Below are 245882 nucleotides of genomic sequence, written 5' to 3' on the forward strand. Positions count from 1 at the left end.
TATTTTCTCTCCCTCAGCGCTTCACCCTGGTCCTGTCAAGTATCATCAGAGCTGATGGAAGCAATGACTAAACACAGTTCATTGAGCTCAGCCTACAGAAATCACCTCATACTGGACATCAGAAACCAAATACTGGGAATCGCCATCTGTAAGTAGCCCCTCTCTGGGGGAATCATTTGGCGACAGCCAACTGCAAACAGAAATGTTTCCTTTGTTTCATCTGGAAGAGAGTGGAACAAGACTCTAGTTCCCATAATTCAATAATTTCCTGACAGGGAAGAGAGTCTGTCCCATTCTGGATACAGGAAGACTCAATGGATGATAAGGCACCTCAGATGCAAGATAACATTTCCATTACTTCTTACTTAAAAGCTCAAGCCAACAGCTTCTGTGTTCCAGGAAGCCGTGCTGCAGTACATACACCCAGCTCACCAAAAGAGCTTGAGATCTGCAGCAGGGTTCAATAATCAGCAGATTATTCTGCCTTTTGTGCTCTAATACTGGGAATAGTTACCAAATGACATGCCACACTGACAGTGGACTGTAGGAAACGTGCCACCCATGCCCACAACAATTTTGTTACTCCCAGGAGTTCAGCACAGTTCACTTGTCATGGGTCATTGCAAGGATCTGTATTTTGCTTTATGACAGTGGATTTCATGCTTTATAGCTGCTGCATCTTGTAGAATAGCTTTTGCTCTCTGAAAAGATACTGGAAAAAATAGTTAATATATGTTCTGACATTTTACAACCTTTAAAGGCTGGATATTCCATACTCTGGAGCAAAGCAATTGAATGACTCCTTTTTTACCCGCTCCTTGCAAAAACACTTAAAAATCATAACTCCTGTTGGATCAAATGCCAACAATAACAGTAAAACAGAAGATGCCACATTCACTTCTCTTTGATTAATTTTTCTATATAATATTACTATTTACAACCCTTTAAAAATGCTTTTACAAGTTACAAAGAATTCACAAAGTAAAAAAATAACTGCTTCAAGCGCAAGACAGTGTTGCTGAGAAATTACTTGGGAAAAAAGCTGATGAATAGAATATGAAACCTTGGAAAGATAGGCTGCGACAGAAATAACAAGGGGAGATCAACATAAATGTATTAACAAAATTTGGTAGTACTGCTTAGCCCCACAGGTCCCTTCCACAAAAGAGCTTTCAGAGCAAATCCACAGATAGAGCAAGATGAAGGCTTCTCACCTGGAGAAAAAATATTTCTTATCCTTTTCGATGAAATTAAAATTAGGCTCTTGGGCTTTTTTTCATATAAGGGTCTTTCTACTGTGATTAATCTGCACTTTCTCTGAGAAGGTAATTAAAACAATCACGCTTCTGTAAAAGCCATGGACTAGATTTTCAAAAACCATCTGATGACTTAACAAGTACTAGTCTCAGTGAAAAGCAGGGTATGCCACCACTTACAAAAATCTCATGAAATGGCTACTGCTACCCTTTTTGATCTGGGTGTTTGCTATTTTGCCATGATTTGAATAGGAGCTGGATTGGTCCCTCTAAACTCCAGAAGATTTTATCTCATCAAAACACATTCTATGCCCTGGATGTTTGGTCTGATTGGCAGCAGTTTCCTAATTTAAAGATGATCACAATATTTCAGAAAGGAGAAAGAAAGGAGTGTATGAAATCCCCTGTACACCACTCTACTTTAAACAATCCACACGGTATTCAGGTAGAGGTAAATCACAGGCCCCTTAATATGGCCAGGCACGGGCAATGTGGGGCTCTCATGAATGATAATCAGGCTCTTTGGCTATAACCTGGGTATCTTTTAAGTGTTCATTAATACCGTTGAGCTGGTGACCCTCCTAAGTTGTTGTTGCACCATGATTTAGTTAGGTGTGATTAATTTCTCATAACACATATTATTCTAAATTAGATCAGCTTTCTCTGAATGAGTCCTTTCTTTCAATTAGAATATTAAATCATTGTTCTACCTTTTTAATATTTTACATAACTCCAGCTAGAAAGGGTAGCATAATGTGCTGAGCAGCAAGAGGCTCATGCTAGTACACTTCTGGTGATTTTATTCACATTACCACCTGCTGTTCCCAAAAATAAACAGGAGATATATCTGCAAAAGCACAGAGTTTAAGGTACAGGAAGATTCCAGGATATATTACGAATAAATTGTTTTAGGGCCCTTAACTGAATGCATATTGAAAATGCCAGGATCAACAGCATACAAAAGCAACTGAATTTTGTGCTTTTAAGGGTTTGGGAGTTATTTTTGGCCTGGCTAAAGATGATGATGATCACTTCTGTGACAGGTTGGCTAATTTACTTTCAGTTAATGTATCTCCATGAATCAAGTGTTACAGCAGATAATGTCAGCACATACATGTCATTGCCAGACAATGAAGTAGGAACCAAAGTTTGTCTGAATGCATTCTGCAAGCCTACACATTAATTGGAAGAATATGGGTTAACCTTCAGACAAAGTTTTGGTAACATCCAAAGGGTTATGAATCAAGGGAGCAGAAAAAAAAGGCTGTCCAGACATGAAAAAGAGAGGGCTACCAGTTATTGCCTCCTCTAGGCAGCAGGTATGGAATAAGCACAGTTTGTCACACAGAGTCACATCAGACTAACGAGGTAGTCAGTGGGCTGGCAAAAGCAGTCGCAAGAATGAGACTGAGGGAAGAGAACAGGAGTAGGAAGAGATGGAGTCTCACTCTGACAATCCATGTGGGGAAAAAAAGAGTTTATTTCCCCCTTCAAGCACAACGTCAGAACTAGGTTATACCCTGCTTTTGAATGTGAGGTTAAAAGTGGATCCAGTTCCAAAAGAATTAAAAATATTATTATTAAATAACCAAATGCCATAACCAACCAGAAAAAGATATGTAGGATTTTCACTGTAAGTTACACAATTTCAGCCTAAGGCTTAAACAACAAAAAGCTATCAAAGGTAGATGCAATCACCAAAGACTAGATTTTTGGAAAATTTTATGCACGCGGGTGGTGTTATGCTACAGTAAGCTTTTATAGGTACCTAAACTATCTGTTAGAGAACCGAGCTTTGCAGAAGCGGCTAGGTGTTCAGTTGCCATCCCTTTCGACTCTTTTGAGAGCCTGAAGAGACTTGAATCTTCGTAGGCTGGTACAACATACTTTTTTACAACACTTGACAAACCTGGCTTCACGAGTCTTGAGACACAAAAGTAACTTCCTCAGTGTAAAATCCAAGGATAAGAAAGGCCAAGAAAGTGGGAAAAAGCAAGCTCAGAAAAAGAAAAAAAGAAGCAGGAGTTTTCTGGAACAAATCTGGGCATTAAAGATTGAATTGTGTAAGAAATCCTGGGAATCTTAAATTAATTGAAGTGCAGTGGAACAATCTGATTTTTAAACAGTGTTAGTGTCAATAAGCATTCTGGGCACATATCATTTTTCACATTAAAGAAATGTATTCAGGGCCACTGTGGTCTTTGTTTTGTACGAGCGTGAGCGGTTTACAAAGTAAACATCATGAAATGAATCTAAGTAGTTTTCTCCTGAATGTAATGGAGACAAGAAAAACAGAGCTATGAATCAAATCTTGCCATTTAATATTTCACAGCTGTCATTACATTGTACACTGCCCACCATGAACTTTTTATATTATTTAGATCATTTTATTAAAAAAAATTAAAAAATCAGAAAATATTCCACCTATTAAGGAATCAACAGCAGAGAACTTTGCATTTTTTCAAGAAGCATTTTGACCATGGCTCCATGCACTCTTACAGTTGTTTATTTGGTAAATGAAGTATTTATTTGAAACAGGCAAAGACATTTTTGCCAAAAAATCCCCAGTAAATCAGAAAGTCTCATGCCTGAACACTTGTTAGAGGCTTCCCAAATCCTCAAAAGCTTAATATACCAGTGATTTAAGATATCATCCATCTCTCCCTGGTAGCGCAAAGAGTTTTCTAGAAAAACTGTATTTCTTTAACAGCCTTGGACAAACTTGTGTTTGATCCTGCATATTCCCCAGGGCAGAAAGGAGAAGACAGTTCTGCATGCACATGAACCGAACCCCAGGAAACCGCATTACCTTGATTTTTCTCTCTAAATGTTTCTGCATTTTCACACACGCTATCAAGCAAATTAAATCTCTAATCAGTATTTATGAGCATGCAACAAAAATGAGCCTGTATGACCACTCATCAATCCATTTCAATCAAGATAAATACACTGGACCATAGGTAGGGAACCACGTCCTTTCTTGTGGCTAAAAGAAATTCTAATTATCTTTTGGGGGTACTTAAGGTCCAAGTATACAAATCCAGTTTTGTGACTTTCAGATTGGACTAATTTACCCAGCAATGGGTTGGAGCATGGAGAGAAGGCACATGGAGTAGTCTGACTTGCATTACCCCAACATATATTTTAGTCCCACTGCGGGATTTCAGACACTCTCCTCAACTTCAGAAGAGGGTGAAGGGGAAAGAAGAGAAAGGACACTGTCTGGCAACACCGTTTCTGTCTTTAACACCTCACCTCCATAGAGGGACAAGAGCCTAACCTCCCCATATTTCACAGTGCTGTAGCAGTCCCAGCCATTGCCATCAGCTAGAGGTTAGCAAGCCCCTGGGAGCACGGTGGTGCCACAAGCTTAAGGCACCGCAGGAGCTGTGGCCACAAGGAGGCAGCCAAGCGTGCCGGTGAGCAGAGGTGCAGTCAGGCACCAGAGGCAAGGCCAGGGGAGAGCAGCAAAGGGGCTTGGGGGTACCACTCCCGGGGTCCCTAGCTAAGGGATGGGAAATTCAGATTCCAAGTCACATCCAGCCCAGAGGAAGCCTAACATTGTGTCATCAAGCCTGAATATCATCATCCTTCTCAAACGGAATTTGAACAACTTGGCCAAACTGTCTGCCCATCATGGGGAGATGAAAGCAAGCTCTGTGCATCCTGGGAGCCAGCCACAAGCTAGCCAGCTGCCACTCAAAAGACACTTAGTAATGTTAATGTGGCACCGAGTTAATGTTAATGTGGCACCGAGTCTAATACGACCTCTTGCTATTTAGCTTGAAGGCAGCTCCACTGCTTTGCCGGCTGAGCTGGTTTTCAGCCTGAATTTGCTCAAAACTGCCTAAGAGGATCCTGTAAGGATGATGCCGGGAGATGAGCGTCGCAGAGCTCCCTTGAAATCTTCCTCCCTGGTTCTGAAGGTATTGGGGCCACAGATGAGGCAAGTATATAACTTCTCCTCAGTAAATCCCTAGAAAAGATTTCCTAAGGTTTGAAGTTTCCCATTTCTCCCATACCCAGAACTACTGGCTGCAGTCCCAGATGTAACATCGGTGAACAAAGATTGGTTTTAATAAGGAACCGTTCTTTATTGTAGAAAGGACAGAATAATGACAGCAGTTAATAGCAGGCATGTCCCCCGTGCAAGTGCTTGTGGTGCCTCTGGAATGCCATATGGCATGGCCCACAGACTCTGTCATCAACTGACATTCAGATGCTTGACAACGGAGAGCAGTAAAATGTTATTGAGGGGGAGGCTGAGGTACAAAGAGATATGATTTGCTAAAGGCTATTCTGTAAACAAAACCAGTCATGGGACTTGGGCATTAGGCCAGTGTTTTTTCCACTAGACTACAGCTTCCCCCTGCCATGGTAAATCCATTGCATAGGTGTTCTTTTCTTCCCATCAGCTCTTGCCTAAGATAAAGTATATGCCGCTAGATGACACACGCACCCTGACATGGAGCCATAGGGGAAGAGAGTTTACATCTAAACAGCTCCTCGTTCTCCCAACACCATGCAGTGAAGTGTCTTGCCCTGTATAGCTGTTGTGAGGATATCAGGACAGGCTGGCTCATGCCGGGGAGAAGGCCTGGACAATATGGAGGCAACGAGAGGAAAGAGGGCTGCGTGCCACCTCCTGGAAAGGGAGGAGCGCTGCTCTGCCTTTTATGAGCTGCTAGGTCATAGCAAATGAGCCTCGGGGAAAACTGCTAATCCCACACCCCAATACTTCATCCCTTGGATACGAGGGTTTGGCAGAGGACAGGCAAGCCCGCATGTTCCTTATATCAGCCTGCACAGCGCAGCAACAGGGCTGTGTGTCTCTAACAAGCTGATAGCAAAGCGAACACTGGAAGAGCCTTTCCAAAGGAGCCCTGTGCCAGCAACTTTGGTGTCTCCAAGCAACCACACTGTGCAGGTGCACTGGGCATCTGCATCTCCAGCCCACTGCTCAGAAACAAGTGGATGTTTTGCGTAGGACAACTCATGGGAACAGTCTTCTCTAGCCCAACAGCAACCCAGTGTAACCTTGTCCCAGAAAGGGCTTAAAACTGCAAAGAGAGAAATCAGTTGTTCTTTTCAAATACCTAAAGAGCATAAACAGTGAAGAACAAGAAAAGCTATTTAAGCTGGAAAACTCAGCTGGGCCAAAACCAGAATAATTTTAGTTTAAAAATCAGGAAAAGTCAACGTTTTTACAAAATCTTGCTACCACATCAGTCTATGCAATGCCAACATGTTGAACACAGGATGCAGTTCTGATTCCTTTCAGTTTAAAAACAGTCGAGCCAAACCGGAAAAGGCCCAGGGAAGGATGAGTAATGGTACCAAGTTTTCTCGTGTCCAAAATTCTTCAGCTTGGAAAGGCATGATTAAAGGGGAGAGAGAATAGAACGCTAAAAGAAGAATGCTAAGTGACAGAAGCTGGTGAAGTGAGCATGCCTGTTTCTTAAAAAAAAAAAAAAAAAAAAAAAAAAGAAGCAAACACTGAACAGAATTAAAAACAGGCACAAAGTGAAACTAGCAGTTATCAGGTTCAAAAAAACAAAGAGATCTTCCTCTTTGGGTGGGTTCCAAAAGTGACCACAGCAATAAGGAAAGAAAAATTTGACAGTGCATAAATTTACTACCCGATGTGTTTATTGCTGCAGTGGAAAACTCAGCTGAGGATGTACCAGTGTATACCTGCCCCATGTTAACACGCTTGCCTAAGCCACTCTCAGATACACTTAATAAACCAGGTGGAATTTTCAATCTCATGCACTATGGCCATCCTCTACTTCTTATAAAACTTCTCAGAGTGAGGTTCCTGAACAAGAGCAGAGGATGCAAAGCCTTCAAAAGTAGTGACAGACTAGTTTCTGTAAGGGATTGCATGATGTAGCAGATAAAATATCGCAGACACACTGCAATATCAAGATCATTAAGGCCCATTTGCTTCCAGGTCTGTGCTGCTATATCCTCAGATTTACTTTATCACCTGAATCAGCAGGTATGTTGCTTATTTGCCTGTATTTGTGAGTACTGCAACACCTGGCTGCACTTACATTATCTATATAGCTTGCACTTTTGCTGAAGAATTTGCCTGGATATATTTTCTATTTTCAGGTTGACAATAGCATAAAATATTAAAACTACAATCCTGAGAAAACAAAGTGTTTAGTTTTCTAGGTTATCAACAACTCCATTGTGTTAATATATTAATAACTTGACCCAGATCAGAAAATAGAGGTGGTCATTACTAAACATGCCTTGTCATTCACAACTCAGGCAAGCTGCCAAATCCTGCTCATTCAGGTTTTCATTCATTGCTAACCCCAGGTTCCCAGCTGACAAGACTTGACAAGCTTTGGAAATTGCTCTCCTATGGCTTTTGTCCACAGAAAAGCAAAAATTAACCCAAACCAGGAATTATGAAAAGTTTTTCACTTCCTATGAGAACCACTAGATGCAAAAAACCCCTGCTTTAAGACACAACTACGTTCCACGGGGAGGTGTCCCTTCCGTGTTGCTGCCCAGCCTACCTGATGTCAGCTGCCACTTCAGTCTGAGGCTCTGGCACACTGAATGGGGAAAGAGCTGTGTGATGCATGGCAACTGTAGTGGTGCCATTGCTGTGCAAATGGCTTCTGACCTACTAGCGAAAACCAGACCAGTAAGATATATTAACCAGGCAAATGGAGGCCTGAGGAAGACCGAAGAAATGCAGGGTGCCTGCAGCAATCTTTTCTCTAGCACAGGCTCCAGCTGACTTGCTGTCTGGGTGCACAGCCTAAGGCCTGGGCAGAGTGCAAGTCCTCTGCAGGAGGACCCATTTGAATTGTGTTCACAGATGACAGAAACCTGCCTCACCTTGTGTGCGTTAGTATCAAAAACCTGCTCTAATGAGCTGGCATATGGGAATTACTTTATACCACATCCCTTAAGATTTCTTTTTTAAAATAGATCCATTCCACATGTGCCTTTTCCATGTGCTGCATTTACTATAGGCTTCAAAATAAATTGTAGCACTTCAGGTTCAAAACATTTTCAATGAATCCTCCTTTTGGCTGAGCCTGAATTCAAAGTGGCAACAAAAGCCATTGGGTTCTTCTCTCTGTTGTGAAACAAAATAATTCACCTTTGAAAACAGGTCCATATTGTACGGGTAGGTAAAGGAAATTCCTTGCCACTATTCATCTGTGGCCCTTATCAACCTACTTACATTGGGACCACAGTAAAGATCTTCAAACTTTAATGTCTATCATAAAACCAGGTGATAAACAATTTCTATCCTTTACTGAGAAAACTGAGGTTTGTGGCAATGCAATTTTCATTATACTGAATAAACACACACTTAGTAACTTTGACTCAAATGACATTTACATATGGCTTTTGTTCAAAATGCCCTTGAAAACAAATGGTAGGAGGACCAAATCAGCTTTATTTCTTTCTCATGTTAACCTTATACACCAGGCCTGCCCTTGGAAAATAATTCTCTAGCTCGTTTTTAGCAAACCCACGTAACTACGTGCACCAAAATGGGATTTTATGCGGGCAACTTAGATTATGTGACTGGGACTTTTCACTGATCTCTATGTGCCAAAAATTGCGGCTTGAAGAATATGGTTTGATTCAGGTAGCTGTGGTAGCAGCTTTTTCTTAAATTGGCAAAGTAATTTCAATCATCTTGTTTGTTATTCCAGAAATAATTATTATGATCTTGCATAATTGCCCACAGTACACAATCTGTGCTTACGGCTAGTATATTTTCAGTAAATAGTTTGAGCAACTGCAGCTATCTAACAGTCAATATTCTTCCCAAGACTGAGATTTGGAAAATTTCAGTATATACTGCCTTTTTATTACAGTTCATTACTAATTTTTAATACCAGACTGATTTAATTCTCACTTCAAGTTCTCACTACATAGGGCTGTAAGGTAACGCATAGTGATAGGACTGATCTATCTCAACAATGTTTTCCAACCAGCCTTGGAAATGTCATCCAACTTGTTCCATAGCTTCATGGTGCATTTGTTAAATGAAGAAAATAACAGTCAGAAAGAAGATTCAGTTTTGAACGGAATTCACAGTGAAACTATCAGATATAACTCACATGGGTGTGCTCCAGGTACTCACCCTACTTTCAAGTGCCACGTAACCATTGCAACATTGGCTTATCTTTCAAGCCAACCCAAGAATATTCAGGCAACTTTTTGGGTAAACACAACAGCAGTAGCAAATTCATGCACAAATTTCCAATGCTTCTCAAAAGTCTGCCTAACTTACCATCTTGTAATGGGAGGTTTTGGAGAGAGGAGAAGATTTGGCGGGCACTCAAGCTTAAAAGCAACCCCACAGCATTTCCATTTTATGTGTCAGAAAGATTTGGCAACATTTGCTGACAAGCAATTCAAGACAACACTGTCAGGATGTAACTGAGGAAGCAATTGCTTTGGTGGCAAACCTGGCATAAAAAGTTCTTGATTTTGCCTCCCGTGCCCTGCTTGCACAGTTTACCATCCTCCCATTTGAACCAGTGCAATGGCTTATGGGTTCACAGTATAAGCCCTAGCACTGAAATAATGAGCTTCAGAAATAACCCATCACCTGCTAGACCATAAGCCAAAGCACAGAGATTTAAATTACTGGACAGAAATCTGCCTTCTTGGCTGATGCCATTACCTTCTGAAGTTACACCCCCATATCCTTCACTTATGGGGTTTGTAGCCTGAACCTTTCAGGGCACAGAGGCATTGGGAAGGTTCATAGCTTAAATCTGGTTTTATTCAAGTTAGCTTGGCCTAAAACTAATAATTGTGTTAAAGGTTAGGACCAAGATCTTAAACTGGCAGTGGAAGCTGGCCTGGATGTAACACGAGACTGTGAATATAGCAACAATATATTCTTGGAAGACCAAGTGTTGAAAGGGCCAGGCAATTTTGTTTGGTACCAGTTGACAACAGGTATGTACCATTTTCCTATAGAGATCCAGTAATGCAACTGGAGGTGACAAATGCCTGGATGATCACTACCAGGTCCAAACAATGAGGATTCTTACAGAGCAGAAGATACAGGAAGGTTCAGGCTACTTGATTGTCTGTGGCTAGCAGTAAATTCAACATGAATTCAAGGAGTCTTGCAATTACAGTCAGCAATGTTTCAGTCAGCACTGGGAGGTGAGAAAAAAGGGCAAGAGTTTCTCTGCATTTATTAATAGATGCACAGAAAACTCATCAAGCTTCTAACCTCAGCATTGGTATATGTGCAGATGCCATTTCTGCCAGGAAACTGAAAAAACTTGTGTTTTAAGTGTGAAGTCTTTATTCCCATAATAACTTTCCTTCCAAACTTCAAATTATTATTTTTACTAAGAAAAGGCAGCTCAGAATAAATTAGAAAGCAGACATCTACATAACACTTGTCTCAAGAGATAATCACTCCCACTTTACCACCAGCAGCAACTTAATGAAAACAGCAAGTGTTTGGCATGCCTTACAGCCATCACACAGGCTGAGGGGACTTCACTGATCCTGAAAGTCCCAGTAGTAATCAAATCCTTGAGGCAATATGCCTTCCTGCTCTAACTTTTCAAACTTTTGAAAACAGCCAACAAAAATAAACCAACAATAGTGATTTTTGCAGGTATTCCTGGGTTTGTTTTTAGGTGAAATTATGTCCACAGAAAATCAGTTTCTTGTTCTGTTGAACAGCTGCACAGCACTTGTTTGTATGATCCCAACAGCAACTGGCTGCTAGAACTGCTTCTTATTTTTATTCTGCCCTTCACTGGAAGATTTCTTTTCCACAGTGGCCTCACATTTTTTCAGGCGTATATTATCTAAACTTGTTCCCCTTAAAACTGGTTATAGGTGTACAGATATATTGCCTATCCTTAGAAATTGTAAGGGCATTATGCATTCAGAGCATATTTGGAATTGTTTAGCTTGGAAAAAAAAGTTGCGATCAACAATATTGTGCTTCATTTTCATATTGAATTCAAAACAGATGAATCTGACTACAGGCACAAAGAATATCAACCTTTGATTTCAGCACCTCCATCATGCTTTGACACATGTTTTCATAAAGAGGTAATTTAAAAAAATTAAAATTTTAAAAAAGAGGATACCCCTGAAAACATTTTGCCCCCAGTTGCATTTTCATTCATCCTTTCAAGTAAGAATGAAAACATCCATGTTGCACTGAACAAACTTATTAAACATCAAAAGAAATGCCATCAAAATAAAAAATGTTGACCAAGGTAAGATACAATTATCACATGGTCAAAATATAACAGATTCTTGAAAACAGAAGTTGGGTCTGTGAGTATTAATTCAATAATATCGTGGCATATTAAATGTTGCTATTGCTAGTGAGACTGTTAATTAGTTTAATAAAGTTTTAGTCTTTGTTCATGAGAAGGGTTCACAGCCCAGTACACTGTTTCGGCAGATCTGTGGCTACTGGAATACTGTGGTAGGACAAATGTCCAACTTTTCTGATTACATTTAAGCAAAAGTATATTTCTTAAAGTAAATATAAATCTTCTCTGCAAACAATGTACATTTTCTGGGTAAGAGATTAAAAAAACCAACAAACAGTCAAAATTATCAACTACATACATAGTATTAGTTACTGCCTTACTTACGTCACCTGGATATTTACAACCCTAAAATAACAATCATCGGATCAGTGCATAGATTCCATTTAGATAGGTATGGCACCTTCACTTCATTTAGGGTGATAAGCAGGGAACCTACAGCTTCCAGATAAATTCCCAACATACTGACGGCATGTACAGAGCCTTTCATAACCAGAAAATGCACACAGATTACTAAAAACTATTGCAAGACTGAATACACCAGCAGTTTACAGTGCCAGAGATGCTCCTCAGAAATGGGTCACCTTGAACACATCTTGTCAGAATTGGCTGATACTTGTCAAAGACCAGTGGCCAAAGCAGCCAAAGTTGCGTCAATTTACACAAGCTGAAATTCGGCTTTTCCTGGGACAGGATCCCTCCCCAGCCTCCCGAGCAGCTGCTGGGACCACACGGTCTTCACCACACCAGCCACCAGCTTGCAAGTCTCATGGGGATGATCAGAGCTAAGCCTGCTGGTGTCTGTTGCAGGATTGATATGCTAATTTATCTGAAATATTCCTCATGACAGTTTGGCACAGAAGCAATACTGGAGCCTGCTCAGGGTTTGGCAACAGAAAAGAAACAACTAGCCACATTTAAATCATTAACCTCATAGCCCAGCGAGGTGCAGTCCCTGCTTTTGGGCTGCTTAATAACTCTGCTGCATTCACATCCAAGAGCAGTGTCCTCCCGTACTGGATCCTGAGTGTAGCAAATCTCTGCTGCAAAAGTCCCCATATAAAAATTGATATAAACCTGCTTTGCCAGACAGAGATAGAAGAACATGGGAGATAAGGTACCTTCAATGCTTTTGAGAAAATGAAAGGAATTATCACCACCAGGAGAGATGAAGACTGAGAGCAGAGAAGGGAAAGAGGACAATACCATGAATCACCATTACCATGTATTATGGAAGCATTAACTCCTCACATTTTCACTTGACAGCACAGTCTATCGTGGCAGGATCAGGAACAGCCCTTACAGCACTATGTTTGCATAACTGTAGTCGAAGTTTCCAATTTTCCCCTAATTTACTGAATCAAAGAAGTTTTGAACTATTAGGCAAAACTAGTTAAATCTATTACAAAAGCAAAGGAAGTTTAGAAAGGCTACCTTACTTTTTAAAACGAGGTATTTTTTCATTGCTATTACAGCTAAAACAGTAGGAGGAAGAAAGCTGAAGAGTAAAACAAGAGTAATACAGAAGCACCTTTTATAGAAGAATATAATTAAAGCAGGTCTCAGGTCATCACCTGGCAAGACTATTAAAAAAATCCAGAATACATTTAAAATGGGAATTTTCTACTTTTAGGTAGTATGTGTCAGGGAAATTGCACTCTCAGAAACAGTTTTTGGGGAAGGCTAGGGAGGCTTAAAATAGGGGAGGGCCCATAGAACCATTTATATGATGGAAAGGAGTGAGGCTCTGGGACTGAAACTTTGTACTGCCAGTCTGTGCTGCTCTGTACTGCTGGTCAGAGGAAAGCATCTGTTGTAAAAGAATAGCTCCTGAAATAAAGCATGGAAGCTTCTCCGAGCAGGCTGCTCCAGAAAGAGCTATCAGATTCTTGAAATAAAGAGCTAATTTTTTGTTCTTTGTCACCCAAGGAAAGAAAAATTGCTATTATACTCTCAAAATACAACAGAGTTAATGTGAAGACTTCAAAGTAGTGTTCCCTGGTTTCTGAGAACTTAACACCTTAATCATTTTTTATTTTCTTCCCCAGTATAACTAAACTGTTATGAATCTGACATATCACATATTTTATTTCTTCATTTAAAATTAGCCTCCTATCTGTTCTACACAGAAATGCCTCCTTTTTGTAGGTTGCATCTTTGCTTATTTTTCAACAAGACAATTTTTTATCCGTAACTGATTTAAGGAAACAAGAATCACATAAGTTATCTATACCTCATCTAACATATAAATTTACTCTGTCCCTCCCAGTTTAACCTGATATTCATAATAAATTTATAATCTATTTTCCCCAAATTAAGTGATTATACCAAAACAGGTAAATTTACGACGTACAAGAAAGTAGTAGCTGTCAAGGTAGTTTAATACTTTTGCAATGAAACAATTGAAGTGTAAGTTGTAAAAAAAGATTGAAAGATTTCATCTTGGTAAATTGTTGGATCTACTTAATATATTAGCACTACAATAAGGTTCATTAGTGTCCTGGCAATAGTATTGCATTTTTCAGAAACAATTAACGTGTGCAAGGTGGAAGTGTTGCGGCATAGTTACCTTTGCTTTGACACAGAATACTTTGGGCTCTTTCCCCTCCTGAGTTTTGAGCAGACAAAAAGCACTTAGAAGCACAGAGGAGGGTTGCTCTAGGAAACGTCTGTGACTAGAAGAGGGAAGAGAAAGTCTCAGAGAGAGATATTTCTTAATTCACCCTGGTTTGTGGTATTCCATTCTGGAAACGGAGGAGTTTTGCTGGGAATTTCTGTCTGATGATTGAATCCATCACTAGCTAAGGCACAACAGGCAGACCCATATGCAGCAAGCATCACAGATGACACAGCAATTGGTCAGAGATACTCATCTCACATTTTGACAAGTCTTCAAAGTATCAGACTGGTTTATTGGCAAGGACTGCTGGATCCCAACACCAAGTTGGAAAGGGACAGGCAAGGTCCCCATCTTCCCAGAGAGGCACACCTCAGCCACAGCCTACCTATGCAAATGTTAGCCGTGGAAAGAATACAAATATTTGAAATATCTGGAAAGCCAAACCCCAAGATTCAGAAAGGTTTCACCCTTATCAAAATAATAAGCAAATAACAGCCTGTCCTGCATCTTGAAAAAAATTAATTTTATATAAACAGGGGGGAAAAAATCAACACAGATGAAAACAAACCAGTAAAACCACATACTAAAAAACAAAGGTAGAAAATTATACCAGTGTCTCCATTAAGCTGCTTGCAACACCTACTTATCTATAACCAAACAAATAGCTTTGAAGAAGTTTAAAACTTAATATATTGCCAAAAAAAAAAAACCCCAACTACAAACTGTGGTTTCTTGTGAGGACTTCCGGTTTCCTTTTCCTTGAGTTTATTTCATTTCAAGAGCAGTTCCTTTACTTTACTCCAGCAGAGGTATGAGACAGAAAAGGCATCTCTGAGTATATCGGCACCTCACCAGGCCTGTCTAGCTGGATTTAAGTCATTTACCTTTCATGATTATTCCTCAGAGAAATGCCAACTGCCAACCACCTCTAACAATGCACTAACACTTGCACTGGTGAGCAGAGTCTTTCCTAGACCTGATATGTCACTGGGCTTTCTATAAAGTCGGGTTCACTTCTCAGAAGAAACATTGCTCTAGAATGGCTACAAGTAATTCCCTTTCTGATTAATTTCCTTCTTTGACTCTGCACAGTGACAGATTATAAAGTCATCTTAAAAGCTGTCAGTGAGATCATGATGATCAACTCACCCAGCAGTCACGATGTAACAGAAAGGTTGCTGAGCTCAGACGCCTGCCATCTGGGGTACCCGTTAGTGAGAAACATTCCCAGACAGAACTGTGACCATCCATGCTTTTGACAGTATTTATTTCTGATTCTGGACATGAAGAGGGCACTGCTCGTATTTTAATACTCTAAATCAGTGACTGTGGGGTAAAGGCCAGCAGGGTAAATACTGTTTGCTGTCACAGAATCGTGACAAACTGGATAACTACTGACTCCTGTAGTGATGCTCACCTACTGCAGCGAGTGCACCGCTTTCAGAAAAGACTCCTTTTCCCTGAAAAATGCTTTTATTTTAACACTGAGCTCCATTCATTTTGAACCAGATGCCATCTTCCTTACTGCTAAGTTGAAGGACTGCTGCTTTTATTTCTGTCTGAGATCTGTAGCTGCTGATAGACTCTTTTAAGGATAGTCTTAATCAGATATTTCTCAAAATTTCAGTCACAAGAAGGCACAATCATTTCTGATCTGATACAAGAATATTTTCCCATTACAATAGAGCATCTTTCTTAAAATAAAAGGCAAGTTAATAAGGCTACCCTACTTTAAATGTGTAACCACCTCTGCATATTTGAAGTTAAATTGTTGATAAAGAGTTAGGAAATATTTTAAATTGCTGGAAATACTCCTAGTTTTTTGCAAAATTTCTCATTACTGAGCAATACTACACAAGTCTCTCAAAGCAACCCTCTGGCAGCAACAGCTTTGATGACAACTTTGTGCTATCACCCACAGTTCAAACCAGCCTATAAAAGGAAGTGATCCCCCTCTGATAGGCACGCTGAGAGATTATCATGGCATTCAACAGCTACCTAGTCTGAAAGAGCAGGTGTTATTTTCTTCCAAGAAGAACTGAGAAATGTTGAAGCACACTAAGCTGTGAAAACATTCTATCCTTTCAATTCTTAGTCAATAATGCAGCAACACTTTTGCTTTGCCTTGTTTTTTGCATAGAGGACTTCCTTGGCTTAGAGACTTCATGACCGTACCAGGGCCCAGGCAGCCCTGGAGAGGGCTCCTTTTCCAGATCAGAGAGCCTTCAATACTCAGACCTCACCTTCTCTTTGCCATTTTTTATTAAGCACCATATTGGCTATTATAGATGCTACTTAGGGGCACCGAACTTTCCTCACATATTGCAAATAAGCTGGTGTGTGGGATTCAGGCTGTGAATCCCACAGCATTGTGGGGCACCTAAGAGTTAGGAGCCGGCTGAGCTGAGGTCCGCTTTTGAAGACATCATCCTACATCCTACTAGGAGTAGCAGATGAGTTATACATCATCTGATGAGTTCAGAATGAATAAGGATAACTATGTGGCCTCCATTGAGAATAAATCTGTTCTGAATTAGGGAGATAATGTTGCCTACAGAAACACATCAAGAGAAACAGTTCTGAACAGGCCTGCAGATCCTCAAAATGCTTGATATCCCAGCTGTGTTGTCTGGAACCAAAGCTTTAAACACCTACTGGGAGTTACTGCAATTGAACAAGGGGTTTGTAAGCATTAGCCATATGGAAGGTTTTGGCAATATTTGACACTGGCAGCTAAAGCCTCCGCAGAAATATTTGGCACAAATCTCCCACTTTGGAGTCTAAACCAATGGAAATGATCTGTACAGTAAAAGCTGAGTTCTGACCTCTCAAAGCCCAGCCTTAAGTACAAGGACACCTAACTTCTACCATTTCACAAACTCGGGGGCTACCACAGATTTTCTTCTTCATCTGGTTAAAAGAGTCTCAGCAAAAGTGCTGTGTGTAGCATTTTCACCTGGAGAGCTGATACTGACCATTCACGTCAATGCTTTTCCATTGCTGCAACTTCTTGTGAGTCACTTCCTGCCATTTGCCTTTGTGCTATTAGGACCACAAATCCTTGTCCCGTGGAATGAGAAAGAGGGAAGACTTGGTCTGTACTTTTACTGTACTGTGTCATTTTATGGAAAGCTCTATGCCCAAGAGTTTGTTTTAATATTTGACACAGTCAGCAGAAGCTGAATGGGAAACAATCATCATATGCAAATTTCGTCAAAATATATAAGTGTAATAGCTCTAATAAGCTCATGTATGACTTGTCAAATCAAGGTAAACATCAAGACTTCGTTTATCCAGGGTAACTATAAATATATCTTTACAAACAATCGGAAATATAAAATTGCTTTGGCCTCAGATGGCTGCAGTCAAAATACCATCTGTATTTAAGAACATACACATCAATAGAACTAGAGACAAGACATGTGTTAGCTTGTCAGGCTTGGACTAGATGGGACACTTGGCAAGTTATGTATCGAATTGGTTCTAACTGCCCCACTGCTGTTACCTACAAAGGCAATATAAAAGCTGGCTGAAGTTACACAAACGCGTGATGCACAATTCTCACCAAAGGAAACACATGGCAGTGACCCATTCCATTTGCATACTGTCTATTGGATTCAGCTTCTGGGGACATCACAAAACATAACAAGTTCATCTAAAGTTCAGTCATGAGCATTATTTAATGCCATGTGTTCAATATAATGCTTAGTTTGCTTCTGTTTGTTTGTTTTTTCCAGAGAAGCAAACAAAGCAGGTTACCACTTTAGGCCCCATTGGATCTCAGCCTACTTAATTTATATGCAGGTTAAGAAATATTTTGTCAATTTTTGGTATCTCAGGATAACACGAATAAAAAAAAGAAAAGCCACATGGATCAGAATGTTCCTAAAACATGTGAAAACCTTGAGATTCACCCCCTTCAGTCCTGTCTGTATATTTCTTTTTTCCACTTTTGTCCATCTGGTCTAATTAGTAAGGCAGGGATTCACTTTACTCTTACTTCCAACTACAAGTTTCCAAAAAACAACAGTTGACACTGCTTCCACGCATGCTACAGGTTATAAAAACATCCCTGCTTTGTCTCTTGACAGCAATTACAGGGAAAAAAAAATGCTGGAGGGAGTCCAAGATTCCCTCAAAGACAGATATTGCTTTGCAATTGGTTTCAAGGTCTTGAATGATATTTTAGTTTTGAATGGCATTTTCAGCCTCAGAATTTCCAGGAACTTTAACAGCTCTGAAGATGCTTCAGAAACAGCAATGCTGCATTACTCCTAGCCTCTGAAACCTGATAGGTGCTTTGAGCTGTCCAGAATGCACAGGGTAGGTGAAAGCAATATAAATCTGAAAGAGATGAAAAATTTCCAATCTCATTAAGTAGGATGGGAGCTTAATAAAGCTTTTAAACACATATGAAGTTTCATTATTGACATAGTTGACCTTTTTCTACATGAAGTTTCATGAAAGTAAAATGAAGAGATTAAGTACCAAGCATATATGAAAGTAGTCTAACAGATTATGAATACAGCATGTAGCACTAAGTAGTGAAGATACTCTGTTAACTGTATCAGCGTAGAAACCTCATTGCATATCAACAGAAAATTACCTAATGTATTTTGGAGCAAGAGATTTATAATAAAACTGTAGCACTGAATGTGCTGGTTTGCCCAGATTTCTGGGCGAAGAAAATATGTAATCTCTTTTTAGAAGTCTTACCCTCCTCAGTCAATACGCAACTTCAAACCTACAACTCTAAGCACGTGCCCTCCACTGCAATATCCCTTGACCTCCATCTCAGCTACATCCCTACCAGGGGAATGCCCTTTATCTAGGTGAGCGTGCCAGCATGTCTGCTAGAGTATGAAAAGCACCAGACTGATCTCATCACAGGGTTAGCATCTGCAATATCCTTATAGAGCAAAGAACAGAAATGCACCACAAATAAAAGTAGGTGAAGAAAAAGGATCATCAACAGTACATATTTTCACAAGTGCAAAAATTAAACATATCCAGCTTGAACTGTCTCCAAGGAACAATCTCTGGTACAGGTGTAGGAGTGCCGCAGCTGCCCAGCCCTATTTCACCCTGCAGAGCACCACATTGTCCAAGCCTGTTAAACCACTGGTCATGTGCCAGCATTGGTGCCAACACCATTAACAGCTGCTCCTCACCCCTAACGTCCTTCTCTCAGTCCCTCTGGCATCTTGCAGTTCTCTTCTGGGTTTATTGTATAGATTCTTCTGAGTCTTTTTTGTTAACTTTACTGAAAGCACCCCAAGACATTTAAAAGGCCTTAACAGACACAGACCTAATGATGGTGAATGTTTTTCCACCATTCTTAAAACTCAGATACATCTGTACTTTTCCAGCTACCTTTTCAATGTTTAAAACTCTTGGGGGGGGGCGGGGGGGGGGGTGCGCAGAGTAGCTAGAATAGGAAACCACTGTGGAGACCAAGAAAGGAGAGGGAGAACAAGAGGAAAGAGAGATGAAAGAGATTAAAAGTGGCAAAGAAAAATAAATCATAGGATCATTTAGGTTGGAAAAGACCCTTAAGATCATCAAGACCAACCGTTAACATGGCACTGCCCAGTCCACCACTAAATCATGTCCCAAAGCACCACATCTACCCATCTTTTCAATAATCCCAGGGACGATGCCTTAACCACTTCCCTGAGCTGCCTGTTCCAATGCTTGACAGCCCTTTCAGTGAAGAATTTTTTCCTATATCCAATCCAAACCTCCCCTGGCACAGCTTGAGGCTGTTTCCTCTCGTTCTATCACTAGTAACTTAGGAGAAGAGACCAACGCCCACCCTGCTACAACCTCCTTTCAGGTAGTTGTAAAGAGCAATAAGGTCTCCCCTCAGCCTCCTTTTGTCCAAATTAAACAACCCCAGATCCATTATTTCTCCTTTTGCTAGAATTAATTTCCTTATAGCATTATCTTTAAGAATGCCAATGGTGATTTTCCCTGAGACCCTTTATTTTTCTTTATAGCAAGAAAATTTTAAACATTCACATGTCTATGATTTCAGAAACTTTTCTGTCTTTGGAGTCTATGTAAAGAAACAAACCTCCCATTGTTTTTAAAAGAACTTGCTGTTTGTAAAAATGTAATTAGTTCACAGGCCTAGAAAGCAGTATCCCCTTTCATATATTGAGATATGGTGACCGAAAGAACACGTGATGCCGATTAGCTGCTTGGCTTCAGCAAAGATGGCAACTACACATATCGCAAAGCAGGGAAACTCACCAGGAGCACACAACATAGTATAAAATACAGGATTCTTTTTTGCCTCTGGGTGGCACTCAGAGTGCATTCAGGGGATATATGGTCCACCAGGCCATTTCTCTCCCAATTACCTACTGCCTCAGCAGTAATGACACTCAGTACGGGGCACACTCCCCTCACCCAAAATAATCCAATGCAGGTTACTATTCCAGAAGCAACACCAGCCTCTGGCCAGGGTTCTCAGAAAAGGCTGAATGCCTGTTCCTGGGCAGCTTTAGAAAAGAAAGGCTTTGGTGGAATTCTTCCATTTCCATCTGCTGGGCTAAGTCAGTGCTTTCACTGGTGCTGGCTGGCAGAGTTCATTTATTGGTGCATTTGTCTTCACACTGCTGGGCAGCAATTGCAAATCTAATTATTGCCAAAGTGGCTCTTGGGGCTTGTGCACAGGTATTTTGCTTCATATTAAATCTAAATAAAAAACACACTAGCAGGGACAAGTTGATAACAATTTGCAACATGAATGCTCTCAAGGAGAGGAGCCACAGCTTTCAACCACCTCTCCCCCCAACCACTTGCTATTTAATTCTTCAGGCAGTACCACTGTGCCAATCACCAATTATCATCACACCATTTACAGGTAACAGTTTTCATAGTTGCCAAGCAAGAGTTGTCAAGTGGGGCTTTCCCACTCTGTCAACACTGCTAACAACAAAGACCTCCTTGATTTGTGAAGCTTTATCTCAACGGGACAGCTTTGTTCATTTTCCTCAACTCATGATCTCAGTGACACCTATATAGTCCCACAGATGCACCTGTCAGAGATTAATAAATAATTCCATTGAAAAAGTGCCAGAAGGAATTGAAAGTAAGCCAAAATGCTTCCAAAAGCAATTTAAAATAGATTTGCTACTCCACGAGGCATGCTTTTTTTTGTAAATACACAAAGGTACACACTGACTGAGAAGTTGCTCTTTTAAGCATGTTGTAGTGTTTCACAGGAACACCATCAGCATAAATGCCTAATAGTCTTGAAACAAACAAGAGTGCCAAGTTTTTCATAGAGGTTAACTCCAAAACTGTGAAGTAAAGAGCACAGTTGTGATCAATACAAAGAAAAATATTGCAGAAGGTGTTAACACTCACTGTTCTTCATTCCTTCCGTATATACTTTCACCCATGCTTCAAGATTTGATATTAAATCTCTGTGTAGATTAGAGGAGTCTTAAATGAACCATTAGCTCACTTATTGTCAGCTGTGCTTCTCTAGCTCTCACAACAATTTATCTTGTCTAATCAGAATGTTATGCTGAGAGTTATGTAATTAGTTTTCTAATTACATATATTCTAATTACATATATTTTCCATTTCTGGAGAATATAATGAGTGTAGAAGACAGCAGAAGAATTAAAATTTACAATAGTTTCTTTCACTGACTTTGAAGTTTTTTTGGGTTTTTGTTTGTTTGTTTGTTTTTGGGTTTTGTTTTTGTTTTTTCTTAAATTTTAGCTTCTTCAGAGTCTTGGATATCATTTATATATTTTAAATCAGCCAGTGATACTCCCCTTCTAGCTCCATCACTGATCGCTTTGCACCGCTCGTGCTGTTCAGAACTGCACCAACCCTGCAAACAGCCACCTATCGTTGTTGCCTTCTACAAGCCAGATAATATTTTTATCCTGACCTATTCTGATCCTATGAAAAACTAAGAAGTCCAACATGTGAAATACATTCTCCAGCCATTCTTCACCAGTGCCTATTGCACTATGGAAGTGCAATGCTAGCAACTGGGGGGTTGCACCAACTAGAACAGATGAAACCCACCCACAAACTCTTGAAAAATCCAGATGTTGGAGTGGGAAAAGGGGGGGAAGTCATGGCATTCACAAGTCCTGCAGCACATACAGCTCAACCACCCAGGCAGAAATATTTTACTTTGGCGTTTCATATGAACCAGATTTGGGTTTGTTGTTGTTTTCAAGCAATAGTTTCATTTCTCCTTTGAAAAAATATATTTGACAGTTTTGCCAAAGCCCATTTTGCCAAAATGAAAATCTTTTCAGCAGACCTGAGTCAAAAGCCCTGAAAAGAAATGCCAATAGCAGGCTTTGCCACTATTTCACTCTGACATGGAAGAAAGGCAAATTTCAAAATATTTGGCCAATGACCACCCATCTTCCACAGGTTTCTATCTGAGGGATTTGATCACATTCATTAGATCAAAATATAAGGTTTCAACTTAGAATTATTTTTCTTCAAACAGCTCTTCAATCTTTCCTTTAAATAAAACCAAACTGGAATGATAATCAGCAAAGATGGCAATTTCATTTTTCAACCAGTGAACAGGCAGGATATTGATATACTTCAGACTGTATATTAATTTATTATCAAGAAAAGAAGGTGTCTATTCCTTCTTTCAGAAAATAAGCTTCTCCTGAAATACGTACCAAACCCAATCCTTTAGGTAGTTTTGTCCTAGAACAATATTTAAAATCAAAAATCAGGGAGACGGAAAAAAACCAAGATCACTTTAACTATGTCATGCCTTGCTTATGACCCCCAACACCCTCAGAAGGTTAAAAAAAGATTAATTTTGAAAAGAGAAAAAAGATACTGAGAACATCCTCCATAAATACCACTATCACTTAAAGGAGTCTTTTCTTAGGGGTAGGCTACATTGGTTTAGTTGTGTCCCCATCCCCCCCCCCCTTTTTTTTTTTTCCTTTTTATTTAATCAAATCAACACAACAATACAGAATGAGAGTAGAGATTGGAATAGCAATTAATGAGAGTAGAGATTAGAATAGCAATTATAACACTAAGCATGTCTTCCACGACCATAAAAGCTATAGAAATGCCTTATTTTAGCTGTTGCTGATTAATTATCAAATAGTTCATTCTAATGTAATTAGTTAATTCCTACATTTATCCTAATTCTTTCAGCGATGTCAGTCTCATTTGTATTGTTATTCCACCACAGGTGTGTATATTTCATTACTGTGGCTAGAAAAATATTTGTGGTTAAAACTATAGTACTACTAGAAAGAAAACTGTGTTTCAGCGTAGAAAGTCATCTTACTAATAATACTTTCTTCTTACTAATAACACTTTCTTCCTCAGAGAGGAGGAGAATGTGACTTTTCCAAACTAGTCTTTCACCATCATATGTTAATGAGAACCTGATGCTTTGTTGTTATCTAGCCAAAAAAGAGGGCTTAAGTATCTGCACTGGGGTGTGCAGAGGTTGCACCTGATGAGAAGAGGTGAGGGACCTCAAAGAAAGGACATTTCAGTGTGAGCAGAAAGAAGGAGAGACTGTCCATCATCAGCTTCTGCACAGAAGTGTGTGGGAGGCCTGACCCTGTCTGAATGACCACAGCTACCAGGAGCTTTCAGTGGCAGATCAGCCCCAGGAAGGTGCATTCATTTGCTCCTCTTTGAAATATCTGCAGCCAAGTCAGGCTTGCTAACGATTTGGTGTCATATGCAGGAGCTGATTTCAGAGATACTGAGTCACGCATGAGGAGGCACAAGGACGATGAGGCCTTCTGTAAGAGGAGACATGCACTGCACGTAGCAGTTAGCTTCCCCCACCTAATCAGGTGGTCCTGAGTATAGCCGAGGCAGGCAACAATGGAAGAAAGGTCTGGGGAACTTGGGCAAAGATGACTTGTGGGGATCAAAGTAAGGCACTTCTCAGAGAAAGGTGATAGGAGAACTGCTCTTTTACTATTAGCTTTTCTCTACTGAAGTTAGTGACTTGAGCAGCAAAGAATCAGGCCGAAGACTCAAAAATGATAAATAGTAATGATGATACTCAGCCTGTCCATGAGGAAAATGTGGACTCTCTTTGGCTCATTTGTGTAATTTCTTCTTGTCATCTTTTTCAGACCTTTCCATCTAAATGAGAAGTTGGATTGCTGTATGGTATTTGAAGACAAGAGGAAACTTTCAGAAGTTGGAAAATGAAAACTGTGCAACTGGCAATAAGATTTGTTTGCATAATACAATATCAAATGCAAAATATTTGAAGAAGATACAGTCGTCAGCCTGGAAGTGTAAGAACTGGCAGTACAAACCCATTCAGAAGATTAAGATGTTTTCCAGGAAAACATGAAAAGCCAACAAATTTCTAATTCCAACCAGGGCAGGAGGTAATGCTTATTCAGTTTTTATAAACTGTTTAAAATCCTAACATTTTAAAAAGGTTATAATCAAACTTTTCCCAAATCCTTTTCTAAAGGAAATTAGAAACCAGTTGAGTGTCCCATCTGAAAAAAAATGTATCCAGAAGAATGAATGCCAAGAAGCATAGGTGCTTATTTGAAATTACTCAGTTGCCTTGGTTTGTAATATTTGACTAAAAGTTTCTTGACAGTTTCACATTCATGATTTCAGACACTTTCACTTCTGATCTAAGATCATCTTCAAAAAGTCTTTCATGAAACTGTACTACATCCACTTTGTTCAGCATTGATAACAACAGAAGATTTGTAGACAGACAAGGCAATTTTCTGCACATTTTAGACCTTCAGAAGTTTCAGTTAAATTTGATTCTAGAAATGAGTCAAAATTAAAGTTGCGGCTGGGGTGAAAGACTCATGTTTAAAGTCGGCTAGCTTGGTTGCCAACTGAGTCTGAAACCATTTCCTTTGTGAAAGTGTCATCTTTTATGAAGAAATTTATTTTAAATGAGATTCTGTGAGTACAAAAAAGGGCATGTTAGTTATTCTCTGTGAGGAATCATGAAAGAAAACCTGAAGGCATTCTACAGAGTGCTGGGGGAGAAGGAAGCTCAAGACTTCTGAAGTCCTGCATACGGCTAGGAGTGATGGCATTGCCAGAAAAAGAATGAGTGAACTTTATGCAAGTCTAATGAAACAGGACTAGACAGGGTAACTCAAAAGCATGGCAATGGAGATGGAAGGTGAACTTACGCGTAGAGATTCAGCTCACCTTCTGACATGTGATTTCATCAGGTGTTTAAAGATGAAGGTTTTACTTTAGGGCAATTGAGGCTAGTTTTGGAGAGTCAAAAACTTGGAGCAGTTTTACCATTGACTTGCAGGAGAAAGCCCAAGTGAATCCTTCTATCTTCAGCTTATTCCTAATGCCTGGGAAGCTGACCTCCTCACCTACTCCAAGCCACTTATTTGTAGCTTTCTTTTCAAGCTTCACAACAGAATGGAAGGCTTTGAAAGTGATTGCCATCCTTTCCTTTTTCTGGTTAGAGAACTCATGGTCCAAAGAAATTTAGGATCAAGAAACAAGTTAATTTGATACAGCCTACTTCACACTAGTAATTACAGAACTACTCCCTGCCTGATTTCCTTATCTTTGAAGAAGTCACAGCTAAACGAGCAGATGCTTGTCAGAAATGTTTATTTGCAAAAGAGATGCTTTCATACATGAGGCAAACTGTTCTGAGATTCAACATGCTTTGAGATAAGCAGCACTGGTTCCTGCCACTTCTTCCTTCCAAACTTTGGCTCTATTTATCTCAATTCTGCATTTCTCCAACAACAGAGATGGATGCTTTTCAATTCACTCCTTGTTTCCCCCAACCCAGGGAATCCAATTAGAAATCAAACTTCGACACATGATCTTTCACCTTTCAGGGCACAATTGGGAGGGTTTGGGCCACCTTTGCAGTGAAAAAGCAGACTGAATTTCATTCATCCCTCCCAGCAAGATGCAAAGCCCATGCTGTCATGGTTCTGCTTTTAAAATCCTGTTTCTTTGTACTTTTATGAATTTATAATGCAGGTAACTAAGAACATATGAAAGATGTTGTGTCTTTATCACATAACCAAATACACCGAAATAGTGAAACATTAGCAACTCATTCAAGTATTTCAGTGAATATCTTGTCTAACAATTATTTTTATGTACTTTATAGCCATTTACCTATTTCAGAATAAATTTAAAATATAGAATCTAATTGACAGTTCTTACACAGATCCTGAGGAGGTCAGAGTCTTCACTGAAAAATGGGAAATACTGTTCAGCTTATATAAAAAGGTAACAAAAGAAAAACTCTAATTCCAAAAGCTTGAAGAACGAGACACTTCAACCATTAAATGGAAAGCACAGCCCAACAGATTTATTTATTCCAGCAAATATTCATACTGATTCATCTTCCTGCCAGAAAGTACCTTTCAAAAGGTCCTCACCTAATAAAAGAGTAAATCCACCTTACCTGATAGGTAGGTAGGTATAGAGGAAATAACCAGCATTTTTGAAAGGCATAAAAATTCAAAACCAGCAGTAGCCATTGCACTTGATTTAAGGATCTTTGGGAGCATACAGCCTTCATTGCTGCAACAGACTCACAAGCACACACCAGCACAGAGCAGGCAGAACTCAAATTCTACCGCAGTCTGTCTGTTTAGTTTTTTACTTCTCAAACATGCAGCTCAGAAACCTAGTTTTTAATAAGTCGCTACCCCCATTTTATTTTGTTTTATGAGACAAAAGAGAAAAGCCGTTTGGGATGCGTGGTTGGAAGCAAGTAAGCAATTCTAGATGCTTCATTTGTAAGCAGATAAAACTGCCAAATGCAAGGAGGTGGAGAAAAGAGCAGATTTGGGGGAGGGGACCAAGGATGTGTATATGCGACTCTAGAAAGGTTATTCTTTGGCAAGAGACCATAAATTCTGCCACCTACACACAGTATCGTCCAGCCTCCTTGTTCACCTCTTCACCACTGTGGTTAACGTGCTATATGAGAATGTCTGTTGATCAAAACAAATCACTAAGCAGCTCCTGGGGGAACAGAGCTTATGTTCAACAGCTCCTTGCTTTGCTCTGCCTTTGCCGTAGCTTTCTTATGAACACCATTGATTTTATTCTTCCCTATAATGTAATCTGGAATAGAAAGGCATGGGTTATCAGTTACGCTGCTGCCTAATACACACGGAAGTTGCATGGGCAGTAAGAAAAGTCGCCAGACTACTGGGCCAAATGGTGAACTTGGAAATTGTTACTTTTCTGCGCCCTATGGCAAGACATCTATTATTCTTGACATGTATTTCTGCAGCCTGTTCTTAAAGACTTCGGAGTCTGACAGCAATTCAGTCCTTCCAATCTATGCTAGCATTTCAGAATCCTTACCTTTGAAAAGTCCTAGTGAGCACCTCTGAATTTTCATTTGAATTTAAGCCAGTTCATTCTTGCTTTATCAACAGCAGTCAGGCAGAACAAGCTGTTCCCTTCCACCCTGCAACAGTCTGTGAATATGTGCAAAGGATGGATCCTGTCAATCTTCTCATCAAGCTAAAGAATATTGACTTGCTTCATCTTTCCTCACAGGTGGTGTTTCCACACTTCCAACAACTCTCCTCTCTCTCTACACAGTCCTCAATTAGTACACAGATTTCTTGGATTTTGGTACCCAACTACTCTAGGATTTGGTACCTGATACTCTAGGAGAAGCTTTAATAATGCAGAAGAACTCATTCATCTCCCTCCCGGGTTATATATTTTATGTACATCCCCCAGCAGGATTTTACTTTTTACAGTCTTCCCCTGAAATTGTCACCCTTTTCTGTACAAATGCTACGCAGCCAGCAATCCCCATGCCACCGTTATTCTTAAGCGCAGCGCTTTACATTTGTACCTGTTGATTAATTTTTATTCTTTTCATACTACATGTCCAGTTTGTCAAGATCACCTCAAATCCTGAGCTTTTTATTCTCCCGCATATTTGAGGCACCCTCTCCGCTTAATGTCCTCTGAAGATTTAAAAAGGCCATTCTCCAGTTCTTTGTCCAAGTCATTAACAAAAACACCGAGTGGTTTTCATCCCTGTCCTGTCCCCACCTATGCCATGTGCTGTTAGACAGAAACAGCAACAGCTATCTGCAGACTTCCAAGAGAAGATGTCAGGGTGTTTTACCCATGCATAAATAAAAGACAGCTGAATATTGACAACTATCACGATGTATTTAATTTTATTCCTAGAAAAATCAGCTATTTCTGATACCAAGGAACATAGGCATTAAAATTCACCCTCCTGCACATAATCGGATTGGGAATTTGGACTTTAAGTTTTTAAGGCTTTGGTTTACACTTCATTACTCAAGAGCAGTAAAATTTTAGCTCCTCCAGAACTAAACCAACACTGCATTATAGGCATTTCTCTCTCTAATGTTTTATCATTTCAAGTTTTATGCTAATTCTTTCTTATTCCATTTAGTGAACTGCTGCCTTATTGTATAGCTCCCTACCTTGAAAAATGTTTCACTGGTACAATGTAGTTATAGTAATTGTTGAAAGATAAACATACTTTTATTTCAAGAAACTAGCTTCCCACTGACAATGAAACCCATTGTTTAAGAATACGAAAAGCATCTCCTAAAGATGCTTCTCATCTCAGAGAAAACTCTTTTTTTATTTCACCTAAAAGCCGTTTGTCAGGAATCTCTATAATCCTCTAAACCTCTCTTCAAGATCATCCCACAGATATTCAGAAATGAACTGATAATAGCAGTGACAAAACCAGGAAAGCTTTGGCTCCCAAAATGGTTTTTAAGTTGCAGCTCACTCATATAATCTCTGCGCACAGCCAGAAACGGGCACGGCCCAGAACAATGTAAGCGCTTACAGTTACTGCCAGAGACTGGGTTGTACTCAGCCCTGGGAATCCTGAAAAATAAATGAAAGATTAGAAGGCTTCTCTCAGCAGTTTGAGAGAGAAGAGAGCATTTCCAGGATGTTACAAGCCTGGCTGCTCTCCTGACAGCGGCCTCGGGGAAGCGGGCTGATGCAGCTGTGTGCCCGTCCCACACCACCTGGGAAGTCCACCCACAAAAGGTGAGGTCTCAGAGCACCACTTTCAACATTTTAGGGAATTTATATCACCAAGGAGATGGTAAAGGACCTTCAGAAAATTCAAAATCAGGTCAAATACATCCACGGTTTTATCTATCACCCCTCTGCTTCTGAGGTGAGGAGCAGCAGATGTCTAACAGCACCATTTGGCAACAGTGGCCAGCAGCAACAGGCAACACAAGTGTCTCATCTGACTGGCAGCAAGAAGTCTATAACAGACAGATCAATCAACCAGAATGAAACTTGTTGCCAGCACTTTGTGGCTATACAGGGAATCAAAAATCAGGCCAACGAGCTGCTGCTGGAGAGACACCCCAGGCAGTCCTACGGCCAAGTAAAGGACAGGTCCAGCTGGAAGATGCAAGAAGGGAGCCAACCCTACAAGCTTCTCAGGAGGAAAACCAAAGCAAGACTGTACAGTAATGCTATTTTATTGGTAGGGGAGAAGGTGGGGAGCAGGGTAAAATGGCAGAGGGAGAATCAGCATTAAGGGTTCTACCACAGATGCCAAACATGTACCATAGCAATATGTAAGGTTAAAGAGTGAAAACATCCGAGAGTGAAGCAGCAAAGCTCCAGTCTTGCTGCAAGATGTCCAAGAAACTATGAAGCCCAAATAAAGGTGAGTCAGTTTTAGAGTCTTAGGTCGGTTAGATGCCCCGAGAATTCTACCTTAATGCAGGGTATATGCTGTGTTAAACAGAGCTCTCACCACACTCCATCAAAGTGATCCTTGAAAAGGTTGCAAAAAGGGCTGTTCCCCAATGACTTGAGTTTTGTAGTAGTCAGCTTAAGACACAATCGTTGACTTAATATTAAACCTAGCATCGGAGTGGGGGGGGGAGGTCTCCAAGGAGAGGGATATGGTCATTGAAAGTAAAATAGAAGAGAGATAGATGTGTGTATATATATGGAGACTTTGGAAAAAAAATTGGAGGTTGGAGGCTTCTTATCTCCCTAGGTCCCAATACCCACTCAGAAACTTGTGGAGTGGAGTAGTGCCAGCCATGTGAGCCACAAGGACAAATGCCCCTAAAAGTGCCCTGAACAGCTTGAGGAAGTGACTGTGAAGCACAGAAAGTTGGGCTGACCAGGGCGTGGAGTACTCAGGAAGGAGTGTACTTGACTGTAAAAACCTGTATACTACCTGTATACCAAGAAGAAGTCAGTAATGATGAGGGGAAGGAATTAAAACCTCCAGCTGAGTATGTACTGGTTTGTTTCCTTCCTTTTCTTTCATCAGCTGCAATGACTAAAGACTTCTTTGGTTTAAAAGACACTTCCGCCCCCCCTCCCCCCACCCCCAATTTGAAGAGCACAAAGGAAAAGCAACTAAATTCAATCAGTTTGCCTTGAATATTTTTTTCTTCTAAATATGCTTTGGCTGCTAGTCTGCACAACTGAATCAGCGTCAGTGTAGGTAAATTGTGTAGAGGCTGACTCAGAGGGATCAGTCAGTCCAGGCAGTTTGTGTTTGAAGGGGATGTCTGGCAAGACATCACCTTTTATCTGTCATCTTTTTCAAAGCTAAATATCATCTTACAAATAATGCTGTTATTCAAGTATCTTTCTTTTAGTTAAAAATATGGTTCTCTAATTATTCAGAGGCAGTTTCCAATAGACATTTTAAAATCATTAAATCCAGAAATAGGTTGTTTCTGGTCTGCCCTTTTGACTACTAAGTACCTGTCATTCATTTAACAAGGCTACACAGCAAAGTGCGTTTGCTTCTCTGCCCTCCACAGATCTGTTTTCACAGCCCCCGTGACAGGAAAATTCCCTTGGGATGTAGCCAAAACAAGCAAATAAACAAAACAAGCAAGTTGTTGTAAAACCAGTCCTGTAATCCTGGCTTACTGAGCATGAGTGCTGAGCACCACTGGGCCTCAGTGCCACCATTTGAGCTGCCCAGACACTGACAGACCACTGAGACCAATGAGAAATTGTAAAAGGGGACCCAATATACTTTTTTTCCCCCATAACTGTCAGCACATTTGCCTGCTGTTAGTTCTCTGCCAACAACTTGCCCTGCCCCGTGTTTATTCCCCCTAAGCATATGTCATAAGAAGAAACAGGATTATACAACTCCAAGGTAAGTAAACATAAAAATTTTTGAGTCAATATGGAAGTCAGAGTTTTTTAAAATTTTTTAAAATTTATGGCAACAATGTATGTTCTGATGTAATAAAAATCATGAAAAAGAAATCAAAATGCAGATATTAGCCAGTTCAGCTTTAAAGTGTCTTAGGCTTCTCAATACCATTTCAGAAAAGCACTGAATAGGTTATATAGCCATGTATAAAATTAGAATTAATTTCACTGAAGTTTATTCAAAATTGGCAGAAGGATGATCAAAATGAGGGCATAAGCTTGTAATAAGAAGTGCAAGTCCTGATGCTGTCAGTGACTGTGCTGTTAAGAGCAATTTCCACCTCAGTAAAGAGCATTCAGCTCTTGGCATAGACCATCGTCCTCCTCAAACAGCTGCTTCTCACCCCAGTTGCAAAATGGGCAAGGGGCTTTTTAACAGGATTGAAAGATGGTTCTTCTGTCTATGACTTTTCATTGAACACGGCTAACATGCAAGGATGGATACGTTTTGTGAAAAGACTGTAAAAAAGAATACTGGAGCAGAACAGATCTACAAGATGTGGGGGGCATAAGGCTTTGTAGTGGCAATTTCAGGCCTCTTCCAAGCCTTATTTCTAGTGTTGGTCCTACACCGCTTGCAGCAAGGACATTGTTCTGCCTACACAGATATTGCATTGGCAGAGATGTTCACTGCCATAGGTATGGTCTTCGCTTCCAGAGAGCAACAATTCTCTTTTCACTTCCACCAAATTTGCACCTCCCTGGCCCCACTGCTACTCCTGTGCTGCCAATAGTCACCAGGAAACGGGGCACCCACATCTCTCTTTGTATTTCAGGTAAACACACATGTGGTGAGTTGCCAAAATGCAACAGAGGCAAACTAAAAGTACGACTGTCTGGGTCAACATCAAAATGAACCCTGTAAAGAGGGCAGACTGGCTGCTCATGGAAATCCAGCCATCAAAAACAGTTTTCAAAGATTAATTGGGTAATTCCTTTCCCTTATTACAGGCTATTTCAGCTCTCGCTAAGTCATGGAGGATTGGCCCACAGCCACCAGGGTGCTCACCTCATTCAGCAGCGAGCCCACAGTTTCCCCAGTCTTTCTTTTACTACTGATGGATTTGAAGTAACCCTTCTTGTTATCCTTGACATCCCTCGCCCGATTTCATTCCAAGTGGGCTTTGGCCTTTCGTGTCTCATCTCTGCATACCCTGACAACATTCCTGTATTCCTCCCAAGTGGCTAATTCTTTTTTCCGCACACTGTAAACCTCCTTCTTCCGTTAGAGTTTTTCTAGAAGCATTTGCTCATCCACACGGATCTCCTGGCTTCTCTGCTTGACTTCTTCCTCATCGGGATGCACCAATCTTGAGCTTGGAGGAAGTGGTCCCTGAGTACTGTCCAGCTCTCTTAGACCCCCCTGCCAACCTTCTTGAGTCCTAACCCAGGGGATTCCTCCAAGCAGGTCTCTGAAGAGGCCAAAGTTAGCTCTCCTGTAGTGCAGGGTTGTAATCCTACTTGTTACCCTGCTTCTACTACACAGGATCCTGAACACCGTCTCGTGGTCACTGCAGCCAAGGCTACCCTCATCCTCAACCTTCTTTGTTAGTATAAGGTCCAGCAGCACATCTCACCTCCTTGGCTCCTCCACCACCTGTGTCAAAAAAGTTATGCTCGGTGGTCTGCAGGAACCTCCTGGATTGTGCACACCTCACCAGGTTGCTTTTCCAGCAAATATCAGGGTGGCTGAAGTCCCCCATGAGAACCAGGGCCTGCGATTGTGAGGCTACTTCCAGCTGCCTGTAGAAGGCCTCATCTCCTTCCTCTTCCTGATCAGTTGGCTTGTAGCAAATGCCCACAACAGTGTCACCCATATTTGCCTGCCCCTTAATTTTTATCCATAAGCTCTCGACTCATTCTTCCTCTACCCCTGGGCAGAGCTTGATACGTTCCAGTTGCTCCCTTACATGAAGAGGAACTCCCCCACCTCACCTTGCTGGTCTGCCTTTCCTAAGGCCAAGGCAAGCCTTGCTAAAAGCGAGATTACCAGACCCTGACGCTCAGTGCGTAAGCGGACAAATACCACAACTGTTCCAGCACCTCCCCTTCAAGGGAACCACATGGCAGAAGCAGCTCCACAGCTTGCTTTTCTGTAGGAACCTGGCTGCAAAATGTACGCCATACATCTACCCATCAGTGAGTACATACATTCTCTGTCAACAGCACATAATAATCCTGTTTTCCTAGACCTATTTCCTAGATTTTTTCCTGAACTGTATCGTTTACTTACCTTTCCTATTTCTATATTGCCTCCTAATCCTATTATTTCAGTTTTATAGCCACAGGAAGGAAAAATTTAGTTATGCTTCAGTAAGAAAAAAAATGACCAGACATTCTGAGTTGTGCAAGTGAATCCAAATGAACAGAAAACTGATCAACCCATGCAGAGGACTTGCACAGTTGTGAGGTGTCACTAAAGCCTCTGGAGAAGAGTTCCATCTAAAGAATAAAGAGCTCGTTACGATTTGTCATATAAATTAGCAGGGATCTACAGCTAGATCTTTCTGTGTGAAGAAACGTTTGAAGAAATCGCACTGAACTGAAACTGAGAGACAGCTCTGTTTGCATCTATATTCTCTTGGACCCAATTCTCTTACGCCTTTATTTCCAAATATCATTGTCAGAAAAATCATTTTAGCACTTTACAAGCATGTTGTGCATTTTCCATATCACCATATTGAGGGGGTTTGGGGGGTGGGGTTTTTTGTTGGGTTTGGTGCAAGGGTTGCGGTTCGGGTTTTGGGGGGTTTTGTTTGGATTTTATTACTGATGAGATTCCTTTCCAAGTTAGCTTCAGTACTTTCCTATTCACAAATAAATTCTTACTATTTTCTAGTGCTCTGGGCCTACACTGGGCTATGAGAAGGTGCTGTGTACCGTTGAGAAACCAGGAACACTTCTCTTGGAAAGTCAAACATCTTTTTTGAGCCCTAGCAGGGCTAAGTTACATTTTTTTATGTATACAGGTGAGAATGTAAAAGAAAACTCTCACTGCTTTAGGAATGAAATTGGCTTATCTCAAATTTCAAATATAATTTGGAGAAGAAATGTGTTTGTGAAGAAGAGAAAATTATTTAGCTGACAATTACTAACGCAAACTACTGCTGGTTGGTTTTTTTTGTAGTATCAGAAGAGGTCTTTGGGTGTGAGGCTATAGGACAGAAGGATGTAAACAGTACTAATATTAACTACCATCATTTTAAGTAGAAGGTTTGGCCAAGTGATTACGTGCAATCTGCTTTGGAAAGGTAGCGACCCTTGAGCGTTAATGATGACACTCGGCTGTGGAAGTCCTGAGCCAACCTGTGAAGAAATGAACTACAGGCAAACACACGGCCACTGCCCCTCAGACAGGGGGGCTGGAACTTTGAGATAAATCACCTGAATTAAATCACAATGCTTCATCCCACCACACTCTAGCATTAGAAAATTAATTCTGATTTAATTAGAAAATTACTATCAGCCTTCTGCTTTGGTCACAGGGATTCATCATTTATCAAAGCTCTTCCATCTGCCCGAAAGCAGTGGCACGCCGGTGGCAGGGGCGCTGCCAGCCAGGGTGGATGTGCCATGGGCCCGCTCTGTGGGGAACAACCTGCCAGCTGAGCTGGGTCCCCGCAGGCCGCCCTGACAGCGTTACAGCGTTGCCTCTCCTGACCTTCACGAGCAACAACAGCACTTTAAGCAAGTCCAGGAATGGCTACAATCTCTCTTTCTTGGGACCCTCGGCAAGATCTTGAGTTGCCCCTTGAAGAGCATGGGAAGACTAGGTTATGTATTTCCTCAAAAAACAACCATTTCTGCAAAGAACACAGCTGAAAACCCCGATAATATTTCTGAGAACAGGAATTCCAGGCAAACAGGTACTCAAGCTCTATCTGGCAAGCATTCAAATGGATAAAACCACACATTCAACTTCATTTTAAAAAAGAAGCTACGTTATCTGTTTCAGTGACTAAAACTGCAATTTGAAAGCTTACCGGTGATACAAATACATCTCAGGTTTACCAGGGCTATCCTTTTCTGATCTGGCTGCTGTCCCTCAAATCCAAAAAGGAAAGACTATCTCCTCCCTCAGCAACAAGCCATGCCTCTATTTCCCGTGACATAAGCATTTTTTTTCAGCAGCTTACAAATCTCTGGCAACATTAGCAAATGTTGTCAAGACAGTGCATCTCAAACACTGGCATGCAAATTGTCAGGCTTAATTCATAAATGCTCCCTTTCCAAAGTGTATCTCAGACCAACTATCAACGCACACATGAGAGTTTCCATCTGCTTCTCTCACTTCACTAATTCAATGAGGAGAGGTGATCTAATTCACCAAAGTACCATTATACACATATATAAATGGCTGCTGAAAGACAGCCGCTGTCACGTAAGGTCAAAGAAATGATCAAGTTAGACAAGAGGAAGTGGCAGGGAAAATATAAAGTATCATAATTCTTTCCCATTCTCTACTTCTGGGCAGCTGGTTTTGCTGGACCTTTTCAGGCTAGCTCTAACGGCACAGCTTCAAACATGAGGTGATGTATAGCTGCAGGTCACCGATTTAATGTTGGCTTCGTCTGCTACTGCACGACTTCAAGTCATTCAAATGCCTAGATAGTATTGGGCTGAGAAATGCACCAAGCACATCACTCAGTAAGCTATAAGCAGCAACCCGATATGAGGATCTAACGCTGAACTTGTGACTAATTTCATCCTCTCTACTTGTGTAGTAAGGCAAAGTTTGGAAAGTCAGAGATGTAATGTGGACTGATTACCATCAAGCTCTTTAAGCTAAGGCACTACAGTAGTGGTAATTATCACACTTTGGCAACAGAAATTGTTTCTAAGCTGCCTCTGGGGGGTGAGGATATGGTCTCTCTCTTAACCAGCATCACCAGTTCACCAAAAACCTTAGAAATGAAAGGCAAGTTGTTTTTCAGTGTGCTTTCAGAGCTGGCATTCTCTAGTTTTCATCATCCATACCAAAAAATACGAATCCAAGCTAAAACTATGAGCAGAAGGACCGGGAAGCAGAGCAGCCACCTGCCCAAGAAGAGAGTTAAAGATTGCCTTTGTGCAATCAGCCTTGTAAATTAGAGAGTGGGAGGCAGGACGTGACCGCTTCCCACAAACACGCCGCTGTGAAATACTGTGGGGAATAAGCTCTGCTCAGGCTGAAAGACAGCACTGGCCCAAGAAATGGGAACACGGTGGCTGATTTTAAACTGAAAAATTAGGAGGCCCCTAATCAGTAGAGTAATGGTGTCCTGGGACAGCCAGGACAGAGGGCAATGGAGACAAGCAAGCTACTTTTAAGACAGAGTACCATACATTTGCAAAGGGAGTTGTGTGATGTAGTGGCTGTGATGGCAAGGAGCAGGACTTGATTGCCCAGGATGTCTTTTCAGTCCCATGTTCTTGAATATAGACATAAAATGAGGAAGAATTGTTCTTCCCTCTGCTTAGATACGGTACAGAGAAAAGGCTTCCTACCCAGATAGCTACTATATTGCAAACTCCAGGTGAGGGAGAGTTGTCCTTCAGTAAGAGATAGGCTGCAAAGCTAAAGAGTGATTTAGCAAAAATAGACAAAATCATCTTAATTATAAGGTTTCTCTTTAATTATTTCAATCAGTGTAGAAATACCTTCCAGAAATACCAGTTAGCTGCATCAGAACAGCAAGCAATATATTCCCATTTATGTCTGTGTGACACAAAATCTCAATTCATGTTTTGTGAGTTTCTCTACCCTTTTTGCTATGCCGCATTTTAGAAGTAAATAGCTTTTTAAGTGTCAGTCGGGAAATTACAAAGCCACTACATCATAATGAGAGACAATTTCAACTCACTTTGATTGGAATTGCAGACGCCAGCCCCAACAGCAGCCGGTTTCACTGCTCCCCACAGTGAAAGCCTGAAAGCAGGATAGCAAATTCCCAGGGTTATAGCACAAGAAAATCTCACTGGCGGGATTCAAATGTGTGGCATTTCTACCAGCTACATACAGGGGTAGACAACAGGCATATTCATTAGCCTTCCTGGCAAACAGCAACTCCTAATGTTATACCTCCTAGTTTCATTCTCTGTGCTTGAAAGAATATATTACCATATCAAATATCTAACGTATTCTTCAACAGAAAGTTGAAGAGAAATTAGCCCGACTGTACTTGAATGGTACTGATAGCTATTTTCAGTTTTCAAGTGCAAACAGCGTTGGCCAAAATCCAAGCTAAGATCCTAAATTTTTGACAGTTATGCTGCATCTAGACACATCTCTCACCCACAGCTTCATTTTAGGAACGGTTAAGCCTGAAATCCTATTTGTTTCCCAAGACCAGGGCCTACCCATGCCATTCATTAAAATGCAATGTTTACCAGTACAGAGCGCACAGAAGATTTTGCTCCTCATCTGCCAAAGCTGCTAAGCACAGTACTATCCCAGCATTGATAGTTCCAGGTTAAAGTATTTTCTCACAGCTGCTATAACTCTCAAATAATTGGTGAAGCTGCAACAACGTAGCGAGATTGATTAGGTATTTCAAACAACTGTAAAAATATCTCTAGGCAAGAGAAATTAATTTATGTTAAAGTATTCTTGGTCCCCTGATAACATACAAAGAAAAAAATAATTTGAAAACTGAACAAGATGCAGAGATCAGCATCCAGCACAAGTGGATTTGCGAAACGTCGATGGTCCCTCCTGCAAACCCCCCCACCCACACTCAGACTCAGCTCGGCCTTCAGCACAACCTCCTTCGCAACTGCGAGGGCCACAAGCAGAGGAGGTTTTTTGTGAACAAGAGACTCCTGAGCAACAGAATCAACGCCAGCCCTCGCTCACAAAGGAAAGGTGGTCCACATCGGTTCAAGGTGCTGGTCCCAAACACAGGATATTTTAGGTTTGGTTCCTAGATTAGATTCATCTCATCCTGAAGCACACATGTAAAACACAGGTGAAAGTCATGCCCTAAGCACATGCCATACACATATTTCTCTCCACCAAGCGTAAAGGCAGCACAAGGTGATATGCTCAGGTGAAGACATTCGAAGTTAGACCTGGGCGAAGGGGACATTACAAGAGCTGATGAGCAACATGCAGCAATACTGATGGACAAGTCTGAAGCAAACACCTTCCTCCTCTAAAACTAAGAAAGAAAAATTGCCAAGATCTGGAGAGGGAAAAGGCAACTTGTCTTCAGAACTTGGTATAAAAATCTACATGATGAGTAACAAAAAAACCCACAGGAGAGAACATGAACACTCCCCCTAAAGACAATCATGCTGTTCTCTGCAATTACTTATCTCAGCACCTGCTACCCATTTTAAAAGTGCCTTTCATTTCCCATACACCCGCCTAGTTTTTCAAGAATTAAACAAAAATCTGGTCTCATGGATGTTTTTCATTTTTAATGTCTCAGAAGCATCTTTTCCTATACATGGTTACTGGATGTCGGACATAGAAACATCAGCCAAGAAATCATTCACTCCAGCAAACTATCTTCTTTTCTATTTTAAATTCTAAGTGGATCTTGTCCCTGACTGCATGCAAACTCAAATTTGAGTACTTGCTAAGTACATAATTAACAGACTGTACCTGCTTTGCTAAATAATCTTAATTCTCTTTGTACTTAGAGAAAAACCTGCAGTTTTATGTACTTACACTCCTTGGAGGGAATGCCTGCCCTATACAGGTCCGGCCCCCTCCCCAGCCATTAGCTGAACCACACTCCACCACCAGCTGCCACGAAGGATATCCATGGCAACTACATTTATGCATGTTTATTTGATCACACAGACACAGATAACAGAGCAGTGAGGGTGCCAGAGCGGGGGCACAGGCTGCCCAGGGAGGCTGTGGAGTCCCTTCCCTGGAGACATTCACACCCCGCCTGGACGCGTTCCTGTGCCCCCTGCTCTGGGTGTGCCTGCTCAAGCAGGGGGTTGGACGGGGTGATCTCCAGAGGTCCCTTCCAACCCCCGCCACTCTGTGATTCTGTAGTTCATGTAATAAGGCTAGTTTGTTTCTAGTCTCCTGCTTAAACAGCATGATGATATATACTTGGGTAATCCAATCCAGCTGTAGCGCTGTTCACACTCAAACCGCTCGTGCTGTGGTGGTACGGACCTACCCAGCTTCTCCAGGGCTTCTGCTCTCACAACTAGTGAGGAATCCCCTACCGTGCCTGGGACTGTGCAGCTGAGATGGTGAACATCTTAGAGCAGGTGTCAAGCATCAGGAAGTCACCACTGTGCTATGTAGAGTCTTCATACACTTCCCAAAGCTTTTGGGGTTTTAGGCAAGTGATAAAATGGCACGATAATAATATGAAGATGGGGCAAGAAAGCAAAGTTCTGATAGTCTTTTTTTTTTTTTTTTTTTTAAAGTGCTAAATGGTTTGGGGTGATACAGAAGGTGTCTACAGGTCTCTACCTCTGACTGAAGCTCCAGTTTTAAAGAAAAACGAAAAAAAACACCACCAAACCAAAAAACCAACGTAACTCCTATACAATTCCAGGACTTTTTGGGAGCTCTGACTGAGGTTTAATCGCTGGATATTGACTTCATACTCTGTACAAACGACTTCAATATTATAAAAGTGCCTTTAGTTTACCATAAAATAAACAACCCTGTACAAAACTGAAATAAATACAAAAAAATCTATTCAGTGTCTGACTATGTTTTATGGTAACTGACAATCTGGTTTGAAATCAATTCCTTGAAACATGCTGTATCTGAATTACTTGTGAATCTCTTGGATGACTTGAAATTGAGAATTCGTTTAATCTTCTTCCAAATGTTAAAATATGTCAGAAGATTTAAGATTTAATTCTATTGAAATCTCTAAGTTCATCTAACTGTGCACCTTCATGCTGTCATTTTACCTTGCTCTTCATTCTCTTTCTCAGAAGTAATGCCAGGTTTTCATGATACCAAAAGCCTTGCTTGCATTCACTCCTTCCATAACGCTTCCCATCATTCAACACTAGTTTTTAGAAAACAAAAATAAGGTGATGAGGCCGGATTAGAGCTAATTCTACAAATGCATCACTTAGTCCTGAGAAGTCAGATGCAATTAGTTCTATAAAACGTGTTTCAATGTCCATTCCTTTGTGCTTTGGAAAGATTAATCTCTTATTCCATACTATCGCAGAAGCGAAATGAAAAAGCCTGTTGTGTTCAAGATTGCCATTAGCTAATAAAAATGAACCGGCCAGTAAACAGGAGCTGGGGATGCTCACAGAGTTACCATAGGCTACTGACTTAAAAACAGCAGCCTAGAATAACTTCTAAACTATCAGAATTTACATGTGACATTTCTTGCTAGAAGCTGGACAATAACTTTTTAAACATTCCCAACAGAGCAGGCGTATGGTTTGCATTAAGTCCTTCGGAACAGATTTTAGGATAAGCAATTACAAACATAACATGCAAACAATTACAAATACAAATCTCTCCAAAACCTGCAAATTCATTTCTTCTTTTCTCGTGTTCCTTCTACTTGACTCCAAAGCTTGGAACGAGTAGTAGGTCCATATTACTAAACGTATTGGAAACCTGCATGCACCCATGTCAAAGGCACTGGATTGAGTCAGAAGAGCCAATTCCCTCTCCTGCAGCCCTCACAGGAATACCTCTGCATGTATGCATATGGCGTAATAAATATGCATGTATGCACAATAAATGCATACCGAGAATGCTGTTGTTAAGATCACATGGCCATGCCTTGCTGGCAAAGGAAGAAGCTTGCTGCTCGTCTCTGCATGGAGCTGAACTGGGCCACCTCAGGGAATCAAGTCATTACATTGAACTAGGTAGGAAGGAACAGCCAAGAAGTCCTGGTATCATTCCATCCTCTACCTATATACCCACAAAGCCCCACGAACTGAAGCCCACAAAAAATAATTAGCAACTCCTATTTATTGTGAAACTAGGGCTGCTACGTTCAGTAGTTATCCTGCCGCAGTGAGTGGTGAGAGGTTTTTCTGTTATGCTGCTGTCTCTGCTTGAAACACCAGCCTACGCTAGCAAAACTGATCTTTACTGAGCCTTTAAGACAGGTATCAGTTTTATTTGAACCATGGGGGAAAAGCTAAAAATATGAAAAAAAACCTTGGGAAGCAGAGAACTTGTGTTACTTTCTCTCATCAATGCAATAACCCTCAGTCTCAGCTGTGCAGCTCTTCCTCTAAGACAAGTCCTGTTGACCTACAATGGATTTTTCCCCCAGACATTCCATGAAACTTTTTTTAGCGAAGGAGAGGTAGAACACATGTGAAAATTAAACTAAAATTTGTGCCTGTTTAAAATATTTATCTGCAAAGGCTTGCTCTGTTGAATTCTACTCCCACAAGCATATAGAATTAAGCTACAGTATATTTTGTCTGTGATACGAGTTTTATTTTCTGAAAGCCAATGAGATTTTTTCATTCCCAAGATGTTGTTGGTTTGGTCTGCACAAAAGGAGAACCAGCACTCAATGTGAACAGTTCTTTGGCCTTTCAGGGGCTGCACACAAGGGTGTCCAAACTCAAGTCTCAGCTCTGCCCCCCAAAGAACACTTGGCCAATCCTCAAAATTATCCACAAGCTACAGCCTTGACCTAACACTAGCTATAGCTCTACACAAGTTCTAACCCTGACACTCCAGTGAACAAAAACATCCAACTTCAATAATAAATGACCGCTGCCCACTCAGCCATTACCCTAGTCCTACCAGCCTTCCAGGCTGCAGTTTTTCAGCCACTCTTGATCTAGCCCTTAACACCAGCTTTAATCTTACAACCATATGCATCCAAGACTTACCTACATGTCTCTCATAACTAATGTTAATATTGCCCACCTTAGTGCTGATCACAAACTCTCTCAGGCTAGAAATAAGGCATAAACCAACCTCTTCAATCCCTTGTGTTTCAAGGCCTAGCACTGACCCTGACACAAGACACAGCCTCACACAAACCTGGCAGCTCGCAACAGCAGCCTCTGATGGCTGGCTGACCAGGATCATCTGTACCTTGCTCTTGCAGGCTTAGAAGACAAACAATAAAAGTAGCTCTTTAGCTCTCATGACGTAGCCCTACCCTAACCCCCAAAGCTACACCCAGCAAAACCACAGCGATCCTCCCCTGCGTAAAAACTAACTGTAAAACAGCTGGATCCAACACAGGCATAGAAGCAATCGACTTGGTTCTTCTTGGTGTCTTGAGTCTGAATCCTCACCACCCTTCTAAACCTAAGCTTACAGAAGCCCTAGTGACATAACTAACATAGACATAACTATCAATGAATAACATAATCCCAAAGAATTTCGCCCACCAATTGTCTCTTTGTGTTAGCCTTCCCAATGCCCTAATGACGCCTTTCGTGCCAGACCAAATCATGGCAGAGCAAACTAGGGGGCAATTTACTCCACCAGTAAGTTGTGCTGTCCAGCTGCTGTCACCCAAAGCCTTAACCCACACTTTCACTTAATCCGGCCTTTACACACACGCAACCCCAGCTGTACCAGGACAGATCCCCATCCTGCCTCTGCACGCCTTTCAAGATCCAACAATAAACTTAGGTGTTCAACCTCTCCCTCACCTGACACAAACCTAACCCCTACACAACTCTTGTGTACCCTAAATGCAGTACTTACAAGCTACAAACTGAGTGTCCCAATTTGCAGCCAGACTGGGAGCTCTCTCTAACCCTGACCCCAACCTCGCTCACAGGTCAAGCCCCTCCTACAGCACAGGAGCAGGCTCTGAAAAACACGTTTGGTCCGCTGGCACTGTTGCCATCATTGCTGCCTTCTCAGTAAAATGTAACTGTATAGCCCCATTTCCACAGCACTGACAGCACCCCCAAATTTATCTCTAGGTTTAACCACAACCCTGCAGCCCACGTGTACTGTGGCCGTTTTGCTTTCCACAATCAGGCCTCCTCGGAGACCAGCGAACCTTTAAAGATACAGCTGTAATGCTGTTCCTTTAGCTTCTGCAGCACCAAACAGTACTGCTGTGCTCTGTAGCCTTCTTCATAACTGCTGAGGGGCTCACATCTGCTCAGGAACGAGCCAGTAATCCCTCTCCTCTGCAAGCAGCAGCCTCCATCCTCACGCCCTGCTGCTCCCAAATCCCCGGCCTCCACCCCTCATGCCAGACGAACGCCAACTCTAGCTGGGACTTGGGGCTGCTGAATGCCTCGCGGATCTGAACCCCCAGGTGAGCTTTACTGCTTCTCTGCTGTGAAGCCGGAGCTCCGTGTTGGCTAAGCGCACAGGGAGCCTCTTCTAAAAAAAGCAGCGTCCTGCAACTTGAGTAAATTGTCTGTTCAGTGTCCTTAAAGCTCAGAGTTAATTAGGCAAAAGGCAAATTAAGACTAAAACAGCCACCCAAGGGGCGTACAAGGGGAAATAAAGCTATTAACATCAGACTGCTGAACATCCTAATTACTGAAGTACACCAGAGGGGGGGGAGAGAGACCTGTGAGCTGAAAACTAATAATCAGCAAATTAAAAACGGCCACCCCAAGCTTCACGTGCGACCAGCGGCGTTTCCAAGCAGCTGGTTTCTGTGGTGTAGTTACTCAGAGCAGGCAGAGGTACCAAGGCCTGGGAGCCTGGTGCCCTGGCTGGAACAGAATTCCACTCTAAAACTCTCTCAGTTGTTAACCGCCCACTTCTGCAAGGAGTCTGTTCAACCCAGCATTCCCACAGATTCCCATGCCACGTGCACTACATTAACTACCACGCTGTCGCAAGTAACTGTTTCGCCCTTGAAAACATGTAATCAGCAAAATATTTTCCTGCTGAACACGGTACTGAATTTTCCTGTAAGAAATTAATGCCCATAAAAAGAACATGCTGCTAGTGTGAAATCATAAAAGCTAAGAAACTTTACATTTCTAACACCACAGACTAACAGGTCGTGCATAAAGTACGGGAGAGACTCGTCTAATAGGAGGTTACTAGCAGAACTAGCACAGAAATTGGCTTCCAGGCAATGTTGACCTCAACCATTAAATACCTAGTTATATACTTAGCAAGTAATTTTTAGAATATTGGAGCTCTGGTTATAGTAGGCATTCCAACCTACTGCTATTAAATTCTGCTACAATACTTGCAAGTCACTGAAGGCAAAGGTTAAACTTGCTATGAAGACAAAGCACAGCACACATTAAAGCATTTAGGTTGTGAGAATAGCCTGGATTTTTATATTCCTTGCACATCACGTACTTATGCCAAAATTGTACCGCCCACTACATAATTGTTAAGTATCATTCTACTGCCAGTTTTTGCAAATATAAACAATTGCATGGTGCAAAACGATGGAGAATTAGTAGGTTGGACTCTCCAGCTCTTCTGTGTGGCTACAGGTTTTCCAAATAAAATATTCTACTCAGAATAAAATAACATGGAGGGAAAAAAAGGCTCAATAAAGAAAATAGTCAAGATTTGAAATAGCGAGAAATAAAGGCTTTTGTGTAGAGAGAACAAAAGGAAAGGATGAGCGAGCTTCTCGCTTTCCATGTGGCTCCTCGCCAGGGTTGCCCACACAGGCCTAGAGCCTCGCGGGCACCTGCCCTTGTCGGGTCCGCTGTAGCAGCTACAGTTGCTCTGCCCAGCGCACCTACAGGAAGCCCAGGGACTCCCAACTAACAGCAAAGTTGTGGCCCAGCTCTGGCTGCTGGCAACGGAAGGGAGGAAGGGAGGAGCATTTTCTCTGCTCCCACCAGGCAACAAGGATGCTCTTTTATCTTTGGATGTGAACTCAGTAAGGCCCGGCCTTCCAGACAGATCATTCATCAAAGAGAAAATGGTAACTTAGTCCCTACCTTCAGTTAAAAGCACCTCACTTAGACATGGGAATAGGGATGAACGAGAAAGAGATGTGCCCTCCTTTGACTTTCTAGAGGTGTTCAGAAAGGGAGAGGCATTACCACTCTAGAAGAACACTTTCCATCAACCACCCTGCTACGTGGAGCAAGAAAAACACATGTGTATACTATCGTTATAAGGTAAGTAGAACACAAATTGCATTTCTTTCAAGCTCCAATTTTGCGTTGGTATGGTCACCAGCCTTACCAGAATTATAAAATAAAGCAGCAATGGGTGTTAGAAAGGAAACAAAAGCATCATTTGAATGGCAGGTCAGTAAGTAGACAGTGGACCCTGTACACATCAGATAAGCCTCCGATTTTATGAGGCATACTATGAAATATATATTAAGCAAACACAGCCCTCCTCTTGAAAGCACACTGTGAATGCAACAGGTCTTCTTTCAGCTGTAATCTGGAGCAAAGATGAAAGCAGCCACATGATCAAGGCTAAACCAGAAATGGAACAGCAGCACCTACTCTGCCATGAGGCGACTGCCGTCCCTCTGGCAATTATTGACCCGCTGCTAATGAGTTTCACCCGTGTTCCTTGCCAAAGCATCTGCTAATCTGTATTTAGCTATTAGCAGATGGCAGGCCTTGGGGAGGTCATTCAACTACGTCCTCCGTGTAGAGGCTTCTGAATAAATTTCAATTAAAATGTGACTGAGAAGATCCACATTATCCATTTTTTTCAAAAAAAAAAACCAAACAACTCTCCCGTCAAAGCTGAGCTTTACAACTCATACCTATAATCATCCCAGAGCCTCAACTGAAAGGTTTAAATACTCGAGCTGTTTAAAGATCTGGATCTTCTGCTGTATGGGAAGCCCCAGCAGTGAAATTTTTTTTTTTCCTGAATGAAAATGCCAACAACAGTAGCCAAAAAAAAAAAAACCCAAACAAAAAAACCCACCCCAAAACAAAAAAAAAGAAAAAAATACCCAAACTTTTTTCAGAACTGCGGAACTACTAGTTCAGCTCAGAACTGCAAGTGCATTTCACTTTACTAGTGAGGAAAAATGTTTTATAGATGTGGAAACAGCATTGAAAATGATTGAAAATTAAATAGAATCAATAACATAGAAAAAGGCCATTTCACCATAATTTAGATGGGATCAGGTTATACTAAACTTTTTCTAAGATTGACAAACTCCACCACTAAATATTTTGCTTTATTTTTTTTACAACACTAAGAGTTAGCCTAGAATCTGTTCCACTGATTTATTTGTCCACCATGTTTCACTAAACATGCAGGGGAAAAAAGCAACCAAAGCAGAGACAGAATTATGCGGATTTAATTCAGATGAAGACTGCAAGCATCAAACTCCGTGTTAATTATCGCAGATGAATATCAGAGTTGAAAGGCATCGTTTCTGCATCCATCTCAAACAAACTTTTACTTCAGGATTATATAACTAAATCTGTAGCGCCAGTGTAGCGAGAGGAATGGCACGCATTTTGTCCCGATTCTCTACTGCTTTATACCCTTTGTAATTACTCACAAGTGCGTACCCTGAAGAGCTGAAATATTTTACAGCCACACTGCACACGTGTAAATCACTACACAAGGTACCAAGAGATGGCTTATCGGGCACCGAGCCAGCAGCGTCCGAGGTACAAACCATGAAACCTGTACTTTTTGGTGATTTCAGTTGTGGGAGGCAGAGCGTTCAGATGCTGCTGTTCCCCAGCCCTCAGCAGGGCGCTCAGGGTAGCGCTGGTGCGCGCCCTCACCCAGCCCTGCTTCTGCCATCTGGCAAGCGTAACTGTCGCCCCACTACGAGATACGGCACATCCAAGCCTTTAATAATTGAAAAAAGAGAAGACAATTCATAAACTGCAGCGCCAGAGCGGATCCTGCCGCGTGTCAGCCGCGTCCTGAGAGATGTTGAGCAGATTCCCACCTAAGGGAGTTCAGCAGCCCCCAGAATGAGCCCTGAGTGAGCAACAGAGGCTTTAAGTAACACGTATTCAATATTTTTTATTTAACTGAACTCATTGCTAATGAGGGAATATTTAGAGAATGAGCTATTTTGTACATTTATTATGGCACTGAGCAGAGCAAAAAGGCTGGGGTTAATCCCAGCAACCCATGAGTTTATTTGAAAGAACAGAACAAAACCTAAAGAGATACTTTGAAACCATGGTAAATCTAACCCCTGGCCTGCTTTCATGAATGCTCATTAACTTCCTTTCTTTAGTCAAAGAAAGCGTATGTAAACTTGCTTTCCTCCCCTACCTCTTATTTGAAAGCTCGGAAACGGGAGCTGTCTCTCACTCGGAGGGAAAGCAGATCTGTTTCTGTTTCACTGTAAAACCGGGCTGCTCTGAAATACCTTGTGTTTTCCCCACTCAAGTATTCGCTGCCACTTACACTGCCGTCCTAACTCACTAGGCAGCATCGAACGCACCCCATGAGGTCACTGAGGGATTTTAGCTACTGGAAGCGAATGTCCACTTTGGGTTTTTCACATAAATTCTTCATCCTTTATCTAAATACCTCTACCACCCACGCTCCTAAAACTCCTCCCCTCTTACAGAATTCACCATTCCCACCCATGAATTGGTGATTACGTTTTCCTTACTTCAAATTCTCTCCCTATTCTCAGTGAGCACCGCCTCTCGCTTCCCCCATAGGCACTTTAAGGCAGGATTTTTAGTGCCCCAAGGCAATATCCCATGCCAGAAGCAGCTTTGTGGCATTTGGGTTTTTTTTACACAGCTGAACGTGAAACACCAGTCTCCGTTAGCTTTACAGGAGGATGTAAGCATTTACAAACTGGGCTCAACTAATAAAATCCTGTAAAGCAGACTGAATCCTCTGAGAATCGTTCATCAGGAAGCCCCTCTCCTTCCCCCGCTGTATATGGCACACCAGTAGAGGAGGGCTAAACCTGTGGAGAATAAGGGGTGTCGCTGGCAGCTACTTTGCGTTTCAGATTCAGGCTTTCTGTGTACAGGAGATACCACTAAAACCCGAACCTAAGGCAGCAGGTGTCACGTTTCCCTTTCCCATTACAGATTTGGCTTTAAGAGGAGTTAGTAACCTTGAACTCTGGGCCGGTTACCAATCTAACTATAACGCTAGGAGTGACCGAGAGAAACGCCGTTCATCCCACTTTCAGAAAACTCTCTGTAACCTGCCTGAATGAGGCAGAAAAGTGCTGGGACTCGCCCAGACTCACCCTCAGCAAGAGATTCTTTCTCATCGCAAAGCTGCGCGGTAGGGATTCAGGTTCGCCTCCAGACTGAAAAGCAATATGAAGAAAGCAGCTTTTTGCTTAATTTAGAAGCCACACGGTGTACCTCCTTCTGTGGCTGGATAAACTCTTCACATAAACAACCTCGGGTAACCCTGTTGTCAGTCTGTTACAGCAATACTAAAGAACAGCTTTCTGTGGCTTCCAGAAGAACGTTTTCATTATCTTTGGCTTGTACCTTTTAACTCCTTTTAGGCAATCACTAAAAGATTGCAGCTCACTTCAGGTTAGGTCCAGGCTGCCAAATCACCGCAAGTGATGTTACAGCAATTCCAAGCCAGTTAGAGCTGGCAGCCTGCGATGAGCTGCCTTCCTCCTCTGCGCATCATCTCTTAGTATTTACAGCTACAAGTGGCAAAAAGGGTGGTCGCTCTGTGAAAGGCATATTAGAACTGAATGAGAGTCAAAGCCAAGGAAGCTATCCTCCGTCAGTTTGATAAAAAGAAATGGCTCATCTTTACCCAGTTATACAAATTTCTTTACAATAATATTTGAGTATATCACTCAAAGTGGGAAAGAGGAAATATAAACAGACTGATAGAGCCCTGCATCTGGTTGTGATCCTGTATAAACCTATCGTATAGGTTTATCTATACAGATCCTGTGCTATGTATGTCCTTTGACATGGCTAGCAAAGCTATTTGAAAGAACTTCGGCATGCCATTAATTCTTTTCTGTCTAAAATGTGTTTGCTTATATGTTTTTAAGTAGCTACAAGGAAAAAAAAAAGACTGAAAAAAACCCAAAGACAACAATAAAAATGCCCAGGTCCAGGGAAATGGCATGCAGTAGGATTCCCTCCCGCCCTACCTGCCGCCTGGGGGATGCCTCCAGGCTGGGCCCGCTCTCCCTCCCACTCCCTCTGCCCCAGCGCTGCCTGGTGCAGGCTCCACACCTCAGTGCTTCACCCTCTCCACTCCCTTCAGCAGAACAAGGTACCCAACACACAATTATGCTCAAGCCAGATCTAACCCTTGCTTCTGTGGCTAATACAGATCACAAAACATGCTTAATTATTACAAACTAATGAGCTGTTTTTCTACCTCCAAATGTATCAAAGGTGGTATCAGAGAGAAAACAGAAGAAACACAGGAGAGGGATGGGGGGTAGGAAAGCAAGAATAACAAAGGTATGCCTAGAATAGCTCTCTGAAAAAAACCAAAGTTCCTTTTTATTTTAAGTTTGCAAGCTAATGTGCCCACAGAGTTAAATTGAACATGGGACTTGAATTTAAAACACACTTATTTGCAGTTCATCTGCCAAGTAATTAAAATCCAAGTGCTCCCCCCTCAAGGGTAGAATATCCCAGAGTAAGCGGGGTTATACCAACAGTTTTCTGCAAAACAACACAAGCATAACATATTCAACAAAACACTGGAAGAGATGCAACAGGAGCCTTGCTCACAGGTTCCTGGATGTTCCCAAGAGACTCCCAGGGAGGGGACAGAAAGCAAAGGCAGAAGTAAATATCAACCTAATGACGACTCAAATCATATCACTACAGCACTGGGGAAACATCCCTACCTACAGAAGTGAAGCAGAGGGACTGCGTACATTCTTGCACCAGGTACAGGTTTATGGATACAGTTACAACAAAAGAAAATATTACGTCTGTGAAATATTATTTGAGAGAAAAATATCGGAAACCTCAGTAGGAGGAAAGGTCTAGAACAGATGAACTGAAAAAGGAATTTTCATATAACACACACTGCTGAAAGCACTAAGTGTGGGAGAATGTCAGAACACAAAGTCAATAGAAGGGGCACACAAACCTGCGTTGTTTCAATGAGTTTCCCATAACGGTGGCCAAAGCTGCAACCAGAAACAGAAGGACGATATCCTGCGTGCTCTCTACAGTGAGGTCACTACCCTCATATTACCATTAAAGGGTTGCAATTGTTGTATCACTAAATAACCACATCAGTACACTAGTAATAAAACACCTGTTTTGAAGGACTGTCACTTCACTCTAGAACAACATTGTTCATGAGGTTCAAATCTGCTTTCTAAAATTACATACAGCTAAGCACATGATAAATTTAATTGGTAGAACAGCCACTCCTTGCTGCTAGGAGAGCTTGAAAGTGGCAATCTTTCCTAATAGATATGCTTACTGTGTTAAAACCAAGCTTTCAGCATCAAAGCTAATGGTACAATGAGCACAACCCTGAATTTTAAATGAAATTTGATAATGACTACCCGAGGTTACGGATTTTAATGACAGTCCTTGTTAGAGCTGCATAAATAAGCTTCACCTGTTGAGATGTTGAGTAGTGTCTGTAAGCACGGCCTTCGGCTGCTGGCACCTACGTGCTGTTCCAGAGCTGCTTCTCAGGCGCTATGGCAAGCCTCAGAGGCTGTCGCTGCTTGTAGCCTTCCTGCTATGACCTTTTCTAAAAAAGAAATGATGGAGCAATGAAGGAAAAACATCAAACTAATAAAGCGCTCCTCATTTAGGCTATTGGAAAGTTCATTCACTGGCCCTAAGCGGGGAAAAGTCCTTGTAATGGAGCTACAGCATTCCTCTCTTATCAAAGGTAGGTTTTTCTTTATTGTACCTTTACCAGCTTTTCATCCAGCCTGATTCTAACCCAGGCCCAGCAACAAGGCTTCAGCACTTCCAGGAAGCCATTTACATAAATAGTAGTTCTCATCATTAGGAAACTTCATCCTAAATGTTCAACCTAAATGTTGTACCTGGCTTAATTTCACCCCATTATTTTGGCTGTAACCAAATAAATTGGTCCTTCACCTCTATTCTGCTTATTCCTTGTAGCAGATCGGTTCCTTCATTACCTTCTGTGTTATACTTCATCCCATTTGTCAAAAATCTTGGTCGTAATGACATCTACAATCCAGTCTTCTAAATTACAAACATGTATTAGCAGAAGGGTTTGCTCCCTGGTTAGCGAAAGGTTCCCACGCTAGCCAGAACGGCTCCGGCTGCCATTACACGACACTTGCAGCTGCCACCTAAGAGCCTGTCCTTATGTTTCTTTTCGCAGTTTTTTATGATCCTACTGCTGCCCTGTGTGCTTATGGTCTGATGTGTCCTTTCTGCATGTTGGTTGCAAAAGCTTATAGGCCGGGCACCTCCTACTCTGCCCAGGGAAACAGGACGTCATGCCTTCGAGCATCAGTGCTCTGACCCCGTGACACAGCAGCAAGCTACTCACTAGTCTACAGAGTACTTCATTATTTCTCTTCATGAAAGAAAATCCCCCCATCCGAATTCAGCAAGCCTCAGAGGTCCTGAGGAGCCTGTGTTTGTCCAGCCTGAAAATCACCAATGTTTTCTTAAAAGAGCAGAACACCTAAGGAGAATAAGCTCAATTCTCCCTCCAGCCCCCTATGGCAGCTGGGAGCCTGAAGTAATTGCTAAATATGATTAAATGCCTTTAGACATACAAAAACAACCAAAACATCAGCCTCCCTGCAGCATGATGACAGTAGGGGAAAATAAGCTTGTTTATACTTATACCTTTCTTCTATGTATTATGCAGTTTATCTGGGACACGCTGATTGTTATGCGTAGATGAATCAATCATTTATTGCAACCACCGAATTCAGAGATTATTAAAATAATCCTGGAAAAGAATTTATGAAGCCAGCTAGTCCATTCCCCAGCTTCAGGGCAGGACCAGCTAAAATTTCTCATTTCTGATATATTCTAACCTATTCTCAGAAAAACTCGTCATGTAGAGCCCATGACCTTCCTGTCAATCACATATGACAGTCTGTTCTCCATCACACTGCCACCAGTAGGACTTTGACAGCCTAATTAAAAGCAGAACTGGCCTTCTGTTGAAAACTGAGGGATATTTGCTGCCTATGATACGCGATTCAAGGAAACATAAAATGCATTATAAAAGGCTAACATGTTGTGGTAGAAAGCATCTGCTCAATTTGTTTGTTTTAAGTCACAGAACCATGTGCCCTTTAAAGACTGTCACCAGGGAACAAAGTATTCGGTCTTTGCCCAGGCCTGGCTGATGCTGTGGAGCCTCCAGAAGGAACTGAGATTACACCATTGGTTTTGGCAGCATCTGGGCAAGCACTAGAGGGAAAAGGTTTCAAAGACCAGAGCGGTATAGGCTGGAAAGAGGCTGAAATCCAGCCAGCAGCACAAGTGGAGCCTGGGAAACAGAAAAGCATGCACAGAATTGGGTGTCTGAAGGGACAGAGACATTTATTGGGAGCTGAAAGGGATTCTCTGGGATTTGTCAGCAAAAAGCCCTTGGAACAACAGCAGAAGGATCCACTGTGTTAGGACGCAGTACTCTAGATGGGGCCTCACTCGGTGATGACTATATTAACAGGGCTGGACCCAGCACAGACCCCTGGGGAACACCGCTAGTTACAGGCCTCCAACCAGACCCTGCCCCATTGATCACGACCCTCTGAGCTCTGTTGTTCAGCCACTTCTCAATCCACCTCACTGTCCTCTCATCTAACCCACACTCCCAAAGCTTACCTATGGGATGCTATGGGAGACAGTGTCAAAAGCCTTGCTGAAGTCGAGGTAAACAACATCCACTGCTCTCCCTTCATCTGCCCAGCCTAGTCGGCTCCCTCCGCACAGCCTTTCCACCCAGCCCCTAAGTGTGTTGCTCCTTGTTTTCCAAAGGCTGAAAAAAAACTTGCTGCATTTTCTATGTTGTTCTCAGAAAGGATTGCAACCCAGGGTTCAAGAGGCAGAATGAAAGTTAAAAAAAAAAAAAAAAAAACACCAACCTGCAGCTAGTTACATAGGAGAAAACCTTGCAAGTCCAGCTTTTGTGTTTATCATCCTCAGAGCTTTTCTGAAGCTTACATATTAGATACTGCTGTGCAATGCTAACCAGAGCACCAAAGGCCACCGAATCCCCAGCCATCCCCTGCCCTGATCCCTAAGCAGGCTGCTGGAGGAATGGCAAAACAGCGGATTAAAGGATTTGTAGATCATGACAAAGTAACTAATAAACACCACTTCAGCCATACCAGGCAATTCCAGAGCAATCAGCTGTTTTGGATGGCACAGCAACAAGCTATCAAGACCACATTTATGCAAAGCTAGTTTAAACCTTCACAGGCAGATAAGAGAGACTTATGCGAATCATAAAGCCACAAAGGAATCTCCATGCATTTTCTGGTCGCTACTGTGCATGGAAAACTGTAATGTGACATCTTCATTACCATTACTGCTTTGCAAGCAAAATTAAAGCCAAAGATAGATTAACGTGCCTGTCTCTCACTTTGTAGGCATGCCTTAATATGATGTTACTGGGGTAGACCTTTAGTGTCACATTTTCATTTCAAGCCGGAGACGAACCTCACCTCTTCTTAAGACAGATAGGATTTTAGACATGAAGTCAGTCCCATTAATACATTTTTAGCATCTGCACATCTTGCTAGATGTGGAGCTTTAATTTTTTAATATTTCCAAAGACTGTAATACAACTCCAGTATAGAGGGGCTTCTTTCATCTCATCAAGCATTAGACAGAGGCACAGGTGTTTTGGATTGGGTCATTTGTCTTCAGCCTTACCAAACCCTGCCGGCAACATACCCTGCACCAAAGCTCCGTTCTGAAGCACCTGTAAGACGTAGGTCTCTAGGTGCAATGGAGTAAAAAGTCCCACGCTGATAGGATATTAGAGAAGTGTAAAACCACACTCCCAAAAGATGTAATTCAGTAGGGAATGATTGCTTCTATGTCCTTTTTTTAAAAAAAGAACTATTTTATAAAACATTAATTTAGAACACTTTAGAATACATCCTTATGATACTGATTAAAGTGAATACAATTAGCCTTTCAATTTCCAATTCCAATAGCCAGGCTATTAAAAGCCATCTTTGTGAATTCATATTTGAGTTTTCTTGGTTTTATTCCATTTGTCTTTAACTTCAAATTCCTAGTAAACAACTCAACAGCAACCAAATCCTTTCTTCTAGGCCAGCAATTCATACACTATGCAGAGAGAAGTCATGCTATTTAAATCTTGTTGCAGACAGAAAAAGTTAGGAAGGGTTTTTTTCACATAAGCCAGTACAAAATGGAAACATCGCTTTTCACCACAGCAGTTTTGCTACATTGTGCATCACAGCAGATAATTAGAGCCACCGGGTAAGGCAAAAAAACACTATTTACTATGCAAAATGTCTGCAGCTTAAATCACACCTAGGGGGTGAGTGATTTACACAATCATTAGGATTTTGAATGCTGCTCTGACAGATGTTTCTGGGAAAGCAGTTTGAAAAATCCTGGAAAGATGTTTATGGAATAAAGTTGATGCCTGTTTTTTCCACCTTATTGGTGGAAATTGTTTCTAGATTCAATTGCTTCTTGAAGGCATAAGGATTTATATACATGAGCCTGAAGTTTGGCCTCTTAATTCCATGCTTCACTGCCAGTGTCTTTAAAGAGTAATGACCACTCAAAATATTCCAATGTTCAGACTTTGCAGTAGGTTGATATCTCAAAAGCCCAAGTTTCATCGTATTTTGCTAAGTCTTATCCTTGGAGTGTTTTCAATCAAGCAAATCTCATAAGTAACCCTGTGACTTTGTTCCCATTAGACCATCAATCTCCACCATGCTGGTCTCATTAGGAAAGGGATCTCAGCCAGGATATAATCCCCCAAAATGTGTAGTGATGATAGTTGTTCTTCACAACACATTATTTCATTGCTACTGGTCTGCACTACTTCCTCTAAGGTAGACAGTGTTTGTAAATCGCTATACTAGACCTCTGTAGTACAATACAATTTCTAGTACAAATAATTCCTTGATTTTGACTGCTTTCATTTAAACTTCTAGTTGTTTGTAATACCTTCAAATATCTCATTTCTCTACAACAGTCACTTTCCCTCACTCCCTCAAGCCCTGCAAGGTTAGAGACCGTGCAGGCTAACACTGTACTGGCATTACAGCCAGCATCCCCAGGGGCAGACAGGGGCTAAAGAGGCCATTTTGCCAGACCCCAGGTATTTACATGTCGGGAAGCTCAGTCTCCTGAAGCCCACCTCACTGAACGCAGCACGCTGGCAGCATTTATCCTTTCATAAACCGACAGTTCCCACCTACGGACGGATGTCTGTTTCCAATACCCTGCTCTCCTTTAGAGACACAGTTTTACTCCAAATATCACTGGAGGTAATTGAAACGTAGAAGTCATTTATTGAATTACAGAACAAGCTCAGGAGTGCGCCGATGCAAACTCCAGGGGCTAATTTTACACAGTAGAACCATTCTCCTTTCCTTCTGTAGTGCTGGCAAACCAGCTGCCTTTCAATATTTGATCAATGCTTTCTAAAGTCTCAGGAAGATATCCTCACTTTAACAAACAAACAACAAACAAACTCAGTACACACACAAATACTCCAGCCACTAAATAATTTAGTGCAGTCTTATTTTAAGAAAAAGATACCTGCTACAGATCTGAGAGTCTCTTTATATTAGAAAGGCACAGGATACAGCAGGCATCTGAAATAGCAAGAGGATGTTGAAGCCACAGTACTTTCACACCAGCTGGGATGATTTTCAGTAAGCTAGCAAGTGTAACAGAATGTGCTCTCCAGAAAATTGCTTTAAATAAACACGTTCCAAATCATCTTTCTTTAAAATTATGCACCAGAATATAAACACCAGGGAAAACAAAAAAAAACATGTATATAGGATTTTGCTGATTAAGAACCGAAGAAACGCATACGATCAGAAGCGCGGGACTTCAGTCAATGTTATTTTTGTGCAAAACTGAAACAGCTCCTACACAAAGCCTGCGCAAGGGAGAGGAGCACAAAGGGAAGTCTGCACTTTTCACAGCAGAGGTAAGGAAACAGATAACTGATCGGGCTGTTCATTGCTCCATGAAATGATGGGAGTTTGCATGACATCCTTTCAGAACAACAGCATTAAACCCTGCAGATTCCCCAAGACCTCTTCTGTCCTCATCTGTTATGCCTGTTCTGTGCCAGCCAGCAAATTCCAAAATAAATTGCCCACAGTGCCTGCCTAAAAGGAACCACCATAACAGGTGCCTTTACATACAGCCCAGAGAAACCGATTTCTTCATCGGGAATTTAATTTTGGATTATTCACTACACCTCAGGCAGGAATTGCCAAGAGCGTGCCAATGAAGAGAGTACTGTGCGTGGCATAACATGGAGTTGGGGGGCACCTAAAGAAAAGGAAAACAGTGACTTGCTCTTTTGCAACTATCCTACGAACTTCCATGATACAGTCAGGTTTAAAAGGACAGCTCATGAAATATCCTGGAATTAAAAAAAGAAAAAGCTCCTATTGGTCATCAGGTATTTTGGAATTTATTGTTAGGGTACAGTGTCTGTGGTTTAGAGCCATACGTTGGTTACTTTACAGATTCACCATCCAGATTAGCACCCTGTGTGACGGTCATTAAGAATCTGCATCATTTGTGTTCAGTTTCATTATAGAAATCTGCATAAATTTGTGGAAATTTATTTAATGAACTTCAAATGGAGAAAATAAAATAAAGTCTTCACCATTATTTGCAATCTGCTTTGGAAACACACCAAGCAGAAAGTCATTTCTCTCTATTCATTAATAATGCTTACTGAAGCTTGGCTTATACGCCAATACGAGGCAATAAAAGAACGTATTGACATTTTTGCATTCAGCGTATTTGTTCACACAAAGAAAAACAAATACGCAGCCAGACCTTTTTGAAGATGTCAGACACTTTGATGTGGGGTAAAAAAAATCAGCTCTTTTTTCTGTCTTACAGTAAGAGCATTTTCAGAGGTGCATTGAATTGTCACCACCATACTTCTCACCACTTTCTCCTACTGTGCCTTTATTGCAGTATTACTCATACATTTATGTGGCATCCATAAAATTTTGACAGCTAAGAAAGCCAGCATTAATTTATTACAGTAAAAAGTATGAACTGCTTTTTTTCCCCCTAAGCAGTTGAAAACTAATATATAAAATCCTGAATTAGGTCCCCACACAGCAGCAGGGGGGAGGTTGGAGAAATGGGATTGATTGATTCTTTTTTCTTCCGTGTCGTTTTCTCTGTTTCAAAATCCAGATTTACCTACTCTGACTTTTTTAAACTTTTGCCAGAATTAATTCTATTTGAGAAAACTTGGAGTCAAAAATGCCTTAAAGATAACTCAAAGCTATCATTTAAAGTGACTTGTGTAAAGACTACTGCATTGTAATCCAACCCAAAGGGCCCGATGTGAGAGCAAGAGGGGCAGAGTGTGCAAATGCAAGCACAGGATGATACCTTACAGACCTCACCCCAATTTTACAGCCTCATTTCCTACTTGTATCGTATACATTTCTTTTTCCTTAATCAAATCTATCTGCTTACTCATTTTTAAAGCAGAACAGTTTAATTGCTTTGCTTTTCACTAGAAACAAGCCTTTTTTTTATATAGCATTTACTCACAGCCAATGAAATGCTTTTACATTTTTAAGAGCGTAATAAGGAATCCAGAGTTAGCGTTTGCTCTCCTGCTCTTCAACTGTTTCTGCATGCTTTTACAATATTTAGTGGCAACATCTCCCCTTCTGTCTTCCTTTCTCCATTCTGCTTGTGCTTTGTAGAATCCTGTTCCCATTCTTTCATCCTTTAACCATTTCCACTTTCTCTTCCCACCTTTTTCAACTCCTGCTCTTTCCTTTCCTCTCCAGCAGCATTTCGTCCCCCAGAGGCGACAGAGGCCTGACAAGAGGAAGGTCCCAGCTTCCTCCTGCCACTGGCCTGGGAGCACTTCAGAATCTCCTTCCCTACCTCAGTCTCGGCATAAAGCTCTTCCTCTCACTACTCTTCACACAGTGGAGAAAGGGTCGGGACTTAAAGATCACAAGTTGGGTCACCACGCAACTGCTAGGCTCTATTGGTCCCTGCTCCTGCTCGCTTCTGATGGCTGACGCTGGGCCCCTGGATCCAGCTGCGTGCCAGTCCCAATGCCTGTTCCTCTGCTTGACTTCCTAGGAAAGAGATTCAGGAAGAGAGCTGAAAAAGGACCTATAATCACTTCTTAAATTTGAATGGCAGGACTGTAAGAAACTCCACCACAGGCACTGACTGGTGAGTCTACTCAGTCCATAGCTGTTTATTTCAGAACAGCTTTGATACAGAAGCATCTGGTGGATTTTCTGAGGTTTATTTTACCCATGTAAATAACAAAACATTCAAGAACACATTACCTTTGGTTGGTTAGCTATCGGAGGAGCACCGCAATCAGATACCAGCAGCATGTGCATCGTGCCTTTACACCCTGTCCTGGTCCCACTGTCAGCGAGGCTGGTCCCGCTGGGAGCTGCCTGACAGCTCCCACACCTGCTGCAAAGACGTAAGATGTTATACTTAACCCACCCCAGGAGTTTCAAAGGGCTGGGGGAGGAGGAACTCTGTTTCTGTGCAGCTAAAGGTATGAGCAGAGCATGGGAGGCCAGCTTGCACAGGGGTGCTGCCAGCTACAACCACAGCCCGGCTGGCTTAAGAGACAGCAATGGAAGAGGAAGATACCCCAAACCACGGTCTTCTAACTTACACCATAAGGGCTTTAAGTATGGGTGCAATACATATTGGGCTTGACACAAACAAGGCAGAAGAGCAAGGCAAAGGCTACAAGAAGCATCAAGGAAAAGTACAAGACTGATATGAAGATGTCATGTCCCAGGGTTTCCACTGAGGCTGTGCATTGTGGACATGCCTAAGCCCTTAACATGGATGATTTTTGAGCACTGTGTAACAGAAGACAGATGTAATCATTGATTTTGGAGTAAAAGAGATTTAAAAACAAAGATGAATACAAACAGGCACAAGCTGCAGCAAGGAAAGCTCTGACTAGCGATAAGAAAAAAATATTTACAGCGATAGCAGTTAAGCACTGGAACAGACTGTGCAGCAAAGCTGCAGGTTATTCTTGGAGATCTTCAAAACTCACCTGCACAAGTCCCTGAACAACCTGACCTAACTTTAAAGCTAGTCCTGGGTTGGACTATATGACCTCCAAAGCTCCCTTTCAATGTAAATTTAATGCAAGATCAAAGACAAGGTAAACAATGTAAGTTCGTGTGCCTACAAATTTTTGTAGATATATACCCAAAAGTAGTTTTATTGACAGCCCTGTGGAAATGAGGCGTAAACCATGCAATGCAATATCATTTCTCTGTCTCTTGCCACCTTCTCCCAAACCTGCAGTTACTTTTGAAACAACTGAGACCACATCAGACAGATTTGATAGAGGTGTCAAAGCTAATACTATTTCTAAATGTTTCAAAATACATATAAAGATTCACACACAATGAGCAGCCACACAGCTGGAAGCACCCAGAGCACACGATGCCCCTGCCCAGCTAGTAGATGGAAAACAGCGGAGGTACCATGACAGCATGAAGGAGAACATAAGATATTGTGGAGATAGCAGTGCAGCCATCAGGAATACGAAAAGCTAGAGTCTGTTCTAGGGACAACAGTACAAATTCACAGAAAACTTGACATCAGTCTACTGTTTATGGAATACCTTGTTATTTGTGTCTATTTTGTCTTACCAGATGTGTAGCTGGTGACTCAGAGGACACTGCAGGAAGCCTGCAATAGAGGGATGAAAATGAATCTTCCCTCCGTAGAGGAGACATTGAAATTCAGATGATCAGCACATGGCCCATGGTGTCTGAGACGCTCTTGCCACAGGGGGAATTCGGCAGGTGAGAGAGGAAGAATATATCAGATCTTTCAGAATTAAGCCATGTACCTACAGACAGGATGGGCACCAGAGGGGAAAGCTGGAAACTCTGCAGAGCAGAGTTTTGTTGAGATCGGTTGAGGAGAGCAAATAAAGCAATGAATCCACAGCTGCTGCATGAAGACTTATAGCAGTGCATAAACGGACAAAGCAAGAGTTCCTGTTTGAAATGGGAAGGTAATATGCCATCTCCTCTCCACTGTGCAGATGGCAGCTGCCGCCACCGCAAACACCAGGGGCAGCTGACTGCACGCCAAACCTTGCTTGGCCCTGAAATGCCATAGTGTACCTGGGGCGCTATAGCTTGGGCTCTGCCACTAAATGTTTTATGACATTCCTGTCTCCCTGCCTAAGGGCTTCATCCTGAATGGAAAACATGCATAAACAGACTGGTAGAGCAGGCTGGCTGCAACACTGAATCAAGATTTAAGATGAAGAGGATAAGAATGTACCTGAGAGGTGTCAAAAAGGTGTCCAGGAAAAAAAATATTGGGCAGGAGAATGTGGATTTAGTCCATGCATATGTGCTGCTTCGTCTCCTTGGTAAGTGCCTAATATTTTATAAAACAGGAGAAAAAAAAAAACTTCACAAAGTCTTGCTCAGCACAATAAGCAAAAACAATAGCACTGCAATATATATATATGATCTTTCAGCAGGACAGGTCCCTTGTTATTATCAGGAGGGTTACACCAGCACAAACTTCATGCTAGGCTAGTATGTAGCTTTTGTTGATTTTTTTTTGTGTGGTCCATACTGCTGACAGGAATGGCATCTTAAACAAGGCATCTAAGCGAAAATCTTCAAGGTTCCTACTTCCTTCATGAGAAACTAATTCATTGAATAGGGGTCCACAATCCAAATCACTGAAGAAGTAATTGAAAATCAGATCAGAAGCAGATGATATTAGAGAAGCAAGGGACAGACAAGAGGCATTTACTGTGCCTTTTGAAGCTCCAGAAATCTAAGTGCTTCTGATGTGGTGTCTGACAAACAATATTTTACAGAATATACTGTCATAATGCAAAAGCTCTAGAAAGCTATTAGCCCCAGTTTACCTGCAGGAAGCCATTTTCTGCTTCTACATACAGCTTTCCACAGTAAAAAAAGAAAGTCTATAAATCAAATAATGAGAATCATTTCACTGCTGTTGAGAAAAGAGATGCTTTTGGGGTCAGACTTCACAAACACAAATACATCTGCACAAAGAAGAAACTGAATAAAGGTTTTCCCTCTGCTGCACAAAATTTTAACTACTTCAAGATCATATAAATGTGAGATCTTTAAAATGAGGATTCATCTGGTTTTCAACAAAACAGTGACTTGAGTCCCCACTTGGAAGAAATGTTCCAAGTTACGCATTTCAATCTTTTCTCCAAAAGGCATCAGGCTCCAGCCCAAATTCAGGGGCCACAGATTCTTAACATTTAACAACACTGCAAGATTTCAGAAACACCACACTCGGATTCACTGCCACCACCAGTTAGCCAGCTCCCATTCTGCATGCTGTCAGCTGGGGATCACATACCAACCTTCCCCATGTGTAGATGCATAGGAGTCTTGCAGATCTGAATACCATTCTCAGCACTTGGGTTTCTTTGTGAACTTAGCTCAAACTTAGCTCATCAGATCCATTAAGTGAATCAATAGATTTCACTGTTTAACACAGCAACTCATACTTCGTGTGTAGCAAAGGCACAGCTACAGTCCTCTCTGTCAAATAAGGCTTCAGATTTACCCATTGATCTGTTGTTACGGTGACTACTCAACACAGCACAGTGTCACTGAGGTACCCTGCAGAGAGCAGAGCTCTTGGGTGCCAATTAGGTCCAAGATTCAAATCAGCCTGCCTTCAACGGTAAGACATGACTCAAGCAGTTTTACATGCGTTTTCTCATAGCTTTTCTGTTTAATTATTCCATTTTTCAGCCTTTTGGATTCTTAAGTTGTAGTCTTGTAAATTAGCTGGCATTCAATAACTCTGGTAAAGATCATAAAGTCATTTTGCATTTATGCCATTACTGCAAGCAAGTTTTTATGGGGCAAAATCATTGCTTCAAGCCTTCTCTTACAGGGATTATGAGCTCACTCTTCAATAAACGATAACAATTAATTAACTCTGCATAAGCTTACCATAAAATCAGGCCAAGAAATCCAAGAATCGTCTGTTCAGATATATCCAAACTCATTTGTTCTGGTCTACTGGGTGACTAATTCACCAGTTAAATTATGGTTCAGACTAATTCGAGCCAGCAACAAATCTCTCTCGGCCTTTTGTTTTTTATTTCCATGAGACTTCTATTTGCCTCATCTAAATTCTGGAAAGATAAAAACAACCCCCCTCAAAAAACCCAAGCTTTTTTTTAAGGAATATAAATTAAGACAGACTAAAAAATTGCAAGGTAAAACGGTCTTTTCCAAAACCTTGGTAGACAGAAGAAATTAAATAGCCCAAGGGTACCACGTTCTGTCTTAGTTTGTTGGGGGTTTTTTTTCTTTTTGTTTTCTTTACATTATGAAGGAAAACTTCAGTCCCTGATTTCCAAGGGCTTTCTGAATGTACACTGCATTAATTCATGCAAATTTAATCATAAAATCTCATTTAATCTTGCTTATTATGCATTGTACCAGCCTGTTAGTATTTTCTGTGTTTTTTTTTTAATATGAAAACAGCTGAAATGAACTAGAAAAAACAATACCTCCTAACATGTTTCGAACACTTTTCACTCAAAACAATATCACTTTTCCTTAACCTCTACTGAAGACTCCCTTGCATTTTAACTCTGTACTTATTTATTGAGCAGAGTTTCACAGAGCAAGCTAAATATCTGTCACCCATTAAATTAGCTCTTTTTCAAAGTTCCAGAATGTTGTAAGCTAAAGAATATAAATCTCCTGTGGTACCACCACACAGCCTCATATATTTTACTGGAACTTCAGAGATTACTAGAGTGGAAAACAGATTACAATCATTAAAAAAAACCGACAATTTTGATTCATTATTCAACCACATTTTTTCAGACCATTATGTAAATGAACGCATTAATTTTTTCTCTACCCTCTGCCCAGAAAACTTTTCACCTCTCCTCTCAAAATAAAGCAGCTGTCTTGTTCAACACTGACACTGGAAATATATTTTGAGAGTGAGGCTGCCATAAAGTGATATGGGGTTGTCACGGTGAGTCCCTTTCCTTCCTGGCTTGCTCTCTCAGCTCTGCTTTCGGTAGGCAGAGCTCTTCCCTGACAAACCCCTCCTCCTGGCTACTCCACAGCCTGCCAAGGGTGCCACCTTTCTTGCTTAGTTCCCTCTGCTATGTAAACCGAGTGAGAGCTTGCTGCATGTACCCTTCCAACATGGGTCACATTTACCAGCACCAGGCCCTGATGCTGCCTACTCCTCTCCTCATAGCCATTTTAGGACACGCTATAGTGTATTCTGTGCTCATACCTCATTTTTGTGGCTTCAAGATATGCTCTTCAGACTGCTTAACCTGGAGGTAACCTGATCACAGAGCAGCTACACTCCCCCCAATAACAGATGTGCCTGATACTCCTCGGTACATGACTGCCAATCCAATACAAAAGTTAACATGTTCCAGGTCTCTTCTCTTTCGCTGTTTTCATGACTTCCCATCTCTTTTCTCGTTTCCTTCCCTCACTATTCTCTGCACCTCCTGGAAATAATCATATATTTGGACAAGAACATCATGTTACAGCCAAAAATCTCTTTAAAATATAAATTGTGACTGCATATTAGCACCATCAACCAGGAAAGGCCTTATTGGTTATCTGCATTTATCTCTTCTCAAGAAAAGCCACCTTTGTATTTTGTCTGATTATTTAAATGTGAATTAGCCTGAGGGACCCCAATCACAGTGAAGTCATGGGGAATCGCAGCTGCTGCAGGCTACATTTCTGCTCTCAATTACTGCGAGGAAGTTGCTGTTATAGACATAGCCACAGATTTTAAAAGTCATCATCATATTTGAGATAATTTTGTCTCACTGTTCAGTGCTCTGATGCCAGTAACTACATGAGGCGGAAAGTACTGTCCCTGAACTCACAGCAAGTGACGTAAAATTCAGGGCGCAATTTTGGGCAGAGAGGAAGGTCCCAAGTACCACTACAGCCCAGAAAACTGCCACAAAGTAAAGGTGGCTCCAGGGTGGGAAGGACAAGGCTGGTAGAGTCTCTACAGTAAAAAGCCAGCAACCCTGAAGGAGGGAGCCAAGAGGCAGCACCATAGCAGGCCTGACTAGGGGTCTTGGTGGGGCTGGCAGCCTGAATGCACCCCCACCCACTGCAGCCAGGGTGCCACAGAGCCCCAAGGCAGGACACACCACGGCCCTGCTCCTCCAGCCCAGAGGAAGCAGAAGAAAAGCAGCAGATAGTTTTATTTTTGTACCAAAATTGATGCCCAAATGGTAATAGTATCTAATGAAAGAGTAATTCTAAGCTCGCACAAAGAGTTTACTGAAATGACCTAATTCAAGCCTGAATTTCCAATGTCATCCCAAGTTCTCAGTAATCGTCACATCATTAAAATGTTGTATCATCCTGTTAAGTCTATCGTAGTCCACACCTGAAAATGTACCTGTAAAATACATAGTATCTATATAATGCATATGGTACTCTTAAGATCTGGATTTCTAGTATCAATGTGCTATTGAAAACTCCTGTAAGATATTCTGGCACGTTCTGAAGCCTGAATAACTTAAGGTTCATGATTTCTTGTTGGAGCGTCTCCATCTGTCTTCACAGCTTCAGAGCTCACCATCAATATCAAAAACGAGGAGAACTTTAATTCTCTGTGCGGGAAGTGATACCAACTCCAGTGGTGCAGGCCCCTGCCAGAGATAGATAAAGCAAGATCTTTTCTGCCTCCATGCTATTTTTCCACATTTAGCACAGAGTAACTTCTACCAATCAGTAATTCTCTAAGGAAACTCTGTCCTTATTCTAGTCGCCGTTTTTGAAGACCTCCATCTGCTGGGGAAAAACGTGACAGAAGATAAACATTTACAGAATTTGCTGTTGGGGGATTTATGAGTTTATTCAACACTTAACTAAGATCTCTCTCCAGCTGTACACAGCAGAGATCCATAAAGTAGAATATCCATTCAGCTTTACCAAGTTCTGTTAAGTATGTTACATAGAAGGAACTAAATTACACATCATAATAAAGCCAGATGAACCGATGCCAAAAGTCAGTCAACAGCTAAATAAGACTTCATGCAGAGAAAGTATCAGTTCAGCATATTTTCCAGCTCAGAGTTTTTTTCTCATCTGTGCATAACAGCATTGCCATTAAAGTGATGGAGATGACAACAAAACTTTACATCTTCCGCACTTCCAATCAGAGTTCCCATGTGACATACAACCATTAGCAAGTCACACACAGTATTGCCACCCCATGGGTCAATTAGCATTTCTGCTACAGAACAGATTAATTAACAGCATTCTGAGCATTTTGTTGGTTTAATAACCACGACGCCAGGAGGGTGGGTACTGTCACTGACTTGCTATGTCAAACTTGAACAAGATACTAAGGCTTTTGCTTCCATTTTCACAACAACAAAATTCTTTTTTCATTTATGAAAGGCTATCCCATGGGTTATGCAGATGGATAAAGGAACATCTGAACATCCTTGTTGCAAATTCCATTTGTGTTTTGGTGGGAGAGCTGACTGAGCTATGACAGGAGCGATGCATTTCTGGGCATGCCCAAAACCAGATATTAAGCATTTAAGCAGCTTCATTGTAGATTTTCAGTATTTACTCCTTCTCTGCATCTACCTAAGAGTGACTGACATTTTCTGAACTTGACTATCTGTAACTTAAAAGTTCTTTTCAGTGACATCGTGTTCTGACGTTGGCAGTGCATCTCTAAAGCAATTATGGCTAAAGCTATTAAATTAAGAGTTCTGTTGATTATACACAATGTTACCAACAAAATGTTCTTTGTCTTTGCTCCTCCTTTAAAAGGTACCTGTTCAAAAAACCTGTATGTTTCTTCTTAGGAAACAATCAATGTCAAACCCCAACTAGCAAAAGAAAAAGCACAAACTTGGAGGAAAGGTAGCCACTCCTTCAGAAGGAAATATAGGAGATTAAAGAACCACCTCACATTTACATCTGTTTACTGCATGATAATGGCATGGATTGCCAGTGGACATTCCATCAATAAACACAGGAGTGAATCAGCACAGGAGATCAGGTTGCAATTCAAACATGCAGTTACTATGCTTGCAAACCTACCAGAATCCCAGTCACTTCTTTATTTCACTAATTAAAATCATTACCTACTTGGATTTAGAAATCCAAAATCAGCCTGAAGTTTAGATATGATCATGTCTCATTTACATTAGCTATTTTTCTTCCTGCATTAAAAGTCACAATTTTCACAGAAACCTCCCCCAGACTTTTAGCACCAATCCCTGTATCTGGTCATTTCAGTTTCTGAAGCAGCAAGATCACAGGACAGCCACAGAACCATGGCCAGAGCAACAAGAAATAATGGATTGCGCCAGTGCCACTTAGGCTACCTACAGGCTCTTATTGCAAAAGACTACATTAGGTTCTGGTTTGCAAGTACTAAACCACAGCAATAAACTAGTACTCTTCTGAATGACTGAGAGTTCAGAATGGGTGTTATCTCTCCTGTTCCCTTCCATGAGTTTCTATAGCATAAACTGTTAGTGTAACTCCTGCTAGAAAAAGGTGAGTAAAAAGGTAAGCTCACTCACACTGATACCAAAAGCAGTTTTTTCAGGCCAGCCACGGTGTTCTGCAAGGTTTTCATCGCCTAAGGACCAAACGAGAATGAAAGGCAATCAAAAACTGCTCTTAAAGCACCATAATGTCTTGATTTGTTCCCAACACCGTATTCAAGAAACTTGCCCACATTACAGCTTTTAGCGGTTGTGACTTGGCGCAATTTAACGCTAATCACGGCGCTCTCCCTGTATCCACTTTGCCATGCTGCTTTCTCCAAGATTGACACCATGTTTATGGAATCAAAACCACCTCTCCTCATCTGTCCAAGTTCTCTGTGCAAGCCAGCAACAAATGATCACATCTCTCCTTGGAGCAAAGAGACATCAGGGAAGGAATGAAATAACACCAAGTCAGCGTTTCCCAGGATAACTTCAGGGCAGCATAATACCCTGAATACCCTAATTGCTCTGATTTAAGGCCAAAGTCAAATCATACCTCTGGAATTTAAAGAGGGATAATCCTTTGCTGTATATTGCTCTGCTCACTCAGCTTCTCACTAACAGTGGACCAAGCACTGAGAGTATTGCAATTCACATTCTTTTTATGTACAAAACCTCACAATCTTCCAGGAAATTTTAAGTGAAAGAAGCACACAGTTAAGCACGCTCAAAGGTCCTTTTACAAAGAAAGGCTAATTATGAATCTGCAGACAGGGTTTGCTTAGATTTTGCTATTAGCAGAGGAGCAAAAGAACAAAAGAACTTCCAAACAGCAAATTAGCAAGCCACTTATTTTCAAGCTTGAATGCAGAGCTAACAGCTCCCATGGAAAAGAACATCCAGACCTTTTCAAATGGAATAAATGTAACAATTACAGCCCAGACAGTCTCTCTCTGTGGAGGTTGTCAGTGAATTACAGTTGCACTCAACCATGGAGTCTTCAGAGCCTCTGTACCAGAGAGCTCTGACCAAAGTTCAAACTTCTTAAACCCTGTATGTTTTATGCATGTTGCAGCCTAACTACTCTTCCGAATACAGGACTCCGTAACAAGGCGTCTTCAAGCCTAAACCACAACCAAGTCTTCCAATGTTGTTCTTATGTGCTTAAACCCACAAGGACTACAAGCCAGAAAGTTAAGGTGCAGGCTTTGTGGAAGTTTCTGAGGTGTTGCAATCAACATACACAAGATTCTCAGAAATTTCAAGTAACTGATCCAAGCCTGTGCACTCCCCTCCTGCGCGAGGCAGTGCCAGTAGCCACTGGCCCACCACACTCTCGCCTCTTCCTTGCCAGGGCCACAGTGTTACCAGTCTGCACCTGGAGCGGAACAGTTACAGCTTTTAGTGTGTGCATGGTCAAAAATAAACATGGCTGCTCCCATTGGCAACTGTAAGTAGAATTTAGTCTATTCATTTATACCCTAATGTGGTTGCTGTAGGCCAGCCGATCAGATGCTGGGCAAGTTCAGTGTCCTGCACCAAAAGCCGTGGGCATTCCAAAACAAGTAAACAAGAAAGAGACAGACCTGCTTCTGTTGATGTCAGATCTTTACTGTCCATCAGTATTTGGCATTGCTCCAGACAAGCACAAGCCCTGGATGAGAGTGCAGCGGGGTGGGATACCTCTCCTCATCCATTGTTTCTGAGATCAGCAACTGGCAGAGATCTGCTTAAAACAAAACTTCAGAACTGAGATGTTTCCTGCTCTATCCAGAAAGGAAACAACAGAGAAGGCAGTCACATTACTTACCTCTTTCAGTTCAGCATAGTTTTGAAAAAAAACTAGCAGTAAGGCTACAATTAGTGCATTTTGTGAGCAGTAAGAAAACCACCACACTGAATTCAGTCCTGTAAGTGAGCCTGGGGAAAGACGGACTGAAGGGTTAAGAGCCAGAGCCCAAACACAGTAGGTGCTCATGTGAGACCAACACATGCATGTACCTGCCACCACCACCTCTGCACTGCAAAAGTTGGTCCACTGGATTTTTGTTGTCCCCCTCCACACCACAGAAGAGGTAGGTCCCTCAGGCAGTCAGGTTTGTTTGGTTTTTTTTTAACAGACACCAGAATACAGCCTAACAAACCACTGCAAACACTTATCAGAAAGGCCTCATTCATCTACACATGCATATATTCCCTTCCAAATGAATAAAATAGGAGGGAGTCAGGAGGGAGAAAGAGATGCATGTTCAAAGCTTTCCTTAATTTTCATTGATTTTTTTTTTTTTCAAAATAGCTTTAGGTGAGTCTTCAATTAAAATAGGTTGAGAAACACTGCCCTGTCTTCTCCCCTCCCCAAGGCAGGACCAGCCACATCTACAACACTCCTGACAGAGTTGTCTCCACTGAATCCCTTCAGCCTATCTAGGCATTCAAGGTCACTCCCAAGAGATTGTTAATTAACAGCCTCCTGACAAATGCAGCATCTTCTGGTGTGGAGAAAGTCTTATGGGAATATTTTGCTTTTTTAACATGTGACTTAGCAGGCAGTCATGGGGAAGACAAACTAACTGCTAGCCCAGGAGTTGGAGAGGGGTGAGGGGTGGATAAAACCTGCCATCAGGGACAGAGGATGGGCCATTTAATCCAGTAACTGGTTGCCAGCAGTGCCAGTCATAAAAGCATCAGAAACAGAAAAAGTACAGGGCTCTCTGCTAGCTCCCAGAAAAAGCAGCTGGGAACAGCGTGAGCTAAACACTGTATATGTTTTAAAATCTACCAGTGGACCTATCTGCATGAACTTGCCTTTTTATGTTGTGTCATTTATAGCCATGGTCTCCATAGTACCATGTAACAGCAAGTTCCATAATGCAATCACGTCACGTGAAATTTTTCTTCCTTTCATTTCTAAACTTACTACCTGGCAATGTTGCTGTTGGCCCCTGGCTCTTCCAATATTACAACAGTAAATGATGACTCCTCTTCTCCTGGTCGTTTATCAGTTCGTAGTCTTCTCTCATCCCTCCTCCCCACCAGTCATTTTTCTTCTCAGCAGCAGTCCCTGCATCCTTTTGGCTCTAAAGCAGCACACATAGCTTACAGGCCATGATTGCATGAAGGCTCTACCTGCACATGGACTGAAGTAAACTCTGACAAGTTATCTTTTGTTTAAATGCAGTGTTATCTTGAACCACGCGTGCTGGGGAGCGGGCTGCTTAGACCCTACTCTGCAACAGAAGAGCCTACTAAGATAGATCAGGCAGAGGGAAAGAGACTCCAAATGAATACAGACTAACATACATTGGCCTTGAGTGAAGGTGACAGAGTGGGTTCTGAGCCCAGGCAAAACATTGTGTAAACAGGTTAAATAATTAAGCAATCATTTTGACTGTTTTTTGTTTCCTCTAGCCAGGTGATGTCTTTGATGGATGTCCATATATTTTCAGTCACTGTAAATGGCATTATGAGGTGACTGTCACATTACATCCTTCAGGTTAACAGATGTTTTATACCCAGCTGTATGGGAGAATCACTGCATAACCTCTTCATGAAGCAGCAAGCTAGATTACCGGAAGATAACAGGATCCATAAAATATTTTAAAATCTTAACATAAAGCAGGAGGAAAAAGGCGCAGGGTGTAGGGGGGAAAAAAAGCGTCATTCTTCTCTTCCCAAGTCACGTCAACTGTCTGTATCATTGTTAAGGAAAATTTTGGTTGTGTCAAGTAAGGAACAACCTGAGAGAAACTGTTTCAAGTAAAGTCTGCATATGGGTCTGCACGTAATGCAAGCAGGGATGCTGAATACAATAAAAATGTAAACTGTGATTAAACACTGGCTTACTGAGTTTATTTGTTAGCAACAGCGTAAAGTCAGTTCTACTCCTAAGCTGCCAGTGCTGCAACACACTAAAAATTAACACGCTTTTTTTTTTTTTTTTACACCTTCAGTGGTGCCAACGTAGTCAGGATCTATAAACTCTTACCTTGATCCATCCATCCTTGTCATCAGAGGACTGTGCTTTGAAAGTAAATATAAAATGCCAGAAGGGTGAGCACAGATAACAACATAAAACATAGTTAATGAAGCTTTAGAGGCATCCACAGAGTAACTGCATTGATTTAGTATTTCTGCATTCAAATACAAAGCGGTCAGTGTGAAAGGACGCAAGATGGGATGAATACTTCGCAACTAATATAGAGCGAGACTTCTAATGACATTTTCACTAGATTTCACAGATACTATTGTGCCTTTTAGGCCTCCCTCATTATAGGCAGCCTGTAGCCTGTTATTACTAAAGGAGGCTTTGAGAACAGGAAGGGTAGGAGGAAAGTACATTTACTGCGAGGTTTATGGAAATAACCACCTACACAGGTTGGCTTTTTCTTATTCCTTCAGGTCACCTCACTGTCATGACACACTTCATAGATGTGTGTGTAAGAATGACCAAGTCTTGGACTTCTTGCTCTACAATACTGCTACCTATTGAAATTCAGGCTAGAAGTAGCCAAAAAGTTAAAACTACAAGACTATTCTGTGGATTACATTCTATTAGCACATGCTTTAGATCCAGGAGGATTTAGGAGCCCATTTCCCATAGATATCCACAGAAGATAAATGCTAAATATTATTGTTGTGGATCTAGGTTGAAACTTTTGCATAGCCATAATATCTCAGCATTTAATCCCTTGAATCTAGAACATCCTCTAAGAAACTGCAGAGAAAACTAAGGATATTTATTTTACTGTTCCTTCTGGTACGAGATAGATGCTTTTCCTCTGTGCGTTAAAAACCTCTCCAGAGGTTATGCTGGGACACAGATCAGCAGCCCTGATCTAGCTGAATAGGAGCTAGATCTGACAAAACACAAAAATCAGGCATACAATTCATCAGATAACAGAAGCCCATCAGACAAAAATGGCCAAAGCTTTCTTGCGGTAGCAGACTAGATTAGTCCATGTCTTACGGCATCTTTCCCCTTTCCTGCTCCGAGAGCGTGTTACCACGTCGTACAATTGCCATCTCTGTTGCCACAACTGGCTGAAATTTAAAAAAATTCAAACACTCATCTTTCCACTTATTTCCACTCCCTGAGAGTGATGAGTTTTTCCTGCTAATTACACAGTTACTTTCTAAAATACCAGATCCCCCAAGGCCTTTCAGTTCCTCTAGACAGTGCAGGGCAGTTACACTGGTGCTTGAAAGGTATGAAAGAATGCCACAGGCTTACTGAAACATGGTGGTAATTCAGCGACTAGAAGTCAGAAGTCTCTGTGTATAAAATAATACTGCACAGCAAAATCTGTTCCACTAAATTCACAAGTTGTAAATGCACGAGTCTAACAAAAATTTTCTGATTTCTCATAACTGTGACTGGGGAGGAAAAGTGGATATTGTATATGGTCGGACAGTAGAAATTAAGTGTTGAACATTAAGAAAGCTGTCACGTGCATAAACCCAGCTTCTATTTCTAATAAAGTATATTGTTCATTATTCACCACCACACATCTTGTTTTCAGTATAAAATGAGAGAACATTGATTATATTACAGGATTCTGAAAATACAACAACAAAAACTTGAATTGTCTGACCTGACCCATGCTTTAGGTTGAGGAAAGCAGAGAAAGCAATCTGAAAAAGTACAAAAAACCCAACCCATTAAGCGAGTTACTTGAGAGAGAATGAGATGATCTTGAGCACCACCACTTGCGATTTCTCGGAACAATAGCACCATCCACTGCCCACATGGCGAATGGCACAGGCACCGCATGGAGACAATGACTTTCCTGTCCCATTTGGGAAACGGGAACTGAACTCACTCACTACATCAACACACAGAGGAACTTGCGCTTTAACTACAGACACTAAAAGACTAGAAACAAGCCTTCCCAAATAGCTCTTTTTGGTGATTATAGCAGGAAATATTTCTTGAAGTCACAACTAGAAAATACTTTTGCTGTTTATTTGCTTTTTGAAGGACTTAAGTGCACTGCCAGGCAGGGAGGAGGCTATGGGTGCCCTCCCTCCCTCAGGTACAGCTGAGAGGGGGAGACCCATGAGTGCTGCACCCAGCCAGACACAAACATCACAACCATTAACGCCTAGGATTCGACTTGGGCCTCACAGCATATTTCAGTGGTTGCATTTTCGAAAATAATTAGCGAAGTGAAACCCATGCAGTGAGAACGAGCCCATCCACATAGCGCCTTCACGCAGTACCACCAGACGTGTCCCTGAATGCAGGAAGCACATGCAGCCATGCCTCCAGGCACCATCTCAGTCCTCACTGTCTTCCAAGGCACTGCTCGGGCAAGTGTGGGCCACTGATTACTATTCACAAGTTGTGACTGGAACGCTCACAGCACCCCTAACAACAAGGAGATGAGGTTTCAACATTTCTGTAGATGCTTTGTTGAACTGGGACAAAAGTAACCATGTGATTAAAAGCTTTACTGAGTCAAAGAGATGAAGCGTTTCATTTACAAGTCCAAAATGCAATGCCAGTAGTAATGAACTACAGACACTTGGCAGGTAAATTATCTACAAAGTGCTTTTTAGTCACATTCCACAAACCTATTCCAGGCTCTGGGTTCTTTCCAATGACATCATCATTCTTAACATAGTCTTTTTGAAGATACTTTTTTTGCCATTTAAAACTTGCAAGACACAGAAAGGATTCATTTCAGACGAAAAAGTTACTATTTCTGATGAAAGCAATCCAGGAGCAGCCGCATGTTCTGCAGCGGTCACCTCACCTCTCCCTGAATGCCAAATGGAGGGAGACAAGAGCCTGCCTATTCTGTCTGTCCCAGGCATTGGAGTAGAGATTTTACATCATGTATAATTCATTTCTTTAAAGAACAGACAAATGTATAGCTATGGTCACAGCAGTGAAATGGGGAGAAAAAAAACCAACCCAAATCGAGCTCTGAAAAGGTCCCATTTCTGAGGCATTTTGATACACTTCAGACAAGTCAAAAATCATTCTTAAAGTCAGCGTCTCTATTAACAGCTTCAGCAGCCAAACTAGCATCTGAATTAGTTAAGGTCTGACCTAATCTCATTTCTCCGAATTCAGTCACCCTCCAACAAGCTTGAAATGAAGATGCAGTAAAAAAAGTTTGTACCCTGTCACTGGTCCAGCAGCCCCACCTCCTCCAGCTCATTCCTCTTTGGAGGGTCAGGGGAAGGGGAAGGAAACATCAGCTTTGAATGCTACCGGGGTACATTCCTAAAGGATGCCAAAAATACTTAATACAGAACACAAAAGCTATCATCCATGCCCTTCAGTGTAATGAGTCACTCACCAATACACTGGACACACTTTGCTGATCTATGATTCTCAGATGTATTGTACTCTAAATCAAAAAGGAGAAACGAAAACTTATTACACCTTAGGCTTTTCACGCATAGTATTGCCTTATTCATAAATTACTGCTTTCAAGACAGATTTGAGTAAATAAATGCCCACAGCAATTCCAGCTGTCAGAGTAGCAATGGGATAAAGAAACAGTACGAACAGCACCACATTGGGTGGTCCAGTGATACATGTCCACAAAATACTGCTTAATTCTCAAAACTAAATCTAAGCTTTAGCACGAGGTTTTTTTTCTATTTTAGTTTTAGATTTAAAGGCCTCAACCAGAATATTTAATCTAAACAGCTGGATAATCTAACAAGAAAATAGGCAGCTCAGTTTAGTTTAACAAGCATTTATTATGAATCCAAATAAAATAAAATTTTTATATGCATCAACAAAAATTGAGGAAAAAATGAAGTAACAAGCTAGTAAATTCCACCTTCTTTTGTTCAATACACTGTGTGTAATAACGTTAAAATAAACACTTTGTGATGAAACAAATAGATAAAGAATATTATGTTTCTAGTAGTAAAATAGTAATCTCCTAACACACATTTCTGGGCATGGGAGAGAGAAAAAGGAGGGAGAGTAGGCTTTTCAGGCAAAACCAATAATACTTGATTTCTTGAAGTTTGCTTTAAAATAGATTCTTCATAGGTAAGAGGGTCGATTTCACTGCTCATGTTACGACTTGCTCTTAACTTAGCAAAGAGATTGATAGGACGTATCAACACTTCAGAATTGTGCCAGAAATGAGCTGAACACAAGTTTTCATGAATCAAAATCAGAAGGCAGAGAGAAGAAAAAAAAAAAGCTACACCAATGATTAACTATTGCCACAAAGGAAGTATATCATAGGCAGCTGTAGTTTAAAGTTATCTTAGGATTGCACTGTACTGGAGATTCCATATTTTGTATTCCTAGAGGGAAGTTACATACCAAATACTAGAAATACAACTCAGTAAACTTCTTCCCATTTTAATTAGACTTCTTAGAGAAGACATAGGTTGTTGGACTTTGGTTTCTCTGTTTCATTACTTCAAAAGGGAATTTCAAATGCTGCTGCACTATTTGCGTCTTAAAGCTTTCTGTAGATGACTGATATTATACTGACCCCTAACACAACTCCTGTTAAGAGTTACTATTTATACATTTTGGCCATAGCTTAAGGTAATTCAACTTAAGCCATAAGCATCAGGTTTGTGACAACGGTCAGCCTTTGCTGGAATAGCTTCACACGCAAACCGATCATCGCATACTCTTCTGCCTTTGGTGAGGGAAACACACCAGAAGCCTTCTTTACACAGCAGACCCTGATGGACACATTTCAAGCGTCAACAGAAAATACACACCAAAATCTACAAAAGGATCAGTAACAAATCACGAAGATCAGATGCTATTTTCCTAAGAATTCTAAAGAAACTGAAAGAAAGTGGAAAATTAAATAGTGTCTAATCTCCAGAGCAGAAAAAAGCAGCAAATGTGGCACCTTCGCAAAGATTTTGGAGGGAACTGCTGGGCTGAAGCTGCAGAGCAGTAGTTCCGACATCCACACTGAAGAAAGGGATAAAAAAACCCAAACCAAACCAAAACATAATAATGAATACCAGGAGTGAGGATGATAAATGTGATACACTGCAGAAGAACCATTAGGGCTTTCGGGGTAAGAAAGTCTTGTGCCCTACCTCTATTTAAATTTTTTGAGAAGTCATTAAGCATACAAACAAGGAAAACAACTCTAAGTAGGTCTGATCCCACGCAGCCATTTTCATAACTGCTCAGCAGCAATCATTTCGTGCATGATTTTACCTCGGCAAATACTAACTCACTGTAAAAACAAACAAAAAAACCCAAACCAGAATCCAAAAAACTTTCAGTCATCACAAGATATTTCTAGCCAGTGGTCATCTAAGCTCGGAGTATGTGCAGCTGGCCACGTTATTCAAGGATGACTAACTGCAAATTAACACTCCTTGCTAACACGTTTTGTAAAGATTTGACAAAAAGCAAACCTGACAAATGCTGAAAATTAATCCCAAGAAAGAAGAAAACAAAATCCGAACACATAATATAGCTTTTTCTTCTGCCAAACACCTAAAAGTCTAAATAAAAAATATTACTGTTCTAGTATTATTACTGGTATATCATGTTATTTGGAAAACATTTGGTCATGTTCCAAAACACTATCCTGTACCACTCTGACAAGCCGATAAACACAACATAGGCAGACAAGGTTTGTAATTGGTACAGTAGCAAACCATACAAGCATCTTAGATATATCTACACTGACCATATTTAAGTCTTTATGCATAAAAAGTCTCAAATACATTTTATGTACATTCAGTTTATTTTTTAAGTAGCTTCTCTACATCTGGATGCCCCAGTCTTCCTCACAGCCAAATAAAAGTGAAAGAAGAAATACTGTGATTAAGGCACAGCCATGGGATTCATGCAATCTGATTTCAAGCATCACCTTTGATTTCACATTGAACCTAAATTTCTTAATTTGGGTCTGTACCTGCAGAAAGCTGTTTGAAGAATCCCTTTGCTAATCTCATGAGGCTCTTATAAACCCAGGAGCAGTTTATGACAGCAGACAGCAAATCCAGAGCAACCCATGTTGAGTCCCATCTCCCTTTCCACAAAGCTGCTTCTCGCTCCATACACATTCCTAGTCCTTCCCTCCACCAGCAGCAGCCCTTGCCAGATGCCCCAGTCGGTTACTGAGGGCATCAGGCTGTAGCTGTATGCCTGGGTTCTGCCAGCCCAGGGCCCTCGATCAGGTCACCCAAGGGGTCAGCAGAGCTTTGGTGCCAGCATGTAGCAGAGGTGGGATCACGTAGCCTGAAGAAGAGGGCAGAGCAGGATTACAGCAGCACAATTTAGATCTGTTTAAACTATGGTGGAGATGCAAACCACACCCACAGCCGTCCCCACATACAGCAGTGACCTGGAGAATTCAGTAAACTGTCCAGGAATAGCAAATGAAAGCATTTAACTGTCTCATTAAAAAAAAAAAAAATGCTGGTTTTGTGTCTGTAAGTCTTAAATGTGAACAAAAAGAAGCAGGGAAGAGAAAGAGAGTGAAAGTGAGAGTGCATGAGCAGGAAAGAATGAGTGCATGTGTGTGAGAGAATGGAAGACAAAGAAGGTTTTAGAGTGGATTAGGCTGTAGTTAGTATCTTCACTTACAAAAACATCTTTCATATTTTACACTGGAAACAAAGTACTTACTAGCAAGAGATCATGATGGTAATAATTCAGAATTACAACATATAAAATTAAAACTTGTGTATTCAGAATGAAAGTTTTAAAGCTCTTAATAATCTGTGAAGAATCAATTTCAACAGGATTATTAAAATGTGCAGTTTCTACAGCTGACGTACGTGACTAACTGATAAGCTAAGTTTAGAACCATGGTGTTTAGACCTTATAATGCATGAAACAGAAGTCTCTCTATTCTCCTTCACACACGTCAATTTAATTTTCAGAGCCAGTCATAAATGATGAACTAAAGCAGTGAATTTAAGGCAGCCTATAAAACAGACCAGTGCTTCTCTCACTGCGCTTTGCTCCCTGCTAACCTGATGAAAGAACAGTGCTGCAACCATCCTCTTTTCACCCAAGATCCCTGAAGTACAGATCACTGTGTTCCCATCTCTTCTCCACCTGCTTCTATCCCAGAAATCTCAGATTGCTCCTACAAGTGCAGCATATCTGCTCTACTTTGGCACTATGCAAACAGCTCGCCTTCCTTCCCCTAGCTTTGGGGAAGAAAAAGACAAAGCAGCACAAAATGAGAATGCAGGGCCCAGCAAGTACCACTAATTTGGTATTCCAGCTATACTGAACAGCAGCATCACTACAGCACCCATATACTAGACTAGACATCAAGAGTTACAGCTGCAAAACATCATATATACTTAGAAGCCTGAATAATAGTAGCAAAAATATACCAACAGTTTGAAGCAATGCAATCATCTGAAAGGGAAAATAGATCTTCAACCATTAAAAACCACATACAACTGTGCTGAGAGGGAAAAAAATTTATTGGTCCTTTAGATTTCCAATGATTGCTTGTATTATATTCAGCAAATTCATTCAAATATTACATACAAATGTTATCTTTTCTTCATTTGCCATGTTAGAGCTAGCTTAACACTCAATGGAAATGTAAGGAATAAAAGCAAAAAAAAAGATAATCTTCAAATTATTAGTGAAATATGTTATTTTTTTTCCTATTTCAGCAAAACACTTGCAAAGAACTGGGTTCTGTGCTCAGTACCCATCTTCCATGAAGACAACTCTCGCATACTCACAGAAGGCACTTGAATTCCTTGAAGTTGGGATGTCAGGAAGAGGAGGGATCAGCTATCACTTGGGTAACAATACACTCATTTTTACTAAGTGCAATGCCAGTATAAATTCAAACAGCCGCAAAGCATTAAGATACAAAAACTCAGCTAGACATGCTAACTAAAGGGCTGCAAAGCTGGAGTACAACAAATCCTTCGTGCCACTGTCACCATTAGTCATCATCTCCGCCACAGAGGAGCAGGAGTGCTTTCCTGTAGTCCCCAGACGTATCTTTCTGTTAATATAACAGACCAGTCACTGTGAGTCACAACCACAGAAATGGGAAGAAAAACAGCAGCCAATGAGGACTCCAACAGATTATACATTTGTCCCACCCACAGGAAATCCACTTTGGTGGCTCTGCACTCAGGAATGACGCAAGGAAATTCTCTGCCTCTTCTGTTAGAGCTATATTTACACAGACAGACTTTCAGAAACAAAAAGTCTCTAAACGCTTTACTAGAACTGAGCTACCCGCTGCATGTTAGAATGCACTTGTCTGCAAGTGAGAAAGCCCAAACAAAAGGAGAAGCCCAAAGGAGTGCCAAAAGCAGCCACTTTTAAATGTGCGAAGGGCACCTGCCATCACTTAGAAAGGCTCCAGACCTGCTCCCTGTAATTAATGGGAAGCTCTGCTACTAATTCCGCAGGAAAGCTGTATGGGCCTGACTGACAGTGCCAAAAGCAACTCCACCTAGCCAAATAAAGAGAGCATAATGTCAGGAATTATAACAGAAAATCATAAGAAGCAGCATTTAAAAGTAAAAAAAAACACCCCAGAAAAATTCCTAGGAAAAAAGGCATTTTGGCTTCAACTTTGCAGAAGCAGCTGGCTCTGGATTTCTTGCTGGCTCTTTCCCATCCACTCAAAGGAGATTATGACTCAGACTGATTCCACAATAAAATGCTTTCCACTTTGAAATGGTGCAAAAGGTTCCACACCACAATCCAAGATTTAAACTTCAACCTCGTGATAAGTCAGACTCCCAACCCCAGGATTATTTCTCTGGAGCCAGAACCCTCTCTGAAGCACTGAAAATCAGAAGGAACCCAGACAAGAAAGAGGAAATGAAGTGGTAGCTAAAAATTGTGTATGAGTAATTGTCATTTCAGAAAACCACATCTGCTCTCCTAGTGAACCCTGGAAAGAAGCCCTTAGCTTTTCACAGGAACTGTCCCCCACTTAAACGGCACTACTTGGTACTTCACAAAACTGCAGACCAACCACCAATTCCCTTAAAGGGCATGGTGTTGCCCAGCTCTACTCACAACTGCCCTCCCCAATAGAAATAAACAGTGGAAGCAATGGCATCTCATTCACCCCCATTTTCCCTGACAACAGAACAGTAATTTTACCTGAATCATTTGATGCAATGATTTTGCAAAATTCTTTCTGAATTCTTTTCTAATATCCAACAGATCAATTTCACTTCTTGAAACCATGACTCTGATCAGGGTATCATCATCAGTGCCAGCCCCCTAAAGAGAAAAGTTTAAACAATAATAAAATATGAGTTTGTTCCAGACAGATGCTGCAGCAAAACAACAAATAAAACCAATCAGAGCGCAACACGAAAGCACAAAGTGCAACAAGGGGCATCTCAAAACACTCCAGCACCACATTTCTACTCCAAAACAGAGAATACCTGGGACAGTATCACAAGTCATTCACACTGCAATGTGGAGAATGGAGGACTGACCACGCAAGGTGCTCTAATCCCTGGACTTCTGTGAAGTGCAATATGGTCAGACCTCTTATTTCGTATTTCAACTCATAGGCTTCAACCGTGAATGCCCATATAAATTTAAAATAAGCCAGTTCCAAGATTACACAGTGGTATACCTGATCACCACGATCAGAATCACATGCAAATCACCCTTTCAATGTAGTCTGAGACTGCAGAACTGTAGTCAGTTCTGGAACTGGGAACACAAATCCTAACAATGACTAATACAAAGGACGTAACGCTGTACAGCAAGACACAGGCAGAGCAACTCATTCCACGAATTATCCAGCTGCTTATTATGAAGGCAAACTTCATAAACCTTTCCCAGCCATACAAACATTCTCCACTCTTTTATTCATCTTTATTGCTTGAAACATTTTAAGTTCCTGTGCTGGCAGGCTGTGCCAGACTAACATCCTGACCCCTCCTGCTCAGACAAGTCAGACTCCACACAAGCTGAAGCAATACAAATTTTCACATGCTGACCTGCTAATGCACCTCAAGGAAGGACTTGGCAGAGCCCCCACGATCATCTTCAGCCTAACGTCCAGGGTCACTCAATCCTTCGACTGGGTGAAATATTCTTGGATTACATCTAAACATGCCCTAAAGCTGCTCAAAAGTTATGCCATGAGTCCGGTGGTTTCTGAGTAGGATTTGACATTAGATAGTGGTAAAAACCAGGCTCTGCGCCTTACCTAATCAAGAAAGCAAACTCTGTGCATTGTAGAACTTTATCATGCCAAACTGATTAATTAGAAATACAAACTATTCTGCTGAAGTAATAAATTATGACCTCTCTTATCTCTAGTGCTTAACGATTTTTATTTATATTTTAAAAATACCTGGGGATCTCAACAGCAGACATTAATCAAGGCCCTTGTAACAGAAATATAAAAGATTTTAAAACTTACAGGAAAAGGTTTTCTATTGCATCCTTTAAAAATAAAAACTAACAAACAGATAAATAAGAAAAAAGTAATCCTCCTCATACAGCTCTCATCAAACTGGTATAATATCTTCTATTTTCCACCTGAACCTTATTTTACGCTAATGCTTATAAAAGCAGTAAAGCAGCTTTTATAAATTGAGCTATCATTTTTTCTCTTATCACTAATTCTCACGCTGACGCCTCATCAACACAACCGTCTGGTAACAAACATACTTCAGTGCTTTTCAGCAAGGGGAAGAGAGGAATTCTTCAGGGAAGCTGAGAACTTGCCTGAAAACAATAGACTACCTACCTCGGTTTTAATTAATATTAGCCACTGTGTGTTAAAAATACAGTTCTCCCTGCTTATCTCTTCCCATCCAAGAGAAGGCGAAGCCAACAGAAACACAGCTGTGTTGCTGACAAGATTCGCCTGCAGAATCTTTTGTAGCTGTTTAAGCCTCTCTCCTTTTCTGTGATGAGTTTCTTTTCCTTCTCAAAATGGGATGGACAGTCACCAAAATGTGTTTCAAAGCTAACTACACCTTCAGCCAGTAAATACCCATATCCGAAACAAAGAGCACTAAATCTGCACAATCTGCAATGCGGATTTTGGTCATCTTTACTTCCTCAATATATCCACCAACTAAAGACACTGTAGTCTTTATTTAGCTGAAGATGCCCAGTGCATCTATCCAGACATTTTCCATTGTAACAAGTCCAAAAACATCTCATGAGACTGATGTTTCCTGTAAAAGATTTATGGTCTGACAAACTTACGATGAACTCAAAGTAAAGCTTATGAATCGTTTGCATCCTCTCCCAGATCTGCATTCCTCAAACCTTAGTGATACAGTATCCTGTTGGCATTAGCAGTGAAAGAAGAAATGAAGAATAAGTGAAAGGGAGAGGAACTGTAGTCGGGGGAGATGGAAAATGACGTATGGAAAGCATGTACGTACCTTCATGGAATAATACAGAGTCTCGGCAAAATAGGCAGGCACGCTTCGGATGCATTTCACTGAAAAAAGGCAAAGGATTAAATTATTCATTGTGATTTAATACAGGACAATCTTTCACTGTCAAGACAAGGTGTGTGTGTTACTGGATCATTCTCTCCAGGGTGGACAATTAAGTATACAGCTGCCAGCTAGTCTGTTCCTCTGCTACAACTCTTTGGGTTCTAGGAGTTTGAATGTACCGTTTCTATTAGAAATAATAGAAAAGAGATGCTGCTAGTCAAATTCTGTTCCCAGTTACAAATCTACTACGACACTGTCCTAAATGAGATACCAGGAAAACAAACGAAGGCAGAGTTTTGTCTCACCTTCTGATAGAGATGCACATGACCGAACAGAATACAGCGCATCACCACCACCCTCTGCCTCACTTCCCCCCAACGCTGCTATCTATTAAAAGAAAAATAAAGGCCTGTCCTCTAAATACAAAAATAGATCCCAGGTGATTAACTTTGAAAAGGAACCATGTTTTCATGCCACTTCCTATAACAACTGCAATCTAAGGAGGCCTGGGAGTAAGCAAAGGAGGCCAGTTCTAGATCTATTAAGACTTAATTACCAACTGCCAGAAGCAGCTTCTCCAAATCACCAGAGGTTTCACGGTCAATGGTCTCTTCAATTTGAAAGCCGGAAATAGTCATATATTTGTCAAACACTGCAAAACAGGAAGCATGCTTAATCACGTGTCTAGCCAGCATTTCCCCCAGTGTCCCCTGCAGCACAGGTTAATGCCATCTGTACCTCATTATCCACAGTTCAAATGCTATCACCCACTCATTCTTCCCTCTGTCCTATTTTAAATAGCTATTTCCTACCAGGTTGCTACTATACAACACGTTCTTGTACCTGGGGAGGAACAACCCCAGGCACCAGAACATGCTTGGGGGTGACCAGCTGGAAAGCGGCTCTGCAGAAAAGGAGCTAGGGGTCCTGGTGGGCCCCAGTTTGAGCACGAGGCAGCAGTGTGCCCTTGTGGCAAAGGTGGCGAATGGTATCCTGGGCTGCACTGGGAGGAGTGTTGCCAGCAGGTTGAGGGAGGTGATCCTTTCCCATCTACTCAGCACTGGCAAGGCCACACCTGGAGTGTGGGGTCCGGTTCTGGGCTCCCCGGTTCAAAAGAGAGGTGGAGCAACTGAAGCAAGTCCAGTAAAGGGCCACTCAGATGATTAAGGGACTGGAACATGTCTCCTATGAGGAGAGATTGAGAGCGCTGGGGCTGTTCAGCCTGGAAAAGAGAAGGCTCAAGGGGGAATCTCATCAACGTGTACAAATATGTGAAGAGAGGGTGTAAAGAAGATGAACCCAGGCTCTCTTCAGTGGTGCCCAGCGCCAGGACAAGAGGCAGCAGGGACACGAGGTTCTGTCTGAACATAAGGAAACACTTTTCTCCTGTGCAGGTGATTCAGTACTGGCACAGGTTGCCCAGGGAGGTTGTGGAGTCCTCTCTGATCCACAAAAGCCACCTGGACATGGTCCAGGGCAGCCTGCTCTACGTAGCCCTGCTCAAGCAGGGCTGGACAAGATGACCTCCAGAGGTCCCTTCCAACCTCACCCATTCTGTGATTCTGTGAACACATCCAGTGAAAGGTTACAGGGAGAAGAGGGAAAGGGAAGTTTTAGGAAATTATAAACATTTTTCCCAGGGTACAGCTATCAGTTAGCCTGAATCTAAGAACTTGTCTACCCTGGGGTACTGCATCAAATGAACTTCACACAAACAAACTGGCCTCTTGGCATTCTATTCAAGTCTGTGGTCATGAATAGCCGGAAGACCTGTGTTTTATATGGAACCCTAAATTTCTATCATGCTAAGTAAATGTTGGGTGCATCAAAACAAAACTTTAGGATTACTTTAATGCAAATAATGGTAAAAAACGAAACAGTAAAATCACAAATCAAAACACCTTTGGAAATCCAAATGAATCCCAAGATTGAAAAAGGAAAACAAAGAGATTGGAGAACCAATTCAAAACTTACTGGCCATTATTTCCAATGGCCTAAGCAGCTTGGTAAAACAGACTTATGAATGGATAAGGAACAGGGAAAAAAAATTGTCTCTTTATTAACAGCTAATAAAATATGAACCTACGAAAGGGTTGATGTTTTTAGGGCTGGATCTCCATCTGATTTTGATGACTCATAACACACTCAGCATCACTTCTACTGCCATGACCTCTTTTGAAAGGGAACAAAACACAATAAGCATCCAGAAACAAACACCCCAGTTGTCCCTCAGACCTACTGCACCACTCCTTCAAGCAGGAGATCACCACTGCTAGGGGGCAACTAAATCACAGCAAACAAAAGTAAAATTATTAAGTAGAGGGAAGATACGATTAAAGATTTCTGGGCTTAACAAATGCAGTACCAGAAAAAACTTTTCTTCATTTCTACCACCAACTGGGTAACGCTGAGACTTCAGGCAGAAGTTTTCAAGAATATATGAACCATGCTACCTACCCCTCCTTAAATGGGAAACACTTCGGGTTCCCAAGATGGTGATAAACTTCTCTTCATCTGTTCCCCATTTCAGCTCCCCAGCTCTAAACAAAACCTGTTGTAAATTCAAGAGATCAAAACAACAGCATTTGTTATGCGTCCACACACCCTGTTGAAAAGCTCTATTTGTCTTGCTCTAAAGAGCGTTAAACTTACTAACAAGCTACAGCTGGAGGGAAAACATGAAATAAAATTGCAAAGTACTGAACTGACTTTAGAAAGAAATATATAAATTCTGAAATCGATTGTGAAAGCATTTACATGAGTAATACTGCTTAAGGCCCTAAAACTGTGCGCATAGTCCCTTTCATAATTCTGAAGATTTCGGAAGCTGTGATAATACAGGATATAAAATCCATTCCTGATGCTGCTTCTTCTAGGTTTTTTTTTTTTCCCTTCCCCTTTTTCAAATTAGACTAGCAAAACTTTATTACATGACAAGTCGTATCAAAGGGAGAACCAAGCTAACTTGGCCCTGGAGGAAGTTTTCCAAAAAGGAAGGGAAGATGGATTTAGAAGCTCTTGGAAACAGGATTTGTGGGCTGCTAAATTCTTAGCAATATGAAACCAGATCAGTAATAGATTTTAATCGTTTTTGCACATTCATTGCTCTTCAGGCAAGTCTGTCTTCAGTGCAGACAACGACCGGGCCAGTAGCAGCACTTAGGAAAGTAATGCACTTAAAGTTGGAATAAGCAACAGGAGGAGGAAAATGAGAAAGGAAAAAAAAAAAAACCAGAAAATTAAATTAGTTCTTTTTCCTGACACTGAGAAGCTTTTTTCCAAATTGTGTGCTAAACACCACGTAAGGAGAAAGGTTGGTACATATCGTAGTATTTAATATTTTTTCTCCTTCCTCAGTGAGCAGAGGACAGACAAACAGGTTACCACCTATATTCAGGCAATCAAATATTTCTTAGAAAAATCCCCACAACCAAATCTGCTGCATAGCGACGCTGCCGGCCATCTGCCTGTCCGTGTTGTAAAACCTGTGCAGGATGTTATGAATTTCCCATTTATGTTTGTCCCACAGTCCTATTCAAAACACACTTGTGACTGCTGCATGCTTTTTTTAATATTAATGGTACAGACTACAAAAGAGAAGGGCAGGGGGAAGCTATTAAGGCATTGCAAGGGTATTTATTTCAAATCATATATGCTAAGTTCTTCAAATGAATACCATCACTCTTCATCCAGTAACAAATGTGAAGTTCGAGCACCACATTTGGAAACAGCAGGAATTTATTTCTTCAGAGATAACAGAAGTTGTGAATGGCATTTTATGTGAGCTCTAAGTTTTTACCTGCCTTGCCACTGTGCAATACCCAAAACGTACATCAATTCCATAACTTAAAAAAAAAAAATTCAGAAAATCTCTTCCAAAAAGTTAAACTTGCTCCTTCAGGCATTCTAAGAGAAGTCTTGCAAGTTCCCTGCGTATTCATACTATCTCATAGTATGAATGCCCATTCCCCACCTGCTTTGAATTAACGTATAGTAGTCATATACTAAAAAAAAAATTTTTTAATCACCACTGAGTAAAAAGGCTGCCCTCTAATGTATCAAATCCTTCCCAAAATATCATATTAATCAAGAGAAACATTGAGGAGCCAAAAATAGTCTTACGTTTGCACAGTCACATACCTCAATCCTGACCATCTCTACCTGGCAATAATAATTAGAAAATTCTAACGTAGTTGGGACAGATTCAGACGTGATGAATGTAAAGATATCAGTAAAGAGAAATGTAACAGAACACTTCTCTGTTTGGGTCCCAGCTCAAGCCAAACGTATGTAACAAACCACGGAGAGCGTTTAGAAATCCAGGACTTTTTCTACCTTTAGGTACTGTGTCTTCTAAATGTAGATGCTCATTTAAAACCAACTGAAGAGGCCGAAAAGGAATCTATCTACCTACTAAGGCCTGTGGTTCATGGGTTTCTTTAATTATGTAAGCCCAGCGAAAGGCAAGACTGACACAATTTCATGACACAGTCTAATCTGTGATTCAAACATTTGCCTCACTGATTTTCAAGCTCTGGTGTTCCACAGGATTAATTTTAATAGCAGAAGAACAATGCTTTCCGAGTTTACATAACAAAGGATAGGCCTGCGCCAATAAAAAGTGTGTCTCCATCTTGCCGTGCTATCAAGAGAAAGTTTTATTGATCTGGTGTTCTGCTCTTCCTCCTCGTACCCTTGAACAATCTATATATTTTCTTTCATCTCGACTGATAATTTAGGAGAGGAAAATAGCCATCCGAAATAACCAAGAAGAAACAGGCATTAAATGAGTTCTTCAAGTTGCTGCAATATTGATCATCACTACAAATAGCATCCAGCAAGAGACTGCATCAACGATACCAATTTACTGCTCATATTCCTCTTCCTGTCTAAAGCACAGGTTTAGTGATCAGTGACAACATCATGGACAGACAGTCCTTGCAAAGGGCAATTTGGGAGTCTCTAGAAACTCTTTAGAGGCAATTCTTAGATTGTCATATGGTTAAGTAAAGCAGAATATTTGGTGTATTTTCTCCTTTTAGTTTTGGTGAACCTCTACGGAGGCATCCCTCACCGAAAAGCATTAATATCTCACTACGACATGTATATGACACATGATGTGTGAGAATTGAATTCAGAGAGAAGTTCAAGTCAGATGTTAAGGAATGAACTGTTAACACCTCTGAGTTTTCCAGCAGTGAGCATCTCAGCAACACAAAGCCTCAGCAATCACAACTCTCACTTCCAGTGATCTAATCACTGTTCCATTCAGGCACCTCATCAAGTAATAGGCAAAACAACACATGCTTTACACTGAAATGTGGAAGTGCCAAAAATCCTGATCCCAATGTTTCAGGTTTTGACACTGCTTTTGTCCAGAATGCACAGGAAAATTGCACAGGAAAATATTAGGAAACACACAGAGAGAACCTTAACAATTTCTCTCTCATGTTTGAATTCTAGCTGTATACCCTCTTTGCAATAGAGCCTTTAAAGAATAATAAATAATTAATATGTGTATTTTTAAAATAATGAAATAATAAAACCTCTAGAAATGCCCCAAAACCCAAGTCATTCACCCACCTGAGCATCCTGCTCAACAAGACCCTCATCAATTCTGCCGTCAGGATCTCTATTGGCCTAAAGAGAATTTTCAGAAGTTGTTAAACTGAAGAATCAGAAGTTGAATAAAAAAAACAACTTATCTGTTACATTGAGCCTGTAAGAGTTACTGTGAGAAGTCAACCCCTAATGCACCTTCTCCAAAATCACCTTATTTTTCCCTTCTGCTTGCATGTGTCTTTATGAAATAAATATTCTCTTCTATTCGCTTCAAAACCCCACATAGCAGGCATTCTGCTATACTCATGAGCATCAGAGAAGTTATTCAATTCTGTGATGTAGAAATGTCCCATCAGAGAGCTCAAAACTGACCCTGCAGGTCAGGGGAAGTGACTGTTTCAGAACCAATCCTGCCTATCACCAAGTCTATTGAGAATCCCAGGTTAGCAAGCAGAAAGCGACAAGTGTACATTGGACAGGAAAATGGTAGTGAAAAATCATACACACATGCCTGCACACTAACCTGCAGAGATACTGACCTGCAGCAGGACCACCAGCAGTCTCTGGAAATAGCCCGATGTTTCTCCCGTGATCTTATCCTCCAAGTTGGCCTCATACTCTGCAAGAGAAGAATACCCATTCACCACCTTACAGACCTCCTCATTATTTTGAGGAGAAAGCAAGGAAAAGCAAAAAGTTAATTCGACTCACAGCTTGCAGAATCACTTGCTGGAAACAGCTTTAACAACTAGGACATATTCTGCTTTCGCTTACAACCTAACATTATTGTAAAAGAGGTGAAAAGATAGCATCTCACTCCTAGTATCAGAAGCAGATTACTCAGAATTTTTTTAAATACAAGGTGACTTGCACAGATTCTGCTCTTTAAGGACCTAAAGAGCATACAGATCTGGAGTTATGCTGAAATACGGCAGTCTCACAACTGTACAGCAACTGTGAGCCCAGAAAAGTACAGTGCTAATAAATTTTACCCTTGGAGGCTAAGTCTTGGCTCAAACTTTATTAAGACATGATAATTTCTTTTCTAGCAGGAATCTGCATAGAGATAAAAGTAACAAGTTGAATTAAACACTGCCTTAAAAAAACAACCCCACAATCACAGGGTAAAAGCACGTACTCCTGTGGACAACCAAAAAGCTGCACCTGCTTTAGTGCAAATGCATTTGAACCGAACACTTAGCAAAAGGAAAAAAAAAACACTTCTGTTTTTTAATGTGATACCAGTTTTCTAGTTTCCAATTACTAAAAATCTCCTTTCAGTCAAAGGGATGAGGATAGTGGGTGAAAGAAAAAGATGCATTTGAATTAATTCTAACTATAAAGCATAAAAACACCACGACCTACAGTCACAGCCCCAAAATAAAAACTCTTTTAGCTTATAATCCAAACTCTAGTTTCTTTCAACATGAAGTTTTGCAACACAGCAGAACAAAATCCCACTTATTGGACACATCTATCAGTTCACAGGCAAATCTTATTTGAAAGATGAGCTAAAATCATATTAAGAGAATTGAACAGAGACCCTAGAACTTTATTTTATACAGAACTTTACCTTGCAGATAAACCTGTTTAATATTCCGCACTTCCGCAGGTGTTCTGGAGGCAAGAATTTCAGTCAACACTTTCTCATTTGTTCCTGCTCCCTGCAGGGGTGCAAGTATAAATCAATTGATGGAATAACAAGACGAAAACAAGAATTCCCTTTGACAATCAAAAGCAAGCATCAGCTTATACACATGGACCAAATAAAGAAAAAATATTTTCTTCTCCCTAGTATATTGTGGTGGTTTGGGGAAGAATTTCTACCCGTTCTGTCTTCAAAATCAGCCCAACACTTAATAAAGGCTCACTGCTGCAGGATTCAGATGAGCCCTTCCATGTTCAAGCACAACCAGATATGCCTCAGTTCTTCAGCTTTACAGCCAATGATACTGGGGTAAGTGAACGGAGTAACAGTTTCCTTCTTAGCTCTACCTCATATACTGTCTTTCACCAACTAGTACACAGATAAGCATAGAGCCACCCAGCAATGATCTTTGCCCTTCCATGACCTGTGCTATGTTAAACCCACCCTCTCTTCCACTGCAAACACACACATTTTACTACAGAACCGCTAACCCAGATAGTTCAAGCTGCTGTACTCTAATTACAGCAGGCACAACAGGCACTCTTCACTTTTACAGAGATAAATTTTACAAAAGCCAAGCCAATATCTTGTTTCCACAAGTCAGTCTACTTTGCCTGTAAGAATAAGCCATTGCTCTTCATGCTTCCAAAGGAATCATTTCACAAAAGCAACGCTGACATATAATACTGTGAATTTTTTTGCTTCAGCGTGTTATTTACAGCCTTTCCTGCAAGGAAAATCTGAATACTAACTGCATACAAAGATACCTAACTGTATACACACACATCCAAAATACAAATCTGCCAGGTTACATGTAATAAGTTTCAAAATACAGACTGTTTCAAAATACAGACTGTTTCAAGACCGTGCCTACCAAACAAGTGATGGAGGCACAGTTGTATTAGTTCTAATCTAAGTAACAGCAGTGAAAATTGATAGGGTGATCTTCAACACAGACTTGATGCTCTTTGCCGAGTTGTTATCTTGCACTCAAGCCTCTGCTATCACATCTTCTTTACTGTTGTTGTCCACCTTAGCTGAACCGCAGCTTGTATCGACATCTTTTCCTGTGCAGACACATTCTCTGAAATCCTGTGATCTTGTGTTTAATATCACTTTTTATAAGTGACAAGAACAAAACCACTCTTGTTTCACTACCTCTATTTTCCCTCCTACACCCATCTGCTCTGTCATTCCCCTGTCAGTCTTTGACTCCCAGGTCAACAAGAGGAGCTTGGGAATACATTTTTTCCTTTTAGTCAACAAGGCCTTTATCAGCTTCTTTGCCAGATGCCATCTCCCCTTCCCCCACTGCATATAAAAGACATTACAGAAAATTTCCAGGATTAAAGTTTCTGTTTGCTGGGTCATGGGTTCATGAGCACTAGCTTGCAGACTAAAGCCTACATATTAACCAGACAGTCATCAGGGATCTTGGAAGTTTACATGTAAGCGTCACCTAACCAAGCACTACCTGACACCAGTCAAGTTCAACGTCCTCTGCTTTAATCAACAGGTTCTGTGAACAATCCAGGGACATTTAACTCCTGAATTTGTACAGGCTAATATCAGCCAGGTGTGACAGAGGGGAAAAAAAAAAAAAAAATAGGACCACATGGAAGAAAACACACTAAAGCATCTACACATACATATTGTATATTGTTTCCCTGGCCTTCCCAAAAAGGCACTAAATGCCTTTTAATGCTAAAGGGAGATAGTAGACAAGTAACACTGACAGGGCTATCAACCTTTCCCTCTGTATTACTGAAGGCAGCCTTTAGGACATGTTCAACAATACAGATAATACCCACTCATGATTTTGGTGGACACCAGTTTACACAAGTACGCTAGCCCATCAATTTTGAGGTCGCACTGTAATCCATGAGGGGCAAAACACGCTTTAGGTTAAAAAACAGTCAAGAAGAGACATACAAACAACATCACACTTCAGTGAAATGCCTTGAACTAATTTGCAGCCTATGTGTACAGCTGTAAAACCTAGGCTGCTCACAGCAGAAAAATCTAGTGTCCATGGACTTCTGCACTGCACTTCAGCAACACAAGAATTTAAAAGCAACATGTGCATTTGCTTATTGCATTTAAATCAGAAGGAAAAAGTCTTATGCTATGTCGATTTTAATCTGCATGTACAGCAACATCGTTCTCTTAAGATTACACAGCTTCTTATTAAAATAATCTCACAGAAAACATTATATAGACTACATTTCTAAACTACCTTTAATGAGTTATTAGAATGAATAAGAAACCAGGCAAAACCATGGCATTAGCAATAAAAGCTGGTATTAGCATAACACTCCTAATTTAAAAAAAGAAAAAAGCTACTTCTATTAGCATTCCCCTTACGAACCGAGAGTTCATTCCTAAAAAACAACAAAAGAACAACAAACATTTCATATAATGTATTACTTCCCTTCCCTCATTCCTCTTACCTTGATGGCATGCTTCAGTGCATGAGCATCAAAAATGTAAGTTGGTCTCATCAAAGATACCATCAACGTTTCAAATTTGCCAGTAAGTTCCGACTTCAGGTCATCTACAAGATCCTAATGCAGAACAAACAGTGCTGTAATGAACAAGGACTAACCATTTTAGATGATGGCTGCATGTGTGTCTGCAAGCTAGAAGACTCTGGAGACACATGAAAATGTGCAAGGGACAGGGGTGTGTCTGTTTTACTTGGTACCCAAACTGAAATAAGTGTAGCCAAATAAAACAGAAGAGGATACATGGGCATTTGGAAAACCTGAAACATATTACAATTTTTTTTTCAATACAGAAATTCTTTAAACCCTAGCTGTTCCCTGCACTTGCTGTTTGAAACAAAGGTTACCCAGCCAGAACATTAAAGGATTGAACAATGCTGGAAGAAAGAAATAAGCTGACTTTGCCTGGAACTTACTTATGGCTTTATCTACCACTATATTTGTTTTTTTTCTCTCCTATGATATTAGGCTGCTTTATTTCTGTCACATTTTGTAGCCGTAGAAAATTATTTTCCTGCTGTCACCTTGGGTCAAAATATTTGATAACTCCTTCCATACCAAGGATGAGGTCAGTACTAGAAGTATACTAACAGGAAACTATAGGAGCTTTTGCACAAAAACCCGTCTAAGATATATTGGACCAAAACACAGAGGGGAAAAAAAAAAGGTAACTTCTTTGTGCTAACCTAAAAGAAACAGTCTAACCTAGCCAGCAATTAAGGATATGGTAGGGCAGGGGAGAGGCGGAGACGGAAGCAAAACTAGATTTTCTTTGAATGAAACTTTTACAGGGAGCATGATGAATGTGCCTGACAGTTTCAAATAATCATCGTAGGTCATATTCAGCTCATTTCTAGAGGTATTTTTCTTCTCACCCTGCCAAACAAGGTTTTAAAGGCAGATGCAATTTCTTGACGCTGAGCATTGTTTCTGCTGGTAAGGATCTTCAGAACAGTTTCTTCATCAGTCCCTGAAGTCAGAAAGAACAGAGAGTTACAAACATGCTCTAAAAAACAAACAGCAGTGGCACAAACTCAAAAGGCAATGAAAGATGCTTTGAAAACAACAGTCTACTGACAAACAGCACAAGCATTTAAATAACAAATGTCACCACACCCCAAGCCGGGCTGCCATGTTTGGTATTCTACTGTCGCAAAAATATGGCTGGAGGACCTACATGTTGTTTGTTCTCCACCAGCGCTCTGTTACAAATACTGCTCCCAGCACCCCAGGCATCAGCTACAACATTTAGTCACACTCTGTATTCTGCCTTTGGGCTCACCAAGAGATTTACTTTAGAATAAACAATCTGCCGATTCCCAGCAAAACTCAGTCCAGTAACCCCAAACACCCCAGGGTACAGAAGTGCAGAGCTATTATCCATTTTATATACAATGGTTTGCAAGGTAGCCCTCAGCACAGCATCTTACTAGCCCTGCTGAATTTCTCAGTAGGCTGAGGTGTATCACATTTCCCTTCTTCCCTTCCTTCTGCTTCCTCCCGCAGGCAGCTTCAAAAAGAACAGCAAATTAGATTTTGCTCTCACAGGGAAGTTTTGGGGCAAAAAGCTATAGCGTGAGTTTACAGACAACTTGTTAGTCTACATTCATGCTGTGTGCTTGTATTCTTTTCTCAGAGTAACTGTAATGTGCTTATGCAGTTCCAGATCGTGGGAGCTGTTGCACATTTTCCTAGCACAGAGCTTTTACTATAATGTCACAAATCTCCACAGTTGTTGCCTGTAAACCCACAGTCTAGCTTACTGTGCAGTAAAAAGCTCTGTGTGCAGACAAGCCTCGAGTATCAATTTTTAATGGAGAACGTGCAAACTGCCTTCTTTTTTCCCTTATACTAAACTAAAAAAAAAAAAACAAACTATCCTTGAGAGCAGCACAGTCAAAACTAGGACACACCCAGACTCCTACAGTCCTGAGGTTGTCATTCCATGGCATGTAGATGCATGCTCTATCCTCATCTGCTAATACAAAAAAAAGAGTTCAGAAAGGATGTTTCCAAAGGAGCGAGAGCCCTTTCCTTTTCATAAAATAAATTATTCTTACCCATTCCCTTCATGGCCTTACGAAGAGCTTCTGCGTCAGCTCTGGCATCAAAAGGAGAGAAGGCTGACACGGTGCCTCTCGTGTACTAGAGGGGAAACGGAAAAAAAAGGGCAGGGGGGAAAAGGGAAAAAAAAATCGATAAAATAGAAGATAGCATCTTTTACTTTCATACATAAGCTCAGACTAAATTTGAATCCACAGTCCGAAAGACTATAGTATTTTTTTTTGCAATTGTCTGACTAAATAGCAGTCTGTGGGTATTTAAACACAGCTCTCACTTAAAAGGTACCACCACAGCTTTACTCAGGAGTACACCAGCTAAGTTCAAGTATATTTACATAATGGTGGTTTGCAGGATCAGTATTTACAACACTGAAGCCTGAATGAAGGAAATTACTAAGAAATTATCATTTGTTAAAGTAATTTGGGAAATTAATTGCACAAATCATGTATGCTAGAGAAGTTACACGTAGATCCAAGACAAATTTGGAAAAAAGAATTTCCTCTCCTCAAGGAAAAACTACTGGAGCTCTCAACCAGTATCACACGTTTTTTCCATCACATTGCAAATGAGATCTACTGAACTCTGCTATGACTTCCAATTTTTCATTGTTTTTCTTTTGGCATAAGCAACTTTTTAGTCAAGTGATTCAGCTACATTTCTCATAGTAGTTTACAGCTGAAAAGAAATAACAGTTCAAACATGAGGATAAAAGATCAGCCCATCCAAACACAAAAATAATTCCACTAGGTTTCCATGGAACATGGCTCTTCAGGGACCTTGCAGAGAAGTCTTGCCTTTATTTAACCATAACAGTTCAAGAACCTATATGTGTATAGCTGATTAGTTAATTTATAAACCATAGAAGTTGAGCAATGGCCAAAAGGGGAAACAGCTGGGTTTGGGGAATAGGGAGATTTTTCTAGCAGCTGAAGAAGGGGAATTTCCTGTAAGCACCACTGTACAGAAGTAGCAATCAGTACGGGCAGGGCACTTTTCCACTCTTAAGAGCGAGCATGAAAGGAAGTGTCAAGACACCTACTGAGACTGGCACCAGATTGTTTCACAGGCAGCACAGCCATCTGGCCTCTGCGATGCAGCCTTTCCCTCAAGTAAGCAATTTCAGCCACACAGTGCTTTGGTTTCAAGTCAATGTACTCATCTAAGACAGGTCAGCCAGAAGAGTACAAAGAGGAAAGAGCTGGAGAGGGCTAACCAGAAACCGCCCTGAAGCACCGCTACCTCTCAGGCCACTGTGTGCTATTGCCATCAGAGACTCCCTACCCCTCCCACTGCACAAGCAGTAATGAGTTGCATTTTCTTCCACTGCATTTCAGCAAATCAGAACACAAAGTATCATGGTGTTTAATAGTAACAACGAATTCTTTCTGGTAGATGCTTTCTGATATCCAGCATACTTCCGAGGCATGGCAATTCCCCTGAAGCATTCTGCTTTTCCCATTACAAGCAAGCTTTTAGGCAGTGCTTCAAGCTTAGGTACAGCAGTATGTACTTATTGTCCTTTTCCTAGATAATTCCAAAGGCTGTCATGAAAAAAAATCTCAAGGATTTGGGACTCAATTTTATAAATCAAATTTGATTTGGTAAAACAGATAAACACTGAAAAACCTTTGTTTTTCTCCTCCTCCCTTATTACCACGCCAGCCAGCATGGGGTGATTTAAAATTGTATTTGCTGCTGGTTTCTTTCATATCATCTTAACATAATTAATACTACAGAGCTACCACAATTCTCCCTTGGACATGACCAATGGTCAACAGGTCTCAGAGGAAACAGTTATTGATCTTTAAGTTAGAGTTTTCCTTTGCTTATCTCATTATAAGCAAGTGGAATTCCCCTTCAAAATTCCTAAATCTTGTGACAACAGCCCAACATTCCTCTGTGGCTGTTTGAGACAACGTATGTGTGAGCACTACATGCTAGATGAAATCTGTCTCTGCACCATTCTTCTCATTTTGTTAACTAAGAATAATCCCTTCCATACTCTCCCTTCCAAAGCAGTGCTGAAAGCCTCAACATACACTAAGCTTGATGAACCGTTCCTGAAATTCTTCCGGTGCACCTGTAGTCTGAGTTTCCTTGACATCTGGGCACCATTTGCATTCCAGGCATTCCCTTCTGACACACAGTATTTACTGGATTTTAGTTAACTACCTGCCACAGTACTTGAGCTGCACCTCGCTTGCAAACCAGGAATATTGCTGCAGCTCTGCCATCCAGCATAATAAAAATCCACATCACTTGAGTACCACCACAATAGCAGCTGTAATGGCAGAATCTCCACCTACATCTGCTGTCCTTCATTCTATATGCTGGTGCAAACAGAGCACAACCACAGCAGGGCCTGTTAGTATAAGACAGGCTTGGATACAGCTTTGTGGGCCTGAGTCCACCCTACAGTCTAACTGCCTTCAGAAACCACATGCAGGCAGATGCAATGCAGATGATAATTGGCCCATCATCGGGACAGTGTCAAGCCATCCCTAACTTTCACATCAGAAACCTACTCACCTAGCTTTTTAGGACACTGCAGAGTGGCCCAGCAATCACAGCATGGAACAAAATACTCAGGCGCACCATGTTTAACAGACACAAATCCACCTAAAACACCCTACGGTCCAGAATCAGAATGGTGGGGGTTGGAAGTGACCTCTGGAGATCATCTTGTCCAACCCCCTGCTTGAGCAGGCACACCCAGAGCAGGGGGCACAGGAACACGTCCAGGTGGGGTTTGAATATCTCCAGGGAAGGGACTCCACAGCCTCTCTGGGCAGCCTGTGCCCCTGCTCTGGCACCCGCACAGGAACGGGGTTTTTTGTCATATTCAGGTGGAACTTCCCATGTTCCAACTTGTGCCTGTTGCCCCTTGGCCTGGCACCGGCCACCACTGGAAAGAGTCTGGCCCCACCCTCTTGACACCCGCTCTTCAGATATTTATAAGCATTGAGAAGATCCCCCGTCAGTCTTCTCCAGGCTGAACAAACCCAAGCCTCTCAGCCTTTCCTTATAAGAGAGAACCTCCAATCCCCTGATCATCTTTGTAGCTCCCTGCTGAACTCTCTCCAGGAGTTCCCTGTGTTTCTTGAACTGGGGAGCCCACAACTAGACGCAGTACTCTAGATGGGGCCTCATTTGGTGATGACTATATTAACAGGACTTGAGCCAGCACAGACCCCTGGGGAACACCGCTAGTTACGAGGCCTCCAACCAGACCCTGCCCCATTGATCACGACCCTCTGAGCTCTGTTGTTCAGCCACTTCTCAATCCACCTCACTGTCCTCTCATCTAGCCCACACTCCCTAAGCTTACGTATGGGACGTTATGGGAGACAGTGTCAAAAGCCTTGCTGAAGTCAAGATTGACAATATCCACTGCTCTCCCTTTGTCGACCCAGCCAGTCATGCCAGCATAGAAGGCTATCAGGTTGGTCAAGCGTGATCTCCCTTTGGTGAATCCACATTGACTATTTCTGATAACCTCCTTTTCTTCTACATGCCCAGAGATGACCTCCAGGATGAACTGTTCCATCACCTTTCCAGGGATGAAGGTGAGGCTGACTGGCCTGTAGTTTCCCAAGTCCTCCTCCTTGCTTATTTTGAAGACTGGAGTCACACTGGCTACCCTCCAGTCCTCAGGCACCTCTTCTGTCCTCCATGACCTTTCAAAGATGATGGAGAGTGGCTTAATGACAGCATCTGACAGCTCCCTCAGAAGCACCCTTATCAGTTATTCAGGTCCCCATCCCTCAGTTGCAAATTCAATGGACAACGGCAGAAAGCCCTGCAGTGGTAACAAAGTTAGTCAACGGAGGGATGAGCTGTCTCCTCCTTCCCAAACATGGCACCTTTTGGCTGCAGAAAGAGAGGGCAAGCACCTTTCTAAACCACCATCACTGCCTACACAACTGAAGTCAGCTTTCAGTCACAGAGAATCTGATATAGGAGCTATGAACCAGACATTTCTAACAACATAACAGAGCCATACAGAAGAGTTTCTGACACAAGCCAGACACTCATTTACAGTTTCAACTACAACTCAGCTACAGTTTCGACAAGAGGTAGAGTTTAAGCTTTATTGAAACAAACTGGTTCTTGCAGATGGATCATGGCATCACAACTGCTACACCATCCTGACTTAACGTGAAAAACAACTATGTAACATTTATTTACAAACTTCATAACTTTTTATAGAGGTAAACAAACTACCTTATTTTTAGTATGTCTAAGAATGTTCCTTACCATTTATGCACACAGATACACAACACTACAGCCTCATAGGTCCATTTTATTTTGGTTAGTAAGTTTCCCATCCAGTAGAACCCAAAGCACATCAGTGGAAAGAAGAACACAAGTAGCCTTTGATATAAATCCTTCTGTAATCTGGAGTGATCCCCTACTAAATAGCAACACCCTATACTGGGCAGTACAATATACAGAGAACAGCACACAAGACCTCAACACAAAGAATATCACAAGATTTTAACGCCCAAAACCTATCTACATTCTTTTCTTTCTACATTCTGCAAGACACTGACTGTTAAGTGATCATGTTTAGTGCAAGCGCAGTTTGTGATTACACACTAGAAATTAACAGCAGCTTCCGTTTTCTCCAGACACCTACCAATGATGCCACTGAAGCCCCTAGATACACAAAATCAGCATGAGGAGGAAAGGTGGAGAAAAAAAAAAAAAAAAAAAGAAAAAGACAAAGACATGATCTTGCTTTAGAATTTATGCCCCTCCAAACAAGGAAGTTCACATTCTCTGGGTTGTTTTATTTTTGTTTATTCTGCTCTAGCAAAAGTTTGAAGAAGAAGATACAATCACATCAGGCGAGGGGTTTCCAACCAGCACCTCAGAGCTAAACCTCTCCCAAGAGACAACTTTGCCTCAACAATTTGATGTCAGGTGGCCACATATCCTGGCAACAGCATTATCCGAAAGATCAACAATAGCCACTTAACGAGGCTCCTTTTAACTTTTCCCTTCCAAGCACACAAAATATTTCCCACCCACAACATCCCTTGTTTAGCCACTGTTAAATACAAAGCATTCGTTATCAGCAAACAAAAGACCACACTTGAACTGATTCACATTTCTTCCCGGCTACCCTTGCTCTGTACCCACTCACAGCAAGTTCTTACCAATCAGATTTCCTATAGTTCAAGAGCTACCCCCTTTCACGATGCTGCTCTGTAGCAACAAAAGTAGGGTCTCATCAGTTTGCCACTGGAAAGCCCAGTGCCTAGCACAGAAAAGGAGGTATGTGGCTTTTTTTAAAGCACCCAACTGTTTACAAGATGGCACAGGAAAACCATGGAGTGGTAAGAATGGAAATGGAGAACGTTCTTCCAGTGCAGGGGTTGACAAACAAAGAAGATATGCTATTTTCAAAAGACAGAAGAGAACCCAGAAAGTCACATGCTAGAATAAATGAAAGGCTGCCTTAGGATTTCTTACACAAGAATAAACGTCTTGCAGATAAAGCACAACACAGCATTCACCAGTAAATCAAAAACCTTTACGGCTATTGAAGACCACAAAGAAATCCCTTTTCAAATTGTGCTTTAAAACTAACATCATGTAAGAAATACATAATTATTTCATTACATCCTTACCAACATTTCAAGGTCAGTAGGATGTAAATTACATTGTGAGTAGGTGAACAGAGGCACAAAGCTGGTGCAAACGCAAAAGATGCGTCTACAAAACACCTAAATTTCATAATGCTTCAGATTGTCCACTTAAATGGAAAGAGTAAGATCTGGTCAGCAGACTAGATTCACATCTGCCCCACTAAATTTAAACTCCTGACAAAAAACCAAATTACACAACTTCTGTGTTGAACTCTGAGTCAGTACACCATGGAGATACCAAAGATAGGCAGTAGAGAAAGGAAAAAAAAAAAAAAAAAAAGAGAGAGAGGGGGTGGGAGAGAGGGAGCGAAGAGCAGCAAGCAACAGCAATGTAGGAACCAATACAGGAACACATGCAAAAACACTCGAAGAAGCTGTCATCGCAAGGAACCTCAATAAAGCCAAAGAGCTGCTTAGGACGTGATTCTGAAAAAGCATTTGTACTTTGGAATGTGAGAGAGAATCCCCTGAAGCACTACTGGTGTTGGTGATACTATTCCTGTGCTCCGAGTCACACAAGTGCATTGGCACAACAGGAACTCCGGATATAGTGCACAGCAGCCACACCTTCACTGGCAGCAACCAATCCTTTCCTGCCCTTTTACAAATGGGTACACAAAATACTCCAAACTTCATTCAGGGAAAAATTTGGGAGTAGCAGACCAAAACACAACTGTCCACAGCATGCAAGCAGAAAATATTCTTGCTGCTTTTTTGACAGATTTCTGATTAGCAAACATGGGGTAGCATTTTCAAGGCTGTTCATTCATCGAGCAGGAAGAGATTGCACCATGTGCATCTATGCATTAACAAAGACCACTACACATACAGATGTGTGAGAAAAGGCAGCTCGTTAGGAGAGCAGTGTTCCTCCAAAGAAAGCAGATAAATACAGGCATGAAGAGACCGGTCTGCACAGCACATTACAGCGTGCTGTAGTTTTCCCACTAAATGAATGAACCTTTTTATCCTGGAGATGGAACACACAAAATCCCTCAGGTCTTCGGGGAAAAAAAAAAAAGTTATTTGCATAACTGAGCAAGAACAAATATTTCAGTGACCAAGACTCCAAAGATAACTTACCTTCTTCAAAGGTTTTATTATTCAGTGATGTATCTAGACTAAAACGGACTTCAGTACACTGTGCAGCCTTACTGTGCAGCCTTTGTAAACTCTGAAGCTATGAAAACTACTCTCAATTGACACTCGGCATTTCATGACTGATGGGCATTTTCAGTTCTTACCATCACTTCACGATGCAACAAAATTTAGAACAGACACCTGCCACAAGAGCAGAGCTTACCCTTCAACTTTTTATTTTTATAAAATGAATTACAGACTACAAAACTTTAACACTCCCAGTCTTTTATAGCTGTATAACCGCAGAGGCAAAGAATACCAGTGAAGTGGAAAGCAGCCCTCTGAAGGCTGAAATTGGAGGACAAGACCTCATCATTCCAATAACTTCATCCTGCGACCATCCACCATAGTAACCCAGCCCCAAGTGTCACCTCAGGCAGTAGAAAATTCTACTGTATGAAGACAAGAGTAACTAGTTTGCACTAGTGAAGAATGAAATTTTTCTTTTACATAGATCAAGTATTAAAGTGATGTCTCTGTGGAATAGACAAAAGAATTACAAATTTCCATGCTATTACTAAAAAGAAGTTACCCTCGAGCCTATAAGCAATGCTACATGTACCGTAATAAAAGGCTGTCCAAGTAGATCCATCTCGTCAGATGCCCTGCACTGGCATGGGTGAGGGCCCCTGTTTTCCTAAGATGGATCCTACAAACCAAGTTTGATGTTTGAAGAAAGAAAAATCCCCTCTTTGTCCCTCAAAAAAAAAAAACAACCCACAGGACTTTAAGGATGTAGTAGAACACTGTTGTAAGTTTGTTTTTTTTTTAAGTGAAGTACCCTTTCTTTCTTTTAAAGCTAAACTCAGACATAATATGAGTAAATGTTTACAGGAGTGATAAAACACCACTAATCATGCTATTCATTAAGTTGAAATAATGAAACTACTACTGCATCACCATACAATTACCCTGACCTTTGTGAAGGTACTCGTACACCTTGATGGCTTTCACTTTCAACAGCAGTACAAAACCCACAAAAATGCCATTAAACTCTTATTTTCCTTTCCAGAGCACATGCATTTGATGCAACTATAGAAACAAACACTGGAATCGCCCTGTTTCCCAAGCCTTCATCCAGGCTCAAACCTAAGAGCAGCAACACAAGGGCTGCCAAGAAAAAAATAACAACAACAAAAAACAAACCCACACCAGATGAAGGTCTGTGCGATAGCTGCAAGGCTTCCAGAAGAAATTAAGTTAGATTCGGGAAAGCTGGGGATAGGAGTACCGAGCCTGAGCCACCGCAGGGCACAGCCACAGCAGTATTTTTCCTCCTTCCTCCTCCAGTGGAAGGAGCCTCCACCCAGGCACAATATAAACACAGTACCGAAAACTTGGCCAAACTAGTGGAAAGTGGAGAAAAAAACGTTGTGCCTGACGTGTGCCTCACATGATGAGCTGCTTTCCCCGTCCACCCCCCCACCCCACCCCCGCCTCTCCCCAGGCTTGGGGATGGGCTGATTTAGGGGAGACGGAAAAGAAACGGGCGAGGAGTAAAAGTGAGGGTAAGACGACAGATAAGGCGAGAAAGAGAAGGTGACAGATGAGACGAGGATGCCCGGGGCCGGCCGCGGCGGATCGAGCCCGCCGAGGGGCCGCGGTGACCGCCGCCCGCCTCACCTTCGCCATCTCTGGGGTCCGCCGGGCCGGGGCCGAGTGCGAGTCCGAGTCTGCAAAGGGAGATGCGACAGGGAGTGAGGGGGGGAAGGAGTAACGGCCCGTCCCGCCGCCCTCGCCCCGGGGCAGCGCCCTCACCACAAGCCGGTCCGCCCGCCCGCCGAGCCGAGGTGCCGGGAGCGCCGAGTGAGGCAGGCGGGAGGGCGGCCCCGCCGCTTGCCTCAGCCGGGCCCCACCCGGAGCGGGCGGCGAGCCAGGGCCGCCTCTCCGGGGCCGGCGGGAGCCGCGCCCGGCGGTGCCCCGCTGCTCATGCGGGACACCCTGCGTTCCGGTGCCCTGCAATTCTGCAATACAGGCGGCTGGCGCGGAAGGAGCAGAGAGACAGCCTTTCCTCGGGCTCGACCCTGTTAGATAATCGCTTTCTCCTCCATCTCTGTTACGCCATGCTAGGGTGTAGTCAGTGCTTTGCTTATTACTAAGAAACCTTTTAAAAGAAAAATTACATTTGCAGATAGCCTCCATCAGGTACTCAAGGCCCCTCCTGAGGAAATTTGTATAAAAAATTAACCTGAGGAGGATCCTATCCCATCATTAAAAGACAAGTCTGTACTGAATTTTAAGGCAGACGTTTTATTAGCTGACCTAGGTTAACTTCCAAGCCAGCTAGTTTAGCAAAATAAACACAATGCTGGAACGGAACGTAAAGGCTGTACTTTTAGACTATCAGTATGCTAAGCATTTTGGGTGATGACACTCTTCTCAACATCTTAAGAGCAGGACCATTTCACTGACCCAAGTACAGAAAAGATTCATCTGGTTTGGGAGAGCAATGAGGATGCAGCCTGCGTGGCTCTTCAGTAAGCATTTCCACCCAAAGCTGAGGACTTGCTCCCTCACCCATACAAATGCAATCCAGCTGTGTGTCAGATGAAAGAAAGAAAAGAGACTGCAAAACAAATGGAATTTAGTGTCTTTGCCAACATGAAATATGAGCATAATCTCACTATGTGAGCATTTTAACACGTAAAGGGGAATTCTGCCTTAAAGTGAGTTGTGTTTACCTCAGAAAACACCATCACAAATGCAGATCATAATGTAAATTTAAATATTTTGTACATCATTTTTTGTTGTCCCAGAAATGCATGTACAGTTCAGCGAAAACACGAGATCCACCCAGCTGGCTTCCTTTGCAGGACCAAGGATCAAACAGTTTGCTAAAATAGCCCAATTTACTTTTTCAAGTCTAATTTGAATCTAATCCACTGAAGTGGCATGCTCAAAGATGCATGAAGGGAATCATGAACTGCTCATAATACACATGTGGAAATGCACATATGGATTAGATGTAGAATAACAATACTTCAGAAAACATTATGGGTTATGAAATGGTTTAAAAACTCGTGGTTGACGTTCAAACAGGTTGCTTTTAGTTTAAGCACAACCTTGTTTACACACCCCCACCTCTTTCAGCAGAAGTTAAGACTTTTTGTCCTTACACATTATATCCAGAGCAGATACAGGCTGTGCTACAATAATGTTTCAGGCTTTACCATCTAGAAAATGCACAGATGCACACACAAAGAAATGCAGTGGGATCTAAATCTGCCCCCTTTAGCACGCTCCAAAATCCTGTCAATCAGATTGAAGCACACAAACACAGTGGCAACTGTGCACCTAGTGACACAGGTGTGAGCACAGCCAAATGGAATGCAAACCTCATTAGTGACTCAGCTGTGCGATAAGGAAAAGTTTTGGGCTAACACGGCAGTTAAAAAAAAGGCTTTGTGTCATGTGAACTGTTAATAAGGTCTCTAGAAACCGATAAAGCTGTAGTCCTCACTTTTAAATATGTTACTAGCATCTCTCTACTATAGGAAATGGCGTACACAAAGATTGGTGTATTTGAGACTAATATATCTATTAAACTTCACAAATAAAACAAATCTTTGAATAATTTTGAGAAAGGCGTATATTTGTCCAACAAATTATTTCGCAGTTAGCATCCGACCACCTGGAAGGCAGCTGCACTGCCTCAGGAAGACAGCAGTCCTCCCTCTCCTCTCCTCCCCTTCCCTCTGCCACAAACCCCTCCTGGCTCCCAGCGCTGCAATACAAGTGGTGAATTTTTGGTTTCCTGTAATGCCACCTCCCCACCTATTCTCATACCTTCTGACTTAGGAGGATGGATTTTTCTGGATTACAAGATTTCTGTTTCCTGTGTCTTATTTAGTATCCTTACTAATTTATAGAAATTCTCAAATTTAAGGGAATTGTCAGATGCCTTTAATTCCATTTTTCTCTTTAAACTTGGTGTTGCAGGTTGTATTTAGAATCAAACTAACGCATGCCTTTTGTTCTGCAGTAAGTGTCTCTGCGTACACTTGGCTTCTCATTTCTAGTAGAGAAAGTCTACCTTCTTTCATTTCAAGGTATTTAAAATGGTTTTCCATTCTTCTACCTTTGAGCAGCTTACACACAATAGCGTATTTATTCTAATCTACATGCCCAGTCTGACCCTCAGGCAAACATGAGGTAATGATCAGTCAAATCAAAGGCAACCTCCAGATTTCTAATTGGTGAAGGACAGGGAAAAGAATCTTGGATGTGAGAACACAGAATATTATCCTGCTCTGGAGGGGGTCTGAAATACATGATCCAAGATGAACTGCAACGGTAGGAAAAAGTGAAAACAGAGGCAAAGAGAACGATCTTGCCAACAGATGAAGTTAGGAGCAAACTCTATTCTAGTCAATCTAAAATGTCATCAATATTTGTTTAAGCAAGCAAATATTTGCATAACTTCATGATGCAAGGAGGTCTGGGGGAGCAGGGGGAAATGTTAGAGCAAAACCTTATGAAAGATTTGCCAGTCCATTTGGCAAAAGCAGACGTTCAAAAAACAAATCTCCTGATCAACGCAGAATCTCAATCTTAGCATCGATTTGAACTCAAGGGGAAGAGGCAGAAATAGCTATACCAGCAGATCCAGAACAAACCTGAAGACGTGAACATAGCACTGGAGGGAAATGCATAGTGCGCTGACTGCCTTCAGTTGAAACAATTTAAGTTGGGCTAAAACAGTGACAGATGACGACTCATAAGCATCAGACGCAAGACCTTCATGGTCACCACAGGCAAGTATTTAACCTGACTGCGGCTTTCTAGATTTAGTCGCATTCTTTTAATCTTTTTGTTGTTTTTTTTAAAAAAAAAATGAAGCCAAATTTTCACACAAGGAAGAGCAACGCATTAGGTGAAGGCAGTGTTTCCCCCTTCCAAGCCCCCTCCCTGATCTTTGCACTTTCAAACACTAGTGGAATCGTACCAGGACGTAACAGTCTGCTTCCTAGTGCTTCTGCTGGCACTATGCACTTCCAATCCTTCCTTAAACAGAGCTGCAAACACCTGGAACAATAAAAAGCAATAAAATATGATGAGAAATAGAGTGGCAGTGCCTTAATGACATATTTTGCTCTGGCACAGATTGCAACTTTGCAAGCGGGGCCCTGCCGGTTCCCAATCAGCTTCAAGGCACAAATCTTGTCCATACAGGGTGAAATTTGGGGGTTGGTCTCAAAGTCACACTGTCAAAGGGAAGCGAAATGCTGAAATACCACATTGAGGCTGAATGTGCCTTGATTAAGCAACCAGAAAGTGTTCTGCAGCCAGGAAGCCAAAGTAACCTCAGAAGCACACATTATATTAGCAACCTTGCATTTCCTCGGGAGGCAAAGATAGTGTATCCCCAAATGGATGCAATCCTCTTTGGGCAGTTTTTTGCTCTGGAGGTATGTTGGCTAGTGCTGCTGTGTCAGAGCTTGCCACTTCCTTCACCTAAGCTCTTAAAAAGGAATTTTTAAAGCTACACATTAATCCAGATCTGCACAATGACAAAAAAAATCAGATTATTAATCCACATCAGGGCTTGCTCGCTGTGCATTTCTGTTCCTCCCGACAAGGTGAGGACCTGAGAGACATGTGGCTAGCCTGAAACCCTATTTATGGGACTTCACAGCATCTTTTCGCAGAGGAGGTGTCGGGAGAGAAGAAAGGAAGCCTATCATGGGGACCACCTTCATTTGTCAAACACTCTTCTCCTTTTGGGAAAACGTGGGTTTTGTTGCTTCCCAAAGAAGTGCTCCAAAAACCACCTCTTGTTCTTCAAAGTTATTGCTCTGTATATTGTTTCCCTTTTGAAGAATTAAAAAAACGCAAACTCTCAGCATAACCTGTACCTCCTGGCCTAAGTTCAAGAGCCTGTAGGCAGGACTGCACATTAATGTAGGACGGAACCAGTATGCACACGCTACCCAAAGAAGCATGATCTCACTAAACCTTCTCACTTCTGTATGAAATTCAGATACACAAGTAGGTCTAGGCATATTTCTTCAAAATAAATAAGCACGCAAATTTTCCTTGAGCACTGACCGCAGTTTGAAGTTCAAAATTGCCATTACACCATGGTTTCACAATAGAGTCATCACAGTTGTAGAAGGGAGGCAAAGATTGCATATAAGAGTCATCAGATATGTGAAATAATTAACTTGATATGGGGTTTCTAAAAGGGGCTGGAAAATCTTTTCAAAGTCTGGTTGTACCACTAAAACGCATCTGCATGTCTTTTCCAGAAGCAATGGAAAAGTCTTGGAGGATGAAAAGTTAGCACAAAAACAGTTCATTTCAAAGGCATGTCCTCCTGCAGCTGCTGTCAAGGGCAGGTTGCTAGATCACAGGAAGACCAGTAACATCGATTTTTTTAAAAAGTAAATAAATAGAAAGATAGATGGTTTGGTGTATCAAGACAGTCTTCCAGTGGGTGTCCTCATCTCCTGTCCAAAAGCACCATACATCATTTTGCTACCAATAGTATTTCTGAGCTATTACATGACACTACACAGCTGTTTTTAAGTGCATCACAGAAGAGAAAAAAAGAGCAAGGCCCATATGAAAGGAAAGTTTGCTTCTGCTATGTATCTGATGGCAGCTGAAAAGGGAAAGATCCTTCAATATATCTAACAGAGTTGGAGCACAGTAATCACATTAGCACCGTATTCACATGATACAGAAAGGTCAAGGACAGTTAGTGTCCAAGGTAAAATATTCTCGCTTAAAAAAAAAATCCCATTGCAAAATATTTAGAAAGCCTCCTGTAGAGGCTGAAGTGCAATAGGCTTACCAAGGGAGATTTTCAGGCTTGGGAAATTTCATGGAGCAGACAGTTTCCTTATGAAATTATAACTGAAGATCAATCTTAAATGCTTTTACCCACTTTAATGTCTCTCTGGAATTGAAACAGTCAAAACTGCTTGATGAAGTTTTGAAGCAAAGCAGAAGCAAAGGTGGGGGAGGAAAAAAAGAGCAATTTCAAGTTCATGCTTTGATTAATACTGACCGAGAAGAAATGGTTCTGTTCCAGACTGGGTGCCAGTGAATGGCAATTTCTCAGTCCCTCGCTTCCCTCCACTCTTACACAAGGGGAGCACACAGTTCAACTGTTAACACAAATGTAGAGAGCTTTGTGCTGCACTCTAGCACCTTGGATGCAAGGTATGAGGTGAACACTAAGAGTAATGCTATTAAAATAAGGGAGAAGAGGGGAGGGTGAGACTAGTTTACAGGCAGGGTAAAAAGTTTATAAAATTCTTTCCATGTTGCATGTGACGGCATCAGGGGCTGCTGAAGGACAGGCTAAGAGTACAAAGCAGAAGTTTTTGGGTTTTGTTGGGTTTTTTGGTTTTTGTTGCTTTTTAAAAAGCACTTTGAGACTTGCTTTGGAGACTAAACATTGGCTTATATTCCATCAAAGACAACTTCCTATAAGTGATTCATTACTTCTAATCCACAACCCATTACAGAGCAGTGCTCTGTCAGATTCTTGATTTCTCTCGGGACACCAGTACAATTTGAAAAGGTTAATAGGAGCTAAGAGCATTCATACTAGTTACAGCATCAGGCAGCTGAATTCATCTTACTGGAAAAATATTGTATTTTCTTTTAGTCAGAGGAGGTGCAGGTTTCTTTGAAATTGTCTTTAGAGAAAGAAACATCACAAGGATGTCATCAACACAATAATCTCAATTCAAGCAAAGATAAATCACTTGCGCCAGATTCCAGTACTTGTCTCAGGCCCTGGATGCTAATTTTGATTACTAGGACAGGTCCGCTGCACTGCGCTAAGGCAGGACTTGATCTCCAGGCTGCCTAAGTCTTCCTAAGAAAGAGAATTTCCATCCCGGATGACTAGTGGTATGGAATCCTCCTCTGGGGCAAAGGGAGAGAAAAGGAGCCAGGTGCTTAGGTTGTACGTCTGTATTTCCAGCTGTTCTGCACTACGGTTTACCTTGAGCAGATCACTAATGCTTTGTGCTCTACACACTTCCACGCACCAATGGCGTATGAGGGGACAGCCCATCGGTAACAGCAGAACAATTGTTTTGTCCCCTATCCAGGAACTTGAAGCACTGTGTGAATAATTTAAGAGCCATCACAAACCTTTGAGATAGCACTAAGTAACTATCAAAAGCAACCAGTGCAGGTTCAGAAAGATATTTCTCTTAACCAGGTAAGTAACTAGCTCTACTTAGGGCAGAGGAGCAAAGAGAAAAATAACTCAGTTGCATTAGCTTAATGGAAATTTGAAAGATCTGAGGAAAGAAAATAAAAATCATCCATGAGTGGTTGTCTCCCTCTCTGTGGGGAAGAGAAATAAGTATCAATTTAGCTGAAATGAAGTGGCATAATATCACTAAACAAGTTTGCATTTATTATTCCCAAACAGTTCTAAAGGAGGTCCTGTAACAAGACCTCTTTCTCATCAAGGGACCTACCATTAGCACCCCCATGACAGCCTTGAGATACAGGTGCACTATTATCCTCACTTCAAATGGAGAATAAAGATAAGCTAAGGCTCAGTGATTTCCCCAAGGTCACAGCTGGTGACTGGTAATCCAACCCAGGTTTCAAGTCACAAGCTACCAACTTTGCACTGCTCTGTTCTTTCTCTCTTTCCTTTGCTGAAGGGCCTTGGCGTCACTGAAAACTGCCTCCTTGGTTTACGTATTCACCGATGAAGGAGAAAAGAATCCATAAATTATTCTAAAGGTGCCAGGATAAGAAGCACCTTCCTACCTCCACACTCTACAAAGCTGTTCTCACCTGAAATAGCATAAGCCTTGATTCCCATAAGTAAGAGCAGAATCAGGCCCACAAAACTTTAGTGTGATTATGAGGAAATAAGTCTGGAGGCAAAACCAAAGCAAGCCACATCCACTTGTTTTCTCCTCAGCCTTTCATTAAGTTCCTAAAACATGTTGATCTCAATCTTCCAAGCCACTATTAATCAAACCCCCAAATAACAGAGTGCTTCAATTGCAGACTGCGTGAAGCCCACACCACTGGCTAGATAACCCAGCAGTTTTATCAGGAGGCACTAGTGCCTTACAGAGCTTTAACCTGGAAGCCTGGACCTTCGCTTACTTCCATTCTTTCTTTCCATAACTTTTCATATATTCCCCTGACACTGGATGTTTAGTGCTCCTGTAAACAAGGAACATTTTTAGCCATGATACATTTTGACACCTGAACTAGGACAAATCTACTTAAACTGCCAGCACATACATGAAATCTGTTTTAATTGCTCCTGATAAGTCACTGCCAATCCATGCCGACACAGACACTCTAGAGGAAAAATGCTTAATTTCTTTACTTAATTTTGAATCTCTAAAAGATGAGCAAGTCACTCAAAGGTTTATGCATGGACAAAGCCACGCAAACACAAGACTTCAGGTGTAGCCCTGTATAGAAGAAAATTCTATAAACCTTCCCTCACTTGCTCTCATACAAGGTTGAAGGGCCTGCCGCAGCCAAAATCCCAACCTTCCCCTCAAGAAAAAAAGAATCATGCACTTTTAAACAGCATTTCTTAGCATTCTCCTGTTCCCACCTTGCTCATTGCCAGGCACAAGGGCTTTTTGCCCTCCGTGGATCACTGGATCAACAGAAATAGGAGTAGGTTTCAAGTAGTAGGATATGCATTTCTTTCATAATTCTCTCTGGATCATGTTGTCAATCCCTTTCTCTATAGCAACAAATGTTTCTCTATAGCAACAAATGCTGGTATTTTGGAGGGCAGGCAGGCGTGTGTTTGTTTTAATGTAAGGTGAGATTTCCAGGTGATAATATGATGCAAGGAATCCAAGCTTTAGCAAAGCAAGGCAGCAAATATAATGGACTTCTGATAATTTGTATGTGTAGTCAACATTACCAGTAGTTTAAACTTCTCGCCCTCATCATGTTTTTAAGAGCTGTCTGTATGACAGAATATTTCTATTCTTCCTAAACTAGCTGTGTGTGTGAAAATAAACTGTTAGTTTGGGAGGAATGCCTGTGGTAACATTCCTCTAAAAAGCCTCAGTGCCTCTGCATCTCCTCTTTTGGTAGAGCTTTGTTACCTTAATTTGCATTTTGAAGCATAGAACAATTAATACAGCACACCAACAACTTCCAGTAGCAGTAACCACAGCAGAGCTTTAGATAAACTAGAGACAGGTTAGGGGCCAGGAACACAAATTACATCCTGATGCAAACTGCAGTTCTGTTTACTGAAAGGAGTTCCATTCCCACCCCAGCAAGAACATATATTTACCTATTATTCAGGTGTTCCTAAGGGCAAACCTGGTTTTCTTGATCATACTGACAGCTTTTTGTAATGCTAATTCTTCCAGAGTAGGAAGATGAATTGGAAGTCAGGGGCTTTGAGACCTCAAGTGTCTTTTCCTAGGAATTATATTGTTAAAATAATATTTATTCTTCATAAAAGCACCTTGATGGAAATCTCTACACGACAACTAATAACAGGCACTGAATCCTAAACTACATATTAGCATTGGTTTTGCAGTGTGTATGTAGCTACCGCCACGTATCCTGATCCATTTCCAGACCGAAAACCAGACTGGGTTTTGGCATTCAGATGCAACAGGGTGAGCACATTTGCAAGGGGAACCACAGACTGCCTTATGTTAGATGCCCCTCTTGCCTCCTCCTTGTACATCTGGAGCTCTTCGTTTTGTTACATCTATTTCCAATCAGTGGTTTGAATGTCTTCTCGTGGGTTGCCTGCAACACCGCTTGCTTGCCCATGTCGCAGGTCATCAAAACCCTACAAATAAAATTGCTATTACCTTTCAGGTCTGGAGGTCATTGCTCAAAAAAAGCAAACACCCAGATACAGCATGGAGCTAAGAAGGAACGAGATGTCATGACTGACCCAGCCAAATCATCTTCCCATAATGAGAAAAGAGGAGTATCCAGACCTCACTATCCCTTTGCATATTTGCCTGCACTCACAGCAGCAGATCAGTGAAAATGAGGTTAAAGAGCACTTAAGTTTTGGCACACAGCTTTTCTAAATGTGCTAAATCCTGCTCCTGTATAACTGCTCCCCTCCCAGCTCTGGACTGGTGAGACCAAGGAAAAGGGGAGAAATTCCTGCCCTGATACCTCCAACACTCTTAAAATCCTCAGGCCTTGTAGTTCCACTGCCAGAGGCAGGATCCACAGCAGCAAGCCATGAGCTGTGGAAAAAGGTGGTGCATTCACACCTGTGCGATAGCACTAGGCAAATCAGCATGTTTAAACTTTGCACTCAAACTACCAAACATGAGCAGATGCATTTTATTCTTTTAATACCCAATTTATTTGCCTCCTGGTGTTATATTATTTGCTGAAGACAGCTGCAGACATAAATTACTTTTTTTCCTTCAGCCAAAATAAATAAGTATTTATGGCTAAATAGGACTTCCCTTTCTCTGTTGTGAGCATTCACCTGGCTGAAACACTGCAATAAGAGGCAATGCAGCGAGGCTGAGCTGAGCAAAGCGAGCAGCTGTATGTCCCACAAATGGGTAGCAGCTGCTGCGCCTCTAACCACAGGAAGAAACCAGTAAACACACAAACTTCATAGCAACACCAGCCTCCCTCTGCACAGTCCCTAAGGGCAAGCAACACCCCTCCTGCCCCACATTGTGGCTCTGTGGGTCAGAGCTGCAGACAGCTTCAGCACTCACTATGAGGGGTTTTGGGACAAACTTCCAGGGTCTTACAGCAAGAGGATCAAGAAACACTCCTTTGGGATCTAGAGGCCAGAAGCCTGTATTGGTTGTGCCTGCCTAGTTCTGGAGCCCTAGCATATATAATCTGCATGAAGGCAGTGGTGACTGTCACCGTCTGAACGTGCACTGGTGGTATTTCACGGTATAATTAATATACTGCTGCGCAGAGGCACAAGCCCTCTGCTGAGGCCTGCACCAGAGGTGCAACACATAGCGTGATTCATGCATAGCTCTGCCTCAAAATTATTTTTGAATCAAAGGAAACCACAAAAAAAGAACTGTATGCCAAACAGCTCCCAATGTTAGCAGCTACAGAGCCAAGGACTTCATTAAGATGGATAACCCAGTGTAGCAGTGCTGCAATTCAAACCCAAGTTATCACAAGTTATTCTGCTGAACACAGTGACAAAGAAGGATGCCTGAATTCTGTCAGACCCACATTCCCACTCCCAACCGCTGTAGGAATTTTAGTTAATCCACGCACGTTAAAGCACTCTTAGCGGCAAATTTTTCAAAAATAGCTATGGTAATAGTCAAAGCAGAAGTGAAAACACGAATAATGTAAATGCTGACTTGCTGAAATCCCTACCCATATTTCAAACACAAAATAATACCAGTGATTTTGAAAGCAGCTTAAACTTTATAGAAAACGGGACATCTAGTGGTACTACATGGGAACTGCGGCACGGAGGAGAGAGGGTGTCTCCTCAAGCCCTCTTCCACGAAGACTGACAAAGTAGGCTAATAACAGTGATGGCACATCATAAGAGTCCTCCAAAATCCTAACACATGGCAAAATTTTATTCCAGGAGTTCATGCAACAATCTCCCTTTCTAAGTAATTAAAAACAAAAATACCGCCAAGTGATCAGGCATTCCACTCAATGGGTTGTTCTTGTATCACACACATGCTCTTTGCTTCCCTTTCTCCGCCCAAAATAGTCAAAAGGTTTACATGATGCCATCCCGCTGCATCTGAGTTATGAATTCACACTTCAAAATACAATGTTTTTGCCGTTTTTGTAATAAATTAAAGCTCTGGTGCTGGAGAAAAAGAAAGGCTTTGTTTACCTATTCTATCCCCTACACATCCTAATATTTGACCCCAGAATACTTTTGTTTATTCAGCATTCCCAGCAGCTGCAGGCAGATCCCCCGCTAACTCTGCTCTTTCAGTTTGAAACCATGAGCAGGCTTCTGTAAGTAAAATGCTCTATACTGATGGATAATCTCATGCCGAGTTTGTCTTTAACACAGGCAAAATAATTTCTGAGCTGGAAATGGGCCCAAAACAGATGCAGTAGGGTCAATGGAGGAAAAAAGAAAAGGTCCCAAGATTTTTTAATTTTTTGTAATCCAAACTTAAATGCAAAATCTTATTAAGGACTGATGACGTGTTACACATTGAAGAAATGGATTTCATGCCTGAGAAACTGCATATTAGCAAATCCCACAGTAGTGAAAAACAAATAAGGAGGAAACAGTAAAGCCTATAGATCAGTGAGGTTACTTCAGTACAGACTGCAACCAAAACCATCACAGTTCATAAAAGCATTTCATTTCTTTCTCCGCACTAGCACTGAATAGAGTTTCAGTACTTCCTAACATTCCAATAACGTCCTTCAAAGGAAAGCTGAAGGGGGAAGGATTTTCACGACAGTGAACCGTCTGTAGAGTCCAGTCATATTTCAGTCAAGCAAACCTTTTTTTAATTTGATATTCGTAAAAAGATGTCAAGCAAAACGGCTTTCAAATGGTAAATGAGAAATTCGGTCAAGCATTGGCTATGCTCAAAGGACTAAACTGGAGATACCAGATTTAAAAAATAGAAAAAGACTACTACTAATTTAATTTCTCTTTAAACTAACATTACACAGTTCCAGGAATATGTATTTACTTTAGAAGTTGAAGTATTTCTACAGAAGGTCCCAGGTAATATTTCAGTTCACAGAGCTGCAAGCTGAGACAAGCAAACAGATTTGTTTGTTACATGTCTTCTCACATCAAACACACTGCTCTGTCACAAGCATTGATGCTTGTGTTGATGCTTCAGGTCTCTTACTTCCTAAAACGTTGTCACCTTTGGGTTTTCCATGGAGCCTGCCATTACTTACAGTGCTGGCAGCAGAAAGGAGAGGTTGAAAATGAAATTTGTTTGGGGGCTCAGCACTACCAGTAAAAGCCACCAACTCGCTACCAGAGGGGAACTTTTGTGGGTTCATTAAGCAAGTTTCCTCAATCCATCTTCTAGTAACCAGCCACCCACAAGGCAAGTAAGCTTGACTCGAGGTAAAGGCTCCTTTCCCCCTAAGCAGTTTCACCTGCCTTTCACACAGCAAAAGGACAAGGGGGAAAAATGCTGGGTTTTTTCCTGAACTGAAGGCCAAACTGCAAGTTTTGATTACCTGGCATTATAACAGACTTTCTGGCAGTCTTTCAGGTTTCTGACCAGCATTTAAGTTGCAAATAACAGGGCACACAGGCATAGCTCTGAGCCCATTTGGATTTGGCTCCAGGGACCCAAAATTTTGGCTTCGGCCAGAAAGGGGCTCAAGGCAGGTGGGTCACCTCAGCCCATGCTCAGATTTTGGGAGGCATATGAGGGGATCACTAGTGATCCCCAACAGAGACTTGTGTTGTATCCCAGCCAGTAACTGTGACTGTCTGTGCATGCTCAGAGCCAGTTTATGACTCAGTTTCCCCATCTAAGAATTAGGGTAGCAGGGCTTTGCCAAACACAGCGCAAGGATAAGATGAGCGGTGTACACACAGACCAGGTGTGGCACATTTCCCTCCCAGCATTTTTAGCCATCTACAGGGTGATTGAATTCAGCTGTGTTTGAATGAGCTACCTGATGTACCTGGTGTAGAGCAGAGATGAATCATCTTTTCCTCCATGCTTACTCTTCGCACAATAATGTATTGCAGACCTCTAATTCCTCTGCTAAACATCCATAATCTTCTGACAGCTGAAGAGTCTCCAGTGATTTCATATTTGAATCAGGACAACAGACACAGACAGGTCAGTTAAAGCAGATTTCAGTAAGTCAGAGTTACAAAATTTAAAGACTTCTATTTAAACCAAACTCTGCATTTTAACATGTAAGTGGCTTACATCACTTCAACTACTGACAAATTACCATAAGTCACTCTTAATGAGATTGTCTCGTTAGGGGCTTATGAAAAGACCATGAAGATATACACTTTTTTCCCCTAACTTTAAAGTAAAAGAGGGCACCTCACCCTAAGGTGAGACACACCTCCCTCTGGCAGGAAGGTGCTAACCTGTGTTTGCAGACAAAAAAAACCTCTGTGCAGGCACTGAAACCCCCATAGAAGTACCAAGGAGTGTGTTAACAGGCCCCTCCATATCTCCACATGTGCTGGCTTAGGGCTCCCCTGGTAGACACAGGGGTGCCAAGGGCCTCCCCTCCCATTCCTGGCCCAAGGTGGCTGATTCCTCTTCAAGGGTCCAGAGGTGAAGGCAACAAGAATCCTGCACAGCCCCAGGGGCTTCCTCAAGCCCAGATTTGACAAAGCATGAGAGGTCTCATTATCTAACACTTTGTAAAATATCACTATTTTCCTGAATATTATTTGGCTAAAGAAAACAAAAAAAAAAAAAAACACAAACACATTTCCCTTCCCTCCATCGAGGTACTTCACCATACAGGGCCTCTTCTCTTTCCTATACATCAGAAACCAAGTATAGCAAAATACATATACATGGCATCTGCTTTTCCTGGATCTCCCCTGCCCCTCCCTCTCCCTGCATCCTTACCTGCTTCTCTTGACAGACACCCACCAAGTGGCTCCAGAGGGCATTGCTACTGCCCAGGTCAGCAGGCAAGCCCTGGAACACACCTCCCCAGCTCACACCTCTCTCCAGAAAACCTACCCAGGTGCCTGTCCCACTCCTCTTAATCTCTCTGTTTCCACCCTCCCCTGCAAGTAAACAAGCCAGCTCCCCTTTCTACTGGTAACACCTGTAGTTCATGCTGCTCCCTTCCACCTCCTGACCACCCCTCACTCCCCACACGGCTCCCTCTGGCTGGCAGCATCCTGGAGGGCTCACAGAAGCAGCCCTGGCCTATCCCAAAGAGTCAGCAAGCCAGTGATACTGTCATAATATGAACGTCTAAGCTGAGTTTTGGGAGGCTTTTATCAATTTCAGCATGGGAATACCGAGTATTCATCACACGTCTGATGTTACATGGCATTCACGTCATGTAGAAAGGACCGGTTTGAGTACATCAATCACCCCAAAGAAAGATAAAACAAAAGAGGAAAGATATACACCAGCAATCCTTTCTCGCCAAGCAGAATAACTAAACTTGTCTTCAGCAATCAATCAAGGCTCCAGCAAAATCTGTTCTACTAAAGATAGACTATCTTTTGTGAAAGAACGGATACCTCTGAAAACTTCATTACCATTCGTTAAGACAAAGAGTTGCCTCATGATACTCTCCTTAATGCAGCATAAATTTTAATAAGGCATGCACAAACAACCAGCTACAGAGTGGCTCACAGACTCTGCTGAGCTTTAAGGAAACAATCTCTACAGCTCCTTTTCATGTCCTGTCCTGGTATTGCGGAAAATCTCTCCTGCTAATCACACGCGGGAGAAATAGCAGCATGCATGTACAGGCTCTGGGCCTGGTTTTAAGTTTCCACCTATCATGCTCTTTCTAGTAATCACTTGTCTCACATCAGCTGCTACAAAGTCGCTTAGACAATCCAAATTGTTTCTTTGAATCACCAACTGGGTACCCAAAACACTATGAAAAGGATTAAGGTCATTGACCTAAGCTTCTTAGGTCAATACACAGACATTGCAGCCAGGCCATGGAATTAATTTTTAGCATTGTATTTGTCTTTTTTTTTTTTTAGTCTTGGTGTATTTTGTGTTTGATATAGCTGATATGCCTCCAAATTTTCTACAAATATTAGCACTATACTAATTGTAAAATTAGGACTTGTACTATATTATCAGGCACATTGATTATTAAATTCTGATATCTTGATACGTTGATAAAGAAACAGCTCACAGTAACATTAATCTGTATGAAGGATACCCAGGCATATGAAGGCTCACTTCATTTGGAAGGAAAGCACAATAAAGTCCAAGTTCAAAATGAAGAACAGAGATGTAAGGGTGTGAGTAACAGAGAGGTCTCACCTTAGTGCTAGAGTTTCCCCTGGATTCAGCCTCCACCGCTGCCTTACACTAACACAGTTCGTGTTTAACAACCCAAAATAAGGTTCATTCCTTTCAGACACTGTGGGTTGGAGGACTGCCTGTACCTGGGAAGGTCATTAAGCAGCCTCTGGATGACCACCGAGGTAGCAGGAGAAAGTGGCCTCCCAACATGGGAGGTACGGAACCATGTGGCACACACCTTCCACCCCAATCCAGCAGTTCGTGCCATTTCAGTATATACAGGGCTCCAGTCTGAACAGGGCAGACTTGTGTCCCAGCTCAGACACAGTCTGGGGTCACAAAAAGCAAAAGGTGAGAGAAAAAACCCTTGGATGAGACCTGTCCAAAGCACCAAGCAGGTGGTGGGAAACAGGCAATGAAAGGAGTCCTCATGTTTGCTGTTAGCATCTGTTAACAACCTTATCAGTTCATATTCTGCCTCCTGGCTGCGCTATTGAAAATGAAATCAAAGGCAGGCAACAGAGTACTTTTTACTCTACATCCATTTATCTTAAACAGAGCATCCCTCACTGGCAGGGGAACACACCAAGCTTGTGACCACCCCACCGCAGCAGTCTAGAGAGAGAGGTTGTGTTAGGAGGTATTTCACTAACTGCTTTAGAAAATATAAGCACAAGGAAAATAATATTTACAGGAGGGAATGAGAGATTTAGTGTTCAGCAGGAGATGCGTGCTAGCGCACACCAATTCCCAGGTGTTAAATAGGTGTGAGTATGCCTTGGTGATCTCAGCAGACTCGCAGCTAATTCAGCATTTAAAGATATTGAAAACATTATATTGAATCTTCTTGGAGGAGCAGAAGTGCCATTTACTAACACAGAGATTAAGTAAAGCCTTGTCTACAAAGAGTGGGATGAAAAGTAGTTTGTTTTTCTCTATCATCTGATACCTTCAGCAAGCACAGACTCAGGCTTTTAACCCTGTTTGCCGAGTGCTGTTTCTGTCAAGACAGGTTCAGAAAAAGAGTAAAAAATTAATTTCTAGAAAACATCCATAAAGACAGAAATAATAAACTAAGCAGACTGAGGACATACATTTTATCCTTGATTACTAAAAAAAAAATTCCAGAAAAAATGGAATATAATTTGAAGACCAATGTTATTGATGTGCTCTGGTCTGAAGAAGTTTATGTTTTTGTGAAATCAAAAATAAAGTACATGCACTTTCAAAGAGAAGTCACCTGAAGCGTATGCTGCTGAATTTCACTAAAAGTCACACTGAAAATGTATAACATTTGGAGTTGTGAGGCTTTCCTTAAACAATTCCTCCAGTTATTGTCTAGGTCTCTCATAGAACTGAATCATACTTCCATTTTTTGTAACTACATCAAGTAACATATTCCCCGTTTTCTAACACTGTCAGTCATTACCCTGAGGGAAGCTAAACTATCAATCTAACAAAAAAAAATTGTCTTCTATAAGCCCAAATCAGATGGATTGTCATACTCTGTACTGAAAGCTTTGTGCATTCAGAGTCCTTTCCAGTTATCTGAAAAAAAAAGGATCAGGTCTTTTCTGCTCACAGAGTAAGATGCAACCGCAAGACCTTGACTGACGACCTTCTTCCCTTTCAAACTTCTTCCTTACATCACGGGATCTAGAGAGCTTTCTGAAAATGGAAACAGATTTGTATCCACCCACCCGAGGCCAGGAGCTGGGACTCTCAAACCCGGTCTTCTGAGTGTGACACAAACCGCAGGAGCAGGTGGCTCATCTCAGACGTACCAGTACGCCTGAATGGAAAACCTGTTTGTCTGAAGTCCCACCAAGGCACCTCAAAACAGGTCTTAAATGAGGGTTGGAGTTTTGATAGCCCTCCACAGAGGTGAATTTTCAAAGTAAATTTTGAAAGACGCGACAACATTTGAAGGAAAGCAAAAGAATAAAGAGTTTCTTGGGAATGCCAAGAAATTAACACTACTGAGCAAGTCTTGCACAGCTGTGACTGTGAGTAGAGCTATGCTACATGTCCCTGTGAAAATACTCATACCAGATTAACCATCAGGAAAAGAAATAGGTCACTGTACTTGTTTTAGAGTATTTGCAAATGCCCAAAGTAGGACATTTCTGGCATAATTCTTCAGTCCTCACCGGAAATTATTTTGGTCCACTGAGCCTTTGTATCTGTTAATCTAGATGGGAAAAGAGGTGATTACATAGTCCACACCTCTTCATAAAAGCATAGCTTTATTCCCTTTTGTGCACCATATAGTTTTCAACATACAAACATTGCGTTCTGTGTGTTTTCCTTGGGAGATTATTTCTTGACTTAACACACCTTATCATCGAGTACTTTCTCCTGCTATTAGTTTTACTAGTCCCTATCTGTACTCTGTGTTGTTATGCCTAGTTATGGATTATGCTAAATAATTCATCTTCTTCCTCAGTGTTTACATCTTTCACGTATTTGCAGATGATCGTGTTCCCCTATAGCTGTCAGCTAACAAAAGCATACATATTTAACTACTTTATTCTTTCTTTCTAAATTCCCCAAAGGCTTTTCATTGCTCTTAGCTGAATTCCCTTGGGTTGTCAACAACGGTCTAGTAATGAGGTGTCCTGACAGCACCTGCACGTTAGGGCTGAATGGAAAGGACACCTCACCCCCTCGGAGGGCAGGATTCCTATGCCTATGCAGTTCAGCAACACACAAGATGCTTTCGTTGCTTTGCAAACTCAGGATTAATTTGCTACTAATGATCACACCTTGTATTTCTCTTGCCCTGCAGTTTATTTGTTTCCATCTTCCCAAGATGATTCATCTGCCTAATCTTTTAGAGCATTCAGCTTACTTCTGACTCTTATCACTGATTAAAGAAAATGATGCACGTGAAGTTTGACACTGGGAATTTAAAAACTTCCCAGAAGAGCTCTGGACCGTGGGACAGGCACTCTTTGCACAAGGGGTGGCCTGTCCTCTTTTCTGAGCAAAAGGACAAGGGGGAGCATCCATCTCCATTTGCAAAAATAATCAGATACAACATCAGTGCAGAAAAGCTTGGCCTCCGTTCATCTTTCTGCCCTGTGACCGTACCACAAGAGGGGAAGGTGTTGCCTCCACAGCTGTGCCCTAAAAATCCCTATCAAGAAATGGAAATTTGTTTGAATGGTGCTGATGTTTGATGCCCTTGGGTGTGTGACGTCAGACAACTCCCCTGGTTGTCCTTCCAAATTACACTGCGGGTGACAGCATTGAGGTATGGAGATTACTTTCAAAGAGCGCTTGTCTTACTCCCATTGTAAGTCTGGGGTATTTATTCCTACACTGCAGGTATTTGTGAAATTAGGACATTTGAGATGCAGTACTGATACCACAACAAGACAAAATGAAGAACTGATAATCCTTCAACTTCTAAATGTTTAACTGAGTAAGTCCCCCAAACTTTTCTATTGCATTGCATTGGTGTAAAGTGCATATATGTCAGAGGAAAATCATCTATTAGTTCCCATTTTCCAGATAAAGGTAACTCAGCCTGTGCCCTGTTAGTCACACTTGTGAAGCCTCATTACAAAAATCAGATTACCTCTGTTTCATGCAATAGAGTAAGTATGAAGTGCTTCTGCAAACCAAGTTATTAAAAGCACCCCAACCATTTGCATTACTTGAAATACTTCAATACCCTTCAATACCCTTGCACTCTCTACAGGCTCTTCCCCACATGCCAATCACTCAGGTGTGAGCTGGAAAGGAGGGCTCAGACTCACTGCAGCAAGGGCTGGGGAGCCAGAATATTGTATGGACACTGTGGACTCTAACAGTGGCCTCATCCTCACAGAACACTGCCTTGCAACAGAGAAATGCACGGCAGGCGTGAATAAGGCAGACCATGTACGCGAGGCACTTGTTTGAATTAGCAGCATTCTGCCCTGTAAAATACACCCCACGGCAATACCTGCCTGCTCTTCCACAGCCAGACCACTCCCAATAGCTGCTATCTAATGTGACCTAAAAAAGAACCCCCAAACCCCATGCATTTAAATAAGAACACACCAGCCGTGTAGTACTTCTCAAATATTTTCCTTTTGCTGAGTTTACTGCACAGCTGTTAACACCTACCTGTAACTCCTCGATGTGTGATAGAATCATTAAGGTTGGAAAAGACCTCTAAGATCATCGAGTCCTTCCTTTCAGGACAAATCTGTGTCCACCCTTTGCTGTGGTGCAGGAACTCACTTGAGAGCTTTACCTCCTTGCCCTGCATAAGTGCAAAGTGGTTCACTTTGGTGTCTTACAATTGCCACCCCGACTGCTCAGTAACCTCAAACCTAATGTAGTGCATTACCAAGCAGTCTCCCTTTGCCTCGCGGACCCAGCACGTATCTATGTGCCATTCCATCTACCAAGTCATTCCCAAATCCTCCTCTCATAGAGTTTTATACTGATGAACATGGGCATGGTGAGAGGCTCTGTAAATAAATGACTGGATCAAAACTTGTGTCAGGGCGCAGGCCATACACAACCACAGAACTCACACTTGCTTGAGCTCCCTCTCTGAAAGCCACTATGGTACAGAGAGCTAGCAAAAACAACGCTGTAAGAGGGCAACCAAAGGTCTGCCTCAAGCACAAGTTTCCTAAAGGCCCGGTGGCTACGTTCCTTCCTTCATGCCCCCCCCATGCCCAGCAGAGGGTGGGGGCAGTCAGCAGGAGGGTGCACCATGCCCCAGGGATCCCTGGCCAAACCAAGTGGACACCAGCGGTCCCTGGGGACATCTGGGGTGGGGAGAGGTGGGATGTTGCCAGGTCTGTCCCTACCTACAGGGGGTGAAGCCTACTTAGCTTTTTAGTCATATGAGGGAAGAACTCCTGTGGAATAAAAGGAGGAAAAATGGGTTAGGTGTGGTTAAAGTAAAAAAAAAAAAAAAAAGTCATTTAAAATGGTGAGCGTCCTCTTCTGCATTGGAAAACACTAAATTTAAAAATACTCTAATCGGGTCAAATTCAGATCTCCGTATGCCGAAGTAAAGCCAACAGAACCTCTCCCGCAAAGAGGCCCCGCTCCGGCGGGGGCAGAGCGGGAGCGCGGAGCGCGCCCGGCCGGAGCCTTCCCGGGGGACGCGGGGAAGGGGAGGCGGCCCCGGGGGCAGCCCCCCCGCCTCGTCCCTCCCTGCTTCTCGCCGCCCGGAGAAGCGTCGGACTCACCTGCGGGGCGGCCCGAGGCGAGGGCAACGGGCGGCTCACAGCTCCCGGGAGGCACCCCAGGGCTGCCGCGGCGGCGGGCGGCGGCGCGGGGGGGCGCCGGGGGCGCTGCCCGCCGAGCCCCGCAGCTGCCGGAGGAGCAGGCAGAGCAGCAGCAACAGCAGCAGCAGCAGCAGCAGGAAGAGCGCCAGGTAAAGGAGCAGGTTGAGCTCCCACTCCATGCCGCCCGCGGCACGGCTCGGCTCCCCGGCCAGCCGCCCGGTGCCGGTCGAGCCGCCGCTCCTCTCGCCGCCCGGAGCCTCCTCCCCTGCGGCAGGGCGGAGAGGGGCACCGGGGCCCCCGCGGAGTCGGTCCTTGCCTTCAACCCCCGCCTCTGCGGCACCTCCCCGCCCGGGCAGGGCAGCACCGGTGCCCTCTGCACCCACCGCCCCGCACCCACCTCGGCAGCTGTGACTTGTAGGACCTCGGGCGCGGGTCCCCTCTTAGAGAAATGATGCTCCGAGACCACTCCTCGCCACCCAGAGAAGCTCGCTGGGGTGACCCGCTTCCAAACTGAGCCTCCAGTTCAAACTGAAATGCCCACGTAGTGGTGGTAGCAGCATCCATCCTCCCCACCTGCCCAGCCTGCATTTCACACTCGTCCACCAGCGCAGGCCAACCAGTTCTCAACTTAGTGGGCATCAGAAAATGTCCCTCTCCTTGAAGACAGCTGAGAACCGTTCCCTTGGCCAGGAGCGAAAGCACTTGTCAGATATTGCCACGGGAATAGAAAAGTTACTTAAGATTTTTGGCCACTTGACTCAGATTTGTATTGCTAACATCTGGCTGTCAGTCAGGTAATGCAGCCACTGCCCTTAGAGCCAAGGGACACACCAGGGACACACATCTGGCATGACCTAGCAGCTCCTGCATCTGCTTTCACAAACGCTCTGCTCAGTGCTTGAGCCTCCAGACTTAAAAAAGACAGGTTAGTGAGGAACACAATTGCAGGAGCAGCTCACTGGCCCCTTCGAGACAGCGGCACCCGTCGGAACAAAAAAATCAGACTTGTTTCACACTCTTAAACTGTTGTATCGGATCTCCCTCTACTCCTCCCACTCCTCAAAGACCACTAGTGCACCCAGGCTGCCGGAGAGCAGATGAGGCGAATGGGGTGGAGGGATGTCATCTTGCTGTGATCCTCGCAGAAAACCCTACCTCACTTTTTGGCTACCACCTGTCTGCTTGCCGACAGGATTCATCTCAGCCCAAGTCACATCCCCAGTGCTTCCATGGATTTATAAGCATTGGAACTGAAATTTCACAGGGTGAACATAACCACTGCGGCATATATTGCAAATTTTGTCAGGGCCATAGAAAGTGTATTAATTCCTGAATAAATACATCGAAAATTTGCATAAATCCTACTTCATAAAGCCTCCCAAATTCTTAATTTAAGTATAGCATTATGGCAAGTTTGAGCTAAGGAGGTAACTACGTATTGGGTCACCATTTTACACCAGATCTTCTATCCTTATTTGACCTCTAGAATAATACTTCATAATAATGCTCAATAAACAATTCAAAGCAAATTGGAAAATGATCATTCACCTTTTGCTGAAGTAGTGAAAGTTCATTCTGACATCTTCATCAATACTGCAGAAAACATTATCTGGCAGAGGCGGAAAGGCCACCACCCATCATTCTCCAGCGCTCACACATCTTGCCTTTGTGTTCTCCTCAGGCACAATAAGTACCACTTTCCCACTTCACTTGTGTTATTAGTGAGGAATTGAACTACTCAAAACACAGTTTTCTTATCAGTGTTTCTTCGCAAGGAATTAAGAATTAGGATGTTTGGGAAATATGGCAAGATTAACTCATTTGATACGCACAGAATATTGATCAGAAGCTCCATGAAAGACAATCTGCGCTTGTGCAAGAGGTACTGATGATACAATGGCTGTTGTACACGAGAGTGACACTTCTAAACCACGCTTCTAACCCTCAGCAGTGACTGCGTTTTAAGATACAATTGTAAAATCGAGGTTGTATTTAAAACCAGTTGAATCAACAAATATATACATTGTTTAGAGGTTTTATGGCCAAAACAGAATTCTGAAATGTCTTAAAGCTGGAAGAGAAATATGTATGTAGTATGGAAGAGAAATAGTTCATCTTCTTTCACTATTGAAATGGTTTATAATCCTATAACTAAATAATGCAGGCTGTTTCTTATAGTCTGTAAAGGAAAGTATAACACACAACCTGAATAAGCAGGAATGCTAGCGTTCCTCCCCAATCCTTACTCCTCATATAAAGAAGCAGTAAGGCTCTACAGAACAACGGCAACAGAATTCCTTAGAAGAGGCATGTGCAAATATTTTCTAAAATGTATCTCCCAATACAAAAGAAAAATTCTCACTTCAAGATTTATTAGTCTCAGAAGAGGTCATCCATATATATATGTATGTATATAGAAAAACAAAAATGCCTGGAAAAGACTACGACTTTCAGCCTTTCAAGGCAGCAAGCAGGCAAGATTAATTTCTGGTGTGTAACACATACTTGGAAGCTGAATAAGCAGGAGAAATAATTGAAAAGACCTGTTCTGATTTAATGGTTTAACTTGATCACTTATTATTTATCCCGCTTATCTTTGGGCTGATACCACCTTTCCTGTAATTGCATCAAGACATGCTGTTCTAACATGGTTACCACTGGCAATGTGGCATGTGCACAGTCAGATTTTCTCATCTCATGTTTGTAACCAAACGTACATATTCATTCAGTTACCCCTGAGTCACAATGGCGCTTTGGAGTATCCAGGAACGGGGATGATACTGGTTTGTCAGAGCTGCAAACCTGGGCAGATTCAATTCTTAGGCAGCAGAAATCCAGGTCACGTTATCTCAGCGCTTCATAGATACTTCTTCCACCAGTACACCAGCAGCAGCGTGATGAAGACTAGCAGAACTGTGGACTGCGAGACGGGTAGCACAACACTGAACTGAATTATTCAAAATAATCCAGGTTTCAAAAGAGAAAATTATCCCTCAATTTTATGAAATGGGCTATCATCTCTTACAGATCAGATGTGACCTATAAGCTTTTCAGTACTCTGGATTTCCTCTGCGTTGTAGGAGTCTCAATATATGGGATGAGATCACATGTATATGGTAGCAGTAAACATTTTCTGTCTTCTTTTCCAACTGAAAAAAAAATGTTTCCAAATCAGTACTCACTTCAGTTTCACACTCCTGAGTTCTTGTATCAAGCCAGCATTTAACCTGCCTGATGAGTAATATTTAAGAGCAGAATATGAAAGTGCTTTTTTTCCCCACAATTTTTATTTATTTTTGCCTACTCTATATGAAAGCAAACTACAGTTTCTACTTTAACACAAACATTTGTTACTTTTAAAGATAATTTGAAGATGCTTCTGAAAGGTTTGAAAATCTTAAACACCACTAAAATCTTAATCTTTAAAATCTTAATCCAGACATTGGTTTTGTATATTCAGAGCCTTCAACTCTAGCTGTAGCGATTTTGACTTAATGTGACGCTTAACTCAGCAACTGTTTTTTCACCTGAATCAATAAAAATCATGAACGCAGTTTGTCTGAAGACAGAGAAATTGCAGGACGTGGCGACGGCAGACCTCTTGGTATTTAGCTATTGTGCTGAGACTCAAAGCTGCAGATTAATTAATTGTACTCACACGGTGGCAGTACAGCACTTCGCCCATTTCAGTAGCTCTTTGGAAGACCACAGAGCGGAACAGGCTGCAGCAGCAAAAAAAGAAGGGGTTCATTTATTTTCTCCTAACTTTGTTGCTTGTCTAGAATCCAGCCTTGCGAATACTTCCCACTCTCCTGAAAGGATCACTGAGAGCTGGGAAGTGCTGAATGTAGCACTGTCTACAGGATCAGAACTTTTGGTGGGATTCTTTGGTGCAAAAAACTTCTATCATGAGAATAATAAAACCCAGGAGTTTATGTGAAGGCTAAGTATGGGTGGCAGCTGCAAGAATATTTTGGGGGTTACTCAGAAATCTAGCCTATGAAAGATGATCAAGCAAATACCAAGCAAGTAGATGAAGCAGAAGTTATTACCAACTTGCTTTAAGCCGGTGTTTGGATGATTTGCTGACAGTTCCGGGTTGCTTTTCTGGAATAAAATTACTTTAGCATATATATTAGGAAACTACTTTCCTAAATTTTAGCCGTGCAACCTGTGACACCTTCCTTCCAATAAGGGACAAACGTGCTTCCGGCTGTGCTTCAGATGAAAAGCTTGTTTAAGCGCTTCTCTGGACGAGGGCCAGAATACCCTGGACCTCACTGCACCAAGCCAGTATGCAAGCTGTACTGTTCGTGCTTGATTTCTGCTGGCTGCATTGCTTGCAGTGATTACCTATCCTCCCACCCGCGTGGAACTCTTATCTGTTTCAAAGCCTCAGAGGCTCTCATAAAAACAAATTAAAAATTATATTATTACATCTATGCAGAGCATTTCTTTCCAAATAATCTTGTAAGCTAAAATACTGTATACATCACGTTGTGCATACAGTTGTAAATGCGTATAGTGGAGGCACCGGAGAGCAGGACTTGCAGCTAACTAGCAAAGGCACATTACAGTTAAGGCTACCATGAAAAGAGAAGATCAATTTTTTATTTACTTTTATTAGGCCATAAAACATGGTTGCTGGAAGCTTGCTGTCAAGATGCTGAGATTCTGATGCGGTTTGTTTTTTTCTTCAGTCCTCAAATATGATTTTCCCTCATAGCTCAGTTCGGTAAGATAATCCAATTCAAGCATTTCAGCCTACAGAGCATTCATCTCAAATGAAGAAACGCTTCTACGTGGGCACAATAGATCATTAGGCTCTTCTTTCCGACAATTCCTGCTTTAGCCTAAGTGCCTGTGATTTATTCACTCACTTTTTCACTCTGCAGTGTAAAACACTCATTCCTTTTCTTTCTGGTTTCAAACACCCAGAGTACTTCTATTACTTGATTACACTTGTAACACTGCCTTCCACTGTACAGAAATGCAGTAATTGCTCAACTTCTATCTCATTAACCTATTTTATTGACCTTATTTTCCATGTAGCCTGCTTCAGTTTTCCAGCACTGTGATTTTATGCCTCCTTAATTTATGCATGAAAATTCTTTACCCTTCCTAGTACATGTGCGCCCACAAAATCTGCAAAGTAGACTTTCTGCAAAGAAGATGCCATAAATCAAAGGACATAGCTGATTTCCAGCCCCACGCCCCAACTCGGTTCCCCTGGAACCGCATTCAGCTCCTCCTGAAGTTCACCATCAAATTCTCTGTGTGCTAATCCTGAATAGGACCAGAGTCAGAAGAATCTACTACGCCTCCCCAGCAATAAAGGTATAATTAGCGCTTCTGGAAATGTTTCTGACAGAATATGTATTAGGGCAAGAAAACCTGATGCAAATGACTGACAACACTGTTGAATGTTCTGGTTTAGTGTAAAAAATGTGACTCCTTTGAAAATACTATTTCATCAAAGCTGTTATAAAACTTCTGCAACAAAGCTGTTGCTGTGATTTGCTAAGCAATAAGACTGCAACTCCTCACCAGCCCAAACACTCAGTAACTCACTTATGTCAAAAGGAGTGATCCCAAAGGGCATGCTGCCACCAGCCTGACAGATCAAGGCACGTGACAGTTCACCAGGAGAGCTGGGACAGGAATATTTCCCACTCTAGCCCCAAGCACAAATCTCAGAATATGCCCAAACTGACATTTTTGAAATTGATGGAGAGTAACATAGTTTAGAAGGCTCCTACAAATGATATAAACCCTTCCAAGGTTGTTGATAGAAACTGAAAAGTTTCACAAAAAATTGTTTCATTTTGAAATGAAAACTACTGCCATGTTTCATAAAACTAGTTTTTGTTTGACTGCTCTATTGAGCAACCACTTAGAGTAAAAATTCCACTGTCTATATTCCTTGTGAGATTAGTACATTTTAACCTATATGAATGATTTGTTGAGTAATGCATCTATTTCCAGATTTCAATTCTCTTTCTCAAGGGGTAGGCAAGATAAACATTTTTTTGAGGAGTATCAAAGTGATTTTAAGTGTTACCATTCTCTTGCAAAGCCTGCAAATGAAAACATAACAAAACCATGCTAGTGAATGAGAACCAAGTAAAATTGATTCATTTATCATTACAAAGATAAGCAAAATGCTGACTAAATAACACAGTGAAAGCTAAGCTACTCAGTGAGGCCCTTTTCTGATCAATATCTGAACTGCTGAATAGTGCAGAATGCCCCGTTTAAGTGTGAAATTCAACCCCATCACCTCTTCTATAGAAGCTATCAGAATCCAGCTAAGCTGAAAAATGCTTAAATTCAATTGCTGGCCCACAATGATGGAACCGAATACAAATACTCATGTTCCAGTTTTCTCGCTTGGAGCGCAAAACCCAGTGATTCCAAATGGAGCTGATAGTAAGCAAATAGGCTATGAGCCTATGCTCCTTTAAACCATTGCAAATAAGAAGAAACTATCCTGAAATTCTTGCAAATCAAGGATGCGGAAACAAAGCTCAGGTCTTGGGAGTCCATCTCTTCTTAAAAAAGTAGATGGTCTCACTCACATTTTCAGATAATTGCTAATTTATTCATGATAGTGATTGCCAACATTACACTTATCCACTTATCCAGTGAGTTGTACTTTTAACCCCAAAAGAAAACCAGAGGAAAAGGCAGAAATAAATAGTAAGGCAAATTGGATTTAATGTGGGTTACTGCAACAGAGGTGGAGACAATTCATTGAGAGAAGTGCTTACATCAATGTCCCTCGCATTGTAAACAAACAAGATCAACCTCTGAGAAAGACTGCCCTGGTTGCAAATTTAGCCTTACTGTGCCTGTATGGTCTTTGCCTGCTATTCAACAGACATTCGTTTTTTCAATGGAGAAAAAAAAAAGATGGTATTGTTTTCAGTGTGCATTACGTCTTACCATAAGTTGATAAAACAGCACAGTACAGCACTACGTCCCACCACCTTTCATATGAAACGTTCCACAAAGACACTTCCTCCTGCTTGGAAGCTGCCAGCTTTCCAAACCAAGTCAAGCTTCTGCAGTTCAAACAGGGATCTCTCTGTGCTGTGCATCATCACCACTAATAATCTGGCTGCCTGCCAGATCAGGTATCTAGTGAAACTGATGCACCCTCAACCATTTTGTGGGTTTATTGGATAGCCCTTTAATCTGAATTTAGAAACAAACAACAGCAAAGAAATCATCTAGTTCACTTCCATTCAGCCACTCGAGCTGTGCATGCCTGATAAAATACTTAGAACTGCTCCTAACCACTAACGTCAATACCTTTGAATACACACAGGACTCTGATCCTGAGGAATGAGATATCTAATTTAAATAAAGCCCAACAACTTTGCAGCATTGCACAAACAGCTTAAGTTCCTCATGGGAGAATGTAACCATCCTGATATCTGCTGAAAAGGCAGACCGTGTTTACCAAGCAAATTCCATTCATTGAGGTGTTAAATGATTTCAGATCTCATTTAATAATATAAAATGACTGAATTTTTTTCACAATACTGCTTCCAACAAATACTATGACATGGGTCAAAACGGGCTCCTAATAAGTATACAGACAACTACAAAACGACAGCACACAAGAGATGTAATAAGTACTCAGAGTGGTAATTTATGGCTTTAGCTTGCATTTCCTTTAACATGCAAACAATTGTAGTACTTCTTCAATGCAACTGAAGTGTCTGAAATTTGTAGTGAGTTTCTGTGAAAGCAACATGAAGACTTCAGCACAACAAACGAAATACATCTGTGTGATAGGAAAGGATCTACAGTAACATACTGGGCAAAATGTTTAAATTAGACATTGAGAATGCAAAGCTTATGGTTACATCCCACTTCTTTCAGAAATCTGCCTTTTTTATTATACAACTTACATATTTGCAAAATATTTCCACAAGTGTTTCCCAAGGTTTATTTTACACATCATATCTGTCGGCTAATAATAAACAACTCAAAATATACTTGCTTTCTGTAATTTAGAAACACTGTTTAACAGTTTACCCAACTGCACATAACTTGGAAATTAGCTCTGTAATTAAAATTATCACTTAGAAAATAATTTCCTTTGTATCAAATCTTAAGTGATTGCAAGTCACTAGTACCTAACCTTCACTTTTCAAGTAAAAAGCTGCACCAAGCAAAGCACAGCAGGACTTAGGGCTACTAATACAGAGCAAACTTGGTCCCAGTGGAAGCATTTTTTCTCAGTGACTGCAAAGCATCCAGAATTTAACCTCAAGCCTTCACTAATGAATATTATCACTGAATTGAAACAGTAAAAAAAGCAAAACCAGACAGAATTTCTACCTAAAGACTGCCAGTTAAACTCCAAGGAAAATATCCAATCAACCATGTAGCTGGGATGAGAGAGAACCTTACTGCAAATGGTATCATATTTGTGGTTAGAGAAAAAGTTGGAAGTGTTGCATCATTTTTGTCCCTGATTGTTGCTTCACATTTAGTGCCATTTGGAAGAGCTATTTGCTTATTTTTGTCCCTGCAGAAAGAGGATCTTTCTGAAATCTCATCAACATTCTTTTACACTTAATATTTGTGACAATATTAATTTAGCCTAACCTGAAAATATAAAACCAGCATGGAAAAATCAGACAGCACTTGTCTTAACTCGCACAAACTTGGAAGCTTCTGGAATGTGACCCTCTCTTCAGTTTGCACTAGAATTTCATTGTGTTAACAAGGTTTAAAAAGGCGGTATAACTATGATATTTCAACAATTTTGTGTGAGAAAGGTCAGAGCGTCTGGGATTTAACATTGGTGGGAAGATAGAGCAATCAATTTTCTCGTTTCAACTCAAACTAAGCATAAAAGCCACTTGTAAGGGCCTTGAGTTTTTACTTACAGGCAACACTTGAGAACAAGAGGAAAGGATGTCCTTCTGACAAATTTTGGAGCTTTTGCCGCATTACTGACTACAGCACTAACTGCCTTCCTCGCGTTACCAGCTTGGCTGTTTTCTAAGGACTGCAGGAACACGCACATCTTGAAGACCAGACACTACAACAGCGTTAATCACTCATAACGTCTGGGGACGCCGTTTTTTAAATCCGGGCGGTTCCCCCAACGACCGGCCCTTTGCCACAGCCCCCGCGGTCTCCGTCCCTTCGGCCGCTGAAGGCGAGATGGAGGCGGATTAATGCCACAGCCCCGTCCCGGGCCCCGCTCGGGGCGGCGGACCTCAGAGCGCGGCTAAAGGTGTGGTGAAGCCCATCGTTCAGGAACGGACCGACAGACAACGACCAACAGACACCCTGACTGGGACGCCTTGAGAGAAACTGCCAGCGACCGCGTCCGGCGGCGGGAGCTCCGCGCCTGCGCACTGACACCCAACGGCCGCCGCGCGCTGATGACGCGCGCGCAGGGTGGGGCGGGGCGGGCGGCAGAGCCGTCGGGGTCCAGCGCGCGCCTTTACCTCGGGATCCGCCATGAAGGCGACGCCGCTCTCCAACTGCGAGCGGCGCTTCCTTCTCCGCGCCATCGAGGAGAAGAAGGTGCGGCGCCGGGTTCCCCTTCTTTCCTCCCTCCCTTCCTCCCTTCCTCCCCTGACCTCTTCCCCATCTCGGGGGGCTGGCCGTCCTCCTCTGCCGCCGCCCTCCGGTAGGCCAGAGCCGCCCCCCTGCCCCTCCTCAGCCCGGGGATGGAGCATTAACCCGGGGTGTGGGTGTTTATGTGTGTTTTGTGTCTCTCTGCAGCGCCTGGACGGGCGGCAGTGCTATGACTACCGGAACATACGCATCTCCTTCGGAGCCGACTACGGCTGCTGCATCGTGGAGCTGGGGAAGACCAGGTGGGTGCCGCGGGGGGAGCGGGGACTCAGCAAGCTTTCCAGGCCCCGCTGTCCCTCGTCCTTTAAAGTAAACGGAGTGTATACCCTTGAATGTTGGGCGCCTGAGGGCCCGCTGAGATCACAGTAAACAGATTTTAAGGGCTGAAGCCTAAAAGTCGTAGTATTTCTAGGATGGGACCGTAGAGAAGTGGGAAGGGAAGGAACCTGGAAGGGGTGGGGTTTCCACGATGAGTCTAGATTACAAATAATTTATAAAACCCAAAAAGATCGTAAGTTTTCATCCTTTTATTCATTGATCTCACATTACCCTTTACGTTCTTCCACAAATCAAATGGCCCCTTTTTGTACGTGGAAAAGCAGAATATATGCACTTACATAAACATTTAGTTATAGATTCCCATGCGTTGGGGTCTTATTTTTAATCCTAACAGACAGGAGAATGCCTTTACTTCTACATTTGATTCTTGCGATTGTTGACCAGAGTTTAAATACATATGACAGGCGTTGAATGACAAACTGTCATGAGTGAGAAATAGAAACCAAAAGCCTAAACGTGTCCTTCTTCAAAGTATGTATTTGGTTCCTAGTGATAGGATTTTTTCCCAGATAAATTCTAGGACTTAGTGGTTTCCTTACCTTTGCAGAGTTCTTGCACAAGTCTCGTGCGAACTTGTTCCCCCCAAGCTCAATCGGCCTACAGAAGGTGTACTTTTCTTTAATCTTGAGCTGTCACCGATGGCTGCACCTGGCTTTGAGCCTGGCAGGTATGTAGCTTTCTTGGAAAGACTAACCAAGGATGACATAAGAGCCGCTGTTTTGAAAGATGTAGGTATATAGTGTAATCATATCCAATTTGGATTAATTTTGTTTTAACAGGCAACCTGAGTTACTGGTGCAACTGAACAGAATAATAGAACGATGCCTGAGAAATTCCAAATGTGTAGACACTGAATCTCTCTGTGTTGTTGCTGGTGAAAAGGTATGAAAATCTAGTAGCTTCAAGTGGTTTTAAACTAAAGGGTACGTATGGTCTGTTTTTAAGGTCTTAAGGTTTTTAAGTCTGTGGTTTGCTTTGGAAACTAGCAGTTCTGAATTTAGGTTGAGGTAAGGATCCACACATCTGACTTTACAATTATCTTTACATATCTACGTAGGCTTTCTGAAGTAGTTGGGACCCTGCAAGCTCAAATACTTCTTTGCAGAACAAAGTTTAAATTGTACTTAAATGTTACGTGTTTTGTCATAATTAACCGGGTCTTAAATCTAGTGTGCTGGGTGTCTTGGAATATATTGAGATCTTAAGTCTTCTTAAGCAAAGACCTGAAGAATACACGCTGTTTCTTTTCATCATTCAAAAAACAAAATTGTTTTGAAAAATGATAACTTCCATCTTAGAATCATGTCACAAATGACCGAGCAGTTTTGTGTGCTTTTTCTCAGGTTTGGCAAATTCGTCTGGACCTGCACCTGTTAAATCACGACGGTAACATTATTGATGCCGCTAGCATAGCAGGAATTGTAGCGCTGTGTCATTTTCGCAGGCCAGATGTATCTGTGCAAGGAGAGGAAGTAACTGTGGTAAGTTGTACCAGATCATAATAAATGTTGTGGCATCGCAGGTAGCTGTTTCTGTCTAAAAGGGAGAATAAAATGTTTATGTAAGCAGATAAAGTCCAAGATACTTAAGTTTTAGGACAGATGTGTTGCTATTCAGAATGTGAAAGGATAGTAAGGAAACCTGCTGAATACAGACTTCTATCGACCTCAGTTTATGGGAATATTAGTTGTAAAAGATAAGTATTTTACAGTATTTTGACAAAATCAAGCATCAGGCCGATAAATGTGCTGTATTCACCTACTTAGGTAGTAAATGGTAAAAATTGCTTGAGAAGAATAACAATAATTCTTTTAGTATCTAGATGACTAAACACAGCCTTTTTTCCTTTGTTTTTTTTTTTCTTTCTTTAAATATCTTTGTACAGTATATAATTTTAAAACTGAATGTGTTTTGTAAATAATTGTCTTTTGGCCGATTCTTTTCAAAGTACAGTCCTGAGGAACGTGATCCAGTCCCCTTGAGTATCCACCACATGCCTATTTGTGTCAGTTTTGCCTTCTTCCAGCAAGGGTAAGACTTTTTTTAAAGTCTTTTGACAGAAACAGCTTATTGTCAATGCTGCAGAATTGATTTTAAACATAGAAGAGCCCTAAAAATATTTATATCTACAAGCCGATTTCTTAAAACATTTTACGTGATGTGAGAGGCCGTGGGAAGATGTTTGTGTTCTGCACAGTGTAACTAACCGGCAGCTTTCCAGATGATGTACAAAAACTTCCTGGGGGGAGTATGTCCGTAATTACTACTATGTAATTAAAGGAATCTGTTTAATTGTTTTAAGGGTAGTAACTCGCTCCAAACTTTTACTCTTTTAAAAACTTGATTCTAGGACCTATTTATTGGTGGACCCAAGTGAACGCGAGGAACGTGTGATGGATGGCCTCCTTGTAATAGCCATGAATAAACACCATGAAATTTGTACCATCCAGTCCAGCGGAGGCATTATGCTCGTAAAGGATCAGGTAAATCTTCACCTTGACCAGTCTTTCTTCCTGTGCTATAATCTTGATATCAAAATATCCTTGACATTTGGAAGCTAAGAAATCGATTACCTGTCTGATTTCATTGGAAAAGATTACATATTATTGGTGCTAGTGGAAGAGCATGGTACTGCATTTGGTCATGCTGAATGAGAGAGGTAGGAAAGGTGTCTTGTGTGGTCAGATGCGCATCTTTTGTTTTTTAACCTGTGGTTTGGCCGAGGGAGTCGGTAAATTAATTCAGCCTGTAAATTAATGCACCCTCATGAATAGCTAGAGGCTGTTGTGCAACCCTTCTGCATCAACTCGTAGCGTATCCAGTCCTTCATACAAAGATGTCTTGTTTTAAGTGTTTGAGACCTCTCTGATGTTCCTACAATTTTTAATTAAAGCCATCTTGCTTTCATGATCGTAACCTGTTGTTGTATGTATAACAGGTTCTGAGATGCAGTAAAATAACAGCTGTTAAGGTCGCAGAAATAACAGAACTAATTCAAAAAGCCTTGGAGAACGACCAGAAAGGCAGGTAAGTGTTTTGGGAAGGAAGGGAAACGGGTATTTGTAAGAGACATACTAAAAAGTAATGTCAACCTGAAGTTTGAACAGCAAATTGGTTTCGCGTGTATTTGAACTTGAAAAGAGAAAGCATTTTTAAGTGTGAAACATCCTGAAATCATGTCTGTCGCTGATTGACTAGGAAAGAAGGTGGGAAGTTCGGCTTTGCAGAATCTATACCGAACCAAAAGATCACCGCCTTCAAAATGGAAAGCGCTGCTGTTGATACTAACAATGTGGAAGAACAAGCAGAAGAAATCATCACTAAAGCTGAGCCTCCTTCAGAAGTGTATCTTTTCTGTTGTATTATTCAGGGGAAAACCAGGCTTCTCGTCCCCTCCATTAGCGCTACGAGAAGCCAAACACACATCCACAATTCCTCGCAGCATAGCTAGCCTTGTAGTCTCCAGAGGAAATGTCAGCTTTGTATGGGTTTTAGGTCTAACGTCTATTAGGTAACTTAATTCCCAGCATGAAGTGCAAAACCCTCTCTCAACTCCCCTTTAAGGATGTTCTCCCCTGGGGAGGAAAGATAAAGCTTAAAAAACAACTGGTTTGGTTTTGCTCAGAGAATACAAAGAATTTACCAGCAAACACCAAGATTTTTCTTAACTGCTTCAGTTTTGCCAAACCTATATTGCACACTGTGGGGACAGCCCAAATTGGGGAAGGGATAGAGAACTCCTGGGGAGACCTTGAAGAATCTGAGAAGGAAGAAGCAGCAGAAGAGGAAGGTGAAAGTGAGGCTACTGCTTTTGAATGTCAGAAAATGGAAACTGAAGATACAAGTACGACGAGGGAAGCTAAGAAGGGTAAGTATTTATTTGTCTTGATATCAGATATGCTTTTTATATCACGTTGTTAACAGCCTAGAATTAAAATGTGAAAGAGGTCCTTAGCAGGAAAGGAGAGCCATCGCAGCCACTCTCCACTTGAGAGTTACACCCATTTGCTATTGTCACTTCACCTGGTCCCGTTTTCTTCAAAAGAAAACTTGATTTCGGTAGTACCAGTAGGGCTCCAAATCAAGCACGAGCCACTCTGAACATTTCTTTGAAAATGCTGTAGTTATTAATTACAAAATTTTCTTGTACAAAACTGACTGCGGGTTTGCGGTTGGTCTGTTTGTTGTAGATGAACCTATTGTGGTGTCTGACAGCGAAGAGGAAGAAGTTGTCATTCTGGAACCGCAGGAGCTACCAAAGAAAACAAGGTAACCACCATGTGAAATTAAGAGGGGGAAAGGAGTGTCTAAGGAGTGTCTTCAGGAAGTGCAGGACCCAGGCAAGGCCAAGAAAGGTCTCAACTGATCAAGGGTGCTATGTAGGTAGCTGAGAGCAAGGAAGTTTAAATCTATGCTAGTTTGCTCCTGTCCTAGGAGCTTATCATCCTGGCTGGCCTGCCGCTCTCTGAAACGGTTAGAGGTGTTTGGTTCATCTTCGTCGTTCCAAAGGGAGCGACAGTGTGAAAGCGGATTTGAAGCAGCCTATTCTTAGAGGTGCTGCGGAGCTTCTGGATGCTACACTGCAGCGCATCTTAGGATTTTTCCCCAAGAAGTGAGATTTATTGCTGTATCCCTGCACTAGCCGTGCAAACCCTTGGCACTCTGTGTAGTATGCTCTCCAGAAATAAAGTTTGAGCTTTGCACTGGGCGCAGCGGATGGTTGCCCTGCTACGGCTGATCGGCCTCTGTTCTTTTGAGATAACACTCAGTACGTGTCTCTGATGCAAATGTTGTTTGCTCACAGACCACAGACCAACTCGAAACAAGAAACTACAAGTAAGAAAGCATTTAACAAAAGGAGAAAAAAGAAGAGAGCTGCTCACTAAAGCCATCGTCCCTCCTTCAGAAATGCTGTATAGTACAGGATTTGGTCTATCATAACTGAACTTGTGTAGATAACTATTTCCTCCCACCCCAGATCTGGTCATGCTTTTATGTATATTTTATAAAACTATTGTACACAGCTTTAAATAAAAAAAAAATTTGCATGTAAGTGAAATTCCCTAGTTAGCATCCAGCTGCAGCAGCAAACTCACTTCTTCGACTGAACTGACACGGGTGCTACAGCTTGAGGTGCAGCGGTAACATCCATAGCTGTCTCAGCCTCTGAGCTAAGCCGCATAGCTGTTACTGAAATGAGCTGGGTAGAGCCAGAGTTCAGGGGCTAAAAAGGAGTTTTGATGCCAGGAGAAGCTTATTTTAATCAAGGCTGCTATTGCCACACTTTGGAAGTGTTTCATACCTTGGAATCTTCTTCACCCGGGGAAAGACCACCTGTGACCAAGACCACCTTGCCCATGTCCCTCTACATCTTACCTTGCACTGAAATCACCTCGTATAAAAAAAATGAACAGAAATGTGTCTACTTAGCAAAACAGCATAGAACTTCTGCAAAACTGTCACAGAGAAGCAAGTCACACTTCAGGAAGGGAGTGTCTTAAAAAGTTTAATTAAATATTACATGCAACAGCCAGGAATGTTCTTGAACTATGGTCAAAGAATTACACTCCGAATTTATAATTGGGCAAAGCAATGACAGGAGGAAGTTTCCGAAATACCTGACCTGTCTGCTTTCTTCAGAAGTAGAGCCAAAGGGGAAACAAGCACATATTTACAAGAGCAAAGTAGGACTATTTTACATGTGACCTTACTACTTCATGAAATCTGAACAGGAGAGAAGTTACTGTTGCAGATATTACATTCCCCACATCAGGCTTAGAACTTAATGTTAAAAAGAAAAAAAAAAAATAGCTCCCAGCCATGCAAAGCTGTCCAGAAAGGGACAGACACGGAAACCCCTGTTCCTCCAGGAGCTAAACCAGCACCTTTTCTTAGTGTCAGTTCTTCCAACCCAAAGTCACGGTCGGGAGTACAAGAATGAGTGAAGATTCAGTTTCTTCTTAACTTCCACAGTACCACGAGACCTTAAACTTCTTCAGGAAAAAGAACAGTGTTCTTTGTGCTGCTATTTCTCTTTCTCACATGTAATATCTCATACCTTACTTGCCTTAGAGGCTTTATTTTTAAAGGACTAGCAGTTAAAACAGAATAGGCAAAACAGTAGTACAGTACAACCTGGGGGATTTTGTTCACAGCTTAGTTGCAAGGGCTGGAATCGTCCCATATTAACTTTGAAAAATGAGATGGGGAAAGATGGAGCTTATTGCAGCGGCAGGATCTGTTGGCGAGGAAAGAGCAGAGTCACATGGGGCAGAGATACCGGCCCCCAACTGAAGCATTTTTTTTAGGCTGTAGAGGAAGTCATAGTGGTATGTTGAAAGTAAAGCTCAGGGAACAAGGCAGCTTTTTTCTTTGCTATGGGAACAGTAGCAGAACAGCGTCCCTTGGAAACAGAGCAAATAGACACTTCATTAAGCAGTAAATTCACACTATAAGCCACTGTAGTCCTTTCACTTAAGTATTGCTGCTTACTCTTTTCTGGGGAAAATAATTCATAGGCTTTAAGTTACTCCTCTTCCAATGTTCATAGTGCTCGGTGGTCTTGGAAAGTTTCCAGCACACATCACAAAAAACCCAGTTTCTCCGGAAGCTCTGTTGTCTTCAAAGAAGAATTGCCAGTCCGTGTTTTGAGTTGCCCTTCCGAGGTCACAAACTGATGTCCCAACAGCAGCAAACATGCTCCTGTATACAAACTCCCTGTCCCGTAAGGCTGGAGAGTTTCCAACGCTAAGCACCAGACATGATGCACCACACAGTTTTTTCCTCCAACTAGTTGTAGCTTTTCAGTGGCAACCTACTGAAATGAAGCTAAGTAAAGGCTATTGGGGAACATGGTAGACCAATGAAATACGGTTCTATGTTAAACATTGGAACACGTATAAAAGTCAAAGTGCATCCTAAAAAGCTCAGACTGGCCAAAAAAAAGGCGGCCTCTGCTGCATACTTTTGTCCTGATTCGTTTTGTAACTGAGTTGGTTCCAGGAGGGCTCAGACTGCAGAGCAGGGAGCAGAACAGTAAGCTTTTAGTTATTGAGTCGAGACACATGAGTTGTCTCGCTCTGAGTTGTCTCACAGCTTGACAGAGCTGAATTTTAAATAGCCCACACCCCAACAGCTGCTCACCATCTGTGAGGAACCTACCCTACCACCTGCTGGGTGTCCAGATAACCACAGAGGCAGCCTTGAATCAACTTGAAGTGGTGCAGTTTCACAGGGCAGCCCTTGCCAAAAAGCTTTAGGAATGAATGCCAGTTTAAGATGGTAGTACTTAAGATGGTAGTAAAACCCTCAGTGGTTTTAAGGTATTTGCAAGACCACTAACATCTGATGTAAAAATTGTTTATTAGCCTACCTAGAAATGGCTTAATTGAACCCAATTTCATGCACTCACTGCTTTACATGCAAAAAGCAGCAAGTACAGGGCAGCATCACTCCGTTTACACAGGTTGAAGGTAAATGTCCTCTTGATCTAATGCCAATTATGCGCTAGTTTGCTCGTGTAACAGTTCTAGAACTAAGGAAATGTAAGACCAGTTTTTGCCACACGCCGCCAAGGAGCCCCTTCCAAGCAAGAGGGGTGTACAGAATTCGTACACCCCACACACAGCCCATCTCCACGCCAGAAGACATTCCCTCCTCTTCAGTGCGCAAAGCAATAGTCCACCCTCCTGCAGCTTAATCCCTCTACCACCCCTAAAGAGGTACTAGGTAAACAGACAGATGACTAGAATTTTTTTAGTAGATATCGATGGGCTTTCAGGACCCAGTGGGACCTCCCTGGGTTTAAATTATTATCAGTTTTACACTTTGACTAGAAAATACCTGTAGCAAGACCGTTTTCTACATACTGGAGAAGTATGACCTGGTATACTAGTTTTGGTTGTGCAGTCCCTGCAGCAGAGCGTCCAACCTTTAACCTGATGGAGATGTGGCAATACGTTACATAGCAACCAAGGCTTCCAGCAACTGGCATGTCCTAAAGAGCCCTGCAAGAGTCAATTCCAGCAAGGTGATCTCCTCATAGCTATGGAGTTTCTTCCAGTATTAGAACCATCAAGCCACATTTTGGATCTATACTAACTTTCAGTTTAAACTAGACAGTATAAAAATGCTACAAATACTGCTGTGCAGTCCAAGTCATACTTACTTGGAAGGAGAAAAAAGCCCTACTATAATAATGTGCTGCTAACATCAATAATCACCATTCTGTGATTCCGTGTTGTTAGATAAGCAGTCTCAGACTTCGGTTGGTCTGCCTGGTTAATTCCGTGCTCAAAGAGAACATTTTTATAAAACCCCTGCTAAATATTTTAACAAGATTGCATGTACAAAAGATTTACATTAAAACCACATAAAACTAACGTCATAATTAAGCTCATCAGAACCTGTATTAATACACCGAGTGATCACATCTACAATTTTCAACCTTGTTTAAAACTGTACATCATTTTCTTGTAATATACATCCTTTTAAAAGATCAGTCTCTTGATTATTACAATAAGTTTAGTGTCTCTGGTGGGTCAATGAGCGATACTCCATGGTACCTAGAGAGGGGGGAAAGAAAAAAACAAAAGATGCAGGATGTCATCTTGCTCGGGTGTTCTCTGTTGTAAAGAGCAGCACGCATATGGCATTGAAGCATGTTTCTCACAAGGCAGAAGACATTTGGGGGCTTGGCAGCTGCCATGCTCACACAGATTTTTAGGAGCATTAGGTACCACCTCCTGCCTACTGGCTGTAGGAACATCAGGAAAATTCCTCTGGTTTCTACCCGACAGTCAGGTAGCAACAGCAGGCCTGGTGGTGAACGCAAAGTATTGCTCAGCAAAACATTGCACAAAAACCTGGGGTGCCTTGTCACCGTTTTGCTTCCAGGCTAGGTTTGGTTAGTTGAGCCTGACTGAACGCTCACGATGCACCCCACCCGCCCACCCCGGTAAGCAAGTTACGTGCTCGGGCGCCTGGGGCATCACACGGTGGCTTATCATATGTGTCTGCAGATACTCACTTTGTACTCTTGTACTTTTCCCTTATGGACTGTTGCGTGTGCTGTGCTGCTCTGAGGTAGGTCTTGTGTAGGTCCATGAGGCAAGGCTTGATGTCTTCAAGTGTGTAGCCTGTTACTTTGCACAGGGATTCAGGCTGAGGGAAAAAGGAAAGGAAGAGGGACGTTTAAACGTTTCTGTTGGCTTATGGTGACAACCACTGGTGGCGCTTTTAGCTTCCTGTTGAAGCTCTGTTCTAGGAGGTTGGCAGTGTGTCGTTTTCCTCAAACACAAAGTAGTTTAATACTCACTGCTCAGATTTTAGCAGTTCATGTAGATTTACAGTGATTCTGAAAACTATTGTATTCTAAACAAGTACTTCCTGCCTCCAGTGCCCAGGCTTTCTTATCACCCACTTCATTATCAAAGACACTACTTACAGCTTTGAGGAGGATCGCCAGAACAGAGTGCATCAGTAGATGCCTCTTCCTTCCAAGAAAAGGCACCCCCCCGTCTCCCCATTTTTCAAATCCCATAGGGAGCAATCCCTAATTAACAGCCTGGGAGCATGGAGGGGCTGCAGTTTGTGCAGCCGAGGCCCCAGCATTCAGAACCGCGTACGAGTACTCTAAATACACGTAGGTTGCAAAGGTGCACGAAGGCTCAAATTTTTGTGCTACATACCCAAGTTTGTCCAGTGATCGTATAGCCCGCTAGATGAAATGCTGCGGCAGCAATAACTGATGGCAAGTATTTCAGGTAAGGGTCAGCATCGATTAGACTCAGCTCCCCAAGGTACTGCAAGGGAAAGGAGGAAAAGGGAATCATCTGCTTCCAGAAGGAAGAGGAGGAGCATGTAAGTTGAACTAGAAACCTAATTTAAGCTTCCAATCCCGCCATCAGTTGGAAGAATAGCTTTTACCATCTTGCACTTACTTCCTGTTTGAGCATCTACTGTTAGCTATTGTCTAACAGCATCCCTGTATACACTTGGTTTTTCAACACCACATTTTATATTTAGAGATCTATAAGATCTAGAGGGAAGAGTGTAGTCGGGTCTGACCTTTGCACAATCAGACAAAGGCTGCTATTTAGGAGCTCTGGTACCTGCCACGCAGTTAAGATTTAATATAGCTCTGCCTGAAACATTATCTCTGTTCCACTTTAGAAATTAAGGTGTGGATTTAGAGCTCACTGCTTGTTGAGGGGAAAACTAAAAGAAAAGTTCTCTTTAGCCAAAGTGGGTGGGTAGGTGTGGCAGTTCTAGATAAGAGAGAGGGAAACATCTAGCAGCGAAACAAACCCCAAATTAAAGTTCACCAATCTCTGCCTGAGTAAGCGTGTGCGCATGCTTGAGCCAGGCCAAGCACCATCCTGCGACGGGAACGGGGTATCTCAAACAGTAAGTGTTCATTTCCAGTGGTGCGGCACCGCTTCTGGAGGATCGTGCAGCATAACGCATGTGCTCTCCAGACTCGCCTGGAGAGACTGCGTGTCTAAAAACAGGAGGGGGCAGGGAAGCCTGGACTGAAGAATCCTTTAGCGTTTCTTGTCTTTCTACTAAGACTAGGAAATGGAGCTTGTAGAGCGCATTAATAGTAACAGAGTTCTCTAGTTGCATGGGCTGAGCTAGTAATTCTTACTTACCATCGACAGACTCTCCACTTTAGCATTTGTCTGCTCATGTAGGAAATACTGAGTGAGGAACTGGTTGATGGTTGGAGCTGCCAAGTCAAACGACAAAACCTTCAAAATTAAGTGCTCCATCCTTAGAACCTGCTTCTTGGTATAGGTGTCATCTGTGATGTAGACAAACTCTGCTACCTCAGGAGGGTAGATTTCTTCAAACTTTCTGCCAGGAGAAAGAGTTATGAGCAAATAATTGAGGGCTAGAAAACCAGATAACCAACAACATTTAATGAAAGGCAGCATGCAGATTTAAATTCTGACTTGTTAAGTAGCGGGGCACTGCTACCGAACGAGCTTGCTGCGCTTGGGTCAGCAGCTCTTGAACAAGCAGGGTTTGAAATTACTGAGCTACAGCCTGATGTTTTAGCACTAAGACATGTGGGACTTGGAGTTACTGAAATTCCAGAAGAACCCACTAAACTAATAACCAGTACAAGCCAGACTTTCTTTCTGCATGCCTTCTACATATTCCCTCAAACACTGTTCAGAAGCATTCTGCTGCTGCAGCTAGAGATAACATACTCTCGCATTAGGGCAATCTGCAAAGATAGCCTAGAACCTCGCTTGCAGAGTTTCATACAAACTCCCAATTTTTCTCCTAGCATGAAACCCTCCCGAGTCAGTCTGGCTATAGGCAACAGAGATGCGATAGCCACAAGATTTCCATCTGTATGAGACCAGCAGGTGGAATTTTAAATTGAGTGATTTCACTTACGATGCAAGCAGCATAGCTGCAGTACCCACAAGCTGAAGTTTTCCTCTCAAAACAGACATCGAAGAAAGGAACCTATCGATGTAGTTTACAGCTAAGTGCAGGGTTTCATTCTGTAATTTGTATTCTTCTCCAACTTCCACCAGCCAGTCCACAAGAATAGCCCGCATGTTGTTTGTGATATCAGGTTGCTTCTTCATGTAACCCATTTTAGGCTTGCATTTCACCTGTAGGTTTAGATGACAGATAAGATTGAGTTTGGACTGAGTGCTGGTGGAGAAGCAGCTATTTAAACTCCATTACTTCTAATCTGTTTTAACTGCAGTTAAACAACAGTACGTCTAGGATCAGAAAATTATACTTCCATAATCTTGCTTTCCAGCTTGTGTCCAGTGCACGGCACAGTCAACTTTATCACAAGACGCTGGTCTTGTTTTCACAGCAGTGGACAACAGCATCTTATTATTTCTAACAAGGTGTACTTTAGTCACCGTAGTAGTAACAAATGTTTAGGTGCTTTTCTCAACCCCAAATTTCTCCCCCATAAGCTGTATGCAAATGAGAACAGAGACAGCAGCTCACCTCCATTTCCCTAAGGTACGTATGGATGTCGCTGATATAGTCTGGTACGTTATTAACGTTCGGTTTTTTCTCTTCTGTTTCTGAGGTTATTGAAATGTCCATAATACTTGGAGAATCTAAATAGAAGATAACAGCCATGTTAGAACAGGCACCATCAGACGGCTCCCTCGCAGCACAGGGAGGTACCCTACTCTGTGCTACGTCCATGGGATGGTGGCTCTCCAGGATGGCTGGGTCTCTTGCCTCCTGGGCAGACAGAGAGGGCAGATTCCCGCTAGCCTGGGAGTTGAGGAGGCCCTAGGGAAGCCTAAATGTTACTGCAACAAGGAAGCTTCCCATTCCCCTTTCTCTTCTTCCCCCTAGGAATAAAGGGGTGGAAAACTCTTTTGCAATTAGGTAGTGCTCAGTGCATCCTGTGTTACCTTGGTACATAAATGTGAATGCTGTAAGCTTTGCTATTGTGGCTTACAACTGGGCTGGAGTACCAGGGCTTTTTGTAGACTGCAGAAGTGGGCCATGATGTAATGAACCCTCAGACATTCATGCACACGTTAGAGGAGACGGATCTGGCAGCTCCTGTTTCTTTCATACTGGGAGGAGCTCAAAACGCTTGCACCAGCACAGGGTATTACCCGGGAGAAATGTCCATCAACTCTCAGGATTTGCCCGAGTAAAATCCCCTCCTAACTCTGTAGCGGTAGCAAAGGGTGAGGCTTTAAGAGCCCCTCTTGTCCGTAACCTGGTTCCTCTCATGAGGTACGAACAGTTAAGGTTAAACGCATGAAACTGCCTACAAAGAGCAGGGGACGGAAGCACAGAGGCTTAAGTAATAGGTAGCTGGGTAAAAAGCTGTTGTGCCGTGATGGCAGGCTCAAGGGAACCAAATCGGTTCCAGCAACTGAAAAGGTCTCTTCTGAGTCGATCATCCACGGTACATCCCAAACAGCTTCAGGACCCCCTAGGATCTCTGTGGGTGAGGAGCCCACGGGAGTGCACCAAGAGCCCGGGGCAGCACTGCCTGAGGCCCGGGGGCTGCCGGAGCACCGGTGAGGGGAACGTGTGCGTCCGTCTGTCTGTATCACCTACCGAAGCTCAGCTCGATGGCGTTGCCCAGGGGCGCCAGGGGCCGCCGCTCCCCGAGGGCGCAGACGGCCGCACGCAGCCCCAGCGCCGCCGCCGCCTCATCCTCCTTCTGGCTCGCCGGGCCGCCACCGCCCCGCCGCCGCTGCGGCTGCTCCCCGTCCGGCTCGTCCACATGGATGGTGAAGGCCTGCTGCCCGCCGACCGACCGCCCCACCGCCGCCGCGCCATGTCCCTCAGCGCCGCTCCGCGCCGCCTGCGGGGAGAGCGGCCGGTCAGCCCGGGTCCCGCCGCTGACAGCCGCCGCTGACAGCTCCCGCCGCCCCAAGATGGCGCCCGCCGCCCCCCGTGTCCCCTCACCTACCTGCGGCGGGACGCCGGGCCGCTGCTGGGCGCCCCGCAGCAGCCCCAGAGCCACGCGGCTACCGGCGGCGGGCGGCGGCGCCTTGCCGCCCGGGGGGATGTTCTCCTGGTTCTCCTGCCCCGCCAACATCGTCGCGGCCGCGGAGCGGGGACGGCCGGGTGGAGGCCCGGGGCCGGCGGCGGCGGCGGGCGGGCGGGACGCGGGGCGGGCGGGACTGCTGCCGGCGGCCACCGAGTCTCGCGCCGCTCTCGGCGTTCAAGTAGCCCGCGACTATTGAATCGGCCAATAAGAGGGCGCGTCGCGTCACGCGGCCTACGGGCGGCGGCGCGGGCCAAAAGGGTGGGAGGAGGGCGCGAGGGGCGGTGCCTGAGGCGAGGGGCGGGAAACAGCTCTGAGGGCACAGCCCCGCCCGCCTCCCACCCGCCCTTCTTCTCAACGCACAAGTTACTCTTTTTTTTCAAACTTCACTTGTGAAAAACACCCCCCCCACACACACGCTGATTCGTCTCTTTTAATTTTAAATAAAAGCGTGTGAGTTTCAAATTCACCGGGAGTTTCAAAATAAAGAACGCAGACACCAGGAGAAGCACAGAGGAAGTTTAATGCCGTCCACTCTACAGAAGAGTTAATGCACCGCTTTAAAAGTAGGGGTATTCCCCACAGAGAGCTTACCACCACCTTACAACTAAAAGCCAACCTCTACCCAGTGAGAGAATTCCAGGCAAGGGGTAGGCAGGACAGTCCAGCACGCTCACTACTGAATACTGCCCAGCAGTACAAGATGCCAGGTTTAAAAGACAAAATCACTTATGTCAAATGTTGTTTGAAGAGCAAAAAAAAAAAAAAAAAAAGGACTGGGTAGTATTCCAAGAGCCACTGCTGAAAGACAAGCAGAATGAACTATACAAACCAGAGCTGGTATTCATAAAAGATGATCAAGCCCTGGTCGTTGACATCACAGTTAGATATCAGGTTAGAAGGTAAATCAACATTTTTGGCAGACGCGGCAACAGAAAATGTTAGGAAATAGCACCATCTAAAACATCAGGTGTGGGAACTGACCAAGGCCAATATCATTAAATTTATAGGATTTCTGCTAGGTGCACGTGGAAAATGGTATCAGGGCAATTACAAATGACTAAAAGAACTTGGACTCTCTGGTTCCCAGCAAGAAAAGTTAGCTCATCAATTACCAAATCAAGCTTTATTCTCTTCAGTGGACACTGTACACCTGTTCACTAGCAAAACAAGAACCGTTGTAAAATCTTAATGTTTTAAGTGTGTTATATGATGATTTGTAAATAAATTGACCCTTCCTTTCTATCTAAGACGAAAGCTGGACCCCATGGAGTTACTGAGGGCAACAAAAGCTTGTAATAACGAGGACAAGAGTAAGTAGGGACTAACTTGGGCTTGGTATCATGACATGTCACCATTTTTGCCAAAATTGACAGTTACCACCAGACTTTACCACGGTGGACAGGCCACTTATATTTAACCCAGAAGAGGAACACGTATATAATTGTATATGCTAGATAAATAGCCTTTGACACCATGAACCACTCCCACATCATTTCAGCTCCTAACAAAAAGGGCGCAATCACATTATTGCCCTGATTACAAACCTGTATTGTAACATCAGTACTGACGCTGACTGAAGAATGAACAGTCAGAGCTCATCAGGATTCGGATGGGTGTAAAACAGGCTGATCCAGCATCCCCACTATTATTTAACTTATCTGTGTCCCCCTTGCCATGAAAATTGGAGGAGAAAAGAAGCAGCTTCCAATGCTGTTTGAAGAATGTAATAGCTACAGCTTTTGCTGACGACCTGGTGCCATTAAGTAGGTCATGGGAAGGAATGCAGAAAAACACTGAAATATTGGATGTCTTCTGCAATCTAACTGACCTGAAGATGCAAGAGGAGCAGCACCACGGCTTTTGTATCCAGCTGATGAAAGATTTGTATACCATCAATGATCATCCCACATGGATGATTACCGGCACCCCCTCAATATGATTGAATCCAGTAGCTCTGAAAAGTACCTGGGCCTATGTATTGACCCATGGGTGGGATATCAAAACCAGAACTACTAGAGAAAGTGAAGGGATGGTTACAATGGATAGGGAAGGCTGCATTAAAGCCATTTCAGAAGGCTGACATCTTGAAAGGATATGCTATCCTTTGATTGATGTACCTGGCAGACCAAGCCGAGGTGAAAGCTACATACCTAGAAACCCTTGACTCGGCAGGGAATGGCAACATCTTCCAGCAAGTACCTGTGACGCCATCCTGTATTCCAGCACCTGGGATGGAGGTTTAGGCATTACCAGGCTCCTGGGCTTGATTCCCAGGGTACAGGTCCGACGACTAAGAATTACACAGTCTTTCGATGAAGCAAAAAGAGCATTTGTTCACCAAGAGAGTATCGAGAAAGAATTTGAAAAATTGTGGATTGCAGCAGGAGGAGATGGGAAAGATTTCATCTGTTTGGGACCCAAAACCGGTTATGGTGATATCAGAAAAGTTTGGGGGTGAGGAACCACCCGCTCCAAAAGTCACCCTTCCAAGGCCCTGTAACTGGCAAAACAGGAATTTGAGAATTGGGACCAAGCTGGTTTCCCAGGGCTGTGAATTTCCAGCTTTGGGAAGGATAAGATCAGTAAGAACTGGTTAGAGTTTTATAGGTGCATTCCCCACAGAAAGCTTATCGTGGCATTACAGCTAAGAGCTAACAATTACCTCACAAGAGAATTTTTAGCAATTTGCCATGATATCCCGAAGAAAATGGAATTTTCTGCTAAGTAGTAACAATGAACCACGTGAGCCTGGCAAAACAGAATTTGGCAGCCAGAGAAGAGAGCTGAGAGATAGGAAAGCATTTGTTTTATGACTATATCCTTGAAGAACTCGGAGACTAATAAAGGGAACATCCTGCCTCGAAAGACACCGAAAGCTGGGTGATATATAGTCAAGGACGAAAATTAATTGGGACGTTGGTGAGAATTAAAACTAAGTGTCCTTTAGGTGAACTATCCTCATTATAATACTAAAAATTACACCTGTAGGCCAGAAACCCCCCTGCTCAAGCCCCTCACTCTCTGAGTATGCATGGTAAATTTAAAGGGACCCATACCTTTAAGATGAAGTGGGAAAGAAACTTATGCAATGAGTAGCTGACGGGCAAGAATATTCGCAGTTACTGACAAATTTAACTACATAAATACCTTGTAGTTTCTCAGTGTGGTGTGCTAGCTTTGTGGAGTTACCACCTAGCACCCATCTTTGTGCAAAAATGAAATTAATAAAATACCCCCACTCTATGTGTAGTTTGGTGTTTTGCATACTGGGTGACTGAACCTGCTTTTCGGGAAAACAGGCAGACAAGAGAGTCAAATCAAAGTCCTGCCGGCATTGTCAGGCGGAGGACAAGTCCTGCATTACTGGATGCTGCCCAGAGGCACAAGGGGCCAGGATGAAAATGCAAGATCACTTACGCGACTTGTTGCCAGAGGCGGCAAAAAAGGACTGGGTACTATATTCCAAGAGCTGCTGCTGGAAGGTGAGCAACATGAATTATATAAGCCAGACCTCATATTCGTTAAAGGAGACCAGACTCCGGTAGTCGACATCGCTGTTAGATATGAGAGTAAGTCAACGTATTTGGTGGATGCAGCAGCGGAAAAAGGTAAGAAATACTAACACCTAAAAGACCAAATTCAGGAACTGATGAACACTAATATTAAATTTATGGGGTTTCCTTTAGGAGTACGTGGAAAATGGTATCAAGGCCATTATGAATTCCTAAAAGAACGAGGACTCTCCAGATCCCACAAGAAAAGTTAGCTCGTTGTTTATCGAACTGGGCGTAGTTTTCTTCAGTGGACATTATGCATATGTACCTTAGTGAGGCACAAACTGTTGTAAGATCCTAATGATTTAATGTATTGTAAATGTGTTATTTAATGACTTGTAAATAAATGGATTCTTCTTATCTATCTACCTAAGGGGAACTGGACTCCCCTGGAGGGTGACAAAAGCTTAGATAAGAGGGCGATAGTATGTAGGGAGAAGAGGGGCTCGGGATCATGACATGTCATCTATCCTGCCAAGGACAGTAATCACCAGTCTTTACCAAGGTGGACGGGCCTCCTATACTTAACCCAGAAAAGAAACACGTGTAATTTTATATATGTTCGATAAACAGCTGTCTTTAAAATTCAAGGAGAGCTCTCCCCTTTCTGTGTTTCGCACCAGCTACGTCAAGTCTGGTGAGATTCTCATCCTGCTTTCTCAGAGTGGCCAGCAAATACCAGTTAAGCCTAGTTTAACAGGTGATATTGCTTCTGAATCTGTTTAAGTCTCTGAAAACCAGTTTCTTCACACATTCTTACAACTGGAGAACAAACTACTACATGTAGTCTTCAACAGTACTGAAAACATTTTTGCAAAAAAGGTATTTGGTATTTACATCTGATTCTGAGTTTTCTTCAGCTATGAAGAACACGGTGTACATAGAAACTCTGCGCGCATTTAACATACACAACAGTTTATAGGAACTGAAGTTGACTGCTGTATTCAGTACAATAAAAATATATGAATAAAACCTAAGAGCTGACAGTACAACAAAAAAGTGTGGTTTTTTAAAAAAAAAGTAATTTTTATAAAAATTATTCTGCTTTTTCCTTGTCAGGCTGCAGCCTCAAAAAAAGCAATTAGTCCATCTTGATCACAGCCATCCAGAATTTCCAGAAGAAAAGGAACTTTAGTTTTCACATTGGTGCCTTTAAACTTAAATTTATCTATGAAGAGATCTGTGATCATACCTGCAAAGGTAAAACCCCAGGACTTATTATTTCCCTTGTTTTCATTATCATGCGTTTTCATTAACTCATTACACACCAACTATTCTAATTGATTCTGGGTTTAGAGACAAGACTCTCATTAAACTTCATGTTTTAAACAATGATTTACTTTTAAACAAACCCAAACCACTGTTAGAACAGCCCAGACTCCAGCTTCATTCCAAAGCGTGTATTTCTGCCTTAGAGTTACCCACATCTGGAACACTAGGAATAGGAACTATCACAGGATGGGCAACAAGGACTCTGCTTACGCTGTACACACAATGGCTTGTTAAAGCTGGTGTCTGGCAGAGAGTCTGAGCTGAAAGCTGTACGGGGAACACCAGAGGTGGTTAAAGAATTTCCTTCACTAAATCAGATCACCTCCTACGAGTCCCCCTTTCGCCCCATGTGCATTTTTCTGATATTTTGCAAAACTTCCCCACTCAGAACTTAATGACTCATTTCGCTTGTACACATTCTTAAATTCCACCCTGAATTTGAATATGATCCTTACTCATGTTCGTAAATACAAGGATCATCCGAATATAAGAAGCTGTCTATTAAACAAAAAGTAGAAAAGCCACTTGCAAATAATCCTGGTATTTTCATTCTCAGTGATATGCTTGTGATGCAGTGATGCCAAGTCGATTTTAGAAGTTCTCAGGTGAACAATTCTTGAGAACCTTTAGAGAGTTACTCAAAGTCTGCAGCAGCATACAAGCCACTTCCAGTACGTGCTAGGCTTTACTGCCTCACCTTTAACTTCAGACTTTCATGATCAAAAACATTATGTAAATACGCAACCTTGGCCGTACAACCAAGCAGACAATATATACTTAACATACCTATTGTTGTCCTGAAGCCACCCAAACGTATCCACTTCCCAAATTATTCCAATTCTACTAATACTGACTTTGTAACTATTTCAGTCACGTCCAGCATGCTCTCTGGACATTAAGTTGCATTTAATTAAAAAGTTGAATCAATCAACAAACCATAAAGTCTCTCGAGATGTGCAGGTTGTCTCTTGTACTCCTCAAGCAGCTGATCTGCCTCTTCCAAAATGCTGCGGTATTTTGGTAGCAGGAAGTCCACATTTCCTTCGTGAACTTGTAATTCCTCAAAGACATTTTAAATCATAAGAATTAGCAGCAGTTAAGTGTCATAAAAGCATAAAAGTAAGAAGAAATTAAGCTTGGGTCTGACGGGAGGAAGCACTTCAGAGACAAGACAATCCCCTTCTAAACTAGCAAGAGTTATTTTCAAAGTGCCTCATTTTCTCATCTCCTAATGACATGCCAGATGTTACTTGTCACTTCATAGCCTAGATTCTCAAAGTATTGCAGCTTCCAGCTATGCGTACTGCCAGAACAGGATCATGCCACTGCCCAGTCCCTACAGAACAAAGCCTGAGGAAGGCTCATTTTTAGAACAAGTACATTCCTAGAAAGTGTAGCATATGATGAAGTCTGAAGGTAAAAGTAAACTCTGACAGTATCACTCAATTTGTGACAGCAAAAAGTTTTAAAGACCTCTTCTAAAATGCCCCAGTCTACCATCAGACTAATTTAAGATGGTTGACAGTATAGGCATTTTTATCCCCCACAGAAGAACTCTTATTTTCTAGACGAAAGGTAATTATGCCATGCATTGCGACTCTGCTGGAGAACAGCTTTCATCAATCATCAGGTTATTCTACTGCACACGAATAAGCTATTAGCCAAAAAAATGAGCAACAAAAAAATTTGTCACAGAAGATTTGCTGTCTAAAGAAAGCCTAAAAAAAGCAGATGTGCAACATCATCATTATTGCACAAGCATAATGTGCATTCAGAATAAATTCTCTATTATTCTCCACCTCCCCAGTTTGCCAAATCAGGCCCAAGTACAATACTTTTAGTGACAATAAAAGATACACACTATTCTTGTTGGTAGCCAGTTTTTCTATTAATTAAAGAGTTCTGACAACAAGGATTTAATTCCCCCAAAGGACAAAAGAGAATTGGTTGTCCATTTTTATCTCCCCTCAAAAAACCAAAGCCAAAAGATGACGGCAAGTTTTTGACAGTAAAATCCTGGTTGTTGGAAAAAGTCCAAGAAATGAGACAGGCTGCCTAACCGGTACCTCCCAAAGACTAACGGCTGAGGAAGGTATTCAGCAAAAGATTAATAAGCAGATAGTTCAGAAATTATGACACGCTGGGGTGAAGTTCCAAAGCAAGGAAGCCGCATCTGGCCTGGACGATCATCCCCAGATCTAAAAAACTTTTAAACGTTAGTGGAGGTTTGAGACGAAGAAGGAACTGGCAAATAACAGGAGGCAAAGGGAGAACACTAGGTGATAAAGCTGGCTGCCTTCTACTGTCCGATTTAAGCGCCCTCAACACCAGTCAGCAATCCTACATGTTATTCACTAGTTATATAGTACAAATGGGAATTTTACCTGAAGAAGTCTGTCTCCTAGCTTATTAAAATACACGTCCTGGGAATAGAAATGGAGCAGATGCCAGTATGACACACACCTGGCTTGAGCCCTACAGCTTGGTATCTGACAACATAATCCCCCAGGAAAATCCTTCCACAGGAGTACTTACTCTCAGAGCATCTATTAAGTGAACCTTCTTGGCCAACAGCTTCTGATACTCTAATTTAGGGTGGATAAGTTTTAATGTGTGCTTCACAGACTCTTCATTTACATCTAGTAGGGAGTAAAAAAAAAAACCAAGAAGCAAATGAATAATACATATTCCGTTTGTAAGAATATAAAATGAAGTCAAGGGCAACAAAACAGAGAAGAAAGTCTTACCATAAGATATGTTGAGATTAATCTTCCTTTTAGTAGCCTCTTTGGAAAGCACATCTTTTAGGATGGAGATTGTAGAAATGTTGTCAGACTTAAAACGTCCCTCACCTTTTCTACAAAGGAAGAAAAACTTTAACTGAATAAATTTAAACACACATGCATGTATTAGATTTGTCCCTACGTTAAAATAGGCAGCCTGTAGATTAATGCCCAAATCAAAGCAAGCAACCTCTATAAAGGTCATAACGATCCTCCATCTGTCAGGCGGCTGTATACACCCCTATGCTCTTCCTTCCTTCCCAGTGTAATCTTGACAGAGAAGAGTTTGTTCCAGTAAGCGAGGCAAAGCAGTACACACAAATCTCAGGTATACACAGAGCTGTTATCTTTATTGTATGGCCCTAAGGTTATACAAGTAAGATTTCTGACTGTATTCATTCCTCCTAAGTTTTATCACTGCAATACCTTGAAGACAAACCTTGAAGCTTCAATACCAGAAGGGAGAAAAAACACTCTCCCCTTCCCCCCAAAAAAACACCACCCAACAACTTTCTACATCTGAGCAGACAATGCGTACAGTAGGCTGGGAGCAGGCTGGAACCTGCATAATTATAACAATTAATTTTTCCGTATTCTACAGTTCTATTTTCAGGTGGACATACGTAATTTGCTGAAGGAAGATCTACCTATTTAATTTGAGAACAAAGTATCGATCTTAAACACAGAAATTATATTTGCCTAATACAAGCTGCAGAAAAAGAAAGTTTTCAGTTTAATGCTTATCGCATTTTTGTTTGCATGAGAATTAAATGCCTTTGAAGTTATTTCTGCTCCTTGATACAAAAAAAAAGAGGAAGTTAGAAAACAATAGGCATTACACAATAATTTCACTGTATTGGTTGGCTATGTTCTTTAAATTCTAAAGCCAAGCCATCATCTTAAAAATATATCAAGCCTTTCCTCCCTGCCAATTTTGTTTTTTGGACCAACTTCAAGAAAAGCCCTATTCAGGTTACAGAGTGCATCGATACTGGGTAGTGCTCACCCCCGGCAGTGCTTGACAATCCTGTTTAAGAAAGGCTCCTGGTCTTTCTAATGATAGTTTTGGTGGGGCTGAGGGTGAAGAGGGGAACAGCTGTAAGTGTGTGAAACAGTACTTGCAGACTGGTTCAAGAAAGAAAAAGACAAAAAAGCCCCAGCATAGTCACATTGTGCTTTAGTAATTGTATTTTACCTGTAAGTACTTTCCAGCTGCGTACCCAGGAAGGTGTTCTGAAAATAAAATGTGACGCTTTCTCCAGCGGGAGTCTTTTCAGGCACCTCAGGCAAGCAAAACACAACCCACGAGTGAATTTCAGCAAAACTGAAATGGCCTTTGAGCGTCAGTGTGTTCATGGGTCTATGACATGAAGAAATTAAAACAAAAAAAACATAGTTAATAGTTATGAAGGAGGGGCCCTGCCAGTGCACTGGTTATTCATATGAAAAACAGTTTAGTTCCACATGGTGGTTTCCTTTTAATTGACAGCCTGTAAAAAGTCCGCTATCTGGCTAAGTAGTTACATATTGCAGATTACAGCGACTTTCCTGTATTTCAAGACAAAAAGCTACACGCACATTCACGTTCTATCTCCTAGTAGGCAGGCCGGACCAGGGTAAGTAACTAGCTGGAAGTTTTTGACATATGCCGTTTCAAGTTGTTAAACCTGAAACTTCTGACAAAAGTAAATAACTGACAACTCCGCAAATATGACCAGGAGCCTCAATAGTCTCCCATGCTGTAAAAACTGCGGACACAGCACTTATATAAAAAACGAGGCATAACGGAGCTCATTTGCACATAAAAGCATTTGGTATCATTCCTTCAATCTTTCAGTTTTGTTTTGAAGCAAGCAATACCTTGGTGGCAGTACAAGATGTTAACTGAGGGTGGGGAAAAAAAATCAAGCAGAAATTGCATAAGTTACCAGGTGCCTAACAAAGGGATAAGGGGAAAAAACCAGCCTTGGCTCAGTTTTGGAGCCAAATTAGCTATGGAAAAGAATTACATTAAAAGGGTGGAGGGGAAAATAAGGCTGAAACCGAAAAGATTGCGGTTACTAACACGGGAGAGTTTCCTTTCTGCCACACCCTCAGCTCTACTAACAGACGGGGCTGCACTATAACCCAGGTCAGTAAAACGAAAAATGACCTGAAAACAAGGATAAAGAATGGCAAGGAGAGCAGGAACCCCTTAAATCCACATTTTCTGTCAGAAACCCCATAAAATGGAACTACAGGCTCAAAACTGTAGGTTGGGGGTTAGAAATGACACACTTAAAGTTACAGAGTAAACACTGTTTCAGTTGCATTGTGTCAGTTTTTCAAGAGAAAAAGGGACTAACATTTCCTTGCAAATACCTGTCATGGTCAATAGAATGAGTTCTCTGATGAAGTGAAAGCGGTTTAATTTGATATTGATGAACTTGGCAGGTTTTTGGTTGAATTCTTGGAGTTACATATGCTTGAAGTGTCCCGTACTGTCCTTCAATCGATCGAACCTGCAGAAATAGAAGCAGAACCCACAAAAAAGAACGAAAGGGAAAAGATTAATTTAAGACAATTTGGAAAATCGGTGGATATTTGAAATATATTCAAGAAAGACCAGAGTACTTCAAGAATATTTAGAGTACTGTAATTACTTGATAGTGCCACTAAAAATAGAGCAAATCGAGAATATTTTAAAACTAGATGAAGTAGTGTCCAGTGAAGTGCTGCCATATTAGATGAATGAAACATTAAGAAAATAAAACCCGCTAACTTACTTTCTGATCAGTTAAAATAAAAAGTCTGTAACTTGCTTCTAATTCTTCAGTGGCCCCATTCTTTTTTCTTTTTTAACTAAGGAAAAAAATACATTCTGTAGCAGTTGGCAGCAAAGAATAGATCAAAGAATTTAAATGAGTAAACTGAATTTCAAAATATCTGTTAATCTCTTCGCGACAATCAAAGTTCTTCCTGAGCTATTTTTGGAAATAGAAGAGGCCAGATTTAAGCCCAAGTCTCAGAACACCCTGAAGGCAAGTACGTGCCCTCCACACCTCGGAGGACACAGCAACACATCGATCACCTCTCTGCTGAGACCGCAGACTGCCCTAAGAGCTCCGCCACTCATGCAGAACTGACGTGAAACAGGAGTGTCCCACCTACAGCTCCAACAGAGCTGTGAAAGTAGGTAGAAGAGCTACTGAAACAGCTTTATACAAACAGAAGAGCAGACTGGAGCTCAAGCATAGGTTTGCTTTATAACCTTGATTACGTCCCCTATTTTATAGGGTCTCAGAACCCAAAAAGCAGCGTTTTGCACGAAAACCCCCGCTTCAGTGTTTTTAATAAAAATAAGTTAGTAAAGAGTTCTCTTTGGAAATAAAATCACCGAGACTTAAAAGTCATATTGCCTGCACATGCATAAACAAAACACAAAAAGAGAATGAACTCCACGTGGCAGGTGTAAATCACTGGAGATCCTCAGTGCACTGCAGTGGGGTGACAGTAGCAGCTGTGCAGACTGAATCCATCACAGCAGGATCCAAATGCAAGAGTTTTGATTTCACACGGCACTATGACGACACACAACTGCAAGTTTATACGTGTTTTTAGTGAGAGAGTAAAAAAAGAATCCTCTTTTTGCGTATGAATGCACTTGATTGATTTTTCTTGTGTCATTTACTCTCCACCTTCTATTTTCAATACTAAAGGTGGCCAGGGTCACATCCCTAAAATAAGAGAACTGAGACACAGGGAGATGAAGCGACCTGCTCAGAACCAATAAGCACACTAACGGCATGTCTGAAGAAGGGGACCTGGGAAATAAAGAGTCTTAATTCTGCACACTAGGTCCATTATTGCGACCTCATCAAAAAACAGATAACCACCCCCAACTTCCCCACATTTGATGCACCTTACGCAGGCTTAAATTTCTGATGATAAATTTTTGACTGGGAGTTTTATATAAACAAACGCCTATCAGATTAGGAGGCTGCAGTGTTAGGTGACTGCATAAAAAGGAAACCTAGAGCCTGTGTGCATGTTGAAGATTTTCCTAATAATGATTTCCTTCATTATTTCCCCTGGTGGTAGCCACAAAACATGTGAATTAGGTGGATCGTTAAAAATAAACCCCCAAACACCCCCATGCCTTAAGTATAAGAAGCATGGAGTGACCGGATTTGCTTCCTCTCCAAAATACAAATCCAGCCTGTATTCCCTGGTTACTTCCCAGCGTAACTTCCTTCAAACACTTCCGAGGACAAACAGCGCCAGAGCTTTCTTTCCCACACCTCACTCCAAGTTCCACACACTGTCTCCACTATCAAGTATTTTCACAACCTGTGATCTCCCCACTGCTTTCACCTCAGGGACACTCAAGAAGGACCCCAGGCTATCCTCTGAAGTAACACATTTTTAGAAGCCTTTAGAAACTCCACAGACAAATAAAAAGGAACACAAACCCCAGATCAGAGGGTTCTCAGGAAACAACCAGCAGCAGAAACTGGACTGATCGTTCGCTCAGGCTAAGCAGTCAGTCCAGGTAGAGATCTCGCCATTCCAAAGCAGACATCTACATAGCCATTAATTTATTATGAAAAATATTTTGGAACATTTTACCTTAAGTTCAAGTCTCGTAGTATTTGCTTGGCATCGGTAAGTCGCAAGGAGAAAGTTGCTATTTGGCTGTAAAGAGCAAAAAACCCAGAAAGACAATACAAAACAGGTCTGTGGTTCAGTTGTATGTTCTGAGCCTTAAGTCCAGCCCCCTTAAGCAAAAGAAAAATTTCTGCCGGTCTGTTTTAACTGTAGACATGTAAAGTTTTGGCTATTTATGTACAGCTATTTTACAGAAGTTAAATACAAAAAAGTAATCTTTGGTTCCCTTGAATATTCCGGTTAATTTTAATTATGGTAGAGTTTAAAAAAATTCTCTATATAAGGATAAATCATCTGAAGCTTCTTATAGTCTTTAACACCACCATAAAAAACACAGTTATCTACTACAGTGTCAGCCTGCCCCACTCATCTACAATATTAGTCCAACATCCAAAAACTAAAGATTTGTAGGAAAACACCTACTGGTGTTGCATCGCCAGTAATTCTGTAAGTATTTCAGTTTATAATTATTTTATAAAAAATGCACTTAAACATATGACTCCCCACATGGCACAATTTTCATGTTCTAAAGTGATTTTGAAGAGATGAACTAAGTAAGAAATACAATGTTCTTCACCTAAAATTACTTTGAAGTAAATATATGTGATACTGGCAACTCCAGAGAAGAGACCAATACGGCACGGGTCTTTCACAGTCCTGACCAGGCAGGAAGAGCAGCAAGACAGCAGTTACTCCTGGATCCTTCAGCACATATTTAGCTTCTCGTTATGTCAGGACCTGCCACAAACTCTGAATTCTGCAGTATGTCTAACAAAGCTGAGGTCTCCAACGTTACCAAATGAGTAGTTTAACTCAATATATTTAAAATTACAAGTATATAAATCCAAGTTCTGTTTTTAATATACACGATTAAGAGCTTTCATCATGTGATCTCTATAAATACCTCTTCCGTTTCACTTACCTCAGAATCACAGCTGCTAAAACTAACAACAGCAGAATTTTTATCCACATCCAGCAAGTCTATGGGGACATCGCTCTGCAGAACATATGAGGAAGGAAAAATAAAGAGCTTAAGTTCCTGAGTAGCTTCTAATGGATTTATCCTCTAACTGTCATCAATTATTTTAATAAGGGAGAGGCAACGATTGTTTCATCCAAGAGGCAAAGGCCTAACAGACGCAGTTTACTACTTAATCCCGGAATAACATGATGAGCTTTCTCTAATTCTCTTACAGAGTCCTGAACTCCTGTGTGGCTAGCTCACAACTTCAGCATAAGATGTGTAACTATCTTTCAGACATGACAGTGTATTCACAGCTTTCAGACATGAAAGTATACTTCATACATATGCATGAAGTACGGTCACGATTGAAGCATTTCCCTATTTTAATAGGGGGATTACAATATTCATGCAGGAAACCAAGGATCATATTACATAATTATTAATGACCCTTTTACTTACCATAACATTTCTGACACAGACCACTTCTCATCTACATGTGTTTTCACCGCAATTAAAATTAAATCTAACACTGTTTTAAAAATGAGGTTACAGGGTATTGGAACGATTAACTACTTGCTTTGGTACTGCTTTAGAACTTCACAGAAGTGTCAGGAGACATTGATAAATATGCCACATCCTAAAAAAAATATTTTAAAAACAGTTGTATTGTCTTCTCACAGCAGAGGAACACCAGATACTGCTTTCTATTTCTTTAAAAAGCTATAAGTTTTAAATGCTACATTAGGTTCAGGGCTAGATTAAACAATTTCATTATTCCTCACTCAGCTACGGAAACAGCAGACACTACAGAGCTGCATGTTAGCTGTAGCTTAGCATTTCTCTAATAACATCCTAATTGAAATTACTCTAAAAATAGAAATTTGTATTAAGAAGTGAGAAATGAAATCCTACAGTAGTTCTCTCCCATTTATTACAGCAAATTCACCTCACAAATTCCTCCTTACCAACTTCTTCTCCCCATGCATATCCCAAAAGAAAGTAACTCAGTACCACGACTCTTTCTGACTACCAAAGGTAACATGAACTTCAGCTGGTGCAGGGGGAGGAGTAACTAATGAAGGCTGCTCCACTTGGCCGGGATGTTTATCAGCAGTTGCACACAAATCAGCTGCTGTTCCATGCTCCCAGTGCACAGGTGGCCCACACCACTTGGAAATTCATTTCCCATTACAGAGGGTACTTCAGTGGCGAGTGAGAATCTGCACCTCATTCAAGATTTACTGAGTTAATTTCTGTTTAAATAAGGATGGACACAAAAAAGCACACACAAAAGTTACGTGGAAACCTAGAACAGCAGGCATCTTGGTCTGTTTTGGTAGTGTGATGTTGCACTGTTCAATAAAGGTTTACGTTGTATTTGTTCCCTAACAAGCATTTACAACAGTTACTTCAACACTGCAAGGCTATATGCTTCAATTCCCTCTTGTAATGATTCAGACATTTAAAAACCCATATACTTAAGATATTATAACTCAGCTTTTTAAACTGGAAAGTCTCTGAATGCCTTACTTAGATATCAAGAAAGCCAACAAGAACAAAACTGCACTCACCTGTACCAGGACATTATCTATCGCTGTCTGCACCTCCAAGATGAGGCTGTAGCTAGCATCATCCTTATTTAATGTAAACTTGTCATTCACACTGAACGCAGGTACTGATGAAACAGCAGTACTGGACTGAGAGGACTGCTGGTATTTTTCACGTTCCTGAAGTACTTTAATCTGTAAGTGTTCCAATTCATTCCTAGAAGAGGGAAACCACATGTAATGTCTTAAAAAAAAAGAAAAACTATAAAAACTACCCTAGAAATTAAGCAGATTAAGCTTGCAAGGCAGTCAGGTTTATCTTCTGTCCACAATTTTCCAACCAGAAGTGACTGGTGACTCCCCTTCCACATACATAACAAAAATAAAATATAAACTGTATCACATGAAAACGTAGCTTCTGCTGTACTTTGCCAAAAGAGATTTCGATGAGTCACAGGAGAAGACAACTTTTTCCCTTCAAGAGCACAGTGCATTTTGAATGATACGCTAGTGACTACTTTCCTCCCATCATTTAGAAGCTATAAGCAGCATGGAAGAAGGGAATCTTATCTTGCTGATGCTGAGGAAGAAGGCATTAAGACATCATCATGTGAAGGCAAGCTAGAAAGAGACTGCAAAATGAGGCTGCTATTAATTTCTACTTTAAAAAGGTTCGATTCTACTTCTACCTACATTAAGGTACAGAAAATCCAGCGAGATAGGAAGGAAAGATGACATTTCAGCTTTTACCATTTCAATTCTTCCATTTAAATGTCCTTCCAGTGCAATTACCTTAAGGATGAAATCTTGCTCTGCATTTCTTGACTTAATTTTAGTTCTTCACCTGATCCACCTTCTCTATGGACAGGTTCTGTAGTCAGTCCTGTCAGCCAGCCTAAACCAACATATGAAGTTTAGATTCCTTATAAGCTATAAAGAGAAGTCTACACTCTGCTTTCGTATGTGTGGAGAGATGTTTGTTCCAGAGACTGGGTAGAGAGAATTGAAACTTTAATTTAATCCTTTCTTTGGAGGATTAATCTAGACGCTAAGCATGATTTTTTTTTTTATGGGTTTCATTCTTAACATACAGATTGGAAAACACGACTTATTCTTTTTCATGAATCCCTCTGCAGCAGTTTTTATCCGAGTGCTTAATTTTCTTCCCACCTGTGTTTCTCTGACAAAACCTTGAATTATTTACAGTACTATAGTTGACCAAAAAAACAAAAAAAAAAGCTGTGCAATGTGTTTATAGCAAACTAGATGTTGCACAGTGTGCTCTTGAGATCGAATGCTGACAGCTGAAGTGGAAAAAAAATAATCTTTTTGTTTACTTAATGACATTTCTTTCCAAAAGCAACTACTAACTGATTATACGCTGACACCTCAGGTATGGTATGCAGACTTGAATGTGTGCTTATCGCTCTAGTTAACTCATCTAATGCACGCAAACAGTAAGACAGCATTATTATAAAACGCACCACAAAAGCTGACACGTCCGCGATCTTTCACATTCTTTAGTTATCTCCTTCAAGTACCAAAAAAGCCCAATTATGGAGCATGAACTTTCAACAAGCCGCAGAAGTTCTGTTGCTGCCAGGCTTCAAATGTAACTTTTACTGCTCCCGGCCCTACTTTTGCTATCTGCCAACATCTGCTGAACTCACGCTACTGCACATCCTACCACAGTTTGCCTTTGAAAACCCACAGGTGAACATGGGCTTTTGCTTTTTTACTTCCTTTGATGATTCGCAGATCTTTACAACATTCCCACTAAAAGAAGCCCCAGGGGACTTTGGCCACAGTATTGCTGCGGCCTGTCATACCAAAACAATTCATGAGGTGAGGTAATAAGAGTTTTTTAACCATCCAAAGACTATTTAAAAGCGGCACTTGCACACCATCATTTCTCAATAATCGAGAACTGTATCTTGCCAAAATACATGACTTTGAACACGAGAGGTTTCTGCAGGCTAATTTTTTAGCACTGAGGATAACCGAAGACAGAGAATTAGCAGTATTTCAGCTCCCAGCAGTTAACACGCAGCGCGTTTATCATGGCCTTTGCGACAGTCAGGCCAATAGCTCCAATCCTACAGAAAGGCTGCTGAGACACCTCACATGGGGAAGCTTTATTTTCTACTAAAAGCAGAATCAACCCCATTTAAAGCCCTACGAAGCTGAAAAGGAAGAAAATTACTTAAAAGCTGGGGGGAAAAAAAAGATATGCATGTCTATCAATATTTTTAATACAAAAAAAATTTATAAATAATTCCTTCGGACATAACTTATTCATTATTTCATCAGAGTTAGGCAGCAGTTTACACCAGAGAATAACAAGCCGCTCTGTTACACAGCGGAACACATTATGAATATCTTAAAATATAGAAAACATACTTTAAGCACAGGGACCATTTTTTTGAAGTATAAATACTAAACTAGAAGAGTTTTCAACGAAACATTATCCTGGTTCCAGTCAGAACAAACACTTTAAGAGACGTGAGCTGCGCTAACAACACAGCCTGCTTCATTTTTATCACATCACCATAGGCAACATTTGCTGAGTAAATGATATGAAGCTTACCTGAATATGTAGATGCTAAAATTTCATCATACCCTTCTTTTCCTACGCAGCCACCCTGGATTGATGCGATGCTCTCTGACAAAGCCTTCAAATAAATACATTCAAGCAGAGGGAAATATCACTGCACTCATTTTAGAAGTTTGGGGTTTTAAGGGTTGTGCTCCTCCTTTTACCTGCATCACAAAATACCTACACAGACCTACAAAAGAGTAAGCTAGCCGATGACTAGCACAGCTAAATTGGGGTGTTTTAACAAATGCATTCCGATTCTACTCTGCATAACAAAGACATTAAAAAGCAGTTTAAAGCAAAACACTGATGGGCAAGAGTTTTTCCAGCAGGAATTAGCAATCTGACTGAAGGCTGAAATAACTGTGGATCAAATCTATTCTAAACAATTCAAAACCAAAGTAATTATGCTCAGTAAAGTCCTGACAGCTTAAATTTATTATTTTACATGTAAAACACAGGCTATACACAACATGGGGTTGTTTTCTCACGGAGAGAGAAGCATTGCATTAGGTTTCACCCAGGAGGGACTTCAGTAGTCAACAGAGCCAGAACTTTAACATGCCCTCTACAGTATTTTGATTTTTGCTCAAATCAGGACCTTCTGGTTGTTAACTATTAGGATACTGCTTCGAAGTTTGTGTTGTCAACATTACAGAGCTCATCAAATTAAAAACAAAACACACACTTTCATAGTAATGATCTTGAAAACACTAAGTTTTGAAATACAGACTTTTTTTTTAAATTAATTTTTCCAGCAGAGAACAGTATGATGAATGTGGGCTTACATGATCATATCGAAGGACAGGATCATCTGCACTCTCAAAGGTATAGATTTCTAGCATACCATCATCTCGTCCAATGAGTAATTCTTTAACTCCATCTCCCAGAATGTCAAAACTATCAATACATAAGATACCTAATGAAAATGAAAACAAAACCATTTGCTTCATCTTTATCCGTATGACACAAGAATGCACAGGCCACGTTCGGTTACATCGATTCTTGGTCAGCTTTCAAGGTGTTATTAATGCTATTTCTGGATGAGTCCACCAGAGGACTGAAGTCTCCCACAGAATCCCAGACTGGCAGGTGTTGGAAGAGACCTCTGGAGATCACCTCGTCCAACCCCCTGCTTGAGCAGGCACACCCAGAGCAGGGGGCACAGGGACGCGTCCAGGCAGGGTGTGTGCCCAGGGACTCCACAGCCTCCCTGGGCAGCCTGTGCCCCTGCTCTGGCACCCTCACAGGGAAGAAGATTTTTATCATGTTTAGGTGGAAATTCCCACGTTCCAGCTTGTGCCCATTGCCCTTTGTTCTGTTGTTGGGCACCATGGAAAACAGTCTGGTCCCATCCCCTTGACACCCACCTTCAGATATTTATAGGCATTGAGAAGCCCCCTCAGTCTTCTCTTCTCCAGGCTGAACAAACCCAGGTCTCTCAGCCTTTCCTCATAAGGGAGATGCTCCAGTTCCCTTAGTGAAAAGCACTGAACAGAAACCCCTTCCGATGTTCAAATAGCTTACTGTTAAGGGGTTTAACCCTCCCTCATCAACATTTCCCCAGGTGAACTATTTGTCTGTCCACACTACTGTAAGTTTGCCAGTTGAAGACGCAAGCATTCTTTGTTTCCTATAATTGACCTAAAGCTATTGGTAAATGGACTACTATGAATTCTGGCTGAGGTGACAGAAAGAGGGTTCTGACTTGTGCCAGACCTGGACTAGGTACTACTACTTGGCACGTTAGCGGGCAAACCCACTATTAGCGTAGGTGGAAACAGCCTATGATGATTTATCGTGTTTCTACAAGAATTAATATAAAAACCAAGATGGAATTTAACTTTTATGACTCCTTCATATCTCATATGAAGGGTAAAGGCATACTAGGAAGCATTTTAAGAAAATAATTCATCAATAGTTTTTGAGATAATTAAATTTTTTAAAAATATATGTATTTTTTCTATTCCCAGTCTTCTCCTTTACAAATGAGTATGGGTTAATAGGTGCTGCACAAGCAGCACACCAAAGCTAAAACAGGGAAAGTGTCGTACTATGCTCTGATTAGTTAAGCCTCATTGTGGAGCTTTAATATATGCCTTATTCCACCTTCAGACAAAAACCCTCATAATGGCTTTTAAAAAAAAGAAAAAAAAAAAAAGTCTTGCAAGGAAGATGCTAACCTTTCCTCTGAAGAGACTTCAAGACCACTGAACATCTGAAAAATCTGGCAGGTATAGCTGCACTTAGAAATAGTCACCAAAATGATAAAAACCTCAAGTAATCATACGCTGTTTTACAAACGCCACTTTAAAAATACTGTAAAAACAGAAGCGTGCTAAGGTACTGGAAATAATACAAGCAGAAAACCCAAAGACAAACTGATTAGAATGATTTATAAGAAACTCAGAAGAATGAAAGAGATCTTACTTGTATTACTATCACATACTGACGTAATTACAATATGCCTCCAAAGTACCTATGAATAAGATTTCCTGATTATTCTACTTGTTATAAAGCCTCAGATATGCTGGAAAGCTAGAGTGAGAGACTGAGACACATACCTCCTCTCTTTCTTTCATTTCCAATTTCCCACTTAGGTATAGACTTGGAACCAGTGATCTGGATAAGACCCAGTTGACCATCAGAAGTTCCATACACAATTTCTTCTCCAGAATCACCTAAACACGTAAATTGAATTTAGAATTGATTAAATCAGGTACGCCAGTTTAAAAAATTTGAAATGATTGTGTAGTCACACTCTACAGCCCAAGGTAAAAAGGAAATACTAACATTAGTGTTGTGTAACAGAACTGTCAAGCTTTAAAAACAAAAACAAAAACATGAAAACCACACCTGTTCTGCTAATTTCTTCATGGCTATCACTTCACTATGTATCAGTGCCCCCCTGCACTGGAGTTATGCCTAAACACCATTCATAATCCAACACTTTACATTTCAGCAAAGAGAGGCTATTAAATTGCCTTTACAGACAAGAAACAGAGATTCAGAACAGCTTCCAATAGTGAATGTTGTGCCAAGAATTAAGCAAGTAAGAACTACTTTTCCAAACCAGCTCTGAATGTCACTGTCACACAATCTAACTCAAACTAAATTAAGCATCAGATTAACATACTAAAGCGATTTCTGTTACGTTAGAACAGATTAGCAAGAAGGATGATCAAACTATTTTAAGCCTGATCCTTCCACAGTCTTAGTTTATGTGAGCTCTACTCAATATCCTCACCCATCCACGGACGGATGCATCTAGTGGTTCTAGTTATGGAAATCCATGGGTGAGAGAAACCCAAACCCAGAACGTTGACATGGCCCCCAAAGGTCCAGTTTGCATTTACATAATGACACTACCTTCTATCTCACTGCTCCTGTAAGAGCCTTTCAATTAAACGTGACTATAATTTACAACTGTTCAAACCAGTCATACATGTGTGTATACATGTAGTTGTATGTAAGGAATGACTTCACATAGTCAGTTTTTCTGCCGCATTTTTAACGTCACCTTAAAAATCAAGGCAAGATGTAATTAACGAACACAAGCAATAAAATCTTAAAAGTACAGTAAAATAACATTATTTAGCTGTGTGTATATTCAAGATCTTGTTACCCCCATTCCCGTTGTTTAGAGCAAGAACAGTAGGTGGTCCAGGAACTTCTACTTCATACAGTAAATCAGATCCCTAAAGACAAAGAGAACTATCTTGAATGAGTTTTGTAACAAAACAAAACAACCAGCCAAACAAACCCACGCCAGCCAAACCCTCAAAAACCCCCAAAACACCAGCCACAAACCAAACCCCCACAAGGACAAGGAGAAAATTATTATGGATAATAGTGACAGATACACTTCACTTATACAAACTCCCAATACCTAGAGGAGAACCATTTCTATGCCAAAACACTGTGAAGTTTTTATAAATAAAACACAGGACTCTTGAAATGTGTTATTATTAAAAACAATCCATAAATTTGTCTGGCGAATAGATTTGTTAAACCACGTAATATCACTCAGATTTGTCGCAACAGTAAATTGTGAGAGCAAGAATTTCTGAACTGATAAAGCCTTACACATCTGATTCCCTTACGTGAGCACTTTTATAGTTAGAAGAGACCAATTTGTTATCTACTTCCACCTATGAATTACAAAGCCTATCTACAGTGTTTTTATTAATCCTCATTTTGCAAGTTTATAATAATGGTTTTCCTTTAAAAAAAAAAAAGTACCAGCATTATAGACAGTAACACTGCCAAGTAAAATACAGTATGCTTATCCTCCTAATGTTTAAGCCACGCTGATATGCCGATTCCCTTAAGAATCGCTCCAATTCTATGGCATCAATACATAAAACATAACCAAGCAAGTTTTTTAACCTGTAAAACTCTGAGGACTCTGTCCTGACACGCAAGTACCGGCGTAATGCAATTCACTTTATCTACGGGAAGGCAGAGAACATCGTTGATTTTATCTCCTGACAGGTAGTAGTGCTGGTCCTTGCAGTCGCAGTAATGGTTATAGATATAGCTCGCACAAAGAAAGAGATCTGCTCCTGAAATATGCCTGAGAAAGAGAAAGCACCTCCTGTAGCACTTCCCCAGTGTAGTTGCAGTGACAGCCTTTTAGCCCTACTACACGCACGCACTATCGCTGGCGGATTCAAGGCACTAGTGAGCCCCACAAGCTGTGCCAGCTATTAAAAAAAATTTTCTTACGAATGCTAAAACCACAGGATTTCTATAGCTCTCAAATTTCCTATTTTGTCTTCACGTAAAATCCTAAGCATATGTTTATAGAAATTTCCTTAATATATTTTGAGAACATTCATTCTTCTCAAGCCGGTCTGTATATGGCAGCATCTTACAACCCTATCCAAAAAGGAAAATAAGTTTGTTCCTGTTCTGCTCCAGGAAGAGCATACGGACATGATACACCATGGCAATAACCCCAGCTCCGCTCACCTGCATTCGCACTGACACGAGCGCCTCCAGGCCCCTCCCAAGCCCCCACACGCCTTCTGAACTTCACCATGGTTTTCTAAGTTCCTTCCTACACATCATGGCACAAGCTAAAGGTGGACTGGCACTTAGTGTTACCTACAAGCACCCTGGATGGTAAAGAATGATTTCATAAGAATCACCAACAACCTGCTATGGCTACGGAAAAAATGCAAAATATCACACGTACATAGCTTTGATGCTTTCAGTGAGGTTAGTTTCAAACGAAAGAAACTGCTTCCCTCTTTTTGTGAAACCTCTAACTTCTGATCCTGTAGCCACAAAAATTTTCTCCTGCGGTGTATTAAGCGCTCCTCCCAACTCCAGTCTTGTAATTTTTTGGCCCGGCAACGTCTTGAACACCGTCTGTAAGTAGAAAAGCGATTTTCATAGTTACAATATCATATTTATGGTAATCTTTTAACATAAAGCATAGTAAGCGTGCTTTACAATTTCTGGCAAAACTAAGATGCCATGGATTACCTGCAGACAAAATTAATCGGTATGTTTCTCTTCAGAACTGCAAAGCAATCGAGCATTTTATAAGTCAATAAATATAAAAAGTTGTAAAATATAGTAAATTAATACTTTATTATTTCAGTGTTATTCATCCACAGGAAAACTGCAGTCCTGCTGGTAGCTGTAAGTTTTTTGGTTGTTTGTGGGTATTTTTTTTCAAAAAGAACATCACACATACACACTCCCTTCCTCTTACACATTGCATTCTTATTCCAGAAGATGACATAGATTTTGTATTGCTATGGAGTCCTTCTGAGCTGGCTATGAACTTCCTCAAGGGAGGGGGAAAACAAAAAGAGAAGTTTTTATTAAGCTGGGCATAAGCCCAGGCTCATAAAAAACAGTTTGTCAAAATCCCTTAAAGTGACTGACTTAGCGAACCGCTACAGGTTTTTGTCCAGTCACAGTAACTGAGTATATCTATAGCTAAAACCCAACCAAACTGCAATGCAAAAGGTGTTAAAACGAGGGGGTTTTTTTGATGATATACACTGCTGTCTGACCCTACAACTGCGGAGGACCACGTGCTTGTCCAGGCATGAAATCAGCACACCCTCATCATGGCTAGGTATCAGACCGCAGCCCTACCTAGACACCTTCCACAGGTCGCTTATTTCCCATGTCAATAGAAACAGACTTTCAAACTTCATTTGGAAGAATATTTTTAAAATAAAATTTTAAATGGAACATTTCCACTTACCACAGCTTCCCCTTTTTTAATGCCAAAACACGTAATGACTCCATCCTGATCTCCAACAACCACCTTCAAAAGTAGAACGCATCGTTATTTTGTATTACAGGCACAAATATTGTTTAAAATAATGCTTTTCCTAGATTAATCACGTTTTGCTGTATTTAAGTACTTCAAATTCTATGGTACTTAATTTACACAGCCGTATGTAATAAAGTCAGATAAACCACTATAGGTAGGACAGTAAAGCCTAAGAACTATAATTTAAGTGACAGCATCTACAGTCCTTTTTCTGCTGGGCTTTCTGCTTGTAGTTCCAAACACCAGCAACCATCAGGTGGAAGCTCCAGAAAGGCATATTTGGGAACAGTTGTATTTTCGTATTAATAAAAGAAAAAAATGCGCTGTTGTGTCTATGGAGTTTTTCTAACTAGGCTTCCTTAGCTTGAACTTGTATTGAGGAAGATTTTAGAAAGGAATACTTATACTAAAGTGTCAGCAAAACAGAAATGGAGGAACATGCAAAAAATTCTGTGCGGTTTCAGCAAGTTTTATTCCTTATTGGTTCTGAAAGTTTTCCAGAAGCAAATTCGGACTTTTTTTCCCTGTTTTCCCCACAGTTTTCTAAAGCGTTCCAAGCATTTGGTTCCCAAGTTATTCCCTACGGCGGCCTAAGTAAAGAAACCCCGAGGATGATGCGCGATGTCACGAGGGGAGGCTCCACGCCAGAGGAGGAGGCCGGTACCTTCTGCGTCGCCTTTCGCCCGGAGGCGGGAAGGAGCCTCATAGTCTTCTGAGCCGTCACTCCCACCTGTGGGCAGACACAGGCTTTAGCCGGGCAGGCCCGGGCGCCGCTGGCCCTGCGGCCGGGGCTGAGGGCCGGGGGTAGGCGCGGCGCTGCGGGGCCGCCCGGGGGCCTGCGGAGGGACGGCTCAGCCCCGCTTAAGCCCGGTTCTGGAGCCGCGCGCCCGCCGGCCCCGCCGGGAGGCGCTTCCCGAGGCGGCCCCGCCGCCGGCAGCAGCGGGACCGGGGCTCTCGTCGGCCCCGCTGGAAGGGTCCCCCGGGGCGAGGGCGCGGCGCCGCGGCCAACAGCCCGGTCCCACCTGGAGGTAGTCCACACGGGCCAGGCTCAGCTCCATAGCGCCGGCGGGCAGCGCCTGCCTCCCGCCCGCGGCCGCCGCTCCCGTTACCGCGGCAACCTCAGAGCCGCCTTCCCATTGGCTAGACCTGACGTCGAAGGGGCGGGGCCGCGGCAAGACGCGCACCCCGATTGGGCAGTGCGCCGGATGGGGGCGGGCTCCGGGGCGCGGCGGCTGGGGGCCTCGGGGAGCGACCCACGGCCTGGCCTGAGCCCGGCTTAAGCCCGGCCTGAGGCGGCCTGGTGCGGCGGCCCGTCCCAGGCAGTCGGAACGGGCTTCGCAGCGGGTGGCTGGGGTCTCCGGACCCGGGTTCTACCACGTAACTCAGCCTTTGGTGGCAAACTACCGGGAGAACATGGAAGATCAGTAAAGTAGGAATATTTTATTTAACAATGAAGCATCGGAGGCAGTATTTAGAACAGTGTAACAAAATACCGGCCCTGCACCGAGCCGGAATTTTAAAAAAATCATTTCTACCGCATAAAGAGTAGCTTTGGGCTGAGTTCACAGCGCCTGTCACAGGTGGTGTTTAAAAAAAACCCTCTAGTCCTTCCTCTTGAAAGTAAATAATGCTGAATTAAGAAAGGTGGTCATGGGTACGTGTATATACATACATGTTAAACAGTGCTGCTACAGTTACATTCACACTTACCTGATTTTCATTAATTCTTTGTAATCATACCGTGAGTTCTCGCCTTATACACACTACTAGCGTCACTACTAAAGAACAAAGATTTCAAGTAATCCCCCACGGATCTCTAGTCAATTTATGGTATCATGAAAACTGCTATTTGTACCCAGTTGCTGCAAGGACCACAGTACTAGGCTGTATCTGTTATTTTCACTTTTTTTCTTGCAAATTTAGTGCAAAGAATTCTCAATATGTATTCATAAACCTGTTAAAATATCAGCAATTCATACCATTATACCTTTTTAACACATTAAATGCAAAAAAAAAAAAACCCCAAACAACAAACCAAAGAACCAAAAACAAAACAGGATAGTTCTTGCTTTGAGACAATTAAAATGAAGAGCGCAATCTTTTTGTGGTGAGTTAATAAAATTTCCTAAGACTACATTCCAGAGAAGCTGTACATAAAGTTATTTAGTGCTAAAAATCTACAATACGTTTTTCAAGTATAAGATACTGAAATATTATTGCCAATAAATAGTTGTGCTGTAGTCAAAGCCGTGGTTCATTTGTTGAATCATTCACATCGCAACATATTCGGATTTAGTTTCTCACTGAGTTTATGTATTAAAATTGCTAACTCTTCTGTTGCTTGGGACTTATCCTCCAACAGTTCATAGCGAAGGCTGGAGATATCCTGTTTGATTTCCTTTAATTCACCTGTATGAATCATTAAAAGAAATACGTGTTAGCAAAGTTTAACATTCATTCAATACCATTAAGTCACATCAGTGCGTATTTCAGATTATTATAATCTCAAAATGTTCGTGGGAGCAGGCACAGGGGTGGGGCAGGAGGCTTTACGTCGTCTTCATTCTCAATGAGACGGAAGCGTGTTTCCAACCCCTCAATAGTGCCAAAGCTATTTTAATAGTCCATCGAACTCTAATGTTGTGCTCCACCTCTACACAGAGCAAAGGTTCAAAAAGCGCTTTGCATAGGTTAATGAATTAATCACAGCAAAATCGCTGAACAGCTGGTAAATATTAGTATCCCTCTCAGAGAGAGAAAAGGAAAAGAGATTTTTTTCTGAAGGGATGTGTCAAGATCACACAGGAAAAGTGTGGCAGAGCTGGCAATAAAACTCACAGCTTCTGAGTCTCTCTCCTCTTCCTTACCAATATCCTTTGAATTAGAAAAAGTCAACCAATTTAAAATTATGTTACAGTTTGATGCAAGTACAAAACACGCATTTAAAAGAAAACAATTGTCAAGGCCAGGCTCATTACAAGCAACAGCATGTTTTCCATCATAGGATATTCAGTTCAAAAGCAGCAGCTTTTTAAAGTATTCAAACACTATTCTTCCAGCAAGCGTACGGTATGCGAATTCTCACACAGTATTCACCACAGGAAATGATTTGTCACGTATGAAATTAAAGACTACAAAAGAATACCTAAATTCCCTGGTGATGCAAAACAGGAGAAGAAAAATCCCTAGACTTATGTGTAATATAGCTGCAGTGCGTGAGAATGCAGACGTTTCCTCATTAGCATATAGCAGGCTTCAAAAATTGAATCTTCAAAGGCTGGATCCATACTTCGGGTACCAGCGAGATGGGCATGACAGAAAGAGCAGTCGCTACCTTTGCTATGCAGCTGAAGACTGAGGTTCGGGGATTAGCTGACCTGCTCAAAGTGGACTTTCCTCTACAAAATTGGTGATAAAGCAAGAACCATGATTCTTCTGCACCCTCTTGCGCATCTAAACACATATATGCCAATGGCAAACAGCCACCAGGGAACTGGAAAGACCTGTAGGTCCCTGGCTCTGTTGGTGAGAGAACAGTCTCTTTGTCAATCACTAGGCAGATGATTTCCCCCACCACAGAGCAGGAACAGGAGGAAAGCAATGGCGATTAAGGAGGGGGGCACAAGGGGCACACTGAGAGGAAGATGCTTTTAGGAGCTTCTCTGCTTTTGTCACTCACGAGCTCAGCCCTGTACAGCCACATAGGGTGGGGAAGAGTCAGGATAACAGTCAATGCACTATGCTGCCTTTTGAAGGCACAGGGTGGGATTTAGTTTATATTTTATTTTCTGATCCCTGCTTCTCGCTGCAGAGAGTGACAGATGAGCAGAGAGTAACTAACAAGCAACATAAAAGCTATGCTGCCTTAGCTGAGAGGGCGGCCCATTCAGGCCCTTCACATCACGTATGCACGCCGCCACCTGATGCTTCCATGCCAGTAAAAGCCGTTCCCATCCCAAGTTGTTCATCGCTGCACACCAGCTGGAAAGCACAAGGCTGCCAGAGGAGTGGCTGGGGTCAGCATTCCCAGTGCGTCAAAACCAACTAAACTAGCCCAGACCAGAACTACTCATGCTAAGCAGGTATGTTCTTCTGCTGGCAGTCACGCAGATTTCTTACTGGCCGAACCATGACGGTTATAACCTCCAGCCTGTGGGGAACACCACCATTGCTGGGGTGTTACCTTTCCAAGAGCAGAGCCAGCCTGGGAGGGACATCATTCTACTGCCCGATAATTGTTTAGCTAGAGTGCAGAGTAAATATGCCCCATGTTATACACATCCCTATCATTTTGTCTGGGGCCGTGCCCAGAGCTCACAAGTTTCTTTTTTGGAACTTCCTGGAAGTTTGGAGGAAGGAGAACAGCATTTGTCTTAGCCTCATCCCAACGGGGAGTCGGGGTGTGCACCCAGAGCATGCACCCCTCGCTGCTACCAGGGAAGTCCTGCACTGTCAACAACCAAGCTCAGATCCACCACTTCCCAAAAGATCTCCAGTCGCACACTAAAATAGTGGCTACCGTTCTCATTTTTCTCACCATGCAGCTAACTCTAGGCAGCTTTGGTTAATGGCATGCAACTTCACAGATGAATATTCCACACAGCTTTATGAAGGAAGGTAATACAAGCAGTTGGTGGTATAAAGTGGGAGACTGTGTGTTCGGCTGAATGAGACCGGAAGATGTCCTGCAGCTCTAACTAGGACTCTGGAAGTGTGAATACAGTTAGTGGCTTCCTCACAAATTTCCTCTCTAACTGTGTGTCACATCTGTGCTCTTGTTTTCCACTTGTAAAATGGAGCCCATAATATTTCTCAGATCTATTTCTTTGGTCCTACTTGTCCACTTTTGTTGTCACAGGCATATTTCCACTACTACCTACCTGAGTTCAGCGCATTTTAAGTAGAAATAAACCCTCCTTTTACCCGAGACCTCCATGCACCACTGTAACATCAATTCCTAACACAGCATGACAAAAACTGTCTCTGAATATTGCAAATGCAGTCTCTTTCTTACCTTCATTTACTTCATCATTTTCTTTGTCCACTTGTGCTTTCAGAACATAACGTTTTATCAGTCTTTTCATTATTTGCTGCCAGATTAAAACAGTTATATAACCAGGTGAGCATATATAATTAAACACTATTCACTTTTCTTTCTTAACTGTCTCCCTCACATCTGAATAAGCGAAAGAATGAACAGCCCCAGATGAAGCAGTTGCCTCATATGGCCTTTTTGGTGCCATGATGAGATTCATCATTACGATAAAGCACCTTTCTCACCCAATTACCTTTTATTTACAGAGTACCACAACCTCTTGTAGGGAACAGGACAACCAGAAAATCTGACTAAACACCTAATTTAGGCTTTAAGTGGCTTCATAACAGGTCCACTCTCTGTTAAATTCAGTTAACATGTGAAAGGATGTGTAATAGGAAGAGATAAATATTTACCTTTTACAAAGAAAGAAAGAAAAGTTGAGATTTTACAGTACGGCAGTGCAATGTCAGCTGTAAAGGATTCATTTAGAGTGTATCTGTATTTTTATACCGTAACTGCCAGGGTTCCCTGTATGTACTAATGTTCTTGTACTGTGTTAGCAAACCTAACCTAATGCAGGTCATCTAACAGAATTTGCACATTTTCACTAGGGGAACAAGAGCTCCTACTTACTCTTTTATTTCTGAGCTGGGAAGAAGACAGGAAGGTAATATCTGACAAACTCCTCTTAACAAAAAGGAGCATTCCCATCTGTAGGAATGTTGAATGTCACATCTCAGATCACGAGAAGAAAGGGAGGGAAAGTAACGCCAACCTAGTCAGCTCAATGCTTTCACATCCCTTCCCCAGAAATCAGGTTCAGATGTTTGCTTCTCACACTTTCCAAGCTGGGACATCAAAGGAAAATTTGAGTTTTGTACGGGCTAGTTTTTAAATCTTCGAATAATTTTAAGCTTTAAAGCTTCAAACAATGGGGCTTGAATAACCACTGTCTTTTTTCCCAGTAGCATCCTGGAGGTTGATTTCTACACAGAAGGTTTTCTTTATCTGGTGAAAGCAAAACCTACTTAAAACACAAAATTCTGCTAGTACCTCCACACAGTTCTATTACTCAAAACAGCGGCCACTGTATGTACTTACCTGATAGCGCGTCGGCTGATTGAGAATGCTGTTAAAACTGTGCGATTCAAAAACTCTGGAGTTCGACTGAGTGAAAAGGTTTAACTAGAAAGGAATAAGACAAAACTGAAATGTATCATGGAATTCACAGGCATAATTCAGCTCAATTTTTTTTTTCTTGGAGACACCTTGGGGATGTCTCCCTAGTCACTGTTTTGGTGTTTTTTTAAACACTGGTAATTTCAGCCATCCTGTTCACAGCACAGCTTCAAAGCAAATGTGCTCACACAGCTGTGGAAATAATGAGTTATGACTTGGAGGCAGGGATGAGTGGCCAGAGCAAGGAGAGACTCTCTGAACTGGCTTTAACAAAGAGCTGTTGTGGATCTGCTCTCTTAAGCATACTTTTAACTACAAATACATGCTCAAAACCATTTCTGCTTCATTCAAAATGTTTTTCCAAAGCACCACTTTCAGGAATAGCAATCCATTTAGAAAAAACGATCATTGTTCAATTATTTGAGGACCACAAAGCCATCAGATCCCCAATAATTTAAGATTTTCATAGCAGTGGGCTAGAAACAGAAGGGGAAAAAAGTCACCATGGACAAGATGTGGAAGGTTTGTTAATACCAAATCAGGGCTCTAACTGCCATGAAAAGATTTCAGTACCTACCCTAGATTTGGAATTGCCCATTCCCATTTCAATGTCCTTCTGTAGCCGCCTCCTCCTGCACTTCGAAAAGTTAATGATCCTCATGATGAAATAGAAAAAAGATTTGGGGCTTGGTACAAGACTGAATGGTGGAGGTAACGTTTTTCCATCATCAAAATACGACAGCCAAAGTTTAGAACGCGCAAACTTCCACTCTACATCACTGTCATCCTGTGTTAAGATATAAAATAAAGTATGTGCTTTGTTTTTATGAAATGCAAGACTTCTTCCAAATGACATTTACTTCAAATACCTACCCTCTCTGTTTTTACATCAAATGTTATTTGCTTGCTAGCAAGGCTCCCAGTTGTTGTGCAAAAATGCACCTAAATTTATATTTTTTTTTTTTTAGTTATCTAAGTAACTTTTTTTTTTTAGTTAAATATTTTTAAACTAAATTTCAGTTGTCTTTTAATGGCCACATCTCGTTGATAATACTTAGTTAAAGCACGTGAACCATTTAAACAAGCAATGGTTTTGCACTGAGTGAAAGCCAACATTTAAACTCCTTGCTATTTAAAGCAAAACTTTTTTGGTTTTTTAAAGTCTTGTTTTTCTCATTGAAGTGGTCCTACGAATCTGGTACTCGTGCAAGTGACCAAGTATTAGCTTCAGGGCAGACATGGCTTACAATGGTAGTCCTCACAGCTTTTTACATAACCTTGAAAGGTAACTCTCATCTATAATGGAGTACAAAAAATACAAACTTTGTTGTCATGAAGAAATCATCTTAAAAACTGACAAACTGGTTTTGTCCTAATACATGCTTACTGAAGTATTCCAAGGCTGGACTTGGTTTACTCCAAAAGTGAAAAGTTTATTATAACTATTCCTGCTGCATTCTGTGACATTTCCCAGAAGTCACTGAAGATACTGGAAATGACATATCCATTTGCACATTATATCCTGGGTAATCTCCTTTTTCCTGCTAGCGTGGGTGTGTGCCTGAGTCTATGTGAGTGTGGTACTCTTTGAACAGTATCAGAACTCGTGGTCTGGTAAACTAGCACTATAAATATAATTTTATTTGCATTTCAGCAACATCAGATTTATTTTTCAAACCCATGTTTTTAAACATGGTTAAATATTTAAATTTAAATATTTACATCTTCTCTACTTTGAATTTTCTTAACTTCTTTATTGGAGTTGGATGCTAAATAATTCTCTTTTAAGATGAAGGTACTTTGTCATCATAACAAAATTCAAATAAAATATATCTCTTTCAATAACTTTATGTGAAATTCAAATATTCCTTCAACTGAGTCGTTTGGCAGATTAGGAGAAACATTGCCACTGTGTTTTCAGGACCTAAGGCAAAGCTCAGTAAACCTAGAATCAAGTTTTAACATTGTACCTAATGTGGAAAGAAAGCACATATTACATACAGACATAGCGTGTAAGCATTGTGAAGTGTGACTTGGTCACAACAATCCTGAAGATAAGCACCTGTATCATGCTCCACGTACAGAGGCATGTAAATTTAATAAAGTATAGCCACGTATCGCTGCTGAGCATAAGTGTCTAAATCCTGCACATTTAGCTAAAAAGTTTGAGGATTGGATCTAAAAAACCAGATTTCCATTAAATAACACATCAAAATACATTTAATCCGTACCCTAATGATCCATCAAAGATTGAAGTGCTCTACATGCAATAAGCATCCCAAGGAAACTGGGAATGAACCAGCCATGTCTAAAATGTTACGCCCAGTAGCTCTGTTTTCTACTTCACAGCAGTCTTCATTTGAATGTTATTTTAGGTTTTAAGATTTCTGCATGGATGACATCTCCCTAGAAGTGTATACGTGGTACAACATGAATTACTTGTCAGATCCTGTAAGGTTCTGCAGCTCGACTGGGCGTTTAGATAAAGTCAGTCCTAGGAACATGGTATTTTTGGTGATCTCCTTTACTGAGGTTATCTCTGTGGTGTACTTTTGCACATCAAGATGCACTCATTGGAATAATTCCTACTAATTCTGCCCTTTTTCAAAATAACAGAACAACTTGAGAACACCTTGATTTTGCCCACCTCAATTTCTTGATATGAACTGTTGATCATAGCAATCAGCATGTTGAGCAGAACTACCACCATTGTTACATTGTATATGCCATAAAGAACATAACCAATGTTCTCTATGAACTTATGATCGTATTTGAGGACAACAGAGGTTACTTCAGACAAGCCAAATATTGACCAAAATAAGGTCTTGAAACTTTCTTCCACTCTGCAGAAAAAGAAAAGAGGAAGACATTATTACTAACTACACAAATAAATATGTAAGTTGTCTTTACAGTACGTGATAAACAATGTCAAGTGATTTGTCTGTGATCCAGGTTTGTAGAGCACTGATTAAAACAACAGACATGCAAAAAAGTATTTTTCACAGTCTGTTCCCTTTCTCCATTGTGCTCCACCAATCCATCACAGATAACAGAGTTGTAGTAACACGTGCAGAACAACAGTCCAGGAATTAGAAAGGTATTAAATTATATTTTGAGATGTAGCATATTCTCATCTCATTATTTTCCAGTCTAACTCTGCAGGGGGCAGCCCTTCCCTGTCCTAATAAAGCTATAAATGGGGCTGATGGGAAGGGAACCGCTGTGCTCCTTTCAAGAGCTTCTGATTAAACCTTCCATTAGGAAGGGGGCACTCACAACTGGGTAGCAGCAGGTTCAGCAACAAAACTGACAAACCAGACAGATTTCACAGGATTTGTTCAAGACTTGTTGAGATCAGCAAGAGCCAGGCACTTCAACAGGAGGCAGGCGCCTCCACACCCTTAAGGCTCTGGGTCCAGGATCCGCTGCCTCTGTGCTCGTCTCCATCCCACGGTCAGGGAGATTCCTGAGGAACCGAGCTGCCAAAGGCTCTCGGGCAGCTCTTCAAGCCTTCAGGGCCTTTCAGAGTGGAACATCTTCAAGCTCCTCTCCTCATGCTGCCATTCCTCTTTCCACCCAGGAAACACTGCTACGGGTTGACTTGTCCTGCAGTCAGGACACAGCTCACTGCAAAGCTCTATCCTGCCGCACTGAGAGGAGCACAAATGGATGCAAGCTAAGACATTTTGGTGTTCAGTGAAGATTTTGATGTGCCTTCTGTTGTACCCTACAGAATTTACTGGAAATTACTTCTTCCTCTGTGTTGCCAGGAAGTGAACCAAGAGACAGCTGTATTTTAATAACTAAAATATGTCGTTATATATGTCCTGAATTACCTGTTTTAACACTGATAAATGATTTTAAAATGCAAATAATATATGTATGGATATATAGTCTAGTAAAATAACACTGCTGTTTAAGAAATTAATATTAATAAGCATTCAAATAGTATGCATATCAAACACTGTCACAAAAGTATCATTATATTTCATTATTTACCCAAAGTAAAGACAATGAGTAAGAATAAGTGCAGAAATCAGGCTCAAATTAGGAGATGGGATGGAATGAACTACATGAAAATATGGCAGTTTTTACAGAAGTCACATCTCCGGTAGAATGATAGGAGAAAAGGAAAAATTCTGAATTTCATCATCCTGTGAAATTGCTTCTGGTTTAGAATGTCCTAAATATTTATCACTTCCAGCATCATCTTGTTTCAGGAAGTAAAAAAACCAAGCAAACAAAAACACTTTAGAGATCGTAGCAAGCAATCTCATTATATGAAGGCAGATTTAGAAACACCATTCTTCTGTACTCATGTGACTAATGGTAATAAGTAGCTCTCTGTAGATTTTAAACCTGGACCCAAAAGAGTCCACTGGAGTTCATAGATTTGTTTCAGCACTGGTCTAGGAGAGAAACACAGCGTCTACAGAACAACCATCTCTGTTTCTTGCCAAATTAAAATTATTTGGAAGCCTATTATTGACATCTGGACTAAATCTCTGTTTATCAATTAGGTCTTACAGAGCCCAGTTAAAGATTACAATCCTAGCGGTTCCTATGGGAAAATATAATTCAGAAGACATCGGTACTATTTTCTTGCAACGGGTTGTCCACAAGTCTGTGTGATTAACATAATATACAGGTAAAATTATTTTAGACTGCAATGAAAGCTTCCATTATACAAGCAGAAAGGAATTGGTCTTTTGCATTCTGCTTTCTAAGGACCTGAGATACCCCATTTCCTGCTGGCTTCAACTGCACTCAGTTTTATTTGAATGCTAGGAGAGAGCATACAATGTCTCACAGACTCTGTTACCCTAGTGAAAAACATGAAAGTTTCATATCGGCTTTTTACTTAAACAGAACTTCATACTTACGTTGTAAAGGCTGGGTTTAGTTTAGCTCCAAGGTAGTAGGAATATAGTATGAACATTCCAATCATAAATGCAAGAAATACCATAATAAAAAGGACCATAAACTTGAAGATGTCCTTAACAGTCCTTCCAAGTGAAATCTGCAAGGGCCCAAAACTCTCATTTGCAGGCAGGATATATGCAATCCGAGAAAAGCTAAGAACAACAGCAATTGCATAAAGGCCTTCAGATATTATCTGAGGATCAGATGGGAGCCATTTATCTCTAGCTGGAAGATATGAAATACAGGGGTAAATATAAGGAGTTACTCATTTATCACAATGTCAAAAAATAAATATTGATAGAATTTTTCCGCTAACATGTCTGAATTTAGTTGAGACAAAAACTGCAAGAGTCTAGTAATTGCTACTCTATTCCTATTTCCTTTAAGTCACAAACGATGAATATAAGTTACATTACCTTTTGCCTGAAGAAAAACTGTACTTGAAGAAACATGACATTTTCTTCTACAGTTTGCATTTTAACCTGAACTATGTAACAACAAACAATTCCTTATTGCTTTTCTTAACACAACTCTATTATTTGCTATCTTAAGAAGCACTATGCTAAAGCCAAAAATTTATTCACATTTTGGTGCTTTATTGATGGGAAGTTAACAGTGTTGGTTGATGAACAATTTTATTCATTAATCACACCGAGCTTTTGCCATTGTTCCAAGTTCAGGATAAAACCTAGTTCCCTTTGAAATAATGACGATTTTTGCCATTTACCTCAATGGAAATAGGATCGTGATTTTTACACACGGTATGCACAGAAACAGTTGAGTTACATACAAATTCATAAATTGCTTATTACGTGAATTAATGCACCATCTTAGCAAAATTACACTGAATTAAAATGTGTTTCATATCAAAATACTATGTGTTTCTAAATGTGCATTTACATACGTACAAATTCAGATTGATTATGTAGCAATTAATGTAAATAACAAAACCAAGTCTGCTATTATAATATATTGAAGTTCATAAAGCATATGCTAATATACACAGCCAGCAGCAAATACAGCCTTTGCTGATGTTGCAAATAGAGATTCATCACACCTTTAATTACAATTTCTTCACTGCAGTAACTGCTTAGTACTTTCATTCTATTTGAGCTGATCTTTTCTGGGCTAGCATCCTCCTTTCAGCAGGAAATGCTGACAGATATTTATGAATATTCATGAACTATATCGAACTACTGCCCCAAACAAAAAAAAATGCACATCAAAATTTTATCTGTGGTGCACTAAGTCAAGAATAAAATATAGCTTGCAAATGTTTAAAATCAAGAGAGTCAAATTTAGCTCTAGAATATAAAGAGTTACAACAAAATTATGGACAGCTACATTGGAACTGATTTTGTCCTTATGCCTGTTGTTTGGTTTTAATATATTAACAAACTTATTTGTCAAATTAGCATCTTAACAGCTGTTGTTTAAATAGCATAGAAACAAAAATATTGAGGCAGGAGTGGTTAGACAATGCTATTAACACAAATATATGCAAATATTAATCTTAAGGCTTCGGAATGTTAGTGTATCCTATCAGTTTTCCTGTGTTCAGATCTGTATTGCAGAAAAGTTAAACTCACCGTAAGTAAAATACTCTATTTCTGGAGGAAGTGTGACCTCAGAGAGATCATTCTCCTCAATGTAGTTGTCCACATATTGTTGTGCTTTTGTGGCCTGCAGGAATGCCAGAAGCCTCGCTGTGAAAGCGGCAATGAAAATGGACAGCATCCCAAAATCCAAAACATTCCATAACTGCAAAATATATTCCCTGGGTCCTTCCAGCCACAGCTCTTTGCATTCTGACCACATCATACCTGCAACAAGAAATTAAAAAACATGGCAGTGTTGGCCAAACTCTTGGCATTTCTGCATTCTCCCATTTCTTGAAACCAGGTCGTACCAGCAGAGAAAAATTCACTTATTTGCAGCGTCACAGCATCATCATACCCCTTGAGTAAGGTTCTCTTGGTTTCAACAGGGTTGATCAAGGTATTAGTTGATACATGGGGACAAAGCTCAGACATCTCCACATAGGGTGGCATAGAGCCACAACTTTGCAGTGGAAGTATTACAGCCTAACAACGTAACAGTATGCTGTACTTCTAAAGAAGAAAAAGTGTTAAATGTTGAAAAACAACTCCTCTCATTTCCTTACCATTTACATTCATAAAACACTTCTGAATCAGACAGATTCATTTTTACAGAGGAGCACAACTACCCAACTACATGGATGACCAAATATAAAGGGTACAGTTATACTACTGGTTCTCCACTTTACAGAGTAAGATGCTTTTCAGCACAGAAAGTAGAATTTGGCTATGTGTAATTCAGTTTTCTTACTCAAACTTCTCCTTGGAAATTCATTTACATGGATTTAATCCAGATCACAGCCCCATGATCACTGTGAGATGTAGTTGTTGGGAATCAAGACTTTTTCTTACTTCAAAAAAGTTGAAGGCAAAAAGAACCCCAAACCCAAACAAAGAAGAAAACCACAACCCCACAGCTCTTTTTCTTGTTTCCCTGGTGGGGTAATTCAGAGAGGGTACTGCTGCCATCCCAAGCATGAGCTGGATTGGCTTGAAGCTGGCTGTCTCTTGAGTACCCAAGAAATTTCTCACAGTGACTGAGTCCTAAAGACCACCAAAACCTCAGTCCTTGCCTTCAGTCAAACAAAGAGGCTGCTCCCTGCAAGTATATGCTTGGACTACAAAAGGCAGCATACAAGGTATATGCATCTCCCTACCCTAACATAGTTTAAGAGAAAGCAGTGATTAAATCAGGAGATACAGGGGATTCAAAAGGCTGAGCAAGGCACCTTCATGCAGCAGCCACAGTAACACCTCCTTTTTCTTCCACAGCCTGTAAAAGCTGAGAACACTACATTATCAGGTGGCTGACTGACTTTTTGTTACATAAAGCACCTGACTTTGATGAAATGCTAGAAGATAGCATCTCCTGCCATACAGAGTCTCAAACAGGCTGACAGCTGATCAGTTGAGGGGGGACAGGAGGTGGCAGGAAACAAACAACCAAAAAAAGCCACAGACAAAAAAAAAAAACCAACCACCCCCACCCCACCCCCCAAAAAAACCACCAACAAACCCCAAGTAATGAGAACTGACTCATTAGCCCCTTGACACTGGTAGAAACTGTGACTTCCCCAAATGCTACCGAAGCACCGATGCCACGTAAGCACTGGGGTGCTAGCACATTAACACCGAGCAGTAGGGACTCCTGACCTTCTGGCACATACAGTACCATAAGCTTCCTAACACCATTAAAAAAAAGTATAATCTCTGTGGTGTTCTCTTCAGCAAACCTGTTACAAATGCCAGAATTACCAAACAGTGCAGCAAATCAGCAAACAAAATTTTACCCTGTGCCACAAGAGGGGCAGCACAGAGATGCTCTGATGGTCTCACCAGTTCTAGTGCACTGTTATCTGCCCTAAGCGTTTATTCTAACCATGCAGCAGCTGGAACAATAGTTTGGGATGCGGGCTTCTCTCCTTTGTTTTAGAATTTATATTGGCAGAAAAGCAGTTGACATAAAGATTGAAGGGGTAATATACCTACCAAGTACCCATACCATGATCAGCATTTCTGTCCAGGTGAACTGGGTAGTCTTCACCCTAAAGATCTGCTTAGGGTAATCAGTAACAGTGACATTCGGTAGCGTTGTTATACCTTCAAATCTGTCTGAAGCATTGAACACCAGCAGGCCTAGGAAAATAATGAAGGATGCTGCATGTGCCACAAATTTCATAAACGGGCTTCGAAGAATTCTTCCAAGCTGCAAAGGCAGAATGAAAGCAGTCACTCAGTTTCCTCAAAGAAACCAACTCTTTCATCAGGCATTTCAGAAGCATAAATGGGCATTCAGAGCTCAGGGCAGTCTGAAACCTCATTTTTAAAGGATACCCTTCCAAGTGCACTGAACTGTGATGCTTTACCATTTCAGACAAGAATCTCCCAAAATCAGCCTCCTGTTAGTGAGTGTTCATGTTATTCCATAAACTCTAGATGGCAATGTTTGAGGGGAAACACTACAAGGAATTACAAAATGTTACAATGGCTGTGACCAGAAAGGGTTTGATCTAACATCCACAGATACCAATGGGGGGGCAGAAGCAAGCCCATGGAAATTAAATAAATGAAATCTCTAAGGAGCAAAATGCTTTCCCTACCAACAAATGCACACTATTAGCTTGTCTATGACTACAGCTCTAGAAAAAAAATTACAGACTCATCTTCTCCTCTCTGGCTACTGTATTCCACACACAGGATATATGTCCAGAGCTATAAGTGCCAAATGAATAACCTGTGTCTACTAAAAATAACGCCTGTTCCATCACAACGGACTAAAAGGACAAGATCAGAAATATTACTATTTTCAAATAAATTCAGCTGATTCCATTTGCATCTGCACCTGGTAGAAGGACAAAACAGCAACAGCAGAGGCAGTCTGTCTGCACCAGAAGACCACACTGGGAAGAGCAGTGGGCCTGTTGCTGTTACTGTATGAAAAAGAAGAGTCTGTGATCCCATCAGTACTACCCTTATCCTGCAAGCTAGTATCAAAAGTGCCAAGCTATAAATAAGGCCACTCCTCTGAGTGGCAGCAAAGGGTTCACATGGCCAGTGCTGCTGCAACTCCCCAACCCATACTCAAAAAAAGGCAGGTATCAGAGAGGCTGGACCACTGACAGCAATTTGTGCGTTGGCTCAAGCACACAGATGGCACTGAGATTCCCTATGGACACTCTTTGGAGACCTCTTGGGAGAATGCACAGGTAGGTTTCCTTGTCCTTCCCAGCCTACTTCCCTTTGGGAGGAGTAGTACCTTTGAAATACGCCTTCTTTCTGTGGCCTGAGTGGGACAAGGCTTGTCCCATCTCCACACATGGTGTGACAAGGTAGATGCTAGACTGGCTTCTTTGTCTTAGCTGCTGCATACCTCTTAAGGCCAAAGGTCTTCTGTCTCCTTTAGTACCACAGAACAGTACACTGCTTCACACATAATGCCTGGCCTTTAGTGATGTTAATATACAGTTCTAATGTGACAAACTATCACTACACCACCAATATTAAGCAATATTCCAAAATCCCCTGCGAAGAGCTGCGATATCAGCAGTATCGTATAAGACGACAAAAACAAGTTCAGCAGATGGGGAAGTGGAAGTAGCTTTCTTATTTCAAGGAATGGTCTTCCTGAAACTGGGGTCAGCTACTATGAACTCAGCAGACCAGCACACACCAAATAGCATTTACTACCTGTGCAAACAATCTCAGGTTCCCTTCCTGCTCCTGACCTTTAGAAAGCATTTTGAAATTACAATATCAAACAACTGACCTGAATGTACAGTACTTTTATTTGACATGAGCACTAGGTAAAATGTCAGGTGTTTCTGGTACTGGGAATTAAAGCTCAAGGACAAATGTCACTTTTCCATATTAGACACCAGCTAAAAATATATTAATATGTTTCTATGACAAGGAGCTGTGAGTGAGGAATATCTTTACTACAGATATTCACGGAAAGTGCCATTTCAGAGAATAAGTAAAGTAACAATTATACTATTTTCACAAAGATTAATCTTTAAAGTAAATAAATATTTAACACAGAAAAGACTTCAGGCTCCCTTGAAATATGCAGGAGGTGAGCAAAATCTTACCCTTTTCGAGGTGAACTACAAAGGCAAAATATAAATGAATGAAACTCACATTTCTTTACTGTACGCTTGTTAAGGAAATAAAATCGAAAGACCACATCATCCAGCACAGAAGTAAATTTACTTGACATTTTTTAAAAAGTTAATGTAACAGAAATCTTTCTTCTGATTTATCAAAGATCTATCAATATACTTCATTTGCAGATGATCCACATGTTACAGGCTATAAAGATTTCAAAGAAACTGCTGTTATTTTCCTTGTGAGATCATCAGGAAAGCAGGAAGCACCCATATGTTTTCATATAATTTTAAAGAGGTAAGAGTTAACAGTTACGCTTCTTTACAAATATACCCTACCACATGGTTGGAATACTGTGTTTAATTTAATTTTGGCCCTGTGGTTCACCTGGTAAACAGACCTCCTAGGGCAGGAATTAACAAATATTTTACTTAAGTTCTGCATCAGTGAAGTCAACAGATGTTCTCCTAATGGTTTATGTGTGAACAGCATCAGATCTTAAGATGCCAGAGAAGACCTAATACAGAGTCTGAGTGATGACTTTCAAAAAATCCATGTTTATTAATGCAAATAAAATTACATAGCCAAGATTGTGAGGTGAGCGTGATCTACAGAAATTTTAAAAAGAAAAAAAAAAGCTCTCAGATAAGGTTTTTTTCTTTCTTTAAACATCACAACAACTCATTTTCATGCTTCATCACTGTGCTCCCCTCTTCACAGTGCAAATAAAATAAATAGCATCTTTTGGCTCAAGACTAGAGATGACTAAAAATATAATTAATTAGTTAAAATTTGGAAACAGCTGCATTAGAGGTACAATATTGAATTCTGAATGCCAGAAATTGAAAAACAGCTCCCAGAATAGTACAAGATACGTAATTTATAAAATTCAGTACCCTGCTACATGGTGCAATCCAATAACCAATGGCTAGAAACGGAAGGCCCAGTGCCACAACCAGCACAACCAGACACTTGATAGCTATGGTCTGCTCCCGTAATCCTGAGAGATTTTCATACCAGATAGTCAGTAGCTGTTGCTGACAGTTTGGATGGGCCACAAACTGTAAAGAAAAAGAAAGAAAACCAAGACATATTATAATGTATAAGAAGAGTTTTTTAACTGCTACATTCATGATCACTTTAAGTATCTGGTGTTTTGACCATAAGAACCATGTTCTTTCTCCTTTCCTTTAAAATAAAGGTTAATAAATAAAGAAGAAACTGCTGAGCTGATTTAAAGCAGCACTTTGGGGACAAGGTTGCACATGTAGACAGCCATCGCTGATAGAAGCTTTTTATGCATTATTAGAACAGCTTCACATACCCGACAGGATCCTGTCAGTGGAACCTCAGTCCTAACTTCCAACAGTTTCTCAGCAAATCAAGCTGACCCAAGGCACCTGCAGAATTTCTGTGTAAACTGTAAATTCTGGTCTGATCAGAATCCACCGTTAGCCTCTTCCCCTCCTGCACATGCTCTTCACAGACCTCCTCAAACATCATCGCCATTTGATTGGGTTATTTGACAAAGGCTCCAAATACCTCCTTAACTATCTATGTTTTCAGTCTAAAACTTACTGAGGAAGGAAATAAATGAAGCAAAAGTATAGTACCTCACCAGAACACACAGAGATGAACACTGAAGGGGTTTCTTCTCTTAGTACCATCAATGGTGCTAGCTATCACCTCTACTTAGATGTACTTGGGATTTGAAAAATAATCAGAAGCCACTTACTACAAATACATTCTTATGTTTGTGGAAAATAAAATTTAGCATTCAGTAATACAAAGAAATTCTATTTTGTGACCCAGATGAAAAGATCATCTTATGGTTTTGATGATGCTCAAAGGACTAACAGATTGTATTTTGCTCTACAGTTTTGTATTTTCCTCTAAGTTCATGCCTTTGATGCTATCTTAGCTGAAAAATATGAAATCCTCAAATTCGCCCGTTTTCGAAAATAACTTTTTCTTTTCAACTACTTTAAGATTTTAAAGGACCCTGAATGTACAGATTGTTATCGCTATACAGCCTTACTCTATTCTTTGTGTTTTAATGAGCTGTTAACAGCTTAACAACACACAGGAGGCTCAGATAAGATCTGAGGTGCATACTTTAATAAAACCGTAAGCATTTCAGTGATTTCTGAGCAAGATAATCTTATTTTTAATGAATTCTTTTATGAGATGTTCCTTTTATCTTTGCATATTTACATTATTATTTATCAATTAAGTATTTGCTCTTTTTTTTTTTTCCTATAGCAGAAGGACTAAAAGGTATCGCACATAATAGTGGAAACCACAAGAGTAGATGTGTACAGATACCTGGATAAATATAGTCTCTGATAAAATGACTAAAAGTTGACACGTTCAGGCATTTAAAGAATGTCCTGATTGTCAGTAGTCTCAGCATACAGAGATACCACTGAATTTCAATTCATTGAACGTCCAGGCCATTTCTGGAATGTTCAACCCTACAACCAAATTTTGGTACATATTTTTCTTGTACCCAGACACGGAGACATGAAAGACGACTCTCTTTTGGCCTAACTGATGCCCGCTGAAGTCGATAGTAAAATTTCAACTGACCTTAACCAAGCAGAGCCAAGACATCATCAAGGACTTCTGTAGCCAACTGCTTTAAAATGGGGAAGCCAGACAAACATCAGGACAAAGAAATAGGGCATCAAGTGAATTTATTGGGATCTAGTCACAAAGAGACATTCAGACGAGTGGAAAAAAAGGCTTAGGATTAAGGCTCAACTTCTCCTCAGACACTTATTACAACACAAACTTGCTCTCCTGAGCCTTTGCTGTAAGTTTTATTCGTCCCTAGCTTCCACAAATTCTTCCCTAAGTGTCCCAAATTTGAAACGGAGCAGAGATTTAAATGTTAAGATACTAACCTGGCACATATTAAGGACATAGTAACCACTACAAAAAAAAGAGCCAAAACCAACAGTCAACTTCCATCTTCCTCCTATGCAGTAAATGCATACAAACGTTATTTTCCTAGCTTCAGTAAGATTTCCGTATGGTCACAGGGAAAGGGAATCATTCCCTAATTAATTATGGAACAATAAAACAAGCTGCTGTCAACAACCGCACTTGTTTAGATATGCTTTAAGTTTTATTTTACTAAAATCACTTTTGATTGAGTTTGTTGAAGGGGGGAGCATGTATTGCTCTGTTTTTAAAGCACTTTTGTATTTCGTTAGGATGAAGCAATGTGGACAGAGGAGACTCTGCAGCCACTCTACCAGGATCATGTCATGTAACCAGGAGTGCTTAGTCCATGTTGGTTGCTGGTACTGAAGAAACATAAGGGATATGAGGGAAGAGGAATTATGTAGCTCCCCATGTTCTTTGCCCATTGGTTTTACATTTCTTGTTAAGCCCATTTCTAAAGTGTTACCATACTCGTCATTATCCCTGTTACTATTATACCACGTCCTGTGAGACCGCCACATCACAAGAGCGGGTGGGACATCAGTTAAGCACAAGGGTAAACAGCCTAGTTATCACAGCAATTTGAAGAAATCTGGTAATATACTTGTCACATTGGCTGACAATAACTAGTAAATTGGAGTAAAGAACGCTAGGCAGTTTCACAAAAAGGAGTTGAAAATAATTCTGATAACTCATAATCCATTTTGGATTGAGTGAGATTTGATCCGAGTTGCTTATACTTTAAAAAAAATACTGTAAACTTGGCTATCCATTTCATTACCCTTTGTACTCTGTTGAGATCATAATGTACTATATACGCTGTTGTTTGCCAGGTCTTGCCTGCAAAACTCCATGTATATATTCCAAATCTCATTAAAAAGTGCACAGAGTAGTGCGATAGGGCTGACTTCTTTAAAAAAATCAATTTAAATAATTGGCAATGAAAACAGAGAACCTTAAAACTCTCAAGAGGAGGAATATTAAGCTGTTGCATAAACTTGAAAAAGGGAAGCAGTCTTCGTATTTTAATCTACTTTGCTCTAAAATGGAAGTCCTGAAGTATTTTGGTGTGTGATTCATTAACCAGTTAAATCACATATTAATGCAGTTTCAACCTGTAGTGGAATGGTCAACAGAAATAAAGAAGATGATTTTAAAATTCTTTTAAGAAATGAATGCCAACTTGAACTGTTGTCACCTTTGAACCTTAGGCACCATAAACACCGCCAGCCTGGCCCACTTGAAAGAGAGAGACTCTTTCCTGTGTGCTTGTGCATTCTGACATATGCCCCTAGCCTCTTTTGCTCAGATAAATTTCATTCTCAATTCAGGACATCAAGGGAGAAATCCCACAGCAGATTAACTGTGGCCAAAGACAGGAAAGTAAATAATTACTTCAAATTACAAAGACATTTTTAAAAAGCAGGCTTAAAACTGCAGAGAAGAGGAGAGAGAACACCCTCGTTCCTCCCTGAGGAGATCACATCGCAGGGAGGACACCCTGAGAGAACACACCATTCCTCCCATTACCAGAGGGAATAGGAAGAAACAGCAAAGGAGCTTTGAGGGAGCTCACCTAAGGCTACGAATCAGCCCACAGGCCCTCTTGCATCTCATCCAGAGCTGCCTGCTATTTTATTCCTCCTGGTTTATCAACATCTTGATCTGCCTCTAAGAGGAGATCTGCCAGTGCTATAATTTCCCCCAGAAAATGGAGGAGTTAATAAGATGCCAATAGTTATGGCAAGTTCTTTTCTGGCAGTAAGTCTAAGTGCTTGCAAGAAGATCCTAGCAACTTATTTAACTGTTGGCAACTGCACAATACGCACGACTTCCAAGCCCTCAGAGCAACTCCTGTTACTTCTCCCATCCGTAAAAGATCTGAAATTCATCCTTCTCTCCAGCTCTGCTGAAACATTTGAATTTATGATTTTGTTGTTTTTATTTTCAACAACTGCAGCCTCTTCTATGTTTCCCACCCCCCCCATATATCTGTCTCCCCTCCAGCTTCATCTCCTCTGAGAACAGTAGATTCACATCATATTTTACCCACCGATCACATCATCTTACAACCTTGTCCCTTCTGCATTTCTCTTCTCTCATCCTACTTTCCATGCAGTTTCTTACTTTTCATTACATAGTGTTCTTATTATCTTATTGATCTTATTAACAGATATATATCTAAAATTTTAGGATCCAATCCAAACCCCAGTGAACAAAGATGCATAAGGACAGTGTCTGGTCACTAAAAAAAAAAAACAAACCCCAATTTTAATTTAGCTGCTTTTCTTGGCATAATTGATTGTAACACTTCAGATGCATTCTGTTTCATGACTGTGACCAAGTCATCACTATGTAAATATTTTTCTGTATGACTAAGAGTAATTATAATATTATTTATTCCTAACATCCTAATGACAGTTTAGACATAGCAGGAACGGATCCCAGCAAACTCTGATACACAAACACATAACATATAAAGAGCACTTTGAATCTTCTTTCTTATTTATCAATTTGAAATGTCAGTGTTTGAAAATTAAATCCTGTGATTTTATTCAAACTCTTACTGATTTAACTTGGAAATTCTACTCTGATTTTTTTTAATCTCAGCAAGAACTGCAGAACCTGGCCCAGAGTCAGCAACTTCTCTGAAATTTTGTTGGCAATCTAAAGACAGAGTTAAGATACAACACTAAAAGCACTACTGCAGCAGCCATTCAGCATACAGCATACTTAGTCCTTCGCTATTGGGGCTGCAGTTTCAGAACCTCAGCTTCAAAATCACATCCTATTTACAAGATGGGCTACACTTTAATGCAGTACCCAGCGTACTAAGTGCAAGAGTTGCACTACTAATAGAAATAAAATCTTCATTTCCCTAGCAGTGAACTTCTGAGCACGTTTGCTCACTTGTCATATGCTCTTTCCTGTCTCTCCTCCCTCTGAAACAGCCACACGGCTCATTAACCATTTCATGGACCTGCGGTTCTGTTTGGCTGTACTGCCTCTTGCAACAGTGAACCAACCCTGAAGGAGCTGACCCAGAAGCACAGCTAGAAATACTGAAAGCTACAAAACAGAAGCCACATCCTTGTCTTCCTCCTACAGTTACAGGGCTGAAAGCGTCCCGTGTGTAATTCCCACACCTGAGTCTATTCTACAGTCAGAATATCGCTATAACCTGCCACAGTTGTAATGGAGCCAGTCCCAGCATCAATGGACCACTGTGGCAGAGACATTTTGTGGCTCAATCCTTGTCACGCCCTCTGTAATGGCCATTTACAGGGAACAGCACATGTATGAACATGGTAACAACTCTGCATCACCTGTTTACTTCCTTCCACCAATCCCATTAGTTTTTTAGGTTCTGAAGTGTATTTGTCATGAATTGGAGTACAAACCTGGAGTTTATCTACAAATAATTTCTCTCTTGCAAGAGGAGAGAACAAGTTTGCTATGTGGAATTGTCTTTTTTTGCACTATGTAGGTTATTGTTATTCTTAGCAGACCTTTGCTCAGCAATGAATTTCATCAGTGACAATGACCTCTTAGAAGAAAACCACAGTCTTCAGCAAGAAAGCTGAGACAGAAGACTCAGCAAAGGTCTGGTAACATTAATATGCACAAGAATTCATATGTTATTTAGATACAATAAGCATGCTTACGTACTTTGATTCTTTCCCTGTTCCATTCTTTTTAATTAATTCAATACTTGTATATATTTACTTTGAATTTTGGTGATTAATATGCCTTTACCTGCTGCAGACCAACTCTATACTGGAAACAATGATTTGCTGTGTGGGATCTGTGTTTACAATTTCTGTTAACCATCTTTTGGGGACATAATAAATACCAACATTTCCCAGTTGTTCTTGCAGGTTGCTTACAATTAATTTTGTAATATATCGCAGATTGGCTCAACAGGTGGCCACAGAATAGTGTTGTTTTTTCTGAAAGACACAAGACTCCTTGCAGAGATGATGAAACTATAATGGCTGTTAAGAATGGAAATGATGATAATCATGTAAATAAGTAGCTGTAAATAATACATAGGCATTGCTGTGTTTCTTGAGTGCTCTCACAGCAGGACTCAGTATTAACTCTTTTCTGTGCTAGGGTAGTGGGATCTTGAAGAGAACAATATAGCTATATATTGAAAACAGCTACGGTAAATGGATATGCATTATGTCAAATCTGTGATACACAGCTCCATTTTTCAACACGTAACATTCATTCACAAAATAACTGTTCATTAAAGACTACTTTGAGAGAGGCATCAACTGAAAACACACTGATAAATACAGGTGCAAAAATGAAGAACTGAAATGAACTGATTAACTAGCCACAAAAATATTCCATACATTTTCAGGACTGAATTTAAAAATATTTTTTACAGGAACACACACAATAAATCATGTAGAATTTCTCACTATGACCCACACAGTTGCAGATAAGCTGTTTGATTTACTGTCGCAATTTAAAATAAATGAAAAAATAATATACTTAATGACAGTTTAGATGTTCTCTTTTCCTTTTTCACAGTAGTAAAAGGAAGACTTCCCCCCCCCTCAAAAGAGAGACCTATGTGTTGACAGGAACACTAATAGAAAGCTGCAAGACTTACTTCCTAGAATTTACTTGCCCAATTAAGTTACTTAAGGTAGAAAGCAAAGGTAATAAAAAGAAATAATTAACAAACCAGTTCTTTTCTTTGGTTGAAACCAACACTTTCACCAATACAGCCTTCTCTTTGGATTAGATATCACACAGACTGGCAGGAAGACGCATCCTTACTTTTACTGACTGCAAATCTGGCTCCACTGAGATCTCTTCTTTTGGCTTAATCAGGAGAAAGATCTGACCAACTGTGGATAACCTTCCTAGCACAGCTAATTATTTCATTAAAATCTCCTGGCAATTCTCAGCTGTGGAAAGTATATTAAACTAAAATCCGTCACAGTAGTCCCCTTCTGCCAGCTTCTGCCTTGTGAGAATTGTCATTACAGACGCTATGTCTCAGCAATGCATCTGACCGCCAGTTCAGAACACCAGTAGAATGATGAGATGACACTTCATTCCTATTACACTGTCCAAAAGCACTGGCTACGAGGAGTTACCTTTTTGACTTCATACTTAATGGCCAGCTTCACACGGCTCAGTGATGCTCTATGTCTCTGCGCTTCAACTGGCTCAGAATTCAAATCCCCATTCAGAATGGCCTCCACTTCTTCGGAGTCTCGGCAGAGATCAAGAACACCAACCACAAAATCCTTGCACTGCATAGACAGCTTGCGATAGTCATTCTGAAACAGAAGGGGTAAAGAAAAATGGCCCATGACAAACATGATTAAGAGTCAATGGCAAGGAACAAAGAACCTGTACAAGATGCTAAAGATTAATAGTGTGTGACTTCTATGCAGTATGTCAAGTTAGGAGTGTATCAGACATTACAGAGCTCTTGTATAGCGGAACCATTTCTTCTCTGACACAAGGTAGCCATTTGAACAGAAGATGATGACAGCTGTTTAACAGAGCATGGGAACATAACAGAATAGCATGATGAAAATAACCCAGATGGGCAGCAAGGGGAAGTCAAATGAACAAATAAGAATCGCAAAAACAATCCAGGACCAGAACTCTTGAAATACTAACTTCACCCTTGCAAAAACAATTGCAAACAATTAATGAGATAACAGGGTTGCCTCCCAGGCTATGAATACATTTCTGCTCTTTCTACACTGCTAAAATGGCTGCTTACTCTTTACTCTGATGTATACCGTATTCATTCCCCCCCTGTTTTTCTCCCCTCTGCTTCCCACTTATCCGTGGAACCACTTCACACCCAACAACCTAACTGCATAGAATAACTGTGGCATGAACTTGGACACCAGTGCTGTGGGCAAAATACCCTAAATTTCCTGTATTGGCAACACAGTAACCAGCTTCTTCAAAGGACAGTTCAAAGATAATAGGCTCCTGAGTCATTCTCTAAGAGACCACCTTTCCACTGACAACACAGCTGAACTGCAGATACACATCTCTGTAAACCTCAACTCTTTTAAGAGCTCTGTCCACCTTTCCCTTCCTCTCTCCTTCACTTCCCTGTCTATATCCATCACAAACCACTCCTCTTCCCAAAATCGCCAATTACTTTAATCTCCTTTGTTTGCTCTTGCTCCATCAGCTTTCCCTTCAGTTACTGCTGGAGTCAACAGCTCTGCCTGTGTCACCTTCTGAAAGTATATAAAGCAAACATTTGTCTTCTCAGTTATTAAAAGACAACTCCTCCCTCCTCCTATTCAGATTCTTTCCAGAACCTAATCTTTCCGTAAAGCATTTCTTCTTTTCCCCCTCACTGCTTCCATTTTGCACAGTACCATTGGCCATTTCCAGACCTGTAGCTTGTTGACTATAGCCATGAAGTCTTACTGGGTCATGCAGAAGAAAGAACTACTTGTTGCTGGTCCTTCCTCTTTCCATCTTTCCTTGGCCGCCTTCAACACTTTGGGATTGTGTCCTGAGCTACACCCATGTGCTGTGATCCTTTCTGTGCAGCTATTAAACTACTGCATCTAGGGTTTTATCCAGTTATGTCTGGCATGCTGCTCACAAGTTTCATGCTCTTCATCCTTACCCTTTTTGCTGCCTCCCTATAAGCAAGCTTATGTCTATCTTTGAGGTGCTACCTTTAAACTTCTCAGTTGCTTGTGTATGTCGACATCGCTAAGATTTCCATCTATCTTATCTCCTCTCTCTTCTGAGAAAACATTTGTGGCTACATTTCAAAATTTTAAGATAACTCTGTAAAGCATGCACATGTGAATCTTTGCTTGCACTTTTTTTTTTAATGCTTGCCTTATACCACCTATAAGCTCTTATGCGACATCTACTTCAGTAGAACCCTTGGTCTTCATTGATGTGTTCATGTCCTCTCACTTAGATTTCTAGGACTTCTTTATCTGAGCTGCAGCCTCTGATTTCCTCACACGAGGCTATATTTGGAGGAGGAAACTTGTCTGAACCTGCCAATTTTACCTTGTATCAAGTGTTTCAGTGCCCAACTGAAATAAGCAGAGCCTTCTTTTTCAATTACTCCACAGCTTTTCTTCATTTTTCCCGCTCCCCACTAGGCCACCAAAAGGCTAGTCTGAGTCCTCTGTCTCTCTACTTTTATGTCCTTGCTGTTCATTTTCAGACACTGCCTTTTTAAAATCACTTTTGGGGGGGGGTACAGATCTTTTTTCTTTGTGGTTCCTGCCTTCTCAAAAATGCTTCCTTACTGCTTCTGCCCTCCTAATTTTCTCATTTAATCTCAAATTTTTTTCCTGAAACCCTCACTATTTTCCCCTTGCCTAACTAACTTTTCCCTCCTTGTACTGCTAGTTTTGTTATATATTTAACTTAGTGTCTATAAAATGGGGTAGAGAAACTAACGTGCTCTCAGTAGTTTCAAATTATTTTGGGAAAAGAGGCTGCACAGGCTGATTGCAGGAATCAGCTATCAATCCCATAGGTCAGATTCCAATATGAATCAAAATGAAACATTACTGGAAGTAAACAAATGCTACTAGGAATGGTGTTATTATGGAAGACTAACACCCCAGATACCGACTTGGAAATGACCGGTCCTAATCGGAGACCTAAACAGGACCCAATTATTTCCTTTGGTCATAGAGGACAAATTAATTCAGTTGTCAGTGAACCAACAGGATGTAAGGCTATTTTAGATTTGTTTTTGTAACCAAGGAGAATAATACAGAAGAGCCAATTATAAAATAATACTGGGATGCGTGATTAAATTCAGTGAAAGGATAAGCAAGGATACGTATGACAGATTTAGGACCTTAAAAAGGCAAAGCCTGGAAGAAAGCTAGTCAAGGGAATGAAACCTAAGCACAGAAGTCTGAATATAGAGAAGGGTTTTAAGTAAAAGATGTGAAAGTGATCAGACATCGGATCCTACAAAGATAAAAACCTTAAAAACCTTGCAGAGGAAGACTCCAGAATGGTGGCTAGAATAGCAGTCTTAAAGACAAAGGGGAACAGTCTTTCTTGACAGTCTAGTCAAGAAAGAAAGTTTCATCGCAGAGCCCAAGAACTACAAGTATAAACTGCTAGAAGTCAGGCTTGCAAGGGATATTAGGCAAAGCACAAAGAGGTAAGATGATGTAAAAAGCAGATGGGGATTTTCTTCCATGAAGATAAAGTAGAGACTAAAGTAAACCCTAGTAAAGCCATAAACAATACCTTGCCCTCAATTTACTGAAGTCCTAGGTTCTTAACACTGTTTATATTTTTTTCACAACAGAAAAATTATGCATCTGTAGAAACTTGAACACTCTCCCTTAAATTTCCAATTTCAAGCTAGAGTTGCTTACATATTTCACTACAGCTAAAGAAAGGCATTTACTGAGATGGCTGAACAAAACCCACAATAATCATCAGATGCAACATAATGTTAACTCAACAGGAGTAAGACTGGTAATCAATTTTTCTTTAACACTAAAGTAGCTGTAAATCCGTTATTCACAGCATATAGGAGGGTACACTAACTTCTCTGACTTCAGTAGCATCCCTATACAGCTAAAAGAGAAACCTTCTTTCTCACCTGAATTTGCAGGAACTTGTAACTTTACATAAAAAAAAAAAAAGAAGTCTGAGTATTTCTATCTATCCTATGCTCAAAGGTGACATCTCATTAAGGTTTAATAAAGTTTTGTTTAGATGCTTCTGTACTATTCAAGTGCTTTATGACATAACCCAAATTTTGACCTTGCATGAATGAACATGGGCTGCCCAGTTGCGGGGAGTGGCTTCATTTACAATGCCTTTTCTCATTCCTTTGCTAACTTTGAAGAAAGGAAAGGAGAAATAATGGACTTCTAACAGTTAGGAAATAGCAATAGTTACTCTTGCTAAAGTTTTACTCCATTTTCTTTACCATTTGACTACTCTCTTTTTCCTTAAAATAACACAGAAATGTAATACTGAAAGTTACATTAGTAAGAAGCTACTCCTCAAACAACCTCCAATATAAAAGTCAGAAAAATCTAATTTTCTTTCCTTGTGTTTAAGCTATAAGCAAGTCTCACACAGATGCAAGAACACATGTACAGCCTGGCATCAGGTTAATAAAAGGTAAACATTCAAGTAAGTTTCTACTATAGTCACACACACAGTTTAAAAGATCAATTAATGTAAGTTTTCTCAATTACTATAAACTAAGCAAGAATAATACCGGCAGTTACAATTGTGAACTATTGCCTACAAATGGCGAAGTGGTGTAAAACCACATTACTTTGGCAAAAGGGGGACGAATGGCGATTGCAGTAGTACCACAAGGACTGCTATTTCAATAGACTACAGATGGTTTCATTTTGCTCGTCTTTTGTGAGTGGAGATTCATCCCCACAAGTGTGTCAGAGCTCCTGACTGATCCTGGCAGAGGGTGCAAAACTCCTGCTCTCACAGCTCACACTGTATTAACTGGCATCCCAAAAAATACATCCATCCACTCTGCGAATAGTCCTGCCGATTCCCAAAGGACAGACTGCTTTACATGGACTATTTGCCTACTACACAAGTGTTACCCACACTTAACGCTTAACTCTGCTACATGTTTCTTTGATAATAAAAGTGATGCTTATTGCCAGATAAGATTAAAGATACGACAGATTAAGTTTTATTCTGTCAAATTTAATGATTAAATACAGGCTGCATTACTTGCAAATGCTGTTACAAGAACTGAAAACCAGTTTGTGCATTGTTAATATCTCACTCACGCTTTGAATCTTACGCTAGGAAAACTTGTCAGATTTCCCTCTCCAGGTCTTTATTTACTTACGTATTAGCAAATCTAATTTATCTCAGTCTATTTGATTGCTTTACAGAATTAAACAGACAAACATCACCCACATTGTAACCATGGGACACAATTCTCAAACAATCTTCTACCTCTAGGGTGTTACATGAAGCTACTCTTGAGGGGAACACCAGAGTAAGGCACCAATAGACCTGCTGATATAGTTAGGTTCTTTGCCTGTTTTTCATCATAATATAGGGACTCTGCTTCCTTGATCCACAAAGCGCTTCTTCAATTACTTCACAGCCTAACTCAGCTGGTTTTACTAGCTGTATCATCTTAAATGATATCTCAAAAAAAAAAATTAATGGTTACACAGACATCTTTGTAACATCAAAAATACCAGCCTGTATTCTATATTTTACTTACACCATAGCTGACACTGGTACATAATGGACAACTGATGACTGGAATTGCAGAACTGCATCTCACGAGCAGTTTCAAAGGACTCTGGCACACATGAACGGTTGGATCTCAGCCTGCCCAACTCTGCATATTCTGTTCTCCCTCATAACATTAAAGACTACCTTGTGAGTTCATCCAGAATTTTGACAAAGAACATATCAATCTGTGTGCAAAGAATGAAGCATATGAACAAAAATCTTCAGCAAATTGATTTCACCCATAAAATTAACTGTTCCAAAGAAAATTTATACTGAGCAGTTACATGCAGTCAAACAAAAGGTATAGCTGTTTTCTGAGCACACATTCCTGCAAGCACCACCAATTGTGACTATGTACAACTGCCTAACTAGTTCATGCACATCATACGCAATCATAGATTTACATCGAGTATTACGTATTAAATGGCCGTTTTGAGAACACGTACATAGTCAGTTTGCATATATAACTACAGGAACTGTATATGCAAATCAAGCACATAAATGCATTAATGATTATGGATCTGGGCCCTGTCCTTTTAAAAGCTGGACCTAAACGTAGACCAAGCTTGAACACTTCTTTGTTAGTTCAGCTGAGATAACACTATGGAAATTTACTTGGAACAGTGACAGATTCTGCTTTTAGATGCACGTCCACATCTTCCGTTGGTTTCAGTAGGAGCTTTTAGCAAAACTGGCAACAGCCATTTATCCTATATAAAGTGGGACTATGACCTTTTTGATCCTTGCTATGATGCACCAAATTTTGACATGGTATCAGCTAGCACAATTTCCACTGGGAGGACTGAGCCTGCTCACACAGGACAGTATTTAGCTAGTATACAGAGACTATCAAATGGCTTTTTAGCTACCTTATCCTGTTCCTTTTCTATGGTGACTCCAAAGGAAAGTTCCATCAGCTGTTCTGACTGCTAGAAATTCTCCCATCGCTGGGCAGTAACAGTTTTAAAGTTCTCAGGGAGGAGGATAAATACCAATTAATTTTAGTAACCCACAGCAGCCGCAGTGGCCAAGGTCTGCTAAAAATAGAGGAACAAGGAAACATAAAAATTGGGAATATTTGTATTGCAAAGTATTTTGTGGTGCTGCTGGGACTGGAAAATACGGTAAATTAACACTTTTTTACATTAAGTCAAGATACAGTTCCAAACTGAGCTTCCCTAGCCACTCTATCAGGTACAAAGCAGTACACCTGGCAGATCTCTAACCGCTTATAAAGACAGATGCCAGTGGAATGCCACTCTAACTTTTTCTAATTTTATAGGTTTTGTCCTTTTCAACAAAAGAAAGAAATAAAACCAGCAGATTTGAGACACTTTGAAAACACTTTCTGAGCAGGCACATTGGTTCTAAAAGCCCTTACAAACATCATTGGCAAAGACCAGAGTGAAACAGAATTCTGGTTTTGCATCTTAGATGCAGAACTTCATCAACAATGCTGCTTTCTTTCTAATTATCTCTACTACATATAAAACACCCCTAAAAACCTGACAGGATTGAATCTAATCAGCTGCTTTAAGAGACTGAAATCCAGTGTGATAGCAGTAGGTATGGAAGGGTAAAAGGGGTCTTTTTACAATGGTAGCAGTCTTCACTCAGAGAAAAGCAACTGAAATTTCTGATTTAATCTGAAATCCTGCTGTCAGTCCCTGGAATGGGGACTAGGATCACCAAGGAAGGTCAGAGACATACTGTAGTTCCTGCTCTGGCCACAGGGATTATATGCTGCTATAACGGCCACTAAAACAATGTCTTCCTGCTTTGGCAGCCAGGCACTGATAATCTCTGCTCTCCCCTTAGCTTGTTTCAAGACCTTAAGAGGAGTCAGCAGCGTGTTCAGACAAGCCAGCCATGCTTTACCAGGATTAGAAAACCCAATAAAGAACCTAAAGGTAGGAAGACAGGAAAAAAAAAAAAAAAAAAAAAAAAAAAGACCATTAGGCAAGCACTTAGAAAGGAGACAAGAAAACGGAAATCCAAAGAGGGAACTGAACAGAAGAAAATAGGGGAAGAAGACAAGTGGAAGCAAAGAGCAAAAAAGGGGTAAGAGTAACAAGAAGAAACTACAATAAGATAGATGGAGAGCAGTAAAAAGGAGCAACAGGAGCTTGGAACAAGGACTTCACAAGTGAGTAGGAAGTAAGGAAGCTTGAGGACAAAAGAAGTAGAGTGAAAGCATCTTTAGGGCGCCAGTTTCCCCATCTATTTTTACTCATTTTCAGTACTTATTTTTGGCTACATGTCTTGTATCTTCTGGGGAAATGAGGGTTCACTGGTTTGAGTCCTTTCTCCTTACTTCTGAAGAGAGAATAAAAAATTTAAAAAAATCATTGTAATAAGTTTTCTTTAATATTCACAGGAACTGACTGTCAAAAATGAATGTCCTAAGCCAGCTTCCCACATTTTTAAGACACTTGTGCAAACTCTGGTTTGCATATGAGCATCAGAACTTGTTAGTGTAAATCATAACTGATAGAGGCAGACTGGACTTTGCATACACAAAAGATGAAAGGTTCAATTTAGCAAGCATTTACTAGGAAGCTTTGCCCTCAGGCATTTTTAAACAGGTTCACCCTACATTATTTCTCTGTGGGAAAACCCACCTAGAACAAGTATTTTCTCTATGAGTGCTCCACATCCAGGAAGTGCATTGCTGCAGGCATTCACAGGAAATGCTTCGGGCCTTAACGTATCATAGATATTAAGAATAAATCATGAATATCATCAAAAGTCCCTTTAAACAGACTTGTCCACTTTGTGTGGGAGATGAACTATTTTGTCCATTTTCCTTTACCCTGAAACAGCTCCGCTTTGTGTTGTACTACAGACTGAATTTGACTGGAATGCTTAAGCATTTCCAGTGACGATCCTAAAGGAAAGTGCACCAGAAGGCTATCCGTCATTCTGCCTCGTAGGGAGTGCGAACGTTGGACTAGAAGCCTCCTCCTCCGGGACATGACAAAGCACGCAGTTATTAGCAAAACACATTCAGATGACACACCTATAGAGAAGAAAGCACCGAACAGACAGCTACAAATTGGACTTACATCAGTTGTGGCAAGCTCTCACAATGGGCTTCTGCAAGACACAGAAGCGCTGCTTGCTTTCTCCTTGATCCACCTCTACAGCTCCCAGGGTGGCATCTCATATTACAGCCACGCCAGGAGCAGCCCCATCATACCTGCCCACAGCCCCAGTGGAATACAGAGTCTTCTCACCAGCCCTGCAATTTAGGCCTTTCCCAAACTTGGTTTGATGGCGATGCTAAAAAATTCCCTGCCTCTCCTTTTTCTTCCTTCCTCCCTCCCTTTTCCACTACCCCTTCTCCCCAGGAAGGGCAACAAACCATCGATGCCAGAGGAAAACAAGCAACTCTCCTCCCAGGCTTGGTAGAAACAGAAAGAATGCCCTGTGACGCATCAGAAGGAAAACAGATAGATGTGAGGTCAATGAGGAGAATAATGACTTCACTGGAATGTTTTGCTTTCAATGAGAAGCTGGAATTCCCATGCTAGCAAGGAGCCAGGAACAATTTCTACTGTAGGTGCCAAAACCTAATTACCTTATACACCTGGCAAGGTTAGCAGTCATGTAACCGCTATCCAAAAATAGCGAAATCTGAAAATTCACAGTGGAACCACAAATCCACTAGTGGATTTCTTGGGTTCTTAGGCATCCCAAAATATCAATGAGGCTAAACAGCTGGGAAAAAGGAAAAAAAAAAACCAAACTGAAAACCAGAATATTTAATTCTGTGACATTTTAGTATTTTAAAAACTGAATTAATTTTTTTAAGTTCTGGTTTGAAATGAGAATTCCAGCCAAAAAACATTGCTTTTTCTCCCCCAAACTTTTAAGGTATTTCTTTTCTGACAAAAATTGTATTCCAGGTATCAGTACCTATGATACTGGAGCTTCCCATTAATTTATATTTTTACTGAAATTTTTTCTATTCAGTTCTAATCATCGACATACTCCCCTTACAACAACATGACACAGCTTGCCTTACTCTAGCTTCTGGTGGCAGAGATTGTATTTTCGGTTCCTAGGGAGCTGTGTAACACTTAAATTGAGTCCCTAAGCCCACCAGTGTGTGTAACAACAAACTTTGTATCAGTATCACAAAGGAAAAGGTACTGTTTCTGAGCTGCTGGCCCAGAAGAAAAGTTCTCTTTAAGAAACTGGGGGGGGGAGAAAAAACAGTTTTTATCCACAACCACTGAAGCGCTATTCAGAAAACCCATAAGTCTCCATCTTCAGCACACAATTCTGGAGACCCTGTGGCTCTCAGGTTGTTGGCCCAGTTGAAAAGAAATCAATGATAAACAGGACTGAGTTATACACATCACAGATTTTAACCTTCTATAATGGTCTCTAAATGAGAACATAACTGTACTTCATTGTGTGACGCACATGAGCCAACAGGCTCTGTCCATATGATAAAATTCTCTAATTCTTCAATTCTATGTTCACAAAGAGCTTTCCCAGTTCAGTACTTTTTCAACAGAGGACAAAGACAAATCTAACATTTTTCCTATACTCCTGAATAAATACACTGAGGAAGTACTCAATCTATTTGCCAAATTACACAATACTCAGCACGGTATGAGGGGGTTCCTTCAGCAAAGGAAGGAGAGGAAAAGTTTAAGCTTTTACACTTTATAAGTATGTTGTAGAATACATGAATCCTCATCAGCACTGAAACCTAATTTTTAAATTGTATTTTTACTCACTGGGCTATATCTGGAGCTATTCTTTCTCAGGAGTCTGAAACTGTTTCTTCCTCTTCTGGTAAAGTTCACTTTATTAATTTCTGCCTATATTTCTCCAGGTTGTTATATATTTCTTCTGAGTACTCCACAGTGTTAGCGATGCTTACTGTTGTTTGAAAAGGTTAATGCACCTTTTGCCTCTCTCAGATCATTTATGAGATATTAAATAAACAAGTGATACCCAACCTGCAGAACCCCATTACATTTTTGCTAAAACTAGACACAATGTTGTTGATATCACTACTCACTGAGAACACTCTGTCATTCCCCAAGCTGAGCTTTTCTTATTACACACAGTCTATGGGGCTTTGATTTTTTTGGTTCTAGTAGATCATAGATATTTGGATCTAATACTTCAGATCTATTGGGGTTTGGCTGGGGGCAGGGGGTAAGGGGGGAGGTATTACTGTACTTTTCAATGTATTCACAACTGTAAAATCATAAAAGAAAAGCACTGGGAAACAAACTAAGTCATTAATTCTCTGATGGAGAAGCTGAAATGTATAGAAAAGTCAGGGCTTTGACATACTAAACCAGACACAGCTCAAAACCAGATAAGAGAACCTACATCTGTAATCAGTCTAGCAGCTGGTTTTGAGCAAGTGACATTTCTAAAAGGTCCATCAAAAAAACCCACTTCCTGTATTCCTAACAATCTGGAGCCATCATTCAAAACTAGTACAAATGACAAAGAGGGAATAACATCAGTGCTGCAGTATGCTCAAGAGAAGTGTAATGTTTCTGCTTTCTGCACTTACACTGCCCAGTGTTTGTAACTAAAAACTATCTTTGTCTGCTGCAGCAACCAAAATTGTTTTCCACCTGCTGCAAGGTTATCAGAATACACACTCCACCTTTTTCCAATTTTCTCTGTACACAGCAGGTGCAAAAGCAATTTCCTTTCATTAAAAATTCTTTTTTAAAGGCTTGTGCATTGAAAACTCAAAATCAAGAACAAAAGAGACAATAAATATCATTAAAGCATTTGCAATTGAAAAAGTAAAGACACAGGAAATAATTTCAAGCATCTAAGGACATCATGAAGTAGCAGCAACTTTAAAACAATAACAGAAACAGAGAGAAACACCAAAACACCATTACCTTGAATTCTTTTTCAATGTTGGCCAGCTTGGCAAGTTCATTGCTGAGTTCTAGAGCTGTGAGTACTGGATCTTCACTGGAGAGGGACAGATAAGCCGGACTAGCCAGTCCTTTGTATGCATTTATTCTTGACCTAGAGTGACTGAAAGAATCATGCTTTTGCTTCTCTGTACAGTCATTACATTTGCAGAAATAATCATGAGGTCTTTCTATCCTTGCTCCTTTCATCAATAGCATGTGCACGACTTCGTATTTTTGGCAGTGGGCAGCTAAAATGATGGGAGTGATATCTGGAGAAAAGCGGGTACCGTCTTCGTCATAGGAATAAAAATCATCATCCTGGAGCTCCTGCTCACAAGGGCTCAGAGTCAGTCGCTTATTTACTGAAAACCCAGGATGATTCAAAATTGCTTCCACTATCCTAATGTAGCCCTTGCTGATTGCGAGCAGCAGGGCATCTCCAATCCGTGCCAAGTTCTCTTTTTTTAACAGAAGTTCTGTCACTTCCAAATGTTCATTCCCTACAGCAAGCTGCAAGGCGTTTTGGCCCATGTAGTCAACACAGTTGACATTCAGTGTTTTTGACTCCTCCAGCATTTTGCGCACCACAGGGATGTTCCCATACTCTGCTGCATCCAGAAAGCGCTCTTCTTCAGCTGTAAGACTGGTGCCCCTGTTGTTGAACATGAATGCTGGGCCTCTAATGGCCTGTCGCCTTCCCTTTTCCCTCATCATAGTCATACGTCTCAGGGATGGACTTTCGTCAATGTACCTAATGAGAAAACGAAAAGGTAGCAGAATTTCACTACGTTATTTGTTTGAAGCTTCCACTTCTCCTGTGGCTACAAAAATAATGGCTTATTTTGTCTCTTGTCATTTGCCCATCTATTGACAAGAAGCATTCTTTATCATGCTCTTTCTGCCTACGTGCCTGCTTGTCTGCCATCACAAGGCACTTACAAGTTCAATGCCACAGGCCATTTCTGTTCTGTTAGCCTGGTCAAGATTTCTTTTTTTCCTTACTGTATGTAAGCCATCACTTCTCTTCAGAAACCCCTCCCAACTCACTTCAGTATATATAAAAAATGAAAACACATATCCTACACTACTTTCAGTGGTAATTAGCACTATCCACCATAGGCATTCAAGCCAATGGTTTAAGGAAGGCTGTATTTATGTGCACTGTATTGTAGTTCACATAAACAAGAGGTGGAAACAAGTTTTCTTCCTGATGTCTTGCCAAGCAATACACAGTGAAGCCTGATCTCACGCCTTCTAGTGCTACTACTAGAAACATTAACCAAATCTAGAAGATTCTACTCATGAGTCAATTCAGTCAAATTATAAATCTTTGAAAAACAACAGTCTGTACATGTTCTACAGACTTTCTGGATGCTCAAAACTAAACTGCTCACAGATTCCAGATGCTGGGCATGATCTAGTGCAGACTGGAATCAGCTCTCACTCCAGCTGGACTTCTGCAATGTTGTGGGTTATATTGGGCCTACTTCTATCATACAGCTGCCATTCCAGGAGCGGGAGGAAGAAGCTATCGTGACTTAAGTATACATATATTTTTTTTTTAAATCTCTCATGCATTCTTGTAATACAGTCAAGAAAAATGGGAAAGTCAAAGAGCTATTGAATGAAAATGAAAATTAGAATGGCAGGCTGCACTGGAAATAGGAAACCTGGGTGTAGGAAAGTGAGATTGTTTAGGAAAGGGAACTGAGAACTGGGGAGGCTGTAAACTCCCCTCAAAAACTGGTTACAAAAGCAGAGAGAGAGGAAAAAAGAGAAGGGGAACAGGAGGAAAGAAAGGGGGAGCAAGCTAATTCAGAGAACACAGAAACTGGAATTATGAACCAGCAAAGATACTGGCTGACAGTAGTGGGGAGCAAACAGGAATGAGCTGAGAGAACAGACAGATCATATGCAGAGCTGGATCAAGCCAGGTAAGGAAAAAGAGAGGGGAGAGGAGGTTTAGAGAAGTTAGACTAGGAGTTGCAAAGAAAACAGACCTAGGACAAGAGACTGAGGAGCAGATGCTACGTAGCTGGAAAAAAAACGACAGGAAACAACTACCTAAAACAACAGAATAGATGGGATCAGGCTAAAGTGGTCACAGCTGGGGGAAGAACAGAAGCATTTATGCCTACTAGAGCAGAGGCCAAAAGCCTGAAAAGGTACTTGGGATACCATAACCTTCCTTCACTACTGTCTGCAAATAAATGTGAAACCCATCAGCAATCTCCCTTTCCTTTCTAGTCCAGCCCAATATTGAGAAAGACAGCCTCCAGCTGCTATCAGTTAATCCATTAGCTCAGGGGATAGAGATCACTTGAGCTGATTTGATGGGCACAGAGACACCAGTGCAGCTGGTAAACAATATATGAGTTAATGGAGGATCTGCTTTGAATACATGTAACACTGCATATGCTATATAGAGACAAACAGGCCTTATAAATTTCAAATTTTTTCCTTAAGTCCTACGTGTCTCTGCTCCTCACCCATAAAAAAAAAAAGAACAGTTGGCTCCCTTTTTACAGGAGCATTGTTAAAATTAATTTATTCACTTTGGTGACAAATTCAGATACAAGAGTAAAAGGCCAGACAGAAAAACTGAAGAGGACATTAATCCCTCTCCCCTCAGTGCAAAAGCCAGGTAACGTGCGCTAGGGGAGATGTGGGTCCACGTAATAAATGCTGAGGGCAAACAAAATATTAAGCAGCCCTTTTTAAGCAAACCCAGTCAGTCTGCAGAAGGACAGAACCAAGGGAAAAACGGCACGCGCACCTTTGGCGCGCACAGGGAGTACTCATTTAAGTGAACCTAGTAGAACCTGCGTGGGCAGCCTCAAAAGCTGCATATCCTATTTGCTGCAGGATCAAATCCACAAGCTGAGCAACATTCTCCTAAATGCAGTCTTTTTTATTTTGTGTGTGATCTCTCAACAATGAGCTTAGCTATATTACCGCTGCACAAAATACGCCTGTCAACATCACCAGATTTCCCTGTATGCAGCAATGTCCACCCTGATGGTTTTCATTGGGCATAACTAATGCCATTCGAGTTATGTGTCTGGCCTTCCAGCTATCTGCATCAGTTGGAATAAATTCAGCAAAACATGAAATCTTAATCACTTTATCACTGGTCCCAATACCATAAAAGCTAGCCCATGCTCTGAACGTTTCAGTTAACACAAATGGGCAGTTCCATTGCAGACCAAGTGAAGAGACTCTAATACTCATTACCAAGGGCAGGGCTCTCCTGGGATGAAGCATCTGAATTTTTTACATTTTCAACTGCAGTTGGTGTTTCTGGACTACCAGAAACGACCTGGGTGGCACTGCAGTATAAGCAATGTTAACTGGCATTTCCTTTTCGACATATGTGCCAAATGTCAAACTGTGTTTTGAGCAAATTCAAAATGTGCCATACATCTTGAAATATGTGCCAAAACTGCTTTGCCAAACATGACAGGATCCTTTTTTTCCCTCCCCCCCCCACTTCTGTACCACTTGAGGTCTAACATAGAATTGATTTGATGTCTTAAAGCTCAGGGATATTTCACATTTGGGAGTACTCAGATACAAAGGTTTGAGCCCAGGGTGCACACAGTGAACAGCCACAGTATGCTACTACCTTATTCCCCAACAAAAACGTAAGTAAACCCAGAAATATTGTCTTTTCATAGTTACCTTTTAACAAGATCTTATTATCTGCTATGCCGTTACATTTCTATTCTTCCTCCACATCTGAAAACATACAGCTACAGAAATGTAATTGTTGACAGTAACGTTATGAAGAAGAAAAGTATGTGTATTAAGAAAAGTAAAAAAGGCAGAGAACAAATTTATTCATGCTGGCTTCTTGATTTAAGACGACTCTAAAGTGTCATCCTGAATCTCATTTATCTTTTATGAAATACATAACAATACATTTCTCCCTATATATTCAGTGTAATTTTTCAGCATATTTTGAAGTATGACACTTATTTTCTGCTTTTTCTATCTTTCTTTCAAAGCCCACTGTCTGACTGAGGTGACTCATCTGACTTTCATTAAAAGGGATAGATCCTTCCAAAAGTGTTGCATTAGAACATCTTCCCAATAAGGAAGATTTCCCTAGTGTGCTGGTTTTGGCTGGGGTAGAGCTGGTTTTCTTCACAGTAGCTAGCATGGAGCTATGTCTTGGATTTGTGCTGGAACCAGTCCTGACAACCATGGGATGTTTTGGTTACCGCTGAGCGGGGCTTACACAGAGTCAAGGCCTTTTCTGTCCCTCACCCCACCCCACCAGTGAGCAGGCTGGGGGAGCACAAGGAGCTGGGAGGGGACACAGCCAGGACAGATGACCCCAGGGGTCTCCCACACCATATGGCATCATGGTCAGCACACAGAGCTGGGGGAAGAAGGAGGAAGGGGGGGGGATGTTGGGAGTGATGGCGTTTGTCTTCCCAAGTGACTGTTACGTGTGATGGAGTCCTGCTTTCCTGGAGATGCCTGAGCCCCTGCCTGCCCGTGGGAAGCAGTGAATGAACTCCTTGGTTTGCTTTGCTTGTATGAGTGGCTTTTGCTTCACCTATTAAACTATCTTTACTTTCTCACTTTTACTCTTCTGATTCTCTCCCCCATCCCACCTGGGGAGCAGTGAGCTAGTGGCTGTGGGGGGCTTAGCTGCTGGCTGGGGTTAAACCACAACAGTTCTTAGCTATAAATCTTGTGACAGAAATGATATATTTGAAGTGACTGCAGTATTTTCTCAAAATAAAGATGAAAGTTCCTTGGTATTGTCATGACCAAAATATTGTCAAGTCCTCCCAAAAAAACTAAAGAGTGAAAAATCTTGTACAGCACCATACAGCCAGAAGAATGCTAAGTTCATCCACACCTCCCTCCTCTCTTCTTACCCCTACCATCCGGAAATTCAAAGACCTTGAAGCCAGTGCAGCTCTGGTCAGAGTAATGCATACAAGAAGCATCAGGTACAAGGTCTCCTATTCCATTTGCTGCTTTCCTGCTCTTACATCTAATATTTTAAGCTATCCCAAAGCATGAAGAAAACGGTTAAAATTTTAGTTTTAACTATTAACCATTTTCAGCACATCTCATATCTAATATTTGCCAACTGAAGTAATCAAAACAACAAAATCTCAAGTCACATCTCTAAATATCATTAGACTGGCTTAAAAATCTGATTCAAATAGAACTAAGTGTGCACTAATTATTTGTGTTCTATTTCCTAAAGCTTTTAAAGTTCATATTCTCAACTTTGTCTCCATAAGGAGCTGACAACTTACATTAAAGAGGGAAGGAGAGATGGAAATCACAATGCTCCTCTTCCCAACTGTTCCCAATAGTTGGAAGAACATAAAAAAATTGAAGATATGTAGACTGCATGGCAAAAAAGCCACAAGAGCACCAAGCAAGAAAAGCACCCAATTTTTAAATGTTATATCTTCAGCAAAGATACACCATGCCATTAAGTTCTAGTCCTAGTACACAGGTTGCATAATTACACTATGTGGTGTGCTGAAGGAAGGCGAGAGAACAGAATTCAGCCCCCTTTGACTGGCATGAAGCAGCCACCAAGCCCCTCCATTTTTTTGCACAACTATTTTTCACATTTCACAGCAGAAAAATGGCCAAGTGGCCTATAATGCCTCAAGCCTCTGTTTGCTGCTCAGCACATATAAGAAGGATGGAATTGGAGAAGAGCAATCATGTTAACAAGTACAGCAGTTCCACCACACCTGGACACATTTCACTTGGCCCTAAGCATGCACCAGTTAGGCAGCTGTTTCGAGGAACTGAAGAGCTTCACTGGCAAGAAAGAACTTCCAAAACTTCCAGGGTGGTACACCAGCCTTCAGAATCATTATTCATCAGTACAAAATGCGGACGATCTTCAGTTACAAGTTTATTTCCTTAACTATGCTGCTACCATTAGCCACTTGCCAGCTTAAGTCTAGTTCATTGCTTCCTACTTAGGCAAACTCTCGGTAACTTTAGTCATAGCCGTAACTAACTCACTACCAGATGATTAACAATTAACGACGATGTGACAGGACCCTAAGTCAGCCTCTTGTTGAATAATATGAAAGCAGGACACCTCCACTTCAGCTTTGCAGCCTAACTCTCACGTTAGCGAGGCCAGAGCTCCTAAAGGATGTTATGTACACTCCGAAAAACTAACTGCTTTGTCATAGACCAGGTAACATCATAAGACGCAGAAACCTAGCCTACATTATAACACAGTTATGTTGCCTTAAATATTTTAATCTAAAAATGTATGACCTTCATATATGCAATAAAGAAGTTGTTTGGGTTTTGGGGTTTTTTTTTTTAATTTCCACTAAACAAGCAACAGCCACTTGTCCCTTGTGTTTTGTATGCATCACATTTACTATGACCTTACATCACATTTACTATGACCTTACACTGCATCATTTTGTTGCCTGGACAGTTACTCCTATGTACAAGGCTAGAAATTTGAGCAGTATAACAACTGCAAAGGAGTGGAGTAAGCATTATGATTCCTCTGCTTCTACCATGGATTATTTCAATTGCAGATATTTACTCTTTTAGCATACCCATTTCTTTTCACGTTGAAGCTTTCAGAATCGTAGCAGAAGGACAGAAATGTGGGACAAACAGTTGACCTGAGAATTCCTTGTGTTTTGCTGTTCCTTATCTCATCAACAGCAGTCCAAAAGATTTATGATCTTGTTTCTGAGACTATTTTTTAACACCACAAACTGCACAACCTATTTTTTTAAAAAGGGAGAGAGAGAAATTAGAGAAACAGAAGTTTCATTCTAGGCCTTCCTAGATCTGCAGAGCCATTTTCTAACAGTTGTGCTGAAGAACAGGCTGTTATTCTCCCTGAACTATTAAACGCAATAAAAGATGGCATCAACAATTTACAAGCAGTTTACCCCACTGCTGAACTGCAGTACAACATTAGCGATCTTGATTCTATTCTAGCCCTGAAAAGGAAATGGGAGTCCAGTGATTACAGACAGATCAGATAAGTATATCACAGAAACACCGATGCACACGCACATTTAAAAGCGCCACCACCGGAGCCAGCCCCATGGGAGATGCGGATTGTGCCTCTTGTTCTGCCAAAAGTAACCTCTCAGGTCCCGGTTTTAAAATTAAAGCACGATAATTGCCTTACACCCAAAAGTAAGCGCTCAGACATGCACATACATATGAGCAGTATTTTGGCTCATTACTCCTGAGATATCTTAAACTAAGTGATCTCAAATGTTTGATTTGTTACCATCACAGAAGAGACTGTTGTTCCACATGAGGTAGCAGCCCCTGGCTCTGTGCAGGGCCACAGGCAGCATTAGAGGGGCAATCCCCCCAGCCTCGCTGCCTCTCCCAAATGAAGGCTTTGCCATCCCTCCCAGCTCTGCTACAGCCACTTGCCAGAAGAGGCTGCTGGTACATTTGTTTCTTCACCAGTAAAAATAGTGTCACATTCGTGTATGTTTGCATGGAAGCTTGTTCCACGCAATTTGGGAATGCCTGCACCAAAACTAAAATGTATTAAATGAGAGCTTCCTTTTCCCCTCTGTGAGCTACTGCCTGGGCTTTCCAGAAGAGGGAGGCTCATTCAGCTGAACAGCAGAACATAAATCAGGCCAGCTGCAAGATCTGACTCCGATCTATACTCTCCCACTGGTCTGAAAAGACATAATCCATCATCCAAAATGCCCTCATGTCAGCTCACTGAAGTTCTGGCTCCAAACTGGAAAGGATTAGTCAAAAAAAGAAAAGGAACAAAGCACAAGAGACATCAGGAGGTGTACACACGCTTAGTTTGTTCCTTCCTCCCCCCACCCATAAACTATGCAGAGCTTTTTCCCACCACTACTCTTCACTAATTTCTCAACAGAAAATACTGATCATCTGAATTCCTGTGGAGGAAAAAAAAGGACTATATTTTGATGACGGGGTACACCCATGCACACACAGAAAAAGGCAACCATCTCACCAGGAAAGAGCCAAGCAGCAAGAAGCCCCTTTTCCACTCAGTCCTTTATTTGTGTTCTATCATTCTACTCGGGAAACTAAGCTATGATTTTCAGAGAGACTCAGGAAATCAGGCATCCAATGCCTACTATGTTTAATTTACAGGGTTTGTCCACATTTCTCCCACTGGGACCTGTGAAACAAGTATTACATCCAGCCTGCAGTCTTAGTGGGAATCTGAGGTTAATTACTTTTTCCAGTGATATTTGGCACAGGAGGGAGCCAGCTGTACATCGACAGGTACCTTGCACACATTACAGCTTCCAGAGCGAAGACGTTTCAAATACCAACTAAGTGCATCTTCTTGTGCAAACTACTTCACATTGTCCTGCCCCTCTCCCTTTGCACTGTTTGTCAGTACTGAACATTCAGACAACAAATCCTTCCAGTTAAGGATTCTCATACTCACTTTGTGCATGCTAAAGCCTTATATTTGTCGATCTGTGTGCGTTATGAGCAAGCTGATACTCATTCATTTTATTAGCATACACTATGATTTTAGGCATTAGCACCAAACACAAAATGTTACTCCAGAAGAAAAATCCCACTGCAATGCCAACAATGACCACAGACACATAACAGGGGAAATAGCAGCTGTCGGTCTTCTGCCTTTATGCCCTGTCAGTTCAACACACTCCTACTACACTGATTAATGTCAGCCCTTTCGTCGGTCCACCCGGCAGCGGCTTGCAATCACTGCTGTCATAGACTCCCAGGACAGGATCACAAGAATTATATACCAGGAAGCAATTCCAACAGAGGGAGCATGCTCCAGGCTCAAATGCCTGTGACTGTTCAAACTGAACTCTAGTTTTAGTCCCTGCTGGCATAATACCCATTTCTTTAAGGAATATGCCAACAGTTCTAGGAGGACCCTAACCTAAAAGGGATCCAGAAGTTCAGAACTCATAGCTTACAATTCATCTAAGTTAGCTTCAATTGCCTAAAAATAAAGCGTCAAATCTAAACTAATCGTCTAGGCTCTTTTTATGGTGAATGGAGAAAGACAGGCACCTCACGAAAGAAGATAAATGACTATGCTGGCTTGCTCCCTCATCCCATCAACTACAGAGGGAGCCTAGACAAACAACTTAAGCAGGACTAACTTTCAGGCAGCTAAAGTCATGTGAAAGACTCCTTCACTTGAAATCTGGATTGCTGGGTACAGGGTATTTGTGAAGAATTTCTGCACTGGGATAATTTATGGTTATCCCATTCTAAGCACTACTCTAATTATTTCTGTACTTCACAGTTGTCTCTAGGGTGATCTTAATTATGGCTTCTTCTATAAATGCTGAATATGTTATCTTAAAACTCAAAATAAATTGTCATCTGGTAATTAAAAATATTTAATTAAGTACTAAATATTGTCCTGAAAGTATAAAATACTCAAGTAATCCTCAGAGGTAAGTCTATTTAAACTGCTGCGTGTTATAAAAATAAGTGAATAATTCATGGACAACCTACATTTTGTAAGTCAGAGAAAAGAAAGTTAACAACCCTATTGGTAAAACTGGTTTTATTTCTCTTGCAATAAGTCTAGTCATGGTCAGTATTTATAGATATATAATTGCGTGTTAAAAAAAAAAAAACAAACAAAACCAAACAACAAACCAGCAACTTAAATTTCCGAAGACAACATCAAACAGGATAAGATGCATCTCAGGAACCAAGGCTTTTCTCACAGGTGTCCTAGATTTCTGTGGGGAGGCTGGTTTTATCACAGTCTAGATTTTTAAAAAAATATAAAAGGGATGCATTAGGACTACTAGTACAAAAGGGTGTGACGGGTTCTTTAAACCTTCGCTGAGCCAGTAATGAGGTTTTTCTCAGCAGCTATGTTAGTAGCTAGTAGGGGGGAGAAAAGAAAGATATTAAACCCCTCATGCCCAGCACACCTGCCTGCCTTTTGCTACCTGCTGCTGCGGGGGCAAAGCCGGGGCGTCGGGGGGCAGGCAGCGGCCGGACTCGGTGTCCCCTCGGCGCACTTTCTCCCCACGGCAGGCACCGCCGGCCGGCCCTGTCTCCCCACCGCGGGCTGCACCGGCCGCTGCCGCTCGCTGCCAGGCCGGGCCCGGCTCGGCTCGGCGGGACGGGGCGCCCCGGCGGCCGGTCCCCACGGTCCCTCCCCGAGCCTCCGCGGCTCCTCCGGGGAAGTTGCCGGCCAGCAGCCTCCTGACCCAGCCCCAGTCCCGACTTACGTGGTGCTGGCAAAGGGGGGAGGCGGGTAGTAGCCGTAGGGCTCCCGAAGGGTTTTAATGGCTCTTTGGGGTGGCGGAGGGGGCTCCGGCCCCCCATTGACGCCTCTCCAGCCGCGACGCCGGCGCTGCTGCTCCTCTTCCTCTGCCCCCTCCTCCTCCTCCTCCTCTTGCTGCTGCGAGGGGAAGGTCACTCTCCCCTGCTCCTTGCTCTTCCTGCTCTTGCTCGACATGGTCAGGGTCCCCTCAGGCGGCGGCGGCGGCTGCTCCCGCTCTCGGCCGGCCTCGTCCGGCAGCGTGTGTGGCGGGGAAGGAGGCAGGAGGAGGAGGAGGAGGAGGAAAGCCCTGCCCGGCGGGGCACAGAGCACCTGGGGAGGACAAACCCCTCACCATAAAACCACCGCCGCCCCTCCACCCTCTCCTCCTGCTGCCCCTCAGGAAGGCGGTGCGATGCGCGGGCCGGGAAGTGCCGGTGAGCGGGGAGGCGAACAAGAGACACGGCTCCCGGCGGCAGCTCTGCTCCTCTCCTCTCCCTGTCATCATCCCTCGCTAGGACGGCATCGTTACTGAGGCGGAGGGGACGAGCCGCAGCGGAGAGGAGCAGCCGCCTACCGCAGCTAGCGCTCCGGAGAGGAGGGGACGCCTCTCTCCTCCACCTCCGCCCGCCCAGCGGCCGGCTGGGCCCGGGGGGGCGGCGAGGGGGAGGCGCCCGTGCCACAGGGCCGGTACAAGTGTCCCTCAGCCGCCGCCGCTGAGGTAAATCCTTCTCCCGACGCGCCCGGTCTTCAGGTACCGGTACCGCCGCTGCCGTAGGGAGCCCTCAGGAGGTGCCCGCCGGTGCACCACGGCCCCGGTGAGGAGGGTGCCGAGCCCTTCCAACCGTGGCCGCCGCCGGGCGGGCTCCGAGGGAAGCCGGGGCTGGTGGCGCCCGAGAAGTAAGGGCGTGAGGCGGCGGGCTGCCACCAGCGAGGCACCTGGCGCTAAAATGGCCCGGGCACAGCAGCGGTGTGCAGCCCGCTCAAATCGGCGTAAAGCGCGGTCGCTATTCGGAGAAGTATTCCGCCCTACGCTGGAAACACTTAAAAGTTAAAATTTTCAGGTAAAAAGAGACTCTTTTGACTGGCTTACCACTGTCAAGCGAGTCAAGATTTCCAAAGTGTTCCAGACGTCTCTGACTGACACTTGTCTGTCTTAATTCTGTGTAATGTCAAGCTAAAAAGCAGTGGGAGGATGTCAAGACACCCATTGCATGTGATCAGAGCTAATTATACTCTATAGATGCCAGCCACAAAGATTCTTGCAGTACGGAGATGGATCGCGTCTTTTATTATTATGAGATTTTTTTTGTGCATTACGCCATAGGGAAAATTATGACAAAGCTACAATCCCATTAAAATCGAGCCAGGGTATGTGTGGTTTTATACATAGAGTATGCAGAACAGTAGGTACACAGAGACTACATGAATAGCTTTATTGTATGTATAAATCGACACCTTTGTCTACATACTGCTGAGATTCCATTTTTCTCTTGCTTTAAAATTTTCTGAAGCGTTAAGTGGCTATCGGTATAAATTTGCATGAATAATCAAGAACGCAGGTCCTACTGAAATTGAAATTAATCTAAGTTTTCCAATTACTTCAGAGAAGGTGGACTTTAAATCCAAGTATGACTGCTTAGATAGAATTGTCGCTGCCAAGCATCATTAGGTAATCTCTTAGTATAAAACACTCATTACCTCACACTGTACACTGTTTTCAGCATCAGCCATGGTTTTGCCTTTGTTGTTTTCCCTATGTGCAAAATTGGTACTCGTGAAGCACAGGAAAAGCCAAACGGGTTTCACAGAGATGATTTACTCAGCTACAGCTTTGAAGAAAGAATTGGGTTTTGTTTTCCTTAGTTTAATTAGTTTGCTTTTTGAACTATTTAGTGAAGTGGGTGTTTTATGTCTTTCATAACTGCAAAACCCCATTGAGCTTCAGTGGAGTTATGTACATGGTAGAACAAACTTTGGTCTCTAAGAAACTAATATATTGTGTAGCTACTGTAACTCTGAAGTACTTGGGGTTATTAATTTAGGACCATCTAGGTGTTTAACCTAATTATACATACTGTATCAGTATTATAGATGTTAGAGCACAGCCATGCAACAATTGGTTTGCATCAAACTTTGTATACTTGCAGGGGCCCTTTGACTTAAAAAATGATACTGCCCATATTGTATTTCTTTTTTTTAAAAAAAATCTTCTGTTATTACAGCAGGCTACAGGAATGGACTTTGAATTGCCTCTAGAATTTCCTTTGAGAACAAACCGTAAAAGTACAGCTGAAAGTAGATGAGAAATGTTCTTGCTTCCCAAATATATGCTCAGAGCAAGGCTTCCACAAATCAAGGTTTATTTTCTTTTCAGAAATAGATAAAAAGGCATTTTCCTATTGGTTCTTAGTTTCAAGAAAGTCATATTCTTGCTTTTTCTGTTGCACTTCCCATCACTAATTTGAATTATGTGTTCGGTGGGCTGTGTTTGTCATTATTTGAGTATTGTCTAAACAGAGATTGGTTTGCTCTTTCTGCAATGAAAGGAAATGACTACTATCTGTTCAGTTATCCAGGTTACTGATAATATTTGACTTGGAAGTCATCCTGGCAGAAGCCTTCGTAATACACCCCTCCATTTTGAGGGGTAAAATGATAACTCTCCAAGTAATTACAATACTATATATTACAGTACGTATTTCATGTCATGGAACTTTCACCTAAACTGCCTCTGTAGTTTGCTTCTGAGAATGCCATGTGAGACAGTGGCAAAAAAAAAGCCTTATTAAAGTCATGGTATAGTACTATAAGCGCTCTGTAGAAGGACACTTTTTATGCTATACAATACCCCTGCAACATGGACTTCTGACAAATCTGATTCCCCTCACTGCCTATGTTAGAGGGAAAAAGCCAGTCAAATTTTTCAAGGAAGTGACCATTCCTTCCTTGGTACTGAAGGAAAAGGATAACATAAGAAAAATTGACCATAACCTTTTCTCTTCCTCATCATACTGTTATAAAGCCATTAAGCCAAAATACATGGTTCCTAATGCTCATTTAGGTTAAGTGCCTTTCTCCATTCTGCCCTTCCTGCTTTACTTGCTTTCTGGTCAATTTTGGCCAGCACTCACTTGCATTTGAACTCTACAGCACAATAATGGTGAAGAAATTTCCCCCTTTGTTTATTTGAAGGAGATCCTACCTGAAAAACAGCCAGGATGGCAACAAAAGAATCCATTATCAATCTCAAATGTACTTTGTATGGTTACAGTCTTAGAAATATTTTGCACTTCTAACTGAGATGTGTAGGGAAACAATCTCAGCCACAATAAAATTATGTCTAGAAAATTTACCGCAGTTTGAAGTAGCAGGCTGCTACCAGAACACGGTATCGGGACAGGGATATGAGAACTCTTGTCTGATCAAACTTCAGCCATCTCTGCCTTACTTGACAGTAAGAATTTAAAAATCATTGCTGTGTCTTGGTGGTACGGTTGAGATTTCGAAGTGCCATATTCAGACAAATAAAATGCATGCAACTACACTTTTGAAACACCAGAACAAGCGAGAAACCTAATAGTAGTGAAATTGCACCTTCCAAATCCTGGGCATTGACGAGTATTCTCAAAAAGGGATTTCTGTTCATGAGTCATTTACACATTTTTGAGAAGTCAATAATGCCAATGTTCCAAAATAATTTTTCTTCTCAAAAATATTTAATGTTATCAGAGTATAAGATAGATGTCAACATAGCCAAGCTGCAGAAAGCAAGGGAGAAAGGATGAGGAGATTTGAAATACCAGGCAGAGCAACCCAGGGAACCTTGTGCCGTCTGTTGTTTCAGCTAGTTAAAGACTTTACAGTCAAAGGCTGCCAATCTAGTACATTTTGTGAACACTGACTTGAATTTACAAGGGTTTTGAAGTGATGTCATTTTAATTTAGAAAACCGCTTCCTGGAAGTTGCTTAGACGGGAAAATAATGAAAGGCATACTACTATAAGCATAGAGACTGAACAGACAAGCCTGAAAGATTTACAGCAAATAGTGAAATGGTGCAGGTATGATATAATATTACTGAAGGTGCTAGATTATTCTTCATGGTGTTTTTTTTTTTCTTTTTTAGGACATGAATTTAATGTCATAAATATTTCATGTTGTTTCATGTTCAGGCTGGAATTGCAGCCAGAATACGATCCCTGATTCTTTTCACCAGACTAGCTTGATCAAGACAGGATGGAACTGGATTGGAACAGGGTTTTGTTTATATGGATCAACTACTCTCTGGTGGATTTTTTCTGTCCTTCTCCAAATTAGGAGGAATACATGATTTAGATTTTGAAATTTCAATTGGTAGTATTCTTCAGCTGGGAGTGATCAAAAAAATAGCTTTTCTAAATTGAAATAAGGTATCTAGAGAACCCACAGCAATAAGTTTCCTTAAAATATTGACAAAAACATTAGTTCCATATTTCTCTTTCCCCTTTTTTTTCAACTTCTTTAAGTTAGACGTATGAATGGAGTGAAGATCTGAAATATGCAAAGAGATAGCACAGCTGGCATTCAGTACACAAAAATATCAGGAAATACATTCAGATTCTTAGACAGAACTAGCAGAGCAGTAATACCTTCCAGATCTTTGAGGCACCTAACTGAGTGGAGACGCAAATCAGTAAGACTGTGACAAGAGATGGGGGGGAAAAAAGGTCATTTAATGAATATGCTCTGCCGTTTTCTCGTACCAGAATTTCTCCATGAGGTACGTTTCAAAATTGTTAATTTGAAAATAAATTTCACCTGCTTATTGAAAATGGGATTGTGGACACTAAGGCCTTCTTGTTGAAACAAAGTGATTTAGATTTAAGAATCTGCAAGATCCAAGAAACTTCTAGTAACAATTTCCCTTGCAGAACAACCTTGTATGTCATATGATTACGCCAAATGATTATTTTCCTGCTTTATAAAAAAGTAAGAGTATCTTTTCTCAAGAGACAAAACTGTTTTTTATTTGCTTGAAGTGACGGGTGAAGAGAGGCAAAAAGACACTCGCGGTAACGCTAGAAATAGAATCCAGGTCGTGCAGTACGCTGAACCCTTCTCTAACGCGTGTGTGTACTACTTTCATGAAAATTGGGAAGTTGGTGGGAATAGCAACAGTGTAATGAAAGCAAAATTGGCCGCCTTTGCCTCATACTGGGAATTTGCCTACTTGCCAAGAACCCGGTGTTTTCAAGGACATTTAGCTCCTACATCAAGGACTTCTATGAAAGTCTAAACAGGTTAATCAGCATGAAGAAAAAAGACGGAGTGATGTGATGTCACTGATCTGTAAGCAGATCTCGGCCTCAGAACTAATATTATGGTTTAAGGCTTTTAAACGAGATGAAAAGATAAATTCCTGAGACTCGAGCCTGTAATCTCATGCACACTGTGCAGCCATTCAGGCCCATGCAACGTGAGTGGGTATGAAATACTGTCAAATTACCTACTGGAAACCAGGCCCTCAGAGCTGTGTGTTGCAGTTGTATTATGTGGTCTACTTTATGATATTAAAAGGCTACCGAAGTCTCCTGCCAATAAAACCATTAGATGGGTACCTGCTACATTTTCAAAGGTCTGCAAAATATCTGTCTAGAGAAAATGAAGATTTTTTTTTTGTATTAAGTGGCAACTGTGTAGACATTTACATATTTGCATCTGTTATTTCCGTTTTTCTAAGGCAAGCCAGGTATGTCTTTAAACAAATCCAATGTCTCTGCACACTTTTGAACAAATCCACAGGATCCTGAGCTTATGCCAATTTAGTTTTATTCCCCTCTTTTCACTCATACTAGTAGAAATTAGAAGTTAACAGAAGTGCTGCTAGGAAGGGGTCTACGGAATCAATCCCTTATCTGTACATTGCCCTGGGGACCGTATGTAGCTTATCAACTTTAAAAGGTATACTTTCCTAAGATTTGCTTCACTTATCATTTATATATAAAGGCTGGATTTTCCTCCTTAAATTAGTTTCCCAGTCCCTGTGTCAGTCAATGGTCTTCAAAACATAAACCTGAATCTTAGCCGACTGCCGAGTGCTGGCAACCATGTGATAAGTAAATTTATTGTCACAAGACAACATCTCTAACAACTCGGTTTTCTTTTTGACAGTGCTTCAAATTTGGGTGGATGAATGCAATGCACCCTACTGTCCCCTTGCTAATTGATAGAAAAATTTATCGCATGGATGTATTCTGCATCTCAACTAATGAGATTGAGAGTTGCAGTGGATGTATGGAGTGCAGAGTAGCTCTTATTTTAGCAAATTAGCAATGATTTTGGTCCTGTGCAAGTAATTAAGTCTGAATATATTTGGACACAGTTCAATCTTTCTCTAATTGGGGGAGCAGGACTCGAGTCACTGTAGGGATCAGAATAGGGGAAGCAGGACATTATGAAAATCATAGCAAGAGGCAAACAGGTCATGTGATGAATTAAAGCAGTCCACAATTATTTTTAAACCCAGAAATGACTGGATTTTTCACATTGTTTTGTGAACTGATATTGTAATATATTTTAATTTGTGGACACATTCTCCCTTGTGACACTGTAGCCGGAAGAAATTTAAACAGCAGCTTACCATTATAAAAGACAAATCTGGGTGACAAGCATGGCTCCCTGAGGAGGGGAAGATGCTTCATCCTGGTTTCCACCATTCAAAGCTCCATTGTCCAGGATGTCTGGTGATTTTGACAGAAAGTTTACCTGATTCTGTCATAGTTCAGGGCCTAATTTTCTTAAATCGCATCAGAACCCTTGGATAAATACCATCTGGTACTAACGACTTGCCATACCTCAAAGCATTAAATTCCTCTTGTTGGAAGAGCAGCAAATACCAAAGCCCAGAGTGTTGATTGAAAATGTAATCTTTCCTTCCAGGGGCTGCTGTGGAATAGGTGATGACACTCAACCACAAGTGCTAAATATTTGAGGGACAGCGACTCAACAGGTCATCCAAAACCACTTATTTGCTGTCTTGGAGGAATGGGCAACTACAAGGGGAGCAGATTAAAAGAAGATCCTGCTGAGTACTGTAGCTCTGCTGTGAGTGGGAGTACATCGTCCTGCAGGGCTCCCAAGTCATTTGTGGCCGAGTGGAAAAGTGGTTCAGTATCTTGTATGGCAAAATCATGTTTTCAGCTCTACCAAATAATTCTTACCCTTGAAATGTTTTGCTGTTCAGTGTACAGTGAAGCACTGAGCACTTTGAATATCATTGTTCCCAAGTGACCAGGAGACAATATTGGCAACTAGTGGATTAGTCTTAAGCTTCTTGGTAGTAAACCTATTATGAAGAGGCCACATCTTATCTCTGAAATAAGATGCGCGCAGAGACATTCATTAGGAGTTAATCAGAATCGATATGAGACACCCAGTGAAGCTACATACTTGTCTGATTAAAGCAGCCACAAGATGCCCACAGCCTGCTTTTGCACAGCGCACAACACATTTAACTTGTACCAAGTTCAGGTGTCCTACAAGGTCAGGGATCCCATATACATATTCTGTGTTAGGAAATGAAAAAAACTCCTACATATACTTTCGTTACTTTTGTTTTTCTGCCTTGTGTGTAAGAAAAGCCACTTTTCAGAAAAGGGAGTGAGGAAATGCCCAAGTTTCAAGCAATTGAGAGAAGCTCAATAACAGAAAGAAAGAAAAAAACCAAACAGGATGTTTCTGTGAGAAGAGGCTACACTTACTGGTAATGATCTTCAAAGTGACCAACAGAGAAGATGGGAAAGTGTGGAAAAAGGGAGACATGACAGTAGTCATAAATTATTCCCTGAAGCCCACTTAAAATACAGTGAAGATGCAATATCTTTTGCCATGAAAATTAGAGTAACTCTACTGTTGTTGGTAACAGGTAAATGTCCCATTCAATTAATGCGTGTTTTGGGGAGGAAAATGGTTGTAAAGGTTAAGGATGAAGATGGTTAAGGAAGCTCAGTGCTGCTGTCTTTCAGCAGTCCCTGCAGTACCTCGGCGTGTGTGACCAGGTGCTGACACAGAGGGATGGAGGTCAGATTTCCGACTTCACTTTCTGACTTCAGGAAAGCAAAAACCTCTAAGGATATTGTCTCTTTTTTTGGTGAGTTCAGGTCAATGGAAACGTTGCGATCACTTTCAGTGGAGTCTGAATTCCATATTTGGCTTTGAATAAACACAGCAACCCATGTTCATGAAAAGCTGGAAGAAGTTTTCCCAGGGTTTCAGAACACAGCCAAATCCAGCTGAACTAGTACCTCAGACAAATTAAGGAGAAAAAGTAAATCTCAGGAGTCCCTGATAGGTTGCATTAATTTTTAAAACACCCATGTCCTGGTTTTTAGGAGTAAACAGCAACTACAGTTGCTAGATTAAAACTCAGAAAATAAGACTGGAGATGCTAATTCAGCAGAAGAGCAGTAGAAGGCAAACTATTTTGCAATAACGTGACAGACATAAGGAAATGTCTTTCATGCAGAAAGTATTTATATGCCCATAATAGAGGTATTTCCATTTCCCCCCATGTTTTTCATTACATTGCATTACCACAGCCAGTATGTGGAAACTGCCTGCAACAATGAAGCCTTTGTCTAGAAATCCTCCCACCCCCGGTCCCTGCCAGGGTTCTAGATTCAACTAAACCATGATTTGATACCAGTAGAGAGGTCAAATAAAATTTCATCTTAATAGCAAGAAGTAAGCACTGAAAAATCGGAATACTGAGCATCAAAATTAGTCTATAAGGAAAAAGCAATACAAACAGTTTCCTGTCAGATGAAACAGCTGTTGACAGAAATATGTGCCTAACAAGTCAGAGATTTTGGAAAAGTAGGAACATGCATATTGTGGACTTTGATGTGAGCATGGAATACATTTGAAGATCTCCAAAGATTATTCATGGGCTTGTTAAAAACATACGTGTAAATATACATCCTGGGTGTGAAACAGTATGTTAAAAGCTATACAGGAGTATTTTTAAAAATTGTAAAGATAAATATGTGGCCAAAATTGGGTTCTGAAATTAATACAATTTCTTTTACATATGTAATTGTAAAAAAAAACCTAACCCGCGGTATTAGATAAAAAAAATTCAAGAGCCTCACACACTCAAACTTTCTATTTTTGAAATTATATCATAAGGCGTCAAAAGGGAGCCCTTTAACTTCTTAACAGTGGAGGCACTTTCACGTTCAAACGGGCTATTAGCTTTGTCCATTTTTGAACAGACCATTTGCAGATTCAGATAGCGCCTGACATAATTCAGCATAATTTCAGCAAACCTTTTAGCAAGAATGAATCTGTTATGTTACCCATTCTGTCTGACACTGACAAATGGAAAGGATTGGTTGCACATGAGTATGTGACTATCTGACAGAAATGGTGTCTCGGTCACACATGATTGATTGACAGAAATGTATCTTGACTTCTCTGTTCTTTCTTCTTGACCCTTTGTAATGAAGAACCTGGTATCAGATAAAAGACACCCAAAATTACATATATTTGCATTATAAAAAGGGGAGGGTGAAAATTATTGTGAGTACGAGCAAAGTTCTGAAAAGGCCAACAATGATACACTGGCTTGTCCAAAACCAGCGAGAAGATACACAGGAGAAAATGAAAAAGATTTTTAGGAGGAGGCAACAGTTTGTTTCAGTCATCTTCAGCGATGACATCACCACAGAAATGAGGTAGATATTGAGATGGAATGGAAGGAAGAAAGCATATCAGCATTTTCATCCTTTTCTCCCAGTGACACCCCCACAATTAATATGACACAGCTGATTAGATCATGAAAGGACTGCTAGACCCTTTCCTTAACAGTGTCTCCCAGTAGCCCTATTAGATTCCCCGTTGTCTGATTATGCTGAGCCAATTAAACAATCAGCATCCAGTTTTGTGGAAACCACAGACAAATTCCAGAGAAAAAGCACTATGATGTCCTTGACCTTTACAGGAACTGAAAGATCCATATGACAAACTAAAATGTTAAACCTGACTTTTCGTCCCATGAAGAAAAATAGGTGGGAAATTTTGTGTACCAAGGCACATAAAGCTTGCTGTTCCCATATAAGTTCCGTACTTATATTCCTTTGCTTTCCCATCTTTCCTCGTCCCCTACACTGCCATCCCCACACAATGGAGCAACAGCTATTAGTAGTTCTCACTGAGACATTTGGAGCCAGTTCAGGAGCAAAGCCTGGCAGAGAATACCTGTCACTGCCATGGATTCTGTCTGACTGAAACTGGGGGGAGGAGGTGGCAAGAGAAATGTTACCTGGGCGTTTTGGATCCATCCTTGCTGCGTTTTGACATGTTATTTTACTGGACTTCAGTCAAAATTGTGATTGTTCTCTTTGCCCTTTCAGCCACTCCGTGTTTTGTATAATTTGTGTCCTCTACCCTTCTCTTCCCCTTGTATTATATTCTTATATTTGTTGTCTCCCATGGTCCCTTATTGCTGTCAGATTCCTCAGATATCCCCTGCCATGCAGTGCTGAAGAAGAGAAGCTCTACCCAAGCTAGCCCGGGTGAGAAAAGAAAAATCTGCATTTTACAACATCCATTTATCATCTTTTTTCACTTATCTTGAAAGTTTTTTCCTTCTGCTTCTGATATGGATATACAGTTACTATCTCACAGAATCCCCTTGCAGGGCCTTGGAGCACAACAGTACAGAATATACAATATAATCCTAGACTATAAATATATAAACAAAATGTACCGGTCACTATAGTGCTGGTTCTGACCTTACTTTCCAGTCCTCTCCCATTGCTCTGCCTTCTGATACCTGTGTGCTGCCCAGAATATAAGATACTCTTGATGTAGGAGGGTGGACCTAACCAACATGTCTGAGATAGATGGTTTGACAAACCCTGCTTCCCAAATTATAACCAAGGTGCAAGACAGCGAAAGGAAAAGAAAGGTGAAAACCTTGCAAAATATATCACAGGCCCTCAAAAGTAAATACAATCCCGAAGGGAAACAGCAGAGAACAAGAAAACAAAAATGTTATGCCCAGGAGGTGATAAATAAATAAATAGGCAAATTACATCAAAAGAAATAATGAAAATATCTTCCTGTGGTTTCCAGTATCTAACAACACAGCAGCTCCCTTAGCCAACAATTCATTAGCATGGTAGGCGTGCATCAAAACTGCAAAGTATTGAGATGTGAATTAGAAACTTTTCTCACCTCAGAAATGAGAAGATACTCCCGTGCAGCAACAGAATATGATTCAAAAGAAGGAAGTTCAGTGGAGCACTATTGTAATGCTCTGATCAGTGCAGGCTGTTTCGTTACACCAAGTAGCCGTTTAATAGAAATATCCTCTAACATTTATTTAAAATCATAACTGATTTGTTAATACTGACGCAAAATTGTGGGGATTTGTGAATACTGTCGATTTGCTTAGCTGCTGAATTGAAGTAGAGTAGAAATAGGAGACGTAATGAGAACGGATGTCAGGAGCATTGTACACAAAACCGATTGACAGTTCAAGAGAAACAGACCCAATCAGAGCATAAACATAGCCTTAAATATTATTAAAACGGTACATTGGGTCAGTCGTGCCACTTGATTACTTTAACATTTGCAACCATATGGGACAAGGACTTGACATGAAGAATGGAATGGCTTTTGCACAGTGGACTATTCAAATTGAAAAATTGGCCAAGTGCATGACGGGCAATTTGCCTTCCTTTGAAGCATCTTGCATTTGCCAAGCAGAGTGGAGAATATTGGACTTGATGGATCGTTGGCTTAATGGAGCGTGGCAGATCCTATGTTCCTATTAAAACTGACTGCCGGAGGGCATTGTTCCAAACACAATTTTGGTATTAGGAGTAAACGTATATGTTCTTCTGAGCTCCCCTATATTAAAAAGTTACAAGTTGCCTGATTTCTGTTAAAATTTATAAATTTTATGTAGCCTGACTTTTTTTAGTGCTTCGCTCTGATTTACAGATGACCTCAGAATAACAATAATTTATTATGAGACTGAGTGAGAAGAAGAGCTGTTCTGAAATCTAAAAGGGAATAGTGGTGTTGGTGAATTCTTTTCTATGTCGCGTTTCTAGCTTGCTTTGCTAGAACAAGATCATGGGAGAGGAGGCTGGCTTCTAAATTGCCTTGTAAACAAGCAAGCAAGGTGTTAAGATTTGTGTAGCTGAGAAATGTTGTGGTCTTGTGGCACAAGAAGTACTTCTAGCTAAAATGAAGGGAATAGTCTCAGGAAACCAGAGATACAATTCAGTGATCACTGTCTTTATTATCCTTCAGCAAGTATAATGCCACAAACCTACTTAGCTCACAGCCATAAAACCTCTTCTCAGAATTAACCCAAAATTAAGAAATAAAAAACATTTAAACCTTTTTGCAGGCAAAGGTGGGGCTGGAATGGGTAAATATCTCAGAATTACATCATTCTCCACTGTCGTCTTTGTGGCAGGTCCACACCCTTACAGAAAGGGCAAGGCAGGACATCTAGTCTGGCTGCCTAGCTGCCAGTTAGCACTACAAAATCCTCTCCTTAAATTTACAGGGACCTGTCTTGAAAGTAGTTAGGTGTTTCACCTGCTTCTCTCTCCTCCTTTGTTAGAAAGCTATTGTAGAACCTTTCCTCTTTCTCCAAATGACTAATTTTCCAAGGCTGGTCCCCTGCTGAACACCATTGTTGTTGTCTAGTGACTGCGTGCGCTAACACAGAACCATACAGCTGATTTGTGCTGTCATTTTTTCAGGGCACAAGCTACAAAGCTGTCGTAGTAATAAATGCAAAGAGCCTTTAAAGTCCATCTACCTCCAAGTCATTTACATTGCAATTATTAAATTACTTCAGAGCTCGGGTGAACATCCTGCAGTGAGCAGTAACGGGAGTGAAGGAGACAGTCACGCTGCCTAACTTCTGGTATCTAATTTAAGTAACGAATTAAGAGCCTGTCTTCCTAGCTTCTTTATATATCAATGGAGAAAAGGAACAGTCGTTCTAAATGCCCACGTTAGGGAATGTAACAAGAGCTTTCCAATTTAGCCACCTATATTTGGTCCCTAAAGTCAGGTGGTGCATTGTAGTCAGGAAGGGGAAGCTCTAAAAGAAGTTGTAAATCCTTGCTCTGACAGATTGGCAACAAAATGGAGATGGGAGAATTCTAGAATTTTGTGAAACACAGAAGTGCTGAGGTCACTGTATTTTAACATGGGTTTTATGTGGTGTCATAACTGAACAAACAGAGGTCATTTATAGCTGCTAACAACTTATGATTGTGCCTTTGTCCTTTTTACTAACAAATCATATTTTAAAACCTTGAAATAGGGACAGAATTCAAGGCAGAACTGAAAGACCAAAGCAATTATTTGTGTCCAGAGCTCACTTCCCGAACGCTTGATTTCTCTTCTTAAATACATTGCCAATCATGTTTTAGTTTTTAGCAAGATAAAAAGAATTTACAACTCAAAAATGTTACTTTTGATACTTCCTTTTTCCTTGGTGCTTTTCTTTTTGTCCTTCTTTAAAAAAAGTGTATAAATGCTTTTTTCATATCTATTCTATTCTATTCTATTCTATTCTATTCTATTCTATTCTATATATAAAAAAACTTATGCAGAGTTTTAAAAGAACAATCCTGTCTGATAGCCTCTGAGCTGGTATCAAATATCCTTGTTGGGAAAAAGAGCAATTCAACTTGGTAACTCTTGCTTTTTTGTCAAAGTCGGTTCATTTTTTTTAAAATTGAAACAAAATAGAAGAATTTACAAACGTGGAGAGAAAGAGGTCAAAGGCTATCAGAAGTGAATTAAAAACAGCTACTGCCAACGGTTCTTGAACTGTAGCCATTGGTAAGTCATGCACAGCAGAACAGAGGATTGCTTTTCCAGCTTTATCTAAGTTTTTCTGTGCTTTCACAGGCATGTTAGAGGCATATGAAGCACTTTGAGACACCAGCTGTACTGGAATCCATTGCTGGAAGTGGGTTTTTAGATGCCAAAAGGATTACTGTAAGATTTGTTCTGACTTGTATCAGACTTGGAGATTTCCTTGGAAGAAAGAAACAAGGAAAACATGAGGAAGAAGGTGAAAAAGAAACATAAATCCTAGAGATGATATATGAGATTACCATCTTCTGACAGAAAAGACAGGAAAATGCTGATGGCATCTGGTTCAACATTTGCATCTGAGCAGGGCATCTGTCAGCTTCAGATAAACAAAAGCTTAACAGCATTATGGCAGGTCCCGGGATGGAATGTACAGTGACAGATCCAGAAAGGTTTTGGCCATTTCTAGTTAGATATGATAATAAAAACAAGCTTCCAATGACCATTTTGGGAATTTCATGAAAATTCTGGCTTCGTACTGTTTTATAAGCTCGCCAAAGGACTTGAATGCTCTTAAGTGGCAATTATTTCCATCAGACCACTCACATGCTTGTTTGGTTTTTTTTTTGTTGTTGTTCCAGTATGTGGCTGCTTTCTAATATACAATTATACAATATATCTGCAAACTAAAAACACTTACCCTCTTTTCTGGACATTTAAAAACCTCAGTCTAGACTACTAGTTACCATTCTGTTGCTGTTCAGAGCTGCAGAGATAATGTAGCTGGATGGCATTTAGACAGGCAGAAGAAAATTGCCCTGATTCAGATTTCATCTGAACGTCACAGCATGTGGAGCCACTCCAATGATTTTAGCTTCAAAATGCCATTTTTTTTTAATTGAGAAAGTGCTTCTTTCCTCAGTGTTTACATAAGATAAATGAGAGTTTCTAGGGGTAACAAAACACAGCTTTGCTTAATTGTGAGACCGTCATTTATGATGGACAAGATTTAGTCCCACTTCAGATGCTAAAGAGCTATGTTTGAGTCTTGTCTGGAGAAATCTGGTGCAGGAAATCTGTCCTAAAGCTTATTAAAAATCTGCTTCTGCACAAAAGTTGTTCCTATGTACTTGCCCATTGTAGGACATGCATACTGAAAAAGGATCACACCTGTGTTTGCTGATGACTGACTTCAAAGTAAAATGCTCTGTTAAATATGGAATTACTGAAGTGAATAGTGGCTTTCTCATGCTTTCATTTCAGGAACTAAATTCCTTACTGTTTTTTCCTTTCCTACTTTTTTTTTTGTGTGTGAAAGATCATTTTAGATTCCATTTTTCGTCTTTTACCTAGCTTCTTACCAGGTCCCAAGTACAAAGCTGCTTCTCCTTTCTGTGCAAAGCTTGAAGGGTTCGGCTTCCTCCATCCTGGTAGTACCGCACTCAGCTGAAGAGAGCTTTACTTGTGAGGACTGACACGAACATGCGGAGTAGGCATTGCTCAGCAAGGCAAGCATCTGCAGACCCATGATCGTAGTACAGAAAAGAGACCTGAGTATATCTGAATTTTGTGCTTCTTAAAAGTGTTTTCATTTTAGGCCTTTCAACATCATGCAAGTATTTGCTTGGCAATGGTCATGCTGCCATACATACAGATGTTTAAAGCTTACAGAGTGCTTTATTTTTTTGAAGAGCTTAAAGAACATAAATAATTGCTATAGTGTACCCACTACTCAAAATGTTAAGCAAAATCTAACTTCATAACAAACTTAGGGCCAGATCATCTGCTCCATGGCAAAAAAGGCTTGAAATTGCTTCACCAGCAGTCATATCTGGCAGCTGGAAAGAGAAGATTATCACTTCTCCTTACAGCACCCAGAGAAGACACTGAAAAGGCATAAGCTGTCATGAGTAACAACTTTCCTGTCATAGGACGTGTAAGATTTTGGGCGAGGTGGACAATGATGAGCAAAGTAATAGCTTTTCACATTGATGACATCTTGGGCACAAACTTAAGTCATTTCTGAGCAACCTGATGATGAAAGTGGAGATAACAAAGAAGATTGTGGGTAATAAGCCAAGACAGTTGCATGAAGAGGTTGCTTCTCAAATTGCCTGGCCTGATGCTTTCTGCTTTCTGAATGTGTTTCTTTTGAGCATGTAAGTAAACAGAGTGACAACCCTTGACGCTGCACATGCCTGCACATGCTTTCAGGTTGCAGGGATTTATGAAAAGCTTGGGCTCATCTGCGCAGTTCTGTGCAGGCTGGGAATATGAGATCTGAAAGGCTTTCCTTTTTATTAGTTTTATGAGCTTTTAAATAAAACATTGGCAAAAAGCAAAAGATATTAGTTGATATAAAATACACATACATCTTTATCTCTGCATGAGAAATTATTTTCATTCATTTTCAAGGATAAAAAATAACTTTGACATCCATTTAAAAGTGGGGGAAGCTGGGGGTAAGGAAAAAAACCCATCTTGTGTGAAAGCTGGTCTCAGAAAACCAAAATGTTCATTTCTCATTGATTCACAGTTCAGGAAAATATATTTGGGTCATTGCCCAGCTCCTTTTGCCCTGAATTTGGATTGGCCATCTTGCCACTGTATTAACAGCAACTGCTGTATTCCAGGGAATGCTTCTGGGAATACATTTTCATATTGTGGTTGCAATAACAGTAAGTACAACTGGTCTTGCAGACTGTGAAATACTGAATGTGTACAGTTCACTCCACTTAGTGCTGGCTGCTTTTTAAATGTATTTCTCTCCTGTCTTTTTAGACGGTGAGGTCAATAGGTTGGCCAAATGTGATGAGAGTTTCTTAGTCAGATTGTGGAAAACACGTATTAATATACATCCATTACTAGTGTACAAAATAACTTATAAATTATGCATTGAACTTTCTTACCTAGGAAACTATTCAAGACCAATTTAAGGTAATAATACAGTGTAGCGGGGGTTGATCATAGGACACCACATTTAAATGAAGATGTATTTTGCTACAATAGAGGTCTCAGAAACCGTAGATATGTAGGACTAGGTATAATCCCAGCCATCAATTCCACTCTCTGACATCAAGCCTAGTAACTCTCACAGATATTTGTATAGCCTGTTCTTAGGCATGTCCAGCAATGCAGATTCCACATATCCTGTAAAAAATCTCTTGTAGTGCTAAAATGTAGTTAGACATTTATTCCTAATATTTAAGACAAATTTTTCACTTGCCATCAAGAAAGTAGATTAATTGCTGTCCAGACAATGTTTTACACTTTTGATATCACCCATCTTTCTCCACAACTTCACTTTCCCATGCAGAAAAAAAATCAGTTTTTTTCCAACTTTTCTTCAAAGGCCTCATTTTCTAAACCTCTTGCCACTTGCTCACCTCTCCGATTATCCTAATCCTTTTTGACACCGAGATCGGTACTCAAATAAGGAAGAATTATGTTCCAATTTAGGCCAAGTACAACAGAGCACCTCACTTATATGCTATATTTCTGTTGATACCCCCTAGAACAATTGCTGTTTTTCTTTTGGAAGGAGTGTTACATAAAAGCATTCCCTACGCCTACCATTTAGGCTGGTAATTAAAACATTAAATAAGCCCACATCCAGGTCTGACACAGTCAAGAACCAACTTTGAAACTATTATTAGTATGAGCTTTCAACACTTACCTAATAACAACACCATTTTGTCCAGTGTTTCTTAGTTTTCCTGTGAGAATACCACTCGCGTCCTGAATAAAAACATATCAACAATCTTAATTAAAGTGAAGTTACACCATACTTACAGGTTAACCCCTGCCCATTCAGCTGGATGTTCCATCTATAAAATAGAAGAGCTGGACTTGACCTGTATTGGTTGAGTCCGTGTTGGCTGGTTTTATCCCCTAATTGTCCTCTGGATGAATACAAAGCGAGTACTCTATAATTTGTTCCATTATCAAAGTGCCATTGGCTGGTCTGTAATTCTTCCAGTCCTAATCTCCTGACCTACCTCTAACAAATATTAAGAGGTAATTGGGAGCAGCAGGAAGAGTGAGCCAGAAACTATGGGCTGATGACAAAACAAGCAGGGGGTGACCTTGCCAACTTGCGTGCAGTCCACCAGGCCTCCAGCAAGGCAGGGCAGATCTGGTAATGCTCACCAGGGTCAGCCACAGTCCAGCAGATTGCCAGGCAAGCCCACAGTGATGGGGCAGGTCCAAGATCAAGTCAAGAAGTCAGTTCAGCAGGGCAAGGTCAAGATCAGCCAAGTACAAGGCTGGGCACAGGTGTACCTGTGGCATGGCTCAGGCAAGGGCTGAAGATGAAGACCTTGACCATAAATGCACCTCCCAAGTGACGGAGGAAGCCCTGATGTGGCTTCCTTCAGCTCTCTCTCACCTAAGCCTGACCCAACATTATATGGCTATGGGTAGATGGCATTTCAGAGCTGGGCTTTCTCACCCGCCTGTGCTGACAGGCAGCCAGGTGCCTCAGAGCGGTGTGAGAGGTTGCAGAGTCTCTTGGTGTATTCAGGGCCCTGACGATGGCTGGCTTTTGCTAACTTATTTCCTTCCTCTTCCCCTAATTTTTTATGTTTTATTTTACAATGTGTAGACTGAAAACTGAGTTTTTCACTGAAACCATTATGACCTAGTCTGGCCTAGTTTGAGTGCAGCCGTGGCACCTTAACATTAGGCTTCTGAAGTCATAGACTTCAAGTTTCCCTACAGGTAGCTTTCACTGGTACTGCCCACCCACTTGCCCATGTTTCCGTGGGCTGATATATACATGATTACATTCACACTGGATGAACTACTGTACTTCTCTTATCCAAGTCTAGTGATACAACTTTTAGACATTAAAAAAATATTAAGTCTCCTTATTCTCCTTTTTCCTAGTTCTCTCTTGCCTGCAACTCATCTTGTAGGGAAGGGGAGTTTCAGGCTGCTTCAGCATCTCTAGACAGATAATGTAAACAGAGAGGTTTTAAGTGTTCTTAAGAACAATGAAACAATTTTTGTAGCCATTAATAATAAGTAAATAATCATTGAATTGGTAAGAATAGAAGATCTGGCCTATTCAAGCATGATTTTTAAGTGATCACAGTTCTAGCAGCTTGGCATTGCACTGCTTGGCTTTTGCATATGCATTTATCAACAGTTTTGGAGGTAACATCACTGTGTGAGCAAAAAAAAAAAATTGTCTGTTTTCATTGGCAGGCGTGCAATGTTTTTTCACTAAAGATGTAAGGACCATATTACCAGGCATGGGGTTGAATGTACAAACTAAGATTAACAGAGTAACTTTACCATCTGACAAAGCTTGCAAGCCCTTATATGCTAAGCAGCCAGCTGAAGGAGATGCAAAATCGTTGGCCAGATAGAATATGTGCACACCCTTTATAGAAACACATAAAAGAAACTTTTATTAAAACAACATTTCTTCAGAATCTGGCGCGGAAGAGGAGACTGCCTGCTTTGATAGACAGATACACAGAAAGAGGGAGGCTTATGAGGGCTGTCACAGGCTCCAATCTGGCTGAAGGCATTAGTGACAAAACGTTGTTACCACCTAACGGGTGTTTAATCCTCCACGCAAAACTACCTATTACTTAGCTTAGTTCTCTGTGGACAAACAACCACCTTACAAAGATCCCGACCCTACGCTACCTAGCAGTTCTGCTGGCAACTTCAGTGACGCAGCCAGGTCACGGCCGTGTGGGGCTGGCTGCAGCACCACTGCTTCTCCTCTACCTGCCTGTGAAGGGGTAGACTGAATTGATTTCCAGAAATATTAGTCAGGCTTGTCAGAATTAGTATATCCACTCCTCCCTGTTTCTGCGAAAAAGTGCTTGCTGGGGAATTGCAGCTTTGCCTCATTCATTCTTCCTGCTCTGCCACAAGTCTTAGTGATGGGCTGAAATAATGTTGGTCGTCCTGATAATAAGAAATGCTTATTTCCTTGCCGCTGTGAAGTAAAACAATAAGTTGCTTTAAGATAATATTTGCCTCTAACCACACTTAGACAACGCACTGAATTTCCACTGAGAGGCTAAACTAATGCTTTAAACTCAGCTCCATGGGTTATTTATAGATCCTCTGCTGGCTGGTGATAATGATCCTCCTCAGGCTTAAGTCACAGGAAGAATAATCCCCTGAATTCAAGACCTTTTATTAATCGTACATGTATTTTTGCTTTGTGGGAGAAGAGCTACGTCCTACCTGCATGCTTGGATGCTATTAACAAAACACCTCGAAGAGCGTATTGTATTTTTCCAAAGGAGTTTTACCTCAGAGAACAGGGACCTGTAGTACTTTGGCTGCTGCAAACCTAATCCCAAGAAACTGCACAAGCAATGGGCTTTATCTTGAGAGTATACTTGCTCAGAACCACCACATGCCCACAAATGCAATGGTCAAGAGTAGTTGTCCCAAACCATACAGTCAAGCAGTCGTGTTGTTTGAGGTATTCAATACTGTAGAATACTAAAATAATTTTTTTCCTTTTTTATGTAATTAATTTAGACAGTAGCAAGCACTAATCACGTAATAGGAAGTCTTGCTCATTATTCAGAAAGAAACAGACACAGAACAAATGCTCCCTCTTCTCTAACCTGCCTTTGGGAAAAGATAAGCAGGGAAATTGGAGCAGAGAGTCTTCGCAAGGCAGGAACGATGAAGCCTTTGCTATACAGTGTCTTTTGCCAGCCTCGCTCAAGTCTCTCCCATGATGTCCTCGCTAAGGAAGCGGTGCAGGTGCAGGTACTTGGGAGCAGGAGTGCAAATGGCCAAGGGAGTGGTCACTGCGTCCCACTGCCACACCAGCACCCATTTGGATGCTGTGGATTCAGGCTTCACTGTGGGCTTCCATACCACTGGGGCAGTGAGACCGGGAGTCTCCAGAAGGCATCGGTTTCTGCGTAGTGCAGTGTCTGACCCCTCGTATTTCTTGCAGAATGCTGAAAAATGGTTAAGAAAGTAATTCTCTGTGTTATTCCCCTCAGGCACATACAAGTTTCTAGGAGGAAAAGAATGTTCTTTGTGCTGATTCATAGAAAAAGGATGCATTCTTTTTCATAAAAGAAGTTTAGCAAGGTTTTGTTTTCATGTGAATCGCATACTGGAAAACAGATATTTTCCCAAGTTATAAAAATTGTCATAATTTCATATCCTTCATCAAATTTTACCCAGTTTTTTGCACATGTAAGCATCGGAAAACAAAAAGCACTCAATGAAAATTTTGAAGAAGATGGAAGCATGTGAAAAATGATTGGCATTACAGATTGCCTATCAGCAATTCCACTGTGAGAATGTAATGAGTCCCTCACTTTCCATGCTTCTAAACCCTGCTGAGAGTTACAGGTGAGAAGTAATATCATAATAAAGTCAGTAAAGATAAGTCTTACACTGCTCCACAAATTAAGAAGGGTCACAACTTTGTTTGAGGATCAGGTCCTACACTAAAGGTAGGAAACAAAGTACGTTTCATTTATTGACCGGAGGTTACACATACCAAAAGCAAGCAAATGTACTGAAAACCAGATCAGAAAATGGAGACTGAAAGACCCTGCAAGACACTTAGATTGCACAGTGCGCAGAGGAAGCTGAGAAAGGTAAATTGCCGGCTAGTTCTGCAAGGTGTTAATCCCACAAGAACAAAGGACACAGCAGGAAATACCGATAATGATAATGAAATTCTCAAGTTACTTAGCCTGCCTTGTGAGGGACTGTCTCCTCAGCAGAATGAGCCTCTGAGAGTACAGAAGGAACTTTGTCAAACGGTCTTGTGATCTTCTCCACTTGTGAACATCCCGAATTCTGTTCATTGGTGACAGAGTCTTGCTTGCACCACCAGTAGCTGCTAGAATGCAGCTCCATTCAGGAAAATATGTTTCAAATTAATTTCTAATACACCATGCCTGCCATACAAGAACAGATAAGAAGTTCTCATGAGATTCCTTTAGAAAAACGTCTTACTAGGAGACCTGACGAGAAATCTCTTTGGGAAAACTCTTTAGTATTGCGTTTAAAATTGGAATGTTGTGCTACCAGATAAAAAGACAAAGATAAAAGTACTGTTTGCCAGATTTACTGATAGGAAGAGTGCCTACTGAAATGTCTTCATAGTCTCCCATAAAAGTTGAAAATACACATATTCCAAATTGTTGAAGGAACCACTCTCTGTTATTCTACTTCAGTATTTCAAGCAACAGGAAGCCAGAAAGAATGAATTGCTCAAAGCCTGGCTACGTGCACAGTGTGGGCTAACTCTCAGAAAAGAAGTGCAGACTGCCAAGTTAGGAACTGCCAAATGAAGCTCTAAAGTTATCAGCCTCGCTTCAGTCCAGTCCCTCTGTATGCGTATGCTGTGATCCATTTTGTCTTCAGCCAGCCTTGCGCTGTTTTTTACCCCGAGAAGCAGTGAAGAGCCCAGCTTGTAAATTGGGGTGCTTTCTGTGCCCCCTGCCTTGGCTGCTGCAAGGTCTGAAGTGAGGGGGTTTGGGGCTGGCAGAGGTGTGCGCACCTGTGGTGGGCAGGCCTGGAGGCAGATGGAGGACGTTCGGGTGACAGAGCGTCACCCTTCCAGCTAGTAATGTAGCCTTAGCAACAACCTGGGTGGAACCTTAAAACTCAGTGAAATTTAGCTCAGTTTCTGTATGGAAAGCGAAACCTACAACACAAAGAATAATTCCTGGAGAAATTTAAACCCTTAGGCCACAGGATGGGGAGACGACTAGGACTTTCCAAAGAAGATGATGTCTTTTTTTTTTTTTTTTTTTAAAAATACCAAACAGCAATGTTTTCCCTGTGTTCCACTCTGAGAAACAGCAAAATGAAATCCTAACAGCAAAGAACCCCATTAACCTTACACGTGGGCTATGTTAACAGTTCAAATTTAATAGAATTATAAACAGTTGGAAATGGAGTTTTCTGATAAGAACCATTGGATAGTCTTAATACAGGTGCTGCTGTTAGTCTTCAAAGCAGCGTCCACCTGGGCAGGTGTGTACGCAAATGTGTATGTGTGCGTGTTTACCTAAAATAAACACGTTTTCTCTTGCTTTAATTCTGCTTCCTGCGGGATGGAAGATGGTGGGAATAATGTTAAAGAACAGAGAACAGGGAGAGTATTTAAAATAACTAATGGATATGTGGATGCTGTCGGATCAAATAGAAATGGATAACATGGATACTGTTTGAGTAGGTGATCCATTACAAGGACTTTGTATAGACTACACAGTATAGCAGTGTGTAGATATATCTAGCAGTTGATCAGTTGCTTATCCTTAGAAACGAAAGTTACAATATAAAAAACCCCTCATATTTGTAACCATGTTTTCTCTGTCGGTGTTAGTTTCCTAACTGCCGCTGGCAAGTATGAAAAGGCACCACATAACCAGCCGCCTCATTTGATTTCAAAGAACTAAGCTAGTAGCAATACAGTGAACACAAAACATATTATTTGGTGACAGTTTTGCAAAGCATCTGCAAAATAAGTAAATAAACAAAAACCCACAAATTTGGTTAAAATTCTTGAGCCTGCAAAACAACACTTACCACAGAACTTCATTAAACAGAATTAATGACATAATCTCTCCATGTTTACTTCTTCAGAACAATTACCTGAGGCAGGAAATCTTTAGATAAAAACCTCTAATGATGCTAAGTCTCCTATCTAACCTCCTTCCCGAAAACATTACAGTTAATGATGACAAATTCTTTCCTTTTCTATCATAATAAAATTCAGTCTTTGTATGTGGTTCAATAAGAACAATATCGGCCTCCTTCTTTCTGATTTTAAATTAAAACTGGTAATTAACTTATGAGAAGTTTACCAAGGTGGAAAAATGTTTTTCTTCTTTTGTCGCTGGAGTTTTTATTTGTTCTGAACTTGCAATAACAGATCAATTTAAGAAAAAAGGCCAGCAAATTCACAGGTTCTGGGGTACAGCGAATGAGGGACTCTGCATGTGCTTTTCTCTTTTGTAGGCTGCAGAGAAAATAAGATAAATCTACAAGAGACAGTCAGAAAGAGATTAGAAAGGGGAAAAAGTACAGCTACAGATGGAAGAAAAACTACTAAAGGTCCGTAGTAGGTAAAATTATAACTATAATAAGTAAGATATGCCACTCCTGAAGTGTTGATAAAAAGCTTCCCTGGAGCTAGCCATACACCCCAAAGATAGAAGAAAGCACATCCCTGCAGCACCCCAGCTACCGCTGCCCGCTGTCTCAAGCTCAGCTCAGAGTCCCTGCAAACACCTGCGCCCACGCTGCCCGCCATGCTTCGTGGGCTGCTGGTGCGTACGACCCTGTGAAAGGCAGATGCTATGAGGAGAATTTAGAAACCAGTAAAATGGAAGGGAATACAAATACTGCCAAATAAACAACCACCTTTCTGCGGTGCATTGCTGTCAAGTCTAGACTGCAGTATATAAGTACTCAGGTGGGAGATCTCATTTCCAGATAACAGTATCTAAGGGCCGCATGTTCTTTGGAAGCACAAAAGTGCCAGCTGATCTGCTTACCTACTGATACTGCTAAATATAATGTGAGTTTATAACAAATTTTCAGCTATTATGCAAAAATTAACTTTGGCCAATTCTACTTACATCTACTGAGAAGAGGGATACACAGTTTTGCAGAAGAATACACGGTGATATGAATTATGTGTTCAGGTAAGGATTGCAGTGTCATTCTTCAATTTAAACATTACGATTTTGCATCTGATTGTACAATAAGTACTATCGATAATGTTAGTGACGACGACTCCTCTGCTGCTGAGGGTATTTGCACAAACCTTTTGCCCTTTAAAGTACCCACCATTAGGAACATGTACGTAGAGCTCTGGAAAATGCTGGGACACTACGATGGTATCATGTACCCCTGAGCAGATGATATCGGGACTTAAATCCCAACAGTAATTTAAGCGTTTCTGATATTAAAGCTGTGATCTGACAATCGTTGCTGGAAAGGTGGTGGCAGCTTAAGACACAGCTATCCACAGCTGCTTGTTACTTCTCTGCCAGAAATTACCCCGGCAGTTCAGCTAGTGGCACAAACCACCGGAGTGCTCCTCATCAACAGCATTGCAGAAGTCAGCCCATCTAATTCAAACTGCTGCCGTGGCCGTGTGAAGTAACTCGGCTGATTTTGCACTAGAGTGGGTGAGGAGAGCTCATGCAGCCTGTTCCCTGGCTGAATTGTGGGGATGTGACTGCCTGCAGATAGCTGCTGCCGACAAATAGGAGAGACCTTCTGCAAGGATTGTCTGATGGTTGCCTAACGCTGCTGCCAGTGCTACCTTTAGCAGACTGGAATCAATAACAGTTGCTGTAAAGATTCCTTATCAGTCTGGATAAAGCCAGAGACTCTACAGAAGCAGTGTCTTAAATGCGTGAAAAGCATAAAGCTGATGTTTGAGGCAATGTAGGTCTACTGATCCAGGGATTCATTATGAAAGCTCTTACTGAAACAGTCAATGAAATTATGCAAAATGTTTTGCACATGCAAAGGAAAAAGCAGCACTTTTAATTCAATGTTGTGTGCCTTCTTCTTTTACGGGAACTGGGCAACTGAAAGGCATTAACAAGGTCATCAGGAAGTTGTTAGCTGAACAGAAGGTTGTGGTGGTCATTTTGTTACTGAAATGGAGCCAGGAGGGCTGAGGAAGAACTTTCACAGCTTCAGGAATTGCTGATACTTTTTAACAGGTTGGAGGAGACCTGAGTCTATGTAAAAGAATAAATGATAATCTTCTGAAGTCCTTGCTGGAGTTTTCTACTTTCTGAATTTTAAATACACAGCACTGCAGCTCAGGCAAGAAAAACAAAACAGTACACGCAAGAATGGACCCTCCTGCCGGAGCCTAAAATGTAAACAAAGCACCCCCCCAAGCAAATGCCTCCCAAAGGCCCACAGCCACCCTTCTGAGTGTTCTGAGTTTTGCTGTTATCTACAGATGTTAGCAGCTTTTATTACCTCCTTATACTCAAAAGTAAACATGATGCTTCTTAAATTCACCTCCCAGATAACTGTCTTTCCCAGGCTACCTAGAAACACCCAAAGAACTAATTATTGCTGTAAAACACAGAGGCTCTATTTTAAAGTAATTTTCCACCCCCATGTGGTTTTCTACCCTGTGTGAAAGTGTGGATGCCTCCTGCTCTCCTCACATCATGGTGGCAGGGCTGGGCTGAGGCAGAGGTGGCCATCAGAGTTGATTGGGGAAGTAGGCAAGAGGCTGGATGCTGATCTGCTCATGGTGATTAGGTCTCAACTGTGAGATCAGGGGCTGCGGCACATGTGTCTGTGCCCTCACCTAATCCCAGTTGTGTACCAGGCACGGCCTTTGTGGGAAGGAAACTGGGGTATTTTGCTCAGAGGTGAGCCTAACACTCATGGTGAGATCCTCGGTTGTGACTGGTAGATGAGAGCTGAAAGTTTTCATCACATGCACCTGCTGGGCAGAGCAGATATCTCCTCTAAGTACCAGGCAGATCCAGACTGAGGCAAGTGTGCCTTGAGAGCAGGAGGACTGTTCATACCACTGCAAGGCCGTATCAAGGTCCCAGGCTGGGATTGTTTGTTCAGAAGACAGATCAACAGCACAGCTGGCAAACATCCAAGACTTAGCTTCCCAGCCCTTTCCAAGCTCCCTGCCCCCATCATCACTCTTGTCGTCTCCTCTCTCGGTTTGGCAGGAGATGGATCTGCTTAGCAGTCCCGGGAAGGCGAGCAGGAACTGCCAGGTCGCCCCGTCAGAAGCTCACTGCTCTGCCAGTGTGCCCTTCCTCCTCACCTCTGCTGTCCCTGCCTCCTTCCAGTATGTCAGCATCAACCTCCTCCATCCCCATGTTCTAGACTGAAATACTGAGTTGGCATCTACAATGCGGCAGGCCAAAAGAGAGTAGGTTTGCTTTTTTGTGGAAGTGCTAGTGCTAAAGTAAGCAGTTGCCCTTTTTGCTAAGTCTGCAAAAGCAAGGGCTGTTATGGTGAAAGTCAAAGGAATACTGTCAATTTAGCAGAAGCCCAGTTTCTGCAGAATTTCAAGTCATACTTGTAAAACCTGTTAAGAGCAGAGCTGTTTATATTGCACAGTTAATACTGGAAACAGTTTCTATAAGAAGTTTGATTTTTGGTTTCTTTCCTTACCTGTCCCTTGTCAATGTAAATTTAATAATAAAATGTAAACTCTGTAAACATGTTTCAAAGCAAAAGTCTAAAACCCTGCAGTGTTCCCTAAAACCTCATGTCACGTCTTGTCCTCTGGTAGCCTCCCTAAGGGAAGTTTGCTTTAAGAACTCACCAAAGAAACATACAGTAATTAGGAAATGTATCTGTAGACCTTTGAGCAGTTTTCTACCATTTTTTGACTCATGGCAAATCCAGTATTTGTTGGCACTTGTCTGAAAAGCCTAGGTTTGCCTTCTTGACTCACAAAATAGTAAAAGGTTGCATTTCTTTAGCTAACTATTGGGCATCTTTGGGAAAATGTGTTGATGTTTGTCACATTGCTGTCACATTTGCCACAATGTGGTGTTGTCTGAAGCACAACGAAAATCTCTCTGGAAAGAATAATATGATTTCCTCCTATGCATGGCCAGGTAGATGCATTCATGAGAACTCACAAATGTTTCTGAAGAAGACTTGAGAAAGAGGAACGCCTAAACACAGGTGAAAGAAAACAACTCACAGACACACCCCCACCCCCACCGTCTTTACAAACTATCTGTCTCAGCGCTGTGCTGGGTTCAGAAAAGGTTCCGCACGCTGCTTGGAAAAAAGCACAAACATTTCCTGAAAATGCACTTAGAGATTAAATACCACTTCCCAAAGTGTTACTGACTTTTTCCTTGCTTCAAAGCAAGCTTTCTGGCCATCACTGGGAAGGGGGAAGGGTGTAAGTCTATAGACAAACCCATCTTTCCTGTGCACGTGTTGAGCCCGGGAAGTAGGCAAACCGCAGGCTGAAGGGGAAATTGTGCAGCTCCTTCTGCCAGAAGATAGGCAGCGCTTCCCTATCTCCTCTGAGCCGGCACCCAGGCGCTTCTCCTGCCCCGCCAGGCTCAGACACCAGGAAACGTGGGAATGTTGGAACTGCTGAAGAGACCCCAATTCAAGCAGATCAGCTGGGCTGACTTTTGCTCTCTCAAATCATTTCAGTGGGTTTTCAGCTGGAGTTTCTTTTATGTCCTTCCAGCACTAGGGAATGAGCTTGTGGTCGGAGAGGTTCCCCTTCGCCACGAGCTGAAACCTGCTGTCATAGCTGGGGTAAAGCCATTTTCACCACTGCCATAAGAAGCATCCTGCAATTGAGATAACAGCTTTGGAAACGGCACGAAGTTGGTGACCAGTTTTGTCTTTTTAACACTGACAGTTTAAATAACTTTCACCCTTAGTTCAAGGATTTTTGCTGGTGTTAACTGTTTGCAAGGGTGGTTTAGGACCTTCAGGTAGACGAAGAGGACACGGTGTGCAAACAGAAAGTGTTGAGCTATCGTTTTCCAGCTACACATGGGAAAGAAAGAATGAAGCGAGCTGATTGTTTTAAGGCAAAAACCAACTCAGTCTTGCACACTGGCAAACAGCAGAGTACAAGCGGGGAAGCTGCATAGTTTAACAAATGCAAATGTGATAAATGGCTTGTTTATAAATTACTTACTGCTTGTAAAGGTAATTTGTGAAGCATTTCTTAGGTAAAATCATCAAAGTGGTATGTCTCCAAGGTTGTGATCAGTGTATTAGTAATGACACTCAGATTATTGCTAAGTGTTACCGCCAGCCAGTTTTCGTCATAATATTTTATTAGCAGTAACAATATATTTATTTGTACAGCTTTGTGTGCTACCCAGGCTAAGTGGGATCTGCGATGATTATACTGCGAATGTGTCAGCAATATTTCATCTGGGTATCTGGGGAATATTAAGGGCGTGTGCCCTGCCTTCACAGATGTCATGGTCAAAACTTTCAGTAATTTCAGCAAGGACAGAACCAAGCCTTGCACATGCTGCTCTGCTCTTTCTCCCAATGACTGTCCACTGACTCCTTTGTTAAATGGTTCTCCATAAACACAATTTTGAGAGCCTTTGGTCTGGTTTTCTGTCGTATAGTTACTGCCTTAACACAGATACTTTTTTCTTCTCCTTCCAATATATGTTTCATTTTTTCCTCTTTATCTCTTCTTTCACCTCTAAATCTTTTTCCTAAAAACCACGCTTAGGCTTGATTATTCCCTCAGTTAAACAATTACATCACCCCTTAAAATCCATGTTATATTTATGCATGAAGAATTCACTGTTGGATTCCCCCACGTTGGTTGTTTTTTTTTTTTAAATTAACAAATGAACAAATAATGAAAGGAATAAACTCCCACAAAGTCTCGGTATTATCCTACTACACAGCACTCATTGACAGAGCAAGTGAAAAGTAGCTTCAACAAAAATGCTAGAGGAGGTTAAAAGAAATGTAGGTGGGTATTTGTCATTACAAAAGGCTTCTTGTACAGAGCTAGTATTAAACATGGGGTGACATCCTGCATGTGTCTTTATACACCCAAACTTCAAGTCTGTGGGAATTTCCAAAGCGCAAAGAACACAGAATCTAAGCCAGAATTATTTGTAAACATGTGATAGATGAGATTTATACAACAGGCTACTGCAGATCTATGAATACAGCAAAGGAAATAATTACAAAGGAAATGAAAGTTAAAAATAGTCATGAACCACCAAAAA

General features: G+C 41.4%; 5 protein-coding genes and 1 long non-coding RNA gene across 9 annotated transcripts; 1 reads left to right on the forward strand and 5 right to left on the reverse strand.

Moving 5' to 3' along the window:
* Positions 1-78287: 78287 nt before the first annotated feature.
* Positions 78288-132157, reverse strand: ANXA5 (annexin A5). 2 transcript variants are annotated; one of them, XM_075090177.1, is made up of 13 exons: positions 131895-132157; positions 102483-102532; positions 94062-94146; positions 92877-92971; positions 91948-92061; positions 89423-89513; positions 88389-88468; positions 87871-87927; positions 84745-84838; positions 82844-82939; positions 82228-82286; positions 79964-80086; positions 78288-78842 (listed from the first exon to the last, which is right to left on the reverse strand). In XM_075090177.1, exons 1-13 carry the CDS (start codon positions 131956-131958, stop codon positions 78780-78782), a joined length of 1071 nt encoding a protein of 356 aa, XP_074946278.1. In that variant the 5' UTR covers positions 131959-132157; the 3' UTR covers positions 78288-78779. The 2 variants fall into 2 exon arrangements, with proteins under 2 accessions (XP_074946278.1, XP_074946279.1); XM_075090178.1 differs by lacking the exon at positions 131895-132157 and adding an exon at positions 102618-102830.
* Positions 95136-100230, reverse strand: LOC142056034 (uncharacterized). The gene is made up of 3 exons (XR_012660187.1): positions 100164-100230; positions 98705-98724; positions 95136-95224 (listed from the first exon to the last, which is right to left on the reverse strand). It is a non-coding gene; the product is annotated as an uncharacterized LOC142056034 (long non-coding RNA).
* A 188-nt stretch (positions 132158-132345) lies between the features above and the next one.
* Positions 132346-137989, forward strand: EXOSC9 (exosome component 9). Its single transcript, XM_075090176.1, has 12 exons — positions 132346-132543; positions 132745-132839; positions 133484-133603; positions 133716-133818; positions 134280-134417; positions 134885-134967; positions 135287-135419; positions 135875-135963; positions 136135-136281; positions 136614-136804; positions 137127-137205; positions 137741-137989. Exons 1-12 carry the CDS (start codon positions 132478-132480, stop codon positions 137820-137822), a joined length of 1326 nt encoding a protein of 441 aa, XP_074946277.1. The 5' UTR covers positions 132346-132477; the 3' UTR covers positions 137823-137989.
* Positions 137990-138426: 437 nt separating this feature from the next.
* On the reverse strand, positions 138427-146597 carry CCNA2 (cyclin A2). Its single transcript, XM_075090174.1, is given in 9 exon segments — positions 138427-141500; positions 141965-142098; positions 142626-142739; positions 143589-143793; positions 144346-144569; positions 144925-145040; positions 146011-146283; positions 146286-146341; positions 146343-146597. Coding segments are annotated over 9 exon segments (1329 nt in total). The 5' UTR covers positions 146498-146597; the 3' UTR covers positions 138427-141448.
* Positions 146598-146951: 354 nt separating this feature from the next.
* BBS7 (Bardet-Biedl syndrome 7) lies at positions 146952-171239 on the reverse strand. Its single transcript, XM_075090182.1, has 19 exons — positions 171136-171239; positions 170778-170843; positions 170042-170104; positions 169013-169188; positions 168202-168388; positions 167438-167510; positions 166377-166493; positions 164601-164731; positions 163804-163888; positions 162009-162111; positions 161241-161433; positions 159628-159702; positions 158667-158732; positions 156420-156559; positions 155254-155418; positions 154023-154132; positions 153811-153914; positions 152212-152335; positions 146952-151195 (listed from the first exon to the last, which is right to left on the reverse strand). The coding sequence occupies exons 1-19, from the start codon at positions 171169-171171 to the stop codon at positions 151059-151061; spliced, it is 2151 nt and encodes a 716-aa protein (XP_074946283.1). The 5' UTR covers positions 171172-171239; the 3' UTR covers positions 146952-151058.
* A 290-nt stretch (positions 171240-171529) lies between these two features.
* On the reverse strand, positions 171530-216667 carry TRPC3 (transient receptor potential cation channel subfamily C member 3). 3 transcript variants are annotated; one of them, XM_075090179.1, is made up of 13 exons: positions 216291-216664; positions 206041-206812; positions 195022-195207; positions 187852-188016; positions 184841-185057; positions 182843-183076; positions 181214-181478; positions 178978-179173; positions 176908-177117; positions 176253-176336; positions 175128-175203; positions 172952-172987; positions 171530-172522 (listed from the first exon to the last, which is right to left on the reverse strand). In XM_075090179.1, exons 1-12 carry the CDS (start codon positions 216518-216520, stop codon positions 172977-172979), a joined length of 2646 nt encoding a protein of 881 aa, XP_074946280.1. In that variant the 5' UTR covers positions 216521-216664; the 3' UTR covers positions 171530-172522; positions 172952-172976. The 3 variants fall into 3 exon arrangements, with proteins under 3 accessions (XP_074946280.1, XP_074946282.1, XP_074946281.1); XM_075090181.1 differs by lacking the exon at positions 172952-172987 and having other exon boundaries at positions 171539-172522; positions 216291-216667; XM_075090180.1 differs by lacking the exons at positions 172952-172987; positions 187852-188016 and having other exon boundaries at positions 171539-172522.
* Positions 216668-245882: the final 29215 nt, after the last annotated feature.

The sequence above is a fragment of the Phalacrocorax aristotelis genome, chromosome 4 (genome assembly GCF_949628215.1).
Source record: "Phalacrocorax aristotelis chromosome 4, bGulAri2.1, whole genome shotgun sequence".
Taxonomy (NCBI): Eukaryota; Metazoa; Chordata; class Aves; order Suliformes; family Phalacrocoracidae; genus Phalacrocorax; species Phalacrocorax aristotelis.

What these genes read in the sequence shown, in the direction of transcription:
- BBS7 (XM_075090182.1), bottom strand. Translation starts at nt 171,171, where the DNA reads ATGGAGCTGAGCCTGGCCCGTGTGGACTACCTCCAG. An exon ending in TCTAAACAACGGGAATGGGG is followed by an intron (nt 166,494 to 167,437) that starts GTAACAAGATCT and finishes TTACGTGTTTAG; the next exon opens with GTGATTCTGGAGAAGAAATT. An exon ending in CAGCTGGAAAGTACTTACAG is followed by an intron (nt 154,133 to 155,253) that starts GTAAAATACAAT and finishes CTTCCTTTGTAG; the next exon opens with AAAAGGTGAGGGACGTTTTA.
- ANXA5 (XM_075090177.1), bottom strand. Translation starts at nt 131,958, where the DNA reads ATGCGGCAAAAGCTCCAAAATTTGTCAGAAGGACATCCTTTCCTCTTG. An exon ending in TAAACAGGTTTATCTGCAAG is followed by an intron (nt 88,469 to 89,422) that starts GTAAAGTTCTGT and finishes CTTCTCTTGCAG; the next exon opens with AGTATGAGGCCAACTTGGAG. An exon ending in TGCTGGTGGTCCTGCTGCAG is followed by an intron (nt 87,928 to 88,388) that starts GTCAGTATCTCT and finishes AATTCTCTTTAG; the next exon opens with GCCAATAGAGATCCTGACGG.
- EXOSC9 (XM_075090176.1), top strand. Translation starts at nt 132,478, where the DNA reads ATGAAGGCGACGCCGCTCTCCAACTGCGAGCGGCGCTTCCTTCTCCGC. An exon ending in GCTGAGCCTCCTTCAGAAGT is followed by an intron (nt 136,282 to 136,613) that starts GTATCTTTTCTG and finishes TAACTGCTTCAG; the next exon opens with TTTTGCCAAACCTATATTGC. An exon ending in GAGCTACCAAAGAAAACAAG is followed by an intron (nt 137,206 to 137,740) that starts GTAACCACCATG and finishes GTTTGCTCACAG; the next exon opens with ACCACAGACCAACTCGAAAC.
- TRPC3 (XM_075090181.1), bottom strand. Translation starts at nt 216,520, where the DNA reads ATGTCGAGCAAGAGCAGGAAGAGCAAGGAGCAGGGGAGAGTGACCTTC. An exon ending in GGATTGCACCATGTAGCAGG is followed by an intron (nt 185,058 to 187,851) that starts GTACTGAATTTT and finishes CTGCCTTTGCAG; the next exon opens with CTTGGAAGAATTCTTCGAAG. An exon ending in GTTCATATCAAGAAATTGAG is followed by an intron (nt 177,118 to 178,977) that starts GTGGGCAAAATC and finishes ATCTTAACACAG; the next exon opens with GATGACAGTGATGTAGAGTG.